The 288358-nt window shown below is 42.4% G+C and overlaps 2 protein-coding genes and 1 pseudogene across 16 annotated transcripts in view; 2 read left to right on the top strand and 1 right to left on the bottom strand.

The window, feature by feature from the left end:
• Positions 1 to 106775, top strand: part of TSPAN5 (tetraspanin 5) — a 173278-nt gene extending 66503 nt beyond the window's left edge. The window contains exons 2-8 of one of the 2 annotated variants that reach the window (XM_036340236.1): positions 74919 to 74969; positions 91212 to 91358; positions 95867 to 96037; positions 98347 to 98472; positions 100080 to 100127; positions 100223 to 100339; positions 104660 to 106775. In XM_036340236.1, the coding sequence (XP_036196129.1) occupies positions 74919 to 74969; positions 91212 to 91358; positions 95867 to 96037; positions 98347 to 98472; positions 100080 to 100127; positions 100223 to 100339; positions 104660 to 104725 (726 nt within the window). In that variant the 3' untranslated portion in view covers positions 104726 to 106775. The remainder of the gene's footprint in view (positions 1 to 74918; positions 74970 to 91211; positions 91359 to 95866; positions 96038 to 98346; positions 98473 to 100079; positions 100128 to 100222; positions 100340 to 104659) is intronic. The other variant, XM_036340247.1, reaches the window with a different exon arrangement.
• A 15182-nt stretch (positions 106776 to 121957) lies between these two features.
• Positions 121958 to 263561, bottom strand: RAP1GDS1 (Rap1 GTPase-GDP dissociation stimulator 1). 14 transcript variants are annotated; one of them, XR_004972788.1, is made up of 17 exons: positions 262354 to 263553; positions 235847 to 235957; positions 201940 to 202062; positions 197630 to 197755; positions 177931 to 178077; positions 162755 to 162883; positions 158309 to 158434; positions 146640 to 146783; positions 145713 to 145844; positions 143612 to 143746; positions 142321 to 142446; positions 141454 to 141593; positions 138143 to 138269; positions 135301 to 135429; positions 127222 to 127413; positions 123777 to 123873; positions 121958 to 122372 (listed from the first exon to the last, which is right to left on the bottom strand). XR_004972788.1 is itself a non-coding variant. In XM_036340145.1 (15 exons), the coding sequence occupies exons 1-15, from the start codon at positions 263192 to 263194 to the stop codon at positions 127286 to 127288; spliced, it is 2661 nt and encodes an 886-aa protein (XP_036196038.1). In that variant the 5' UTR covers positions 263195 to 263554; the 3' UTR covers positions 125582 to 127285. The 14 variants fall into 14 exon arrangements, 13 of the variants coding, with proteins under 13 accessions (XP_036196038.1, XP_036196028.1, XP_036196094.1 ...); XM_036340145.1 differs by lacking the exons at positions 121958 to 122372; positions 123777 to 123873 and having other exon boundaries at positions 125582 to 127413; positions 141454 to 141590; positions 262354 to 263554; XM_036340135.1 differs by lacking the exons at positions 121958 to 122372; positions 123777 to 123873 and having other exon boundaries at positions 125582 to 127413.
• A 19567-nt stretch (positions 263562 to 283128) lies between these two features.
• LOC118660264 overlaps positions 283129 to 288358 on the top strand; it is a 9227-nt pseudogene continuing 3997 nt past the window's right edge.

Raw genomic sequence — 288358 nt, 5'->3', positions numbered from 1 at the left:
AAGGCACTTATTTTGTTTTTCTTCCATGCGCTGTGCAAGCTGGCTAATAATGGTTGTAGGCTCGACATCTATTGACAACAGACTTATTTGATTGCTTTTATGCTTGAGTTTCTGAAACCTGATTCTTTTATGCGAGGCCCATGGCAGCTGTCCTTTGTCAACATCATGAAAATGAGTGATGTAAATGCATGGCTGGAGGATTCCTCAGCAGTGTCTGTGTGTATTTGTTCCAAGGATGGAGAATGCTGTATAGCAAGCATGTCAAACTCAAAGGCTAACACTGGCCAAATAAAGGAGGCATGCGGCCCACGGGCCGTGAGTTTGACATGCTTGCTGTATAGCAAAGTGCCTGGGAGGGTGAAGTCTACAGGAACTAGTAGGTACAGTGATTATTAAAGAGCTTATGCTAGTATAGATGGCAACATCCCACTCACAAGTGGCATCCCCTTGCCACCACCAGGTTGCCATTACTATGGATTCTAGTGTAAAAAGAACCTGAGACTTTTTGAGAATTTATGAATTCAGAGGTATAGAAGATGGAAAGAAACTGTGAAAAGCAGAAATAACTTTGGGGGACAGAAAATATGACTAGGCAGGCCTAGCCTATAAACACAGTGAACTTCCTACCCTGAAATGAAAAATAAATCTTCCTGGTCTTAACTCGTGCATCACCTTGTACCATTTCACTTTATTGCATTATTGTACGTCACACATGTTAGGGACTCATTTGGAATTACAGAAACCTGGAGACAGCCATCTCTTTAGCCTTTGTTTGAACATCTTTATTTAAAGGGGTTACCAGTCCTTCATGCAAAAGTCCACTTAATCAGATTGCCTTCCTGGTCCCTCAACATGACCAGTTCAACTGAGAGGCAGAAGTTTTGATCTGTAAAGACGGAGCAAGGGAAGGGGAAGTATGTAGCTTTGGAAAATGGAACACATTGAAAGAGAAGTGGGCTCGTTCTGTAGCATCATCAGGGAGTTCGAGGGGTTAGTATGAGGTCTGTGAGCACCGAGGCATCTGTGGAGACAGGAGTGAAAGAGAGGTACATAAATGGACCTTTGTCAAAAAGAAATTTTGACATAGGCAGTGTTTCTGGTTTTGCCAGTAGAAAAATGGAAAGGACATTCTTCTCAACAATGTGCTTGTACCACAGACCTCCTTTTTACCAGCCCAGAGAGGATCGTATCAGACACAGAGCAGACTGAAAAGACAGTTGTGGGTTGCTTTTAAACTTTATCATTAACTGCAGTGTGAAAGTTCCAATCGTGTTGGAAAGCCATTTAGCAGTTTTCTGAGATAATGAAAACATGTCCACAAAAAGACTTGTATGTGAATGTTCATAGCAGCATTAGTCACAACAGCCCCAAACTGGAAACAATCCAGTATCCATCACCCAGTGAGTGGTCAAACAAACTGGTGTGTCTATTCAGTGGAATACTACTCAGCAACAAAAAGGGATCGAACTGTGGATATATACAACAACATGCACGGATTGCAGAAATATGGTGCTGAGCCAAAGCGGTGAGACACAAGAGTACATGCTATGCGACCCCGTTTATCTGAAATTCTGGAACAGGCAGGCAGTCTATTACAGGAAGCAGATCGGCGGCCGTCTGGGGCGTGGCTTGGGGGGATTAGCAAGGGAATTTTTTGAGGCTGGTAGGAATGTTTTAAATCTTGATTGTGGGATCATTGCATGCTGTATATACTTGTCAAACTCACTTACCTGTGAATTCAAAATGAGTCTATTTTCAGTCATTGTACCTCACTTGATATTTTAAGTTTCTGTTAAAAGGTAAAGACATTTGTGGCATTCCTTGTAAATATTACTACTAATTATGACCATGTTTCTATAGAAAGATATTAATTTCCAAGGTTAAAAAATAATTTAAAAATGACTTTTCAGACAGTAATCTGTACAATATTGGGGATTATGTGCACTTTTGTGTTATTGGTACGTTTTGATTCTTTCTAAACAGCCTTCTGGGTGATGTGCTATTTTCAGAAAGATCTTGGAGACTTTTTGAAGTGTATGTTTTAACAGGATTTTCCTGTGATCTTTGGCAAACTTTGCACTTTTATTGTTTGAGGAGTATAAATAAGAACAGAGCAGGATTATTTTCTGGCACATTTTCCTCTTGTCCGGCTTCTTTTATGTTAAGTAACTCTTTAGTTCCTGTTGCTCCTGCCTTCGAACTTAGAAAAACAGACTCTCTGTCATGGACTTAAAGTGAAGGGAAAACACGTTGAGCGCAGGAGGAGCCTGGCAGGGCAAAGTTCCTGGTTTTTAGTGGGCCATCACGGAGGCAAAAAACTAGGGAAGCTGATTTCCTAATAGACGCACACACAGATCATTGAGGTTTACGGAGGTACCCAGAATGTGAGTTCCTTCTTGGCTTCTCAGGCTCCTGCATCGATGGGCGGTTATTTGGAGAGTCAGCTATTTGAAGAACTCATAGTTTAAGATGTCAAAATTTCGTAGCGATTATCTTGTCAGGGTAAACTAGAATTTGACGAAACCAACATGAAAGGGAATTAGATGTCTGAAGAAACTCAGAATCTTGTATGTTTGGAATGCAGAACATGAGTTAAAGTAGTCTAGGATGGATTGTTGCACTTATGGGGGGGGGGGGGGGTTGGTCTGTTTATCTAGATAGAATGTTGGAGTCCAAGCCCAAGTCCAATTGTTTCACCAGACTAGAGTTGTCCTATCTTGATAGAAAATTAGATCACAGACAATTCTAAGTTTTCTTCAAGATCAACTTGGATCTTTCGTAATGCTGGTACCTAGGCTAAAGGAACCACTTCACTCTTGAGGGGCCTGGTTTAGGTAACGAGTAGAAATTGCACTAGACTTGGCTTTTGTCCCATGTTCAAATCATGACCCTGGCCAGTACTGTGACCTTGGGCAAGTTAATTCATCTTTTGAGCCTCAGTTAATTCATCTGTAAAATGGGGATATCCACTTGAGTTTCCCCTTGGCCTGTGCCCGGCGCGTAATACACTTGGTAAAGCTGAGTTTGTTTCCTTCTTTGTTGGGCAGCTTCCTGGCTCCATTCTGGATTGCATATAGCTGTATGTCGAGTAGCACCATATTCATGTTACAAAATGCCCGATGGATGAGAATGAGAAGCGTTGGAGACCACGTACTAAATTTCTGTTAACCCGTGGCATGTGAAATGGAGGTGGCATGCTTTCATCTCCTGGTTTGTGCTGTCAACTCTGCCTTCACAGTATGTGGCGACATGACTGGAGTTGCATACAGCGGGCTGGGTGCTGAGAATAATGGTCGTGGGAGGCTTGTTACCTCCGATTGCAGTGCAGGAGGGAGGAGGTGTGGTTGTGTAAATGGAGCTTGATGTGCCACGGAAATAACTCAGCAGATTCTTAAAAGGAAAAGAAAAGGAGGGGGGAAACCCCAACCACCTTCCCCGGCAGTATTTCCTTCTGCCGACACTGCAGCACCAGGTAGAACATTCGGTGTCTATTGCTCCAACACTTTATACTTCCATCAGAGAAAACACTTCACACAAGGGAGGTAATGAACGTTTTTGTGCTACGGTAAAGTGTTTGTAAAAGGCTTAATGACGTTATGGGTGCTTCCGTTCTCAGCCTAATTCTGGTTGTCTGTATGTGGATGGCATGCCCGTTCCCAGTTGTGGGTCTAGGCAATTTGAGACGGAAGCAATTACCCAGCTAATGTAAAGAAATCCTGCTAAGGGGGAAAGGAAGGCACCCCCACCCTTTGTCAATTACTCTGAATTGGTGTTTATAGGGAATTAAATTCCCCGGTAATTGCCCACTCTCTCCTGCCTTGGTCTGGTAGAGCCATCATCAGAGGCCTGGGAGCATGCTGGCCGCTGAGTGAGGCCAGTGATCCTGCTGTCAGACACCCACACTGCAGGCACTGTAGTTGTCCTCCCAGGATTAGCCTTCGTTCTAGGGGAGTAGCTGACCCATAAGAAATACTATAGTGCAAAGCTATGCTCGCTGCAGTTTTCTGATCAGTGTTTGTGGTACAGGAATTCACATGTGATGGCCTACAGGCGTCTGGTGTTAGGTGAGTCTCCTTTCCAGCCTGGACCAGTTCAGGGTGAACTTTCTTCCCAGGAGGAGAGTGTAGAGGGGAAGGTGCTGCAGAATGAGCACAGGATGAGGGGTGCGGACATGGAGTCTAGTCACAGAACTGCCAGCTTACAGCTGTGCGTCACTTTGCAGGCCTCTCACCTCTTCTGGGCCTCACCTTTCTCGCCTGTGAAATAGTAGTAGTTAGCAGTTTTCTCATCTGCGATGGTGGTAGCTTACTTTCCAGCCAACTTTCTGAGGGTTTTATAAAAAAAAAAAAAAAAATGTGACATTTATAGTGGCACATTATAAATGAAGACACCTTCAAAAACAAAGCACTCTGCAAATGTAAGATGTTATTAAATGTAAACTCAATGAGATTATTTCAGTGCTCGCATTAGAGAAACAATGTTTGAAGTCTCCCGGGAGCACACAGGTAATTGTGGAGCTTACATTTCCCTTTGGTGAAGGTCTTTGAGGACAGACAAATACACCGCAGGGCAGGCTGAATATCGGAACTGGACTTTCTTTGGCTTCCTTTTTCCATTGTTTAATCTTATTATCTTTGCCCTTTATTGTCAAGCATTGGGAATAATGGGGAAATTGGAAGATTTTTACAAATAGGGAGTAAAAATAAGTTGAAAGACCTATGAGCAGAGAGAAGAGATTCTTTTAAAAATAGGCAATGGTGGCCCTGGCCATGTAGCTCAGTTGGTTAGAGTGGCCTCTTTATACACCACGGTTGTGGGTTCAATCCCTAGTGAGGGCACATACAAGGATTAACCTATGAGTGCACAAATCGGTGCTTCTCTCTCCCCGCTTTCTTCTCTCTCTCAAATCGACCAATCAATAAAAATAGGCAGTAGTAATTTTAAAATTCCTTTTTCAGAAGTGACAGACTCAGGAACGGAAAAATGTTGTTAACTTTAAAAAAAAAAAGTTATCAGCCCTTTCTTTCCTTAGGGAGGCACATGGCACAAATAGATTTCTGGGATCCTCCGTGGTCTCCGTTACCAGTCACCCCGTTCGTGCAACATTGGCACCGTTGGCTCATTGAAAAGACTCAGCGATATCTTGGAAGCCTCATGCCTCTTTATTTTTTCATCTTGCAGGCCATCACAAAGTTCATTTCTGAGATACAATCACTTTGACAAAGCGGGAAAATGGAAGGACTCTTAAAAGTGGGACGCGGAATATCCAGTTTGCAGTACAGACAGCGCAGGCCTGTGCTGGGCCGGGGGTGGGGTGCGGGGGTGGGGGGGAGAGGATGTGGCCATGGGCTTCACTTAGGGACTCAAAAGGACAGGGTGGGAAGGGCAGGGAACGCCCTCAGGGAAATGCCGGAGGGGCCAGGTATTGTTAGAAAACCTGGAAACGGCTGGGCCTCCTGGACCTGGGTCAGGCGCCCTGGTCCTCATGGAGATGCCGCGTGCCTTGCTTCCCTGGGGAGTTCTTGCTCCGGGACCCGCTTGTGTCTCCCCTGCCCCTGCCCACCTCCTTAGAGTAGGGAAATATGCGGAGACTCTTCCCAGGGCCGAGGACAAGGCAGACAGCCCAGGAAGACTAATAATTAGGCCTTCTTGGAAGGTGTGAGACAAATTGGCAGCATGGCTGCTGAGAAAACACAATGAGTCTTTGTTTGCAACTAAGAACACTAGACATGGCGGTGACCCAGCGCTGGGTGGTTCTGTAGCTAAGGAAGCCTCGCCCTGCCTGTGCCAAGCCGAGCTCTGCGTCTAATTAGACCACTGGTCCACTCACACATCTCTGCACCGCCTGCCCGTGCCCCTCAGAGCATCTCCTTGTTTTTGTTACTGCAGTGTTCTGAGTCAACCCAGCCCCCACGCCCTCCCCCCACTCTGCCCACTTTCTTTGGCTTCTTTCACTTTTCTTGGAGGAAGGCTGGAAGCAGCCTCCGTCACGGGTGGTGGCAGCGCTGCGGGCTGGCCATCGGAGGATAGCGGCCAAAAAAAGGCCCTCGCCCTGGCTTCTGGCCCCTCTGCCTCCCAACTGCCAGCGCATTTGGTCCCCTGCCTTTGTCCAGGGCAGGACAGAGCACCGCCTCCTTGGCTCCCCCTTCCCGTTTGGAAGCCAGAGTCACTCTTCCAATTGGGCAATTGGGAGGTTCCTGTGCAGGCTCCGGCGGTGGGAGGACCAGAAGGGGAGTCCAGCCGCTGGTGTGTGGAGAGTTGGCAGCCTGCTTGGGCTGTGCCTTTGTGATCCCTAAGGGAGCTGCAGGGACAAGTGTCTAGAGTTCGATTCCGTGTGCCAGGACCCCCTTTCCTTTCTCCACTTAGGCTTTCTCCACAGAAGCTGCTTTTCGCCTGATTAACCGTAACAAACGCGCTTTGGAGTTCTGTACTTTGGAAACCATGCTGCCAGAGAAGAAACATGTCTTTTGTAAAAGCCCCAAATCAATTCCTCCCGGTATAAATGGAGAAGAAAGAATAGAGGCTTTAATCTATCTTCTTGCCTATTAGTGAAATTCTACTGGGTAACCTAGTTCATCTACATATTAAATGTGCTAGACCTATCTGTGCTCCCCACCCCCCTTGTTACCTTGGAAACGATGCCCTTGGCTCAGAAATTGCATGAGGCCTGCTGCGAATCTGCAGCCGGTTTCTTCAAACCAAGAAGGCCGTTCCTGGGGAAAGGTTGGGTTTTTCCAGGATGTCTTCAGTAGTTAGTAGGAAGGGGGGAAAGTGACAGATTGATTCTTCTGGTAATATTTCCAGAATACTACTTTTAAAGGCAGTTTTACCTAGATTAAAAAAAAAAGTGATAAGCGTGGCCTATTTGCCTTCAGACTGCTGTTAAAGAAGAACTTTGCTGGTGTGCTGGGCCATGCTGACACAGGAAGGATCCTCTACCAATTGACACTGGATTCCACACCTGCCATTAGGGAGTCTCGACTCTCACTGCTCTGTTTAGTAGCACTGGTTCTTCCACATTGTTTGTGGTGTTTCATTTTCTCAGGCCAACTTTTCCAGGAGATGGAGAAGCAATAAATAAAAATAGGACTTAGTCAGCAGCCAGAGAGCATAAAATTGGCCCACCTTCCAAGCTGAATATGTAGCCTACATCTTGCGGTGCAGCTAGGAACCCTTACGACCTTCGACAATGTCTCGGCTCACGGCTGAGGAGATCGGCACCCAGAGAAACGAAACAGATTGCTCAAGGCACACGTCTGGTTTTGGGCAGAGTCTGGACTAAAATCAGGTTTTGTTGTTGTTTTTTAAAAAATATATTTTATTGATTTTTTACAGAGAGGAAGGGAGAGGGATAGAGAGTTAGTGTTATGCCCAGAATTCAAGATCCCCAAGAAACCACGCCAGGGAGCCAGTCTGATGCAAAAGCAGAAGGTCCTTTATTGAGTTAGCTAACCCGACCCGGGCCTCCAGTCGACGCAGCGACCGGAAACCGAGTGCCACCCATGAGAAAATCAGGGCTTTAATAGTGAGGGGAGGGGAGCTGACTGTGGGCCCTGCCGATTGGCCAGGCACAAGCCGGGTCTTGTTACACAGGATGTGGTCATCTCTATGGCGCGCACATCCCTTGCTTGTCATTGGTTAGTTCAAAGAAATCCCGGGCGTGGCCAGCAGGAGCCTGGGCTTCCGGGAAGAAGGCACTCTTCTGAGCACATGGCCTCTGCCCCAACATGGAGGATCCAGGGTAAGATGGAGGGCATAGCCCTCGCCCTTTCATTAGAAACATCGATCAGAGAGAAACATCGATCAGAGAGAAACATCGATCAGCTGCCCCCTGCAGACCCCCTACTGGGGATGTGCCCGCAACCACAGTGCATGCCCTTGACCAGAATCGAACCTGGGACCCTTCTGTCCACAGGCTGACGCTCTATCCACTGAGCTAAACCAGTTAGGGCCTAAAATCAGGTTTTTGACTCCAAGTCCAGTGGCCTTCCCATATCAGCCCTGCCCGAAATGAATCACTGCTCCGAGTTCTGTCAGAGGTGAAGTTGAGTGAAGCAAGTGTGCGAACAATGCTGTTCTCTGGAAGCTAACCAGTCAGCTGGCCTGGGAAACGGTGGGAGGAGGAGGCAGCGTGTCCTCACGTTTTACTCTATTGTTAATCCTCACTGGAGGATCTCTTTTCCACTGCTTTTCAGAGGGAGGAAGGGCGGGAGGTGGGGAGGGGGGGTAGAGAGAGGGAGAGAGAAACTGATGTGAGAGACAGACATGGACTGGTTGCCTCCTGCATTCACCCTGAGGGGGTCCAGGGAGAGGAGTTAACGGCAACCCAGGTAGGTAGGTAGGTAAGTAGGTAGGTAGGTGCCCCTGACCAGGAATAAAAAACGTGACCCTTCAGTGCCTGGACTGAGGCTCTAACCACTGAAGACACCAGCCAGGGCCGTCCTCACATTTTAAATCTCCTCTTACTGGTGCCTGTTGTTTGTGGAAGGACTTCAATCCCGTCTGGAGCCTCGGGTGCTCCGAGATAAATTGTCACGTGTGGGCCTCGTCGGTTCAGCACGTTCGGTTCTCTTGGTCACGCATCCTTCCCGACCTCCCACTGACCGCGCTGGGCAGTGGCGACAGGCCTGTCGTGTGAGGGAACAGGAGGCCCTTTAGGCTTTTCTTCTTGAGAACCTGGGACAGGGCAGATTTAGCCCGAGGCGGTCACAGAATCTTGAAAGAGAGAGACTTTTAGCGAGGAAGTCGGTTTTTTGAGGAAGTAGTATTTTAATACAGCACAGGATTCTGGTCATGGCTCTGAACTGGAAGGTCTGCAGGTAAAAGAAGGAACCGTGTATAGCGTTTGTGTATTTGCTCCTCATTTGTAAATATGTGTTCTTACTTGCTGGTTATTTGTTCGTTCGTTCAGCAGTTACCTAGGGGGTGCTTGGGAAGCCAAGTTGAGCATTAAACACAATCTCTGGCCTCAGTAATACTTGGACATAGATGTTTGTTCAGTAACTGGAACATTTTCAACAAAAGGAGATGAGCATTTGGACTGCATACATTTAAGGTGAAGGACTGAGTATCTTTTTCATAAGATGGCAGTAGTTTAAGTGTCCTTATTATCCTCAGAATAATTCATAAGGTCTCTGTAAGGTCTCCCCTCTCATTTTTCTCCAAACAAGCCCCAGTGCCCGAGGGTGTAGTGGGGCCCCACGGCCTTTGGCTGGGGGTTAGGGGGGGGGTGCGTTATTTGCGATTGGAAGGACGGGCCAGGGAGGGAGCCGGGACCAAGTGGGCAGAGTTCCAGAGTCTGTATGTGTGTGTCATTGCCACCTCGGTGACCTTTTGAGTGTGCATTGGCGATGGGATGAGAAGAGAGCGTGATAAAGCAAGGAATAACAGCAATAGCAGGTGCAATTTACTGTAGCACCTGCTTGGTCCAGGCTCCCTGTGAGGCGCTTTATATACAGGGTAGGGCAAAAGTAGGTTTACAGGTGTGAGTACGAGAAACATCGTGTTTATTCTTGTATCATTCTTTATTATTGTATTTTCCACACAAACAACTGTCCCACCCTGTGTTGTCTCACTTATTCCCCTTACCAGCCCCCTGAGGGTGGGCTAATTATGTATTCCCATGTCACTACTGGGGGCACCAGTGGCGAGAGGCTCAGCAGATGGGCAGGTTCCTGGGGCCACGTGGTGGGTGGAGCAGGCGTGTGAGCGGGGCTCCCTGCTGTCCAGCCCACCAGCTCTGGTCTTCACACAACACTCCTTCCTTTCTGAACAAGTTGAAAATTTGCCAAGACCATGGGGCTAATTTTCTTCCTACTTTGAATCGTTACAGTGGGATCTCTGTGGGCCCTAAAGGGGAAATGAAATGAAGACAATTATGGCGGAGGGTCAAGAGTAACAGGAAGAATCTCGGACCAAACTGGTAAAGCGAAGTAGAAGTGAACCACATACTTGGCTTTGACTTCCAACCCACTTTCCTTCGTTATTTCGGGAGACAAACCGAATGTGGGTTGCGGTGAGGGTGGTGGGAGTAGGAGGTGGTGATTTCTGGAGAAATATAACATTCCATGTTCCAGGTAAAACTACACCTGCCCCTCTTTTTGTGCAGTACAAGGAGTACGTTTTGCTTTCGTCTCATGTAGGGAATTCACAGCTCGTGGTAGTTATTTGTCATCTTTTGTGGGTGACCTGAGCACGCTCCCTTATTCTAGGGAGCCATCATAAGCCCTGTCTCCTGAGGGCTGGCTGTTGAATGAGGGGGCGAGTGGTACCATGCAGTGGGAGGCACGGGTAAAGAACACAGTGTGACTTCATATTTATTTATTTATTCATTTATTTATTTATTTTAAAGTATATTTTATTGATTTTTTACAGAGAGAAAGGGAGAGGGATAGTTAGAAACATCGATCAGCTGCCTCTTGTACACCCCCCACTGGGGATGTGCTTGCAACCAAGATATATGCCCTTGACCAGAATCGAACCTGGGACCCTTCAGTCTGCAGGTCGACGCTCTATCCACTGAGCCAAACCGGTTAGGACGTGACTTTGCATTTAAACCTTAGTGATGTGGAAAACGAGCGAGGAAAGATATTTTGGACCGCGTTTTACGAAGATCTTGAGGAGCTCCTCAAATAATTGTTCTGCAGAATTGTTTGCCACAAGACTTGCGATGTTAAGCGTGGTGTTGAGATCACGGTGAGATTCTTGGTGGTGAGGCTTCCGTTCGGATCTGTGTGGGAAGTGCCTTCCTGCATTTGCTATCAAAGCTGGAGGCAGATCTCTTCTGCACGCGTCTCCATCTCATCTTTTTTCCTAGAGCACGTGCAGCGTGTGCTTTTTCTTGCCTGTTTGCGTGGATTTGATCCTAGAGAGCATCGCAATGTGAACCCCATTACTGGTGGTAATCACTTTTGGCTGGACTTCCAGGTCAGCACCCGTGTTTTTCCTTACTGGGCCCCTCCCTACATGACCTCAATTTCTAGTCAGTCTTGTGAAAAATAATATAATTTGGTTTTGTACATTGTGGGTCCTTTAGACAAAAACCACATTTATAGGCAGATTACTGGCGCTACAGGTTACTTCAAAGTAATTTCTAGTGCTCTTTTTCGAAAAACATAAAAGTCAGTGGAGCTGAAGAGGAGGGGAAAGAATTACATTTTTCTTTTTAATGTGCAGCAAAAGATGCACTAACGATGCAAGTACAGTATATTAAGTAGTTAATACAATAACTGCAAAGTTAATCCACTTTGGACTTTGTGCTGTCCTTGTTTGTGGAGTAATGTAATTGTGACAGAGCAATTAGCACCCTGCAGAGGGATTAGCAGCAATGACTGGGAGAAAAGAAGGAGGGGAAAGAACGAGTTGCCTGAAAGTGCTGAGGCATGGGATTTCCTAAGGGTGATTTTTTGTTTTCCTGCCTCTTATTATTCATTTTCACATCTGCCAGTGATAATCAATTGGGTCATACAGGTAAAATGCATGAGAAATGACGGAGTTCCAGGATGGAAGAGTGATGTGCCATCCAAGCCACCAGCCCTCAATTGGGGCTTTGCTGTGTTGTCAGAAAGGCTTTCTTGTCGTTGTAATCTGGTTATTAAATTATCTTCTTGGTCATCATTTAGAAGTTGAAAGCCAAACAAATATTGGGTTTTATATGAGAGCATGGCCGGCCTCTCGGGGCCAACCAATTGTCCAGTTAATTTTTCTGACTCTTTTTACTGGCTCTGGGCTTTCTAAGGCTCAGCCCATGTTTCCAGATTGAAATCATTCACTTTGACCCAAATAGGAGGGAATTGAGAAGAGGAAGAGAAAGTGAAGACCCGGCCGGAATTCCCGTTTTCCACAGAAATTACAGTTGGAAGAAACTCCGGGAAACAGATGAGGGTGGCCCCGCCCTTCACCACAACCCAGCCCAGGGAGCAGAGAGGACCGTCTCTTTCTATCTCTGTACACCTGGCTGACACTGTCAGTATTCTGAAGTGGCAGGTTTCTCATTTTGGAATTGAAAAGTAGGCTTTTATATTAAACTAGATGCCCGATGCACGAAATTTGTGCATGGGGTGAGGGGGGGCCTGCGCCCTCTCGCAGTGCAGGACTCCTTGCTCCTTACCGTCTGCCTGCTTGCTGCTTCTCACCGCTTGCTCGCTGCTCTGTAGAGCTGCCACAGACGCAGGAGAGGCTCCTGCCACTGCTGCTGCACTCACCAGCTGTGAGCGGCTTCTGGCTGAGCAGCGCTCCCCCTGTGGGAGCGCACTGACCACCAGGGGGCAGCTCCTGCGTTGAGCGTCTGCCCCCTGGTCCTCAGTGCGCATCATAGCGACCAGTCATTCTGGTTGTTTCGCCGTAATGTTCGCTGAGGCTTTTATTATATAGATTTTTTTTGGATTTTTTTGTTTTAATTAATTAATTTATTTATTTTATTATATAGATTTTAAAATATTCTGTGGTTTGTCTTTAAAATCAAAGACCTCAATTTATTCATGAATGAATTAGATATCATTTCTGTTTAAAAAACATCATTTGTCGCCCGTCCAATGTGGCTCAGCATCCACCTATGAACCAGGAGGTCACTGTTTGATTCCTGGGTTGCAGGCTCAATTCCCAGTGTGGAGCATGCCGGAGGCAGCCAATCAATGATTCTCTCTCATCATTGATTATTTCTATCTCTCCCTCCCTCTTCCTTCTTCTCTGAAATCAACAGAAATATATTTAAAAAACAAAAAAAACATCATTTGTCCTTTAGTGTTACTCGTTGTGGCCTTATGGCCTAATGGTGTCCTGGTGTCTGCTCTGCTCTCCTCGGCTGCCTGCAGCCTTCCCCAGGCTGAACTGCCCTGCTGGCCTCCACTGCTCTGTGCAGGTGGAAGCAAGTGTAAGCGGGCTTCCAGCCTGCCTTGGCCGTCTGAGCTCTGGGTTATTTTATCCTCAGGATCTTTCCAGTTTGCATCAGAGTAAGAGAAGTCAGTGGGACAGCTCAGCCCGACTGGAACCAAGCAGTCTGGGTCAGGTAATGTTTCCATGGACTGTTTCGCTGGGTCCGATGGGCTTGTCTGTGCAGCCGGCATCCTCAGCCGCCATCCGCTCGGGCCTGATCATAGTCAGTGGTCGCGACCTACGATAGTTTCTTGAAGATATGTGCGTGTAGAATCCTACATGTAAATGTGTATGTTTACTATTTTGATGGGCAAAAGCTTATTTTTCTTAAAGAGGATGGTGGAAATTTTTGTAACTAGTATTTCTATTTTCTGTAGGCAAATAGGAATGCAAGTTTTTTCCTAGACAAAAACCTAGTGATTCCTAGAGAATCACTAATGGAAAAAAAAATGCTGTTGCATACTGTTAAAAAGTCGAAAAGCAGATATCCTAGCCAGTCACCATATATGCATATAAAGTCTTTTTTTTTTTTTTTTTTTTTTGTGTTCACGGGGAAAAATTATCTTTTTTTTTTTTTTAATTAAATCTTTATTGTTCAGATTATTACGTTTGTTCCTCTTTTTTTTCCCCCCATAACTCCCCTCCTCCCAGCTCCCGCCCCACCCTCCGCCCTCACTCCCCACCCACTGTCCTCTTCCATAGGTGCACGATTTTTGTCCAGTCTCTTCCCGCATCTCCCACACCCCTTTCCCCCACAAGAATAGTCAGTCCATTCCCTTTCTATGTCCCTGATTCTATTATGATCACCAGATTATTTATTCACTTGATTCTTAGATTCACTTGTTGATAGATGCATATTTGTTGTTCATAATTTGTATCTTTACCTTTTTTTTTTTCTTCTTCCTCTTCTTAAAGGATACCTTTCAGCATTTCATATAATACTGGTTTGGTGGTGATGAACTCCTTTAGCTTTTCCTTATCTGTGAAGCTCTTTATCTGACCTTCCGTTCTGAATGATAGCTTTGCTGGATAAAGTAATCTTGGTTGTAGGTTCTTGGTATTCATCACTTTGAATATTTCTTGCCATTCCCTTCTGGCCTGCAAAGTTTCTGTTGAGAAATCAGCTGACAGTCGTATGGGTATTCCCTTGTAGGTAACTGGGTTTCTTTCTCTTGCTGCTTTTAAGATTCTCTCTTTGTCTTTTGCTCTTGGCATTTTAATTATGATGTGTCTTGGTGTGGTCCTCTTTGGATTCCTTTTGTTTGGGGTTCTCTGCGCTTCCTGGACCTGTAGGTCTATTTCTTTCACCAGGTGGGGGAAGTTTTCTGTCATTATTTCTTTAAATAGGTTTTCAATATCTTGCTCTCTCTCATCCTCTGGCACCCCTATAATTCTGATGTTGGTGCGCTTGAAGCTGTCCCAGAGGCTCCTTACACTATCTTCATATTTTCGGATTCTTTTTTCATTTTGCTTTTCCAGTTGGGTGTTTTTTGCTTCTTCGCATTTCGAATCTTTGACTTGATTCTTGCGCTCCTCTGGTCTGCTGTTGGGTGTCTGTATAATATTGTTTATTTCAGTCAGTGTATGCTTAATTTCTAGTTGGTTCTTTATCACAACATCGAGGGTCTCATTAGATTTCTTGAGGATCTCACTACATTTATTGGCGGTCTCACCAGTCTTTTCGAGGGCCTTACTAAGTTTATCGGCAGCTTCTAGACAGTTCTTAAGAGACCTTAAAAGTGTGGTTCTGAACTCAATATCCTCCATTGACAGTTTTGTCCTGTTTCTTTGTCTCCGCATTTTTTATGCTTTCTTGGTGCACCCCCTAGTGGTCTTTGTCCGCAGTCTTTTTGCCTTTAAGCCTTGATTGATGTCGGCAATACCGGGGTGATTTGACCTCCAGGCTAACTGGCTATGAGAGTCTGCTGTGTCTGTAGTGGGAGGGCTTCTGTGCTGGATCTCTAGGGCGGTGCTGAGGCTATCCCGCAAATGGTTCTGTGCAGGGCTTGGGCGGGGCGGGTCCCCGGGGATCTACAGGGCGGGCGGAACAAGCAGTTATGGCGACTCTCAGTTCCTTCCCCAGGGGCTCTGCCTCTCAGAGCCCCAGCAATGGCTGCAAACCTCGGAGAGAAAGCTGCCTTCGAGTTCCGACCGAAGCCAGACAGTCCCGTTTCTCCCGTTTGAGTCTCGGTCCCCAGAGACTTGCCCGGATCTGGAGCTCAGAGTCTGAAACTCCCTCCCGATTGAAAACAACAACCGCGCCCTCCGCCGCCAGCCCGCTCCGCGCGCACTCCGCACCTGAGTATTTCACTTCAGCACTGCGCCTCCTCTGAGTCTGGGTATGATATTCTCTTTCCTCCTAGTTGTAGAATTTCCACTCAGCCAGCCTTCCCGTGGTTCTGGGTGATGTCCGTTCTGTCCTTTAGTTATATCTCTGAAGTGGTTGTTTGAGGCAGCGATCTCCGGCGTTAACCTATGCCGCCATCTTGGTTTCCCCATATAAAGTCTTTTAAAGGATGGTTTAAACATCCTTTTAGATCAGTAGTTTTAAAAAAAAAAAAAAAAAAATCTTTATTTGACATCTAAATACAAATGTGTGAAAAATGTCACATAAATTCTCACATAAAATTTCACGGAATAATTGCAACTAAATTACGTGCTTTTTTTCACGGACATTGCTTATGGAGATCTGACTTGAGTAAACATAACCTGGGAGCTTTTGCCTTCCGTAGCTAAGCCTAAATGCCATCCTGACGCCGCATACTAGCCAGGAGTAGAGAAAACTCTTGAACAGCAAGATTGGTAATGGGGTGAAAGCCTTAATGTTGAAGTAAGTTCTTGCAATGCCATTTTCTTGTCTTTCTTATTTTCTCACAATTTTAGTGGGAAAACTAATAACAATGTTATTTGAAAGAAGTGGTTTAAAATAATCACATTTAACAGAAAATGAATCTCTGGCCTTTGGTTAAACATTGATTTACTCAGCTCCTCTCTCCCCTCCCCTCCCCTCCCTCCCCTCCCCTCCCCTCCCCTCCCTCCCCTCCCCTCCTCTCCCCTCCCTTCCCTCCCCTCCCCTGCCCTCCCCTCCCTCTCTCTTTTCCTGTGTGAAATGCTGGCCTTGGGCACAGGGTTGTGGAGGGTGAACATTTTTTTTCTGCCTTTGAGTGAGGTTTTGACCCAGGAGGAGGAAACTGTGGGGATGTGGAAGAATGCCAGGATGAAGCCAGGAGCCAGGAGGGCCAGGGCTGGCCTGGGCTCCCTGGGCATGCAGCACCATTGTAGGTGGTCCTGGAGGTGGCCATTGACAGGGCCCTTTCTGGGGACCTGCGGGGGGCAGCTCTGCTGCCTCGGCAGCTTCAGGTAGAGGAAAGCTACCCTCACTCCCCCGACATCACCTGGCTTGTCTCCTTGTTTTCTTGATGTTCGTAACTACATTAAGGAAATGTATTTATATGTTAAAGAACACAGGATAGTGTGGTCAAAATTTTGGGGCATGCACAGGTGAAAAACAGACTATCCTTACCCTCTAGACCAGGGGTGGGCAAACTTTTTGACTCGAGGGCCACAATGGGTTCTTAAACTGGACTGGAGGGCGGGAACAAAAGCATGGATGGAGTGTTTGTGTGAACTAATATAAATTCAAAGTAAACATCATTACATAAAAGGGTACGGTCTTTTTTTAGTTTTATTCATTTCAAACGGGCCGTATCCGGCCCGTGGGCCGTAGTTTGCCCACTGCTGCTCTAGACACTTTCAGCTGGTGCCTGTGGAGTGGGGGCACAAAAATAACTTTTCCTTCCACCTTCTGAGTTCCTCTTGCTGGACTAGTAATCAAATGAACACGAGACAGATCCACAGGAGGAGATGTCCAGGTGTTTACGGATGTACGTTCGGGGGTGTCATAAGGTACGAGACCCAAAGACACATTGGGCAGGTGAGGTTCATATGTCATTTTGGACAAAGGAGCAGGGGAGCAGGGGCCTGGGGTTTCAAAGGGAAAGCACACAATTCGCAGGTAAGTTGCAGGTGGTGAACATATCCCTGCTGGCAGCCCAGCACAGCGGAGCACAGGGGATCTAGGGGACAGCTTTTCCTTGGTTCCTCCCTGTCTGCCGCACTTAACTCACACCTGCTGAGGGGCTGCACAGGAGTGGGTGTGCTGAGGTCCCCTTCCCGAAGCAGGTTTTCCTGCCCAAATCCTAAGGCAGGAAAGGAGGAGGGTCCGAGGTTCTTTGTGAGTCTTTTGTTTCTTAGTAACCAGCTTAAAATCAATACCCCAAAAGGCACCTCCTGGGGTGTCAGAATCCAGTTCCCCTCCGTGGGGAGAGGATTGGCATTAAGAAGGATCTTATTCAGGTTAGAGGAAAGGATTCCTGAGATGGTCGGAGGAGGGCTGGGGGCGGAGGTGTGAGCTTGCTTCAGATCTGGAAGGAGGAAGTGGCCCTGTCCCTCTGAGAAAATGGTGTTCGAAACAGTTTGCTATTATAGTGGAATGGTTGTGTAACAAGGGGACATTCCCTCACTCACTGGGGAGAATCGAGAAGAAGGTTGGAGTAGGGCTGGATGTATAGTTCTGTTGACACCTCTGGGTGCAGTATGCGGTGAGGACCCTTGTGTCAATGCGTGTTTCTTTCCAATGCTCAGCAGTCCCATCTAGTCCACTTAACTCACGGTATTCTGCAGTCAGTTTTTAAAGACTCAAATCCATGCCCTGGCGGGTGTGGCTCAGTTGGTTGAGCGTCATCCCAGGCACTGAAAGGTCACCGGTTCGATTCCCGGTCAGGGCACATACCTAGGTTATGGGTTCCATCCCCGGTTGGGGTGTGTATGGGAAGCAGCTGGTCAATGTATCTCTCTCACATTGATGTTTCTCGCTCTCTCCCTTCCTCTCTCTCTAAGGTCAATAAAAATATATAAAAGTTTTTTTAAAAAAAACAAAAAATTCTCAAATCCAGTGAGTGTGGATTTTCTAGATAAAGGGGGCTCATCTGAGCTTTCACAGGGAAGGGATTATGGCTTTTACTTGCGTCTGATCCCCAAAGCTTAGCACAGGTTTGGAGATTAATAAATGCTAATAAATACTGGTACAAGAAAAGAAAAAAAGAAAAAAAAACTCCTCGGGTTATTTTGGGGGTAAGAGCTAAGAGCGGAATTCATTTTTGAGTAGATAAACCGAATATAATTCCAGGATTATTTTCTCTTTAAGTATAAGCGCTTGGGGAGACTGAGTGAACTTCCTTCACAGGTGGGTTGGCTCTGCAGGAATAAAGATTATGGCGTTTCCAGCTCATGTTCCAAGTTCGTGTCTCAAGGGCAGGTTCAGGGAGACGTGGGACTGCACACACAGCTTTGCATAATTGATTAACTCTGCATAGCTGTTTGCCTTTCTTTCCTAAAATAAATTTCATTTTCTAATTAACTCTCCAGAATTCATAAGTGCCAAAACCCAGGATGTGTATTCAATCTTGTGATCTGAAGTGATGTGGCCAGCTCCTTGAAAAGGGATAATTAACGATCTTGCGTCTCTCAGGGCATTCTTAGTTCCGGAATCGGTAAACAGGTCTCTGAAATGAGCTAATATTTATTTATGGTTCACTGTGGGCCAGGCATTGTACTGAAGACTTCACCTTATTCCCTCCTTTGATTATTTTATCATCACAAGCACCCCAGGAACTGGCACTATGTCTTCATTTCTCTCGCTGAGAGCCGACTTTCTACGTAGTGAAGCCCCTCGAAGTTGACAGTGAATAGTAGAGCTGACTTTGAGTCGAAACAGGCCCTGGAAGGCCAGCCAGCATTGCTTCTTTTCTTCCCGGCGGTCCCGTGTTCCCTGGAGTGGCTCATTTCTGCTCTCTGTCATGCTAGCGCCCTTGTCAGATGTGATAAACAGCATCGAGTGGGACAGTACCCTTGAGTAGCCCGCGACGCCATGACACAGGTTGAGAGAGGTTTGGCAAATCCTATCACTTGCGTAATGGTCGGTTGTGACCATGTCATGCACTGGGGGCCCGATTTAGAGCAATACCACGAGGGGAAGGTTTGTATTTTACACCAGCAGAGACCCTGGGGCTGGGAGAAGTCGCATGATGAGTGGACTTGGAGTTTCAGCGGATGGGGGGCGGGGAATTAAGGATTCTGGCTGGTGAGGCTCTTGGAAAGTTTTAAGGGGAATAAAGATTTTAAATTCACTGCATCAGTAACTTTTGGGTGAGGCATCTGGGTGCCTCATAATACGTAAATATAATGTGTGAGCACGGGGCTCAGGAGTGGGAATGAGACGCAGCTCTCTTCTGTATTAACAGCAATATGAAAAAGACAGAGGATGAAGAATTTTTTTAAATTGAGTTCTAGATTTTGGTTTTTATTTTAAAGCAGAATATAAAACAGTTTTTTTCTCCCATCTCCATGACTACCAGGATAGGAGACTTAATAAAAAACAATAGCTATGTTTATGCTCGAAAAGAAATCATTATTAGTCATGACAGTTTTTGAGTCAGAGTGTCTAGATAATCAACGATGATCAATGTATTCAGATAATCTAATTTGGTTGATGTACAACTGTTAATATTCTCCTTTTTACAAAAAGGCAGAATTTGTGTTAATTACAGACCTGGCAGTACAACCTTAAGTAACTTTCGCAGCATTACAGATTGAGCTTTGAGTTGATGGTATCATTTGAAGTTTTAAACACATTGGAAAAGTGGCTGTGTGCACGCAAATGGAGGGAGAAAGAAAAACATTAATACTGTTAGGTTTTTTAAAAAAATGCTCTTGTACGTAATGTGACTATCTAGAAGGTGAAAGAATACACTAAGGCTTTAGAGACAGAGGAAGGAAATAAAATAACCTTTCTTTTTCTTTCAAGGCAGATAGGTGGGGATGGCATTGGATACAATATTCAGGATATTGTAATTTCTAATGAAAGAGAAAAAGTTCCCAGAATAGTCTGTGAATATTGTGTAAAGTGCTGATTATTTAGAAAAAAAAAAAAGCATTAGGAGACTTTTTCATTAAGAGAGATACATAAAGAGTTTTATTCCAGGCCCTCCTTTTCAGTCTGAAGAAACCCATATGGCTCTGGCCGGCACCATCTCCAGCGAGTCAGGACTGACACCCAGTCAGCAGGAAGAGCTGGGGAGCAAAGTCCCTGGGGGTCTGCGAACCCGCAGGCAACATGGGCATTGAAGAGCTTAGGTCTGAAAGAGGAACATTTCTGTCATCTCGCCGGGAAGGAGGCTGACGGAATGGGCTCTTCCTTTAAAAAACAAACTCACTCCACCCCCATTGTAGATACAGTGTGTTCACATCATTCTCCGCGTGTAGAAAACCTGAATATAAATGTGAGTGATGTGTCTCTGTGTACTGATGATCCCTGCTGACTTAAACATTTAGAAATCATTTCCCATATTTTTATCTTCCAAATACTGGTATCCATGTACCCACACCTTCTCACGGTCGGTTGGCACTTGGTGTTTTCCGTTGGCTGCTGCACAGCGAGCGTTTCCCTGGGGAACTCTGGCTAGGCGCTCAGCGCTCCGGGTCTCCTCTGCTCCCACTCTCAGCCCCTGCCTGCCCTGGGCTTTCCCTTTGTTCTAGAACAGTCTGGCTTCCATCCTGTTCACCCAGGGAACTCTTCATCTCTACAGCACGCTCATTTTTTTAGATGGATTTTAATGTATTGGAAAGTGGGCAGCGATCGCTTTAGCTGGATTACAGATGTCGGCTTTGTTGAGCAGAATGGTCTCCAACCTCTTCAGTGATGTGTCCCTCAGGGGTCAGGATTCTGGCTGAGCACCCTTCATGTTTTCACATCAGATTTATCGTCACCCTGGCGGGGAGGTGGCGTTCTCATTTTAGAAAAGATGACATTGGGGCTGACGGGAAGCCTCGAGGTGGAAGTGCTTCTGTCTCCTGTCCTTAGCTCACGCTACCGTTTCTTCCCACGGTGGCTCACTAGGGCTCTGCCACGGACGAGGGGAGAAATCTTGCCGGGGCGTTTGATGAAACACCACAGCTTGTGCTCACGATGAACAAGGCCCTGTTACATTGGAAATAGTCCTTGTAAGACCCAGTCCTGAAATACCTTAAGTTAAAGAGGTCCCTGGAGAATGCCCAAGCTCTCTGAGGGATAACTGTTCAAAATAGAGCAAGAGTTAGTCTTACATCGCATGCCTAGGAGTAAGGGAAGCGGTCTTGGTGCAGAAGGGAGCGTGCCTTTAACCAAATATCTGATCTGTGAGGAGGGTCCTGTCCACTGTTAACAGTTGGTAAATTTAGAAAAAAAATCAGTGCAACTCATGTTTAATAAGGAGGTGAAATATGATGTACTAAAACACCTAGAGGTTGGAGAGGTTGATTACTTTGGTGACAGGGGCTCACTTAAGGATGAATGAGTCAAGGGATCTACAAGGTTGAAATCGCTCTTCCTTGCACCATTGAATTCCCTTCAAGTACTCTCCCAGGCCACATGGAATCATTAGCCGGGCAGAAAACGCTTGGCCTTTTTTAAAATGATGATATCGTGGCCAGTTTTGTAAACATGATTTATGCTCGACTCTGTGTAGACCAAGTCTGCTGACGGAGGCCTGGTTTTTCTGGGCCTTACAGGTGTTAACGACCCACTCCTACCACGAGAGTCTAGCCTTCTTGAGCTATCTAAATGCGTTAGTGTAATTTTAAACTGTAGGCATGTTTTGGGGATACTTTTTCTTCCTATTTTGCTTAAAAAGTACACTACATCAAACTAAAATCCAGAACATTTTGTACTACTGCTTCATATAAAGATTGTTCAGTCATCGCTGGTGAGAGAACAGTGGCCAACAGTTTGAGAATCCTTGTCCTCATATATCAAGAGAGCATTCGGTGACAGCTGTACTGATTCAAATGGTGGTTTTCGTTCATCTGTAGCTGTCACCCACATTGGAGTGGAGTTACTCTGATTGAAAAGTCGGGATCTGATGTCGTGTGGTGCCAGTGCAGCGGACAGTAGGTGGGAGAGTTGTTTGTAAGATGCCTTTGCTTGTGTGTCCTATCACCAGGCGAAACCGCAGGGGTGAACCAGGGCCCCAACCTGTCTGTCTGTCCTCCCAGGGTTTCCTGGGAGAGCCTTTTCAAACATTGATAGAAATCGTTAGGGTTGTTTGGGTTGGAAGTCATGGGTAAAGCATAAGCAAAAACAAAATAAAAATGTGTGGTGGTAACGGAGAGGCCCGTGCACCCCCAGCAGCCCCTCCACCAGAGGGAAGATAGGTTTGTAGCATTTTCCTTGTGGGGAGGAGTGGATGTTACTCCGGCTCAGCCAGTGATGAAGCAGCATATGGTTAGTTTTCTGAGGACTTAGAGACAGATGGTGACCTCCAGGCCAATTATGCAGTGGGCAAAGTTCTCCAAACAGATCACATGATTGGGACATGGCTCTTTGTTAGGCGGTAGGCAGTCTGGGCTGTTGGTTGTCCAGGTGAACGAGGAGAAGGTGCTACCTGAGGGAAGCCTGTTTCCATCTCCATCTTCATGTGAGTGGCTAAGGGAAACGAAGAGCAAAAGACACTAAGAGGCAGGACAGTAAAATCTCGGTGTGCCATGCTGGCATTGTTTCGGACAGCCAGCTTTGTGGAGAGCTGAGGGTTTTCTCCGTTAAACATCAACATTCCTCTTTTAATCCCTTTGAACGGAACTCTTGGGGAGGTCACTGCTGCCCTCTGACAACAGCACGTGGGGCATGTGCATGAGCCTGTGAGATGGACAGGCCTGCGGGCTCCCACCTCCGAGCTCCCGGCCTGGCTTTCCCTCCCCCGGGGACGTGCTGCAGACACAGGGCACCTGGGTCCTCCTCACCCTCTCACCTGCGCAGGGGTGCAGCCCCTCCTGCGTTCCCTCTCCCCAACTTCAGTTTCCTTTGTCACACTTTTCAATCACCTGACATGTGTTTTTACTTCAGTATTCATTTTACCGCCCCTTTCCCAACTGCAGGCTTCATGCGGGCAGGGTCTTGGACTGTCCTCTGCTGTGACATGGGTCGCTGGAACAGTGCCAGCACACAGCAGCATTGAAAGGTTTGCGGATGTATTGCCGGCTGATGTGGCTCAGTGGTTGAGTGTAGACCTATGAACCAAGAGGTCACGGTTTGATTCCCAGTCAGGGCATATGCCCGGGTTGTGAGCTCGATCCCCAGTGTGGGGTGTGCAGGAGGCAGCCGATCAGTGATTCTCTCTCATCATTGATGTTTCTCTCCTCTCTCTCTCTCTCTCTCTCTCTCACCCTCTCCCTCTCCCTCTCCCTTCCTTTCTGAAATCAATAAAAATATTTTTTTAAAGAAATATTTGCAGATACAGCCGATTGATTAATTAAAACTCATTTAATCATCACAGCTGTGCTGCAGAGTAGGCGTCATCCTCCCTCGTTTGTTCGCGGGTCAGACGGCCCCCTTGGGCGCTGCTCCCCTGCTTACAGTCCTGGTGTTCAGCTCACTGTATTGTTAGTGCCTTTTCTTGTCTGTCTCCCTCACTGGACAGCGGCCATTTGGGAGGTTCACCATTGTGTCCACCATTCTCGGGCCTTGTTAGCGCACCTGCTGTCAGGGGTCTGCTGGGCAGTCATTGCACACTGGCTAATTTTGCTTGGTCCTGGGGGAGGTGGTTGTGGACCTAAGGGGGGTGGGGTGAGGTGGGGTAGAAAGAGCAGAGAGAAAGAAATGAGTGGTGAGTGAGTTGGCTTCATGCTGCTGCTTCTTCAAGCCCTTCTCCCTCTCTCTGTGTCTCTCCCTCTGCCCCAGCTACCCTGGCTCAGGGCTGGTTCAGACATTGTCTTTTCACGTTTTTTCCTCTGACCCATCAAAGGGCTGAAATGTGCAGTCAGGGTTTACATGCGCCCTGTGAACAAGGCAGAGCTAGGGTGCAAATAAACGCCCCTGGTTTTAGAGCTGAAAGCCCCACTCTGAGTTCCTGGAATTGAAAATCTGAGAGTCATCTTTGCATCTCTTTTGCCCCCTTACATTTCTTTTATGTTTTCCTCCCCAAACCCCTCCACTCCTATTGTCTTTATTCTAGTTTACCCTTTTGGTCACTTGTAATCTGGCCTTGCTGACACGAGTCCCCCTGGATCCTCCAGCCGCACTGAGCCCCGCTGCACCCAGCCTGGGCTGCCTCCAGCATCCCTCCACAAGGCCGCCCTTGTAGTGGTCAGAGTGGATTTTCCCTGGAAGTTGTGCAGAGCAGCATAATCCAGTGGCCATCCTTGGTCGTTTGATGACCCTCAGCTCCATAGGCTCAGACAGAGGTTGATGAGTGTTGTGTCAGCCGGTCCAGGAAGTAGGTATATTGCCAGCTTACTGACTTACTATGAGATTAGAACTGATTCTGTGTTCCATGTCGTGGGCCGGGATGATTCTAATGTGGGAACGACCCGGGCACATTCATTCTCTTCCTGTAACCAGGCCTGCGTGGGAAGCCAGACCACACAACCCAGAGGCTCCGTTGGCCAGCCTGGGATAAAAACAGAGAAGTTAAGTGTCAAACGACATCAGGTTAAGTCCGAGGCGTCCATGTAACGCTCAGGCTGGCCACTGTGGCCAAAGCCCACAGGCCGCTGGCTTCACTGCCTGCACCTGCCCCCACGGTGAGGCTGCCTGCGCCGGTGGGTCCCGGACCCTCCCAGGACTAAGGACGGTGCCTGCAGCTCTCTCGCGGTCCGTGGCTCTGAGTGGCAGGCTGTGGTGGGCTCTCTTCAAATCTCTACTTCTCTCCATTTTCAGGTCTGCCCAGGCCCGCGTGCGTGCCATGCTTGCCCCTGGATTTAATGCTTTCTGTTTTGTAGGCTTTGGAACTATTTATCTACGATGACTTTGCATACCTTGACTTTTAGAGTTTAGCCGTGAGAGCAGTATTATTTGCCTAATTTCAGAGCCTCACTACCTTGTTGGAAGTCTGTTTCCCGGCCTGGCCCATGGTGCTGTCAGCCGCCTTGAGCCTGATATCCAGCCTTGGGATCTGCTCTTCCCCCTGCTAATACCCGGCCCAGAGCAGGAGTCCTGGCTCCAGCCATCGGGTCTCTGCTGGGGTGTCCTGGGCTCTTACAGTTTGTCTTGTCTATCTCATAGGTGTACGGTCGGGGCCAAATAAAGTGATACCTCTTCATTTATGCATCTCACACGGGTGAAGTGGCTTCTTTTTTAAGCTATCGTATGTTGAGCATGGCACTTTGCATAATTATTCTACTTGGTCTTCTTTGAAGCAGGTACAACTCTTATCCCCATTTTACAGACGAGGAAATAAAGCTCAAAGGGGTTCGCTTTTGTGCCCAGAGTCTCAGGACGTAGGAGGGCTGCCCGGGTCTGTTCAACTCCTTGAATTTGCTCTGAACTTCCGGTGCCTCTGCTCCATCAGGCTGGATTCTCACTCACCCCAAACTCATTTCTGCATTGCCATTGCCGCCCCTCCATTCCGGCCAAGAGCCACCCACCTCTCCACGCCCCTTCCAGCTTGTACCCGCTTTCTCACTCCTGTCCTGCCCTCTCCAGCCCTCTTTGCCCAGCATCATCGCTGAGTCCCTGTGGTACTTGGGGATGTACCGGAGTCAGAGCCATCTGGGATTATATCCAGGCTCTGCTGTGCTGCTCTGGGCAAGTCAGCCAACCTCTCTGCGTCACTGAAAAAAATGGACCTCACAATGACAGTTGCCTCTTTCAGTTTCTGGATGACTTCATAAAACAGTGTGTGGAAGTTTTTGTCAATGGCTGTTCCTGTGTTCCCTCAACAGATCAGCTACTTTCAAATTTATTTTTACTTTGGCCCACCGTGAGGAATATACTTTAACATCATGACCTGGTGGTTGCAAACACACATGTTTGACTCAAGCGTTCCACAAGAACGTTCTCCTTCCTCTTCTCATGCGTGTGTGTGTGTGTGTGTGTGTGTGTGAAAAACAATGCTGATTTTGACCCATTTAGTTGGTTTTTAAGTGCCCACTATGGAAGACTACCCACAGTTTGGAGCAAGCCATCTGGCCTCGATGACAATAAGCCCTGTGAGGTCAGAGAGAGGATTTCACCCTTCTGGGTCCCCATGAGCCTCCCTAACCGGTTACAAGCGGCTCGGTCCGTTCCGGTTGATGGGTTTCCATGCCAATTACACAGTCATTTATTGAGTGCCCCTTCTCCGGGATTGGCCAGCGAGACCCCAGGGCAGCTTTGTTTCTGCTCCGTGCAGGAGCCCGCACCCTCCTGAAGACTCGGAGCTGGCGCCTGCACTTGGCGTGGAGGCGGCCGCACAGCTGCGTCTGTGACAATCGGCCACAGTGTTGGATTCCTCCTCTCCAGGCCAAGGCACGTCCGTGGGCCCAGGGGATGAGCGGTGTCGGGTCTTGAATCTCTTGTTCTGCGTGCTGTGCCTCTGCTCAGGGCCACGCACCCACCTGTCCAGAGGCCGGTGTCTCTGTTGGCATCCTGTGTTCCCAGCTGTGCCGGCCTCCACCGCCTCGGAGCGCAGCTCAGCCGTGTGTGCGCCGCCTGCCTGCCTCCCGGCATCCAGGCTTCCAGAGCGAGAGCCTCTCACCGCGTACATCCCGGGGCGGGTGCAGGAAACAAGCCTGGCGCTGTGGTGCCTGGGCACCGATTTGTCAGCCACTTCACTGGGCGCTGGCCTGGGCTTCCTCCGTGCGGCCTCTTTCCTCCCCGTGGCTGCGCCAGCTGGGCCTGGGCTGACGTCCGAATCCCATGGTCTTCTGGCTCTCACTCTTGGTGGTGTTCTCAGGTGCAGCATGCGTTCCTACCGCCATCGTTTCTGATGCGAAGGCCTTTTCACGCATAGATGTGTTTTTTCCCTAGGAGGTTTGTTTAGGCGGATGCTTTTTTCCTCCCCCAGGCGTTTACGTGCCAAGTCAAAGACCGTTCCCAGCCACTTTCAGGAAAATGCTGGGCCTTCTCTTTGTTTGTAGCACAGTCGGCACATATAGCTCTGGTTCTATTCCAGTCGTGGCAAATGTCACCTGCTTCTCCCGACCCCAAACGCGTTTAGAATGGTTAGCACAGACGATAAGCGCTCGTAATCTCAGGAGCCAGAGGAGGGGAAGCTGTTTCCCACCGTTTCCCTGAAGCAGCCCTGGCAGCCGCGGCTGCCTCACCTCTCCTCTCAGTTCCCATCCGCATGCATCCAAGAAGCACTCTGTCATTTCCTTCGCACTCAAGCCAAGCAACTCTCCCTTCCATTTCCTTTTGGCTTCTAACTGCTCGCTTGGCTTTTTATCCAGTTCGTGTTCAATTGCTTCACGATTTTCACGATTTCGTGCCCGGAGAGCCTTTGGCATACAGAGAAGCGTTGCTTTTGTGATTGCACCGCTTCACTGCCGCGGCATCTGTTTACGTCCGAGTGGGCACGCAGGTGAGGCGGGGGCCTGGCCAGGGGAAGGGAGCGAACACGGCCAGGCTGACCGTGGGAAGGTGTGATTCACTCAGCAGAGAAGTTGTGAGTATGACTTTTAAACAGCCCTGGGGGCCTCGGGTGCTTGTGATGAGGGCTACAGAAAAGGAGGCAGCTGCCACCCCCGGAAGTATAACTTTCCTACTTCAAAGCAGACTGGATTTAACACGGAGCAATGAAATTAGGTGGGGACGCACGAAGCCACATCGACAACAGCATCTTTAATCATTGTTCTTTTCAGCAATTTCATTTCAGGAGGGTTAAGTGAATTTAGGAAATCCATTATATGGGGAGAGTTTTCTCTACTGGTAAATGTGGGGTCTATTCTGTGTCTGTATCCCCAGTTCTTTTTTTTTTTTCTATTTCTTTTTTTTTTTTTATTGCTTAAAGTATTACAAAGGGTATTACATATGTGTCCATTTTATCCCCCCGCCCTAGGCAGTCCCCTAGCCTCCCCTATCCCCCAGTGTCTTATGTCCATTGGTTATGCTTATATGCATGCATACAAGTCCTTTGGTTGATCTCTTACCCCCCTACCTCCTGCCCCCCAACCCTCCCCGGCCTTCCTGCTGCAGTTTGACAATCTGTTTGAGGCAGCTCTGCCTCTGTATCTATTATTGTTCAAAAGTTTATAATGGTCTCTATTATCCATGAATGAGTGAGATCATGTGGTATTTTTCCTTCATTGACTGGCTTATTTCACTTAGCATAATGCTCTCCAGTTCCATCCATGACGTTGCAAATGGTAAGAGTTCCTTCCTTTTTAGAGCAGCATAGTATTCCATCGTGTAGATGTACCACAGTTTTCTAATCCATTCATCTACTGATGGGCACTTAGGCTGTTTCCAGATCTTAGCTATGGTGAATTGTGCTGCTATGAACATAGGGGTGCATATATCCTTTCTGATTGGTGTTTCTAGTTTCTTGGGAGTATCCCCAGTTCTTTAAGACCCCCCAAATGGAATGAAAAGTTGCTTAAATGTTCTCATGCAAACACATAAGAGCAGGAGTTCTGACCCACGTGGGAAATACATTAGGAAATAGATAAATATCTTTCTAAATCCTATTAAAATGCTCAACAGTTATATGAAACATGCAAGTGTGTACATATTTTATTTTTACTTTTTAAAGAAATTTTTATTGATTTTGAGAGAGAGAGAGGACAGGAGAGGGAGAGAGAGAGAGAGAGAGAGAGAGAGAGAGAAAACATTAATCAGCTGCCCCCTGCACACTCTCAACTGGGGATTGAGCCTACAACCCAGGCATGTTCCCTGACCGGGAATCAAACCAGTAACCTTTTGGTGCATGGGAGGACACCCAATCAACTGAGCCACACCAGCCAGAGCTAGTGTGTAAGTAATTTTAAAATGTAATTGGCATGCGGAAATTGGATGTTCCTGCAATTTTAATAAACCATGTTACTCCCCAAGAGGGGAAAAAAACACCCTAAGTGTCCAAGGGAAAATGCCCTTTATCTAGTCATGCAAACAGTCCCCTTGCTCCTAGCTGTCACAAGGGACATGGCACGTCATATTGTGCTGGGTCCAAGCTCACGAGAAGCAGGTTTGTAAGTGGCAGGTAGTGGGAAAGTGATTTATGTTCCATGAAAATCCATTCAGCAGGGGTAGCACTGCTGGGCATGTGACACTGAAGGGGGCCCTTGTCTTCACACTGGGGGACAAAAGGCTTCAGGGACTGAAGGTGCTGATTTGGGATAGCGATAGCCTGTCTCCCTTTCCAGTAAGAGCAGAAACACGATTGTCCAGGGTTCTTAAAAGAACAAGCTTTTGTTCTTTCTCACTTAGTGACAGTGGAAATTAAAGCAGGGCCTTAAAAACCAGGAGCACAGTCAATTTTACTGTCAGGACCTAAGCAAATGCCGAGTCAGGTGCCTCCTCCCAGAATGTGTGAGAGTTATTGACTCTCATTTAAATTTTGAGAAAAGAAATGAATGGCTATTGAGGTCAGGCGTGAGAAGCAGTAATTAGTAATAGGATAAAAGGACTCAGAGCGAGATTAACGTAGATCACCTGTATTTAGCTTACGTTTCATTTCATTCCGTGTGCTCTTCCAGTAATCTAAATTACCTGCCAGAACTGCATTGCTCAATATGCAGAGCAATGATGGAGAGCATTTGTAGTTTATAGTGGACCATTATTACTTTTATTATTTATGTGACTCTTGGGAAATACTAATGCAATTTTACATAGGAAGGGATAGTCTTTTCAAAGATTTTGTTTTGGACAGGAATTTGATATATTCTACAAAAATTTGATAGAAAGTATAGGATTTGCTTTATGAAAAAGCCCTTAAGCTGTATTTATCATTTAGGTTTCTAATATTATTCATTGTTGTTTTTTGCTTGTTTGTTTGTTTTGTAATTTGAATTGGGAGCCTAGAAGGAAGGAGGAGAAAAAAATAAGTGAATTTGTTGCTCATTTTCAATGTCGTGTGATAACTGTGTTCCGTTTAATTTTGTGTGTTTTGATGCTCAAAATACAAGAAATACTTTGCAGTCCCAGGCTTCCAGAAGCTTGTAGTTTAACGTATTTTTTTCAACCTTGACACCAGTGAGTGACCTTGGGCCAGCCAATTCTTGGTGGGGAGGGCTGTCCTCTGTGTTGTAGGATGTTTAGCAGCATCCTGGCCTCTACCTGCTAGATGGCTGTGGAATTCCACCCCCATCCCCTATCCCCCTGTTGTGACAACCAAAAATATCTTCAGATATCGATATTGTCAAACGCCGTTCGAGGGAGAAGCAAAAGTCACTCTTATTTCAGAACCCCCGTTTTGCATCTTGATATAAAAACTCAGCAGTTCTGTGCCATTACAGGTGTTCCATTTCTTCTGTTTATTTCTGGTTTTGGAAAAGCTATTTGAAAATGCCCTGAAGTGATTTTCAGTCTAGTCTCATAATTCTTGAAGGCCAGAGAACTGTTCTGTGTGTAGGTGAGCGTATTTGTTAGAGGTGTCTCCTGCCTTCCCTCCCCCAAATGCACCCTGTCTGTTCTTCCTCTCTTCGCTCATGGTCTTTCCTCTGCCAAGAATCTACCCCTACACTCCACCGTCCCTTATACGCCAACCACTCTGTTCTTGAGAAGTCCTCATGGTGAACGAACACTTGCTAATCCCTTTCCTCAATTACCTTTTAACAGGACTAATTGCCCTTTTCACTGTTCCAGCAGCATGTTTCCTTACTACTGCATACCTGCCATTTGCTGAGTTGTGCCAGGTTCTAGGGATATGAAGATGAAAAAGACCTGCTCCTTGTCCTCAAGGGCCTCAGTCTAGCGGCACAAGAGCGTTTTGTTCTGCCGTGTTGCATGCCTGGTCAGCGCTGCGAGGCTGCAGGAACCCAGGCCCCATCCACATGGCTCTGCCCGTCTCATGCCCTCTACTTTAAATATATTTTATTGATTTTTTACAGACAAGAAGGGAGAGCGATAGAGTCAGAAACATCGATGAGAGAGAAACATCGATCATCTGCCTCCTGCACACTCCCTACCGGGGATGTGCCCGCAACCAAGGTACATGCCCTTGACCGGAATCGAACCTGGGACCCTTGAGTCTGCAGGCCGACGCTCCATCCGCTGAGCCAAACTGGTTAGGGTGCCCTCTACTTTATGTGGGAGGGAGGAAGCGAGCACTTGGCGGGGCCTGCACACTGCTGGAAGGAAGGCTGCGCTCAGAAGTGACCCGTATCGCTTCTCTTACATTCCGTTGGCAAGGACCAGTCCCGAGGCCACTCCACGCTGCGAGGGTCGTGACACGGGGCCTCACTGGTGCCCAGGAAGAAGAAATGGAGTTCGGCAGGGAGACCGCTAGCAGACCCAGTCACGTATCCATTATACTGGTTGCAAGTTGTGTTATCATCAGTTGCCCACGTATTAGTTCTCTTTATTTAGAACACTGTCACCCAAAATGTTCGCAAGACCTGGTCCCTCCCTGCATTTAAATCTCAATTTTATTTGAAAGAACTTCCAAGTATAAGGCCACCGATCTAGGAAAGCTCCCTCCCCTTTACTTTCACCGTTGTTGTTTCCTTTAGAGCCCCTGTCGTCGCTCACATTAGATTATCTGCATAGAGTTTTAGTTACTACCTCCCTCCCCTCCCCATCCCACCGTCAGTAAAATAGAAGTGCCCCGCGGGCACAAGCTTTGTTTTGCTTGCTGCTGTAGCTGCAGAGCCTAGGCCAGTGCCTGGCACTTCAAGGATTGTGAACGCCTTGAAAGGAATGTTTTGTCATTCACGTTCAGTGAATATTTGCTCTGCGGGCCTTGTGCTACGGGCCTCGGAGACCCAGGCTGCACAAGGTAGGTAGGCCCCTGCCCTCCTGGAGTGTTAGGTTATTCAATATCTCTTTCAAGTTTCTTTTGTGCTTAGCATTAAAAGCGTTTAAATATGTTTGTGGAAGGAGAAAATTCATTAGCTGCATACTTAGGAAATCTCGGTAGCAAACATGTTATTCAGATTTAGGAAATGATCATCTAAGTGAAATACTTCGCAGGCCCTGGGAAAAACTTGGGTGGAAATCTCTCCCGCTCTGCCTTAGCTTTTGTGAAAGTCTGCCTCTCAGTCGCTCTCTTTGTTGCTAATGATACCGCCAGTGGGGGGACGTTGAATAAAGAGGCGCTTGCCACCAAATGGTAAGTCAGCAGCATGTCTTGTTATCTGGGTTGGAACACGTAGTCGTTAAGTGGCATTTGGACTAAATCTGATTAAATTTAGAGTCTACTTGGGGACAAAGAGAAATATGTTTCTGCTTAGGAAAACTGCTTTCTCCACCTTAAGCTGTTTTAGATTAGAAAAGGATTAAAATTCGTTTTAAGGGGGAAATGCTTGTCTTGGGATTTGGTTGTGTGTTGGTAGAAATTCTTCAAGAAGTGAGTTCTCAGGAGGGAGAAACACAGAAACAGCTCAGTACAGCCAACTCATTCTGCGTTGAGGGAAAATGGCTGAAACAGCTTGTTGGTTTTCTGAAGGCTGTAACAGTTGGTTGGCTCCAATTTTTGCTTTCTACGAACTGTGAAAATTTCACTTTAATTCCAAGAGCACCTGAGTGCCCCGGTTCTGTCTGCAGATACAGGGGCTGAACACTGTAGCTATGGCTTGTCAGTTGTTACAATTTTTGCAAATAAAGAAAAGCTTTTGGAGCCCACTTATGTTTTGAAGTATTTCCAACTAGTGGTTATTAAAGTAATTCAAGCAAAATCAGTATCTAACGATAATTTTTTTAAAAAGCCGAAAACTGTTCAAGAGAATCGTATGTATGTAACAATTTAGTGTATACCAAGGCTTAAACGCTCTTGTGAACTCCTACTCATCAGTTTCTTTATCCTGTTTTTACTCAGATTTGTAAATTCTGGAACAGGACAGGGATAAATAAGGATAGATATGAAACATTTTCCCTTCATTATACCACCACCCCATTAGGTTGGTCATGCCAACATTCGTTTTGAGTATCTGGTCATGTTTTGCCATCTGTGTTACATTTAAAGTTATTCTTTATATGATTTCCAAGTTTGAGAGGTTGGGAAGGGAGATCCTGGCCTCTTAGACCCTTTCCCAAACAGCGATGCCTTTTGCTGTAGAGAACATAGGAGGGCCATTGTCTTGCTGTCTTTACTGATGCCGCCGTAACTCTTAAAAGGCTTGTTTCCATCTGCACTGAATTCAGGGAAGGAAAAATGGAAGCCAGAAAGACTGCAGGTTTGGGGCAGTGAAAGAGGCATGGGTGAATTCTGCTCTGCCACTCCCAGAGGGAGTTCTGTCTCGTCAGTGATCATACTTACAGTGGGAACATTCGGAAGACCGGGGCCCCTAGGATGTGGGGAGATTAAATGAGGCAAGATCCTGAGGCCTGGCACAGGGTAGGCAAGGATTCTTGTTGCTGCTGCCAAGGAAAAGGAATGAAAGTTTCCCATGTGCTGTCTCAGTGCCAGTCTGAAGATCGAGCTCTCTCTCAGACGCTGGCCCATGCGCGTGACTTCCTGCCCTCTGCTCTGCGGCTGGTGGAGCGCGGACAGGTGACCGTCCACATGGAAGGCTCAAGTAGAAGGGAGAAAAAGCTGAAACTGAATATCAGAATTCAGAAACTGCCTTCTGGAGTGTTCAGATGATACAAACAAAAACACCTAAAAAGACACTTCGAAATGCTCCCTGTAATGTTAACCAAGCGCCTCCCAAGCCCAGCTGGCAGAGCAGATCTCTGAAGTTGCAACACTGAATCCCTGGTGCGGGCAAGAACCACCCACCCTCACCCCTCTGCAACTTGTAAAACTCTCCGCGTGACAGTCTAATTTCTGTGTTCCGTCTGGACTTGCCAGCCAGGAGACTGAGATAGAAGCAATGTAAAACCTGGGTTTCATTGCTAGTGTTGTGAAAAAGTACTTTTTCAGGCCTTTTCTTTGGAGCTTCCCAGTTTTTTGGTCTTACGTTCCAGTAAAATTGGAGATGATCTTAATTTTTCACTAGCATGGGATTTTAGGGAAATTTTTTCTTTTGATTCATTATGCTCAGTTCTTTGAGACAAACATACATTTTCCCCCCTCATCAGTTAAGAACCAGTTTAATATAAGCAATCAGTGTTCACTAGTTGTCACATATCATAACTAAGAAAATAAACATGCTTTCTGTGAGGAAACTGAGTTTTCTGTTACGATCAGCAAAACAGGCCCAACCTCAAAGACGATCCTGAGGTAGGTTCCCGTGTCCTCAGGGACAGAGCCAGCAAAATGTTTGGTAAATAAGATCCTTGCTTCTTCACCATGTCTGATGATTGATGCATTTTAGTCTAATTACTATGTTGTAACTATGGATATAGCTGCTATGAAGGAAGATGATTCCTTTTGACATAAAATAAACCTAATATTTTGAATACCATACAAACCTCACATTACATACACACTTGATTTTTTAATGGTTTTTTTTTCATTGATATCAGAGAGAGGAAAGGGGAGAGATAGAAATATCAATGAAGAGAGAGTATCATCGATCAGCTGCCTTCTGTACACCCCCTACTGGGGATCGAGCCTGCACCCCAAGCATGTGCCCTGACCGGGAATTGAACCGTGACCTCCTGATTCATAAGTGAATGCTCAACCACTAAGCCATACCGGCCGGGCTACATGTTTGATTTTTAAAAATAAAATCATTCTGAAGAAATTAAGAATAAATAAATTTAAGCAGAAAAACCTTAGTTTCCACCACGTATCACAGTTCATACCTCTTTAGCTGTTCTTATTAAGTCATCGGAGGATCAGCGTAGGGGGGAACTTGAGGTCCTGACTGCCTGCCGAGAAAGATCCTGTTCTTATCTGAAGTGACTAATCCACAATTTCTGAAGAAATATCCCCAAAGTACTCTAGCTCTTCAGTCCAAATTAAAGTCAGTAATCACATCTGCAGGGGGTGCATAGCAATGAGAAAGTACACTCTTTGTAAACTGCTCTTCCAGATAAAAGCACATGTTATAACCCCCCCACACACACACACACACACACACTCACTTTTAAATTATAAGCTTAGATAGAAAAGTGTAAAAGAGAGAAACCCATCTGCTTCAATAACAAGATAATACAGAGTGATGAACACTGTGGGGTTGATGAGAGTCACCGTGTCAGGGAAGCTGAGGGTCCTGGGTGTTGTGGGGAAGGGGTGCCTTACCAGAGAATGTCTTTGAGGCGCATTCACACCGCCCCCCCGCCCCTCCCCCAACCTCTGGATGCTTGATCACTGTTCAGCGCTGAGTTTCACAGAATTGTACCATGAAACCTAGTCCCTGGAGATTAACCCTCCTCTCCCCCAAAAGTGTCCTGGCCATAGAAGTTTGGGAAGTTATGCAAAATATCATCCCCTTCACTGTGCCATTTGAATGAAAGACCCTACGAAGTTCACTTCTAAAGGAACTTAGTTTAGCTTGACATTGCTAAGCTTGCTTTGAGGTTGTGCAACTGAACTTGCCTGACACACTCTCAGCTCTTCTCTGTAATGGCTCTGTGGAACTGGCCGTCCTAGAGGACGCTTTGGGGGTTTTCCGAGGGGCTCTGGATTTAAATCATACGGGGAGTAGGGAGATGCCGGTCAGATCTAATAGTGTCATTTCTCTTAAAGTCCCAGTTTCCAAGAACCTATTGATGACATTGAAGGAGAAGGTACTGTGGGGCTTTGGAAGGAAGTGTCTATGCACAGCCCACACTGAAAAAGTAAGAATTATAACCCTTTTCCCACTGAGGGCAGAGTATCTACATTATCTGGAATTCTCAAACATATTTTTAATTGTGTGACTTTAAAAACTACTTGGCTGGTAGAACGGTGACTGTTGCATTCATTGCAGTCACCTACAAACATGTTTTGGGGGATGTTTTGTTCTAACTCAGCGGGAGAAGTGAGCTTTCCAAATGGAAGCCGCCCGGCCTTGATCAGAGACTGTACAATTTGTATCACGGCCTGGGTTTGTCGTCGTACCTGCCAGAGGTTCCGGATGCTGCCCTCTCTTCTCGGTGTCAGGATCGAATCCCGTTAGTGTTTCCTTCTGCTCTGGCTGGGCGAGGGTCACGCCTGGAAGCCACGGACCCTTTTGTACTGTGTGTGTGAGTGTCCGGTGTGGGTCCTGAATGAAGGGTGCTCTTACGGTAAAACTATTTTAACATCTTTATGTATTTTCAGGGCATCACTGTTGAAGGCGTCGTTTTTTGCCTCTTAAGTGGCTTTGACTTTGTCAGTAGGGTATATAATTAAGGATTTCCTGTGTAGTCACCTTTCAGGTTGCTGCATACTTAACATTTGTGCACATTATAATACATTGTGATTGACTGTAGGGATCATATTATTCCTTGGTTCTTTCCAAATACTGTTGTTATTTTAAATGAATTTATTTTAAAATAGCCATTTCACTTATTTTTTGGTTAAGTATAAACTTGGTGAGAATTGGAAATTTCTTCTTTATATAGAAGTATATGTATGTTTTCATATATTTGCATATTTATATATTTCCTCATCTTTATATATATATATATATATATATATATATATATATATATATATATATATATATATGAAGATTTTAAAGATTAAACCTCAACCTGTGGGTCACGACCCCTTTGGCGGTCGAACGACCCTTTCACAGGGGTCGCCTAAGACCATCCTGCATATCAGATATTTACATTACGATTCATAACAGTAGCAACATTACAGTTATGAAGTAGCAACGAAAATAATTTTATGGTTGGGTCACAACATGAGGAACTGTATTTAAAGGGCCAGAAGGTTGAGAACCACTGGTTTAAAAGATTTTATACTTATTTATCATATACATGTAAGTATGTAAATAAATATATTCCATTGTTAAAAATGAATAATGTTCTATCCTCATTCATGGAGGGAAAAAATGGGTTAATGGGGATGCATTTTTCACTTTCAAGTTTCTCTTCTGTCACCTCTTCCTAAGCCTTTGCACTGGTTGTCACGTGCCCGTTGGTGAGTATTAGTAGCCATGAATAGAACAAAAAGTAGCAAAAGACTATTAACAGAACAACTCATACACACAATTAGTCCAGTGTCTTTCTCTATATTATTTTGTTGAGAACACATGAATTTAGGCTGTGGTTTTACGTGACATTCATTTACTGCCTTTTCTGCCAGAAAAACTGTTCCTGGTTCATAGGAAAAAACGAAGTATTTCAGTCTTACACGTATTTCCGCAGTGGCCGCAGGACTTCCAGGTGCTTCGTCATCTGAGCCCGTTTGAAACCCACTGCACTGACGAGTAGGAGACAATTAGGGAGCTCTGGGCGCTTCCTGAGACAGGAAGGCCGGGTCATCCTGAAGTTGTGTAATAATTGTCTGTATCTCCTCCTGCAGGAAGGATAAAACTAGCTTTCCCACCCACAAACTTGGCATAAAATTTCTCTGCATTTCAGGCCAAGGATTAAATGTAAAGATTATGAAGTCCCACTGGGCTGGGTTGTAGGTGGAGATACCAGTCTGGTTTCGGAGCGCTGTTCCTGCCAGAAGTGTATTGGGTGTGCGTGTGTGCGTGCGTGTGTGTGTGTGCGTGTGTGTGCGTGTGTGCGTGTGTGTGTGTGTGTGTGTGTGTGTGTGTGTGAGAGAGAGAGAGAGAGAGAGAGAGAGAGAGAGAGAGAGAGAGAGAGAGATGGCAAATGCCTGAAGTGATTTTCTACTTTTTTACAGGAAGAAAAAAAATCAGGATTGCTTGTTTCCTTTATAACATCCCAATAGTGAGCTAGATCCTTTTATTTAAAAGCTGGGTTAGATTACCCGAGGCTGTTCCTTTTTTGTCAATAGCATAGTGACGATGCTGATGACAGTGGTGAGTAAAGCAACACATGAAAGCAGTCTGGAAATCTAGTTTTTACTCCAGCTCATTTCAAGCTAATTCTTTAAAAAATATATATCTTTATTGTTGAAAGTATTACAGATGCCCCCCCATTGACCCCCTCCACTAGCTCCTGTCCCCTGTCCCCAAGGCCTTCACTGCTCCATTGTCTGTCTGAATTTAAAACTACTTGTTACTTTTTATGTCTACCTTTAACATAATACCTGGAAAATTCTTTTTGATGTGAGGCTTCATTTATTCAGCCAGTTTGTTTCCGAACACCTACTATGTGTAAGACACTGTGCTGGGACACATGAGTGGATACAATGAATGTGGTCTCCATTCCCATGAAGCATACCATTCTAGTAGGGGAGACAGCTGAAAACAACTACAAATATAACTTAAGAGAGATAATTTCAGGATGTGGTGAGGGGACGGAGAAATAAACAGGTGAATGTAGTGAACTTAGCAAGGGTGGGCAAACAAGAGGTGTCTTCTGAAACGACCCGCCGAGGGGCGATGGTCCATCCTTATGAAGGGGGAGGAGGAAATTCAATGGGAAACTGCTTGGTGTGGTCAAGGGGTAGGCCCATGTGACGGGAGAGGATGGTGTGACAAGACTTTGGAGAAGTGAGGAACGAGAACATGGAGACCCTCCTGAGTCATGAAGTGTGAAGTGCCTGCAGAAAAGTGCTCATATTGATGGGCTTTGATAAATTGGACATACCTGTGTCACCAGCATATAGATTTTAAAAATCTGAGCATCTCTACCACTGGGAAGCATTGCTTAGGGGCTGCTGGAAACTATAGTTCACTCCCATTGCTACTCCCTTGTGTGAAGGGTCCAGTTGGGTTTCAAGACTTGCTCTGGGGAAACTTCTGGTTTTCTCAGGCTGTTTGTTGTTATTGTTCTTTGTTTTTAACCATCCAAGGCCTAATGCTTCCAGGAGCACATGGGTATTTGCTATGGGGTTTCATAATAATGCCAGGTCTTTACCCAACCCTCACCATGAACACATCCATGGAATCATTTGTATTTGGTAAATAGGACACATGTTGTTTTCAAAAGTCTTTTCCTTTGAAAATAACAATTGTCTTTCCAGAGGATTCTTTCTTGCAATATTTGTGGATCTGTCCTTTCAGTCCAAGCTGAGACTTTTGTTTTTATTAAGAATGTATGCATGTTAACAGTTTATATTTTCTGTGATAATGGAATGTTTTAGAGTTTGTTGCCTTCTCATATTTAGATTTTTATGTAAAAAGCCTGCAGGGACATTTTAACCAAATTTCAGATAGAAATAAATCAAAGATAATATAGTAATTTTAAGTAGCTTTGGGTTCAAGATGAGATTTTAAAGTTATTATTCCACAGTGAATTTTAATGATTATTGTGTACAATGGCATTTATGGATGTGCAGTAATGGAATGAATATAATTAGTAATTCAGATTATGGATTTTTAATATAAAATGAGAATGTTTTATTAAGCTTTCTCCACAATGGCTCATGCTGTGAACACATAAAGTATGAGGCATGATCTTCACTCACTCGCAGCATGGCTTTTGGAATCAGTGGGCTCATGTTTCAAATCAAGATGAGTTTCAAGTTTTTAAAAACACAGCTAAAAAGTTAAAAGGCAGTTACATAACCAGATATTTTATATCCTTTTTGGGAGCTGGGACAAGATGTTTCTTTTTATAATGCAAGGATAATTTTACTTTTGCAGAGATCAAGTATAAAATGGAATTGAAGTTAGAAGCTTTGAGAAAAACTTATTGATTGCAAGACCTTGTTAGCATTTAACACTTCGCCCAAAATGTCTACAATGTTTTCTTTGGGAGACTTCAGGAAAACTCGCTGAAGTCTGAAATTTTGTTTGGTGTGGTGTTGCTCGTGGATCTGACCCCCTGAACTGGTGATCCCAAGAAACTCTCTGGGAACATACCTGAAAACACATAAATGTCTACTTCACCATTTAAAGGTTCTTCAGTAAAAGCATTTGAACAATTTTTTAATGAAGTCAATGTTGAAAGAGAAGCATATTATTTTCAATCTGTATCATTATCTCGTCTTTTATTTTTAAAAGCTCATTTTTCCCCCCATTATCAAGATATGATCTGGATGGACAATTTGGGAATAATGCGCGGTTGTTGTTTTTATTGTTTTAATTTTCTATAATACTGCCACCTAGGGATAACAGTTTTTAAACTGTGTAGTACTTAGTGTATTGTTTTCACTTCCTTTCAGATACATTTTAGCGTTTTAGCCTTGGACTTTAATTTTTTTCAGCTTGGAGATTTGGGTTGGTCCTAAAATGCTATACTGTTTCAGCTTTTACTTAATTTCCTCTAATACTTTATTTTTTGAAAATATACATTTTTATTGATTTCAGAGAGGAAGGGAGAGATAGAAACATAAATGATGAGAGAGGATTATGGATTGGCTGCTTCCTGCACACCCCCCATTGGGGATTGAGCCCGCAACCTGGGCACGTGCCCTGACCGGGAATCAAACCATGGCCTCCTGGTACATAGGTCAATGCTCACCCACTGAGCCATGCCGGCGGGCTCCTCTAATACTTTAGACAACAAATTAGATCTTCTTATACTAGTGGTGTTTGCTTGCAATGTGTTTTGCTTATTGTTGTATTTTAAGATGTTAGCTCACAAAAAAGTTTTTAACATACATAGATATTAAATAAAATTGAAAATATGTGCCTTTAATCAGATAAAGATCATCGTTTTTTGTTGACTAGCATTGTAATGGCATCAAGTAAAGTAGCAATAAATGGATCCTTCATTATTTTAAATATTTCATGTTACAGGGCAACTTAGTAAGTTCCAGATGCCCTTTGAGAGGGAACACCATATGGGGATGGAGACGTGCAGAGCCTGTGGCGACCGAGGCACTCTGCGAGGCTGGGGTTGGTAGCTCACACACTTGAAAAGAGCTGCAGCCACAGCTGTGTTCAGTGATCAAACCATGTCCGTTTCTTGGCTCTGCTTCCTCCTGGTTGACCTCGTTCTCTTTCAGGTACCCCCTGATGGTTTCAGCACGGCCGCCTGCAGCTGCTGGCTCTGTCCTCAGTTTATAACTAGCAAACGAGAGTTTCTCGCTGTAAACATGTGGGTAGACGTCCAAGTATCGAGTCTCATTGGGTGAGCTTTGGCACTTGCTATTCCCGAAGAAACCACTGTGGCAGGGCAGGTGGAACACGGTGATTGCCAGGGTGGGGTCATGTCCCTCTCGTCTCACCTAAAGCTCCAGCGCGTTGCCCCAGCACAAATCAAGGTGATATAACCAGAAGAGAAACCGACTCCAAGCAGGCAGCAAAGGCCCTGGACATCCACTGTGAAGATCAAAGAAGAATAAAGTCTAATTCCCATTATACCAGCGGTTCTCAACCTGTGGGTCGCGACTCCTTTGGCTGTCGAACGACCCTTTCACAGGGGTCGCCTAAGACCATCCTGCATATCAGATATTTACATTACGATTCATAACAGTAGCAACATTACATTATGAAGTAGCAACGAAAATAATTTTATGGTTGGGTCACAACATGAGGAACTGTATTTAAAGGGCCAGAAGGTTGAGAACCACTGCATTATACCTATAGTTGGTGCCATACGACTTAGCTTACAGCTGTGTATGGGATTTTTTTTCAACCATTGTATCTCCACAGTGGTTTTGTTAAGATGAAGGACTGAGCCTTTACATTTTTCATGTCCCTTTTAGCACGCAGCACAGTCCTGAATGACTGCCCAAAATGCTTAACTGATTGGCCATCTCTGAAATATAATAAAGTAGGAAATTTTTTTTTTGTTTTTGTGTGGGGTTTTTTTTTTTGGGGGGGGGTTGTTTTGTTTGGTTTGGTATGTGTTAAAGATAAAACACCTAACTCTAGAAGTGGACAGATTTTTTCTACAAATATGTTTAATACTATAAAAGGTGGTAGGGATTAGAACTGAGAATATTAACGTGGGATTCATACTCTTTTTAGGAGACCGTACAGAGCTTTCTGGGTGTCTCGAAACCCCCTAAAATCTAGCGGAAGTATGCGTGCGTGCGTGCATATGCACACACCCCTATACACCTGCGTGCATTTTCCTTGAGAGAGGGTCCAGAGCTTTCATTAGATGCTCATAGGGGCTTCCCTAAACCCCTGAAGGTTCAGGACCACGGATGAAAAATATCTTACACTGACAAGAAAGAGTTCCTGGCTTTAGGAACTTAAACAACTTGTGTTGGGGGAGAAGCTAAAAGAGTGAGAATCTTGGAGAAACTCAAAGGAATTTAAGCTTCAGGGATTAATTGTTAACTTATGTTAACAAGTTCAGTCTGAACAGAGTTCAAACAAAATCTGTTATGGACGAGGCAGTGATGAGACGGGCTTCTTCGGTGCTGCCCGTTAGCTGTGAGCGACTGGGGACGTGCTGCCTGCCGGCCTGGGCTCCGTGCTTTAACGCAGACGCAGGCCTACCTCTCGCCTTTGGGAAGTAAAAGGAAACGGATGAAATAATTTACTTTGCTCTCATAAGCAACTCATGACGACAGTTTAATAAAAGCTGAAGAAGAATCTTTTCCCCGGGCAAGGAGGGGAGCCAGGAAGCCCGGGTGTGTGTGTGTGTGTGTGTGTGTGTGTGTGTGTGCAGTGTCCTCAGCCCTGCGGGGTCTCTCGGTGCTGGTTTACCTGAGAGCTCCAGAGGGGGAACGGGAGCCTGATCTGTCAGGGCTGCTGCGGGGCTTGTCCATTTTTATTTCTCCCCCGAACGCCAGTGTTCCCGGCGAGTTTACATGCCAGCCTTGTGCGGCGGGGCTGCCTGGGGCCTTGGCCCTCGCTCTCCCTACGTGAGCCGCAGGAGTTCACACACGGTACGTTCTGGTTTCATGTCGCTGCGTCCCCCTTCAGTTTTGAGTGACTACATCACCATCCGATGTGGAGGGTTTTGTGACAAGATTCATCGTCTGTAATATTTAGTAAAGGAACAAGGGCTCCCGGGGAGCCAAAGGGATTGTCTGGAAGGATTTCCTCATGAAAATGCATTGCAGTGCGGGTCAGTTTTCATTTCCTTCTGCTCTCGAGGCCACTGGGTTCTACCGTCTACGTCCCTCCCACCCCTGACTGTGTGCGTCCTGGGTTAGGCGAGTGTACAGCCAACACACAGAGCCCTCGGCACTACATCAGTGGCCTTAAAACCTCTTTTGACAGTGATATACAGTGAGCTGTATTTTACATCATGACCCAGTACCTATGTGTACCAATGTGTACCCGGATATAACTAAAAAGGCTTCACAAAGCAATATTGACCCTAATAACAAACGCTGTAACCTGATAGCATATTTTCTGTTCCACGGGGGGAAATACTTCTGGTCTCCACTCATTAAGTCAGTTTCATGACCCCCTGAAGGTTTGCAACCTGCAGAAGGAAAGCCGGCTCTGTGGCGTGTTGTCACGTGTGTCACTGTGGTGAGGGGTGACCCAGGGCATCAGAGAGTGGCTGAGTCCATTCATGGGGCAGAGCAGAGCCAAGGTGTGTGCTGTGGGTCCCGCTGTGACCCTCCCCAGGCGTAGGGCCTGGCCATGGACAGTGACGTGCTAGTTAAAGTGCTTTGCTCATCCGTGACTATGGGATATCACGGTTTGTCTCTGGCGCCGAGTCAGTCTCTCCGTATTTAAAATAGAGACAATGAGAATACTTACCTTGAAATGTTACCAGGTTTGAGTTTATGAACCGCCTTTAGTACAAGCACTGAGTAACATTTAACAAATGTTTGCTACTAGTGTTATTAATATTGCATCTTATTATTTACATGTATCCCCCAAATGGATTACATTTCCCTTCTGCCCTTCGAAATAATTTATACGCAACCCATTAAGAGAATGTGGCTTATGTGTAGGAATAAACCCTACGTTCCAGAGCATGGATTGTGGTTAAACGGAAACAATCTATTGCAACCAGACATTCACACCTTGAATTAGAACATTTTCAGTTACAGGTGACAGAAACCCCAATCAAACTGTCTTAATCAAAACCAGGAAATTATTGACTCACCTAACGGAAAAGTCTAGTGTTATTGCTTTAGGCATTGGTCATATCCGGCTGCTCTCACGATATCCGAAATCTCTTTCTCGACATCTCCTGCTCTGCCTTTCCCTGTTGGCTTCATTTTCAGGCAGGATTGCCCCAAGCAGTGGCAGAAACAGCCACCGGCTGCTGTAGTTTTATATCCCACTTCAACTTAGTGCCACATCGAGGGGCATTGGTTCTGATAGACTCAGGTCACCCTCCTGACCCTCTGCCACCTCAGTGGCTGAGCCAGTAGTGCCTACCTGGGCCATGGACCTACCCCATGGGCTCAGCCTCACCCAAAGCATGAGAACAGCAGTGGGAAGTCGGGGGAGGGCGCATGCAGAAACACAGCTGATGTGCGCTGAGCATGCTCACTGCTTCTCCAACCATAGGACTTTCTACATGAGATGCTGTGTTTGAATTATCCACTGAGAGCAATGTTAGCACCAAGAGATTCTTATTCTAAATTGCCTTCTGTTTCCACTCTTAGAGTACAGCTGTGTTCAGAGGTCTGCCATGATAAATACTAAGTGATTTTCTGATCACTGCTAAAAAAAGGTGTTTTCTTTCTTCAGTCACTCCATCTTTTTGTTGCCTTAACAGTCATTTCCTTCTATCTTATTTTATGCCTCTCCCAGGCCTAATCTGCTTTCCCAAGGTTTTGGCACTTATGGGTCTCCTTACAAATAACAAAACAGACCACGAAATGAGACCCCACCTCCTCGGTGGCCGTTTCCTTTCTTTTAGTGGTCTGGCCAGTCTGACGTCAGAACCGTGTCATGCAGCACCTTTTCATCCTCTGGCCGTGAACGAAGCTCACTGATGTAGCAGATCCACGGGGCTGGGTCTCTTGAGTTGTTAGACAGCCCCTGGCTTCCCCTCTACATGCATGTGCGCGCGCATACACACACACACACACACACACACACACACACACACACACGCATACACAGGCATTCACCCACAGAGACACAGATGGGTGGTAGACAATGGGCACTTGGGTTTCAGCAGGGGCTCCAGATGGTGAATTGTGTCTGCCAGGTTATTTAAGGGAATTGTGGGTCTCGAGCCAGCCACGTTGAGGGCACATCACAGAGCCTTTCATCTGCCATGTGCAAGATATGGCCGGCCCACTAATTAAATTGGAAACAAATAAGTACTTCCTTTTTATTGTGATAATATACACACAAAATTTACTATCTTAATCATTTTGTGTGTTCAGTTCATGGTATATACTTACATTGTTGTGCGACCATCACTGCTCTCTATCCCTGTAACTCTTTTCATTTTGTGAATCTGAAACTCTGTACCTAGTAAACGATAACTCCGCATTCTCCCCTTCCCTTAGGCCCGTGGTCAGCAAACTGCGGCTCGTGAGCCACATGCGGCTCTTTGGCCCCTTGAGTGTGGCTCTTCCTAAGCCTTAGGAGTACCCTAATTAAGTTAGTAACAATGTACCTACCTATATAGTTTAAGTTTAAAAAATTTGGCTCTCAAAAGAAATTTCAATCATTGTACTGTTGATATTTGGCTCTGTTGACTAATGAGTTTGCCGACCACTGCCTTAGGCCCTGGAAACCACCATTCTGGCTTTATGATTTTGGCTACACTAAGTACCTCTTACAAGTGGAATCATACAGTCTTTGTCTTTTTGTGACTGGCTTATTTCACTTAGCATCATGTCCTCAAGGTTCATCCATGTTGTGGCAGGTTGCAGAATTTTCTTTGTTTTTAAGGTTGAATAATAGTCCATTGTATGTGTATAGCACACTTTGCTTATCTGTTCATTCATTGATGAGCACTTAGATTGCTTCCATCTGTTAGCTATTGTGAATAATGCCGCAATGAACATGTGTGTACAAATATCTCTTCAAGACCCTACTTTCAATTCTTTTGGGCATATACTCAGAAGTGGAATTGCTGGGTCAAATGAGAATTCTATTTGTAATTTTTAGAGGAACTGCCATATTGTTATTCACAGAAGCTGTAACATATTCTGTTGCCACCCACAGTGCACAGTTTCTCTACATCCTTGCTGATACTTGTTTTCTGTGTTTTTTTATAATAGCCATTCTAATGGGTAGGAAGTAGTATCTCATTGTACTTTTGATTTTCACTTTCTTAATGATTAGTGACGTTGAGCATCTTTTCATATGCTCATTGGGTATTCCTGTATCCTCTTTGGAGAAATGTTTACTCAAATTCTTTGCCCATTATTTACACTCCTTTATTTTTAAGCCCAATATTATTCTCTAATATTTGATAACTGTATAGGATTGATAAGCCAAATGTCATGAAGTCCATACATAGACAAAGGTATGAATTTAGTTATTCCCAAAGTATGTATTATTTTGAGGGCAAAATTAGGACATTCCCTAAAGACATTTAAAGTCTCAAACTTTTTACTTATAAGTCTATATACATATGTATGTATATGTGTGTTATGTAAGTTTATTAAATACTAGGCCAGGAACAGATGTGATTTATTATCTCCTGAGAGCTTTGTAACCCATCAAGCATAGCCACTTGTGTGAAAACACTTACACACATAGAGGTGAAGCCCTCTTGGCAACCTGAAGAGATAGTTAAGATGATGAGGCTGCATGAAAAAATGACAGATACTTTAAACATTTTTTTTTAAATGAAAACATAATTTTAAAGCAACATGTTGATCAGCATTTTGAATTTTGCCAAGCCAGTCCTGCACACGTGGAGAGCCCCCTGCGTTCCTCCCAGGGATCTGTCACTCGCTGTAAAACTCCAAGTACCAAAAACGTTCCAGTGCTGGCCCCAAACCTTTCGTTAAGGAAGATCATTGGACTAAAGTATCTTTTTAAAAATATATATATTTTATTGATTTTTCACAGAGAGCAAGGGAGAGGGATAGAGAAATCGATGAGAGAGAAACATTAATCAGCTGCCTCCTGCACACCCCCCACTGGGGATGTGCCCGCAACCAAGGTACATGCCCTTGACTGGAATCGAACCTGGGACCCTTCAGTCCGCAGGCTGACGCTCTATCCACTGAGCCAAACCGGTTAGGGCTAAAGTATATATTTTTTTATATTAACTTCAGATATAACTTATGGGCTACCATTTCCATTTCCATTTATTTAATTGGTCTAGAATTTAGCCATACTATGTGCAAAGTAATCTGTGTTCAGGATCCTTCCAGAATTTTCCAGTTGTTTACAGTTATCTCTCCCACACCTAATTCAACAGAGATGTTCTATGGTTTATCTTCACTGAGCCTTTACAAGGCAGTTTAACTTAATTTCTACAGAACTGACTTTTTGGCATTCATATTTAATTGCTTTTACATGGCGCTTGATAGTATAAATGCAAAGCAAATACTATGGCACAGAAAGGTCTGAAAAGGGAACACGGCTCACCTGGTGGGAACAGATGTGAGCAGGTGTGTTGGCACCATGACCACCAGTAGCCAACCCTTATATGGGACTTGCCATGTGTTATAAGCTCTGTACATACATTGACTCATCTAATCTTCACAGTACCCCAATCAGGTAAGATTTTCTTTTTCACAGATGAGGGAAAATGAAGCACAGTGAGGTTAGGAGATTTGCCTCAGCACTCTGCCTGCTAGCTGCCAGCACTCAAGCTGCCTTGGGCTTAGTCAGTATGTTTTGCAAAGGGAATGACAGCATTTTACCTGGAGTTAAATTAAGAGCAGGGAGGGAGAGAGGGCGGGAGAGGGAGAGAGAGAGAGAGAGAGAGAGAGAGAGAGAGAGAGAGAGAGAGAGAGAGAGAGAGAGAGAGACTGTATATGACATCTGTTCTTTAAACAAAAACCCCATCATAACATAAAGACTTCCGAAACATTTCTCCATAGTGCCCTAAAATTAGAATCTAGGCTTGGAGAGGTAGACATGACCTATATACCTCTCACAGCCAAACAGGATAAACGAGGCACAGCGGGGTGAGATCATTTGCTTTATAAGCACCCAACGAGTTAGCTTCATGTTCCTCATGAGATTTAGTGTCCTGGGTTACTCCACGTTTTCTCCCAGAAGAAAGGGATGCGTACCAGTATATAGTCTTCCTGAGAGAAATATTCACGATGTGAGAGTTTCAGAGTTTGCCAAGAGAGAAGGGAAGTTGGTAGATATGACGTCCGTAGTGTTGATGAATCTACATCTATCTCAAGCCAGTGTAAAGCTTGGACCAAAGAATCTTAGGGCTGGAAAGGGCCCAATGATGTGGTTTTGCCCATCCTGTCTGGAGAAGGAAGGAGGGAGACCAGCGGTGCACCTACAAGGTAGATGATGATATCACTATGTTACAGGTCTGGACCCTGAACTTCAGAGAGGTAACATAGTTTATCCCGAATCACACAGCCGGAAGGAAATGGAAGCCGGGTGTGAACTTAGTCTTGCTGAAGCTGAGGCCCATGGTCTTTGTGCCACCTCATGGTCACAGAGTGGATGGTAGGATCTGGATGCGCTGTGGTCCCGAGGTCGTTTGTGTTCTGGGGAACCTGAGGCCCCCCTGCCTCTGAGACAGGAGAAGGAGCTTAGGAGTCAGGCCAGGCTGAAACTTGGGAGAGGCTCATGGCTCAGAAGCAGAGATCTGTAAGAAATATTCCAATTTTTATAAATTATTATTGTAAGAAAATGATGTACTTCAATCTTAAATGTATTGAAAGTGACTTCAAGTGTGTTTTTAGGAGGGAAAGATTTTTGCTTATGCCAAAACAGTCTTGTAAGGTTTGGTAGGAAATTATAACACCTGAGTAAACATTAATGTTCGATAGCCCCTCCCAACCATTAAGTCATACAGATAACGAAAGGAAACTCATGGGTGCGAAGTAGGTAATACAATACTTTTATGGATAGGTGACATTTTTATATCACACATGCAGAGCTTTAAAAAAAAAAAAAGTCCATACCTGTATAGCATTTTGGTGAAGAATGGTAATGCAGAAGCAAACTGTAAGATCAAATAAATATGAATGGATTCTTTCATAGTACATACAGTCAAAGGAAACTTACCAGTAAAAATCAACACAGAGCCAACAGCAAAATGGAATAAATTTGAATAAATTCCTGCACAGGCAGTCACAGGACATATTGACAAATATTTCAACATAAACTGATACAAAGTATAACATAAAATCTTAATTTTGAAGAAATTCCTCTGTCGTGCATTCAATAAAATCTGATATTTCACAGAATAGTGGCATGTGTGTACCAAGTATAACAGGGAGGAATGGAGTCTATTTTCCCTAAGGGCTTGAACCTAATGTTTAATAACCGTGTGTCTGCTGGCTTCGAGTCTCGGTCATACAGATTGGAATCTTAGATGTCAGGGGACAAGCCCAGACCCCACCTCTGGTCAGCTGAGTGGTCTGTGGCCCCTCCCTGCCCACCTGGGGCCCCCCTGCTAGACTGAGCAGCTAATGCAGTGAACTGCATGGCCTCCCGCCCTGCTCCCTCAGCCAGAGGAGGCCTGTGGATTTCTCCCCCTCAGACCGTACCTGTCGCTGGTCCATGGGCAGCAGGCAGGACAGCCATGAAGTAACCCTGCCGGTCCTTGGCTGGGCCCTGAGAGGTCGTGCTCCCAGTCACTGTAACAATGGAGCAGCTCCATCAGCACCAGTTGACCCTGGAGCCCTTTCACATCTTCTGTTTCAGCCGGGAAGCCCTGTGGCCTGGGACAGTCTGTTTCCTCTGCTGGCTGCAGATGTGGAGCCTTCCTGGGAGTGTGTTTTTCCCTGTTGCTGCTCATGCCGTAAAAAATGCCGTGCCAGGCAGTGACATGATCCAGGGACCCCCCCAGGCCCCCATCTGGGGACATCAGCTGAGCCCTTCCCAGGAGGCCACACAGCCCCCTGTGTCCTGCCAGCAGCTGGAATCCAGCAGACCCAGCTCAGAGTGCGACATCTCTGCCTGGGGACCAGTGCCTCAGGTCACAGTGCCGCAGAAAGAACGAAGCGACAGTGCAGAGGGATGTGGCTCTGGACTTCCGTGTGGGGTTCCCGCCACCATCTCACAGGGAGAAACAGCACCGGAGACCTGGGCATCGCCAGTTCAGTAGCTCACTGTGAGGTGGAGAGTGGTTTGTGAGGAGCACAGGGTTTGGTAGCAAAAGATCTTTAATCAGTTCCCTTAAGGCCTTAGCTTCCTCGTCTGTAAAATGGGTTACCTGCCTCCTGGGGTTGTGGCGAGGAATAAATCAGATAATGTATTTATTTATTTATTTATTTTATTATTTTTTTTTAATATATTTTTTATTGATTAAGATATACATATGTGTCCTTGTCCCCACGTTACCCTCTACCCTCCCCCCCCCCCCCGCTCATGCCCTCACCCCCCCGATGTCCATGTCCATTGATTAGGCCTATATGCTTGCATATAAGTCCTTTGGTTGATCTTTCCCCCTTACCCCCACCCTCCCCTACCTTCCCTCCAAGTCCCGACAGTCATCAGCTTATGTTGTTCATTATATTCCACAAATGAGTGAGATCATGTGGTATTTATCCACTCTCCAGTTCCATCCATGCTGTGGCAAATGGTCAGAGTTCCTTTTTCTTCTTCCTCTTCTTAAAGAATACCTTTCAGCATTTCATATAATGCTGGTTTGGTGGTGATGAACTCCTTTAGCTTTTTCTTATCCGTGAAGCTCTTTATCTGACCTTCTATTCTGAATGATAGCTTTGCTGGATAAAGTAATCTTGGTTGCAGGTTCTTGCTATTCATCACTTTGAATATTTCTTGCCACTCTCTTCTGGCCTGCATGGTTTCTGTTGAGAAATCCGCTGACAGTCGTATGGGTACGCCCTTGTAGGTAACTGTCTTTCTCTTGCTGCTTTTAAGATTCTCTCTTTATCTTTTGCTCTTGGCATTTTAATTATGATGTGTCTTGGTGTGGTCCTCTTTGGATTCCTTTTGTTTGGGGTTCTCTGCGCTTCCTGGACTTGTAAGTTCATTTCTTTCACCAGGTATGGGAAGTTTTCTGTCATTATTTCTTCAAAAAGGTTTTCAATATCTTGCCCTCTCTCTCCTTCTGGTACCCCTATAATTCTGATGTTGGTACGCTTGAAGTTGTCCCAGAGGTTCCTTACACTATCTTCATATTTTTGGAATCTCTTTTCTTTTTTCTTTTTCGGTTGGGTATTTTTTGTTTCTTTGAATTTCAAATCTTTGACTTGATTCTTGGGATCCTCTTGTCTGCTGCTGGATCTCTGTAAATTATTCTTTATTTCAGTCAGTGTATGCTTAATTTCTAGTTGGTCCTTTTTCATGTCCTCCATGGTCTCACTATACTTATTGAGGGATTCATTAAATTTATCGGCGGTTTCCATAAAATTCTTGAAAAACCTTATAAACGTGGCCTTGAACTCTATATCCAATCGTTTGCTTTCCTCCATTTCTGCCATTTGTGACCTGTTTCTTTGTCTCCGCATTTTGGCAGCTTCCCTGTGTTGATAGAGTGGCCCTGCGCGCCAGGTGTCCTGTAGGGCCCAGTAGCTCAGCCTCCCCAGTTACCTGGGGTGGACACTCTTGGTGCACTCTTGGTGCCTTGGTTGTTGTAGAATCACTGGGAGGAATTGACCTCCAGGCCAATTGGCTGTGAGAATCAGCTGTGTCTAAAGTGGGAGAACTTCTGTGCTGAAGACACCCTTCTGGGGCAAGACTTGCTTCAGTGGGGCTTTGGTGCTCACTGAGTCTGCTCCCTGAGTGTGTCCCTTATGGACCTGAGGAGTTGCAATCTGGATGGTCCAGTGGCTCCTGGATCTAAGGAGGTGCTAATTCAGCCTCTGCCTGAGGCCACACAGCAGGAGCCACGAAGAGGCTCAGCTGTGAAGCAATGCAAGCTGCTGCGGGGCCTTGGGCCTTCTCTTGGAAGTTCCGGGTCTGCCTGGCTGGGCTGCAGTTAGGTACATTCACATGCAAAAGCCTCTGCCGCAGCCTGGGTGGGGCGGGGTCTCAGGGAATCAAAGGGCGGATCAGGGAGCTATGGCCGATTCTCCGCCCGGAGTCGCGGGTCTCAGTGTCCCGGTAACGGTTGCAAGCACCTCTGAGGGAAAGCCGCCTTCAAGTTCGCCCTCTGCCCGACAGTCCAGCTTCTCCCCGTATGAGACCTGGGTCCCCAGAGACTTCCCGGAACCGGAGTTCAGAGCAGTCGGGAGCTTGTGATTCAAAAAGGCAGCCGCGTCCTCAGGTGCCACCCCCTTTCCTCGCGTGCGCGAGCCGCCGTACCTCTGCACTTCACCTCAGCAGCGCCTCTGGCTCTCAGCGTGCTTCTCTTTCCTTCTAGTTGTAGAATTTACACTCAGCCAGCCTTCCTGTTGTTCTGGATGATGTTTGCTCAGTCCTTTGCAGTAATTTTCAATTGTTGTGTGAGGCGACAATTTCCCGGTGTTTACCTATGCCGCCATCTTAGTTTCTCCCAGATAATGTATTTAAAGGTACGAGGACTGTATCTGGTCCAGAGTAAGGGTTCAGTAACTCTAGTTAGAAAGATAAAAGCTCAGTAATCCCGGTGCTGGCTCATAATCTGTAAACAACAACAACAACAAAACGAGATCTCTCAAATCTTCCTCAGATCAGCACCCATTTCTTCCCAAGTCCAGTAGCCGTCCCAGCCCCTGGCTTCCTCTTCTGTAGCAGAGCACAGCTGGAGTGCAGACACATCCGGAAAGGGGAAACAGCTGTGGGTTTAGGGGGCTCTGGCCTCAAGCTGCTTCCTGCAGCTGGGTTGCCCCTGAGCCTCAGTTTCCTCATTTGTGTGAAGGGGATCGCATAGTCTACCTCAGGCGATGAGAATGATCCTGCCTAGAAGACACCCGTGGTTCCTGGCACAGGCTGCTGACGGCTGTCTCTCAGCATCCAGGGAATCCATCCTGGGCACCCCGGGCCGTTACACAGGACGTGCGCATGAGCCCTGCCTGCCTCGACTCAGTGGCCCTGGCAGGTCCTGGCAGCGTGCACGCATCACCTACACCTGCCTCATGAGGGAGGCGATGGCTGGGTGGACAACAGGGGAGCAGGCGTGCCTGAGGCTGGCCGTGGTGTTTCAGGAATCCTTTTCCTGCTGGCACCATGTGCAACAGACGATGCCCACGTTGAGGAATGGCTCGCAGTTTAGGGTGGAGCTGCAGGAAGGGTGGACTAGCTTCCCGAGCAAAGCTGGGTTTAGTGCTGCAGGGCAGTGTGGGTCTCCCTGCGTGCACATCGGCCTTTCACGAGCGGTTCTTCTTAGGATCACAGTCTCAAAGCCAGAAGGTTCTGCATTACTACAGGTCTGTGTTATTTGGGGGCAGCATATCTCTTGACCAACCAGGTGGAAAGGGTGAGTTACTGAACTGGTTGTAGAGTCCCAGGTGCTGAGGAGCAGCGAGGCAGCGGGCAGGCCTCCTCCCCGCTATGTGCAGAGTGGGTCTCGATGCCGGAGTCAGATGCCTGGGTGCCCGGCCTCAGCCAGGTCACTTATGTCTCTTAAGTTTAGTATCGACACTCGCAAAGTGAAGATGTTAATAGCGGGTTGACACCGTAGGCAGTGGTTCTCAACCTTCCTATTGCCACGACCCTTTAATACAGTTCCTCATGTTGTGGTGACCCCCAACCATAAAGTTATTTTCGTTGCTATTTCATAACTGTAATACTGTTATGGATCGTAATGTAAATATCTGACATGCAGAACGTATTTTCAGGGGTTGCGACCCACAGGTTGAGAACCACCGCCTTAGAGGGTTGTTGTGAAACTTCAGTGAGATAATACAAGCAAAGTGCTTACCTGCACCAGGTCCATTTTAAGAACTCAAATATATGTTAGCTCATTTTTATTTATAACCGGCGTATTTTAAACTCATTGCCTGCATCTGGCAGTTTTTTATTCTTTAGAAGCAGTTGTAATCATTTTCAGATTCTAAATAAGATCCTACCAGTTTGCAGGAAAAGTCTGTGATGTCTAAGAAGGCACCTGTCTTAGCTGAATGCAGCATAACCCAGTGGAGAGAAAAACAGCATCCTCCAGATCATGTGGTTGACTGCATTATCAGTGAATGCTTGGGAATAAGGGTAGTGCCTGCATCTGATCTATGTGTGTGCTCAGTGCCCGGATGTGGGCCACGTGGTGAGTACAGTGGTCAAGAGGCATTTGTGGGTTAGAGCTTGGGGTCTGCAGTCGGACCAGCTTCCTGGTTTGCATCCTGTCTCCGCCACTATCAATCTGTGTGACCTCGGGTGAGTCACTTAACCCAACTATTTCCTCATCTGTTAAATGTGGATACAGCACATCTCCCCCAGGGTAATTGCGAAGACGGAATGAGATCAATGAGAAGCCGCCTGCAGTGCGGTCATTCCCAGCGGGGTGTGGGCAGGTCCAGTGCTCATGCGTGCACCTTGCGTTCTAGTGCATTGGTATAAGCATAACTGACAAAGACATAATGGAAAAGAAACCGGTTTCTCACTTTAGCAGTGATTGGATTAGATGCCCATTTAGTGCGTGGTCTCAGTTACATGTGGAATCTAAAACGTTGAACTCATAAAAGCAAAGAGTGGTGGTTGCCAGGGGCTAAGAGGGTGGGGGAAATGGGGTGATGGTGGTCAAAAGGGTACAGAGTTTCAGTGAGGCGGGATGGCTATGTCCGGAGATCTAATGTATAGCATGGGGGCTTTAGTTAATAATACTCTATAGCCGTGGTCGGCAAACTGCGGCTCGAGAGCCACATGCAGCTCTTTGGCACCTTGAGTGTGGCTCTTCCTAAACCTTAGGAGTGCACTAATTAAGTTAATAACAATGTACCTACCTATATAGTTTAAGAAATTTGGCTCTCAAAAGAAATTTCAGTCGTTGTACTGTTGATATTTGGCTCTGTTGACTAATGAGTTTGCCGACCACTGCTCTATAGTATATTTGAAATTTGCTAAGAGATTAGATTTTTAGTATTCTGAACACACACAAAATAATCATATTCCTGTGAGGGGATGGGTACGTTAATTGGCTTGATTGTGGCAATCATTTCACCATGTACAGTAGATCAAAAAATCATGTTGTGCATTTTAAATACAATTTTTATTCATCAACTATACCTTAGTAAAGCTGGAAAATGCAAATTTCGGTGGAACTGCAGTGCTACCTCTGAAGTGAGTAAGAGATCCTTGGAACATTACCACGCGACACCTCATCATAATGGCTGACTTTGGGTTAAGTATGAGGTCTGGTCACTCCAATTTGGTCTCTACATTCTTTGCTCTTTTGTTCAGCCTACTTAAAATAGTGTTATCTATGTAAACATTTAGGAAAGTCAAAATACCAAAACAGATTAAATATAGAACCAGGATGGTTGCTACATCCGTGTTTTAGTGGCCGCACAATTCATCATCTGTTGCATTTAATAATTGTGGCTAGTTTGATTTCTGTTGGTTTAATAGTGTTTGTAGTTGACTTATGAATGTATTTGGGATTTTATACCAGTTTTCTGTTTCTGCACATTTGAGGGATATTTGATTTTATTATTTTTTTAAAGAATAGTTTATTGACTTTTAGAGAAAGAGAGAAAGGGATAGGGAGGGAGGGAGGGAGGGAGAGAGGGGGGGAGAGAGAGAGAGAGAGAGAGAGAGAGAGAGAGAGAGAGAGAGAGAGAAACATCAATGTGAGAGTGAAACATCCATCTGCTGCCTCCTGCACACCCCCTGCCAGGGATCGAGCCTGCAATCCAGGCATGTGCTTGACTGGGAATCGAACCAGCAACCTTTTGGTGCATGGGGACGATGCTTAACCAAATGAGCCACACCGGCCAGGGCTTGAGGGATATTTTAGTAAAAATAAGTTACATTAACATTGCGAGTCAATGCGTTTCTCTTTTAAAGAAGGTCCATGCATCAGTCAAGAAGCACCATGCAGAGTGTGAGGAGTAGAGTCCTGTGCCCAGCTGGGATTTCTGACTTGCTGGATACTCGGCATATTTTTCTGTCCAGCTCACACATGGGGCAGAGGAGCACTTTGGCTCCTGGATTCTGAGCCTTGGGCTGTGGGGTCATTCTGACCACGTGGCGGAGCTTCTTGGAAGGGGTGCTTTTAGTGGACAGGGGAAGAACATTTCTCTCTTTCCTTGTTCAGTACTCCTGTCTCCCACATTCTGCTCATCAGAGATAGCCACTTCCGAGCTCTTCCTTTTCCCCTTTAAAACACTCCATGATTCTACCCACTGTTACTTTCTTTTCACAATTTCATATTAGGAACATGTTGGCGTGTTCTCAGGTCCTCCGACCCAGCGATAGTGTCCGGGCTTGCTTCAGCCTTGGAGCCCTGTGCCCGTCAGGGGTCACACGGTGGTCCTCACAGCTGTTCCGGGGCGTAGGTAGGCCCGGAAGGCTGGGTGAGGGAGTGGGTCCGAGGAACGCGGCGGCTGCCTCTTTTATGTTAGCACTTCTGCTGTAGGCCGACTTCTGCATTTGCACCCATTCTCATTTTTTTCTTCAAAGCATTTTTCAAGTGGTAACAGTCATTAACTTCATTGCTGCAGAATGAAATAAAAGGGCTAACAGTGTAGCTATTGAGAAATAAGAACCTTCACTTAAATCTTTTTAGGGTCATTAAGAAAGAACAGTTTTAAGTGTTGGTTTTGGTGTGGTTTTTGCTTAGGATTTGGAGTGTATTTAAATTGACCTTAAATTCTGAAATTGAATGACCAAAAGAAACCCCTCTTATAATATAGTTGTCTAAAGTCTATTAAGTTTCACTATTTGAAGGTGCAAGATTAATATTCCTAGAGCCCAGTTCTGGTACTTGATAATTTTCTGTTGTTTTTTTTAAAAAAAGTATGAGCCTTGAAGTAAAATAAAACAAAACCTTGCTTTTTAGTATGTCTGATTCTCACTTTCCCCTCTATAAAGGAGTGATACCCACTTCAAAGGATGCATGTTACAATTAGTGAGGCAATAGGTGTGAGATACTAAGCACAGTAGGTGTCAATAAAGTTTAAAATTTTTTTTTTTAAAAAAGGTGAAAAGCTAAAAACCTGCAATGACCTCTCTGTCCCAGAGCATAAAACCCAGTTTCTTTGATGCTGTGTTCTACATGTCCACAATCTGGCCTGGGATGACCTCATAACTTAGTTGTTATTTTCCAGCCAGATAGACAATTTCACTCTTTATTTCCCATAAAACAAGGCAGTGGCTTTCAAACTCTTTGACCAAGACCCTCAGTATGAAATAACATTTTATGCATGAACCACAAGTTCCATGAAGCAGTACCCCATGTTGCCACGTGGAATACATTCTGTTCTGTTTCCCTGAGGAGGAAAATGCTGGCCCTGACCCATTGGACTGGGAGGAACACTGTCTTAGAAGGCCCTCCACCTTCATTTCTTGAAATTCTACCCATCCCGCAAGCCTCATGCCCTTTCATGAAACCTGCCCTCCTTTTGAGCCTCTGGTAGCCTTCTCTGAACTGACAATTTTTTCTCAATCTCATGTATGACATTTACTGCAAATGGGTTTATGCTAATTATTGATGTATTACTTATCTCTTGACTAGATAGTGAGTGCCTCCGGGCTTTGTCCCTGTGGCCATTTATCAACCTGGGCAGGTAGGGCCAGTGTCCAGCCCTCTGCGGGATTGTTGAGAAATCGCATGGTGTCTGGGATGCTTTGCTACCTTTGTGCTGACCTTTGAAAGTTCCAGCTTGTGTGTGGGCTCTCGGGAGCCGGGAGCTACTTGCCTAGATTGGATGTTCTCATCTGTTGGGCTGCCTTGGATTCCCTGTGTATGTAGGAGAGAATGAAGTTAGGTTGGGGTTGGGATTCCAGCTTCTAAATGGAGATTCTCCGTCTCCTATCTCTGGACCCAACTTCGCTGGATCTCAGAGGCTCCTTTCAGCTCCAGCGGTGTGTGAGCCAACGTCAGAACAGCCTGCTCCTGGTCCAGCCCAGCCTGAGGCCTTTAAACCTGGGGCCTTTGCATCGTGAGCAGACGATCTCACCGTATGGGACCGCCGCTGTGTAGCATAAGATGTTTGTGAGTGTGTGCACTGTTGTTTACACAGGATTTCATTCATGGAGAGCCTTTGTCTACAATGAGACGATATTATATAGACCAGCATAGAATATTTATATCTTTACCCACCATCTCACATGCAGAGCTTGTTTTTGAGATCCCCACTAACGGTGAGCTTTAGAGAAGGGCAGGACCCATTATATGTTTACACAAATTATTTACCCAGAGGTCAGCCTTAGTTAAAGGAACTGATTTAATTTAGAGAAGTTATTTCTTTCTCTTTTAAATCTAATTTAAGAAACTTGACTGAAATAGTAATAGATACCAGAGAACTGCCTGTGCAGTTAATAAACTAATGCATCCATATATAGTGGCATCTACCTTGGGACCATACTTGGATAAAATACGTGTCAGAAGTATCTAGGAAATTATTGCCCTAGCCAGTTTGGCTCAATGGATAGAGCGTCAGCCTGTGGACTGAAGGCACAGGTTCGATTCTAATCAAGGGCATGTACCTCAGTTGCATGCTTGATCCCTGGCCCTGATCAGGGCTCATGTTGGAGGCAACTGATTGATGTGTCTCTCTCACATTGGTGTTTCTCTCTCTCTCTCTCTCTCTCCCCTTCCCTTCCACTCTCTGAAAACCAATGGAAAAATATCCTCAGGTGAGGATTAACAAAAACAACAAAAAAGTATCTACGAGTTTGTAGATTAAAAGTTACTTAATGTCTAATGAAGCAGACAGTGAGAAGATTTTTAAAAAACCACACGGATAGCTGCATGGTAAAATCTAGTAAAAGTTACTGACGTACAGTTTTTGTAATGACTTCCGTTTTAAAGAGACTGATGGACCTTTGTGTGTCTGTAGTAAATCTGTTCACCCATAGAGGAGTTTTTCTCTTTTGAGTGTCGAATGCTTATAGGGACTTCGGAGATGAGTTCAATTTGATTCGGTGCTCAGAGCATTTGCAGACAAGCTTCTGGATTTAGAGCATTTCCCATGCAGTCTGCCATTTACCAGAGCTAAACTGTGTGTCAAAAGGAAGCAGGCTTGGTCTTAAACGTGATATGGAGGAAATTTTCCTTCAACATTTGAAGTGCTTGACAACGTCATGTTTGCAGGGACGTCGGTTTTGAGATGAGGAAGTTAAAATCAGGTGGCTTATTTTACATCCCTGGCGGAAAGCCCGCCTGATAGGATTGACAGGGAGCGCTAATTAATCACCCAGGGTCTCCTCATTTCACTAATCACATTGCATGAAACCCTGCTGGCAGAGGCTCAAGGGCAAACCGTGGGCTCTCGGCCAACTTATTTTTCATTTATATGCTCCCTCTATAAATTAGTGTGAGCCGAATGTATGCTGTCAGCGGCGTACTTTCCCATGGCGACCCTCTCTGGTTAAACAGCTTTAAATGAAATCTTATACTGAGAGCAAAAAGAAGTTTCTTGCAAAAGGGAAAAAAGAAGATTTAAAATCCTCTTTGTAATCTTGATTCCCGTGGTATGCGAGGAAACTATTTCTGTTCCGGTCAAAATCTGCTGGACAGATTGAATAATGCACAGATGACAAGATAATTGCCTTTTGTTATCGGGAAAGTGAGCCACGATGCTTTCTGCATGACATTTTTAATTGCAATAATACTAGTGTGTTTACTGAATGCATGCTATCCACCAAACACATCCTTACCTCATGAATGGCCACATTGGTTCTGTGTGGATGCTATTACCATCCCCCTTTACAGGTGAGCAAATTGGGTCTGTCAGCTCGTCCAGGGTCACAGCCAGGAAATGCTGGGGCCCAGATTTGAGCCATGGTTTATCCCCAAAGGCCATGCTCTTTCGACTGTGTTACTACTATTCATCATTCATCTATATATGGTTCCTTTATATCATCCCTTTTCACTGGGGGAAAATATCAGTGGTATTCATCACATATCTCAATGATAAATATCAGAGGAATAATTCCTGTTTCCACACAGACCCTCTTACATTCATCTGAGTTAATACATCATTTCAGAAGCACCCGGATCTCTAACACTTCATGCTTTCCAGTCATTTTAACATCATGCCGTGGGGAGAAAGTTGTGAGCATCTTTAAACCAGAGGACACAGGTGCAGCTTATTCGCACATCATTCACACCATTGTTCATCTCGAGAGGCTTCAGACAATTCTGGTAGAAAAGGAAAATTCCAGACTGCACACGCACGGGTAGTCTCCAAGGCAGCGCCTGTTCAGAACCCAGCCTTACATCCTGACGCTGTGAATCATTCGGCTGCAGCCTGTCCTACATATAAATTAATTTCCAAGAGTCCGTAATAAACTCTTATATAAAAGAGTGATTTGTCAGAACCCATTTCCCCTATTAAAAATACCTAACTAGAGAGAGCAGTTTGATCTTTAGTGGTTTGTACGGGTTCTGTGTTAAGCCAATACTTTTCTCCTTAGTATGCGGCGCTGATGTTTTGGGTTGAAAAGAATCCCTTCCACTTCTTTTTATAGTGTCATGAGAAGTTGGAAAGAGGAAAAACTGAGCTGAACGTACAGAATAAATAACTAAATGGTGCCGTCAGTCTGCCCTTTTGTTTTCAGACGCTCCTCTCCCCATCCTTTGTGAGTCATTGAGCCAGGGAGACCGATCAAAGACACCTCGGTGTATAGAGCCTTTTATGTGGAGGTTTATTTGTCACCCACACAGAGGACTAATTGCCTGCAGGCTCCTTTCACATGGCAGTCGATGGGTTTGGCGCTCCTGGGGGGCTCCCTGCCTTCTGCATGCATCTCTCAGGACGCTTTGGGTCTCGATTGCATATAAAGCATCAGAAAGTTGATGTTGATCCAGTAAGGATATTAAAGGGATTTTAAACATGAGCATGGAAATGTAAACAAGAGCTTGAAGTGAAGGTACCTGCCATCATTTCCTGGTGTTTGCTTGATTTGATCGGAATGATAATTGGTGTGATAGCTATGAAGGAGGCTGTGTGGCATTTCTAGGATGTAGCATGCTTCTCTCAGAACTTAGCATTCCAAAAGGCCCACTGGGAGGAAATCCAATTCTGGTTTTAACATGAACTTGAGGTTCTCAAAGATGATTTCTTGGATGCCTTTGTTACTGATATTGTCAAGATTTCATTTTAAAGAAACATTCTGAATTCTAACAAGTCAATGTAGCAGACTCCAATTATAGTTTTCTATAGTGGCTTCGCCTACATCAGTGGTTCTCAACCTGTGGGTCCAACCCCTTTGGGGGTCGAACGACCCTTTCCCAGGGGTCGCCTAAGACCATCGGAAAACACATATATAATTACATACTGTTTTTGTGATTAAGCACTAAGCTTTAATTATGTGCAGTTTGTAACAATGAAAATACATCCTGCATATCAGATATTTACATTATGATTCATAACAGTAGCAAAATTACAGTTATGAAGTAGCAACAAAAATAATTTTATGGTTGGGGGTCACCACAACATGAGGAACTGTATTAAAGGGTCATGGCATTAGGAAGGTTGAGAACCACTGGCCTAGATGGTGTGTGTGTGTACACACTATAGGTTAGATAACATTAATGCCTGAAGAATTGAAGTTACATTCTCCTGGCGTTTTTAAATAATTATTTATAACTAAGGCATGTGTTTATTAAACTTTTCCTGAAATAAATGTTATTTCTTAGTATTTTAATATTTACAGTTAAATGAGAACATTTTAAAATAACATAATTATACATTAACTATAGCAAAGACATTTATTAATAAGACTCCCCCACACCCAGAAAATGTGTGTCATTATGTTTCTTAGAAAAGAAAGTAGATGTTATTGGTGAAACAAACAAGTTTAAAGAAAAATTTTTTAAATGGAAAAACTTTAAAACACACATAGACACATAGGCACAGAGAGTGTTTGCATTCGACTGGGGGGAAAAGTACCAGAAATCGCTGATTGAAATCTCTTCTGCCTTCCCAGCTGTAACAGCTGACTTCCAGCAGGGCAGACCAGAGCAGCCGTGGGTTCTGGGGAACAACTTGTTGGGTGGGAGGGAAACACGAACCCCTCTTCCGTAAAACAGAAACAAGGATTGTGAAGGGTCTGAGATTTTGCCTTACCTGCCAGCTAGCCAGTTACCCTGCCACGGGGTCCTGGATGCCCCAGAGACTCCAGACTCCTGGGTCAGGGACATAGGACTTTGTAAATCACAGCAATACTGGTACCCACTGGATCAGTGTTTTTCACACTCTTTCTCTGAGCTCCAATTTCCGTACGGTGATGCAGAGAGGGTCCGTTGACACTTGTGTACATAGTGAGTTGTGTTATAGGAGGGGAACCCTGGGTTCAGGGAACCCAAAACTTTTATAGTGGGCAGTAAACCTGCCTGATCCTTTCAAGGGTGAATGTAGAGAAACACTACTTCTATCTTCCAAATTTCCTCGAAAAGATTGTCCACAACAAATGACACAATCAATCAGTTCCCCCCTCATAAGAAGTTCAGAAACTTGAGAAAATTATCTTCCAACACAAAATTCTCTGGAGACACCAAATAAGCACAGATTCTAACGAATGTGCACTGATTTTTAGGGGCTACATATGTGCCAGATGACAGAGCCAGTAGCTACAGCGTGATTGTCCTCTGTCATTTTAACAGATGGATAAAAAGTGATATTTTAGTTACATCAAGTACATATAGAGCACATCCTTTTCAAAAGGTCTCCCCTTCATTTGTGTTGGACCGCCGAGTCCTGTGTAGCTGCCCAGGTGGTGGTAATCTCCATTTACATTTGTCCTTCAGTGACTTGACTGAATTCACCCCACCAGTTAATAATGTTCCTATTGGCACTAAACCTGGGGTTCCCTGCACCCAATCTGTTGGTCTTTAGAGAACATTGCATAACTCTGTTTCCCTTCTGTCTCCTACACAAGGCAAAGGACACCACTGGCTACTACAGAGGTGACCCTGGTCCAGTCCCGAGTTCCTTGTGGGTGGTTGCCAGCCCTCTCAATTAATGTTGAGTCTTTCCCAGCCAACCCAGGGGGATTGTCTGGTGGCGGTGCTGACGGTGGTGTCCACAGCCAGGGACTAGTTTGAAATAAGGGAAGTTACTTTCTTTAATGTTTTCTTGTTGTTCTATGTTTTATTTTCAGTTTCACTGAACACAAGCAGCCTCACTGTTTCAGCCCCTTTCTCCCTGTGTTAATGTATCATGGCAGATTACGGTCTCCCCCTATGTGGACTTTGGTCAAACCTCTTTCCTGGTCTCCTGCTGCCCCTTTATCTACTTCTTTGTCGTCTCCCCTCCACGTTCTCTCTCTGCCCTTCGCCATAAGTCTGCGTGTTCTCTGGGACATTGCCATGGTCCTCTTCTCTACAGACTTTCCATATGGCCTTAACAGTAACCACAGTAACAGGTGTTTGTTGAGCACGTTCTATGTGCGAGGCACCTGAAGAAACACCTTCCATGCATTATCGCATCCAGTCTTCCCAGTGACCCTATGAGATGGATATTGCTGTTCTCTGTATTTTATGGAGGAGGAAATAGAGAACTGAGGGGTTACATTACTTGCTCAAGGTCACACAATGAGTAAGTGGTGGAGCCCGATTTCTAACCAAAGTCTGACTCTGGAGCCACCTTGCTGACAGCCTCTGGGCCCTCATGGGTATGTGCCAGGACACCTTCTCGTGTGTGCCTGACATTCATCTCAGTGGCAACATGTCTGAAACTGAGCTCTAAAATCAATCTCTCTCCTAAAATATTCTTCCCAGCTTCTTAAATGACACCACAGCCTACCAAGTTGCTTGAGCTAAAAGCCTGGGAATGTCCATAGATTCTTCTGTCTTCCTCATCTCCCACAAGTAATCCACTCATCCATTCAACAGATAGTTTGGAGGATTCAGAATTAATTAAACGAACAAAAATCCCTGCTCCCAGGGAGTGTGCTTCTGAAGAAATCAATATCCCCATTTTATAAATTGGGAAACTGAGAAATAGGGAGATTAAATGACTTGCCCAAGGAAGCATATTTAGGACTCAAACCCAGACATCCTGGTTCAGGAACCATGGTCTTAACCTTACACTGTCTGCTTCCTGTCACCAAGCCCCATAGAGTCTCCTCCTCAGTCCTCTCTCCTGTCTTCATCCTCATGCCGCTGCCTTTTGGGGCTGGTGGCACTGTCACCAGGATTGCTGGGGTAGCCTCCCAACCTGTCTCACTACCTGCTGTCCTGCCTCCCTTCAGTTCATTCTCTGAGCTGAACTGGAATGACTGTTCTAAAGTGCAGTATGGTCCTGTCATTGTTGTGCTGAAAACCTTTCCTTGGCTTCCTGTAGCTTGGCGGAGCCTTGGTCCCCAGGACACACCGAGCCTGCTGCGACCAGGCCCCTGCTTAGCAGCCCCTAGCCCAGAGGTTCTCAGCAGTGACCTGGAGGGCTTGTTAATACGGGGCCTGCTGGGCCCCACCCCAGGGGCGCAGGAGAATTGTGTTTCTAACCAATTCCTGGTGCTGCGGCTGGAGCAGGCCCCACACTGGGAGGAGCCCTGCTGCTGGAGGCCTGCTGTGCCTACTATCTCTGTTCCCTCCTGGAAGCCTTGCCGATTCCTGAGAGACATGCTCGTTCAGGCTCTAATCCTTTTGCACAAGGTGCTTCCTCTGCAGGGGTGATCTTCCTGTCTCCTTCCCTTTAAAGCGCAGTTCAAGTGTCACTTCCTAGGAAGCTTCCTCTGGCCCCATAGTGAGCCCACAGCCTCCGCTCTCTGTTTCTATGGCAACGAGCCTCCGGGAAGGCTCCATCCTCTGTGGGTAAGTTGTGGTTTTACTTATTTGTTTCCCACCCACTGGCCCTCCACGTGTAGCTCTTTAAGGAAAGAGGTCATCTGTTGTATTATTCACCCTTCTGTCCTGGGCACTTAGCACCGTGCCCAGGATACATTGAAGATACGTATTAAGTGACTTGAATTATGGAACCCTAATTGTGCTTTAAGAAATTGTAATCCTAGTTTACTTTTTATTTGCATTACCCTTTAAATCTTGCCCAAGATGTGTTTTTAAAGCGTTAAGCTATTCCAGCACAGAAACAGTATACACCTGAGAGTATTAGGCTTAGAGCTGCTGTGAGCCCGAGTTGACTACTTGGCTGGTTAGCACAGACAGCGGGAGCTTATTCCCACGGAGGCCTGTGTTTGTCCACAGATAACTCACTTCTGCCTGTGGTTCAAAATACTTGAGTTCTCCCTCAGTCCTCCTCCGCCTCCAGAACATTGCTCCGGTCTGTTCTGAGCCTCGGTTTTATCTAATCAGAGAGTTACTGATGGAATAGCCTGGGCAGGGTAAGCCTTGCTTTTTTGGACACAAAGATCAGTGGGCTGTAAACTTGCAGGCCCTGTGTTTCCATCTGGAGTTGTATTGCTTAAACCCTCATGTTCCCTTTGATGAGCCTGCATCATCTACGTAATTTCCAAGAAGAATCTAGGTTTTTATTGCCGGCATAGGCCACCCTGTTTTCTCTCTTCCCATCTCAGATTCTTGCCAGAGCGTTACACAGCTCCCAACTCTAACAAAGGCGTTTCCGTACAAGGTTGTCCCTGGACTGTAGACACATCTTCAGGGGTGCTCTGGCCTTCATCTGGTGTGGAGCAAGTTCAAAGGCAGAGAGCCCCTCTGCGTCTCGGGAAAAGCAGGAGGGCAGAACCCGGTGCACAGAGCTTGGGAACACGAGAGCTCCCCCGCCCCCTCGCCCTTTCCCAGGCCCCGCTGGGTGGTGTTGCTTTGGGAACCATCTCCAGCTGGATCATTCCTCTTCCAAAACTCCACAAGCAACGGAGGGCAGCTCCTTCCTTCAGGGAAGTGTGGCTGGCTTGTGTGTTCCTCTCACACCTGGAGCCAGCAGTGTCAGGTGTTGGGAAAGGGTGACAGCCGCTGCCAGATCCTTCTGAGTCTCCAGAGCAGCAGCATGCCCGTGCCCATTTGCACGCTTCATCAATAGCAGTGAGCTTGTCACAGGCCTGAGCACGAGGGAAATTCATCTGCTCTCTTAGTTATGTCTTAGGAGCCTCTTGGTTGCAAGTGACAAAAGCCCCCAGAGTACTTGAGCTAAGATAGGAGCAGGGAGAGACGTATAATAGAGACCCAGGGGTGCTGTGCGAGACCCAGGGTCAAGGACATGTGGCCAGGGGTCTTGCGGATAAGGAGCAGAGAGAGGTCAGGAGAAGTGACTTGTGGTCTCTCTTCTGCGTTCTACATCCGAATGGTGTCTCCTCAGCACCCCCAGCCCGTTCTAGCATTAGGGAGACTGAGGCTGACAAAAGCCACTGCATCCAGACCCCATTTCCTGGGGAGGAGAGACTCTGCCTCAGCCTAATGTTTGAGTCACATGTCCCACGTCGGCCTAGAGAGGGTAGAGTGCGGCTGGGCCCCCTTTGCAGACCTGGCTGCAGGGCTCCCATGAGGGTGAGGGGAAGTTTTTAAAAAAGGGGTGGTGTCGTTTCAGAAGTTAGCCCAATCAGTATTGGTTATAATTTATATCCCACATTCCTCCAAAGGATTTTTTATTATTAGGTATAATGACGCCCAGCTGATGTGGCTCGGAGGTTGAGCATGCACCTATGAACCAAGAGTTCATTGCTTCGATTCCCAGTCAGGGCACATACCCGCGTTGCTGGCTTGATCCCCAGTCGGGGGCCTGCAGGTGGCAGCCGGTCAATGTCTCTCTCTCATTGATGTTTCTGTCTCTCACTTCCTTCCTCTCTCTCTCAAATCAATAAAAACCAAAACTTCTTTACAAAGGATGTCATATGAAAGGAGTGATAATGTTAGAGAAAGAGAGGATGCATCAAGAAGCCCTGATGGGAAGAAATTTATTTGAATGTGGGGTTTCAACATTTGCAGGTTTTTATTTTTTTTTTATTTATTTTTTTTAATTAAATCTTTATTGTTCAGATTATTACATTTGTTCCTCTTTTTTTTCCCCCCATAACTCCCCTCCTCCCAATTCCCGCCCCACCCTCCGCCCTCACTCCCCACCCACTGTCCTCATCCATAGGTGCACGATTTTTGTCCAGTCTCTTCCCGCATCTCCCACACCCCTTTCCCCCCCAGGAATAGTCAGTCCATTCCCTTTCTAACATTTGCAGGTTTTTAGGTTCTGGGGCCAATATACTCAGAATTCCTGAACTAGACAGCCAAACTACGAAATAGGAAAGATGTGAAATGAAACACGATCTCGATATTCTGACTGGAATATCTTTTACTAGTACTCGTTCATTTTCAATGCATGGCGGTACTTGTGTCCACTGTCCCGGGAGGCGCCTGCAGCTGCTGTTGAGGAGGGAGAGGACTGACGAGGGCAGGTGCTGCTGTCCCTTAAGTGGGCACATGCTCCCTGATTCACAGTCCCCGTCACTCCTGTGGTGTGAACCCAGGTCATGTCCCTCCTTAAAATTGTGTGTGTGTGTGTGTGTGTGTGTGTGTGTGTGTGTGTGAGAAGGGCAAGTTAGGGTCCATGCGGACAGTGGTTCAGAAGTTCGTAGAGGACCACTGATCTCTGAGAGCGAGGCTGTGCCCTCGTTTGGAGAAACGGGTCCAAACTCTGGAGGAGGCCGGCGGAGAAGTGCCTGAGGAAGGGGAGGGAACCAGTATGCACGCAGCACTGGCTGTGCCAGGCACGTGTGGGCTCTGTGACCCTCAGCCAGGCCCATCATGATCACCTGGCCCCTTCCGCGGTTTTGTGCCTTCCCTGGGGTGCCCTTGTTATCTGCAGTTGACAGATGATGACCCGGGGGCTCTAAGAAGTCGGGGAAACCCTCCTGTGATTCTTGTTCTCTCCCAGTAGAAACCACAGTTGTCGCTCCAGCCTTCAAAGACCAACCCAGCCTGGCTCCTGTTAGCCCTGCCCCGCGCACACCAGCCCTCCCCCGGCGTGCCCGCACAGCCCCTCCTCCAGCCGGGCTGTTCCTGTGCCTGGAGCCCCATTCCCCGATTTCCGATTTCCGTCGGTCAACTCCTTCATCTCCGTCACATTTGCTCATCCAGCGCTTTCTTAATGGAGACTTGCCTTGCCCGTTCTGTTTTAATATTGCAGCACCCCCCTCACATTCCGGTCCCTCCTGCTGCTCTCCTTCCCCACAGCGCTTCTCGGCTTCTAAAAGTCTGTGTAATCCACTCCTTTATGTTTCCTTTCCTTGCCGTTGCCTCCCCACACACCGCAACTGGAGTGTCAGCCACAGCACAGGCACTTTCGTCTGTTCTGGCTCCTGATTTATCCAAGTGTCTCCTCTCGAGGGCTGCCTGGCTCCCAGTAGATGATCAGCAACTCTGTGCTGAATGACTGGAGAGCCTTCCCCGCGATCACAGCACCGGGCTGTGCTGGGGCCGGTGCACCGGCGGGCTGCCTGTGTTCAGACCAGAGGGAGGCTGACCCAGCTCAGATGCGGAGTGTCCTGTTTACAAGTCTGAGCTTTATCTGTTATTCCATCTTCCGTGGATCTGCACAGTTTGCATGTGCAAACTGGGACACTGGGACCCCGTGGCAAAATTGGGATCGACTTCCTGAGCATTGAATTTTCCACCAGCCCGAGCTTCCTCCTTAGACCTGGCAAGGATTCTGCCCCGAGGCCTCTTACTCCTGAAATCAGCCTCTGCTCTATAAGGACAAGGTGTGTTTTGTTAACATAAGTGTTTAGCACACGTGGGTGGACTGCCCCACCTCACCCACCCCTGCCAGGACGGGAGTGTTGTTCACACTAAAGCGTCAGAAAACATCTAATAAAAGGAACATGTGTTGCAGTTCCAGAAAAATACATCTTTCCTAATGGCCTCTCGTTCCTCTCTTCTGTGCCAAATGTTTTCAATGCATCTGTCCTGTTTATTCAGGCAGAGCTTAAAATTAAAAAAACAAACAAAAAACAAAACCCTTCATCAGAATGAGGAAGGGATAACAGTTCCACCCATTGTTATTTAAGATAATATTTTTGAGGCTCCAATGGAGGTGAGAAGATTAACCTGACTTTTGTTTCCCTCCATTGTGGTTACATTGCTGCATTATTATTTTGAGCCTGTTCATGGAATTCTGGGCAGATGCCATTGATGAAATTGTTATTTTTTTGAGTATTTAAGAGTTGCCTGTGAATTTTAACATACATCTATACATAACTGCTTCCTTTTTTTTTTTTACTTTAGAGAGAGAGGAAGGGAGAGCAAGAGAGAGAAAGATCTATTGGTCGCCTTTTATATGCACCTCGACTGGGGATCGAATCCAAACCCAGGCATGTGCCCTGACCAGGAATCAAACCCAAGACCCTTCAGTGCACAGAGCAACGCTCCAACCAATGGAGCCACACTGGCCAGTAGCTACTTCCTTTTATGAATAAAAGTAGTGGTGGGTTGCCCTAACTGGTTTGGCTCAGTGGATAGAGCATCGGCCTGCGGACTCAAGGGTCCCAGGTTCGATTCTGGTCAAGGGCATGTACCTTGGTTGCGGGCACATCCCCAGTAAGGGGTGTGCAGGAGGCAGCTGATCGATGTTTCTCTCTCATCGATGTTTCTAACTCTCTATCCCTCTCCCTCTCTGTAAAAAAAAAATCAATAAAATATATTAAAAAAAAGAAAAATAAAGTAGTGGGTGGGGGTGGACATGTATATCGATTTTAAGTAATTTATTTTTTAAAGTACACAAGCTGAAATTTGCTTCGAAGAAAATTCAGATAGCAGCCAAAATACCCGTGAAAGAAAACTGTCCTTCAGAAATGCCACTAGATCTCAAGCTAGTTACAAAATTAGCCCCGAGAGTCACTTCTGGCAGAGAGGACATAAGATGGAATTTGAAAAGCCATCCGTGTGGAAGATGCTGGAATCACAGGCATTATCCCCAACACCTCCCTCTCCGTCACCCTTGCCCCCCTTCACCATATCCAGTCGTCACTGAAAATGTCAGCTTCACTTTTAAATAGTTTTACTTCTATTTCCCCACTACATTTCAGTCCAGGGCATGATCGGTCTTGTTTCCTTCTAGTCCCAGTGAATCTCCTCTGTTTTGCAGCCCAGGTCATCATTTCTCCAACGCCCAAATCTGATACTGACCAGACTCCTCACCCCACCACAGCTCACTACACACAGTCGGCCCTTAAATGGCTTCCTGTCCCTCTTAGGGCAATGCCCAGACTCCTTAATGCGGCTTACAAGGCCCTGCATGGGCTGGTTCATGCTTGTGTCTCTAACTGCAAATCTGCCCTGCCCTCTTCTCTTTCCTCATCCTCTGTGCGCCAGCCACACCAGTCACCCTTTAGACTAGGAGTAGGGAACCTCTGGCCCGCGGGTCGTAGAAGGCCCGAGAAATCATTGGTCCGGCCCTGCCGCGGCAGGCATCAGGGGTGAGTTCATTAAATGTTTGACCAAATACAGCAGGCTAATTTTTTTAAGTTGATGATTTTGTGTGGCCCACAAATGATGTTATAAATACCCAAATGGCCCTTGGCAGAAAAAGGTTCCCCACCCCTGTTTTAGACCCTTCGATGCGCCCTGCTGCCGCCACCGCAGTATACATGTAGTGCGGACACGCTTTCCCTCTGCTTGAACTACCCTTCCCTTTTTTATTGCTTATTTTTGCCAGTTTATGTCTCCTCATCCGGCAGACCCCAGTTCCTACATCCCACGCAGAGAAGCCTTCCGGGAACGCTCTCTGGTCAGATCCCCTCTGACGGTCTCTGTTGGCCTTACTTTCTTTTCCTTTACGGCACCATCAAGGACAATTTTGTCCTTCAAGCTTTGATGATTTGGTTACAGTCCTGCTGGACTGCAGGCTGACGGGGCAGAGACTGTACCTTATCTCCTGTGTCACAAGAGAAAAGTCGTGTGCAGCGCCGAGTCGGAGCTCGGGAACATTCGCTGAGGATTGTAGATGGATGGATGGATGGCTTCTCAAAGGACCCATTTTTGTACCAGTTAGCACGGAGCACAGGCTTGTTTCCAAGATGCTGGAGGCTCAGCAAGGACCAAAACAACAGATGGAGGAGGAGATCTTCCACTCCTAGGAGAAAGGGGCAGACGTGTCCCTCCTGGCATGGACACGCCATCACCCATGTCTCCATCCTGGGTCCATTGTCCTCTCCAGCGTTTCCTGAGAGCCAGCTCTGCCCGCTCTGTCCCGCCACGCCTAGCAGCTGCGTCAGCGTGCCACTCTCAGAGCACCTGGTGCCATTCGCACTCCCTCAGGAAAACATACCCGTGCCCTGAACACCTAGAAATTAAAGGGGCAATTTTGGGTGTTAGGACAAGAGTTTCCGTATAATTGTCCATCCATTATTTGTCTGGACATTTTATGCACATCAGGAAAGTGCTGTAATAGTTTCGCGCGTGGGCTGAGGAGTCATTTCCTGAGCGTTTCCAGGGCAGGCACCTGTGTGACCTTGGGGGAGAACTATCCCAGGTGTCTAAGTCTCAGTTTCCTCATCTGTAAAGTGGTGATCAGCACCTACCACATGGGGCTGTTGAGGGACACTTCAGGCCAGCATTGTTCAATAGTCATACAGTGCAAGCCACATAGGGAACTTAAAGGTTGCCGTAACTGTACTTAAAAAAGGGAAATGAAACAAGTGAAATTAATTTTACTAATATATTTTGTTTCACCCAATACATCTAAAGCTTTATCATTTCAACAGGGTAGTCAATAATAAAGCAAGTATTAATGAGATATTTTACATTATTTTTATTCATCTTAAGACTCTAGCTCATCTCAGTTTGAACCAGCCACATGTCAGGGGCTCAGTAGCCAGTGGCTACTACATTAGGCAGAGGTGTTGTAGCAAATTCGTAAAAAAACACAGCACCGCCAAAACCGGTTTGGCTCAGTGGGTAGAGCGTCGGCCTGCGGACTGAAGGGTCCCAGGTTTGATTCCGGTCAAGGGCATGTACCTGGGTTGCGGGCACATCCCCCATGGGGGGCGTGCAGGAAGCAGCTGATCGATGTTTCTCTTTCATTGATGTTTCTAACTATCTCTCTCCCTTCCTCTCTGTAAAAAATCAATAAAATATATTTTAAAAACAAAACAAAACAAACAAACAAACAAAAAAACACAGCACCTAGTTCCTACTCACATTCAACAAGTGTTGGCAAGATTATTGTCATTCCTTTTAAAACATCAAAAACCGGGTGGACAAACATTTGTGCTGCGTGTTTGCATACATTGCCGTGCGGGAAGATGCGTCGGTCTGTTTTTCGGTTTCGCAGGAATGAGGAGCTGCCTGCAAGTGTTCTCAGCTGTTCCCTCCCTGTGAGCAGGCCTCCCGGTTTCCTAACGAGGTCAGCTGGGTGGTTTATGCCCCCTTTCCTGAGAGGTGGGAAGGGGAGTCCGTGTGCCTCGAGTGCTGCGTGCCTGTCTCTGCCTTTTGGCTCCTCTCCCTTTAATTACGTGGAGCTGGAACAACTTGGTTCTAAAACAAAACACATGGGCTGAGAGTGCTTGGAGGACACTTGCTAGTGACGTAGCTGCGAAGGTATGTGCGTGCGGAGGCCCCAGCCCGAACCGCTCTCTTGCTTAGGTATTGAGAGCGGTCCTTGTCTTTAAACCCAGCGTCTGCTCTCCAAGTTCTTAAGCCCTAGTTTGGAAAGTCACAGTTCAAGCAGAACATATTGGAGCAAGGTGATAAAGGAACGGTCTGCGGGTCTTCTTTTAAATCCTGATTTTTCTCTCTCCTTTTTTTTGTGTGGGCAACTATTGGTTTCCAACCCATTTATATGGTCTGTGAGAGCAAAGGGTTTGCCAAGTGGCAGGACGAGAAAGGAGGACTTTATACAAAGAGGAGCAAGTTGGCCCACCGTGGGATTCCTCTGTTTCCTACTTCCCTCCATTGCTGACCCCAGGGGGGGGCATTTCTGTTCTTCAGCCAGTTCTCAGGCAAAGGCGAGGTTTTCATCTCTTTCTTCCCCAACTTGCCTTTGGTCCCTGGAGAGGGAAGGTGCCATGTCCTGTTCTGATTCCGTCGGATTCTAACCTGAATGTCACAGCTGTCTGTGCCGTGGGGGATGGGGATGCACCAAGGCTGGTGAGGACGTGCACTTCCGTGTGAGACTTTCCTGGGTTTCCAGCTGTGTGGCTCTGAGCCTCATTAACCTGAGCCTGTATTTCACAATAAACGTGTTGTGATGCTAAAGAGAGACGCTGCCTACAGAGCACAGGGGCCGGTGAGTCATCAAGGGAAATAAATGTTAGCGATTTCGCAGGGCCCTCAGCGAAGTGACGTGTCTACCCTCTTGGCAGCGAGAAGCACAGCTGACTGCAGTGCCCTCTGCCACCACAGCCCACCCTCGTGGTGATGCTGTGATTAAATGCTGCGGCGGGCGATGGGAACATTTGTGCACGAAGGGCTTTAGCGTTAGAAAGTCAGGCATCTCGTGGATGCACTTGATGTCGTCCTACGTGTGGAGCCAAGCGCTCGGTGACTTCAGGTGTGATGGGATCCTGTGTGCACACCTGTCCCCCGTTACCCAGTTGTGCCGAGCACCTAGAAATAGAGACAGAGAGAGAGAGAGACAGAGAGAGAGAGAGAGAGAGAGAGAGAGATGCTGAATGACTTTATTTTTGTACTGCAGAGCCCCGAGTGCCTTGGGGGACGGCACCTTTGTGGTTTGGGGTCAGAAATGTGAAGTGAAATAGCACTCTGACCCGGCAGTGAGAGGCTGACCATAGTTCTCCTGTTGGGATGTTGAGAACAAGACATCTTCCTAACCGCTTCTCAGATGTCTGAGAGCGGAAGGAGGAGGAAGGGGCCCCGGTGTTTGCCACGGCCACGCTGGAGCGTTCCGTGCAGGAGCTCAGAACACATCGCATACCCTCGTGGCGAGGCCGGGTCACTGCTGGGAGGTTGGGGAAGACCGGCTTTTAAGAGCACCGGCCCGTTCTCCGGGCGCTCCATGGTGTGTGTGCTTTCCGTTCCCGTCCTCTGCTCCTGCGGCTCGCCCAGCCCCTGTCGGTCTGAAGCCGGCAAAGTGTCCCTGCCCAGCGAGTGGAGACGGCCTCCCAGGTGGGCAGCTCCGGTTTCCCTGGAGCTGGGAGGAGTGGCCACCCTCACTGTCGTTTTCCGCGCACCCCGCTCGCTTGGTGGACAGCTTTCCTGACGCTTAGCTTAACCCACATGTCAGTCAGATCTGCTCAGCCGCCCACTCTGTCCCCGTCAGTGCTTGGGCAGGGGATTCCGAGTTGCTAATGAAGGTGAGGAATGAGTCTTTCCTCATGGTCAGTTGCACCCTGTTCCGATCACTGAGCGCTTAGTGGGTGGACAGCACTGAATAGTGTGTCATCGCACCTGTTAACACCCTGATTATAAGTGACATTGTTATTTTTGGTATAGTCAAGGCAAAAATACTATCAGGTACCATCGATTAAGAAAAAAACTTTGTACATACATTTTTTATATATGTGGATGTATCTTTTTTTATATTTTGTTGTTTTATTGCTTTAGAGGGAGAGGAAGGGAGCGAGAGAGACAGATGGAAACATCGATGAGAGAGAAACATTGATTGGTTGCCTCCTGCATGCCCCCTATTGGGGATGGAGTCCACAACCCAGGCATGTGCCATGACTGGGAACTGAAGTAGTAACCTCTTGATGCATGGGAGGACACTCAATCCACTGAGCCACCCCAGCCTGGCAGAGGTACCGTCGATTTTAAGACACATCCCAATTTCACCTCACAGGGTTACCTTTTGTGTGTGTGTGAGAGAACATTTACGTTCTCCTCTTAACAAATTTCAATGATACAATACATTGGTATGAACGGTAGCCACCACGTCATACATTAGATTATCAGGTCATATTCATCTTTCAGCTGAAAGTTTGTACCCTTTTACCAGTCTCTCCCTGTCTCCCCCACCCCTGGAAACCACTTTTCTACCCCCCATGTCTATGGGCTTGACTTGCTCATTTTTAGATTCCGCGTGTAAGTGATACCACGTGGTCGTTGTCCTCCTGGCTTGTTTCATGTAGCACCATGTCCTTCAGGCTTCCCTCCGTTTTGAAGGCTGAATAATATATACACCCACCTTTTTTTTTTTTTTTTTTTTTTTACCCAACCCTTTTTAATGCTGTAATAACATTAATCAAGGGGGATTCTGGTTTTGTTTTTTTTCTTTTTTTTTCTGTTAAAGATTATTACTCAGATTTTAGAATGAATTGTTTTCCAGCCAGGTAAAGTGGCAGAAGAATTGATTGAAAACTTTCTAATTTATATTAGTAAAAACATGGTGTTGACTCTTATATTTACACTGCGTTCTCTCTTTCTTTTTCAGTTTCTGGGAATAGCATTTCTTGGAATTGGACTGTGGGCGTGGAATGAAAAAGTAAGTTGGATATCATGAAAATGCACACATCTGGGTGGTTAGAGGCTGCACGTTATACTCTATGTTCTCTTTTTTCTCTTTGAAACCGCAGAGTATAAACAAACATGGTTTGGGGGGCTGGGTGAAAAGGTGAAGGGATTAAGTAAAAAAACAAAGAAACAACCCATAGACACACACACCAGGGTGGTGATTACCAGAGGGAAAGAGGTGCAGGGGGAGGTAGCAGAGGGTACAGGGGGAGTAAATGGTGATGGAAGGAGACCTGACTTGGGGTGGTGAAGACACAGTGCAATATACCGATGCTATCCCATAGAACTGTACACCCGAAGCCTATGTAAGTTTATTAACTAGGGTCACCCCGATGCATTCAATTAGAAAAAACAACAACAAGACAAACAAATATGGTTCTTTACGGAAAGTGTTTTCGCAAGATAATGGCATATTTTAGGAATGGGGCCTAAACTGACCAGAATATCAAAATAATTACAGAACAGCACACGCGCACGACAGAGACTGCGCATGGGAATCGTGTCAGTGACCCAGAGACACGTGTTCCACGGAAGGCTTCCTCCTGCCCCAGGAATCTCAATCATGCGCGTTAACATCACTCACCTACCTGCAGCTTTCTTTCTCTTTGGTTTATTTTTTAACCTTTGGAAGCTTACTCAAGCCATAAAGATTATTTTTTTTTTTTTTTAGTGTGAGCGTTATGTGGTCAGCTGTTAGCATGTCCTGTGAAGGAAGCTGGATATCATCTGTGTTCGAATAGCAGATAAACTTATCATTAATGCTCAAGAATGGGAATACTGTCTGCTGATTGAAAGCATTTAGGGATATTCGAAATTTATGCTCGAATGCACTAGAGTCAAAGGAAGAATCTGGACAGAGAGGGCGGCATGTTCCAGGCTGCAGTGAGGACACAGCGCCGGCAGTGTGTGCTCTAAGCAGCACACTCGGCACCAGGTCCGAGTTCACCCTCCACTCGACTCCCTCCCCACCCGCACCTGTCATTTTCCTGCATGACCTTCCCTGCGGAGGCCAAGCACCGGAATTCGGAGATAAACGCAAGCTCTCTCCTTCTCCCTCGCTTGGTAGTGGGAACCTTGGCAGCATGTGTCCGCCCTGGTGCGTGGCTGGCTACACAGCACAGCTTTATCATCTCCCACCTTGTCAGAAGGAGGGAGTGCACGGGTTGGCTAAAAGTGGTAAACTAAGAGGTTAGCTTAAATTTTCCCAGAAGATTGTTCCCTTATCTCTTTGGTATTTCACCCTTTGAGCTTGACCAGGGCCCCGAGCCAAGAGTTTCTTTGAAGTGTTCTGTGTGTTAAGAAGGGAGAGGAGAACTAAGAAAGTCCAGTAAACAAAAGCCCCTCAGATGCCAGGAGGAATTTCCACAACTGAAACAACGTTCAGATAGACGGCATCAAGGAAAACACCAAGTAAATCCTGAGTTTTGAAATGAAAGACCTTCTGTTCATTTACAAAATACTCCTGCGAAATGTAAAGAGGCTTACGGAGAGTGAGCCACCTACCAGGGCGGGGATTACTGATGAAGGGAGACAAATTAAGTTCCCCAAACAGAGGTGATTGTATCTCTGGAAACTGTTATGTTGAACACTGGTCTTCTCTTGGCTCAGGACCAGCTTCTGCCTCAGTCCCCGGAGAAGCTGGGAGATCTGTGTTGGTGGAAGCTCAGAGAGTCTGCTCTTCGAAGCCCTCTGGCTGGCTCAGTGCTGGGTCACACAGCTTTTTATAACTCTGCGTTAATGAGAGCCCATTTCCATCTGCTTTGAAAAGATGCTGGGAGGCATTAAATGAACGAATTGTCTAGTCTGGCAATAAACAGACAATTGGTTGTTTCGAAGGCTTTTTTTCTCTCTTTGTGAAATATAATTATCTTTTTGTTTCACCCGTTGCACCAAATGTCTCTTCTCTGATAAAATCACAAAATTCTAAAACTAGAAAATATCAGAGCAAGGGGGTGATGCGGTCTTCAGGCAGGGGGATGCAGTATCAGTCCCTTCTTTGTCAGGCCCCTGGCAGCAAATGGAAAGTTTCTCTGGAGAGCTGACGCTCCTTGGCTAAGGTCAGCAGCTGCTGTGTAGCAGGCCTCTGTGTGCTGGGACCAGATGGAGGCGGCAGAGGAGAGAGGACAGACTGCTGCCCAATTTGGTGGGCCCTGCTGCACGCGGGCCCTGGACCTGGGATGTGGCAGTGAGTGACGCAGAGCCCCTGCCCCCCTGGAGCTTGCATTCCAGTGGGAGGGCTGTCAGGAAGTGCTCAACTAGCTGAGGATGGGTTCAGGCGCTGGTAGGTGCTGCTGAGAATGTGAGCTGCAGGGTAAGGGCTGCTTAGAGAGTGGTGATGGAAGAGGCCTCTTTTTGAGAGAGTCGTTGGGAATGGCCTCCTGAGGAGGTGGCATTGGAGCAGAGACCTGGAGGAAGAAGGAGGGATCTGCAGAAGTCCTGGGGAATAGTATTCTGGGCAGAGGGAATAGCAAATGGGGTGGCCCTGAGTCAGAGACTTGGTGATTCCTAGGAATAGGAGGAAGGCCAGGAGGCCTGGAAGGAGAGAACAAGGGCAAGAAGAATAGGGGGTGTGGCCAGAGAGGCTGGCAGGTGCCTGAGCGGGCAGGGTCCTGCTGAAGTTTGGTTTGAGAGGAAGTCACCAGGGCATATTGACAAGGGAGTGTCTTGATCTGGCTTTGTTTTAAGATGGCTCTGCTTGCTGTGTGGAAAAACAGCACAGCTTTGGGGCTGAACACGCCTGAGTTCAACACTGGCTTCTCCATTTACCATCTGTGTGACTCTGGGCAGCTGTGTGAACTTCTCTGAGATCCCCTCTCCTTGTTTGTGCAATGGGGACACTGACATCACCTTGTAGGATTGTTGTGCGGATTAGAGGTGATGGCCCCCAAGACAGGGCCTGCTGTAAAGTAAAGGCTTCGTGGAGACATGGCTCCCTCCCCTGGGCGCATGACTGAGGCATGTCCACTCCTACATGGGGACGGACGGGGCAGGATGGAGGCTTTGGAAGCTGCCTCCGATTTTAGGAGAGTTCCAGGCTCTGATTCATGGGCCCCAGAGAACTGGTTTGGTTTGGGGGCTCCTAAGGAGGATGCGATGTGCATCGATCACCTTGGTAACTGCAAAGGATGCTCTGTCAAAGCCCCCTGGGTTAACTTCTCAGCTGGACCAGGCCTCTGGCAGGATGAGGTTGGAGGTGAACCACAGCCAGCCACAGGCGGTGGGCGGCCTGCACCTGCGGGTGGTAGCTCCAGCCTGTGAGTCCGTAAGTAATACCCCCGTGGAGAGAGCAGGGACATTTACTTGAAAGGAGGCCTAGAGGGCAAATCTCTGAACTGGGTCACAGCTGGAAGGATCAGACGTAATACACATTTTTACTTGGGCTGCAGAAACATTGGAGGCACAAATTACCATGCCTCATACTTACTTAATTCCAGGCCAAGTTTTAAACCAAGGGCTAGTATCACTAGGGACTGTTACACGTAATAATTAAGTAATTCATTTCTAAATTCCAAATCGACTGTGACGATGCAGAGGATGGCTGCGTCTCCACAGAGAACTGGTTTATGTGCAGCTTTTCAGAAATAACAGGAGCTGCTGTTTCAGAGGGAACATTAGCAGTTATGTGGCATGAGCTGCTGTTGCACCGCAGGCCCCGTGGCATCCCGCCAGGATCCGTTCTGTCATCCAAATAATGTTTATTGAGCACGTAGCATGGGAAAGGGTCGCGCTGGACTCCGGGATGTGATTCCTCAGGGAATTTCCAGTCTAGGAAGGGTGCACAGCTATGTGTAAAATCCTGTATAATAAAGAGCTAATATGCAAATGGTCGTCACAGCCTCATGCCATCACGGCCCAGACACTCAACACTGGGGAGAGAGGAATGGGGACCAGCCAGGCACAAATGAGCTTGCAAGAGAGGAGTGGGGACCAGCCAGGCACAAATGGGCTCACAAGAGGAATGGGGACCAGCCAGGCTGCAGCCCAGAAGAGGGATAAGTCGCCCGCCCCGCAGTCCCGAGCACCTGCAGCTGCAGCCCAGGTGAAGCCACCTGCCCACGGTCCAGCCTGGGCGAAGCCAGCACAGGTCCTGGGTGCCTGCGGCCGGCCAGAGGGAAGGAAGCCTGGGTCCCAGGTGCCTGCAACCAGCTGGAGGAGGGACTCTTGGGTCCTGGGTCTGGGGTGAGGCAGAGGTGGTTAAGGGTGATCAGGCCAGCAGGGGAGCAGTTAGGGGTAATCAGGCCAGTAGGGGAGCAGTTAGGGCAGTGGTTCTCAATCTGTGGGTCGCGACCCTTTGGGGGTCAAATGACCCTTATACAGGGTTCGCCTAAGACCATCGGAAAACACATATATTATTACATATTGTTTCTGTGATTAATCACTATGCTTTAATTATGCTCAATTTGTAACAATGAAATTGGGGGTCACCACAACATGAGGAACTGTATTAAAGGGTCACAGCATTAGGAAGGTTGAGAACCACTGAGTTAGGGGCAATCAGGCAGGCATGCAGGTGAGTGGTTAGGAGCCAGCAGTCCTGGATTGTGAGAGGCAGTTGGACATCCCCCAATAGGTCCCAGATTGGAGAGGGTGCAGGCTGGGCTGAGGGACACCCACGCCCCCTTCCCTGTGCATGAATTCCGTGCACCAGGCCTCTAATGTATACATATACACATAAAATGTTGTCATAAGTGCTCACTTGAAGTATAAGTTTAACAGTTCCTACAGCAGAGTACTCACCACCTCTATCTCTTTGGGTTACTCTTCTGTCGCAAAGACCTTCCTTGCACCAAAGTAGACCCATGTTCTTGTAGTTTGCACTCATTGGCTGTCGGATCCCACAGAATCAGTCCTTCTCCAGGTTGGCCCTTGAGGTGTTCAGGGTGGAGTCCTGGTTTCTTCCGAGTTTCTCAGCTAAACACCTGGTCCCTTTTGGGTGGAGTCCCTTCAGCATCTTGGTCATGCTCCTCTGACCTCCGTCTCATGTGTCCTGTGAACCATTGAGAGAGAGCTTTAGGGGACATGGAGCATGTGGCTGGGTTATATCCCTTGGGGTCACACTGTTGATCCCAGAGAGTTCAAGTGGGTCTCAGATGCAGCTAGGTTTCTGCTCTCCGGAGTCAATGCAGGATTCCACATTCACCCAGCTGCCATCCAGCACATTCCCCATGCCACTCAGCATGGCGTTAGCTGTACGTTTTGATCAAGCTGCTCCCTCAATCCCTTCCTCTGTGCAGGCCTTCCTCTAGCACTTCGTCCCTTTAGCCACTGGGGAAGTCCTGCAGGTCTGCGTGCACATGGATGCTCTGTGTCCCACGCCTCCTAGATTATTCTGATTGCAGTCAAGCTTAGTTATCACTGATCAAAGCCACTGTTGTGTTGAGCAGGCCAAGGACAGAGCCCGATGACATGTCACTAGAAATTTCCTTTGGGGTTGACACTCATTCGCTTACATGTGCCCCTGGGTGTCATCAGTCATGCAGTTTCTAATCCATCCACTTGTCATTACATCAGATTGCATTTCTGCATCTTGTCTTTATAGATAGACCATAGCCTTCACTTGATCTCTGATTAACCAGTCTAGGGACTTAGTTGAACCTGTCACTTTCTTATTGTACCCATCTGGGCCATGGAGCACATCATTTTGTCATCCCAGTACTCAGCAACCCTTACCAGGAAAGCAAGGACCAAGGCCTGGTTTACCAGTCCTCCCTTCCTGAAACGCTCTCCTCACTTGGCCTCCAAGATCTCCCACACTCCTGGATGTCCTGCCTCACGGGCAGTGCCTGCTCACGCTCCTTTGCTAATTCCAGCTCACCTCTTTGACCTCTAAATGTTGCAGGCTCGGTCCTGGGACTTCTGCCCTAGGAGGTCGCATCCAGGCTTGGAGCTTTTAAATGCCATCTAACACTGATGACTTTCAAACTGAAATCTTTGGCCCCGACCTTCTACCTCCTCCAGACTTGGATAGTCGGTAGCCTGCCTATCATCTCCACTTAAGCGCCCAATGGGCTTCTGGAACTTAGCAACCCAAAACAACACTCCTGACGTCCTCCCCGCCACCCCCACCCCCGCTCTTCTCAATTGCAACAAACAGCAACTCTGTTCATCCACTCGCTCAGGTGTTTAGACACCTTTCTTTCTCTTATGTCACATCCAGTCTGTCAGCAAATACCGTCAGCTCTACTTGGGAAGTATATAGATAATCTGATTTCTTCTCACCACCTCTACTGTCACCCATTGGTCTAAGCTGCCACCACATCTTGCTTGCATTGCTCTTGTGCCCCCAGGCCCATCTCTATGCAACAGCCAGAGCGGTCCTTTTAAAATGTAAGGCAGATTCTGTCACTTCTCCCCTCCAAACCCTCCAGTGAACTTACCATCTCACTCACAGCAGTATGTGGTGCCCCATTACTTCTGGGATCTTATTTCCCACGCTGTGCCCTCCCCTGCTGCCTTCTAACCCCCACTCATCGTCTTGCTGTTCCTCCAAAATCTCAAGCATAACTCACCACCCCAGGGCCTTTGCACGTGCTCTTTACTATCTGGTATGCTCTCCCCCAGAGATCCCCTTTCCTTTACTTCCTGATCTCTGCCCAGATGTCACCTTTGTCCATAGGCCTTCCTGGCTTATTTAAAGTCACCACTCTCACCCCACCCTGGGCCTTTCCTCTCCCTTCCTTGTGTTTCTCCCCTTGTGTTCTCAGAGGACTTATCAATTATGTGATAACAGGTTTATTGCTGCCTTTTCCCACTACAAAGTCAGCTCTGTGAGGGTGGAGGCTTTTGTTTATTTCTGTATTCCTGTACCTAGAACATTAACTGGCACAAAAAATATTGCTTACAAAAGAAAGAATGAGCAAAGAAATGATGAAAGCATTCTTTTTAACCCTGGCTATTTTGTGGCCTGTCTGGTTCATGTACAGAAGTCAGTATTTACCTCAGATCTCTAGTCAGCACATTGTAGTAACAGCATGAACGGAAGTAAAATGACATGTGGTTTCTGATGTGGGATCTGATAGTGGTACAGTGGTAGGAACAACTAATCCACTAATTCTGGGTGTCAGGAAAGAAAAGAACCCTTCGTTTCTGGCATTAAAATGAGAATCTGTACATGATTGTCACAACTTGTGGAGAAATTAGAGGTACCTCTCCTTTCCCTTTTGCCCACCATTTTTGTGTATGACTTCATTTTTCAGTGGAGACGAGAGGCAGAGGGATACATCACTGACAGCCTCGCAGTGAGGTGCTGCGGGCCGGGGGACACTTCGCTCTTCAGAGCAGGAGGAGTGCCCTTCACTGGCCTTCAGTGTGAGTTCTGGGTTCTATTGCCCCTCCTGGCCATCCCCCCTTGCTCCCCCCCCCCCCCCCACACACACACACATACACAGCACAGGCCCACCAGGAGGGCAGAGGGTATAAATTGGCCTGAAAACTCCTTAAGGGCAGGAGCCTGTGTTCCTTGACCTTCTGTGCTCAGTTCTGGTGCCATGCCTCCCCCACCATGGATGCCCAGAGGATTCATGACTAAATGAGAGAATATGCAGAATTTATGACTAAATGAGAGAATATGTAGGAGACCACACAGGATAAATAGCTCTTCATACAGGGGTTTCATTTTCACTTCTGGAATCTCTGCACCTAGCATTAAACTTGTAGAGAGGAAATCAAGCCCAGAGAGATACCCTGGGAGTCTGACCCTCTGCCCCAGTCCCCTCTCCTGTCCCCATCATCCTCCCTGGCATTCACCCAGCTGGGCGCTGTAGGGAAGGGGTGGGCGTGGGGGCAGTGGCTGGAAGGAAAGGGCTGGCATTTTCCTAACTCCAGTGGGGGATGGAGTCGGAAGAACTGCAGCCCCATCTTGCTCTTCTCCATGGCTTTCCTGGGGCTGCGGGCAACCTTACCCTCCAGGCCCCCTCTCCCCCCATGGCCTGTAATTGTAGGTCTCACTTGGGAACCTTCTGGTTGCTTCCTGTCAGACTCATACAGCAGGCTCACTTCGGAAAAGCTCCCTGTTTTCCCAAGAAGGCACATGAGAGAAATGAGGTTCAGTGGCCCAGGCCGCTCCTCGCAGGAGGGGTCACGTTCCCACAGCCTGCGGGAGGGGTGGGTGGCAGTGCCGACTCCGGGAACTGGAACAGAGATACACGCCTCGGCTCTGAGCCTGCTTTACGGGGACGTTTCTGAGGTGCTGGGAATACTTCTTTGAAGCTTTTCTTTTAGTGACTGAAATGGTGTAAGTTGGTCTGCATCTCCTCCTCCGTTATCACACCCCACACCAAGTCATCCCCCCAAGGTCCCTGTTGTGGCCCCAAACCTGAAAACCAAACAGCCTTGCTCAGGACCTGGGAAGCTAGCGGACGAGGGGCGTGCTGTCCCGGGTTCAACAGTGAGAGTTTACATCTTCTCTTTTTCTACTTCCCTCCAAGCTTACGCAGGGTTTGTTTCAGGAAGGAAAGTCAGGGGGGGTCAAAAGCTCAGTGACTTTGTGGTTCGTTCTCAGATACCACAGTCCTCCTCTCATGTGAAGGCACAGGCCGGGCCCAGTGACTACACAGGCTGGATAAATACCCCGAACCTAACTTTGGGTTAAAACGTTCGCCCTTGGGCCCCCACGAGGGGAGCAGGGCGAAGCCTCTCTCCCTGCTTCCTCCTGCCGCCCCGCCCCCCACACCAGATGCTCCTCTGCCCACTTCCTTCCAGGGCAGGGGTGGGGGCGGGCTCTGCCATCTGGGCCTGGCAGGTGGTAAAGGGGGTGCTGTCTGGTCTTTGTGGAGCTCCTGCAGGTCCTCTGCCCAGTGGTTCCCTGGAGCTCGGTGGGCGTCACTGTCCTCGCTCAGATCTGGCCTCTCCCCCGCCCCCTACAGTGCTCTGCTGGGCTCCCTGAGCAGGACCAGCGACGGGACTAGCGGCCAGGCTGCCGGCTCTGTGGCAGGTTGCAACCACTTGTGGCAAGAAAGGATGACTTCTAGTCTCACGGGTGACCTTTTATGACGAGGAAACGGGAGACCACGTGTCTTTAGAGCGGCTGGTCTTCCTCTCCCCTCGTGTCTGGGCCAGCCCTGAGTGATGCTGCCCCCGCCCTTGCACCCCCTGGACGCCGGGTCTAGCGAGCGCCCTTCGGGTCATGCCCCAAGCCCTCTCTCCGGGCTCTGCGGCCACTCCTCAGCCAGGCGGGCGCTGGGTGTGCGGACTGGTTTGCCTGTCAGTCGGGAGGGAGGTCTTTGATGCGTGTGGAGGCAGGTTCCCTGCGGTCTGCCTCAGTGGGTCTTCTTGTGGGCACCGTCACAGGCCACCTCCAGCTGCAGGACCACTCCTCTCTGAGGAGCTCATTTTCTTTAAAATGTCCGATCTGCCATCCGTTGTCAGGTAGGGCGATGCCTCTCTCCCTCGAGGAAAGCTGTTGCCTTCAGCCAGGGGGGTCTGGGTGAGGAGGGTGGGAGAGCCAGGCCGCGGCCTCATCCATCTCAGGGGGTGCATCTGGCCCGCGTGGGGCGCGCATTCCGCAGGCCTGTCTCTGCTTCTCATCCAGCAGCTGGAAGGAATGTGCTAGTCGAGGCCAAAGCGGAGGAGCCCCAGACCTGGGGGCTCATTAAGGCTATTTTTGCGTTTCTTTTCCGCGTGTGTGGAGAGAAGGAACTGAAGCTTGCCAGGTGGCACACGGAGGCGGCGCTGTGCTGGGCGGGACAAACCGCAGACGCTGCCAAGGTTTATCGGTGTGGAGATCTGCAGCTTCGCCTGCCTTTTCGCTTCTGCGTGTGCACGGAAGCCTCTCCCAGGAAGCGTTGTGCGCAGCACATGGTCCTTTCTTGTGGAGCCTGGGGAAGAGGCTGCCTGCGTTCCCGCGGTCACTGACTGTCTGAGGGCTGTGGGGAGGTGCAGGCTGGCGGGAAGGGGGGATGATTTTTCATTCTTTCTGAAACACACAATGTTCATGAAACCAGTGGACGGGGAGGGCTCCCAGGGACCGGGACACGGCTCAGCGACTGGGAGGTCATTCGGCAGCAGTGACTCTTTGGCGACCGGTGTGCCCAGTCAGGTTCTCGGCAGCGGAGGCATCGGCCCCTGGGTCAGGGCGCCACCACCCAGCCACACAGCTGCTGACTGCTCAGTGTGCTCACCACTGCCGACTGACTTCTCACTGCTATTTCTCCCCCTCTGTGTGCTCCTCGCTTCCACCCCTCACAGCTGTCTTCTCTGAGCTTTGCTAACTTGTGGCTTCTCCCTTCTACCTTTGCTCTGAGCGTCTGAGTGACTGCCAAGTCAGTTCCTGCCATCTCTGTCAGGCGTGACCATTGGGTGTGGCCAGGGTTTTTCTTAGAAGCGGGTCAGGCAGGGCAAGTTGAGTGAGCACCTGCCATGTGCTTCTATAGCAGCCGATGTCTTCCTCTGGGTCTAGTAAAACAGTGATGCTGATGCAATGGGGATAAACTTGGATTGGATTCTGATTGTGTGCCAAGCACTTAGCATAGTGTTTGTATTTACTTGCATATTTCCTCCATCCTCATAATAACCTTATGACACAGGGTGCCATTTCACCCAAGTGGAAATTGAGGCGTAGGCAGGTCTGGTAACTTGCCCAAGATCACACAGGCTGTAAGCAGCGGAACTGGGATTTGGCACGAGGTGTCTGTATTGTAATGCCCTGTCTGCCTCTCTGCCCCACACCCAGCCCTGACCAGGCGACCCTCTGGTGTGTTTCAGGAGACAGAGAAGAGGTAGGAGCCATGGGGGCTTGAGTGGTGTTCAGGGTGGTTAGTGCAGGACGCAATGCTCTCGGCCACACCCAGAGCCAGCTTGTCGAAGGGGCTGCAGTATTAGTCCCCCTTCTGCTGTGATGGACACACACCCGCACGTTTGTTTGTTGGCTCCCTAAACTCTGTTATAGTGACATGGCCTTAGGCACGGTCCCTTACTGTGTTCCTCTTTAGACACAAGCTAAGTACCGAATGGATAATGGAAACCACCTATTTTCACCAGAGGATCACTCTTCAAGGCTTCAAATGGATATGCCAGGAGCTAGTTGTCCCAAAGCCCATTTGTGGAATGGCTAATGTGCTGAACATATGGGTTTCTATCAACTTTTAAAACAGGCTCGTATTCATTGCATCTTGACAGCAGCACTTTCTGTTCTTGTTGTTTGCTTTTGCCTCTGCTGCCTGGCGCAGCGACAGGTGTAGCCTTAGATGACCGAGGGGCAGGAGAATATGGATATGGGAACATAGAGTGTGGATACGGAGGATTCTTACACATGACTATACTCTTAACGTAGCGACGAAGAATCTATGTGCAGGAAGTCCTCCGATATTCTTGAGTCTGTAGTATTTGCATCGGTTTTTCTTGGGACCCGCAGCCTTGGCCTCTGGCGCGCTCTCTCTTAGCCTTCCCCTTTCTGTCTCCGCCAGTGCCGTGCACAGGTCTGCTTTCACGTCAGCCACAGGCAAGGGAGAAAGGAGTCAGTACACGCAGCTAATTGCTCTGCTTCTCCTCCATTTATCCTCCTTCCAATCCGATTCCACTCCATGGGGTATGTTCAGACTCCCACACAGTCCAGCGTCCTTGCCCGCCCCACCCCCACCGCCTCCCAGGGCTGAGCTGCAGGATGCACGCGGAGAAGGAGACGAACTTCCCGCTGCGATCCGGATGCCGGCTCCACGTGCGCCCCGCTCGCACACGCAGCAGACCAGGGAACAGCAGGGAGTAGCCAAGGGACATTTCGCATTTCTTTATCTCCCAGCAAATTTGAGTTCTAATAAGTTGGCATTTAAACCCAAGGACTGAGCATTCAAGTTTAGATGGAGAGTTGGAGCTTAAGTCATGCATTACTTGTCAGTGACATAGGCAGAGCACCTCAGAGTTCCACCCGGAACTCATGTCCTTATTGATGCTGAGTTGCTAGTGAGTCAACATGGAGGAAAGCTGTTTACACCGGCTTAATGGTTGTGTTGACCGGAAATATCAGCCGGCCTATAAAGGGAGCACCCCCATACTTTGTGTCCAGCGTGAAGTGTGAGCTCCAGTTTTGGTCACACGTAAGTTCGTGTGTGTGTGTGTGTGTGTGTGTGTGTACGCATACGCATACCTGTGTAGGTGCACCTGTGCACCACTCACTTGTAGTTTATCCAAAGTGGCAGTTGTACTGTGCAGGACCCCCCTGGTGCCAGTGCAGACCCAAAGGGAGCCAGCTCGTCCAATCAAGGGGTTTTAATTTGTGGTCAGGCCAGGGGTTATAATGCGGTTAGAATTTCCCCTTCCTCCCAATTCTTTGTTTCTTTGTAAGCCCCGGCTTTCTATATCTCACTACAGGCTGACTGTTTCCACGTGATGCAATACATACTGCAGGTGGCTCCAGAGTTGGCATTTCACAGTCTCAGCCACGGGAGAGGGATGTCTGTCCTAACCCTGGTTTCCAGGGAGGGGCATGCAGGCTGCCTGCTCTCACGGAGGCCCGGGGTCGTGTGAGAACTGGTGCTCGAGGGCTCGTGGAGTGGACATGGGGGAGAAGGAATTCTTACAAGAAGGGGGAATGTGGTTCCCCAAAGGAGAGGGTGGTGCCCACAGGTTCCCAGAAGACAAGGTGTCCGCTGGTGGTGTTCTGACACATTCCTGAGGACGTACCGCGAATGCATGTCTATTTTAAATCACTTGGCAGACTTAACTGTAATCTTAGATTTTTTTCCTTCCGGCTTCTTGTCAGCTACATGCTTTAATTGTAATTATTCCTCGGTAGGCATGTTCTGGCACTTCTGATTCATTTGTCAAACTGAGCTTAACACAATTACCGAGTCTAGGGAGAGAGCCCATCTTGAAGTCAACAGAAGGCTCCGCTGTCAGTTTTGTAATCCAGTCTCTGTGGCCAGGATTCTGTTCAGCTCCCCCTTCCTCTCCCTGTGTCGTCAGAAACAGTGAGACTGCCCGCCCTTCAGGAAATAGTTGGGAACACTGCACAGGTGAGAGAGTAAAGTTTTCTCACCTCCATCTAGGTAAGGGGTCCTAACCACAAGGGCATTTGGGCACTGGGCATTGACGTCCATACTTTGTGTTTTAAGATTTGAGTTCATTTTCAACTGATCCAGTAAAAATAAAGTTCTTGGTCGCTCTGTGCTTTGCGCAGTGTCATTGCCCACACCCTCGCCGTAACTCTCTCCAGCCCTGTCTTTTGCCAGAATTTAGAATTAAGTGAGGAGAATCTGCAGTTCAGCTAGGCCCCCCAATGATTGGCGTTTCCATGGAAACAGTGGAAGGCCTGGCAATTAAAACTGAACCTGCAGGCTGGGGAGAGTAGACGTATGAAAATGAGTTGTCTGAGAAGCCAAATTCTCATCCTACGAGCTGAAACTCGGAGAGGACAGGTGATCCCGGAGGCTGCTGCCAGCAGGGATTGGACCGTCTAGCCTTGGGGACGGGCGTGTCTTGGCATTTCGGGCTCAGGTGTGTTTGCCGGCTTGCTGGGTTTGCCAGAGTTGCCCGGATAATTGTCCTTGTGATTCACAGAGCTCTGTGTGTGCAGTCGTGGATCACGGAGGAGTGGGAACAATCTGATCTTTTTAATTTTAATTTTTTATTGATTTTAGAGAAGAAGGGAGGGGGGGAGAGAGAGAGAAACATCAACAATGAGGGAGAATCATTGGTCGCTGCCTCCTGTATGTCCCGCACTGGGGTTTGAGCCCGCAACCCAGGCATGTGCCCTGATCGGGAATTGAACCGTGACCTCCTGGTTCATAGATCAACACTCAACCACTGAGCCACGCTGTCCGGGTGAACAATCTGATCTTCGTGCACACTTGAGTGTGAATCCCAACTTAAGAGCCTATTAAAAATGGATGAAACCATAAAAGGAACCTAGAAGGCGATAAGTCCTAGTTTCTGCTCCAGGGTGGGAACTGGTCCTGGAGCCCCTCTGACAGAGGTTCACAGCTGGGGTCCGAGGGGAAGCCGTGGCTCTCAGGAGGCCTCTCTGGCCCTTGCTGGGATGCGCTGGCATGTCTAGCCTCTGGTGGTGGAACTTCTCCCTGTCTCTTCCACTTCTGCTGCCTCTTCGTTTTGTTGCCAAGGAAATTGAGCCTACGTTTCCCATAATGAAGTTGACTTTTTTAAATTGAAGACTGTTATCTTGTACCCCTAAAGACCTCTGTGCCCTGGCCAGGGAGGTCTAAGACCCAACGCCTGTGTTTAGAAAAAGGCATTCTGACAGGCGAGGTTGATTTATTTCCAGCACTGGGTCCTCACCACTGTCCTTAGATTTTGTGTGACTTTTCTTAGCATCATTGTGTGGTGAAGAATTGGTCACTGTGTTTTTGTACCTTACCACCCCCCCCACCCCCACCCCCAACCCCAGTATTCAGCATGCAGAGCTAGGAAATCCTGAGGACACAGGATTGTATTAAAACACTGGTCTCTGCATCCTGCCGAAGGGTGTGGCTGTCTTTGGTGACGTCGCCCAGAAGTTAGTGAATCCACCCTACATTCCTAAGTGCTTTCATAGTCTCTCAGCCCTCCATCTGTGATTTATTGAAAACATCGGCCTTTTTACGTTGTACATTTTAAGCTTCTTAATTCCTCATCCGTCCTAGATTAATAGCCTATTATTGTTCTTAAGGTGTTGCTCCCCTCATCCCTAAGAAATGAAAACCTAACAAACAACATACTCTTGTCCCAATGTTCCTACTACCTTAAAACGGACTAACACCTACATCTCCCAGAGTCGGGCATTGGTCAGTGCTGACTGGGATGTGCTTGGATGTAAGTACATGGCTCCCACTTGGTAGAAAAAGAGTAATGAAGTAGACAATCCTTTCTGGGTCCAAAACAATAGCTGTATGACCTTCAGCGAGTCACCAACCCTCTCTAGGTTCCATTTTTCTCAAGTATAAAATCAGATGAATACTTTGTATTCTTCCGGGTTATTGCAAATGCTGTGAAAACAAATTATTTAATATTAAGATTGTTAGCAAACTATACCATGACATACTGTGGCGATTTTTGAGAATAACCTAAAAGAAAAGAAAATATTGATGATATTGGGTATTTAAGACTCACATACATCCAGTTTCAAAATAGCAGTAGTTGGTGTCTATAGGAAGGAATAGTACATTTGGACCTTGTATTTCAGAGGAAAAATAATCTCATAATTTCTAACATAGTTTTGGGTGATCTTTGATGTGGTCCCATTAAGGGAGAAAGGCTTTCAGTAAAGAAATGGCATTGTCGGGGAGAAATGAAATCACTCTGGGTTCCTGTGATCGGAGGATAAAAGGGCTGAAACCCAGGGAGTGACTGTTGATTTGTAAATCATTTGAATCCCAATTCTTGGCTTTGAGGATCTGAGCCTGACAGGGTCTCCTGTAAAGCCCCAGGGTGGACCCTGAGGTGCAGCTTTTCCCTGGAAAACCTCTAGGGCAGTGGTTCTCAACCTTCCTAATGCCGCGACCCTTTAATTCAGTTCCTCATGTTGTGGTGTCCCCCAACCATAAAATTATTTTCGTTGCTACTGCATAACTATAATGTTGCTACTGTTATAAATTGTAATGTAAATATCTGATATGCAGGATGTATTTAGATGACCCCTGTGAAAGGGTCGTTCGATCCCCAAAGGGGTCGCGACCCACAGGTTGAGAACGCTGCTCTAGGGGCTTGCGTCTGGGCCTGGCCACCATGTGAGCATGAAGACTCCATATTCCTGAGGAATGTCAAGGGCCCAAAGCAGGCACTTGTCTGAGCCGCATGTCCTGGGCCTTAAGGACGACTCCTCTCCCTGGGTGTTAGGAGTTGTTTTTCTTTTCCTCCCCCTTTAAAAAAAATGTTATTTTTAAGTCATAGTTTACATTCAGTATTATTTTGTATTAGTTTCAGGTGTACAGGGGACGTGTTTTTCTCACACACCTGTTTTTTACTACAGGCCACTAACCTGTGGGGACGTTGCAAGCAGAGGTGATTTCCACGTCTCCACGCGCGAGGTCTAACCGTGGTTTCTCGGGGCTGTTTCTTCGCTTTATATAGTTTTACGTAAAATGTGAGCCCATTGAGACTTGGAAAGAAAGTCGCTTCCTGTGTTTTGTTGTTGTTTTTGCAATGACTCGAGTATTCATCACAGCAGATATCACGCGGCCTCGGCCGTGTTTCCTCGGAGGGGGAAAGAGACGGTCGCAGTAACCTTTTCCCGGTGGAGAACTAACCCCGCACCCGGTGCCTGTTGTGTGTTCTTCTCTGCCCCCAGGGAGTTCTGTCCAACATCTCTTCCATCACGGACCTCGGCGGCTTCGACCCCGTCTGGCTCTTCCTTGTGGTGGGAGGAGTGATGTTCATTTTGGGGTTCGCAGGGTGCATTGGAGCGCTGCGGGAAAACACTTTCCTCCTCAAGTTTGTAAGTATCCCACGCTGCCCTCAGGCGAAAACCAAGCATGCCCCCATCAGCAGGACGCTGCCTTTAGCGAGAGGGAGCTCTCCCGAAAGCACTGGCAGAACTACAGCCTGGGCCATGCTTTTCGGTACGAGGGCCCTCTAGTCTGCCCCTGCCAGGCCTCCTTAATAGTATATATACCACCCCACCCCATGGCATCCACGGGGGTTTTGCACACGTATGTCACGACTGCATTCCAATCCCTAAAATACCTTTAGGACTAAGTGGTTCTGTAGACATGGTTTTCTTCTCTTAAGTGAGTTATGCTTTCTCTTTTAAGCACAAAATCAGAAGAAAGTTGTTCAGCTGGTTGGTTTAGAGAAACCAGACATGAGCACCATGGCTGTGGCCTGTGCAGGAGGTTTTGGTGAAGATGGAGAAACAGTGAAAGGCAAAGTCTTCCCTTTGTTGACCAGCATGCTTTTCAGATCCCCCGCAGGGTGTTGTGACCGCTGTTAGCATGAATGTGTTTGGAGGAGGAGCTCCCCAGGGGTAGGTAGGTAGTAAAAGGAGAGCGGAAGCCTTTCCTTTGGAGATGCCTCCCAAAGGAGAACAGGATGGCTGCTGTGCACACGTGTGTGTGTGTGTGTGTGTGTGTGTGTGTGTGTGTGTGTGTGTGTGTGTGAGAAATAGGTTCGGTGAGCATAGCCAAAGCTCACTGAACGTGCCTGTTGTCTGGTGGCGGCTTTTGGTGGCGGCCATATCACAGCCCTCCACACGACGGTACCCACTCCCCTTCCCAAAAATAAAAAGTATGGGGGCGGGGGGAAACCCACCCTCCTGTGATGAGGGAAGATGGTTAGATTTCTAGAGAATCGTATCAGTTTAATATCACTAATCTCACCCTTATGACACAATGTCATGGAGGGCCATTTTCATTTAAAACAAGAGCTCCCGCCAGGACTAGTCCCAGCTGCCATGCAGAATGCGGTTCTCTCCCCAGCACACCTGCCACATCTTCCTCTGGCATTTCTTCTTGAACATCCCCAGGAAGAGCAGACTTACCGTCCATACAAGGTGGGCAGCTCTGGCCCAGGCAAGGTCTGGAGGCTGTTTCACCTGGAAGTTCATATGACTCACGCTGATAGGGAAAAACCAAGGGATACTTGGTCCTGGTGCAGTCTAATGAGCCACTGGATCTCTGTTCTGTACACATGGGTCTCTGGTGGGAGTAGCTAATTTCCCAAACTCTGTTTCTCTTACACCCACCCACCCACACACCATTCCTCACCTCGTCAAAGACCTACGGAGGCCCCAGGAAAGTTTTGTCCCTGATAGCAACCTGCCAGTCCTCTTGGCACGGGGTATTTCTAAAGCTTGAGCGCACCTCCCTCAGCTTTGCTGTAGGCTGTTTTGGGCCTCATCATACTTACTGATTGCCACTATTTTAGCCTCCATGCCCTCAAATGATTCACTTTAATCATATTAGTTTATAAGTAAGGGTCGTCCCTTTATCACTTTTATAGATGAAGATACTAGAGCTAACTTGAATAGGCAGAGATTTCTCTAAGTTCTCACCTTAATTTATAAAGTCCCATGTTGCAAATAAAGAGAATTGTGTTGTTTCCTGGCTTCCTTAAGTCTTGGGACTATTTTAAATGGTCCCTTTCTCCGTTTAGTACATGTAATAAAAATTGGCCTAGAATAGTCTTTGAAATAAGTAGGAAGTCAATGGCAGCATCATTCCAAACAGCCTCAACCATCTGATGGTGCAAGGCCAGGAGAACTGCTGGGGGAAATCCGAGAGCTGAGTTACCGTGAAATAGAAATGGAGCTTTCCTATTGACTGTGGCCCTGGAACGAAGCCTGTGAGTCCCTCTCTTCTCCTTTGGAAATGGGGAAATTTGCTCACAGGGCCCATGTGTGTTCCTGCCAAATATTTGATAAGAATTTAATTTAGACTCAATTTTTGATATGCATATTGTATATTATTATGTGAACATTTACCAGGGGAACTAGAAAATGAACTTGCCTAGCCTTTGTAAAGGTGAAGACAAAAACCTAATTATAACCTTTGCATGACTTATGTCTTGTTGTTTGTGTGTGCACACACATGAGGTAGCCATGATGTTCTCATTTCTGTAGTGTGATGACTGTCATGTAGAGTGGTACCTGGTAAAGGGAGGGGAGTTGTGTTATGCTATGCTATAGGGTGGCCCCCCCACCCCCCCATGTGTGAGCATTTAATGAACTTCCTCTCTGTGGCTTCTAGCCACCAGGACACAGACTCCCCTCTCCCCAGCACCCTTCATCTTCTCCTCAGCTCTTCTGCTGACGAACTTGGCCTTCATGATGATAGGCTGCTTGGGGAGCTCTGGTTCCCCTTTAAGTGGTAATCCTCATACCGACTTTCCCAAGGGCCCTGGGCCAGAGCTGTCGAAGCTGATCCTGTGATGATGCAAGCCACCATCCCTGCCTCGCAGCACCGCCCGCCCCTCACCCCGTGCTTCCTGTGCTTGCCGATGTGGCCGTGGCCCTGAAGCTTCCGGGTCTTCCTCAGTCATGATGGCCTGAGATGCAAGAGCAAAAGTGACCATTTTCTTGTCCTTTTTCTAGGTTTAGGAAAGCTCACACTGAAATTACTGGTACTAGTGATGATAATGAACTCTTTAGATTCTGTTGCTAGTGAGCTCAAGGGCAGATAACCAGGAGCTCTGACCCTGAGGGCTGAGCTGGAGGGCCTAGAAAGGGGGCCTAAACCTTGGGATCCTAGACTTTGCCAGGCGCTTATTTCTTCTTCCCACCCTTCCCTTGTGCCCACCCTCTCAGAGCACCACCTGGCACCCTGGGCAAACACTGTCAGATACACACTGCGATGTGGCCCACCTCACTGCCCCCCCTCCCCACCCCCCTCCCCGCCTCCCGGCCCCCCGGCCCTTACTGTAAGAGGCTCTTTGGAGGCAGGGTATGGGCCTACTCGTCCTTCCTTCTGCAAAGCCCACCCAGCTCAGGGCCTGACCTGTTCCAGGTCATTCAGTAGATGTTTGCTGAATGAATACACACTTTTAGTCTTTTTGTTTGTTTGGTTGGTTGGTTTTTGTTAATCTTCACCAGAGGATATTTTTCCCATTGATTTTTTTTTAGAGAGAGTAAAAAGGAGGAGGTGAGGGAGAGAGAGAGAGAGAGAGAGAGAGAGAGAGAGAGAGAGAGAGAGAGAAAGAAACATCTGTGTGAGACAGATACATCTATTGGTTGCCTCCCGATCACTGGGCCTAGGATCGAATCCGAAACCCAGGTACGTGCCCTTGACTGGGAATGGAACCCAAGACCCTTGAGGGCTCGGGCCAAGGCTCCAAGCACTGAGCCACACAGGCCAGGGCCGTTCCTGGTCTCGGTAAATGGTAAGTAGCTGTGTCGTTGCCTCTGTGCCGCCCCCACGCTGTGTGCTCCCGGTTGGCCGCCTGAGGGCTCCTGCGGGATGGAGAACAGCAGCAGCTTTGGCCCCTCTGCCTCCACGCCGCCCCCTGTCCCGCAGCCTCCGGAGCTCTGCTGACAGGGGTGGCCCAGGGTCGCCTTTCTATCCTCGTCACCAGAAATTTGCTTGCAGTTTATACGCTGCTCCTTCACAGCCTCATTTCTCAGAAACTCTTTGAACAAATTAAAATGGAAAAGGGTAAGAATGTGGAGGCCGGAGGAAGCGGAAAGAACCGGGGGTGTGACGGTAGGTGATATGACTCAGGTGAGGCTCTGCTGAGTGTGCTAGACGGAAGGGAATTTTCTCCATGGGCCGTTCCCGCGTTGCCCGTGGTCTCTCGCCTGCCTTCTTAAACTCCTCTCATCTGCGTGAGCCAGGAGCCTCCCTGCGGCGGCGTCTCGATGTTATTTAAAATATTCCGAGGCTGGTGCTTCACAAGGGGAAGTGGTTTCGTTTTATTTTCTCGATGGGAAATTATTTTCATGTCACAGTCGCCCCCCACTTCCCCTCTGTTCTCTTCATCTGAGATGCACGTGTGTGCTTTGTGCCCCGGGGAGCAGGTGCGAAGGGGGATTAGAGCAGTGTCTGAATCCATAAAAGGAAATCTCCATACAGGACCCAGGCCACAGTAACAAATGACAGGTGATCTTAAAACATGGGGGTAGTTTCTTTCTCAGTGTTGCAAACACTTACTAGAGTGGGGGCAGGCCGTTGTTCAGGGCCTGGCAGGCAGCATGTTAATCAGGAGAAATTCCTTAGGCCTTAATGTGACTCTAATGAGAAACTCCTATTTTCTGTATTTGCTTATGAGCTTTGTTGGTTAATTGCCAAATGGAGCCACCAGAGCCCCACAATGTGATTATGAAATGATTTTTTTTAAAGTCCTTTCTTGGAGTGTAATGTTTTATTAATGAATCTTAAGAAATGGAAGGTTATCTGCTTTGGACGTGTGTACCAACCCAGTGTAATCACAGACCTTCTTAGAAGGCACCATTGAACTGTATATGATCAAAATAGCCGGTGTAACTGTTCTCCATCTATGTGTCTTTTGCCTTAGTTTTCTGTGTTCCTGGGCATCATTTTCTTCCTGGAGCTCACTGCCGGGGTCCTGGCATTTGTTTTCAAAGACTGGATCAAAGACCAGCTGTATTTCTTTATAAACAACAACATCAGAGCGTACAGGGATGACATTGATTTGCAAAACCTCATAGACTTCACCCAGGAATATGTAAGTTTAAATTTGGTTTCTTTTCAAGTTGAAAGCCTTCTGGGAAGGATGGCCCCAGAGAGCATCCTCCTGGCTCCGCGTCCGCCAGCTGGGACGCCCCTCTGACTGGTCTGCGTGGCTTTTGGGTTGTTTGCTTGTCTGTTTATTCTTTGCTGACTTTTTCTGTGGCCTGCACGATTTGTGCTCTACATGGAAATGTCCTGTTTTTACTTAATCTCCATGTCTGCCAAGAGGAACAAAGAAGGAAACTCTTGAGCAAGAAGGCTCTAATCACAGTTGCCCTTTGCTGCCGACGTTTGAAGAAGATTGCTTTGCTATAGGTTTAACGTTTTATTTGGCGTTAAATATGGATGCTGTCTTGTTCCTTGCCCATTTCTAGTCATCCTCCACACTTCACAGCTCTGAATAATATCCTCCCTCATCAGTAGGGTGTTTGTTCAAAATTCCCTGACGTAACCCATTCAGTATTATTATAGCATGCGCGGGTGAAACCGAAAGTCAACCAAGTTTCACCCCCTGGTGGCCTCTACCAAGTGGAGAACCTGTGCAGAGAGCCCCTCCCACCTGGTTTCTGAACATATTTCTGTGGCGGCCCCTGCAAGGCAAACGAAGCAGCAAAATCTCTGTTCCACTCAGAATGCAAAATGGCCTATGAACAGGGCTCAGAAGATACAGATCTGGTGCCCAGATCTGATCAGCTAAGCGACTTAGGGGTAATAGGACCTTGGCCTGTGTCCCCATCAGGAACGTGGAAACAATAAAAGCTACAGTTTAACTCATGGAGACTCTGTGACACTCGCGTAAGATGTGCTTGGTGGTTTCATAATGGGCTTCGGGTGTTGTGGTCCTACAAACCGACAGGTGCTTATTTGCAGACACTTAAAAAATCGGAAAAAATCAGATAAGCTGCGCAGACCTGGACCGTGGTGTCCATGATGTTAATGCATATGGCAGGAGGAGCTGGGGTCCCTTTGGGAAAGGGAGGAGAGGGCTATATCAGCACTCGTCCTGGGGGCAACCCCCCACACCCCCACACCCCCATACCCACACACCCCCACATACATCAGGCACTCAGAGCAGAGCAGGTTGTGTTGATTTTGTTCCGTGGCAGCAAGAACTGCCCTGGAGTGAGCTGTACTCGGGTGTGAAATTAAGCCCCCTTTCATCTCCTCGGCAGACTCACTGTTTCGTTAGGTCATAGTGGATGCAGGCTCACGCCTTGCCAAGTGTTATTGCTGCCTCGTTTGCATGACAGGTCTGATGGGGCTGTGCGGCCAACGTTGGGAGGCGCAACTCAAGCCCTCGGAGAATCCGATGAGGCGGACGCACATGCGTACACACATTCTCTTGAAATGCTGTCTGCTTCACGGGGAAACACTGTTGTTTCATGTGATTTTTCTTTTTCTGTCGTGAAGTTGAATGTTCTGAAGTAGATGCTGGTCCTGAAAGCCGTCCAGTGGTCCCGGCTGGATGTTTATTTAACTGGGAGACGTGGAGCTAGTCCACAGGGCAGGGCGTGGGGGATGGGGGGGGGGGGGGCGGGGGGAGAGACAATGGGACCAGCCTCTGTGTCAGGCCCCTCCTAAGACCCACGGAATTTAACATGATTGCATTTTAATTAGACGATTGCATTCTTAAGTAATTTTTTGAAAATGTAAATACCTGCTCTTGTTTAAACAGATTCCGAGTACTAACAGATATGTAATGAGAAGTCAGCCTCTAAGACTTCGGGGGTGGCGGGGGAGTAATGGGTGTGTTCAGGATTTTGATTGTGGTGATGGTTTCATGATGTATACATACATCAAAAATGATCAAATTGTACACTTTATGTGCAGTTGATTGTATGTTAGTGATACAGCAATAAAACAGATTTTTAAAAAACCATTAAGGTGTAGATATCAAAATTGTAAAAAAGGAAATCTCTTGATATCCCACCCACAGCCCCAGTCGTCTCCTTTGGACACTGCTGTTTAGTGTCTTATCCTTCTAGAATGTTCCCACATGCACTCAAACTAAACCCACCCTGTTCTAAGGGAGCCCTGCTATCAACTCCTGTCCCCCCCCCCCACACCACCACCTAACACCATGGGTCTCATCAACCTTCCAAATCACATGCCCACGCATCCTTACAAACCTTCCGCCTGCGTTATTTTGGAGGCTTTGATGGAGGCTACGTAGGTTCAGTCTGTTCTGAGACGGAGGGAGGGAGGGAGCCGGCAGGAAGGGGTGTGGTCCGTTGGGGCGGGTGTGGGTGCAGCGCCTGGTGGCCTCCAGGTGGAGGTGTTCTAATTCTCTCCTGTTTGCTCTAGTGGCAGTGCTGTGGGGCTTTTGGAGCTGATGATTGGAACCTAAATATTTACTTCAATTGCACAGATTCCAATGCAAGTCGGGAGAGGTGCGGTGTGCCATTCTCCTGCTGTACTAAAGATCCCGCGGTAAGTGGGGGCAGCACATGGCCCACCTGCTCCCGCATCACCCAGGACGGTGTGTGGGATGGGCAGAGGGGTGGTGTTCTTCTGGAAACCTCTTACCTGCATCGTCCTGATTGTCGCTCTTGCAGGGCCTATAGGGCTCAGTTCTTCCCAGTAGGAGTGATCATCGCTCCTGTCCTGAGCCTTTGTGTGCCTTGGCTCATTGAAGTCTGGAACATTCCTGCCAGCAGATACCAACATTATCTTCCCTTTTTAGGTGAAATCGAGGCCCCTGGGTTTTAAGTCCCTACCCAAGCTCACATCGCCAGCAAATGTTGGCGTTGTTCCTTCTTTATAGGCTCAGTTGGGAGCTCTCTCATTGGGTTGCGGTTAGTAACCCTCTTCTTCCCGCTTAGTTGTGGGGGACACATTGGAATAGAAGAGTTTGAGACAAGAATGCTATGTGGGAAGAGCATAGCTGCCCAGATTCATTTGTAGCCTGTCCCCACGCGTGCACCCTCAGAGCTGCCCTTGCCCCCATCATGCAGATTCGAGTGGGCACTGATGAGTTCATGGCCATTTCCCCCTGGAAGGTAGAGGGTGTGCAGCTCTTCAAAAGGGGCGTGGCCTTGGGGTGGGGAAGCAGAAGTTCCCTGCAGCCTGCCCATCACCCATCGCCCCTGGTGGGGGTCAGCCTGGGCTGTTACTCTTGGTCTGAAGAGACTGAGAATCAGGAAGGCCTGTGCTCGCTGCTCTGGGATCTCGCCAGGACAGCTGACCTTCCCCACTGGCTGGTTTCTCCCTTTCCTCTGAGGAGGCCCAAAGGCAAGAGTGCCCGGCAGAGCCCAGGGTGCCCGCTCAGGCAGTCTCGCCCTGGCCGGCCGATGCCAGCTGCTCTGTCTCCCGTTCTGCCCTGTGTTAACATTCCATCAGACAAACTCCGAAGTTCACAGAAGGCATTATGTCTCCCCTTTCAGCAACAGATCCTCTGGGTAGAGGTATCTCATTCCATAAATGCCAAACTAACAATTTCCACCCACCCCCTGCAGAGGGGGGAAAAAAAACAACAAGCCTAAAAGAGGGGAATCTGCATTTCTGATCAGGGCTGTCGGATGTCAGAACATGTGTCCATGTGATACAAGACTAGGTTGTTGTTCTGTTTTTAATGAAGTCACGTATTCTCATTGAAAACTCATCTAAATAACATAGAAATATACATATTAAAAAGTAGAAGTCCTTCTCCCCCTCCCACCACCAAAGAGAGCAAAAATGAAGCCAGTCATGATGCCCATTCAGCATGGTTTTTATCTGTCTCCAGTTCCCTAAACACCATACACGTATTGAAGCTGTCAGCTCTGAATCCTGCACCTCCCACAGAATGGGCTTGCCCTCCTTCCTGGTATTTCCTGAGCTTCTGTTTTCCTCATTTGGAAAAGGGCATATTTTAATACCTATTTCTGGGGGTTGTTAAAATAACGACATGGGGTAGCATATCAGAGTGCTTACCGAGGCGCCCGGTCCGTCTGCGTGCCCGATGCACATCGTATTACCCTGAGTGGGCATCTTCTGCTGATCCTCCGTGGGCTTCTAACTGGCGTGACTGTCACTGTCCTGTTTTCTTTCCCCACCAGGAAGATGTCATCAACACTCAGTGTGGCTACGATGCCAGGCAGAAACCAGTAAGTGGGTACCATCTTGTCGCTTGGCGCACGGGGTGTTGGAGGAGCCTTGGGACTTGCGTGCTGACGCTGTGTTCTCCTCTTCCCTTGTGAAGGAGGTCGACCAGCAGATTGTAATCTACACGAAAGGCTGCGTGCCCCAGTTTGAGAAGTGGCTGCAGGACAATTTGACCATCGTGGCCGGCGTGTTCATAGGCATTGCGTTGCTGCAGGTAAGGCCGGCTCCTTCCTGGACGTCACGGGAAGCGATGCCCCGGGAGAATCCTCACCAGGCCGGGCACTTTGCCGGATCACCCTAACGGCCCAGTAATTAAGTATTTAAGACACAATTGGAGGGGCTGGGAAACAGACCCAAATTCTGTGGTATTTTATTAAAACTCTGATTTTAGATGCAACTCTATCCTAAAATACATTAGGAAACTGGTTGTTTTTTTTCCTTTTGAAGATGGAGACATTGATGGGGTCAGTGCATTTCCATGGGCTCAATAATTAATTCTGTGTGTGCCAGCTGGGCAGACAGGAATGGTCAAAAGCGGATCCAAGTGGTGAGGTTAAGGGTTTTTTGGATTTTTACAAACATGCTGTGTCCCATTCTGCCTCTGGCCCACCTTCACAGAGTGCTAGTGAGGGAAAGGAGTGCCCACCTTTCCTCCTGGGCAGTCCCAAGTGCTAGCTTTTTCATCCAGTGGAGACGTGATACTTTTCTTTGAGCCCAAATGCGGTGCGGTGGTTGAAAGAAACGAAAGAAGACCTAAATAATGGAAAGCCTTCCCATACTCATGGACTGACAGGCTTACTATCGCTAATGTGGCAGTATGGCTCAAATCCATCTACAGACTCAGTGCAATCTCTGAATTCAAACTGCCTTTTTTATTTTTTTTTGTTTTTTTTCAAAAATGGACAAGTTAAACTAAAGAGAAAATGAACAAATGGGACTACATCAAAATAAAAAGCTTCTGCACAGCAAAAGAAACCATCAACAAAACAACAAGAAAACCCACTGTGTGGGAAAACATATTTGCCAATGTCATATCTGATAAGGGCCTAATCTCCAAAATTTATAGGGAACTCATACAACTTAACAAAAGGAAGATAAACAATCCAATCAAAAAATGGGCAAAGGACCTAAATAGACACCTTTCAAAAGAGGACATTCAGAAAGCCAAGAGACATATGAAAACATGCTCAAAGTCACTAATCATCCGAGAGATGCAAATCAAAACAACAATGAGGTACCATCTCACACCTGTCAGACTGGCTATCATCAACAAACGACAAGTGCTGGAGAGGATGTGGAGAAAAAGGAACACTTGTGCACTGCTGGTGGGAATGCAGACTGGTGCAGCCACTATGGAAGACAGTATGGAGTTTCCTTAAAAAACTGAAAATGGAACTCCCATTTGACCCTGTGATCCCACTTCTAGGAATATATCCCAAGAAACCAGAAACACCAATCAGAAAGGATATATGCACCCCTATGTTCATAGCAGCACAATTCACCATAGCTAAGATCTGGAAACAGCCTAAGTGCCCATCAGTAGATGAATGGATTAGAAAACTGTGGTACATCTACACGATGGAATACTATGCTGCTCTAAAAAGGAAGGAACTCTTACCATTTGCAACGTCATGGATGGAACTGGAGAGCATTATGCTAAGTGAAATAAGCCAGTCAATGAAGGAAAAATACCACATGATCTCACTCATTCATGGATAATAGAGACCATTATAAACTTTTGAACAATAATAGATACAGAGGCAGAGCTGCCTCAAACAGATTGTCAAACTGCAGCGGGAAGGCCGGGGAGGGTTGGGGGGGCAGGAGGGAGGGGGGTAAGAGATCAACTGAAGGACTTGTATGCATACATATAAGCAAAACCAATGGACATAAGACACTGGGGGGTAGGGGAGGCCAGGGGATTGTCAAGGGTGGGGAAAAAAATAAGGACACATATGTAATACCCTTTGTAATACTTTAAGCAATAAAAAAAAATAATAAAAAAAATGGACAAGTTGATCCTAAAATTCATATGGAAATGTAAGGGACCCAGAAAAGCAAAACAAACTTGAAAAAGAACAAATTTGGAGAATTCACACTTCCCAATTCCAGACTTACTTCAGAGGTGCAGGCATCACGATAGTGCCTCCTGGCATAAGGTTGGCATATAGATCAGTGGAACAGAATAGAAAGTCCAGAAGTAAACCCACGCATCAATGGTCAGTAGATTTTTGACAAGGGAACCAAGACCGTTCACTGGGGCAAAAATAGTCTTTTCAATAAATGGTGCTGGACCAACTAACTATCTATATGCAAAAGAATAAATTTGAACTCCTACCTCACACCATACATGAAAATTAACTCAAAATAGACCAAAGACCAAAATATAAGAGCTAAAACTATAAAACTCTCAGGAGAAAGTACAGGTGTAGGAGAAAGTATAGGTGTAGCTCTTTGTGACCCAGGAGTAGGTGGTTTTCTTAGACATGACAACACAAGCACAAGCAACCAAAGAAATAGACCAATTGGACTTTGTCAAAATTAAAAACTGTGCTAAAAATACTAAGAACATGAAATGACAACCCACAAAATGGAAGAAAATATTTGCAAATCATTATATCTGGTAAGGATCAAGTATCTGGACTGTACAAAAAACAACTCAACAGTTAAAAAGTCAAACCCAATTTAAAGATGGGCAAAGAATTTGAATAGCCATGTCTCCAGAGAAGATACAAATGGCTAGTAAGCAAGTGAGGAGATAGAACGCCACCATTAATTGTTAGGGAAATTCAAATAAAAACCACAGTGAGATACCTACCACTTCACACAGCAGGATGGACATACAGTTGACCCTTGAACAACATGGGTTTCAGCTGTGTGGGTCCACTCATAAAGCACATTTTTTTAAAAAATATATTTTTATTGATTTTTTACAGAGAGGAAGGGAGAGGGATAGAGAGTCAGAAACATCGATGAGAGAGAAGCATCGATCAGCTGCCTCCCACACATCCCCCACTGGGGATGTGCCTGCAACCAAGGTACATGCCCCTGACCGGAATCAAACCTGGGACTCTTCAGTCCCCAGGCCGACACTCTATCCAGTGAGCCAAACCGGCTAGGGCAGCACATTTTTTTTTTTTAACTGACCACAGTTCAGTTGATCTATGTAGTTCAACTGACTGAGGTTGGGAATCTGAGTATGCAGAAAACTGACTAGTGATGTGCGGATTTTTCAACTGCATGGGATAACAGCACCTGTAACCCCCATGTTGCTCAGGGGTGAACTGTAATGATAAAGGAAGATAATAACGAGTTGTCGAGGATGTGAAGAAATTGGAACCCTCACACATCACTGAAGGGAATGAAAATGATGCGGCCTCTACAGAAAACAATTGGCAATTCCTCAGAAAATTACAGTCACTAATTCTATTCTGAGGTATGTAGCCCAGAGAATTAAAAACATGTGTTCACCCAAAAACGTATATACAGATGTTCATAGTGATATTATGCATAAGAGCCCAAAGAAGGAAACACTGCAGATGCCCATCACCTGCTGAATGGAAAAACAAAATATGTTTTATCCATATAATGGAATATTACTCAAACCATCAAAAGGATTGACTACTGGTACATGCTACAACATGGACCTTGAATACACTTTGCTGTGTGAAAGTGGACTGACACAAAAGGCCAGATGTTATATGATTCCATTTATATGAAATGTCCAGAATGAGCAAATTCAAAGGAAATAGATTAGTGGTTGGCAGGACTGTGGAGATGGGGGGCATGGGAATGACTGCTAACGGGTACAGTTTCTTTCTGGGGTGATGAAATGTATGGGAAACAGATAGTGGTCATAGTTGCATATCCCTGTGAGTACATGAAAAACCACTGAATTATGCACTTTAAAGGAGTGGATTTTACAGTATATGAATTACATCTCAATTTAAAAGATCAAAGATAAGGAAAATCAGATTCAGCCCGGCCAGCGTGGCTCAGTGGTTGAGTATTGACCCATGAACCAGAAGGTCGAGGTTTGATTCCCAGTCAGGGCACATGCCCAGGTTGTGGGCTCGATCTCCAGCAGGGGGCGTGCAAGAGGCAGCTGATCAATGATTCTCATCATTAGTGTTTCTATTTCCCTGTCCTTCTCCCTTCCTCTCTCTGAAATCCATAAAAATATATATATATTTTTAAATATATTTTATTGATTTTTTACAGAGAGGAAGAGAGAGAGAGATAGAGAGTCAGAAACATCGATGAGAGAGAAACATCGATGAGAGAGAAACATCGATCAGCCGCCTCCTGCACATCCCCCACTGGGGATGTGCCCGCAACCCAGGTACACGCCCCTGACCGGAATCAAACCCGGGACCCCTCAGTCCGCAGGCCGACGCTCTATCCACTGAGCCAAACCGGTTTTGGCCATAAAAGTATATTTAAAAAAGAAAAAGAAAAATAGGATTCATTGGCCAAGAAAAAGCCTAATGATGTTCAGAGTTTCACTGTTTGACTCTTTTTCTTCCTTTCTCAGATTTTTGGTATATGCCTGGCCCAGAACCTGGTGAGCGACATCGAAGCTGTCAGGGCCAGCTGGTAGAGCGGAGCGCCTGCCACCTCCGCCGAACACTGGACACCCAGCCTCCCGCACCCTCCAGCGGCCGGACCGCATTCACGCCGCACGGAGCCGGCACAGGGGCATCCTGCAATCCCACCTGACGGAGCTGCCAAGAACTTGTTCTGGGGGGTGAAGCTGAGAAATGCTGCTTACTGACAGAATTAAAGAAACAATAACCAGTATGCAAGTCGTTGCGCCGTGAATCTCTACTGTAGCCATGAATTTATGGATGGTTGGATCCTTAACCAAAAAAAGAGGAAAAGGGAGGGTGGGGAACTCGTATGTACTTGAATGTGTGGGGAAAGCCTTGTTCTCCACGGGAGTGATTGGAGGGCTGGGAGAGGCAGCGTTGCCCTTCCTCACGCCGTGGCCTGAAGATGTGATCTTTCCTGAAACCCAGCCCCTGCCCTGTGAGGGCTGGGCCACTGGCGTCCCTTCACTGGACATCGCAAGGAACTGCGACAACTCGCGTCCCAGGGAGAAAGCAACTTGTCCTTGGGGTCAGATTTCGAGATCGAGTTCAGCAAGTGACGAGCTGGCACATTGGGCCTCCTGATGAGAGAAGTTGTGTATTTTGCGTGCCCTGAGCAGACCCTGGGAGCACCCCGTGAGGCTGGAATTCAGCGGGACAGATCTTTTTTTAAGGGGCCTGCACTTTATTTACCTGTGACATCCAAGGAGAAAATGAGGCTCATGACGAGGTATTAGTTGGATACACCCTCACCCCAGCCACTCAAGTAGGTGTCGGATTCTTCAGAAACTGCGGCTTTGGCTTTTTTTTTTCTTGCCTTTTTTTGTTTTAGACTCCCCAAAAGCTGCCGTTTCTGTTAAATTTTTAAGTGTTTCCTTACAAGCTCGAATATTAATTTTGTGTGTGTAATCTCCCCGCATGACCTGTGAATCTGAATCCATTCTCTCCTCCCGCCATCTCTCCGACAGCATTGATAGGTGTGGTGTGGTGTGGTCAGCACTGGGTGGGTTCACGCCCTGAGAGGGGTGGCGGTCCCGCCTGGCTGGGAAGGGGCCAGCTGGGCCCGCGAGTTGCTTCCATGGACTCAGCAATCGCTCAGCCATACGGGTCGCCATGGTCTCTGCTGCGTCCTGCCCCCCTCTCTCCTGGAATGGAAGTGAACCCCTTTCCAAAACGCTGACACATCAGGAAGCTTCTAGTGGGGTTTTTCCCTCTTCTGGTTTTAGTTTTATTTTTTTTAAAGAGACGAGTGTGTGGGCAGAGCTCTCTCTGTTCTCGTAGTGCAGGCTAACCATCAGGACGGCGACAAAGCACACATACTCCGAGGGGGGACGCTGGCGGGCAGGTGTTCTGAGTCTGAGACGAAAACCACCTCCAGGTGCTGCCGCCCACCCTGGCCCGCCTCCAGGAGGAAGGGACCCGTTTTGCCCCCAGATTTTAATCCAACCTCATCTACTGGGATGTCACTCTCCCGGGGAGCAGGTATAGTCTGTGGAGCGCTGGGAAAACCACAAGCGTCTTTCACGGTAATGACACGTTCTCCAACGCATCGCTGGGCAGCTGCGAGGTACTTTGTGAACTTGAGCAAGGCTTTCTGCGCCCGCCCCCTGGTGCATCGCTGCGGCCGGTGCACGGGTGGGTCTGCTCTGAGCGAGGACTGCAGTTGACAGTACCTGGTCTCCCGGGTTGGGTGTGTCTGACTCTGCATGTGTGTGTGTGTGTGTGTGTGTCTGTATCGTTAGCGATGTCCATCCCATGCTCCAGCTGTAAGATGATTTTATCTCGTCTCGGCCCCACCATGGTTGTCCTGTGATGTCATTCCAACACGGAGTCAGCTCTCCGGTTGGCACGCTTGTCCTTCCTGTTCATTACCTCATCCTCCAGGGAACTCCCTCTGACCAGTTGATTCAGAACCGGGCAAGATTCCCCCCTTCGGCACATCCAGTGAAAGGCCAAACAGAAGTCCAAGTGAGTTTTAAATTTTAAGGAACCACCCTTTATTTTTTACACTTGAGAGTGGTTGTAATAAAGGCTGTCATTAATAAACTTGGTTCTACCTTGCGTGGGGTTATGTCTGCCTTCATTGCTTCTCTCTTGAAATTGCAAAAGTCTCGGATGCGGTGGTTCCCAAACCTCAGCAGCTGCGTCAGAATCCCCGATGGCTTGTGGAAACCCAGATGGCTGTGTCTGCCTCTTCCCAGACTGAATTCCCGATTTAGTCCTTTTGGGGAGGGGAGGTTGAGAAGGTACTGTTCTGACTGGTTCGCAGTGATGGTTTGCTGGCGACGCTGTTGCCATGTGTTTTGAGAGCACAATTTGAGAACCCCACTCTGGACTGGTTCTCTCGGGGGAAGGGACAGGGAACATCTTGTGATTGGTAGGGAAAGGTCTCTTGGTACTGCCGGCTAATGGGAGATGGGCAGAGCGGAGTGTGTAGGAATCTCTGTTCCTAAGGCCATTGCTGCTCACAGCCTCCCAGAGACCACGTGGCATGCAGATCATCAGGCCTTGCCCCTAGCAGTTCTGTGGTGGGGGAGCCAGAGCCTATATATTATTTATTTATTTATTTTTTCCAGAGAGCCTATATGTTTAAGAAAGTCCCATTGAAAATTTAATGCACAGTGAGGATTAGGACTCACATGGGCCTAGGTAAATGTTGATAATATTCACAACCTTTTTCTAAGAAAATAATTTCTAGTAGTCCCTTAGAGCAGGAATCTTAGTCCCTAGGAGAAATGCTGACTTAACTTTTATTTTGAGTTATCACCACAGAAGGAGACTTCTGTCTTCAGAACTGTCAGGGATTTTCTTCATAGATTAAATGAAAACAACATTTTAAGGTTCACACAGTATTTTCAGACCCCGACCCTGTGTCAGGACTGCTTTGGGAAATGTTTGCCTCATACCCCTGGATACTTGAGACCACAAATGTTACTTTGACTTTAGGGGAGTGTATCTGTGGTAATGGGAGGTCACCAGTCCCCATTTCTTAAGTTTACTTCGCTGTGCTGGAGATCATCTTATGTACAGGAGGCTGTTTGTCATTCTTGCTCTCGGCAAACTCGAGGCCCAGAAAGGAGAAATATTACAGCTCAGAAGTAAAGGGATTCAGCCTGGCTTGTGTGGCTCAGTGGTTGAGCATCAACCAATGGACCAGGAGGTCACTGGCTCGATTCCTGGTCAGGGCATATGCCCCGGTTGCAGGCTTGATCCCCAGTGTGGGGCCTGAAGGAGGCAGCCGATCAGTAATTCTCTCTCCTCATTGATGTTTCTGTCTGTCTCTTCCTCTCTGAAATCAATAAAAATATATTTTGAGAAAAAGAAAGGAATGCTTTGTCTTGAATTCAGAACTTATAGGACGTTTCCTCAGTGTAGGTAGGCTTGGAGGAGGATTATTCAATTTATATCTGTTATGTGACCGGTTACCACCAACATCACTGCCTCCATGATTTAAAAATATCTAATAGTGTTTTTCAGAATGAACACAGGGATTAAAAAGAATTTTGCACCATGAAACACTTGAAAAAAAGGAGATCTTTGTTTTCTTTCTACCCAGGAATGAACCTCTCACGTTTGTTCCAGCCTTCTCCCCGCCGCAGGCCCCCTCCTTCTGCTCTCGGGACTCTGAACAGGGTCTTGGCTTTTTCTGGTTTTGCACAGTGTTCCTTGCAGGCCCTGTGCGCGCTGGGCAGGGACGCTTGCTCTGCAGTTTCTGGAGCTCCTCTCAGGGCTGCTGCCCGCCGCTGGGACGGGAGCCCTGGGAAGCGGCTGGACAATGAGCAGCCAGGGGCCTGGCTGGCCCTCCCGGCTCCCTGGGTCCTTTATTCCACGAAGCCCCGCTGCCCTAGGGAAGCCTGTTCCGACTCCGAGAGGAGCCGGAAGCTCTCCGCCCGCACTCCCCAGCGAGCCCTCTCCGCAGTGGGAAGCCTGGCCTTGGAATGAGGAGGAGAATGCGGTGTTTGCCTGGGAATAGGGACCCATGGTGACATCCACAGAGATCTTTATGTGACAACAGACAGGGCGGAGGTACCTGGGTGGGGCAGGGCGGAGAAGAGAAGCCGGACTCTGAAGAGAAGCCAAAGCCATCTTTAGAATGGCCTGAGCCTTTCTTTTTGGAAGGGCTGGTGACGAAGTAAAGTTGATCGTTACAGTTTGGAGGACTTCTTTAAGTGGAGGAATAAAATACACTCCCTGTGGACTGTTCATGCTGAGCAGGTCTCTCGTCAGCGGGGCGGCCCCGAGACGATGCCTGGGTTAGGCCGCTCCTGGGGTCCGTGAACCCAAAGCAAAGCCCCGATTCCTCCACTGCCAGGAGCCCTCCTGCGGGGAGAGGGTGAGTTCCTGGGCTTTACCCTTCACCAGCGTAGTGCGGACACAGCGGTGTGCAAACAAGGCAGCGCTTCCCATGTTGTTGCCCCGTGTTTAAGGCGTAGTTGCATTCTATGTGGGAGAAAGACAACCTTTTAAATCGGGAGTTTATCGTGTCTTCGGTTTTGCTTTTGCAGAACCGGCTTGAACAGGAACCTTTTAATGGCCTGCCCTCTGGTGGTGATCCTGCGGAAGCCCGGGAGGCTGGAATCGCTGCTGCAGGGCTGAAAACTGCCCATGGAGAGGTGCTCGCACTTTTCAGGAGGAAGGCTCTACAGCTGTATGTTGGGTCCCTTCACACTCCTGAAAGTGGCATCGCCTGCCTTAGGGAGCTGGGGAGCTGGGTGTTGAACCCCCGCCACATCTACATCCTGATCCTGCTGCTAGGACTTCAAAGGGCACAGCCCTCCAGCCTAGACTCACGGTTCATGGAAGAGGTGGGGGTGATCTAAAATGACTCATCTGCCAGGCAGATAACTCTTTGGGAACAATGAATGGAACATTCCCATCTACTTCCTCTCAAAGCACCCCTGCGGATCACCTGGAGTTTGCTTCTATCTGAGAATTTGCAATCTTGGTTGTGACGGTGGCAGAGATGGGTAGGGTGTTGGGCCGGTCTGGATCACTGACTGTAACTTGTGTTTTAGGAGTTTGATACGGGTGGGATTGCATCTTCCCAAAGTCCATGTGTTGAAGTCCTAACCCAGATACCTGAGAATGTGACTGTATTGGGAAGTAGGGTTGTTGCACGTGTAACTAGGTAAGAGGAAGTGATATCCTGCCTAGCCAGTGTTCCTGTAAGAAGGCAAACTTGGGCTCAGAGGCACACATGGGGAGATGGCCAGGTGAACACGAAGGCAGAGATGGAGGGAATGTCCGTAAGCCATGGACCACTAAAGACCACTAAGAACCACCAGTGAGCCTTGGAGCCTGGAAGGCATGGAACCTGTTCTGCCTTGGCCTGCAGGACCCGACGCTGCTGACACCTGGACTTTGGCCTTCACCCTCCCGACTGTGAGACAATCCATGTCTGTGGTTTCAGCCTCCTTCCTGCTCTGTGGTCCTGCTGTGGAGTCGGAGGAAGCCGAGACGGGGTTTGGTGCCCTGTTGCAAATTTTCAGGCTGGAAATGGGAGGACTGCTCAGAGCTACTTTTTCACTAGAAGGATGCTGAGTGTGCTTGTGCCCCTTACTATTGGAGTGGGTGCAATGGAACATGGCATGGGGTGCCCTCTCCACATTTGCCCTGAGCTCCTGGAAATAGTCTTGTCACCTTTGGTGGGACATTTTAAAATAAGCAGTGCTTTGTCTCATTCTGACTTATGATGGCAGTGCTGCAGACTATGTTTATGGGATCCAGTGATCTTAAATGCAACATGCTGGAGTGATGAAGAATCCTATCTAATAAAAGAGAAACATGGTAATTAGCCATACCTCCGCTACCCTTCCCATTGGCTAATCAGCGAGATATGCAAATTAACTGCCAGCCAAGATGGCGGCCGGCAGCCAGGCAGCTTGAAGCGAACATGAGGCTTGCTTGCTCCAGTGATGGAGTAAGCCAATGTTCCCCGCCTGCCGCTGCCAGCCTCTGAGCTTGCAGTTTGAAACATTGTTACAAATATAGAAGCTAAACAAAACCCCAGAAACCTGCTTTCAGCGAGCTGGGATCTCAGAGCTGGAGTTGAAACAGTGTTTCGATTATAGAACCCAAACAAACCAGATACCTGCTTTCAGCAGCCGAGGCCTCAGAGCTGGAGTCAAGCCTCAGAACTGGCCCAGAATAAAAAAAAGAAAAGAAAAAAAGGAGTGGTTGGGAGCTTCAGTCACCCGCCAGCCTGAAAACAGCCCTCAACCCCTCACCCAGACTGGCCAGGCACCCCAGTGGGGACCCCCACCCTGAAGGGTGTGTGACCAGCTGCAAACAGCCATCATCCCCTCACCCAGGCTGGCCAGGCACCCAAGCAGGACCCCCACCCTGATCCAGGACACCCTTCAGGGCAAACCAGCCAGCCCCCACCTGTGCACCAGGCCTCTATCCTATAAAGTAAAAGGGTTATATGCCTCCCAGCACTGGGATCAGCGGAGCTGCGAGGCCTCCCGGCACCGGGATCAGCGTGACAGGGGGCAGCGCCCAAACCCCCTGATCGCCCTGCGGCTCTGTGTGTGACAGGAGGCAGGGCCACAACCTCCCTGTCCGCCCTGCTCTGTTTGTGACAGGGAAGGCGCCCCAACCCCCTGATCAGCCCTGCTCTGAGCCCGACCAGGGGCTGCACCTAGGGATTGGGCCTGCCCTCTGCCACCTGGGAGCAGGCCTAAGCCAGCAGGTCATTATCTCCCGAGGGGTCCCAGACTGCGAGAAGGCACAGGCCGGGCTGAGGGACACCCCCCCCCCTCCCCTGAGTGCACAAATTTTTGTGCATTGGGCCTCTAGTCTAATTGACCGTCCCTCTGCTATGCTCACCAGCCAATCAGGAGAGTATGCAAATTAACCAAAGATGGCGGTTAATCTGAATACGTAGGCGCAAAGCGGCAGAGCGAAGACGAAGGCTCCAGCCAGAGCAGCGAAGACTGAAGGCTCCAGCCCTTCCTCACCCCTTTTTAAAGTGCCCAGATCATTCCAGTGCCACCAGGGTTTCTCAGACTTTAAACGTTCATGAATCCTGGGTCATCTTCACTCACTCTAAATCACCAAGGTCTGGTTTAGCAGGTCTGGAGTGGGGCTGGCAGGCTCCCAGGTGACACTGTGCCAGCTGCAGACCACACTCTGAAAGGCAAGGACAGTCCACAGGGAGCTGCCCTCCCCTCCGTCACTGAGTGTGAGAGCAGGAATGAGAAACTGGCGCTCCAGGGTATGCCCTGCCCCTCTTAGGAAGGAGCGTCTCAGGACTGTGGCTTCAAGTCCTAACTTCTGATGCCATCATTACACGGCTTCCTGCCACAAGCGCTGTGTTGACTCTCTCAACACACGGTTTTTAAGTCTCGTGTGTTTCAAACCTTCTACTCAGGAACAGGGTGAGAGGGCAGTATGAAGGCATGCAAAGAGGAGGCCCGGCTTAGTCCACCAGGAGCAGAGGAGAGTCTTGAGGCCAACGACTGACTGTCATGGAAAGAAGTGGCCTCAAACTGGACAGTGGAGCCCGTGCCTCAATGGCTCGGTCTCTAGGGAGACACTAGGAGGCGGCTCACTTGCTAAGCCTGAAGGATGTTGTTGTTAAAAATACAAAATTCAGCTGAGTAACTTTTAATGATCTTATTGGTTTGTTTCAACAATTCATGAATCGAACAGCATCCCATTGGGCAGATAATAGGAGCTCTGAGCAGCTGTATGGGTGAGACTTACAGGCAGGAGGGAACAAACAAGGAAGTCATACTGGGCAAAAAGTGGATTTGTGGTGTCAGGATCGCTTTCCTTTAGCGGGTGGCAGGGGTCTATGGGCAGGTCAGCCCCCTGGTGCTGGGCAGATCAGCCCCCTGCCTGACTGGTTTGGTGACATGGGCCTTCGCATAAGTGACTCCATCGTGGGTCTGCTGTCTTGTTTTTAACACTGAGCAATCTATACACCGTGAAAAACCTCTTTGGGTTCCTTTTAGAAGGACACCCATGTGTGGTAAAGGAAGGAAGTCATGGATTGTGACTGTGCCCATTAGATCCAAGTGCCGCTTAGAGCGTGGCCACTGCTCACGGTGTGGCCTTGCACACATCACCTTCTCTCCCATCTCAGTGCCCCCTTATAAGATGGAGACAGTAATGTCCCCAAACCCTGCGCATGCCTCAGACCTCACCTAAGCTGGCTTTCCCAGGGAGGGCCCATTTGGATTCTCTTGGAGGAAGTTGTCGTACTTGAACTACATTGAGCAGCATCTTTGCTCCACGGAATTGGTCTCTATTGTCAACCTCTATGTCTCTAGTGCCCAGATGTTTGCCAGGCTGCTGCTCTGAGAGTGTCACAGAGGATGAGAGAAACATTCACCCAAAGGATGGACTTTTATTCTGAAAAATGGATCTATCTCTACTTTCTTGTGTGTGTGTGTGGTTTTTTTGTTTTTTGTTTTTTTTAAATGAACTGATCCTGGCAACTGTCTGCCAGCCCGGGGTTGGGCTCAGCCTGAGCCTTGACAGCAGGTACCTAACCCTCCAAAGGCATCTCCCTCTGGCCCCCAGTTCTGGTGAAGCATCCAACTGGGAGTGCAAATGGGAGTGTGGATTAAGCCTTGGAAGAAATTATTTTGCTAAGAAATCTTGAGTTTCTCCCAGGCTTGAAGGATTTCTGAGCCAACCATTTTTTGAAATGGCTATGTTGCCAGGAAGTAGGATCGAGGTAAGCTGAGAAAAACTTGTGGGATTGCAAGACTGAATTGAGATTCTCATGATATCATGAGTTTAGGTTCAAAGAGTATTAAGAGGACACTTTCTGGACTAGATGGTTACCCTTCAGCTGTCCTGCAGGGGAGAGAGAGACGAACCTTCCCCAAATAAGAGGAAGTGCTAAGTCACCCCAGGGCAAGGCTGTAAGGCACACATGGACACATGGAAAGCTGAAGAGGAAGGCTCTGTGCTTACGAGGGCACAGCCACTCCCTTTGCCGTCTCTGGAAGCTCAGAGCCCAGGGTGATGGGGACAGAATGCGCAGAGGCGCAGCTATGTCTGGGGCTGTGCCCAGTTGGACTAGGCAAGCATGGGGCTTTCCAGATGACTTCTGCGGAGGTTCTGACAAGCTGAGTCATTAGTCCAGGCTGTTTAGGGAGTCAGAAAGGGAGATGTCTACCTTAGACCGTGGTGGAGCTGAGCAGCTCAGGAGTCTGCCTGCTCCATCCAAGTGCAGTGCTCTACGTGGCAGGTATGATGGCCCCTGGGTCAGAAATCAGTGGCCTCAGAAAGGATGAGTAATCACCCTGGGTGACAGGTGCAGGAAATGGCCACCTGCTTGTGCAAATAGGGTGATGGCCTTTCTCTCGGCTACATCAGGCGCTCAGGACTTAAGGAAAGTGTGATTGCCTTGGTTCCAACAGGCCAACACTTCCCACTCTGGCTGCAGATCCGAATCACCGATGGAGTTTCAAGAAATTCAGATACCGAGGCTCCAGCGCCAGAGATTTGATGCCCTAAGTTTTGGGTAAAGCACACCCTTTACCTTTTTTTTTAAAGGGATCTGTTTTGGTGTCTCCTGAGGACTCTGAGGTGACACAATGATGCGTGGGTTTAGGAAGAGCTGAATTCGGGGAGCACTGCACGTGGCGGGGCTCCAGCTGTTTAGGGAGCACCTCCAGTAGTCAAGGCTCCACTGGAATGAGGATCTGCCCACGGGACATCTCTGCCTCCAGATCCCCTGGGCAGCGCAACTCCAACACACCCAAGCCAGCTACTGTTTTTCAGGAACCCTCTTTGCTCCTCCTCTCAGTTAACCCCACTGCTGTCTTCTGCCTTGTCACCCGACCCAGGCACTCCAGCTCGTTTTGGCTTCCAGTCTCCACCTTTCCTTGTCTTTCTAATCCTAGTTGAAGCATGAAGAACTGTGGGGTTCCGAGGCCTTCCCTCCCTGCAAGCTAACGAGTTCTCCTGCCTCCGTTTCACCAGTGCGGAGAGGTGGAGTGAGGCTCCTGGGTTAGAGACAGAGGACTTTATTACTCACACCCTGCAGGGCACTAGTTCCACGTTTGCAATGGTTCCTCGTGTCCGCTAGCCCCACACAGAACAGTAATTCAGGCAGATGCTGCACATACAACGAGGGACATTCAGCTTAGGAAACTCCAATCTTATAACGGGTGTGTATGTAATCCTGGCCCACCTTGGCATTATCCTCTGCCCACAAGGGCATTTGTTATATAAATGTCATTGAAGAGATAGTTTGAGACAAAAGTGGTCTCTTCACAGAAATGTAACAACACGATACCCATGGGGAATTTTCTCTCAATAGGAACTCATCGCACCGAGCTATTCATCTCTTTGCTGTCAGTCTCTCCCTGTTCTGTCTCTCTCCTGTTAGCAGTTCTGGCTCCGGAACAAAACATAGAACAAACATTCCAACCCTCAGCTTGCAAACTTTTTTTTTTTTTTAAATAAGCAAACTTTTGTTTTCCATTACATAATAAAAAGTTGAAATGTCTAAGGACCACCCCCATCTGGACTGCTTTACATTTCCCACCTTCTTGCTTCCACCCTATCTTGTACGTGCCCTCCGGCCCCTGGAGAGCTGAGTCCTCTCTCTACAGAACCCCTTTAACTCTGTTTATACCTCTGTTAACACTTGAACTCGTTTGCTTAATATAAGATGAATGTGTTTCTCATCTTCTCCCTCAAGGGACCATGTCTACCCTCTCATTCTATCCATGGTGTGTGATGTACATATTAAGTGCTCAGTTCATCTTTCTGTGGTGAGGAAGTCTGCTGGGTCAGCGAGTCAGGTTGTTTGGGGTTTTTCTGAAGTTTGAGAATGAAAGCTGGTAGCCCCAATTGTTTTAAACCTTTGGGCTTTGTTTTCATGAGTTCTGTTTCCCAGGCTTGTATGCAAAACAAGTTGTCCTAGGAGATGTTGGTGCTGTAATGATAAGCCTCGTGAATCAAGATTTTATTCTGCTCCCAATAACAGGAAACCTTGCTCTGGGGCTTTGAACAGCAGGTGTGTGCCTTATGCACCAAGTCTGAGGGTCCTCAATACAAGGCTGGTTCTCAAGTTCCTTGGTGCTACTGACGGACAGGCTCTCCTCACCTTTCTGCCCCCCTGCCCCTAATGTGTAGGCTCTTATCCTCAGGCTTGCACTTCATGGCTGTAAGAGGGCTGCTGTACTTCTGGGGCCCATGACAACAGTTGGGTGAGGGAAAAGGAAGGAAAGGAAGAGGTGAAGGGGCCAAGGCCTTCGTGTAGGTCTTTGCCCTTTTATTCCCTAAGGATGCTCTTTGCAGGCACTTCCACAGAACCGTCACGCCAGCCTAGAAAGCTGGGGAATTGGAGCATCTAAAGCTTTGTTAATTAGAACAGTTTTCTGTCAATAAAGAACAAGGGGGAGTAGGATATTGGACAACTACCTCGTATATCTGCCACAAATGCCTTTTTAAATGTTTTTATCTTTTTATTATTATTTATTGACCCACAGTTCCTATGTGCACTGGCTGTGTAGACATTTACGCCGAATGTCTGTGTCCCTGACTTCTCCTTCCTCTTCCATGCTCTGCCTCATTTTCTCAGAAACTGAAGGTGTGCTGTTTATTTGCTCTGGTTTCTTGCTGACACTATATTCCTCTTCAAATATGGCAAACGTGGGGAGCGCTGGCATTTTTGAGGTCCTGGTTAGGAACATTTAGAGAAAACAAGGTTTGACAACTGTTTCTGAGCTGTTGCTACACTTTATCTCGTGGTTGGTGCCATTCTTGTGGCCTGAGGCCTGGAGCATCAGCTGTCCCAGAGGCTTTCCACAAGGGCACCACACTCCCAATGAAACATTTAGGGGCAGGGTGTTTCTCTCCCCAGGGGTCTTGGCTGAGAGGGGGTGGAAACTTCTATGTGTATGAGCCTTTTTAAGTGAGGGGTTGGGTATCCTCAGACATTGGCAGGTGCTGGAATTCTCCAAAGGGACACCTTCTCAAAGAGCCAAGTGTAATCAGCTGGAGTTAGCAGGGCCCCTATTGCATAAGCACTCCTGACTCATGGGATGCAGGGGATGTGAGGACACTTTTGGCCTTAGGAGAAGGCCTGACTCAGCTAAGAAAGGGCTTTCTAAATTCCCGCAGTGATCACAGGGGCTGCCAGCCCTGTGAGGGCACAGGAAGGTCAGCACCAGCTCCCTCCTACTAGCAGGATGGGGTGGGTGCAGGCTTGGGCGTGGCTTGCAGCTGTCTGTGTTCCTGACACTTGCCAGCCTGCAGCTGTCACTGGCCCTCAGAACATGACGTCTTTTCTCGGGGGGTAAACCATGCAAGCTCGCACAAGCCATAACAATGCTCTGGGGTCAAATATTTGGACCGCTGCGAGCCATGGCCTTTCCCATAGTGCTGCTTCTCTCCCCTAAGGACCCGTGTCCCTGCCTGCTGCCTGCATGGGAGCTCTCTATGGGGTCACAGACACAGGCTTCCAGTGGCCATGGAGTTAAAGGGACTGGGGAGGGTGGGCCAGGGGGGATTCTAACAGGCTAAAGACATAGGTCCTGTCCAAAGGCGGCCACAGCCATGTCCACAGGCTGCTCTCCTAAAATATAGCACCCAGGTTGCTATGCCTTACCATTTTAAAAGTCAGAAAAATACAGTTTTATGCAGAATCATCCCAATTTTAATTCTTTTTATTTATATAAATTTCTAAAAATTTATTTGAGAGAGAGAGAGGAAGAGAGAAAGAAAGAGGAAGGAAGGAAGGAAGGAAGGAAGGAAGGAAGGAAGGAAGGAAGGAAAGAAGGAAGAAAGGAAGAAAGGGAAAGAAACATCAGTCGGTTGCTGCACGTGCCCTAACTGGGAATCAAACCCTCCATCTTTTGGTGCATGGGATGATGCTCTGACCCAACTGAGTTAGAGCCGCCAAGGCCATCCAAATTTTAAATGTTGAGAGCTGTTCATTTTCCTCCACTTCTTTTTTCAAAATACCAAACAAAGATGTATGGCCCCCCTGCCCGTTTGCTGTCTGTGGTCTGTAGGAAGAAATGGGTTAGCTGGGCCCTAGCGTCCTGGGAGTGCTACATGAGGATTGTCCTGGAAGAGGCGGCTCTCACCCCATGCCTCCCCTTTCCCTGCTCATGGTGCTGGGAGACAGTTACAGATCAGAGCGGTGGCCCACAGGCTTGTAAGAGGTGCGCGGGTGCGGGCTGTGGTTGAGGACAGTGTTGGCACGCAATTAGGCTCCAATGAGTGCTTGGAGGTGGGTTCTGTGCCCCCTCCTCCTAGGCGGCCACTCTGACCCACTGTAAGGGGGTGGTGAACGGTGAGTGGTGCAATGCCTAGGTGCCCAGCAGGGAGGTGCTGCCACTGCCCTTGCACCCCTCCTCCCTTGTGGTGGGTCCCTTAGGACAGCCATTCTCAGCCGGTGTGCCACGGGGATTTTTAAAACATGCAATACTTCACTATCTAGTCAGAGGCTTTGACCACTTTTCCCTCAGATTGGACTGTCAACATGTGAATGAATCAAAATTACACTTTTTTTTTGCCAGCTCAGCAAAAAATATATTTTTGGGTGTGGCGTAGAATTTTAGTGATTGGTTTATGTGTGCCAGATGTGACAAAGGTTGAAAATCGTTACCTTAAGAGACGAGGGAGGGCTTGGCAGGAGCACTGAGTGTCCAGGAGGTGACAAAGATACCAGTGGATCCAGCAGGTGCAGAGAGGCCACACTGAGAAATTTATGAGGGGTCCTGACAAAGAAAGGAATTTGTCTGCTGATTTAGGGTGAGGATCAGGAATAGAGGCACTGACAGTTTTTAGCCTAGGAACTACCCTCGCATCGGCAAATGCTCACAACTTAGTACTTGAGGTTTGTTTTTCAAAACTGGAAACATGTCTTAATGTCCATATATAGGAAAATGACCAATTATAGAACATCCATACACTTGAAGAATATGTGACTAATAAAAGGGAGGTTTGTGAAATAGAGTTCTTAGTAATGTGGAAAAAATGCTTGTGTGTGTGTGTGTGTGTGTAAAGGGTGTAGTTACACGTGGCATATTACTCAACCACTAAAACATGCACACACAGGGCAGTGGCCCTGGGGAGCCCGCCAGGACAGCCTTCTGAAACTCTGCATCACACGTCAGCCCCAGGTTTACCCACGCCTGCACTTCACAGAGGAAGCGACTGTCAGATCAGGTTATGAGCACCCATTTGTTCAGGTAACTGTCGCCCGTCAGCAGCTGCATTTCTGGTTGCTGCTGACTCCTGTGACTCAGGGAAGGCACTGCCTCGGTTATCCTGGTGGGGGGAGGCAAGGGCAGGTGTAGAAGAGGGGAAGCAGGGTTTATCAGGTACTAGACCAGTGATGGCGAACCTATGACACGCGGGTCAGAGGTGACACGTGAACTCATTTTTTTGGTTGATTTTTGTTAAATGGCATTTAAATATATAAAATAAATATCAAAAATATAAGTCTTTATTTTACTATGATTGCAAATATCAAAAAATTTCTATATGTGACACGGGACCAGAGTTAAGTCAGGGTTTTTCAAAATGCTGACACGCTGAGCTGAAAAGGTTCGCCATCACTGTACTAGACTGTGGTACTTTGAAGCTCAATGGTCACTCTGCTGTGTCACTTCCCCTAACTTCTGCTGGGCACTAGGAGGTGGAAACTGTGGATGAGAGGAGTGGAATGTGAGTCATTAATAACTTCTCCTCTACTTTTCTTACCTGCACGAAGAAGGAAATCATTGTAGGAGAGGCAAGGTGGGGAGTAGGTTGCATTCTAGAACCTTAAAAAAGGGAGTGCAAGGTGAAGGAATCATCTACTGATGGTTGGCTCCATTGAAATCAGGGACTATTTTGGATTCCTGCAGAGACAGGTCTGGAATCAGTTACTCAGGTTAATATTCCCTCCCCATTGTTTACCCTGATTAGGATGGCTCTTGGTATTCTTGGGTTGAGTTGCAATCTACATAGCTTTGTGTATCTCAAAGTACAATTCAACCTTCACTCCTTCACAATTTCTAATTATAGGTATTTGTCTGATGTGCCCCTGCTGGACATGGCAGGGCTGAGCGCTGTGAGGCTGAACCGAACAGCTATGGATGGAGGACAAGGTCAGAAGGTGGCCAACCTGCTCTGGTCCTAGCGGGGCAATGCTGACCTTGGGGGAGCCTTAGGAGAAGGGGTTTGCATCTGAGTGTATGGCCACCACGAGGGCAGGGACCTAGCAGCAGGTGTGGCTCTGTTCTGTACATGGCAGTGCTTAAAAACAAACCAGTTAACAAAAAAACCATGTGACTAGAAGGGAGGCCTATTTTTAAAGTAGGTATGGTTATAAAATTCAAAGTGAACACTCATAGAAGGATATATTTTTTACAGTAATCTGAGGGTACACCCAGAATTTCTTTCCCTCAGAATTCTTCAGGATTCCTGGGAGTCAGTAAGTGACAAAGTAACTATACAACAGTAAGTGTTGTCTCTCAATTTTATTTTATTTTTTTATTTTTATTTTTTAATATATTTTATTGATTTTTTACAGAGAGGAAGGGAGAGAGATAGAGAGAATTAGAAACATCGATGAGAGAGAAACATCGATCAGCCGCCTCCTGCACATCTCCTATTGGGGATGTGCCCGCAACCCAGGTACATGCCCTTGACCGGAATCGAACCTGGGACCTTTCAGTCCGCAGGCCGACGCTCTATCCACTGAGCCAAACCGGTTTCGGCGTCTCTCAATTTTACTTGAAAATAGATTATATATATATTTAAAAGATCTATTGTTACATTCAAAGTTTATATACTGGAAGTCTGGTTAAAGCTTTAAAAAATTTTATCTTAAGATAACAGAAGTACAATAAATATCTTTAAAATTATTTAATTAAAAAAAAATTCCCATATGTGGAATCCAATGAAAAAAATAAGTGTGGGAAGCTGCCTATTGTCTTCACTAGCAGAGAGGTGTGGACAAGGAACCCGGAAGGCTGGTGATCCTTGAAGCCCTGGCAAAGGTCAGAGCTGTGCACCCACTGTTAGTCCAGACAATGGTAGCTGAAGCAACTTCCCCATTTATTATTATGTAAATCCTTGCTGATGGGCTAGTCTGCCTATTACTGGAAATTGCCTGCCTAAGGGCTATGGGTGTATCCCAAACCAATAAAAGGTTGGCGAGGCCTGAGCACCAGTGGAAGTCCTTCCCCTTGAGTTGGACTTGCCCACCTGGCCCCCCAATATTTCCAAATTATTATTTCTTGTCTCTTTCATTTGCGTGCGGCCCTCTTCCAGATCCTGAACCCTGAACCACGTGGGACGTGGGGGGAAACAAACAAACACATAAACTTTACACAAATAAGCTGATGAACAAAATCGATCCAGAGACATAGAAGCATGGAACAGACTGTCAAACCTCAGAGGAAAGGCAGGGGAGAGTGGGTGGATGGGAAGAGATAAACCAAAGAACTTGAATGCATGTATGCCTAACCCATGGACACAGACAATAGTGTGGTGACAGCCTGGGGTGGGAGGGGAGAGCGGGCTAGAAGAGAACAATGTGGGGGAAAGGAGACATATGTAATACTTTCAACAGTAAAGATTAAAAAAAAAAAAATCCCAAACCCCAAAGAGACTTCGAAGTATGACCAAGGCTTATACTTTCTTGAGCATCAAAAAAATCTAATTTTCTTACAACCTAATGCTGAAATGAAAAATTCTCTGAATATGTGACCAAAACCAATTAGACACTATGAAGTGTTACACACCACTGAACATGGCTTTAACTCTATGGCTAAACAGATTAAAATTTGTGGACGAGAGGGGCCACATGCTGACCTGACAAGCTCAGGAGAGGCCTGCATGGCAGTTTTGCAGACCTAAAGTAACCACAAAGGATGGTCTGAAATTAAACCTTAACTAAAAGCAGTTATGGTGGGCAGTTACATCCTAAGCCGATATCTTCACTGATAAGGTCAACCTTTACCGTAACTGAGCCTATCTGTCTTTTTGCATCTATGATAACATGTCCTTGGGATGTCTGGGTAACTTGTGATTTCCCTGTATCTGGAGCCCCTGGGGCACAGCCTGGTGTGCTGGGCCCAGGACAGATACCACAGATTCCTTGTTAATTGTTCCTGCACCCACCTAAGTATGTGTCCATCATTTTACTTTTTATCCTATCACAGAGGTTCCCCCCCCCCTCCCCCGCTTCGCTTAATCCCACCTCCTTAAATCTGTCACCAATGAATTTCGTGTATAAATACGGATGTAACCCTGCCATTCTCTGGAGCACTATCTCAATTCATTGAGGTTCTGCTTCCCGGCATATGTCAACAGTTTGGCTCAAATAAACTCACAAAGATTCTTTACAGGTTTCAATGGTTTTTTTTACGTTAACAAATTGTACACATGCCTACCAGAAAAATCACGGACCTCTGAGCATGGACAAATTCCAAAAATGTTTTCTGAGGTCTGGGATAAATCACTTCTCACCTGAGCCCCCATTTCCGTGCCTTAACCCCCCGACTTACTCCATTTTGATTCCTTGAAAGCTGCATCGATGAGGCTGCGGACGAGAGAAACCAGGGAAGTCACTGTGTGAACAGTGCTGCTCACGCATCACTCGGATCCTCTGGTTGCCTTGGGAAGTGGGAGACTCTACACTTCTTACTGGACAAATGTGACACCAGGCAGCAGGAAAGCAAGAGACTGAAGGGACATCAGGGGAATTGTGAGTATCAATGCCTACATGGTCCAAGTTTGGCCTAATTATAATGGGTTCCATTTTATGAGTGAATTGTCATTATATTAAGTTCCTATCTAGTGTTATAAATAGGAGTATATGGTCCATTTTTGACATGCCATTAGATTAGAATCTCTGTAGCCATAGTTAAAAAGTTTTGGTAAAATGTTTGTTTTCTAGGCAAAAACAAAGTGTGGATAAGGAAATAATGAACTTTTAAAAGTCAACTAAGAAGGAAATAAAAAATTAGTTAAATTTAGAAAGGAGCATAAATTCTACTCATGACTCATTTTTGCCCCCTTCAAATACTGTAGCTGGCCATTCATGACATATAAGAGCAGTTACCCTTGGATCTTGCCTGTTTAGTCAAGAATCATAATGACAAGTAGGCCACCACAAGTGGATTTGCTACCATCTGCCTTCATGCAAAACACATCCTACATAATAAAGAGGTAATATGCAAATTAACCCTCATGCCCTCACAAGACGGCTGCCTACGACCAGGCCGATAGGGGGATTAGTGAGGGATGACCAAACGACTTAACAAGCAGGCTGCGTGGGGTGACCAGGCCAGCAGGGGGGTTAGTGAGGGACTGAATGACTGAACAAGCAGGCTACATGGGGCAACTGGGCTGGCAGGGGGGTTATGAGGGATGACCGAATGACTGAACAAGCAGGCTGTGTGGGGTGACCAGGCTGGCGGGGGGTGGGGGGGTGCTATGAGGGGTGAACAGGCCAGCAGGGGGGGCAGTTGAGGGTGACCAAGCTGGAAGAGGGGGGCAGTTGGGGGCAACCAGGCCAGGAGGGGGGGCAGTAAGAGGCGACCAGGCTGATGCGGGGAGCAGTTAGGGACAACCAGGCCGGCAAGGGGGGCAGAGTGCAGTTGGGGGCAACTAGGTCCACAGGGAGGGGGCAGTTGGGGCGACCTGGCTAGCAGCGGGGGGCAGTTAGGGGCGACCAGGCCGGCAATGGGGTCAGTTAGGTGCAACCAGGCAGGTGAGCGATTAGGAACCAGTGGTCCAGGACTGTGTGATGGGAACGGGCCTAAACCGGCAGTTGGACATCCCCCAAGGGGTCCCGGACTGGAGAGGGTTCAGGCTGGGCTGAGAGGGCCCCCCCACCCCTGCCCAGGTCACAAATTTTGTGCACCGGGCTTCTAGTACCATTTATATTTAAGAAAAAGACATATACCAGGTACACGAACAGGTATGTATCTAAAAAGGTATATTTTATATATACTGATAAGTAATTGGGCAGCAAGGAAAATGGGAAGGGGGATTTTTTTTCTATATTGAGAAAAAAACATAGTATTATAGCCTCATTTATATTGACTTAGTAACAATAAAATTTAAGATTACTGAGCTACTTACTGTTCTTCCCACTTGACATATGAAGAGACAGGAAAAGGAAGTACTAGTAGGGACCTACATTCAAGGCCTGCTTCTGTAGACCTGGCCGCCTTAGTCTCTGGGGGAAGGAAACAAGGGGTTACATTCTGCATTGACAACAGGGTGCTCCTCAAACTATTAACAGACTCTCTGTCTCCCATTTGGCTATTCTTTGAGTTCCTTTAGCTGGGAATCCTGCAGCGGGGACAGGGGAGTGTAGGTTAGGCCATAAGGTATCACAGTTCCATCCAACTTTACCTTCAACCTCTAGGTTTCAATAGTCACAAAAACCCTGGGAAGTAGGGATCATTATACTCATCATATAATGATGGGATCATTAAACTCATCAAGTAGGGAACATTAAACTCATCATATTAATTCCTTACAGGCCCAGAGAGTAAGGAATTTGGTGATGAACAGAACCAGAGTGTGATACACATCAGACAGGATCCAAAGACCTTACTCTTTGCACTTATCACACTTTAAAAATGTTTAGTACATCTTAGACACACCTATAAAACATGTATCTATGAAGCTTCACAATATATAATTATGCATGTATGTATGTAAAATAAGAGCTCTCATCTTTGGAAAAAAAAAAAAAATCCTCACGTTTCCTGGCTACAGCTATGAAGACTCATCCCTAAAATCACTAGGTGCTTTTTAATAGACACTTGTATAATTCAAATGTTATGTCTTCCTAGAGTTAAGAAGTGGCCTGTAAGCTTACTGGTTCTATTAACAGCTGGATATAAAGGGTAATGCTCACCAAGGTAATACACATCTTCACCCCTTATGTTCAGCAGAATTAGATAATAAACCTTCTAATGATACCAAAGAACATTTCTTTTTTAAATGTTCACATGCAGGGTTTCTCAGAACACTTCACACGAATGCTTACATCCGAGAGCTGCATTCTATTCCATCCAAGAGGAAATCGTTTTAGAACTGAAGAGTTTTGTTCCACATCGCCATTGCTATCAGTATGCTCAAAACGTGTTTTAGCAAGGGCAACACTGGATTGTGGGCCAGTATTTAGTCAATTTTGCTTTGAGTACAATGGGGTTGCTGTTTGGGTGAGGGTTAACAGGATTCCAAGGAGCTAATGTCGCGGGGAGAGAGGGTGGGAACACATTCTAGTGCATTTCACTCACCCATCTTCTTCCGGAACTCTCATTTCTGGTTTTGCTCTTCATCTGTGCTCTAGTCCTGGCACAAGGTGATAATTCAAGTTTTTGGTGCTGCACCTCCCATTCTCTCCCTTAGAATGCACTCATAGTGGGTAGCGAGCTAGAGGTGGCCTCCATTAAGATAGAGGTAAGGGTAGTACTGTCTGTGGGCTCCTACCCACTGTCATGGCATAGCAGCACATCACGTGTGGTGGACTTGTCACCGTAAGGGCACAGGCTTCTGGTCTCTTGTAGAATAGCTGCTGATTTGAACTGCATGTTGTTTTGCTGGAGAGAAGTTTCTAGCATATCAGCAAACTGATTGCTGGCACAGTTGACAGAGAATGGCGTCACTCAAATCTATGACTTGTGGATGCCTCTGTTCTGAGGTTTTCTGTATAATGGGGAAGGATCCTGCCTTCAAAAAAAAAAAATCTCTGAAGTCAGACAATGATCTAAATCTCAGTTTCTCTAGCAATCTATGTAGAATTTTTTTGGGCAGTATGGAAGTTTCATGGAAATCGGAATTCATTCAACAAATATTTATTGAGCACCAACAATTGAGTAAAGCACTGTTCTAGGAGATGGAAATAGAAGTAATTACACAAACAAACCAAATGATGCCGCCATTATGGTTTGATATACAATTTATTTATTTAGTTATTAATATGGACAGTCTTTACATTACAGATGTCTTTCAAAACTATCATAAAATATAGTTAACTATCCAGTCCAGAAGAAGATAGTAAACAAGATCCTTCTTGCAGTAAGTGTACATACAGCAGTCCCTTTCTTGGGTATCAAGAGAATAATTAGTCAAAGGGTTCTTTACCTCCACTGGGGTTTTAACTTTCTTGAATTATAGCTGTTTCAGAGTCCAAAGTCCAACTTTGATCGCCTAGAGATGTACACCATCTCATGTGGGGGAAGGAGCCTCTACCCTGGCTGCCCATCTGTCCCGCAGTCCTTCCACAATGCAGCCTATTCTACCTCTCAGCCACTGTTCGTCAAACTTGGGCACAGGGAGAAGGCAGGTATGTCACAGGGATGCTTTGATTAACTTACAAAGACTGTTTCAAAGCTCTAAAAATCCATTTGGTGGTGGTAGTGGCAGTGAAGAGTACATTATGGTTCTCCAAGGAGGTCTTCTCCTTTCCTGGGTCCTGGAGCTGTCACCTTTTCTGAGAGAGCCTTTAAAATCTGCAGTTCCCTGTAAGAAGTGGAGGTGGGGACTCTAACAGCTACTGGTATGAGGCCATCTGCAGGATGAACTGTACTGGTTATATGGCTTTATAACCTGTTTCCTTTCTTTAATCTAGACAAAGATTTCTTAATGTTTTCCTATGTCCTGCTAGTTCTAATATGATTTTAAAAGACTGAGAGGAAACCTCTTGCTTTTGAGCTAAATGGTGAAAAACAGGGAAAAATATCCAGTCTCCAATGAGCTATATTTGTTTCCTTAGTTGAAAACAAATGCCAAAGTGACTTTTATAGATAAGTGTTGGACAACCCTGATTAGTTGATGAAAAAGTTCTAAGGTGAAACTGTATATATATAAGAATCTAAAATACAGCCAAAAATCCAAGATGTACTAGTGTAAAAGGGAGTCTTCAACCCCGTAGTTTCATACTGAAAACTACAAATGTTTTCAACATCAGGTTATTGATGACAGCCAATTAAACATGAAATTAAAAACCCCAGGAAGTTCTGCCAAGTTTGTGGCTGTTTCAAGAGTCTACATAGTTAGGAAGAAGGAGAAACCATAGTGTAAAGAGTGAGAGCATTGGATTTTATTTAACTCTAGGTACCATGAGTTTGACATTAGTAGGTAAGACTAATGAATGAACAGCCATACAGTTTTTTGGTCACTGTGCTTACCAAGCACCAAAAAATGGAGCTATTTTTACTATTCAATATCATCTTTAATAAGCTAGACAGATTCTGCTGCATTCTTGTTTCTTGCTAATTTACCAGTACATTATTATGTAGTTTACCAAGTGTGAGGAGTAAGTCATTATGTAGTACCAAGTTAACATCATCATAGGACTACAACATGCACATTCTACTTAATGTAGCTCAAGCAACAGGAATACAAAAGAACAATTATGGGTGGAGACTTGTTTTTGACAATTTCATGTTCACACTAACTATGGGTTTAGAAATCTTATTAGGCAGGTACCTACAGAGTTCTTCAATTGGTATTGAAACATTACACGCATGCACAAGTGATATGGAAGAGAATGAAGCAGAAGAGGCACCTGGATGGAGGACAAAGGGGAAACCAGAGATGGGATGATGCCATGTATCAGGGAGGGGCAGTTCTCAGCTCTCCACAGTAAGTCTCTGCTCTGTGAGAGAGGCCTGTTGGGCAACACTTTTGTTCTCATGACTGCGAAGTTTGGATACAACATCTAGAAAGGCCAAATCCTGTACTTCCTTGTGTAGAGATTCTGGAAGACAAAAATCAATATAACAGACACATATATCCAAAATGTTTATTTGGATGATACCATAAAACTAGGAAAAAGACACAACAGTAGCCTAGAAAGGTCATCTTTAGAGATGTGTTATAATAATAAATAAATAAAATCAGAGAACCTTTACTTGCCACATTAATATAAAGATAAATCAGATGTCAAGTTTTTCGGTCTAAGGGTGATTAGGGTAATGAGTTATAATTAAACAGAGCTCATTGTGTGATCTCAAGGTTTTAGTTATATAGTTCAAATATGAAGGTTAGTGACCTAGATCTGTTTCAACTTAATTTTGTGGCAAATAAAAAAGGTTATACTTTACATCCATTCAACAAATTTCTGTGACACTAGGCTCCCTTTTAGATTTCTTTTTTCTGGCTTTTCTTGCTCTATTTAACCTCAATTACAGAAAAATACAGGACTTGTAAGACTCTGAGAACTACTATATGGAAAGACTGAGATCCAGTAAGTTTAAAGCAATCAGCATTCCTCAAACTGATGGTTTACTTTAATGAGATGGTGGTATAAAACTAGAACCAATGTTTTTAGTTAAAATAGAAAAATCCATTATAAAATTCACACAGATTCTCAAGGGACTGAATATCCAGAACAAGCTTGAAAAAAAAAAAAAAAAGAGTTGAAGGTCTCATACTTCCTAATTTCAAAACTTACTAAAAAGTTTATTAAACAGTATAGTACTGGTTTAAAGACAGATATATAGACCAACAGAATAGAACAGAGAGCCAAGAAATAAAACCTCATATAGGTAGTCAAATGATTTTTTTGACATGGGTGTCAATACCATTCAATGAGTAAATTGGACTTTATCAAAATTTAAAACTTCTGTGTATTCATTGAATATCTTTTTCCATGCCTTCACATGCAGTCTGTGTGTCTTTTATCTAAAGTGAGTCTCTTGTAAGCAGTATACTGAGTCATGTTTTTTAATTCATTCTGTCACTCTGTGTCTTTTGATTGGATCAGTTAATTCATTTACACTTAGAGTAATTATTAATAGGTATGTGCTTATTGCCATTTTGTTCATTACTTTTGTTGTTCTCCAGTGTTCTATCTTCTTGATTTTTTCGCTTTTGATTTGATTTTCTTTAGTGTTTTGATTGAATTCCTTTCTCTTCCTTTTTTGTGTGTTTTAGGTTTGTGGTTACCAGGAGTTCCATACATATCCACCCATATCCATAGCAGTCTACTTTCAGCTCATAGGCACTTAAGTTCAATTAAATTTTAAAAGTACTACCTTTTTATGCTTCCCTGAACTCTGTTTTTGACATGTTTTCTATCTTTGTGTTTTGTGTAACTCTTAATTATTGTACTTACATTTATGTTTACTATTATCTTTAAACCTTCCGATTAGTTTAAGTGGTTGATTAGGCCTGGCCAGTGATCAGGGCCAACTGGGGCCTTCTGGCTGATGGCCGGGGCCTGCTTTCCAGCTGCCTGGGGACTTCTTTTGTTCTGCGTCACCCCCTGGTGGTCAGCGCACGTTATAGCGAGCAATTGAACTCCTGGTCTCCTGGTCGAACTCCCAAGGGGATACTTTGCATATTAGCCTTTTATATATATAGATTTGCCTTTATCATTGATTTGTGTGTTTTTTTTCTTTCCTGTATTTTCTTATATCTGGTTATGGACTTTTCTGCATAAAGAAGACCCCTCAACATTTCCTGTAAAGCTAGGTTAGTGGTTGTGAACTCCTTTACTTTTTGCTTGTCTGGAAACTCTTTATGTCTCCTATTCTGAATGATAACCTTGCTGGATATAATATTTTAGGTTGTAGATTCTTTTCTTTTAGTACTTCTTTTAGTACTTTGAATATCTCCTGCCACTCCCTTCTAGCCTGTAAAGTTGTTTCTGAGAAATCAGCTGACAGCCTTATGTGGTTCCCCTTGTATGTGACTTGTTTAATTCTTGCTGTCTTTAAGATTATCTCTTTATCCTTAACTTTTGCCATTTTAATTACAATGTCTTGATCTGAGTCTCTCTAATTCATCTTGTTTGCAACTCTCTGTGGTTCCTGGATGTCTGTTTCCTTTCCCAGGTTAGGAAAGTTTTCAGAAATTATTTCTTCAAATACTCTTTCTGCTCCTTTCTCTCTCCTTTCTCCTTCTGGAATCTCTCCAATGTGAATGTTAGGATGCTTGATGTTATCCCAACAATCTCTTATACTATACTAGAGGCCTGGTGCATAAAATATGTTCATGGATAGGGTCCCTAGCCCTGGCCGGCAATTAGAGCCTTCTGGCTGCCGGTCAGAGACTTCCTTTATTCCACACCGCCCCTGGTGGTCAGCGCACGTCATAGTGAGTGATTGAACTCCTAGTCGAACTCCTGAGGGGACACTATGCATATTAGCCTTTTATATATACAGATTTTTTAAAGTTCTTTTTTTTTCATTTTGTTGTTCTGATGGGTGATTTCCACATCACTAATCTGTTCTTCTTTATTAACCAATCTGCTGTCAATTCCTTCTAATGTATTCTTCATTTCAGTTTTTGTATTCTTAATCTCTGATTGGTTCTTTATTACATTTTCTCTCTCTTCTGAAGTGCTCTCTGAGTGTTTTTTAAATTGTACTCTCAAGTTTGTTGAGCATCCTCATGACTGTTTCTTTGAATTGTTCATTAAGCAAATTACTTACCTCAATTTCACTAGGGTTTTTATAGTTTTTTCTTGTTCCTCCATTTGGGGCATGTTCTTCTGTCTCCTCATTTTGTTTTGACTTTCTGTTTCTTCCTATGAGTTTGATGTCTCTCTCAGCCCTGAAAGAGTGGTCTCTGTGTAGACTGTGTTGGATAGTTTTGGCAGACTGATTGTAGCTGGGAGGGGTGTGTGGGTTGCAGGTGGGAAGCCTGATGTAACCGGGGCAGGTTGGGTCACTCTTGATGTGCCCTATTCCTTTAACTATCTGATCAAAACGGTATATGTAGGCTTTTTTTGCATGCATTTTAACACCCCAATAGTCCATCCCCTCTCCAGGCAATAAAACTCCTCATGCACTCAACTCTGCCTGCATGCCCTGTTGCTTTAAGTGGGCAGAACAGAGTCTGGGCAGGATAACTCTGTATCTCAACACCTTACTAGCTCTGTCCTTCCTCCAGATGGGGCTTCTGGTCAAGATGACAGTGTAGGTAAGCCCAGTACAAGTAGCAATCATCTTCAGATTGCTTTGTACCTCGTGTTGAGTGGCCCCGGGAAGAACACAGGCAATGGCTGACCTTGGCCTGAACCCACTGGGAGGCCCCAGAGCCAACACACCCAGTGGACAGCTTCAGACAATGTCAAAGCATCACCAACCAACCACCTCCACAAGTGACACACTCAGAGGGCACCAGAGCCCTACTAATGCAAGTCTTGCTCTGTGGGGTGAGCTCCTGCACAGCTAATTCTCTATGGTGGTTACAGCCAGTCCTTGCAGGTGACAGTCTGGTGGTAAGTCCCTCCCATTGACATGACAACAGCATCATGGCTCAACTACAACAGGAGAGTGTACACAGCCCATGGAGGAGGGCGCATTTGGGGTGCCCAGAACCAGTGAACCGGGAGGCTGTGCCATTGGACCCTACAGGACACCTACTATAACAGGCCATGTACAAATCCCAGGAGACAAAGCAGCTCTATCTAATATATAGAAATAAATATAGGGAGACTGTCTAAATGAGGAGACAAAGAAACATGTCCCAAATGAAAGAAAAGAACAAAACTCCAGAAAAAGAACTAAACAAAATGGAGACAAGCAATCTACTAGATGCAGAGTTCAAAACACTGGTTATAAGGATGCTCAACAAACTTAGGGGAAGAGTGGATGAAGTTAAAACTTCAACACCATAAAAAAGAACCAGTCAGAAATAAAGGATACACTACTTGAAAGGAAGAATAATTTATAGGGAATCAACAGTAATGTAGATGAAGTTGAGAATCAAAACAGCAATTTGGAATATAAGGAAGAAAAAACACCCAATCAGAACAGCAAGAAAGAATACAAAAATAAGAGAAGAGTGTAAGGAGCCTCTGGGACAACATTCACATCATGGGGGTGCCAGAAGGAGAAGAGAGAAAGTAAGAAAGTGAAAACCTACTTTAACCAGTTAACTGCCATGCGTCCAAAATAGAAACCACCCCCACACACCACGATATTTTCAATTTAAATTTTAAAAATCAATTTGCAATGAATATTATAAAAATAATTACTCAGAATTCGGGTGTTCTTGAATATTTTCAGCTGAAAATTCTCATGAAAAACTATTTTAAAGTTGGTCAGGGCTGCCACTTAGGGAAAACTTTTTTTTTTTTTTTTTTTTTACAGACGCGTGTGGCATGTGGAGAAGGTCTGTGGCTTGCATCTACATTTAGAATCAACAGGTAACAAGCTCCCCAGACAAGAAAAAGCTAAAGGAGCTCAACACCAAACTGGTATCACATGAAATGTTAAAGGGTCTTTTTTAAGAAGAAAAAGAAAAAATTAAGATAAAAGATGAGTAAAATGGCAATGAATACATATCTATCAACAATTGAATCTAAAGTACTAAATCAATGAACCTGGATACAGAGAACATTTTGATGGTTGTCAGATGGGAGGGGAGTTGGATGAAAAAGTTGAAGGGATTAAGAACAAATTGGTAGTAAAAGAATAGTCATGGGGATGTAAAGTACAATATAGGGAATATAGTTGATAATATCCTAATAACTATATACGGTGTAAATGGGTATGAGATTTATCGGGATGACCACTTAGTATGTTATAGAATGTCTTATCACTGGGGTGTACACCTGAAACTAATAAACTACTGTATGTCAACTATAATTGAAAAATTAGAAATGATGTAAAAAATGCACCCCTATGTTCACTGCAGCATTATTTACAATACACAAAACATGGAAGCAATTTAGGTGTTTACTGATAAATGGATAAAGATGTATTTATATACAACGAAATATTATGTGACACTATGGATGGACCTAGATGTTACTATGCTAAATGAAAAAACAAATAAGTCAGACAGAGAAAGATAAATAATGTATGATTTTACTTATATGTTGAATCTGAAAACAAAACAAAAATAGACTTATAGAAACAGAGATCAAAAGGATGGTTAGCCAGGAGGGAGGGTGTGTAAAAAAGATGAAGGGGAATATAATCATGGATAATTTTACATGGTAACAGACAATCACATTGTAAGGTGTAAAAATGTCAAATCACTATATTATACACCTGAAACTAATGTAACTAATATAATACTATATACCAACAAAACAGAAAATATACAATCCAACAATATGCCATCTTAAACTTCAAATATAATGATATAGCAGACTGAAACTAAATGAATGTTTGTTATTCAAAAGAAGATAGGAGTAAAAAAAAAAAAATAGAAGAAGAAGATAGGAGTAGTTATTTTAATACTAGAGGCCTGATGCATGAAATTCATGCAAGAGCAGGCCTTCCTTCCCCCAGCTACTGGCAACAGCTTCCCTCTGGCACCCGGGACCCGGGCTTCCTTCGCAGCCCCGGCTTCATCAGGAAGGTCGTCTGGAAGGACATCGGTCTAATTAGCATATTATGCTTTTATTATTATAGATTAGATAAAGTAGACTTCAAGTAAAGAAAATCACCAGAGATAGAGAGAAACATTATATAATGAGGGAAAGATCAATCCATCAGGGAGGCATAGCAATCCTAAAAGTTGAATATACCTAGCAACAGAGCTACAAAACATGTGAAGTGAAAACTGATAGAACTGATAAGAGAAATGGATAAATTCATCATTATAGTTGAAGACTTCACCACTTCTCAACAATGATTAGTCAGAAAATTAGCAAGAATAGAGAAACTCAATACCACTACCAACCAAAAGATCTAATCGACATTTAAAGAACACTTCACCCAATAACAGCAGAAGACACATTCTTTTCAATTGTCCATGGAACATATATCACAAGACATGCCAATGATTTCTTAACAAATTTCTTAGTTAATATCATGGCATAAAAATCAGAACTTGTTCTTTATATAAAATAATATTTTAAGGTTGATAAAACTTACAGGTATTGATTTTTAATATTGATTTAGCCTATATTTGCTACATAGTGTTTTTTATTATAGTAAGAACCTTTTCGGAATATTTTCAATGTAAACGTAATGCTATAACCTCCATAAACTAATTTCTAATGTTTTTTTAAACCCAAAGCCACCATTTACTATTATCTACACTAATAAAAGAGAAACATGGTAATTGGCGTACGACCGCTACCCTTCCCATTGGCTAATCAGGGCAATATGCAAATTAACTGTCAGCCAATATGGCGGCCGGCAGCCAGGCAGCTTAAACTGAACATGAGGCTTGCTTGCTTCAGTGACGTAGGACTCCAACGTTCCCCGCCTGCCGCTGCAGGCCTCTGAGCTTGCAGTTTCAAACATTGTAACAAATATAGATGCCCAGAAACCAGCTTTCAGCCGGCTGGGATCTCAGAGCTGGAGTTATACATTGTTTCAAACCGAAACAAACCAGATACCTGCTTTCAGGAGCGGAGGCCTAAGAGCTGGAGCCTCAGAGCTAAAGCTGGCCCAGAATAAAAAAAGAAAAGAAAAAAAGGAGCAGTTGGGAGCTTCAGTCCCAGCCTGAAAATAGCCCTTAGCCCCTCACCCAGACTGGCCAGGCACCCCAGTGGGGACCCCCACCCTGAAGGTGTGTGACCAGCTGCAAACAGCCATCATCCCCTCATCCAGGCTGGCCAGGCACCCCAGTGGGGACCCCCACATTGATCCAGGACACCCTTCAGGGCAAACCAGCCGGCCCCCACCCGTGCACCAGGCCTCTATTCTATATAGTAAAAGGGTAATATACCTCCCAGCACTGGGATCAGTGGAGCTGAGAGGCCTCCCGGCACCAGGATCAGTGTGACAGGGGGCAGCGCCCAAACCCCCTGATTGCCCTGCGGCTCTGTGTGTGACAGGGTGCGGCGCCCCAACCCACCCCCCACGGGCCCTGCTCTGTGTGTGACGGGGGGGCAGGGCCACAACCTATCGGCCCTGCTCTGTTCGTGACAGGTGAAGGCGCCCCAACCCCCTGATTGGCCCTGCTCTGTGGGTGATAGATGGTGGCGCCCTAACCCCCCCTCCCCCCCACGGGCCCTGCTCTGTGTGTGATGGGGTAGAGCCATAACCTCCCCATCGGCCCTGCCCTGAGTGTGACAGTGGCGGCGCCCCAACCCCCTGATCTGCCCTGCTCTGTGACAGGGGGCGGTGTGCCAACTCCCCTATTGGCCCTACTCTGTGAGAGACAGGGGGGAGCTCCTCAACCCCAATGGGCCCTGCTCTGTGAGTGACAGGGGGGAGCTCCTCAACCTCCTGATGGGCCCTGCTCTGTGCGTGATGGGGGGGGGGAGCTCCCCAACCCCCTGATTGGCCCTGCTCTGTGCGTGACAGGGGGTGGTGCCACAACCTCCCCATCAACTCTGCCTTGAGTGTGTGTGTGGGGGGGTGCCCCAACCCCCCAATCGGCCCTACCCTGAGCGTGACTGAGGGTGGCATCGCAACCTCCCAATCCGCCCTGCTCTGTGCATGACAGGGGGTGGTGCCCCAACTCCCCAATCAGCCCTGCTCCGAGCCCAACCAGGGGCTGCACCTACTGATTGGGCCTGCCCTCTGCCACCCGGGAACAGGCCTAAGCCAGCAGGTCGTTATCTCCCAAGGGGTCCCAGACTGCGAGAGGGCACAGGCCGGGCTGAGGGGCCCCCCCCTTCCCCCCGAGTGCACAAATTTTTGTGCAGCGGGCCTCTAGTATTTAATAATCTCAAACATATGTTGATGCACAGAAATCAAGTATATGATAGAAGATGTATGCTTACCAGATCCCATGACAGCACAGATCAGAACCATGGAATTATATTTTATTTCAGGAGCACTTCTCTCATCTGCTAGCAGTTTGTGTAAAATCTGTACAAGTTTAGCACTTTCTAGATCTTTCTCAGCAGTGTCTAGAACAGGAAATTATTAAAGTAGCAGTTATACCCACTGTTTATGAACCCAGTACAATCTGGGTAAACATTGCTTCCTTTTCTAGAAACTGATCATGTGAAACTTTCCAAAAGGGACTGATAAATAATAATGACCTAGACATATGATACTAAATTCAGACCTTATAAAAAAAGTAGAGAGAGCTAAATTTCAGCAAATATTTTAAGTTTAAACTAATATTTAGAATTAAAACATTCCTTTTAAATGAAGCAATTAAAAACCTTTTGTTAAACATATACAAAAGCAGAAAAGATGGTATAATGATACCATATGCACTATCATCTTCATAAATTATCACGGTCAATCTTGTTTCATCTATCTCTAGTTTCATCTACCTACTCTCACACATCTCAAATTATTTTGAAGCAAATCTTATAAATTACATAATTTCCTCCATATGTACTTTAGGATGTCTCTATCTTTAAGAGATAAAGAATGTTCATTCCTATTAAAATCCCAGCAGGATTTTCTATAAAAACAGATGAGCTTATACTAAAATTTATATGAGGAGCCACAAGTCCTAGAAGAGGCAAACAATCTTGACTAAAAATAATGAAGTGGGAGAAATTCTTCTACCTGATATTAAGGCTCACTATGTAGTTATCAAGATAGTGCGGTATTTATTGATAGATACATAGATCATAGGAACTGAATATAGGACTCCAGAAATAGACCCACACAAATATGCTCAACTAATATTTGACAAATATTCAAATCATTTCAATGGAGTAAAGGGAACCTTTTCAACAAATGTTGCTGCAAATTAGACAGCTACAAAGAAAGGAACCCTAACCTAAACCATACTTTATATGTATATTAACTCAAAGGGGATCACAAATTTAAGTGTAAAATGTAAACTTTTAGAATATATGAAGAATTCTCAAAACAGAAAATAAGCAAAAGACAAATAGGCATTTTACCAAAGAATATATGACTGAAAATAAGGACATGGAAAGATGTACAGCATCACTACATTTAAAAAAAAAAAAGTAAATTAAAACCACAATGTGATATCTCTTAGAGCTATTAGAATGGCTAAAATAAAAAAGTAGTGACAACACCAAATGCTGATGAGAATGCAGAGAAAATTAATCACGTACACCAGCGGTTCTCAACCTGTGGGTCGCGACCCCTTTGAGGGTCGAAAGACCCTTTCACAGGGGTCGCCTAAGACCAATCGGAAAACACATATATAATTACATATTGTTTTTGTGATTAATCACGATGCTTTAATTATGTTTAATTTGTAACAATGAAATTGGGGGTCACCACAACATGAGGAACTCTATTAAAGGTTCACGGCAGCCCTAGCTGGTTTGGCTCAGTGGATAGAGCGTCAGCCTGCAGACTGAAGGGTCCCAGGTTTGATTCTGGCCAAGGGCACATGCCTGGGTTGCGGGCTCGATCCCCATTAGGGGGTGTGCAGGAGGAAGCCGATCAATGATTCTCTCTCATCATTGATATTTCTATTTCTCTCTCCCTCTCCCTTCCTCTCTGAAATCAATAAAGAAATATATTAAAAAATAATAATTAAAAAAAAAAAGGGTCGCCGCATTAGGAAGGTTGAGAACCACTGACTTATACAGTGGCAGTGTGAGTATAAAATGCTATAGCCACTCTGAAAGACAATTTGACAGTTTCTTTAAAAACTAAACATGTAGTTACCATAGAACCCAGCAATTGCAGTCCTAGGCATTTATTTAGAGAAATGAAAATTTATGTTCACATTAAAACCTATATGTGAATGTTCATAGTAACTTTATTTTTTGAAGCCTCAAATTGGAATCAGCCCACATGTCCTTTAATAGGTGAATGGCTAAACAAACTGTAGAATACTACTTTGCAATAAAAAACTGAGATACAAGACAAATCTGATGACTCTTTAAGAAATTATGCTGAGCAAAAGAAGCCAATTCCAAAAGGTCACATACTATATGATTCTACTTACATAACATTTTAAAAATGAAAACATTTAGAAATGAAGGGCAGATTAGTGGTTTCCAGGGGTTAGGAGCAGCATGGGAGGTAAGGGTAGGAGGCAGGTGAGTGTAGTTATAAATGAAGAGATCCTTTCGGTCTTAGAACTATTATCTTGACTGTGGTGGTAGATATACAGACCTACACATGCAAAAAAAAACAACAACAACAAAAAACACCTGTATAAAACTTAACACAGGAGTGGAATAGAAGTCAAGACAGAACCCTGAATGATGTTATAAATATGCAAATGGCCCTTGGCATAAAAACGGTTCCCCACCCCCACAAAGCATTGATAGAAGATTAGCAACAGAAAACTTAGCAGTAGAGATGGAAGAAAAGGTCTGGGTCGCTGTAAAAGTAGCAAACCCTAAACTTGTTGCATTATAAAAATGGTTTCATTTCTCTGAGGCCTGTTAAAAATGAGTTCTATGTTCCCCAATTGCTTATTACTTGAGATAACACTTAAGAATCAAACTAACCTTAAAGCAAAGTGTTGCCAAAAAGCACAACCAAAAGGGACAGCAGTGGTGACAATCTGTAGAATATGATTTTCAATATACTCAGATATACATATAGACACACATTGGCAAAATGCTTCTAGTTAAGGTTCTGTCTGACTTCTATTCCATTCCTGTGCTTCCTTTCATCCAAGATAAAAATAGGAGAAAATAAGTTTGTCATTAGGGTACTTACCCAATTCTAAAGCTGCTATTAGTGCCAAAGCAACAAGGGCTTCATTCTGCATTATTACATGTTCACTAGTTGCCATGGTAACTAGATGCTTGATGCCACCACTCTGTACAATGGTTTTAATTACATCCTATAATAAATAAATATCACAGAATTATAAACTTTAATTTTCAATATAAAGAAGCTGCATTATAATCAGTCAATTCATTGTAAGTTGAGTGTCCTGTATGAATCATTACATTTAGTAATATTTTCTTCTATGAAGAAAAAAGCTTTTAGCTTTAAATAAATTCATCAATAGATGACATCTTAAACTACCTAAGTGAAAAAGATCATTGCAGTTCATATCAAGAAATAGAGTCCAAGAAGCTACCAAAGTCAAATACAAGTGCCATTGACCCAAATGGTGACTTACCATAGGATCAACAAAAGAGAATAAACCTTGTAATAACAAAGATGTTTTTTTCCCTTCAAAATTTTATGATAGCAACTGGTATTGTTCGCCAGATGCTTCAGGTAAAGCATGTATTGGGAGTAGCTTTCATCCTTTGTTGGATCTGACAAAACTGAATTACATACAAAGGGATTCAATAAATCCTACCACCAACACTGACTTTGAGCAAATAACCGACCCTCTTGGCACCTCAGTGACTTTATCTATAGTGTTGAGATCATGTAAGTGTGTATCTCTCAGGTTTCTGTGATAATTATAGTTATTACATGAAAAAAACATATAGAATGTATAACAAAAATCAGATGAAAAATGGTCACATTTATTTCTAGTAGCCATTTCTGTTTCCATCTCAGAATTTTATTGCCTAAAAAATCTTGGGTTAAATATGATTTAGTGGGAAGTCTTAATTATATGACATTTTAAAGTAATTTTCTTTGCTATTTTTCACTTTTAGTAATTTGAAGTAAGCTTGATATTTTAAGCAGCCTGTCCGAGCTAGCATCAATGGCACAAAACTAACGGTAATTAGGAATATTTTTCAAATTAATTTGCTGAAATATTTTAAAAAGGGTTTCCATTATGCTTCCATCTATGTAAATTTTTTTAAAAACTGTATAGACGGGATGTTTGCTTCGAGATTAACTTGTTTGGAAATTAAACATTCTAAATCAATAGAGTGCAAGTACTGAGTTTTTATGGTTCTTGCAACTAATACAGGTCTTCTCCCATCAACTTCTTTTAGAAAGTGAGGAACTCATCTTTTAAAGCCTTTTCTAATTAAAAGAAAGCCTCCCAATATAATGCTTACTTGGTAGCAGTTTATTTGAAACTGATATAGAAATCTTTTTTTTTCTTCTTTCAGATTTTAAAACTGATTTTTAGAGAAAGAGAGGAAGGAGAGGGAGAGAGAGAGAGAGAGAGAGAGAGATAAACATTAATGTGAGAGGGAAACATCAATAGGCTGCTCCTGCACACTCCCTATCAGAGATTGAGTCCACAACCCGGGCATGTGCCCTAACCGGATCAAACAGCAACCTTTGGGTGCATGGGACGATGCCCAACCAAGTGAGCCACACTAGTCAGGACCAGAAATCTTAAAATCAGTAAAGATTTTTATAAAAATCACAAAGGAGTTTACTGAATAAAGAAGACTACAGAGATGTGTGCATACAAATGCAATCGCGTAGGAAAGATTCCTGGATTGTCATTTCATCCTCTATTTTGTGATTCATCCTGAAAAGTCCACTATAGTAGAAGGATAGAGAATGAATGAAGGAAATTTGTATATCAGAAACAAATAACCTCTTCTAGGTCTCAGCATGGCTTCTTTTCCACCTAACTTTTCTGGAACAGATATCTATTTTCTTTTAAAATACCTGCCCTCTCTGGGTTGCGGGCACATCCCCAGTGGGAGATGTGCAGGAGGCAGCTGATCGATGTTTCTCTCGCATCCATGTTTCTAACTATCTCTCTCCCTTCCTCACTGTAAAAAATCAATAAAATATATTTAAAAATAAAATAAAATACCTGCCCTCTCTCCTACTATAATAAATGCTATTGAATAGCTACTGGATAGAGTTGCTTTGTCTGACAGAATGGTAGATAAAAAATAAGTTAAGCACTGTACTTAAATGTAATATGACAAAAGAAAATTAATAATATTGATAGCTATCCTTCATAGAGCAACAACTATAAAATTGATATTATATCAGGTAGCTTATGGAAATTAGCTCATTTTTATCCTCACAGAAAATCTCATTAGGTAGATATTACTTTTAGTTTATAGATGAAAAACATGAAGCTCAGATTAAGCTATGAAATTTTCCCAAAAGTCCATGATTAAGTAGTTAACAAGCCAAGATTCAAATCCAGGTAGTATTCTTAATATTTGTGGTTTTATTCTTAATATTGTATTCTTAATATTATGTCTTAAATAATATTAATATTTATTCTTAATATTATGTCTAGTCTACATAAAAGTTTATATATTGAACTCATCACAGTCAATCTTCCCCTTCTCCTCCTGAGTGACTCCAAGTTAACCTCTAAACCATCACCCCTTCTGTGACAGAGTTGGTCTCTCTGAAGATGTACACAGGTGAAATAGTCAAAAGGCTTTCCTTAGAAAAGAGGTTATAAAAAAGAAAAGATATGTAATCTAGACACTAAATCAGCTGCTGAATGCTGGCCCAGGTTTTCACCGTTGTGTTCTTTAAAATATTTACTTGTTAATTTAATGATTCACTCAACAAATACTTACAGGTTATCAACCATGAGCCAAACACCTGATAAGCTGGACACTGCCATAAGAATGGATTTTATACAACTCCGTGGTTCTGGGCATCAAATACTATCCAGACATCATTTAATTTCTAAATATCAGTAGCTACCCCGGTCAGTGCCTAACACACAGATGTTTGACACTGATGCTGGTAATGGTGGTAGTGGTGGTGGTAAAAATAGTAACAGCAGCAACCTCCATTTACTGATTGCCTGCTGTGTCCCAGGTACCAACTGAGCATTCTATATGTGATCTCACTGAATCATCCTCACAACACTTTCAGGTAGGTAACAGCCCAGTTTTGACATAAGATACTTAGATGTGAAGACACTTGACCAAGTAAATATAGCAGATAAATTATGAACTCATTTCTGTTTAACTCCAAAGCCTTACTCTTAACTATTATGAATATAACCAAATAAAAAAGCTCAATCTTCAATTATTTTTTCAGAACTCTTGATTAATGTATTTATACATAAATACATAAAAAATGCAAGCCTATGATGTAGGATCTACAATACCAGTTTTACAAAAAGGCCACTCAAATGTTCTTAGTGAATGGTTTCTTCTGGAACTTACTTTTGATTTACTGTGTCGTATGAGGGCAGAGAGCAGTCTGTTTGACTCTCCCATCACACCAGCATGGTCTTTGGCTTCACACCATTCCACCAAACGCTCCACTAACTTAATATTCTTTCCTAGTTGCTCAGCAGCTTCTGCTATAGGAAAGAAGGCAAACCACAAAGGAATGAATCACTGGTAGGCAATCAACTGAAATAAAGAGTGTGCAAGAAAATTACATGCTTAAAAAACAACACAATTTTATTAAAGCAGGAACTGCAAATACAGTACTCCATATCTGAAGGACTATTTGGCCTTTCCTATAAAGTTGTGGACTTCAGTACAAAATATAAAAATAAGTAACTTCGTATGCTTCCAGGTCAGCCTGGTAGTCTGTTAGTACTCTGTCAAACAATAATAAAGCATTTTTAGAAGGACTCTAAGGAATCAATATAGAGAAGAAATTTGTAAGTAAATAAACATAATTCCAAGTTTTCACTGCTGTTTCTGTACACAGAAAAATTATCTCCCTGTTTGCAAAGCAAACTTTTAAAGAATTTGTTATTATACTGAAACATGATGATTTTGAAGACAAGGTAAAAATGGGTATGGAATGCTAAAAACAAAAACCCTTAGGAACTGCTAATAAATCAACCTAAAATTAGGATCACATGTACTAATAGAAGCCATATAGTTTCCACTTAAAGCCAATTATGACAAGCATGAGATAATGAATGGGTTCTAAAACCAATCTCTTTTTGTCTTCATTTGCTATTTATCTTTATGATTACATAATTCTGAAAGCTGAAAATAAGTCCTTTTTCAACTAGAGGCACATTGAGATTATGATAGCAAAAATACATCTTGGGAAAGCATTTCTTTTACCTTGTGCATCTATTAACATTCTTAATGTCCCCAGAAGTTTGAACTGAACCGGGGGCATTTCAGATTTAAGAAATTTCAAAACTGCCTCTGTGACCCCAGCTGATAACATCTTTGCTTTATTTACAACTGGAGAGAGAGAGGGGGAAAAAAAAAAGACCATGATTAAAGTGATGTTAGCATTCTTGATGATAATCATTCAATTCAATTCAATAAATATTTATGAGGGTCTTATTATCTCTAAGGCCCCATGTTTTATATTTTTTCTATTTAAAAAAAAAATCTTGTATCCTGTTAGTCTATAGGAGCATAATATACAAAATCAAACCTAACCTCAAAACAATTACCTAAATAGTTTATAATGGAAACCTGATAATGTTGCCTTCTATTTATAAAAAGCACAATTCCTCAACTTTGTTTCTTTTTACCTCTGTTCTTGACCAGCTGTGTTAATATAGATGTCATAGTCATTAATAAACATCATCTGCTATATGAAACAAACTAATTTCATATAGATTATATCTTCATAGTTATATTATTTTACCTAACTAGAAATTTATTTTTAGAAACTAAAAGAACATTTTAAATCATCTCCTGTATTATTTCCAATGATAATGTGATTCCATGGCTTAAGTCTTTAATCCAAAAGGACATATTAGGGCTATTTTTAAAAAATATATTTTATTGACTTTTTACAGAGAGGAAGGGAGAGGGATAGAGAGTTAGAAACATCGATGAGAGAGAAACATCGATCAGCTGCCTCCTGCACACCCCCCACTGGGATGTGCCCGCAACCAAGGTACATGCCCTTGACCAGAATCGAACCTGGGACCCTTCAGTCCGCAGGCTGACGCTCTATCCACTGAGCCTAATTGGTTAGGGCACATTAGGGCTATTTTTAAAAAATTGTATGCTTGTGGGAAAATACAAACTTTTAAAGTCATTTTTTAGGGGACTCTGTTAATTGATGCCATTATCTTACCTAAACTGAAGATGCTTTAAAAAGTGTAACTATACAATATAATGAAAATCTTAGGAGTTCACAGAAGGTAATAGAATGATTTGAATGATCTAAACAAAGGCAAAATTATTTGAATGATTTAAACAAAGGCAAAATTATGCTTGTACAGTCTCAGAAAACTAATTTATCTTCATGTATCAGTAAAAAAAATGTAAACAATTTGAAGATTTTTTTCCTTGGTCAGGGCAGATCTACAAATCACATAAAGTAAAAGTCTTACCAAAACAATAGATTTTATTTCTTACATTGTTGCCTTCCATCCTTCAGTCTTACCTGGAATGGCCAGGTTTCTGAGGGCACTTAGTGCTGCATGCTGTACTGTTACATTTCCATCTTCTACATGTCTGTCCAGTAAATCCATAAGTTTCTCTACAATTCCATTGTCTACCATATGGATACAATTTCCATCTGAAGAAAAATAAAGCATTTTTTTCTTCCTCTGCACAAAATCTATAAATATTTTGTAATGCCAATGCCTATTTATTATCTACATTAGTGAAAATGGAACCACAGGAAAATCTAACTCTCCCTCAGATTTATAATTTTTTTTAACTGAGAAGTCCAATTAAAAGATTCTTAAAATAGAATTTTTAAAATAAGAAAACTCTCTAGCTTAAACATATCAGAAGATAAGTAGAAACCACATGCTTAAAATGTCCACCAATAGTGAAGCATGTCTGAGTTTTGCCAATGTGACTGAGACAGTATTCTATATTGTTATCATTGCTGTTACTTAAATTATTTTTCATTGATAGAATTTTTGAAACATTTATAAAACAGAAAGAATATTAAAATAAACCTACTATTTATACCCCATATTTAGCTTCAACAATTATTAATCTTTTGCCAGTCTTATTTCCATCATTACGGAGTTAACCCGGTCGTTTGTCTACTCTCAGCCACCAAAGCTTTTTTACCGTTCTGGTCGTATGTCTGCTCTCAGCCACCACAGCAAGGAACTGTATGAATCTTAACTCTATTCATTCATGTATCAGTTCATAATTTCTCTGAAAGCTCTTAAGTGTCTAAGTGACCTTGTCACGAACCAAAACATTGCCCCGACAAATTGGAGATATCGAAACTCAATATAAACAAACGTGGTCGTTCCACACTCGCCATGCAAAACACCGTGGCGAGTCAGTTGCCTTTTGAGAGTGAAGAAATCGACAAGCTTCGGAGATACTTTGCAGAATTTCAAATAAAGCTTTACAAATTACGTTTAACTGTAATTAGGCATTCTCGCTTGTTAAGATATTTCAAAATAATACTCCAAAATGGCAAAAAGGAAGTTACCGAAAGAAGTGTACTGCGAATCTGAAAGTCACGATGAAGAGTTTTATTTTGGCACCATGAATACTGACTCTGACATGGAAAGTGATAACGTTTGTAGTGATTCTACTAGTAGTGACGTAGTTCCAAAAAAGAATTAATAAATCTTGATTATCCTTCATAATCTTGCATGTTATGTATCACTGCTCTTTCAATGGAAATTAATTCCGACCAGTATGACACCCATGTCCAAATTTAATACGACCGCAAAGGGTTACTGATGGTTCCCCAAAAGAAGGAAATGAAAATGGAATAACTCATCCAGTATAACAACAGTTCATTCTGCAATAAAATCAAACTAAACACAAAAGTAACTCATATTCCTAGACCAGACTTCAAAAATAAATATGCAAGTCTGGTTCTTCTGAAATATTAAGCTAAATTATTCTACCCTAAACCAGAGAATTAGCCACACAAGTTTTATAGATATAAAAGTATAAATTGAGGTACAATAACCCTACAATGAAAATTCAGATTATTAAATCCAAAATAAAGTCACCAGGCAAGAGAGATATCCTTCTAAATCAGATGTGAAATAGAATGGGACTCAAGTTTATCAATCTCTGAAGTATAGAGTATTCTAAAGGACTTCATGATCAATATTCATGATCTTTCTTTCTTAAAAAACACACAACAGAACTTTTAAAAATTGATTTTTAGAGAGAGGAAGGGAAAGGGGGAGAGAGGAACATGGAAGTGAGAGCGGAACATATATCATCTGCCTCCTGCAAACCCCCTACCAGGGATGAGGCCTGCAACCCTGGCATGTGCCCTGACGGGGAATTGAACCAGCAACATTTTTGTGCATAGGATGATGCCCAACCAACTGAACCACGCTGGCAGGGCTGTCCAAGATCTTTAAACTACTAGAACTTAGTTTAATTCCATAAAATATATAATTTGTTAGAAAGTCACTATAAATATTTCATATCTCTGAAAAATTAAGGTAGCGGTACACATACATACTACGTGTAATTCTAAACTGTTTGGTTTTAGTACATGAAATGTCAAAGAAAATTTTTAAAAAATGCAGCAATATGCTTACCATTTCTGGCAAAATTTGCAATCGCCAACGCTCCAGCAAGCTGCAGCTGGTGGTTATTTGATGGAATCCAGGACAACACCCTTTGAAACACATTACCTTTTCCTCCTTCAAATAATTTCTGCATGGATTCATCTGGAGGTAAATGAAACAAACAGATAAGAGGAAAATAAATATGAGTAACAAATCCATATTTCTAAGTAAATAGCCAATGGGGAAACTATATACTTCAAAAATGATAGAATTAATAAGGGGAAAAGTAATGATTCTTTTTACAATAAGAATCATTTTAGTAGAGACTGGACAAGAAACTTTAGAGTTCTTCTAGTCTAAGTCCCAAGTAACTATCTGGCTTTTAGCCCTTTGGTGCTACAGCTGTCTCTTCTATATGACAGCTCTTTAAATAGTGAAAGATAGTGAAGCCCAGCTGGCAAGGCTCAGTGGTTGAGCGTTGACCTATGAACCAGGAGGTCATGGTTCAATTCCTGGTCAGGACACATGCCTGGGTTGCAGGCTCGATCCCCAGTGTGGGATGTGCAGGAGGGAGCAGATCAATGATTCCCTCTCATCATTGATGTTTCTCTCTCCCTCTCTCTCTCTCTCTCTCTCTCTCTCTCTCTCTCTCTCTCTCTCTCTCTCTCCCTCCCTCCCTCCCTCCCTCCCTCCCTCTCCCTTTCTCTCTGAAATCAATGAAAATATATTAAAAATAAATCCATCCATCCATACATAAATAAACAGTGAAGCCTTCTCTTTTCCAGGCTTATTATCTCTAGTCCTCTCCGTTTGTTTAAGATTTCAAAATCATCACATCAACAGGATTTAATGAGATAGGAAAATGAAAAAATGCTTTATATAGTATTTACAAAAGAGACAAGAAATTTTTAAGAATCTGGCAACCATGTTCTTTGGTTGGTATATATTACAACTCACCTCCAAGAAGTAATAAAACCATGAGATCTGAAGCAGTTTTGAGCTCAGCAACATCATCCTCTTTGTCACTATCCACTTTCTGCTGAACAATCTCTAGTAGACATTCTACCAAGCCTGCTTCAACCAGCTGTAGTTTAATAGCATCTAAAGAATAATGTGAACAAAATAACCAAAACCTGAGATGAAAATAGGAATTCTGGGATAAGCAATCCATTATGAAGAATTACAAGAAACCAAGAAAATGCGTAATTTAGATAACACACCCTAACAGTGGTTCTCAACCTTCCTAATGCTGCGACCCTTTAATACAGTTCCTTACGTTGTGGTGACGCCCAACCATAAAATTATTTTCGTTGCTACTTCATAACTGTAATTTTGCTACTGTTATGAATCGTAATGTAAATATCTGGTATGCAGGATGTATTTTCACTGTTCGCGACCCACAGGTTGAGAACCGCTGCTAGAAGATTTGAGTTTCAAAAGGAAGTGTCTGACTGTGCAGCCTAAACACAGAGAAGCTTTATTTCATTTTTCTAATTGAAATTGTTACTTTTCACAATGTCTGGAAGCTCTTAAACAAATTCTCAGCTCTGAAGGTAAGTACTATCATGCCACTGTTATTCTAGATTATTATGCTCATGTTTAAAAGTCAATAAGTAAGATATCCCACACTGTTTAAATTAAAACACACATACCTGTTACCTAAAGTTAAAATGGATCCATTAATGAAGTTTAAATATAAATTATTTAAAAGTAAAGAGCTATTAGTAAATTTTAAGCTATATCACAAGTATATTTGGATTCATATTTGTATAAATGTTATCTTTCCAGGGCAGTTAGAAGATCTATACCTTTCTTAATTTTAAATGTTTTTTTTTTTTGTTTGTTTTTTACAAAAGCTTCAGGTTTTATTAATTTGAAACTTTCTAGGGTGATGGATATATATGGTAGTTCATTATACTATGTTCTCTGTATATCTGAATAGGTTTTAAAATTTCCATAATGACAGGTTAAAGAAAACAATAACTTTCAAGCTTTCTGATGGATAACCAACAAAATAAGGAATATTAGAGAATTTATATTCCAGTTGTATTTTTAAAAATTATCTTCATAGCAAATACTACTCCCACATCAAATCAATTTTGTTTGTACTTCCCTAATAACAAATATTTTTTCATTACAAAACTTACATCACTGAAGATTTTATATTCACATTCATATCTGCCTTTTCCAATAGAGTAGATATTATATACACCTCATTCATCTTTGTATTTTAACCTAAACTGGCCTACCTAAATGCTTTGGGCATATCTAATACTACTTAGAAATACATTTGCTACACAGAAATTTTAAACTTACACAAGTTTTATTTCTCAGTTGGATTTTATTTTAAGTTTAGGTTCTACAACAATGGTTGTTATTTGGGAGAAAAAATACTTATTTTTATACCTAAGACTTTTTCTTTCAGGCAATTTTAATGTGTAAAACTTGAGGATTTTGTTTTGTTGTTTTTTAAACTACCAGGACAACTGATCTTTATATTATTTCCAAATACACGGAATATTCAACCTGGAATATTTTTTTAAAAGGTACATTTGCACTGTGCCATGCTGAAAGTAGGGCGTTTCCTTGGTTACAGAATGCTAGGGCTAGAAATGTGCAGTGACTAGAATTGAAAGCCATGATGAAAAAGCCTTAAAAACACTTAAAAAACAACTCTTGAATCATACAAAATCCCAATTGAAATGTTGGAATCACTTTCCTTTGCATATAAGGAAAACCAAAAATGATATGCTAAGGATAGTTCAGAAATAAGTTTTCAAAGGTATCATTCAATCTACTGCACAGTTATAAAAGAGAAGTGAAGGTGATAGAGGAGAAACAAATAATAAAAACATTGTTATGTTGAAACATTGCAAGGCAGGTTACAGGTAATTCTCTGGCATAAAAACTGACTGAAGGTCATAATAAAATTTCATTTGGCCAAACTAACAAATGAGATGAAAAACAAATTTCTCCCTAGAGAATAAGAGCTAAGGCATTTAGAAAATTAAAAATTTGTCATGATTAAAGTTTACAGATCTCTCCTCTCAGGGTTTGACTGTAATCACTCTGTCACACACACACACACACACACCTGGGAGATTTAAATAGCCTTATTAAGGAGTATTAGCAAGACATTTGCTACAGCAGATAGCCCATCACACACCTATCAACATGATTCTGTCCAAGAACATCTACCTTTATCACTACCCTTTGCATGTATATGCATTTATGTACCCATGCATGTATGTATGCGTCACACACACACACGTATTTAAAAATCTTTTCTAAATGGTTAAAAAAAAATCCCACAAATGCAGAGAAGTGCAAAAAAAAAAAAAATGCATTTAAATAACCAATAACCATGTAACTACAACCTAAACCAAGAAATTCAGTCCGACTGGTTTGGCTCAGTGGTTGAGCAACCCAGGAACCAAGAGGTCATGGGTTCAATTCCTGGTCAGGGCACATGCCCAGGTTGTGGGCCTCATCCCCAATAGAGGGCATGCAAGAGATAGTCGACTGATAAAGTTTCCCTCTCATAAATGCTATCCCTCTCCCTTTGTCTCTAAAAATCAATAAAGGAAAAAAATTTTGGAAAAAAAAAATTAATTGCCAACAATCCAGAAAGTCACACTGGGCATTCCCGTCACTAATCTCTCCCCTCCATCCATCTCTCTCAAATTACTTCCCTGACTTCTATGGCAATCACAACCATACTTTTCTTTATTGTTTCACCAAATAATCACTTCTAAAAACTACACTAGCCCTGACTGGTTTGGCTTGGTGGATGGAGCGTTAGTCTGCAGACTGAAGGGTCCCAGGTTCGATTCCGGTCAAGGGCATGTACCTTGGTTGTGGGCACATCCCCAGTGGGGGGTGTGCAGGAGGCAGCTGATCGATGTTTCTCTCTCATCGATGTTTCTAACTCTCTATCCCTCTCCCTTCCTTTCTGTAAAAAATTAAAAAAATATATTAAAAAACAAAACAAAGCAAAAAAACTGCAATAATCTTACCTTGTTTTGAATTTTACATTCATAAAATCTTACAATATGTGTTTTCCAGTGTTAGCTTTTTCCTTTCCATCTGTTTATAAGATTTGTTTTATTTTTTAAAATATATTTTTATTGATTTCAGAGAGGAAGGGAGAGGGAGAGAAAGATAAAAACATCAATGATGAGAGAGAATCATTGATCTGCTGCCTCCTGCACACCACACACTGGGGATCAAGCCTAGAACCCGTGCATGTTCCCTGACTGGGAATCAAACTGTGACCTCCTGGTTAGATCGATACTCAACTGTTGAGCCACACCAGCCAGGTTACATTATTGGTTTTAAGTATCTTCATTTTGTTTCTTAACTATATATTTTTCTATTATATAAATACTAGAGGCCCGGTGCACAAAAATTTGTGCACTCGGGGGGGATGGAGGGGTCCCTCAGCCCGGCCTGTGCCCTCTCACAGTCTGGGACCCCTCGGGAGATAACGACCTGCTGGCTTAGGCCTGCTCCCGGGTGGCAGAGGGCAGGCCCAATCCCTAGGTGCAGGCCCTGGTCGGGCTCGGAGCAGGGCTGATTGGGGAGTTGGGGCGCCGCCCCCTGTCATGCACAGAGCAGGGCGGATTGGGAGGTTGCGATGCCACCTTCAGTCACGCTCAGGGTAGGGCCGATTGCGGGGTTGGGGCACCGCCCCGTCACACTCAAGGCAGGGTCAATGGGGAGGTTGCAGTGCCACCCCGTCACGCACAGAGCAGGGCCAATCAGGGGGTTGGGGTGCTGCCCCCTGTTATGCACACAGCAGGGCCAATCAGCGGGTTGGGGCGCTGCCCCCTGTCACGCACACAGCAGGGCCCATCAGGGGGTTTGGGGCTCCATACCCTGTCATGCACAGAGCAGGGCCCATCAGGGGGTTGGGGAGCTCCCCCGTCACACACAGAGCAGGGCCCATCAGGGGGTTGAGGAGCTCCCCCCTGTCACTCACAGAGTAGGGCCGATAGAGGAGTTGGGGCATCGTCCCCAGTCACACACAGAGCCGGGCGGATCAGCGGGTCGGGGCGCCACCCTGTATCGCCCACAGAGCAGGGCCAATCAGGGGGTTGGGGCGCCGCCACTGTCACACTCAGGGCAGGGCCGATGGGGAGGTTATGGCTCTACCCCGTCACACACAGAGCAGGGCCCGTGGGGGGTTGGGGTGCCGTACCCTGTCACACACAGAGCAGGGCCGATCAGGGGGTTTGGGTGTTGCCCCCTGTCACGCAGATCCCAGTGCCGGGAGGCCTCCCAGCTCTGCTGATCCCGGTGCTGGGAGGCATATTACTCTTTTACTATATAGGGTAGAGGCCTGGTGCATGGGTGGGGGCCGGCATGTTTGCCCTGAAGGGTGTCCTGGATCAGGGTGGGGGTCCCCACTGGGGTGCCTGGCCAGTCTGGGTGAGGGGCTGAGGGCTGTTTTCAGGCTGGGGGTGACTGAAGCTCCCAACCGCTCCTTTTTTCCTTTTTTGTTTTTATTCTGGGCCAGCTTTAGCTTGAGGCTTGGCTCCAGCTCTTAGGCCTCCACTGCTGAAAGTAGGTTTCTGGCCTTCGCTTACAATGTTGCGATCCTACTGGCTGAAGTCCGGCGGTATTTGTTACAATGTTTGAAACTGCAGGCTCAGAGGCCTGCAGCTGCAGGTGGGGAACGCTGGTTTCCTCCGTCACTGAGGCAAGCAAGCCTCATGTTAGTTTCAAGCTGCCTGGCTGCCGGCCGCCATCTTAGCTGACAGTTAAGTTGCATATCTCGCTGATTAGCCAATGAAAAGGGTAGGGGTAGTACGCCAATTACCACGTTTCTCTTTTATTAGTGTAGACTAGAGGCCCAGTGCACAAAAATTTGTGCAATCTGGGGGGGGCGGGGGGAGGGTCCCTCAGCCAGGCCTGTGCCCTCTCGGGAGATAACGCCCTGCTGGCTTAGGCCTGCTCCTGAGTGGCAGAGGGCAGGCCCAATCCCTAGGTGCAGCCCCTGGTTGGGCTCAGAGCAGGGCTGATTGGGGAGTTGCGTCGCTGCCCCCGTCATGCACAGAGCAGGGCGGATCGGGAGGTTGTGATGCCACCCTCAGTCACGCTCAGGGTAGGGCTGACTGGGGGGTTGGGGCACCGCCCCCTGTCACACTCAAGGCAGGGCCGATGAGGAGGTTATGGCTCTACCCTGTCACACACAGAGCAGGGGCCGTGGGGGGTGGGGGGGTGGGGCGCTGCACCCTGTCACTCACAGAGCAGGGCCGATTAAGGGGTTGGGGCGCCTCACCCTGTCACACACAGAGCCGCAGGGCGATCAGGTGGTTGGAGAGCTCCCCCCTATCAGGCACAGAGCAGGGCTGATCAGGGGGTTGGGCGCCTTCCGCTGTCACGAACAGAGCAGGGCGGATAGGGAGGTTGTGGCCCCGCCCCGTCACACACAGAGCCGCAGGGTGTTCAGGGGGTTTGGGCGCCGCCCCTGTCAAGCTGATCCCGGTGCTGGGAGGCATATTACCCTTTTACTATATAGGATAGAGGCCTGGTGTATGGGTGGGGGCCGCTTGCTTGCCCTGAAGGGTGCCCGGCCAGCCTGGATGAGGGGATGATGGCTGTTTGCAGCTGGTCACACACCCTTCAGGGTGGGGATCCCCACTGGGGTGCCTGGCCAGTCTGGGTGAGGGGCTGAGGGCTGTTTTCAGGCTGGCGGGTGACTGAAGCTCCCAACCGCTCCTTTTTTTCTTTTTTCTTTTTTACTCTGGGCCAGCTTTAGCTCTGAGGCTTGGCTCCAGCTCTAAAGCCTCCACTGCTGAAAGCAGGTATCTGGTTTGTTTGAGTTCTATAATCGAAACACTGTTTCAACTCCAGCTCTGAGATCCCGGCTGGCTGAAAGCAGGTTTCTGGAGTTTGTTTAGATTCTATATTTGTAACAATGTTTCAAACTGCAAGCTCAGAGGCCAGCAAGGCAGGCGGGGAAGGTTGGAGTCCTCCGTTACTGAAGCAAGCAAGCCTCATGTTTGCTTCAAGCTGCCTGGCTGCCGGCCGCCATCTTGGCTGGCAGTTAATTTGCATATCGCCCTGATTAGCCAATGGGAAGGGTAGCGGATGTACGGCTAATTACCATGTTTCTCTTTTATTAGATAGGATAGCATGATTTATGTATTCTACTGTTAATGGATATGAAATAACTAGAGGCCTGGTGCACGAGATTTATGCACTGGTGTGGGGGTGGGGGTGTGTGTCTGTCAGCCCAGCCTGTACCCTCTCACAGTCCGGGACTCCTCGGGGGATGTCCGCCTGCCCAGGGGGATCGGGCTTAATCCGATAGACATCCTTCTCGCAGTCAGGGCTCTGGCAGTCCAGAATCCCTTGCTCCTTACCACCAACCTGCAGGGGAGGTGGGAGAGGCTCCCCGCCACTGCTGCTGTGCTGAGCCCGGCTTCTGGCTGAGCTGCGCTCCCCCTGTGGGAGCACACTGACCATCAGGGGGCAGCTCTTGCATTGAGCGTCTGCCCCCTGGTGGTCAGTACGTGTCATAGCGACCGGTCATTCTGCCATTCTGTCGATCTGCATATTAGGCTTTTATTAAAGGATGCTGCTATGAACATTCCTGTAATGGTTCCTAGTGCATATATTTCTGGATTATAGGGAATGCACGATTCCAACTCAGTAGATACTGTTTTCTAAAGTGTACCAATTTACACCCCACCAGCACTTGATGACAATTCCTACTGCTACAAACCTTCATCAACACTTGGTATAATCAGACATCTTAGTGGGTATATAGTATTGTATTTTGCATTTCCTGATTATTAAGGAGTTGAGCATTAATCCTCACCCGAGGATATGCGTATTGATTTTAGAGAGAGGGAGAGGGAAAAGGAGAGAGAAATAGATAGAGCCGGCAATCTAGGTATGTGCCCTGACCAAGAATTGGTGTATGAGATGACCAGTTGAGCGTATCTGTATGTGTTTAATAGCCATTGGATTGTATCTTTTCTCAACTACTTACTCAAGTTTTCCCCACTAGGTTTTCTACATTTTTCTTAATGATCTGTGGAAGTTTTAATATATTGTACACATTTTCTAGGTTATATGTTGTAAATATTTTCTCTCCCCCACTGTCTTCCTTTTTATTCTTAACGGTGTCCAAATTAATAATTTTTTTCCTTTATGGTTAGAGTTTTTTGTGACCTAAGAAAATTATCTGGACTCCAAGATCTTGATGATATTCTCCTACCATATATATATATATATATATATATATATATATATTTTTTTTTTTTTTTTTAAATATATTTTATTGATTTTCCACAGAGAGGAAGGGAGAGGGATAGAGAGTTAGAAACATCGATGAGAGAGAAACATCGATCAGCTGCCTCCTGCACATCTCCTACTGGGGATGTGCCCGCAACCCAGGCACATGCCCTTGACCGGAATCAAACCCGGGACCTTTCAGTCCGCAGGCCGATGCTCTATCCACCGAGCCAAACCGGTTTCGGCTCCTACCTTATATTTTAAGATAAACTTTCTGGTTTAACTTTCACAAATAGGTCAATAATCTGAAATTAATTTTTAATATAGTATAATTTTTTTAGTATATTTTATTGATTTTTTACAGAGAGGAAGGGAGAGTGATAGAGAATCAGAAACACCGATAATAGAGAAACATCGATCAGCTGCCTCCTGCACACCCCCTACTGGGGATGTGCCCGCAACCAAGGTACATGCCCGTGACTGGAATCGAACCTGGGACCCTTGAGTCCAAAGGCCAACGCTCTATCCACTGAGCCAAACCGGTTACGGCTATAATTTTTTAATATAGTATAAAGTGGGGGTATGTGTCTCTCCAGTTGTATTTTTTTTTCATATTCAAAGCACTGCTGACTGAAATGACTGTACTTTCCATGCTGTTTTACAGTGAATTCTTTTTACTCCCTAATAAATAAACATCTATTAAGGTATCCATTTGTCGTTGCGCTACCCTGTTCTACTGGTCTTTTTGCCCATCCTTGCACCAGTACCACACTGTCCTTTAATTATTAGAATTTTATGCAGTGAAACAGTTCTGCTACCTTGTTCTCTTTCACAGTATCTTGGCTATTCCTGGTGTTTGGGGTTTTGGTTAGAACTTCATTGAGTCTACAGACCAAGATGGGTAGATATAACATCATTAGAGCACTGAGGTTTCCAATCTATGAAAATGATATAGCTTCCCATTTATTTAGATCTTCTCTAATTTCTCTTGATGATTTCCTATAGTTTTCTGCCAGAGATCTTAAACATTTACTAGTCTATTCTTAAAGCATTTAATATTTTATACTATGGTAAAAACATATTTTTAAAAATGCATTTCCTATTTCCTTTGCTGGTACACAATACCATGTTTTGATTTTTTCATTTGTTTTGGCTAGCAATCTAATTTTGATTAATTTTTAAAAATTGATCTATGAATTCTTTTGGATTTCTGACATAAACCATATAATCTATAAATATTGTTTTATTTATATCTCCTATATATTTTCTTTCTTATTCTACTGTACTGGACAGTTCCTACAATAATGACTAGAAATAGGAATGATCCTTTTTATTCCCAATTTGAAAGGAAATGCTTTTGTTTCATCATTATATTGTTTTCTGTAGGCTTGTGGTATATATCCTTTTCATTCTCTTCTAATGCTGATTTGCAAAGTTTTTAAAAATCATGAATGCATGAGAGCATGAGTGGGGCGGGGGGAGGATGGGGGTTAATTGGAGGGAATGAGGACACATTTGTAATTCCTTAATAAAGAATTTAAAGATTTAAAAGAAAAATCATGAATGCACAGTTAATTGTATCAAATGCTTTTCTTAATCTAAGATCATATAATTTCTCTCCTTTAATAATTTTTAATGTAATAAAATATATTGATTACATTTTCACTATTAAACTGTTTTGCATTTTCAGAATAAGTCCCATTTGCTTTGAGAATAAATTTTAAATATATTACTGGGCTTCATTTACTAAAATTTTAAGGGGAAATTTGGATCTATATTCATGGTGAAACTGGCTTTAATTTTCATTCTTGTATTATCTATTTGGTATAAAGATTATAGTAGTCTCATAAAATAAATTGGTGAGTATATCTGCTTTTCTTATTCTCTGGAAAAATTTAAGATTACTCAGTTTTTCTATTCTTGTGTCATCCACACTTTAAAACGTATTGGCATCAACTTGTTCATAACATCCTCTTAATAATTTCTCTAAGATTAGTAGTAAGATCTCTTTTTACATTTCTTGATTTTCATTATGTGTCTTCTCTCTCTTTTTTTTTCTGATTAACTTATGAGGGATTTACAAGTTTTATTAATTTACTTCAGACTCAACTTTGATGACTTATACGCTTGTATTCATTATGTATTTTCTATCTTACCAATTTCAGCTCTGTTTCCTTCTATGTTATTTGGCTTCATTGGTTTCCATCCCTCTAAATTTCTGAAATGAATACTAAGCTCATTGCTCTTACTTTTTCCTTTTCTAATATATTCATTTAAAGCAAAAAAATTCCCTCTAAGTATGGCTTTACCTACATCACATAAGATTTGAGATAGTCTTTTCAATTTCATTACAGAAAATTTCCTAATTTCCATCATGGTTCTTCTTTGACCTCCTAAATATTAGCAGTGTATTTTTAAATATCTAAACAGGAATTCCTAGTTATATTTTTATTATTAGACAACCCACTTAAGTCAGAGAACATACTCTGCAAGACTGCAATCCTTTGAATTTATTGAACCTTGTTTCATGACTATGTTTTAAAATGTTTCATGTGTAGTTGAAAAGAAAGGATTCTGTAGTTGGGTACAGTGTTCTGAAATATGTCTATTAAGCCAATTTCTTAATCATGTTGTTCACATATTCTATATCCTTATTGTTTTTTTCTTTCTAGACTTCCTTTCGATCTATCTTTCAGTTCGCTAAAAATCTTTCCATAAATTCTTCCATTAATTTGATAATTACAGATGGTTTTAAAAAATTATTTCAGCAGGCACATTAAAAGTTGAAAATCTTTGAATAATCAGAGTTTACTGGTACTTTCTACTGGTCTTTTTCTCCATTCTTGCACCAATACCACACCATCCTTTAATTAATACAAGGGTCTTTAACACCTTTCACTTCCTTCAATATTTATGTTTATTTTCTGATATATATTAAATTATTTTTATTATTTTATAAAATAATAAATTATTATTTTATAAAATCAATGTTCATGAAATTTATCTACTTACTAGTTTTTTGCTCTTTATTCTCCTGTGCATCTAGAAACTTCCTTCTGGAAGCATTTTCCTCTCAGAAACACCCATTACAATTTCCTTTAGTGATTATATAGTGGTGGTGAACTTTCTGTTTTTTCATCTGAAAATAACTTTATTTTGCCTTCAATTTTGAAGGGTATTTCACTGAGTTTAGAATTACAAGCTGACATTTTTTTTTCAGTGCATAGAAGTTGTTGTTTCACTGTCAGCTGGTTTTCATTGTTGCTATTAAGAAGTTAGCTGTCAGTTGAATAGTTGCCCTTTTAAAATAAGCTATTTTTTTCCTGGCTACTTTTAGATTTTGTCATTGTTTTTTTCTATAATTTCAATATGATGGTAAATTTATTTTTATCATGTTTTAGATTCATTTGGCTTCTTGAATTTTTTGAAATTCTCTACCAAAATTTCTTTAAATACATTCTCTGATCTCTACCCTCCTCCCACCTTTTTGGGAATTCCCAGAAATGTATATGAGAGCTGTTTATTTATCCTCTGTACCTCTTATTCTGTTTTATGCATATTGGTTCTTTTCTTTCTGGACTTCCTTTCAATCTATCTTCACTAGTTCCCCAAATCAACTACATTTAATCTGTCATTTCCAACCATTAATTTGGGTTGTATTTTTCAATACCGGAATTTCCAATTTTTTTTTTCCTTTCAAATTTGTCATGCCATGTTTTAGAGTTTTCAGTTTCCTTCTAAAATTTTCAAGCTTGCTTTGAATATCATAAGCATACCTGTTTTGAGTCAATGTCTAATAATTCCAATATCTGGAGATTTGTTGCTGCTGCCTGTTCTTAGTGTTGGTTCTTGCTTATAATGTCTTGTCTCCACATGTGTCTGGTCCTCTTTGATTATATGCTAGACACTGTATTTGAAAAATTATTCATATGGAATGGTTCATTTATTCTGGATCACTCTTATTCCTAAGGTGTATTCCTTAAGATTTTTTTTTTTTTTCCCCAAACACACGAGTAGTTTACCAGTGTCTACACTGTTGACAGGCCTAGAGGTCCAACTTTCATCCCCTTTGCTCTGCAAGGGTACAAAAGTGGGTTTCAGGCTCTCAGCTGCCTTTTTCAGATCAGCATAAGAATGTGTAAGCTACAGAACCATCTTTGCCAAGACCTCCAAGTTGAACAAACTTGGACAGTAGCTTTGGCCAATGTAGATACAATTATGAAGTAGATAATGTAGCTGAAGTTAGAGATATCCAAATTCAAACTTGCATCATTAATAAATCAATTAAATAGCTAGCAATTAAATAATGTTAGAAAAAGATGGAAAAGGCCTACATGATAAAAAAAAAAAAAAATCAAGAGATGCATTTATTTTCTCACCATTTTCTGCCAAAGGAGCAAGAACTTCAAAAATCATTTCCCTCTTATCATGTTCTATTTGTTTCTTGAACAGTTTTACCATCTCTTCAGCAATGTTTGTACTGGCAAACTGTTCTTTACTGGACTCTGTTAAAAAAAAAAAAAAAAAAAAAGGAAAATTTATGGTAAGCAAATAAAATTAAACCCAGAAATTGTTTGTTTCCTATTATTTCCAATACTTGATCATTATATACCATTACTGATAAACATTCTTCAAATACAGGAATAATCAAATCCACTTTCTAATGCCCCTGAAAAGAAAAAATGTCTAAGCCTTTAAAGAAAATGTTCTAACCCAATTATGGTCAAGACTATAAAAATGTTCACTAGCATGACATAGCAACAATAAAATTACTAAGTTTTAAATTCAGTTTCAAGGTTTTTGTCAAAGAAAAAGTACTCAGAACAGACTGAACTTTGTGTGGTTGAATTAAAGGTGACTTATCTTTATATCATTAAAGTGGTGTGAGTTTGCACTAATCCTGATATGCCTACTGCTAAAAGCCAATCAATTCTTCACATGTATTTGGGGTCCCATTCATTCTTGTCTCTTTCACATATCCAACCTCTCCTCCATTCTAGAGCCTCACATAAAAAAGCAATATAAAAAAAATAAACACCTTCCCTCTACTCCACTTTTCTTCAAATACCATCCGTGTTCACTTTCACAAACAAGTTAATAGCATTGTTTAAGATACACTCTCTCTACTTTCTTAACTCACATGCATTAATTCTTAAACTCACTTCAAGCCAGTTTTGGGTCCACACCTACTCTCTGCAGTGTCCTTTGCTTGTTCCCTCCAGACCTCTATAAATTCCAGTTCCTTGGGATATGATCCTTTGCTTTCTTAACTTTTTGGTCCATTCTTTTACCCTAGGCCAGGGGTCGGCAAACTCATTAGTCAACAGAGCCAAATATCAACAGTACAATGACTGAAATTTCTTTTGAGAGCCAAATTTTTTAAACTTAATATAGGTAGGTACATTGTTATTAACTTAATTAGGGTACTCTTCCTAAGGCTTAGGAAGAGCCACACTCAAGGGGCCAAAGAGCTGCATGTGGCTCGTGAGCCGCAGTTTGCCAACCACTGCCCTAGGCAATCTAACTTTTTTCCATTGTATTAACAGTCTTTGAATGTTGCTAATTACAGAATCATCTCTCTCTACCCCTCTTCTGGATTCCAGGCTACTTATTTAACTGACCATTTGACATCTCTACTTAAATATCTTTAGCATTCAAACTCAATATCTAAAGTGGACTTTTGATATTACCCTGATTTCTGTTCTTCCTCTAGACTTAACATGGTAAATGAATACGCTACCTACTCATCTATGTAGGTAAAAACTTGGGAGCCACTGATGACTTATTCTCATTCAATTCTACATCCAATGGATTACCAAGGTCTGCCAATCTGCCTCCAAAATACAACTGAAATCCATTCCATTTCTCTCCAATTCTCTTCTAATTTAGTTTGCTCTATCAGATATCCTATTAATTTATCTAGAAGTTTCTCTCAAAAAAATTCTGAACAAATTCAATCTACACTGGTTGCTCTCTGTTTGGGGAATACAGCGAACATCCTGGAATTTTTTTATTGAGTTTCTATTATGAAAGATAAAGCATCAGCTTTCTTTTTCGTCCCTGTCTAAACCACATACCTCCATATTCTTAATGTAATTATGTTGTAATTTTGGTTATATCAATTACTAGTGCTTTAATATACTACTTCATTTCCCCTGCAATTATTGTTTTCTAATTTGCTTACTTTTCTAAATTCTTATCATTAATTTAACTCTAAACTCTCCATCAGTGTCTAATCATCTCTTATTGAGCCCATTCACTTTAGGCATTCGGTCAATTTCATGTCCTATATGAATTTCCCCAACCCTGATGCCAGCAGCTTTCTGATTTGTTCCAATCTGGACTGGTTGCTCTTTGAACACAGACCATTTGGGGTTCTCATGTCACCATACTACCAAGAATTTCTGTTTTCTATTCGATCTCTTGTATCCAGATTCCTATGTTGTCTTCTTTCGTAACTTAAATACCTTGTAATGGTGGAACACATCTTACAGCAGTTTCCAGAGGAAAGTTATGAAGTATATAAATTTTCTGAGATGTTCATGTTTGACAATGTCTTTATTATAACTCCATTTTCTTCTGGCTGCCAGTGTTGTTTTGAGATAACTGATGGGTACAGATTCACCGTCTTTTGTATACAGTGCCTGTAAGATGTTCTCTTTTCTCCATTATCCTAAAACTTCTCATTGATATGCTATGGTCTGGGCCTATTTTCATCTATTAGGCAAGGCATCTGGCAGACTCTCCTAATCTAGAAAATTATGTACTTTAGTTTTATGAGAGTATAATAGTATCTCATACTCGTACTACCAGGAATGTGATATGAACTTGATACTTAGTTGTGTCAATAAAAATAATACTACATGATTTGTTAACTCATGGGCTCCAGTAAGACCACTGAAAAGAGAAAAAGTATTGTGAGGCATACAAACTCTACTTTGGTGGTGATGTATAACCTAGCTACATGGGCACAAGACTCATGATGTAAACTCTAAAATTCTTAGAAAATAAAGAAAAAAATGGGGTAAGAGCAGTAACAGCTGGGAACAGAGTATGAAACTGGGCTGAACTAAATTGGTGCATATCCATTTTTTACTATAGACCAGGGAAATTTAGGTGGTCTATATAACTTCCCAAACAACTTCTGGTACCTTAACACAGGCAATTCATTTTAAATGTTGTTTGTTCCATTACAGATTTTACGGTATCAGGAATTATAACACAATTTGTTTTATTTCTATAAACTATACTGAACACAAACTCTCACATTCCATTTTAATAATGGAAAATAATAACTTGTGAAAAGTAAATGAATGTTCTTTCATTCTTAGTCTTACTTAATAATGGGAATAATGAGACAGTATAAGAAAAAAAACAGAGGGGAGAAGAAAGATTCACAAATACCAGCAGATTACCCACTGAAAAAGAATGACTTTTAAAATTAACTGTGATAATCTCTATTCTCTTAACTTTTTAAAGCAAAAGTAAAGTACTAAAATCAAGGTTTTAGTAAGTAGTATGTTAGGACATAAACTTTCAGTTAGAAAATCCAAGTTTAGAGTTCTGGTGCTTCTGTTTATCTATAATAATAAAAGCATAATATGCTAATTAGACCAAACAGCCAAAAACCTTCCAGATGTCATGCTGGACGAAGCCGCAGCAGCAGGGGCCAAGGCAGAGGCAGTTAGACAGGCGAATAGGCAGGCAGGCGAACAGTTAGGAGTGATCAGGCAGGCATTCAGAGCAGTTAGGGGCAATCAGGAAGGCAGGCAAGCAGTTAGGGGCAATGAGACAGGCAGGCGAGCAGTTCGGGGCAATGAGGCAGGCAGGTGAGTGGACAGGGGCAATGAGGCAGGCATGCAGAGTGGTTAGGGGTGATCAGACAGGCAAGAAGGTGATCGGTTAGGAGCCAGCAGTCTTGGATTGTGAGAGGGATGTCCAAGGGGTCCTTGATTGCAAGAGGGTGCAGGCTGGGCTGAAGTTCCCCCTCTCCCCCCTGTGCACGAATTTCGTGTACCAGGCCTCTAGTTTAATTATAAAATGGGGATAAATACTAGATTTATTTTTTGTTCTAGCTATTATATTTATCTATGACAAAACATTTGGTTTCATTGTCTCCAGAATAAATAATTTATGAACATAGTTGGGCAGTAAATTCAGACGAGGAGTTATAACTTTCTATCATGGGAAGGAAGGAGAAAAGAGTACTATACATGATATAGAGAAAAATAAAACAAAGAAAAGAGATCGGAGTGCTGGGGTCATTAGTCCTCTTCTCTGCTATGACTGGACTATTTCCAGCATTGGTCTGTTTTTGCCTGTCTTCTGATTTTTCAAGGAGTTCTCATAATTTTTCTATTCCATTACAAATATATTCTTTTGAATAAGTGTCCTACCATTTTTAGGGACTTTGTAAAAAGAGGAGGAAGGACCACAATCTGATAGATTCCTTTTCATCTGAAAATGTAATAAATTATGAAGTCCTTTCTTTTTGCCCAAGAAATACAATTACTTGATTTTAAGATGATCACTCATGTAAAAATACTAAAGTCAAGGGAGATCATTTTAAATGTTCAACTCTATTAAATAATATAACACTTAAACCTCAATGTATGAAACAATTAGGAAAGCAAAATAGCTCTCAATTTTAAATAATACAATTATAAGATATAATTGGATCTACATTTCTTTAACATAGAAGCAAATATCTGTAATGCTTCAAGGAAATAAACTAATCTCAATGGATTTCCATGTTGTTAATAATTAAAGAAAAATTAAGTACATTAATAAGTTGATTACATTAGTGGTTCATGAACAAGACTTACCAAGTTCTGCTAAATTGCCAAATGCTATGAGACACATTTCTGTAAGAGCTGCATTTTGGTAGTGGATGCCCAGTAATGTCACTAAGGTAGGAATAACACCCATATTGATAAGCTGGGCCTGAAGGGAATCTGCAAAATCAAACAAAAAAAGTGTTTTTGTACCAAATGGACATTAGTAAGAAGAAAAATACCTCTTGTTCTCTTTATTGCAAACTCAATACTATTTCAATGACAGTAAAACAAGATTAAGTCCATTCATATAATTGTATTGAAAATTTAAAGACATTAGTTCAGAAGAATTGAGTCTTGAATCTTTTCAATAATTAAAAGAAATTTAGAAATAAAAATAATTGAAATAATATGTCAAACATTAGTTGTTGTTGTTTTTTGTTTTTGTTTTTTAAGAAAAAAACAGGCTCTTATACCTTTACAAAGTAGGCTTTAAAGATGTATAAGTGAATAAACATTACCATTGTTTTTTAAATAAAAAGGTTAGACTGAGTAACATTTGCATTACAGGAAATCAGAGTATATAAAAAGCATTTTAAAAAAGCAAGTTTTAATAAAGATGAAGAGAGAAGACAATTAGAATCACTTAATAAAGAATAAAAAGTATAAACATGTAATTCACAAAAATTTTTGTTTAATTGCAGCAGAGCATTCTTCAATGACTACTAGGATGAAAAGTAGTTTCAACAAGGAAAGAAAGGGTTACTTAAAATATTTTTCTTCTCAAATTGGTATTTAATAATAGTAACAATCAGCAAAGAAAGGAAAATTTAGCTTGAGAGGTGAAAAGAATAAGAATGAGGTCAGTATGGCTTTGCCATCACTGCTTATCTTCATATTCTAAGAAACTAACTGGATTTAAAGTACTTAATATGACTTGGACTTCCACAATGCTTCTTCATTAACAACAGAATACCTGTAACAAAGTTGAAAGTAAATAAACCAAAATGCCAACCCAGAGTACTGAATAAGATAAGAAGACATAAACACTCACATGTCTATGCAAAACATAAAGTTACTGTTAATAAGTGGTTCATCCAAAGATACAGGATATTATCAATATTTTTCTTTAAAAATTATGTGCCATTTTCAAGCTAATAATTTTCTCCAAATTCTAGTAAGTTACCTACTGGGAATCTAAAGATAAAAATCTGGTTTTTACAATACAAATTTTCCTCATAGCATGCTTCCCTTGACAGAGTTTGCCTACTAATCTCTATATAATTTTTAACCTATAGATAAGGAGGTAGTTGAGTGATTACCAGAAAAGAACATAAAGACAGGGTTGAGCTGTATCACATGCCAGTTGATTATTCACCTGGTGGTCTTTACAGTTAATTTTTCCTGCCGTTAAAAAGTATGAAGAGATAGCCAACAGAGGCTGATGGCCCTGAAAACTGATGAGTGGATAATTACGAATATTCTCTCATTCAGTTGTGGAAACCTATCTATACTAGAAAGGGGCCTATTACCAAAACAAGAATCGGAAACAGGCCTGAGGAAAAAAAAGGAAGTTTACATTTTGAGTTCAAATAGTCTAAAACAATTTCAAATTTTGCAATAGAATTATGAAGACTGTTCTAAAAAGACACAGAAATAATATATTCAACTAAATGATTCGTTTTTAGGCTTTTGATGTTCAATATTTTTCCTAACTATACAATTCAGCAATTAATAAATGATTCACAATATGCATCTTACAGGCAAATTACTTATGTTATAGGATACAGTATTACACCTATACTAGAGGCTCGGTGCACAGAGAAGCTTTCCAAGTTAGAAATTACGTGGATTACTTACCAGTAGATAGAGTTCCTTATTATTGAGTCACCTGCAGATTCTTGTTCTTTAGCAGTATTTTAAACTTTCAATTATTTATTTAGTCATTTTGACTACCTCTTCAAATACCGCAGAGCTGCTGAATCATTAAATTTCAAGTATGTAAGCGTGAGCACTAGCGCATGCATTGAGTGTGAGTCAAACTCCACTATGTATCTGCACATATGTAGGCATCACACACCCCCTCAGTACTGTTGGTACAAACTATAAAAATCCCACAGTCCAGGGACATCAGAAGAATAACAAATTTTACAAAGGAGATAACTCAACAGGAGAATGCCACTTAGAAGATGATGTTAATGGTCTCCTAACTTGGCATCTCTACAACTTTCTTGGACCACTTTTACAATATTACGAATTTTGGTTCCAGAAAAAAGAGTGGACAAAAAGTTAAGAAATGTTTCAGAGTTTCATACAATCTTTGGCATACAAATTGGAGCAATAATATTTGAAATTGTGATAGATCAGGAAAAAAAAACGTAGCTTATCACAATGGCACATGGTGTGAATCGCCGTAATTCAAGAAAATCATGTTGCTTCATGAAAACATATTTTACTACTACCCAGGAGCAAATTAATTGTATACTCACATACAATAAACCACACACAGGTAGGAAGAGAAAAATGTATAGTTATCCAATGGAGAGACTCATTTTAGAGCACTTGGCTGCTTTCTTTAATATCTAATTCTATGATGCTAACTAAAACAAAATTTATGCTCAAATAACTCTCAAGTCTGTTCATATCAACTGCAAGCAAGGAGACTTGGATAATAAAGGCCCAGAAGAAGAAGAAAAAAGCATTTAACAGGTTGATACAAATTTTCTCAAGATAAGCAGGCATCCTAGGACATGGTTCTCAAAATAGAAGCCCCAAAACCCTTCAAGGATCACAAAGTCAAAACTACTTTCATAAATTTACCAAAGTTTTATTTGCCTTTTTCACTGTATTGACATTTGCAATGATGGTGAAAACACATTGGTAGGTAAAACTGCTGGGGCTTTAGTATGAACGCAGTCAGTGACACCAAATTGTATTAGTAGTCATTATATTCTTCACCATCACACACAGTAAAATAAATATTATGTTTATTTAGCATTTTTAAATTCTGAAGCTATTTTTCATAAAAATGTTATTTATGTTAACATATAGTGGGGTTTTATTATTTTAAAAATACTAAATAATTTTTAAAATGTCTCTATTTTCATTTCTAATACAGTAAAATATTAATAGATATTACTCATGTAATGAGTACATGAGTATATATACATATGTATATATAAACAAAAGTTCTTTGAAGTCTTTAAGTAATTAAGTGTCTAAAAGAGTCCTGGCCAAAACCGGTTTGGCTCAGTGGATAGAGCGTCGGCCTGCGGACTGAAAGGTCCCAGGTTCGATTCCGGTCAAGGGCATGTACCTGGGTTGCGGGCACATCCCCAGTAGGAGATGTGCAGGAGGCAGCTGATCGATGTTTCTCTCTCATCGATGTTTCTAACTCTCTATCTCTCTCCCTTCCTCTCTGTAAAAAATCAATAAAATATATTTAAAAAAAAAAAAAAAAAAAAAAAAAAAAAGAGTCCTGATATCAAATGTTTAAGAACCACTGCTAAAGAATTTTCTAATTTTTATAGGAGATAGACCAAAACAAAAACAAACAAACAAACCCAGGAGATTCTGAAATTCAATGATGTGTTTGGCATAAGTGATAATAAAAAAATAAAAAACATACTAGAAATTCTAGATTTTGGTGTTCAGATATTTTGAGCAAAATTACATTAATTAAGCACCTGAACATCTCATTTTGCTTACTTGAGTAGAAACTCTACTTAAGCCTAGGAGAATATTCCATGACTGAGTCTGTTTGCCTATTTCAGTTACAACTTAGTATACAAGCAATAAATATTTGGGGGAGAAAGCTAAATAGGAGTCCTGTATGTATGGAATAAATTAGTATTAATTCTTTTCACTGGAAGCAAATGATTATGTTTAATCACTTTTTTAATTGCCCAGAGATGTTGTGAATGTACTTCAAAGGATAGTACTGACATTAATGCTATCATAATGGTATCAGGATAACTTTTAAGTCAAAGACTAAGTGGAAGAAATTCTTAGTACCAGAAACACTTCACATCTCTAAATACATTTGAGAGAGTAAGTGAAATAATGCATGACTAAGACTTTCTGCATCCCTCAACGAATATCGGCAACTCCAGTGGAATGTTTATTCAGAGCTCAATAAACACAATTCACAAAAACAAAACCCAGGCCCATACATAGCACACAGTTATGTGTGACAGTCTTTAGACAGCACAACATCATAAACATCTGAAGACATTTTAAAATTGCTCCTGACACACATCACAGACAAATACTGACCAAAATACAGAATCACACAATTACATAATATCAGGGTGACACAGGCCCTACATGATCTATGGGGAGGAAGAGGAAGAAAGGCACTGAGAGGGTGCAATACAGATGCATATACAAAGAGATATAAGGCAATCAATGCATGCGCTGGTGTGAACACTTACCTACCTACATTTGAATTTCAATGGTTCCAAGTTCTTCAGGTCACATTCATGGAAACTCCAAAGAATGGAGATCTGGAGAGAAGATCTCAAGTTGAAGAACCTTTTCCCCCTGAGTTTTAAGTTTAATGTTTAAAAACAAATGTATAGACAGACTATAGGTCCAGAAAAGTATGCCAAGTAACTCAGCTGATGTTGATCAGTTACTAAATAGAAAAAGTTCCTTAAGATTATAACATGTTTATCTCATTCCTAAGAAAAGGCTCTTACAATGTTATAAAACTATTAAGTTTATTGGTAAATATGACTTAATGAATAATGAAACTTAAAATGACACACCATTCAAAACACAATTTCCACATTAGTATGTACATATGGTATGTATATTATTCATAGTATAAGAGTATCCTATTTACAGGTTTACATAAAAACCCATCTACAGTTAAATGAATTATATACATTTAACAAGCAAAAACAAGCAAATATAAAACTTGATGTGATGTTCTAATACAAATTGGCTAAAAACCATTGCAGCATAATAAAGACTGAGTAAAAAGCCCTTAACTAATGGCATAGTTTTATTTCCAAGAAAAGATAAATTAGAAATTATATATCTGTGAAGTAAAACTTAGGAGTTTAAGTTAAGCAAGTTATAGCTCCACTATAACACTAAAAAATAAACTGACTTAACTACAGCTACTGAGAGGATGGTTCACATCTAAAAACACAAGTGCAGGCACAAGTAAAAACTTCCTTTTCAGTTACTTATTACTGAGTATCTTTTTGTTGATTGATAAGGAATGTAAAGAGCTGTTATTCTAGTGTTGAGCATATAAAACTAAAAATATTTATGTGATTAAAATTAACTTCAAAATCAATTCTTTTAAAAGCCCTCTTTATACAAAACATGCATTATGGGTTTTGCACCAAGATTATCCCAGTAATGTAAGCCCTAGGTTATACATTTTAATGACAGATATTTCAAAGGAAATAAAGAGAATCAAGATTCATTAGTATTAAGAATACAAGGGCCCTAATCGTTTTGGCTCAGTGGATAGAGCGTCGGCCTGCGGATTGAAAGGCCCCGGGTTCGATTCCAGCCGGGGGCATGTGCCTTGGTTGCGGGCCCATCCCCAGTGGGAGGTGTGCAGGAGGCAGCTGATCGATGTTTCTCTCTCATCGATGTTTCTGACTCTCTATCCTTCTTCTTTCCTCTCTGTGAAAAATCAATAAAATATATTTTAAAAAAATACAAGGGGCTTAAAATAATACTTTTACACATTTTTTTACTTTCTAAAAGTTAACAATAAAATGTGGAAAAGCTAATTGAGAAGTTTTTTTCTGGGTTCTGAAAATAAGAGTCTCTACAGAGCAAAATTTCCCTCTTGTAAGTGCTCTAGAGATAAAGGACCAAATTACATGAGTGAGTGTAATGTAAAACAACAGTAACAAGACCCCAAAGCAAAAATCACAAGTGGAAGAAAAAAATGGAATTATTATTTTTAAGAGACATATCCATTTAGTGTTCTGAATCCAATGACATCTAGAGTGATTATGTCTTAATCGAGATCTTTTTTTCTCCCCTAGACTCATTAGGTTATATTATTTACTACAGATCAACTCTTCTTATAATGTATACTGCTACAAAGGAAATTTCTACAAATATATCTTCTCTGATTAAAGAAAACTCTGCACTTCCATCTCACAAAGAAACTGGTCTTTTAAAGGTTACAACTGGATTTGTGTTTGTTTGTTTTAAAGAGGACTGCTGCCAGCTGTTGTTTAAGCATCTCTTACTGAGAGAAATAAATCCAGTCTCTGCTCTCAGATAGCAGTGCTGAGAGAAAAGTGCTATCTAAAGTATAAATTTACACCGAAATGAAGCTAAATGCCAGATTAATTAACATTACAATATATATATCTTACAAACATATGTGTTTAATAATATAAAAATTGTTTTACAAAAGGATTAACTGGCTTTTTTTTTTAAAGCAAATATTAATAGTTACCCTGAAACATTACTATCATTAAGTTTTATACTTTAAAATTACATACAAGTTATTTGGGAACACACAAACTATTAATAAGACACAGCTCATAACCAAAAATTTCTGATTTGTAGTTAATACCCATTTTCCAATAGTATTTAATTTTAAAATTTTTTATAAATAAAATATAGGCAGTTTGATGTTAACTGGATTTTAGTTGTAGTTAGAAAACAGAATTACTTAAATAAAAGAAAACAGAATCTTTTATACAAGTTAATTTACAAATGATATTTTTCTTTTCTTTCTTTTTTTTAAAAATATATTTTATTGATTTTTTACAGAGAGGAAGGGAGAGAGATAGAGAATTAGAAACATCGATCAGCCGCCTCCTGCACACCCCCCAATGGGGATGTGCCCACAGCCCAGGTACATGCCCTTGACTGGAATCGAACCCGGGACCCTTCAGTCCGCAGGCTGACGCTCTATCCACTGAGCCAAACCGGTTTCGGCACAAATGATATTTTTCTACCTTGAATTTCTCTGTGAATGGATATTTTCAGTGGTCTAAATTAAACATACATTGATATTTGGCCAAAATCCATTACTTATCTTTGGCTTTAAAACTTGCGCATGGTCCATATTCATATGCTTTGATGCCATCATAGTTCAGTGGTGTAGTAACATCAATAATAAAAAACAAGGCCTGACCTCTCAATTTTACTATTACTATCTAAATATTAATTTTCAAATATAAATAACCATTCCATATACAGATAAAATCTCTCTATGTGCCTCACAACATAAATGCATACTTATACAATATTAAAATGTGGCAATAACTAATGATAGTGAACATATACAATGTAAAAATTAAATGAAAGCAGAATAACAGAGATTACTTATTCTCTTTAGAATTCACAGCATGAAATAAATGTTAGAAGCTGTTTTTAATTTTTAGTTACTTAATTCCATTCGGGCCATGAGTCTTTCAAAAAAGAATTTGGGAATTTCAAGAATTTGGGAATTCTCTATAGCTTGTGAGGATGAGTTAAAATCAGAAAGCCAACTTTGTCACCTCAAATATTCACTCTGAAGAAAATCTTGAAAATAATATTCATTAACATCTATGATTAATCATCTCTAGCCCAGACATAAAGCAAATTAAAAAAAGAAAAACATGTTAGGGAATGACAAACCCCAAACATATTTTGTTATTCTGCTGCCCTCACTTAAAATTGGGTATCTATTTAGTATCACATTGCTGAGTGCACTATAATGATCAAGAACAATCCAAAAGCTGACAATCTGAGAAAGTATTATTTCTGTAATATAATGCCAAACTTTAAATCATTAATGAAACAACTATAACAATCATTTCATATTTTTACAATAAAGTTTAAGATTCTTTCATTCAGAAATTCATTCTATAATGGCCAAAGGTGAATATTAATATCAATACTTGACCATGTGGAATCAAACCAAAATGTGCATTTGGTATACCTCTACTACAAACCCAGTTCTTATCTTAGGGTGTTTGCCCATTAAGTAACAGCATTATTATAAGTACTAGAGGCCTGGTGCAGGAAATTTGTGCGGGGGGGTGCTGTCCCTCAGCCCGGCCTGCACCCTCTCCAACCTGGGACCCCTCGAGGGATGTCCGACTGCTGGTTTAGGCCCGATCCCAATCCGGGACTGCTGACTCCTAACCGCTTGTCTGCCTGCCTGATTGCCTAATGGCTTCTGCCTGCTAGCCTGATCGCCCCCTAACCACTTCCCTGCCGGCCTGAAGGCCCCCAACTGCCCTCCCCTGCTGGCCATCTTGTGTCGGCCATATTGTGGTGGCCATCTTGTGATGACATGGGGATGTCGTGCGAGGGTGCAAGAACCACCTAGGCTTTTATTATAGATTGCTTAGGAGGATTCTGATGAAAAACTAACTAGCAGAAGGTACAAGAACAATTAATTGCTCTGACTTTCCATAAAACAATTTGCTGAAAATAACATAACAGAATTTCATGAAAGCAACCTGCTACAGTAAATTGATTAGAAAGTTCTATTGAATAAACAGTAAAAATTCAGAGTTTTTTTTCAAAGAAAAGAACAGTTAGTAAAGAGTTGATATATTTTTTTAAAACTTTTCAGCTCCACAATAAAAGTCATTTACACACTCTGAGTACTTTGACAACTTGGGCTTCAAAAGATGTAAATATAAAAGTACATCTTCAATGCCTTTATAAACAGAAAAAAACACATAGTATATTAGAAAATTAATATAATTTTAAAAAGACTGACTTGCAAAGGTAAAATTTTATATTTTTGAATTTTGTTTTCCTTAATGTTAGGTAAAATATTTTTAGTACTTAGGAAATATATGGAAGTATTAATTAGCTTGTACCCACAGTAAGTACACTTTGGGAATAATTCCTCAAAGCAAATCATTTGCTAAACGTCTAACATCTGGGAAATAGTCTTTCTTACCTGTAAAAGTAATACCAAAATATAATATACTCAGGGTCAAACTGCTTTTTAATTTTAATTAAAACTATTCCTATATATAATTATTTCTATATAATTTATATTCTTCCTATTTTAAGTATGAAGCAAAAACAAGTAAGCCACGTTTTTGAACTGAGTTCATTAAGATAATGAATAAGTGTATGAGCAGAACTGTGAAACTGCTGCTATTGGTTAAAATGAAATTAATTATATATTAAGCGATCTTTAAATTAGAGGAGAGAAAATACTTTATAGGCCTATTTTCAACTACTGAATTTAAGTATCAGACTTATTTAAATTCAGTTATGCTCCAATAACATATCCCATGAGCTGTAGTTCATAAATTACACAGATGGTCTCCTTTCAACCATAGTTCAGTTATCATTAAGTCCACATAGCAAATAAATGTGAGAATTATCATGAGAATATCCTGGAGAGATCTCAAGAACCATACACACACACAGAAAAGAAATTCACCATAGGGACTTATTAAGATATTAGAGAAAAATCAGCTCTATATGTGAAAATCATATACACACACACACACAAATATATATATCATATATAGGGTGTCCACCCAAAATATATACACACTTTGAATTCCAATGGGTTAAATCTGAAAAGAAAGAAACATCAATTGAGCTATCAGCTATTAAGTGTGTATACATATTTTGGGGACATCTTGTATATGATTTAGGTCACATGAAGAAGACAGTCATAGACTGTGTATACTATATTACTCATTTTAGAAGGAAAATAATTTTTCCTTTTTTTTTAATGGAATGTTTAATTCCCTTAGTTTTCTCTTATGGCATAGTTTATGTAAAATAACTATAGTCATTGCTTTAATGTTTATTCATTATTATTTTGCTTTAGAATTATAACATACTTCTCCCTGTATTTTGTGTCTCTATCTAACATAGGTGTATTAGGAAATACATTAAACTCTTTTTTTTTATTATTTTACATTTATTGGCTCTCTGTCGGCGTGTGGTTTCTAAACCGCTTAGTTTGAATCATTGGCAGCCAGTGCGGCCAGTATCCCCTCCCCACGTCCCCCATCTGTCTGCTAGGAGAGTTTTGACACTGTCCCGATCAGCCTGCAGACAGTTGTTGCAAAGCGGTGTCAAACTTTTCATCACCCAGTGGTTTGCCAGCGTGTTCTGTGGAACTAAAGTGTGTATCTGTTCATTTCAAGTGGCCATGTTGGAGTCTACACTGTCTTGTGAAGCCTGTAAAAATGGCATGCCTACTGTCTCCCGGCTCTTACAGATGCTGTAAGTGAATCCCACGCCTTGGTTATGTGCATGACTGGGTGGACATCGACCACTAACCCAAGCGCCTGGTACCGTAGCAAAGGCTCAGTTGTGGTCCTCACTGACAGTCCCTTGCAGCATGATACCACGACCTTTCCTTGTGACCTCTGTGCTGCCTCAGGCTGACTGCTCTCCTTTGACACCCTCGTTTTCGTGGCTCTCCCTGTCGGTGTTAGCATTGTGTGTGTGTCCGTGTGGCAGACCCCCTCTTGGAGGGCCCCTCACACAGCTGTCCTTCAGGAGCCTGTTTCGGGCATCCTAAACTCTTAATTATAGAGGGTTTTTTTAAGATACTAATTGACTAATAATGGTTACTTCTAATATAATAAAAATGGTGAAATAATAGACTCTTTAATAAGGTGTTAAATTATGCCGGTGCTTTGCTGTAAGATCAGCAATTTTCCACCGATATGCCACAGCATACTAGTGTGCCACTAGAATTGAAGAGTGCTTCTTTACCATGTGAAAAACAGGTATGATTTTCCCCAAAAGCATAAATTGAAGTGATTTTTACTAAACAAAAGTTTTTTCTTATTCTATTTAAACCTGATTTTATTTATACTAAAATATTACTGATATGACTTTTCTGACAAAGTAATTATAACTTTTTCTATTCATGTATTCCACACTTACCTGAATATAAAAAGTTTTAATTGTTTCACCAACAAGGAAACAAAAGAATATATTTAGCTTATCGCTTATAAGTATATCATTTTGAGTGAGTTCAAAAGTTTTAAAACTCAGAAACCTTAAGTTGTATGCAAATTTATAAATGGGTAGAAAAATACCTTTACCGAGTAAACATTTTCACAATATATGCCTTGCATGTGTGTAGGAAACTTGTTTAAGTCCCTATTTAATGGATTTAAAAATTGGGTATGATCAGGGTTGTCCACTATATGGACAGAAATCAACATATCCTAAGTCTCAGTCTGGTGTCAATCCATTTTTAGGACTAATAAACAATTTGAAAATGTTCTTGTCAGAGAAACTATGTTGGTGGGTCTTTGTGACCATTTCTAATACTTATCTTTATATTTAAAATTTTTTATATATGGAACTAAAGAATAACTCCCTATAAATAAGGCTTAAGTTATTGGGTCCATGGGTACAGCTCATTTTTCTGCTAGAATAACAAGGAGTTCACCCAACTATTCTACTCGGAAAGTAGCAGAGGCTTGTATACTGAAATTCAATAGTAAATACAGATAACAAGAAACTTCCTTTATTTTACCAGTGCTAATAAAAAGTGGCTCCCAAGTTTCATAAAATTCTACTGTTGTTTTTTTTGTTTCGGTGACTCATCTAGGTGGACAGGATCAAATGATTTAAAGTTAGCCAATAAGACCTAGAATTTAAGTTGGAAATTCTTTAAATGCATATTTTAAAGAATACAGTAAATAAATAATTGACACACAAAGATGCTTAATAATTATGCAAATGAAAATTTAAAAAAGAATAAAATGTAAGTTAAATGTAAATTAAAAAAGAACCACTTCTTAAACTATGATCTTCATGAAAGACAAACATAAAGGGAAGCAGCGGAAAGGGGATAGTTATGTTTGGCATTTGTTCCTTTAAAACACTAAAAATAACTTTACTTCTATTTTATGTACCAGTTTTGAAAGCTGAATTCAAACTGCAGCTTAGAATAATGGAACAAAAACACCACTGCTCCAATAACGGTCTAAGAAAAGTTAATAGTTTTCCAAAGTATATAAGTTACTTCTTGGGAATACTTGCACACCAGGGGAAAAAAACTCCTACAGAAGAAATGTATTATGCATTTTGACTGTGCACTCATGTTTTTAATCACTATGTTCTCAGTGCACTTCTCTAAACATTGTGATAGCCTATAACAAGCATGTCAAACTCATGGCCCACAATGAATATTTTTGCGGCCCAGCCAATATAACGGTATGTAAGAAACATTTTAATAAAAATTTCATGACTTAATTTTTACAATATCCTGTTATAATTACTAATAACAAACTACAACATTCGCTAATGACTGATTACTATAATCATGTTGCATTCACTTCCCTTACATGGCTTATACACAGGCGTACCATTTTTCTCCACTAACACTAGCAGCGAATATTTTAGCAGCCTATTGCCACGTCATTAGTCTTGGACTGACTTTTTTGGTGTGCAAAACAGGAAATATTTCACTTTTGGAGAACAAGAAAAATAGGTTTATTTGCGTTACGTTTATTAATTTGTGCAGTTAATCAGTGTCTGGTAAGTTAATGTTCAAGAAAAAATATTAATTTTTATTAAAATGTTCTATTATTTTATGTTAACAATTACTCATTTATTTCAGCCCTTTGTATTCAGCATGTCTCTACTGAAATAAATCCACGTTTCTATGAAAATTGAAGCTTTTGTTTTTTTGTGGCCCACAGAAACTTAAACCTTGTTTATTTGGCCCGTGTTAGCCTTTGAGTTTGACATGCTTTTCCTATAACATGGATTCAATCACAGGCTCTTTTGGATTAGAATCAGTGATGTGTTTGATGACCATTTGGCCATGTGATATGCTTTGGTACAGACTTTTGAGCAACAGCTTCCTCAAAGGACAAACAAACAGGTTAGATCAGCCGTGGGCAAACTACGGCCCGCGGGCCGAATCCGGCCCGTTTGAAATGAATAAAACTAAAAAAAAAAAGACCGTACCCTTTTATGTAATGATGTTTACTTTGAATTTATATTAGTTCACACAAACACTCCATCCATGCTTTTGTTCCGACCCTCCGGTCCAGTTTAAGAACCCATTGTGGCCCTCGAGTCAAAAAGTTTGCCCACCCCTGGGTTAGATGCATAACAAGGCTAATTCTTTTATACCCAAAGCTGCTATCACTCCATGACTAGTTTCTTCCATTTATCTTCCTCAATCATTCTCCCACTTAGCACTTTTCCCACTTACTCAGGTGTCCAAGCCTGAATGAAGTTGAAGAAAAATGAAGCAAAATGAACAACTGGCCAATGATTTCTTAATGCAATTCAGATACCTGTGTTTTATGGTCAAATTTAAATTATTTAGGCACTAGCTATTCATTTTGCAGGTTACCCAGACTGTTCTTTCTGTTTGTCTTCTTCATAGTTTGGACATTTTCTTTTAAAAAATGATTCTATGACAGGGCAAGGAAAACAGAAGTAACTGACCTTATAACAAAGACTGCCATTTATTATTAGTTTGAGTTTAATAGACAAGCCATTTGATGAAAGAAAACTATTATTATTATGGATAATTTTAACTCAGGTTTAAAACTTGTGTCTTTTGGATATGATGTAACCCCAGGAAACATTCTGTTTAATTTGTAAGTGCTAAAAAAGCAAATGTAATTGAACATTTAAAAATCAGGTGTCATGGGAAAAGCTACATTTTTCAGCTTACCGCTTTCCCCCAAATGAAAAGATTTGGTAGCGTTTGACCCAATTGTCCTACAGAAACAACCGGCTAGAGAAGAGGGTAGTGGTTTTACCCTTTCAATGGGACAAGAGCCACAGTCTCTGCCATTTGCTATCATCTCCAACACTAAAGTCAAATGTCTGTAGTCATGTGCTATCGACATTTATCTTTTTTTTTTTTCTAATTATTGAGAATATTTCTTTAAACCCATGACTACTAAGTAAAAAAATAAAAAAAAAATGCCTAAAATGCCTTATTTTTCTAAAACACATGAAAGTAAAGAAAAATATTGCATGGTCAATATACAAATAAAATGTCTGTTACAGACTCCAATTTAAAATGGCATTATAAAAGAAACACAGAAAGACCTGATTTCTATTTTAGGAAGTTACTAGAATTTTGACAACTGACACATAAAGTAATTCATATAAAATAAATGAATTTTGTGACATTTAGAAGTATAGTGAAGCCTTCATGCCACTCTTTTTATGTGCACTTGATTAACAACCACATAGGCTATAAAGTACTTATTAAATTTCTCAAATTAGACATCTGCAACTGTTCTAAACTTTATTTTTATGCTAGATTTTATTAAAAATTTTTGTTATTCTTACAACTAAATCTAGTATCTAGATAAAATAACTTTACTTATTAAGACAGTGTTTGTGGTTTTTTTTTTTTATTTTGTTTTTGTTTTTTTTTTTTTTTAAAGTGTTTTTTTAAAGCTACTCCTGGTATTAATATGAAGGAATAAATATGAAGGTATTTTTTCAAAAAACCTCACCCAGCCCTGACCGCTTTGGCTCAGTGGATAGAGCATCGGCCTGCGGACTAAAGGGTCCTGGGTTTGATTCCAGTCAAGGGCATGTACCTTGGTTGTGGGCATATCCCCAGTAGGGGGTGTGCAGGAGGCAGCTGATCGATGTTTCTTTCTTATCGATGTTTCTAACTCTCTATCCTTCTCCCTTCCTCTCTGCAAAAAATCAATAAAATATATTTTTAAAAAATCTTCACCTGAGGATATGGCTTTATTAAGTTTGGAGATAGGGAGAGAAAGGGAGAGAGAAAAGGAGAGGGAGAGGGAGAGGGAGAGGGAGAGGGAGAGGGAGGGGGGAGAGAGAGAGAGAGAGAGAGAGAGAGAGAGAGAGACAGACAGACATCAGTTGCCTCCCATACACTCCCTGACCAGGGATCAAACCTGAAACCTAAACCTAGGTATGTGCCCTGACCAGGAATCAAACCTGCCACCTTTTGAGATATGGGACAATGTTCATACACCAAATGAGTCACCTGGACAGGGAAAAGCTATTTTAATAACTTATTTTTAAAATGCTCATAGCAAGAAATCTTGAACCATACCATTGTGTGTGTTTTTTGAGTTCCTTCAATTACTAGTGTCATTTAATAAATTAGACCATACTGTGCTTTTCAAATACTGTAATTTTCTTAACTAATTACTAATTTTATATGTCACTTATGAATTCTTTGTTCATAATGTTTCTAAATATTTTTGTTTTTTGCTATAGTACTGTTGATTTTTAATTTTTCCCCCCCCGAGATAAAGCAAGTTTTCAATTTTGTTTACCATTCTCATTGCTATAGTTCATCAGCATGCCACAAAAGACAGTCAAGAGCTTCTCATTGGCGGGATCTGTTATACTGCACAGTGACCTTAAATGGTCAATTACAATCTGTGCACCACCTGCTTGGTCAACTGCATTTCTGCCCTCATCTGTAAAACAAAGAGTTAAATTTAAAATAAAATAAAAAAGAAATGTACCTTACAGTTTCAAATATAAAACATAACAGTGCTATTCCTTATTTAATGAGTAAATAAAAAATAAACCTAAGAAGGGCATTAAGTGTCTTTTTGGAAATACAAAACAAAACAAATAAACATGGAAATGCGGGTGGGATGGGGAAAAGAGATAATCACTTTCTAAAGGAAGAAAAGGTTATTTGCATTGGCATAATATAGGAGCTTAAAGAACTTCTCTATGTTTTAGGAGTTTATAACTATAATATGAAATTCCCCCCCCCTTTCACAAATGACAATTCTGCATAAGGAGTAAAAAAATAGAACTAATAGTCTTTTGGAAATTTTTTCTCAACTTGAAAACCACTAAATATATCTTTCTATCAGTGGTTCTCAAAGTTAGATATTATCAAAGAAAACTGTCTATGGCATAGTATAATTTTAGATCACAATATATAACGTCTAAATATTAGGACTAGGGTCTTTTTAATGACATTTTCTATAGTGCATAAGCATGTTCCTTTTTTTAATTCTTGGTAGTTTGTGCGCCTCACTTTTCCTTTTTCTCTCCAATCTAGAACACACCAATATAGTTCAACATTACAACAAATGGTCAAATGATGGTCAAACATACATTATGTTATATACAACATGTCATTTAACTATTGGAACATATAGCTTTAGAATACTTTCTAACCTTGGAACATAAGAAAAGAGATGAAAAAAAAGTCTTTCTAAATCTGACTTCCTGATATAAAATATGGTAGACTCCAGGAAAAGTGTTGTCCAAGAGTTTTGACAGCCATAAATATAAGTCACGTACATAAATTTAATAGTAGCCACATTAAAAATGTAAAAAGAAACAGGTTAAAAATTCATTTTAGCTATATATTTCATTCAATTCAATATATATAGAGTATGATCATTCCAACATGCAATCAACCTACAAATTATTAATGAAATATTTTACATTCTCTTCTTTGTAATAAATCTTTGAAATACATGTGTATTTTGCACTTACATTTACATGTCAATTCAGACTAGCCTAGTGGCTTGTTACATTGGATAATGCAGCTATAGAAGCATCAAGAAAGGATCAGTAAAAGAAATGGCTCACAAAGGAAATATATCTACAAAGTTAGTACATAAAAAACTTTCATTTTTCTAATGAAAGAACTGAAACTGAGGTCCTATATATTCTTTCACTGTCCAATAATATTATCCATATATATCAGCCAAAACGACCGTTATGACCCAATGACCAGTCGCTATGATGCTCACTGACCACCAGGGGGCAGATGCTCAATGCAGGAGCTGCCCCCTGGTGGTGAGTGTGCTCCCACAGCCAACCTCCTGTGGCTGGCAAACCTCCTGCGGTCCCTGCCCCTGGCCGGATGGCTTTCTGAGTGTCCTCTTTCGAAAAGATTCTATTTAGTTCCTGTGACCATTTTTTGATTGGATTGCTTACTTTCCTTTTGATGAGTTGTATGAGTTCCCTGTAAATGCTAGAGATTAAACCCATATCGGAGATAACATTGGCAAATATGTTCTCCCATGCAGTGGGCTTTCTTGTTGTTTTGTTGATGGTTTCTTTTGCTGTGCAGAAGCTTTTTATTTTGATGTAATCCCATTTGTTTATTTTCTACTTAGTCTCTCTTGCCCTAGGATCTGTCTGTAAAAATATTGCTACGACATGTCTGCAATTTTGCTGCCTATGGAGTCCTGTAGGATTTTTATGGTTTCCTGTCTTACATTCAAGTACTTTAGCCATTTTGAGTTTGTGTATGGTGAAAGTTGGTGTTCTAGTTTCATTTTTTTTGCATGTATCTGACCAAATTTCCCAGCACCATTTATTGGAGGCTATTTTGATTCCATTGTATGCTCTTGCCTCCTTTGTCAAATATTAATTGAGTATAATGACTTGGGTCAATTTCTGGGTCCTCTATTCTATTCCATTGCTCTATATGTCCTTGTGCCAGTACCAGGCAATTTTGAGAACCGTGGCTTAGTAATATAGTTTGATGTCTAGTATTCTGATCCCTCCAACTGTTCTTCTTTCTCAGGATAGCTGTGGCTATTCTGGGTATGTTTTTTATTCCAGATGAATTTTTGGAGAGTTTTTTCTAGGTCTTTGAAATATACCATTGGTATTTTAATAGGTATTGCATTGAATCTATAGATTGCTTTAGGGAGTATGGACATTTTAATGAAGTTGATTCTACCAATCCATGAACATAGTATGTTCTTCCATTTTTTTTATGTCTTGCTCTATCTCTTTTTTCAATGTCCTGTATTTTTCTGAGTATAGGTCTTTTACGTCCTCGGTTAAATTTATTCCTAGGTATCTTAATTTTTTGTGCAATGGGAAATGGGATTATTTTTTTTTCATTTCTCTTTCTATGAGTTTATTATTGGTGTATAAAAAAGCCATAGATTTCTGGGTGTTAATTTTGTATCCTAATACATTGCCAAATTCATTTGTTAGGTCTAATAGTTTTTTATGGAGTCTTTGGGGTTTTCTATGTATAATATCATGTTGTCTGCAAAAAAGGACAGTTTCATTTCTTCTTTTCCAATTTGGATGCCTTTTATTTTTTCTTCTTGTCGGATCGCTATGGCTAGTACTTCTAGTACTATGTCGAACAGGAGTGGTGAAAGTGGGCATCCTTGTCTTGTTCCTGTTCTTAAGGGAAATGGATTTAGTTTTTGCCCACTGAGTATGTTGTTGGCTGTAGGTTTGTCATATATGGCTTTTATTATGTTGAGGTATGATCCCTCTATTCCCACTTTGCAGAGCGTTTTTATCAGAAAAGGGTGTTGGGCTGTAAACGGTCTGGCTCAGTGGATAGAGCAACGGCCTGAGGACTGAACGGTCCCAGGTTCAATTCTGGGTTGTTTTGGAAGCTTGTATTTTACTGGGAATGTGTCCATTTCATCGAGGTTGTCCAGTCTGTTGGAGTAGAGGTGTTCATAGTATTTTTTTACAGTCCTTTGTATATCAGTGGGATCAGTTGTTACTTCACCTCTTTCATTTCTGATTTTGTTTATTTGGGTCCTCTCTCTTTGTTTCTTGGTGAGCCTGGCTAGAGGTTCATCAATCTTGTTTATCTTTTCAAAGAACCAGCTCTTGGTTTCATTGATCTATGTCATTTTATTTCTGCTCTGATCTTTATTATCTCCTTCCTTCTGGATACTGTGAGCTTTTCTTGCTGTCTCTTTCTAATTCTTTAAGTTGCAGGGTTAGGTAATTTATTACCATTTTTTCTTGTTTTTTTTTAGGTAGTCTTGTAGAGCTATGAACTTCCCTCTCAGGACTCATTGTGTCCCATAGATTTTGGATTATTGTTTTTTCATTGTCCTTTGTTTCCAGGATGCTTTTTATTTCTTCTTTGATCTCTGTGGTAACCCAATCATTGTTTAATAGCATGCTATTTAGCCTCCAAGTGTTTGAGTTTTTTCCATTGTTTTTATTGTAGTTGATTACTAGTTTTATGCCAGTGTGATCTGAGATGCTTGATATGATTTCTATCCTCTTGAAGTTGAAGAGACTTTGCCTATATCCTAATATGTGGTCTATCTTTGAAAATGCCCCATTTGCACTGGAGAAGAATATATATTCTGTTGCTTTGGGGTGAAATATTCTGAAGATGTCAATTAAGTCCATCTGATCTAGTGAGTCATTTAGGATTGCTGTTTCCTTGCTGATTTTTTGTTTAGAGGATTTATCCAGTGATGTTAGTGGGGTATTAAACTCCCTTACTATGACTGTATTGCTATCGATCTCTCCCTTGATAACTTCCAGAAGTTGTTTTATGTATTTGGGTGCTCCTGTATTGGGTGCATATATGTTTACCAGAGTTTTATCTTCTTGTTGGATTGCTCCCTTTAGTATTATGTAGTGGCCTTCCTTTTGTTATGGCCTTTACTTTAAGGTCTATTTTGTCCGATACAAGTATTGTAACCCCAGCTTTTTTCTCATTTCCATTTGCCTGAAAAATTTTTTCCCATCCCTTCACTATCAGTCTGTGTGAATCCTTTGTTCTGAGGTGGATCTCTTGTAGACAGCAAATATATGGGTCGTGTTTTCTTATCCATTCAGCTACCCTATGTCCTTTGATTGGGGCATTTAATCCATTAACGTTTAATGTTATTATTGATAAGTACTGGTTTGTCGTCATTTTTATTCTTAATATTTGTTTCTCCTTGCCTTTCTCTTTCTTCTTTTTACAGCAGTACCTTTAGCATTTCTTGCATTGATGGTTTGGTTGTAATAAACTCTCTTAGTCCTTTTTTGTATGTGAAGCTCCTGATTCCACCTTCAATTTTGAATGATAGCTTTGCTGGATAGAGTATTCTGGGATTCAGTCCCTTGTTTTGCATTACTTTGTAAATTTCCTTGCATTCCTTTCTGTCCTGATGTGTTTCTGTTGAGAAATCATTTGATAATGGGAGATCCCTTGTATATAACTTTCTGGCTCTCTATTGCAGCCTTTAAGATTCTCTTTGTCCTAAACTTTTTAAATTGTAATTACAATGTGTCTTGGCATGGGTCTTTTCAGGTTCATCTTGTTTGGGACTCTCTGTGCTTGTGTAACTTTTTTTCCCCCACCTTGGGGTAGTTTTCTGACATTATTTCTTCAAATAGGTTTTCTAACTCTTGTTCCTTTTCCTGTTGTTCTAGCACCCCTATTATTCATATGTTGCTTCGTTTTATGTTGTCCCAAAGCTCCCTTAGGCTCTCCTCCTGTCTTTTAATTTTTTTCTCCAATTTCAGTTCAGTTTGGGCGTTAAATCGCATGATCTGAATGATTGTTGAGAAACAAACTCATCCACAACTTGTCACTGTTAGGTGCAGATTTTGGGCTGGAGGTATTATCGGACCATTCTTCGAAAATGTGGCTGCTCAGGCAATAACAGTTAATGGTGCTCGCTATCACGACATAATCCAGTTTTTTGTGCCTAAATTGCAAGATATGGATGTGGATGACATGTGGTTTCAACAAGACGGTGCCACATGTCATGCAGCCCGAGAAACAATTCAATTACTGCATGAGTCATTTCCTGGTCATGTAATTTCCCATCTTGGTGATCAGAATTGGCCGCCCAGTTCATGTGATTTAATGCCGTTGGACTTTTTTCTTTGGGGTTTTTTGAAGTCTAAGGTTTATGCCAACAAGCCCACAACCACCACGCCTTGAAAGAGGAAATTGAGCGCTGTATCAACGATATTCAGCCACATTTATGCAAAAGGTCATGGAAAATTTTAACAAAAGAGCGCGTGTGCACCAGCAAAGCCGTGGAGGCCATTTACCTGATATGCTATTCCATACATAACCCTATACTGTATACTTTATGAATCAATAAAAAAATTACAACTTTTAATTATAAACCTGTGTTTCCTATCAAAATTACTTCTTGTGTGAATTTTGGGATGCCCTTATAGTAAGGATGAAAAAAAATATTTAAAACCACCACTGAATACAACTATTGTGATGTAGTATAGTCTATCCCAGGGGTGGGCAAACTTTTTGACTTGAGGGCCACAATGGGTTCTTAAACTGGACTCAGAAGGAGCTGCGGCCGTGTTTCCCGACGTTGCCATGTTAACACTGCTGCTGGTGAAGGAGCGGAGCAAGAGAACTCTCCGCTCTTTCGGCTCCGCGGGCCGGATAGAACAGCCGAACTGGCCGGATCCGGCCCGCAGGCCATAGTTGCCCACAGCTGGTCTATCCTAATTTCAGATTTTACTATCATGTTTCCCCAAATAGGCAGCAAATATTTCTCCTTAAGGGCAGCAAATACCTAGTACATAATAGGCACTCAATATTTATTGAATAACTGGGATCATTGGCTAGATTTTGGTAAGTTAGCATTCACTTTTTCATGAATGTGTGTTTGTACACCTTAATGTTTTAATCACCACATATGGTTTAAGTTCCATTTTCTTGAACTTTATTTCAATGAAATCATGTTGTATTTATTGTTCTATGCCTACCTTCTTATACTCAACAATATGTTTGTAAAATTCATCCACTCTGTTTTATGCTTCCTTGCTGCACAATTATTCATTGTATGAATGTATCACAATTATTTGTTTGTTCTTTTGCTGATGAATACTTGGGTTGTTCCTAGGTTTGAACTATTATTTATAATGCATAGACAGTATTGTTGGTTCATATAATCTGCACATCTTCCACTTTCTTGATAATGACAAACAGGTTTCCCAAGCCAGTGTACATTTCCTCCAGTAGTGTGTGAGTTCCTGCTGCTCACCTCTTCACTACTACTTCGAAATTATTTGATTTGTAAAGTTTAGGAAACTTAATGGATGAGGTAGAAACTATTCCAGAATATAAAAGGAGGTCTTTGCTGACAGTCACTTTGATGTATGTTCAATAAGGCCGTTAATTTTGTATCAAGAGTATACAGCATATGAAAAAAGAAACCCTGAACAGTTTATGTTAAGGAGGGAGAGAGGGAAAGAGGTAAATGGATACATGCATAGATATTAGAATTTGAAAGAAAAAAAAAAGGAGAGGCGGGTAGCTAATAGAAACTGACTATAAAAGCTATATAGTAGTATGATTGAAGTAAATTCTGGAACATTTTTACATTCATGTTTACAAAAAAGCCTTATAATTTTTATCATCTCTATCATCATCAGCTTTCCTAAATGAGAAGTTAAAAGGCTCAAATCTTTAAAAAGACTGAGGAGGACAACTGGGAGGCAGCATGGTGGTGGGTGTGAAAGAACTCCAGAATGTGCAGCGCAATAGTAAATTCTACCTAAAATTAATTTTTCTAATATTGATCTATTTTTATAATTTAACTCTAAAATTTCATGCTACTTTCCACTTTTGTGGTTTAACATCACCTCATTCATTTCTTCTTAGAAATTCTCTGAATGAAATATAAATTTTGAAAGTTTATTTCTAAAATTATGCCTACATACATATTTGATATTAGTTTCCCTCCCACCCTCTAATTAAGTATATGATAACAGGCTCTTGGTTCCCTATGTATTCATTTGGTCAAACTACAAGAAGTAACAATCCTTTGTGACATCAGGAATAGTTACTGTGTTAATAATTACAATGCAGCACCTCAGAAAATTATGACTCCATGAGAGAAATAAACAGCAGGAGCTGGTCAGACTAATAAGCTTTCATCTAAAATTTTTTATAATTAATATTCAGAAACATGCAAAAAGTATGTGTATGTAGATATACTGCTGAATTCATTATCTTTTGTGTTTTCAAAGAAGTTTTAGCAAATGAAAAGAGTTCACCTTTAACATTTTAAAGTGTCGTGGATTGTGCTCTGCTTCCCTCTCTGTTCCTATAAAAGCAGCCTGCACGTAACACTCGGTAGGTGTTAATGATGTTGGCTGTGCATAGGCTGCACACACATGCACACACTTCAGTGAGGCTTAAGAGTGTTTGGCATAAAGATTGATTTTTAAGATTACTTGATAGCACCACCTGTCCATTCCCTACCAATCACTGGGGGGAGGGATCCAACAAAGGGGGATGTGGGGATGAAGTCAGGGTGATGTAAGGAAGGTGCTTGCCTGTCCGGCTAGCCAAGGGAACCATGGATTGGCTAGAGGGAGGAAGCCACTGCAAGCATGTGTAATCCTGTAAGGTTAAAAATCCCTAAAGAGTTCCCTCTCTATTGTGCCCCGTGTTCCCTCTCACTCTCTTGCTCCATGACCTGCACTTGTCCATGTGCTAGCTGCCATGTGGCCATAAGCAGCTGCATGGCTCATGGCCATGAGGACCCCATGGGCAATGGACTGCAACTGGGAGCACAAGTTAAGCTAGCCAGATGCTGGACTGGACTGTGCTTTGATATGGAGCAGAAATTCTGGGCAGTGGCCTTAACCCTGCTGAATATAAGGTTGAACTTTTCCCATGGCAGGACAAAGGGAAATGGGTCATTGGAAAACAAGGGGTTTTAATTCCATAAAAATAAAGATCACCTATTATTAAGAAAAGAAAAAAAAAAGATTACTTGATAGCCAGAGTGAAAGCTAAGGCACTTACTTAGCAGACAGATACAAATGACTTTTTTTTATTGTATATGTACTTTAGACACAATGCTCTAATAAGTGAATTAAGATAACTTATAAAAAAACATTATTTTTTCTTACATTTCAACTCAGACTTTGTTTAAAGAAATTATAATTAAATACCAGCGTTCTTAATTAAGACTTGGAAAATATGAATTCTAACTCAATCTTCCTTCATTAAATCCTAAAAATGGTATATTGAAATACATTTGCCATTCAGTTCAGCAAGACAATAATATAGCATAGTCTTAGTATTAATTGAGAATCAATTTTTGAAGATTCATCTCTGAAAAGTTCCTTGGTATCTTTTCTCAAAAAATCTTTTTACAGTCTCCATGAAATTAAATATTAAAACCAACCTATACAACAGTTGTCAAAATGCAACTAAATAGAGAGAAGTCGGTATACAAAATCTATTTCACATATAATTGGTAAGAACTTGAAGAGGCAAAGAGCAATAACACAATTCCTATATCATTATAAAAATTCATGGGGAATCACACATCCATTCATTGAGATCTATTTTGAAAGCAAGTAATTTCTAAAACTCCTAGAGATGTGCTTTAAAGAACAATATTTAGAAGCACAGTAAAGGATGAACAAATTATACAACCTTTTAATTTTGTAAAATTATAGGCCTTGTAAGTATGAACAAGCCCTTAAACTGTACTGCACAATCTTTTCACAGGTCCCTGTCAAATTGCCCATGATAACCCATTCAAATAGTCACAACTCTATAAAATTCCTCCCTTCCCCAACCTCTGCATTCTTCACAGGAACCCTGATTCCTACTTCAGAGAGAAATATAAGACATCTATGGAAGATAAAATCTCCCCTTTTTTACTCTCTCCACTATTAAATGTAGAATTATAGGTAATTGTTTCTAATCACTTTCAGTATCTCATAATTCAAGTTCAGTTATAGCTAATTAAGGGCAAAGGAAAGGAAGAAGATTTATTACAGCAGAAGGTAAGACTTTTTCAAGTAAAGAAAGCTGTAGATATGTCATAAGCTTAAGGTCTCTAAAGACGTGAATGGAAAGAACATGTAATGATGAAATCCTAGGACTAGTTTTGGTTGTTAGAAAGGGAATTATAATTTGTTACTTCAAATTTTAAATGTTAATTTAAGAATTCCGAAGAAAGGTAGAAGTTTTATTTTTTTTAAAAGTATATATATTTCAGAGAGGAAGAGAGTGAGGGGCAGAAACATCAATGACAAGAGAGAATCAGTGATCAGTTGCCTCCTGCATGCCCCACACTGGGCATCAAGCCTGCAACCCTGGCATGTGCCCTGAGAATCAAACCGTGACCTCTTGGTTCATAGGTCAATGCTCAACCACTGAGGCACAGCGGCCGGGCCAGAAGTTTTTAATATTGGAAAAATTATAATATCATTGAGATAATGACATATAAGAATTATATAAGCTTTAAGTTTTATTATGTTTGTCCATAAGAAAGCCCCTTAATTTCTGTTGTCAATTTCCTGATCTAGAAAAAGGATCAGACAATTGCAGAATGCCCTTTATATATGACATGCTTTTATTTTTTGTTCTACTGTGTCCTTTTTGTGGACAGAGGAAGCAATATGTTGTATGTGGAGTTTTCCTTTAATACATTAAAATAAAACCTTGAATTTTGCTGTTGAAGCTTTCTAATCATTAATCATTATAAACCAGACTCTCATTTTTATTTTCTCCAGGTAACTATTACTAGAGCCTATAAAGACTAATGGCAAATAAATTCTTTTTATAAAGTAAGCTGGAAAGCTGAGTTATGAATACTTTCCTGCTGAGTTCTGAAATGGATACTGTCTAGAAGCAGGAATCGTTGATATACTCTTTCTTAGTGAACAAAAGGTGATTCAGAATAAACGCTTAAAGTCAAAACAATTATAACTTGCCCTAGCTGGATTGGCTCAGTGGATAGAACGTCGGCCCGCAGATTGAGGGGTCCCAGGTTCGATTCCAGTCTGGGCACATACCTTGGTTGTAAGTTCCCTGAGCCCTGGTCGGGGTGCATGCAGAAGGCAACCAAAAAGCCCATAGTTCTCAGTGTATGCCAGCCACAGGTGTTAAGAATTTTAGATGCCTTAGAAAACTAAATGAAAAATATTACTGAAAATCCCCAAACTATCCCATTGATGAGTTAATGAAATGATTAAATTACTTAAATTTACCAGAATTCTCAGTAAATAATGCTCCAAATAAACAGCAAATGTCTTTATTAAAATGTGATTTTTAAAAGTTAATTGTGATCTTTAAATTTATATGAATTAAAAAAGAATAAAATATCAACATTCTTCCTAAAAAGTTAAAACACAAATTCATGATGCAGATTTATTCATTAGTATATTCTTAACCTGCCTTTCAGATTCAGTAGCTTAATATTTTTATCTGTTGAAATGTTATGCTTTTGTGATACAGACATGGAGGAAGAACACATGGAGGAAGAAAGGGAAAAGCAGTTTATTAAAAAACTTCACAGAAGTTAAATGTTCATTATGTTCATAAGTATATTCACTTAAGATCTATAATGAAGGATTCCATAATATGAGGTAGATTATCCAGCAAAACTAAAATATTTTAGGAATAATATTAACTTAGATTACTGATTAATGACATATGGTACATTGCATAATCAGTCAAGTTATTTAAGATCTATGACCAAATTAGCATTTATTCCCCTGCCTTTATCAATCTTTTGCAGGATACCTACAATGTTTTACATACTGAGTTAGGTTTGAGAAATACAAAGATAGTTATTCACAGTTAAGAGAAAAGCATGAAGGAAAATATTTAAGTAATAAACACAATTAAGTTTTCAGAGTAAAATGGAAGCACAAATAAAGAATTTAAGCTTTACCTAGAGGGGTTAGAAAAAAAGATTCATGGTCATATTTCCCAGCATGTCCTTCAAGTCCTTATTTGTATTTATTACATGAACAAAGAAAAAAACAGTATGTACTTTACTGTTTAGATTTCTGATGGATTCCCTTCCTTAGAAACTCTATTAAGAAAAAAAAACTTATGTAACATAAACTATATAAATTTGAAAATGTGTAATTGATGAGATTTAATAGTTGTGTACACCCCAGAAACCACCAACATAATAAAGTTAAAGTTACCAAACATTTCATCACAATGAAAAGATTACTCATATTCCCTTGCAGGTCATCTCTCCCTTGCCTCTAGCCCTAAACAACCCACTGTTTTCTGTCACTATAGATTAGTCTGCATTTTATATCTGTGGATTCATTCATGCAGTATGTATTCTCTTATATCTAGCTTAACTCAGTCTAATGATTTTGAGATCCATCAATAGTAGCAGGTATGTTAAGTGACTTATTCTTCTTTACTACTGAGTAATATTCCATTGTATGGCTACATTACTATTTTTACTTTAAATCCATTCATATTTAGAGACATTTGGTATATTTCTAGTTTGGGGCCACTGTGAATATAGCATGTATAGAAGTACACCAGCACTTTCCTGAAGCTGATTTTAATGTAAAACTTTTCTAATTAACCTTGCAATAAATAACCACCCAAGTCACAAAATGAGAAAAAAATCAGAACTAAAAGAAATATGTTATAAAAAAATTTGGAAAAGACTATGAAGAAATTATGTCATAGCAATAAAGAGGAAAAAGGGCACTAGACCAGCCGTGGGCAAACTACGGCCCGCGGGCCGGATGTGGCTCGTTTGAAATGAATAAAACTATTGAAATAAAAGACTGTACCCTTTTATGTAATGATGTTTACTTTGAATTTATATTAGTTCACACAAACACTCCATGCTTTTGTTCCGGCCCTCCGGTCCAGTTTAAGAACCCATTGTGGGCCTTGAGTCAAAAAGTTTGCCCACCCCTGCGAATAGACCTTCATGTAAGATTTATGCAATTGATCCTACTCTCAGAAATCATTAAGTATTTTCACCTGTAGGCTTAGCTATTAGTTGATCAATTTTAACATCAAATTACTTTTTAAAAAATTGCCTGTGATTTCCACACAGTTATGGTTCCCTGAAAAATTAGAATCCATCAACAACTTTACTAAAATTTAAAATGCAATTTACTTATGATCCAGGTGCAGGAAAAATGCACGAAAGCCTACATATAAAAGCAAAAGCTATAAATGTTACATCAGTAAAATTACAAAAATGAGTCATGAAAAAAACAACCACCATAACTGTTAAATATTCATATGTCAAAAAAGAAGCACAAAGCTTCTTGTGGCAGAGCATTACATTCAGTTTAAAGTCTGCCTTCATGCAAGAAAATCCCAAATATTTACATTTATAGTTCAGGATCAGGAAAGCACGAGTTCCACAGATTCAGTTTAAAATTAGGTCATGGAATGGCAGTTGATAAGACACAGCTCGTGCATCTACTGATAGTGGTATTAATTTCTGTAATCCAACAGATTTCTCACATCAGTCAAAACTTTTTGACAATTATACTTTTTAAAAAAAGCCTCTATATACTAATGGAACATCTATAAATCACCAGACATTTGCTAAATAACTCACTAAAGTTACACTATTTCCTATATTTTTATATACTTATATTATTTTATAAGCAGAAGATTGTGGTTACATATAAATTATAAAATCAGTGAATTATTTCCATAAAATTATCTTAAATGACTTCTAAACAGCATTCAGATAACAATAGAAATAATTTATTGCTCCAGTTTATTAGTCCAACTGCTCAAGATCAAAATAAAATTTATTCCAATTATTTTAGGAATAAAAGATGCTTTTGTATCAAACTATTCATACTTAAAGTATATCATGCTAGCCTATGTATATGTGTGTGTGTGTATATGTACACATGTCCATATAGCTCTGATTTAAAATTCAACTTGAAGTGATAACAGCACAGTTTCTTTCTTTTTAAAAAAAATTTTTTTTAATGTATTTTATTGATTTTTTTACAGAGAGGAAGGGAGAAGGATAGAGAGTTAGAAACATCGATGAGAGAGAAACATCAATCAGCTGCCTCCTGCACACTCCCCACTGGGGATGTGCCCGCAACCAAGGTACATGCCCTTGACCGGAATCGAACCCAGGACCCTTCAGTCCGCAGGCCAATGCTCTATCCACCGAGCAAACAGGTCAGGGCAACAGCACAGTTTCTTAAGAAGTACAATTATTCTACTCAGCAGGTAAAGATTATTCACCTTTAAATAGTATTTATCTTTTAATTTCCTCCCAGCCAAGGGAAATATCCCCAACTTGTACCAGGGACAATTTTGATTAGAAATAGAGAAAGTTCTGAGGACTTAAGCTTGGTTGCAAAGAAGAAAATTAGAAAAATAAAAACTAAAATTCAAAAAGATTAGACGACAATTTAGTAGATAGCAGAACTGGAAACACTATCAACCTTCAATATTTCCAGGATATATCATTATTTATATTAATTTTAAAATGAACTATATTTCTTCAATAAACAATTCACTTATTTGCTTAATTTCTAAAAAATGGCTCCAATTACTACTCCCATTATCCATTTATTTTTATTCTGATTTAGTTTGTACTCCATTATTTTTCACAAATTGTGTACCTTTGTGCATTCTATTTTCTCCACCATATTAAAAGCTCTTTACTGGCATGAATCTTTTTTAGAGTTCATGATAGTGCTACACAATAACATCTATTTTCAACAATGTATGTAGGACATCTTTACAATGGAATATTTTCATATAACAGCCATAATTATTGTCTCTAAAAACAGCAGTTTCATTTATTCTTATATACACATGTGCAACAGATTGAGAGTTAAAGAATCTTATTTTTACTTATTGGCTGATAATTTTAAAACTCAATATTGAAAAACGTAGGGTAAATACAAAGACCTGAAAAACCCTTTAATATAATTCATCAATGCTTAACCTAATTTATATCACTGAACTAAACACTTATTTTAAATGCCAGACATGAACAGTTCCCGAACAGTTCCCTCTTGACTATAACTGCTGTAAATACACTTTGATTACTTACACAATTTCACAGCATGTATGTATTAATACATACTTAACTAACCAACTTACATTTCAAAATATTATAGAATTATTGCTATTTTTTTCAGCATTTATAATCAGAACAATGAATTCTTCATCCATTACATAAAAATAGTGTGGCATAATTAGAATCACTAATATACAAACAAGTCCATGCATGTATTTGGACATCCTTTCCATTTACACTTGAAGTCAATGAAATAAACAATATCTATTTCACTTCATAAACACTGGCTTTGCCAAACCAGAATTCCATATCATTTTATATATTTATTTATTCATTAGTGAGCAAAAATCCAAGTTTTTTTATCCTATATAATAAAAGCCTAATATGCTAAGTGTCCAGTTGTCCGTTCAACCAAAGTGTAATATGCTAATGATATGCTAAGGCCACTCAACCACTCGCTATAACATGCACTGACCACTAGGGAGCAGATGCTCTGACCAGTAGGTTAGCTTGCTGCTGGGGTCCGGCCGATCGGGATTGAGCGAGATGGGCCGGACATACCCTGGAGCCCTCCCACGGTCCTTCCCCAGCTGGCCAACCTCCCACGTCCCTCCCTGGCCCCAATTATGCACCAGTGGAGTCCCTCAGCCTGGCCTGTGCCCTCTCACAATCCAGGACCCTTTGGGAGATGTCAGAGAGCTAGTTTCGGCCCAATCCCACAGGTCAGGCCAAGGGACCCCACTGGTGTACGAATTTTTGCACTGGGCCCCTAGTATCATATAAGATAGTATGTCAAATAAGATTCTTAAATATGCATCTTTCCAATAACAGAACTAATTATATAATAACAAGCATTAATTTTATTTCTGTAAAAGAACATAGTTGAACTCTTACCATTCACAGCAGCATGGATGGACATGGATAGCATTATGCTAAGCGAAATAAGCCAGTTGGAAAAAGATAAATATCACATGACCTTACTCATGTGTGGAATATAATGAACAACATAAACTGATGAACAAAAACAGATCCAGAGACAGAGAAGCATCAAACAGACCATCAACCTTCAGAGGAAAGGCGAGAGGGGGGGATGGGGGGGGGAGTTAAGAGATCAACCAAAAGACTTGTATGCATGCATATAAGTATAACCCATGGACACAGACACTAGGGGTGTAGGGGCATGTGCAGGGGTGGGGTGGTGGCTGGGAGACATCAATGGGAGAAAAAAGAGACATAAGTAATACTATATGTAATACTTTAAATAATAAAGATTTTTTTAAAAAAGAAACATGAAATATAGAGAGCAAGTAAGGTGTAAAAAGTTTCAACAGGTGGAGTGAGAGAACATTCCAGAAGGGAGCTTAGGCCAGGAACTACATCTGCCTTCTAGGAAAGGAACTGCTAAGAGTTAATTAAAAATTAGTGTTGTTTCCACATCTGTCATCACTAAAGCTCCTCTTCCAATGATCGACAGTGACCTGAAGCCCTCACACAGTACTAAGAGGACTTACGAACTCAAAATTTATGAAACTGTGAGCATTCAGAAAATAATCAAGTACATTATTAAGAAGTGGAAAATAAGTCATAAAAAATTAAAGATTCAATTTAAACAACAAAAAAGGCATAGTTATTTAATTTTAACATGTATTAATTTGAATTATATATTTTCTCTGGTGTATTAAAAGGCACAAATATTTAATTTCATGTAATCATTTTTTTCAAGCTTCTACTACCTAACTTTTAACCAGTATATCCCATATCAATTATTTCCTAACCTCAAGCAGTAACATCTACAAACAGAAAAAAAACTTCTGTTTATCCCTATAAATTATAAAGGGTGTAAATTTAATATGAAGTTCTTCAATACTATAAAGCCATTTAAATATATCAGCAATTTAAAATGTGCACAGCTATGTAGACAAAGCTAATTACTGAAAGAAAGGACTAAGATAGCCATATTAAGGAGAAAAAAAGAACTAATTTTTTAATTACTTTTGAGAGGAATGTGTAATTATACAGGCCAAAGATGTTCATTTCTGAAATGTTTAAATGTTTTGATTTTTATTTATTTTAGAAAGAAAGGAAAAAAGGGACAAATATCAATCCTGACAAGGGATCAAACTCGCAACCTGAGTACGTGCTCTGACTGGGAATCAAACTGGCAACCTTTTGGTGCATGGGACGATGCTCAACCAACTGAGCCACACCAATCAGGGTTAATACTTCTGTTTATTTAAAATCACATTCCCTAGCATATTCCAATCACAACTTTACTGATTTCTAAAAATGAAATACAATTTTCTTCTTTGATCTAAAAGATGTCAAACTTCCCATAAGTTATTTTGCCAAAGTTCCAGAGCAAAAGAGTTTTAAAATGTTGCTTATATCAAAAGTCTGTTTGGATAGTTCTAAAGAGAAATCCATAACTGAAGTGCTTTGAATGCTTTCTGGAAAAACAGAAAAAAGACCAGGTATTTTAATTTTCCCACAAAGCGATTCTTTCATTTCTATATGCAAGAGAGAGCCTGGGATTTAAAAAGTTCGTAACAGCAAAGCCTCACTACGTCCCATTTAGCAGTTTTATCATCTGTTACCAGATGTTAGCATTATGTAAGATCATTTCCTCCTATTAGGAAGAGTTCCTAAAATCCGGTAAAAGCTGGTAAAACTGAAATCTAACCTACTTTTTTCAAAAGATTTCCATGGATTTAAATTTAACTGAAATATGCTAGCAAACACTTTGCTTTTTAAGTGTTAAAATAAAAATCTGTAAAACAGGCATACATTTCTCAAATTTACTTCTCTAACAGTGAATTCCTTATAATAAACTCACACAAAAAATTATTCATTTAGAGTATATTTATAAAATGTAAGTAAACTGATTATTCTAATGTATAAGTTTAATAAAACACAAATGTGAATTTTAAAACATGTTATTTATAAGAAAAAGATTTCTTGTATTTATAAAACTGCCATGTGTAGTTTTCTATTATCCTTCATTCTTTGAAGGATAATAGAAAACTACATTCTCAAGATGGAAGTTTAATAAATTAATTAAAATAGAAGCCATTCAAAACTTTTTAAAAAGAGAAATCTAATTTCTGGGTTCTTTCAAACTGCCAATTGTCATAAAATACAATGAGAAATACATTTCAAATACATTCACAAGTCAAGTACATAACATCCCATTTACAGACTATTATGTTATTCCTGCAATTCAAATATAGGCACTATACTTTTCCTACAATTATTTGCAAAAATCAATAAAAAGTTCACAGAAAGCTAATTTCAAATAAAAGGGTAAGAAAACATACATTCTAATGAAAATTATATGCATAAGCAGGACACAATGAACACATTTCATCACATGATTTATAGTAATAAGTTACTTCTTATATTAATATTTAAGACTACTAACTTCATTCTCTTAAAAAAGGTTTAAAAGTATGTATAAAAATCAGGCTGTATTCACTATGCTCAATTTTCCATGGAACTATAATTTCGATTAAATTACATGAGAATAAAGTGGCTATAAATATTACAGATAAATGAAATTTAAAAAACGAACATCATAGCCTAAAGATTTTCTACTGTATACCTTGTAAGAACAGAGTGAATGGATATGATAAAAACACTATAATAATGGACTGTGGTTTCATCAAAATAACAATCATATTAACTAGACATTACCTTAACTTCAAGGTTCATTAGTACACAGGAAATAAAATTACTCTGCCCATAACAACAGAGCAACATGAAACAATAAATCACTATGGGTGTTTCTTCTATTTTACCATTAAGTGAAACTCAAAACAAAAGTACACAAAAGAGGTATCTCCTATGTTCAAACAATGGGTAATTCAAGAATACCTGAACTAAACAAGATTAAAAAATACTTTTGATAGCCTTAAATTCTAAAAATAAACACAGGATAGTAATGATCAATGCTCTCCAAGTACATGCCATCAATCATTCACAATTACTCTGTAGAAGTCTTTAGAATATATATTGTTAAAATTAATCATATAAAATATAAATAAGTGGTTCATTCTTGAAAACTAACATTGTAAGCTATGGTGTTTAATAAGAACATTAAATATGAAAATGCAAATTATAAACATACAGCACTAGAATTTTGTAAATAAAGTTAATATTCTAGCAAAGAAAGAACTAGCATCTATTCCCCCAGACATAATAGTTAATGTTCCAGAAAAAGGAAGGAAAGGAAGAATAAATAAGACTAACCTTACCACCACAGCTACAGACAATATGACTGAAAGCTGTAGTTTTAATCCTTTTTTCTATTTCTTTCTCTTATCATAAATGAATATGTTTATGACCTTATGTAATATCTGGTTTATGTGCACAAACCACTATTGGAAACATTGCCTATTATAAAAAGGCTTTGTCTTGTGTGTTTATACCAAAATAGAACTCATGTAAAAAGTGAATTATAAACTCAATGGAGAAAATAAGCAATAAAAGTTATCCTAGTTATATAATAGAATTAAATTCCTAGGAGACTTTAAGGGTGAAATTTAAAGTATTTGTTTTGGGCTCAGAAAATATAAATCTAGGGAAAATCAGAATAAATCTAATTAAATTAAATATACTCAAAATTTTTCTATATTTTGCTTTACATATATGTAGCAAAGGAGAAGCAGGAAGTGCAAAATTTTTGCAATATATCCATATCCACATTCTTGCTTTCTTTTTGCCTACAACAGTATATGACAGAAAAGGGTGAGGATGACAATGGCTTTGTGACAAATAGGAATGGACTCAACGCAGACGTAGTAGGCCAATCTAGCTTTTGAGAAGGTAATGGTTTTTATGAATGGTTTTACTGAATTGCAAAAACGTATTTGGACTGCCCTAGCTGGTTTGGCTCAGTGGATAGAGCATTGGTCTGTGGACTGAAGGGCCCCAGGTTTGATTCCAGTCAAGGGCACATGCCCAGGTTGTGGGCTTGATCTCCCATGTGGGGTGTGCAGGAGGCAGCTGATCAATGATTCTCTCTTACATTGATGTTTCTCTCTCTCTCTCCCTCACCCTTCTTCTCTGAAATAAAAAAATATATATTTTTTAAAAAAATGAAATAAAAATGTATTTGGACAGACTTCTAAACTTTAAAAAACTGTGTTCATAAACATTCTTATTCAGAGATAGTACTTTAATAAAACCTAATTAAAAAGATACAGATATATTTAATTAAATTCCCAATTTCTTAGAAACTAACTTACTTTCCTCTAAAAATATAATTTGTGATAGCAGAGGAAAAGAACTATCATTTCCTATAATTTCTTAGTTAAGACTAGTATGGCCCATATTTCCACCAGTTCTACTAAATGTGCAGAGCTGTCATACAGGCCCATGTTAGTGTCTTTAGCCTAGAACGGACAATGCTAACACTAAAAGGGAAATCAGTCTGAACATCATAATCTTTAACAAAAGTTTTTAAGTGTATCACTGATATTTCAACACTTACGGCTATCATAACATATGTTTCCTAGAGCCCTGCCCGTTTGAAGCAGCACTTCCTGGTCTTTGCTATTTAGTAGCTGCACCAGTGGTGAAATCAATCCAGCATCCACACACGGAATTCGCATAAACTCTGAAAATAAGAGACATATTTAATTAAAAATTTAAAAATTCACAAGTTACACAAATCATGTTCCTTAATAAAATACTTATTATTAAAATGTTTAAGGTGGCTTACTATTTGAAGAGTACATTTCTGTTCAAAATTACCATTGCTACTCTACTACATACTTCATGAAACAAGTACACAAAAAATTAGTGGAGTCATATTTTCCTTTGCTGACAGTCTGCCATAAACCAAAAGGATTTTTAATTAACTTACTTTATACCTAATTTATCACCATCTTCTTATAATAATTGGATGTGCTTATGAAGCAGCATATGATGGTAGAGAAACTGATAATGGTCTTTCCATGAGCCTGATAATTAAAGTACAGCAGGTCCTCAAACAACTTGTTCCGTTCAATGCTGTTTTGTTATAATGCTGATGAGATGCAGTAGAAATCTAACTCTTGTTTATATCAGATTAGCCTATGGTAAAATCGGTTTTGTCATCCATTGTTTCACCACAGTTCCATGAACCTATTAATGACACTAAGTGAGGGCTACTGTACTACAGTTTTAAACTAGGCCATCAAATTGCATAATTTTCACTGTATGTTCTCTAAAAATTTAAAATACAGCATTTTTAAAAAGGTTCAAGTGAATCATCCTATATAATAAAAGGCTAATGTGCAAATCAACTGAAGAGTGGTACAACCAGTCATTATGATGCACAATGACCAGCAGGGGACAGATGTTCAACGCAGGAGCTGCCCCTGGTGGTCAGTGTGCTCTTACAGGGGGAGCGCTGCTCAGCCAGAAGCCAGGCTCGCAGCTGGTGAGCGCGGTGGTGGGAGCCTCTCCCGCCTCCACAGCAGCACTAAGCCATCAGTCAGAAATCCTCCAAGGGCTCCCAGGCTGCCAGAGGGAGCAGGCCGGGCTGAGGGAACCCCCCTCCCAGTGCACGAATCTCAGGCACTAGGCCTCTAGTTATAAATAAATCCTTTTCCATTGATAAGACTCAAAAGAACCATCTATTCCTTATCTTCATTCCTACTCTTTATTAAAATTCATTTCATGGATCACTCATATCTACTGTTGTACCCATACATTTGGTCTAAAGCACAAAACGTATTCTTATACTTCAAACATTTTTCTTTCCTTGGCTTTATAATATACCATTCTAAATTTAACAACTCCCAATGATACCATCATAGTCATGATTAGACAAACTTTTATACAGTGTCTCATGAGGGACTAACAAAATTTAAGGATATGAAGATAACTAATTGATGAAAGTTCTCTAATAACCAATATTAGAATCATCCTTTTGAATATCACGACTTACTGAATGTTCTAATCAATAAAGATCTAGTTCTTCCACCAATAATTTATCCTACTTAATCCTTTCACACTCACTTTCAGAGAGGGTCAACTCCTTAAATGGTACCACAAGTACCCTCATAAACAATATCCCTCTTTCCTTTCATTTTCAAATTCTTAGAACATATCATATAGGGCTAATATGTGAACTGCTTGTTACCTTTGAAGCAGCTTCTTTTCCCCCTAACTATAGCTATAAGTCAAGAGGTATTCCTCTCTACCTAAATAAAGGATTGCATTTCTATCATATTTCTTACTTACCTCTAGATTACTGAAAATCCTCTATAATTTAAACTCAAAGATTAAGAGTACTTTCTTACTTCTAAAGCTAACCTTTAAGTATATTGTCAATGTTTTGTTTTGAACTCAGTAGTATGTATGAGATATTCTATTACCTACTGAAAATTATGCTATATACTTCCATGAATTCAATGACTATAGAAGATGACACATCAGTCTACTTGTCTACCTCTTAAATTAATAATTACTTTAGAATCTTTATAGATTTCAAACCTTAAAATAACTTGTCATCAACTCAAATTAATCAAATTAAAGGCAGAGATATTCATTATTCTTTTCATCTTTCTCAATGCCTAGATTCCAACAGGGGCATATTTAAATGACTACAAAAATTTAGGAACAGAATGATTTGCATTCTTTTCATAAATGGAATCTGTGGTTATATCTTATTGTTTTGCTTATTTGTTTTGTTAGTATTCTTCAGGCAATGGCAGCATTGATGAATTACTATTTTTCTTTGCTTTTATGTTCTAATTGTCTATATCAACCTATCTTTCAAATTTTTGATGCTATAATCAATATTCAGTGTTCTTGAAATGATAAAGGGTAAATAATTACAGGAAAATTGTGGATCAAGTAAAACTGTTCTGAACTGAATTTTTTATATTTTATTCCAAAGCATATAAAGAATACTTTAACCCAGCCAGAGTGGCTCAGTGGTTGAGCATTGACACGTGAACCAGGAGGTCATAGTTCAACTCTGGTCATGCCTAGGTTGTGGGCCCAATTCCCAGTGGGGTGTACAGGAGGCATTCAATCAATGATTCTCTTCTCGTCACTGATGTTTCCATCTCTCTCTCCCTCTCTCTGAAACCAATTAAAAAAAAACAAAAACAAAAAACCTTAAACATACACAATGTTATATTTCAATTAGCTCCATTCAAAAAAAGAATAAAGATAAAATTAGTATATTCCTCAGCTTCTTCAGTCAATGTAAAAGCAACATTGCCAGTCCCTGGAGAAAGTAAACTTCTTCCAAAACCTTTTGCTTTTCAGGCAATTTACTTTTTAAGTAAGCAGTTCAGCCCTCATTAGCTAGTATTAAAAACATGAAGTTACCTACTTCAGATGGATAAATGTGAAAACATACCAGTAATTTTTCAGGAATATGTTTAAAATAATATATATCATTGATCTACATACAGAAATATAGATACTATTACAGAATGACTGATGGTCATCCTCTCTCAAAGTGGTACCTACTATCTACCTCCCTAGTTTCTGGAAATCTATATTGTGATCCTAATGAGATTATAAATCAACTACTTGATCTTAAAAATAAAGCTGCTTTGCATCTAAGAGTCAGACAGTGGTGGTCTAGATTAACAAACCATTTCTGAGGGGGATCTATTTTCAAACTAAATCTGCTTCAGAAGTTCTTTGTTGTCCTGAGGTAATCACTATCTATTCACAGCAATTCAAATCTGCTTGAAGTACATGAAATATTTCAAGACCTGAACATTCATGACTAGCTGAAATCCAAAGCACAGTATAGTGATAATATAATTACAATAGCTAGTCGTGATTTACATATAAAAACCTTACAGAAGCCTGAAAGACATTTTGAGAACCTCTAAACAAATGAAAAGAATTTCATGGTAATTTTCTTTTTGGTAATACATTTATGAACAAGTTGTTTTACTGGGCCAAAAACAACATACATTAGTATCGTACAATGCCACCTGCCATAGTGATTACACAAATGAGGCCAGAATTTAAAAAAATTTTTTCTTTAAAGTATAACATATGCAACTTACTAAAATAAAATGCCTAAAAATAGTATCAAATCATAAACTGAGACAAACTAAAGGTATTACATTTAGTATGGTCCTCCCTTAATGTTAAAAACTGCTTTAAGTCAGGGTTTTCTCAAATTGACCAAATTAAAAAATCATATGCAAATATTTCTGCTACAATAAATTCTTGCAAAGAATCTCTTATTAGATGTAAACTATATGTAATGGGATGGATTAGCTATTACATGATCTAAGCTTTGTTGTCATTATTATTTTTCCAGAGTATTTTTAAATGGAAATTTAAAAAATAAATGTTTCCCTTGAAGGTAAATGCAGAAAACAGAACATATATTCTAATTGCTCTGTTGCTGTCAAGTGCCAATGTCAGGAGGATAGACCAGACTAAAAATAAATAGTTCAAACCTGGGTACAATACAAACAATATATACACTGAAAAGAATAAGCTAAGCTCTCTGTGACAATAAAGATAAATGACTCAGTGGCAATTTTAAGAATCCTATAACCAAAGTAATAAATGATATAGGTACAGCAAGGACTAGTAGTGTTTTCCTTTAATTCAACTCTAAAAGAAGGGAATAGCAGATGTGAAATGTATAAATAAAATGACTATAAATATAGTCATTTTTAACAATTACATGAAAAAGGCAAAGGAAATATAAAAAAATTGAAAATGTCTAATCTACAAAATTAAAACATAAATTAATAAAACATACTGACAATTAAGGTGTAAAACTGAAGATGTTCCCAGCAGAAAAGTTCTTGAGGAAAACCTCACCATTTTTGGCTACTTCAGCTATGATGTTAGCTACTTTGGCTGTACAGGAAGACTGTGGAATCAACAGGCTTGAAAACAACTGAAGTATCCCACTTCCTTGGATTTTTTCACTTGTTTCCATATCTGAAAGAGATATATACAAAGAGCTTCAATGAAAATCTTCAACAATAGCCTGACAATTTTATATACAATACATTCTTCAAGAATTCTCACCATCTAAATAAAAATCTGTTCAGTATGGATTCAAATGTATGCAACTTATATAAAATTACCTTCATTTCCACGACCTCCTTTTGAGTTTTTATTTGTACAAAACACTTTATAATGCAGTCTTTTCTCTATCTACAGTCAGATTATAAAGGAATTCTTTTTGAATATACCAATTGTATACTAAACTTACTTTTCAATGTCAGTTCCAAGCCTGTCTGTTCAGAGTAGGAATGTCTTTTTTTCGATCTCCCTTCTGAATTCTGTAACAGTGTACTATTTTTACATAGGTTTACACACTTGGGATGATTAAAAAATCAGTGTTTATTAACATATGAGAGGCCTGATGCATGATATTTGTGCAAAAGTAGGCCTTTGCTGCCTCAGCCCTCACAGCCCTGGCTGCCTCGGCTTCATCCAGAAGGTCATCCGATAGTCGTTCCGTCATTTGCATATTATGCTTTTATTATTAGAGATAGTTCATTTTCAAGATTTAAAAGAATCTACAGAAATGAATAATTTTTTTGTAAATGCCTGTTTTGAAACTGATGACCATTCTGGTCCAAGCACTGCTGATAATGCAAAGCAATGGAATCACAAACATCAAAAATCATTTCATTTGTCAACTTCATTTCATATGCATCCTCAATTTGTCGACTGCTGCCAGTTTTGTACCATAAACTTTATCTTTTATGTATTTCCATAAAAGAAAAAAAAAGTCTAGTGGCACTTTAGGATAAATTTTCTTTGTTCAAAGCTTAGCCTGACTTCACATTATTTCAAATCAGTTAAACCTGAAAAGGAGTGAAAATTAAGAGTTTTTTTGGACACTATATATAAGCTGGGGCAAAACTAGGTTTACAGTTGTCTACTTTTGCCCCACCCTGTATATATAAATTCTATGGTTTGCTATATACTATCATAAATTTTTAAAATAATAATTAAATGAGCAAAAAACCCACCTCATATCACTTTATATGGAGAGATAGAGGAAACTATAGTTCTATATGACTACTATGTTTTTCATTCAACTCTTCAAACCACCTCTAAGGATGAGAAGAAGTAGTGAACAGATTCAGTGATATAGAAAGTCAAGAGACCCCCTACTTCTTTCTTTGGTAAAAAATATATATAAAGAACCTTTCAATGAAACCAACTTACTTCATGTATCTATTATTAAAAGCATGACCTATTAAAAGATAACAAGAACATCTGGAATGATGATGCAAATAAAGAAAAACTCAAGGAAATAAAACTTAAAATTGCTATTTGATGCTGAACAATGAAGAAGCATAGCATCCCTGTCCGGTTTGGCTCAATGGGTAGAGTGTCAGCTTGTGAACTGAAGTGTCCTGAGTTCAATTCCAGTCAAGGGCACATGCCCAGACTGTGGGCTCGATCCCTAGTAGGGGGCGTGCACGAGGAAGCCAATCAATGATTCTCTCTCATCATTGATATTTCCATCTCTCTCTCTCTCCCTTCCACTCTCTGAAATCAATAAAAACATTAAAAAAAAAGAGAGAGACATAGCATATGTTTAAAGATAGAGTGGTAAGCTCATTAAAAAATTCAATTTAAAATTGTTTCTACTAGTATGTATAGATCCTCTATCTTTACATACTTTAGATATACAAACTAATAAGAGAGAACACTGAAGATTTAGTAGCTAATGTGATCAATAGAGTAGAAAAATAATTTTAATAAAATAATTTGAGAAATTCTACAAAAATAATGCATTTCTTTATAGTAAGTGCCGATTAGTGCAGTTTTTCAAACTGCACTATCCATTAGAAACTCTGAAATGAATTTGGTGAACAAGGTCCAGCAATTTCTTGAAGAGAGACCAGAATGAACACCACCAGCCAAAACAACAAAAGAATAGGAAAAATTTTGCCTGGGGTAAGGTAAAAACACTGTTAGTGAAACTTTGAATTACACATATGCACATGTATAATTAACTGTATGTGTATGCCTACTTTATGTAAAATGTATTTCTAACCACAGGTTCTGGTCAAAAAGTTAAGAACCACTATGCTGTGCACTTCTTGACTACCCAGGGTTACAGAACCATAACACTCTCTTAACATCAAGAGAAGCTCGAGTTGTCAAATGGCTGAAGCAATAGAAAAGTATATAGATAATTACACTTCCATGTATTTATTATCTTTGAAAAAGTAATTTGCAATTTATTTATATGTGTTTATCCATGACATTGATACTACAGATCAATCAAGTAACCAAGATTATACAATGTTGAAATTCCAACCATGCATTTTCTTTACCTAGCATAAGCATAGTGCATTTTCACACAGCCAGTACTATTTGAGTTTCTAACATTTTATGTACTACAAAAGACATTTGTAGTACTTAAAACAACCTTATTTATTAGTTGAAATAAACAGATACCCAGAAAAATGAAGTAGACTTGTCTAAAAGTCACCAATCATACTAATCACAGAGCATAAACAGCAACTTCAGATTCTATTGAACTAACAAACTGAAATGTGTGTCACCTGGCAACCACTGGTATTTTTTACAACAGAAAACTTAAGCAAAAATAGATGAAACCTGTCCTCTTGTATGCTGTCACTTACTAGATTTCTTACAATTCAAATTACTCAAAATGTCATGTGCACATGATGGGGACATAAACATAGCAGTTGTCTTTTTAACAAGCCCATTTATAAAATACTAGAAGCCCGGTGCACAAAATTTGTGCACTGGTGTGTGTGTGTGTGTGTGGGGGGGGGGGGGTGTCCCTCAGCCCAACCTGTGCCCTCTCACAGTCTGGGACCCCTCGGGAGATAACTACTTGCTGGCTTAGGCCCGCTCCCCTGGTGGCAGATGGCACGCCCAATCCCGTGGTGTCTGCCCCATCTCCCCCGGTTGCAGATGACAGGCCCAGATCCTAAGCTGGGTCGGGCGGCTGCTCAGATAGTGCTGCCGCCCACCCCGCCTGGCCCACCCTGCACATGACAGGCCCGGATTCTGGGCTGGGGTGGGATTGTGCTGCTGCCTGCCCCTCCCGCCCCGTCCAGCACAGGGCAGGTCCGGATCCTGCGGTGGGGCGGGCAGTGGCTGAGGATCTCACTGCCGCCAGCCCCACCCGCCCTGCCCGCCCCGCCCCACACACCACAGGCCCAGATCCCGCACTGGGGCGGCCAGCGACTGGGGATCACGCTGCCGCCAGCCCCAGGTGGGGCAGCGCAGCAGGATTTGCCTGCAGTATTTAAATTAGCCACCATCTTTGTTGGCGGTTAATTTGCATATCATGCTGATTAGCCAATGGGAGGTGTAGCAAAGGTACAGTCAATTACCATGTTTGTCTATTATTAGACAGGATAATTTGCCTTTTTGCTTTTGTTTTGTTTCATGGATTCAAATAAGTTTTTAAGGTACCACCTGAAAACCTCACACTAAATTTCCATTAATTTTTTTTAAGCAAGAAGCCAAAAAGAACTGAACCCAATTTTCCATAGTAAAATCCTTCCTTTTCTAACCAGAAGATGTACTGCTACAACCTTAGATTGCCCCAGGGGTCTTATACCACCATCTGTTGGTGCTAAGACAAAAGAGCAAGAGTATGGCATAAGGCATGATCATGATTAAATGTGAAGTCGAGGCACTTATATGCTTGGAGGCAAGTAGTTAACTGCAAATCACCCATGCATGTCTCCCCTTTGACTATAACTGAAAGAATGGCTTAACGTCAGAGCTGATGGGGAAAGAGAAAAAAGAAAACAATACAAAATTCTTGTACTCTGATGAGACAGACTTTCCACAGATTATAATCCAAGGAATTGGAAGAAAAGTTATACTAAGATGAATCAAGAATTTGGGAATGGTATTTTTTATGCTATTGTCAGAGAAATCAAAGAAATAAATATAATCGTCTCTCATGTAAATCTGATTTACAATTTTAAAAAAACCTAACAGGAATTCTATTTATTTGCTAGCATCTGGATTTCTATATAGGTTTAGAATTTAAATTCAACAGTTGGGAATTACCCTTCTTTCCTGTGGCAGAAATACACAAAGGACCAAATACTGCTTATCACTAAAATGTCACTGTTCAATAAACAATTATAAAATTTCAGCATCATTTCATATATACTTTCTCCACTGGCATTACACTGCATTTCAAATGCATAGTGATTTGTGAAACTAAAAGATGTTCTCAGATATCTGTGAATACCCTTGAAACGATTTTAAAAGCACATTAAGAAGTAGTCAGCAGTTAGTGTTTGCAGGTCTAAATAAAGGAAGGGCTACTTGTTAAAAAAAAATCATGAACTGAGCTCAAGAGGCCTATAAAAAAATTGGCTTTTCATTATTTTTGCCAGTCTACTATAGACATTTTAACTACACGTCTTTTAAATGTTTTTAGGAATCAATTCACTATCTTTCTCCCCCTGCACAGTTGGGTGCGGTCATAAAAAATGTTTGAGTATGACTATAAATTACAGGCGCTGGCAGTCCTTGAGTTTTAAAGGACCCATATATGATGGGCAATTGCTCCTCTAAAATAATATCTGTAGAACCTACTGCAGCAGTCATATCCATCACAGCAGCCCTTGCAGTGCAGCAAGCGTTCTTTCTGTCACTATAGTCCTGTGTCCACACTCCATCTGGCCTCCTGGTGGCAATAAGCAGCTTAGTTATGAAACTGCCACTGACCAAAGGGAAAAGAAAACTGAGCAATCAGGTCAGAGAAACTTTAAAGAAGAGTACATCAAGAACCTAGGTAACAATGGCATTATGGGGAGAAGTTAAAGCACCGCTTGTAGAACTTCTCAAGGCCAATAACCTGGTAGAACACAGGAAATAAGCAGAATGGGAATAACTCATAATTTAAGATATAGCTTGGGAAAGGCTGAAGTTCCCCAAAAAGCTGCCAAATAAATACAATAAAAAATTGGCTTTACAGTTAAATACCAAGATGGGGTTTTCAGGTATGCTACTACAATAAATTGAATTTTTGATGTTATGTTAGCGTATAGACTTCATGAGGATAAATTAATAAAAAGCATTTGATAACCAATTTATAGTAAACTCCAAGTTAGAAAAACAAAAATAATGACTGCAATTACTAGAACTCTCTTGGATTAAAAATGTATTTGTATAAATTGATAGTATTTTTTAAATTAATAAAAATACCTTTTTCAAAAGTAATAAAAATGCCTTTTAAATAAAATCTGTGCAAATAAAGAAATTAAAGGGGGAAAACCCCTCGCGGGGGTGATGCATGCATTTATCAAATTAAAACTCTTACCTTTTGCAATAGCATGGACAAGTCTAGAGGTTATTATGCTAAGGGAAATACTGTAATCCAGTCTGTGAAAGACAAATACCATATGATATCACTTAAAGGTGTAACCTAATGAACAAAATAAACTGACAAACAAAACAGAATCAGAGACATGGATATATGGAACAGACTGACAGCTGTCAGAGGGTGGGGGTGGGGAGGGGACTGCATGAAAGAAAGTGAAGGGATTAGCCAAAGAACAAATATGCATAATCCATAGACACAGACAACAGTGTGGTGAGGGGAGGGGATGTAAAATGGAGACATCTTTAACAGTGTAAACAATATTAAATAATACAAACTAAAAAAAAATTTAAGTTTTACTTAGAGTAAAGAATAGTATCTTTATATTACATATCCAGGGAATCCTTATAACAGATTTTGAAGAGGAGACGCAGATTTGGATTGACTGCAAGTCAATGGAATATGACTTACAAGGAGGTATGTGTATCCTTGTCTCTGAAGAACTATTCATTTCTCAAGGGGTAAATTTTTAGAATAGGATGCAACAAGTGACCTTGCCCTGTGCTCAGGCAATCTGATCCAAAGTCAAAGCTTCATTTACTACAGTGATGGCGAACCTTTTGAGCTCGGCGTGTCAGCATTTTGAAAAACCCTAACTTAACTCTGGTGCCGTGTCACATACAGAAATATAGAAATTTTTTTATATTTGCAACCATAGTAAAACAAAGATTTATATTTTTGATATTTATGTATTTAAATGCCATTTAACAAAGAAAAATCAACCAAAAAAATGAGTTAGCGTGTCACCTCTGACACGTGTGTCATAGGTTCGCCATCACTGATTTACTACAACACAGACAAGTCCCAAATCCTCTCTCCTTTTTCCAACTGAAAACAAAGTATTTGCAGTTGGATATACCATAAATAACTCAAATTTAATATCCTTCAAATCAAACTTATCCTCTTTTTCTTTAAAATCATTCTAGTCTCTATCTCGGTGAAAGACAGAGAATCCATCTAAGCCACAAGCCTGCCCCAGAATGATTGCAAATTTTTCTCTTTGAGTAAATGCCTTTTTACCACCCACATTCAATCAGAACATAAGTTCCAAATTCCATCTCACCAGCATCTTGTGCATCTATCCTTTCCTTTCTACATTCATGTTATATCAAGTTCTTAGTTCTGACCTTTATTAAATGCAACAGCCTCCTCACAAGTCTCCCTAACTCCAGCCACACACTCCTCCCACTGCTCCTATCTGTGATCCACAGATACCAGAATAAACTTCTGGAAATGCAAATTTTATGTCACTCCCTCTTTTAAATCTTTAAATGATTCTCCATAACTTTTTTGTTTGTTTTTGTTAATCCTCACCTGATGATATTTTTCCCATTGCTTTCCAGAGAGAGTAGAAAGGAAGATGGGAGGGAGGAAAACATAAATGTGAGAGAGAAGACACATCGACTGGTTACCTCTCGCACGAGCCCAGATCATGAAACCCAGGTATATGCTCTTGACCATGAATCAAAACTGAGACCCTTGGTTTCAAGGGCTGATACTCTAACCATTGAGCAACAACGGCCAGGGCTGCATAATTTTTAATTAAACATTCAAGCACATCCATAATATTTCCCAATCCTATCTCCTGATACTCTTCCATGACAATGTACACTCTAGCCACCCTAAATTACTTCTAGTAAACCAAATTAATCACCTTACTTATTACTTCCTTACTGCACATGTTCCCTCTCTGAAACACCACACACTCCCTATTACTTTAGCTAATTCCTGTTCAGACTCAGTGTGCTCATTTAAAGGTATTTGACTGATACATTATCTTAAATTTGATACATTATCAAAACATTTTTTAAAATTCTGAAAGCATTTTCAAACATATTCTCTCTTCATTTTTAAAACAGGTCATGTGAGATACGCATGCTAGATCATGTTCTCTTCATATCACAAATAAGGCTCTGTAATAAGATTATACTGGAAAAAGAAAAAGAATCCAGTTTTTATGATTTTTATTCCCTATTCCACTGCTTTTCCTACTGTTAACTGTTATTTTAGAAGACATATGGTGATGACAATACCTTGACCAGATTTGCCAAGTTATTATGTGAAAAAAAATTATTTAACCTATTTTGCAGGAATAAGAACTACAGTGAAGCAACTAAGTGATAAAGTGAAACGGGTTTAAAATATTTAAAACACATAAGAGGAATATGCTGAGTATAAGAAGATTAAAATTAGGGCATGACAAATGAGAGGCAATGTTTCTAGAGAAAATGGAAGTATATAAAGTGGGGCAGAGGGAAATAAATAAAATGATTTTCTTTCACTGATGAGACCCTTCCCCCCCCCCCCCCCCCATAAGGATTTTAAGCAAATAAAAGGAACATGAGATACAGGAAATAAAAGGATGTATGTAGTCATGAAAAGAAAGAGGGCAGAACAAAGACACATTTTACAGTGACTCACTCTCAGAAACAGGTCTTACTAAAACATTAAATTGTGAGAGTCATTTTAGAAAATTACCAGTGATTTTGGTAGTCTTGCAGTCGTTTCAATTCTAGGATAATGTAAGCTGTGGGAGTCAAAAGAAGTTCTGTGTGTGGAAATCATCACTAGAATAAGCAGGGAGATCTGTTAGTTTGACTATTTTCTTTAAAATTACCACTAACTAGGTCATAGAGTAGTTGCTAAAAAATTAAGATCTGTATTGTTAGAAAATAAATGAAAGATATTTACTGAGAAAATAAACACCAGGAGGAATTGTGTTAATGACTGTGGTAAAAGCAGAGTGTATAACTAGAATTGTTCACCTAGAAGTTCAAAGTAATTACTGAAAATACAGTTCCTATAGAAAATGTGGATTTCCTCACTTAATACTAAGAAAATGAGAATACAGTAAAACAGAGTAAAGAACATTTTCAGTAAAAGACCCACCTCCATCCTATTGTGAAATACCTTGGTAGGAAATATGAAGTAAACAAAGCTAGAGACCTGGCATATACATGATTGGATTTTTTGAAGACCTTAATTTATTAATGTTTACCAAAAGCCTACAGGAATATATACTGTTCCTGAAATAAACAAATTATTTCCTAAGGAGCAACCAATATGGCTCAGTGGATAGAGCGTCGGCCTGTCGTCCTGGGTTCGGTTCCGGTCAAGGGCATATACCTCGGTTGCAGGCTCCTACCCAGCCCAGGCTGGCTCTGGTGCAGGATGCAACCAATCAATGTGTTTCCCTCACAATGATATTTCTATCTTTCCCTCTCCCACTCTTTCTAAAAATCAATGGAAAAATATACTCGGGTGAGGATTTAAAAAAAGAGTGATCCACGGAACCCACTTAAGGAAATACTACTCTTTGTAAACAAGTCAATGTGATGCATGCAAAATTTACTCTACCTTTTTCAGGAAAACAAAAAGAAATAACAAAAAGTTACACATACAAGGAAAAAGAGTAAGGAGTCACTTAAAATGGGCATTACCGTAAGGCTGGCCAAAGGAAACAGTTAAATAGCTCATAGTATCATCTCAAATTGAGATATAATTTAAAAATGTCCAACAATAGAGGACTACTACTGTGGACTAGCCACCCAAAATAACATTATGTAATAATTAAAATGCCATTTTAAAAGTTTATCATGTGAAATGCTAAAAAATATGGTATAAAAAAGGAACCTACATTTACATGGCATAATTCAAATTTTATAAAATAATTATAATTTTTTCTATTTTCCAAATTGTATACAATATGCTCACACTTTTTATAAGAAGAAAATCTATTTCAAATCTGTATATATCAGGGCATACTACTATATACTATGATACTATACTCCAATTGGGCAATTTATTAGCTCTCAGTTCACATAAAATCTAGAAATAAAGTGAGCTTCCTGAGTGATTTTTTAGGGCTTCTGCTCCATTTTTCTGAAGTCTCCTCAACTCACCTTTGTGTTAGCATTATCGGACTAGTTCATATCATAGTAGAAAAATGGCTATAAGTTCCCGGTCGTAACAGGCAAGCAACATAGCATAGTTTCTTTCCCCACACCTCCCAACAAGACAAACAAACTCAAAGTCCCATGGTTCACAGCAATTAAACCGATCTGAGTTAATTAGTCTGGCCAGATAAATGCCACACCATGTATTGATTAGTTCAGGCCTAAACAAATTTCAGTGAAAGGACTCTGTGACTTAGGGAGTAAAGATGAGAGTCATCTCACTAAAATCTCGTAGCTTTCCCAAAGTGGAGAGAAAAAAACAGCAAGGGGGTGGGTGGGTGAGGGCAAAGCAGAGACTCTTTAAAAGAAAAAAAAAATATACACACACACACACACAGGGTATAAAAGAAGCAAAGAACTGATCAAGATCTGTAGTGACTTGCTTTATTAAAAAACTCAATGAAAGAGAAAGCAAATCCAAGTAAAATCATGTTGGTTTAAGTAAAGCTGAAAAGTTTTGAAAGTTTGTGGACATAAATTTCAATTCCCTCTCAAGTATAATCCTAGAGAGCTGAAACTCAAAGTTGGCAAGTGAGGCTCAAGAAAGGGCTGAGAATGGGGAAGCAAAAATAGATTATTATTAACCAAGAATTAAATTTGATGCTAATTTCTCAAAGGTTAAAAAACACTTTGAAACAAAGAACTTAATGCTGAAGTGATAAAGAATCAATAATTTATGTAAGTTTTTGGTAGAGGTTTTTAATTATTAGGAAAAATGTCTAGGTTATAGGTTGTGACATAGGAGTTGTTGACTATAAGACATTTTGAGGAAAATCAATATTTTAAAAAGTGTGGATTTAGAAGACTGAAAAAATAAATGAAAGAACAAACCAAAGCACTTCAAGAAAAGTAATATACAAGATTGTCAGATGAAATAGTAATTGTTACAAAATAAGTCATGAGACAAAAATGATTATTTTATATTTGTGTGAAGACATCAAGAGTATGACTAAAGAACCTGCTGGTAAAAAGTTGATAATTTATTTAAAAACTAGAGGCCCAGTGCATGAAATTTGTGCACAGAAGGGGGGGTGTCCTTCAGCTCCGCCTGCACCCTCTCCAATCTGGGACCCCTTGGGAATGTCCGACTGCTGGTTTAGGCCCGATCCCTTTGGGAATCGGCAGTCGGACATCCCTCTCACAATTCGGGACAGCTGGCTCCTAACTGCTCACCTGCCTGCCTGATTGCCCTTAACTGCTTCTACCTGCCAGCCTGATCACCCTTAAGTATTCCCCTGTTGGCCTGATTGATGCCTAACTACACCCTTGCAAGCTTGATCGCCCCCAACTGCCCTACCCTGGCAAGCCTGACCGCCCCCAACTGACCGCCCCTGCAAGCCTGATCGCCCCCAACTGCCCTCCCTGCCAGCCTGGTCACACCCAACTGCCCTCCCCTGCAGACCTGGCTGCTCCCAGCTGCCCTCCCCTGCAGGCCTGATCGCCCACAACTCCCCTCCCTTGCCGGCCATCTTGCAGTGGCCATCTTATGGTGGCCATCTTGTGATTATGTCACGTGAGGGCGTGATGCCACCTAGGCTTTTATTATATAGGATATCTTGTCTAGAACTACAACTACACTGAATCATTCTGAAAAGAGGAGGGAATCAAACTTTTCAAATAGCTCTTCTCAATATATTTTGGCCACAACAACAACAAAACCCATCAACACTAAACTGAAAAGAGAAACAGACTTCAGGCCACAATAATCTACCAAGAGTGGAGTAAGCATATGTGTTGAATTTAATTATCGCTGATAAAATAGTAACTAAACTAAATAATGGCTCTTAAAATACAGATGATATTGAAAAGCTATCAGTAAATCAACACACATTAAATCAGGTACTGGCTCAGCATTAAATACTTAATAAGTACTAGGAAAATGGTTAGTCAGATACATACTTTGCTCTCAAAGAGTTTATAGTTTAGTGAGAGAGACCAGTATAGTTTTAATATCTTGATAAAAATCCCACAACAGTTCAGCCAGTGTGGAGGTCATGGTCAGGGCACATGCCCACGGTTGTGGGCATGATTCCCAGTAGGGGCGTGCAGGAGGCAGCCGACTGATGGTTCTCTCTCATCATTGACTTTTTACCTCTCTCCTTTCCTTTCTCTGATATCAATAAAGAACATATTTTTTTAAAAAATCCCACACAGATATAATGTACAGAGGTGTTAGGTACGAAATTAAACATGAGCGGTTAGGGTGGGGCCTGTCCTGGGCTCCTGACAGGCCAGACCAACAACTGTCTTCAGCCACCTCTCTACGGGTGGCCTTGCAGTCAGTAGTTCCTGAAGCAGACCACTAGTGGGCAGTTTCGGAAAGAGCTGGTTCTCAGCTCAACTTCAGAGGAAGATGACATGACCTCAATGAGACCTTACTAGAGCCCCAGACTAATTTATAGAGGGTCAGTCAGAAGCACAGGTTAACATGTTGCCTGGGCTTGTGATGGCATCAGAAGTGGGGGCAGAAAGCAGTCTTGTAGGGCTGAACGCTTAGGCTGTGGAATCCGATACTATCTTCAGATAGACAGTGTGGGAATTGAGTTGAATTGTAGGATACCCAACTACTGTCCAGAGCATTGCTTGTTGTTGTTGTGAGGAAAACCTTCTCTTCCTACACATTAGAATTGGGTATAGAAACCTAAAACAACTGGCAAAGTGACCTAGACCCCATATTTGAAGATGTTTGTACCCTTTATGTAATAACTAGAGGCCGGGGGAATGAAATTTGTGCGGGGGGGGAGGGGAGGGGGGGGGGGAGAGTGGTGTCCCTCATCCCAGCCTGGACCCTCTCAAATTCAGAACCCCTCAGGGGATGTCCAACTGCTGGTTTAGGCTGAGGATCGGACCCAAATCGGCAGTTGGACATCCCTCTCACAATCTGGGACCACTGGCTCCTAACTGCTCACCTGCCTGCCTGTCTGATCACCCCTAACTGACTCTGCTTGCCGGCCTGGTGGCCCACAACTTCCCACCCCCGCCAACCTGGTCACCCCCAACTGTTCCCCCCACCAGCCTGGTTGCCCCTAACTGCCCCCCGTGACGTCCAGGTTGCCCCTTACTGTCCCCCTGCTAGCCTTGTCGCCCCTCACTGCCCCCTATGCCGGCCTGGACGTCCTTAACTGCCCCCCCCTGCCGACCTGGTTGCCTCCAACTGCCCCCTCCCACCAGCCTGGTTGCCCCCAACTGACCCCCCCCCCCCGCCGACTTGGTCACCCCTCACGGTCCCCCCCGCTGGTATGGTCGCCCCAAACTGCCACCCCTCTGCTGGCCTACTCGCCCCTCACTGCCCCTCCTTCCAGCCTGGATGCTGTCAACTGTGCCTCCTGCTGACCTGGTTGCCCCTCACTGCCCCCCTCTGCTGGCCTGTTTGTCCCTCACTGGCCCCCTGCCAGCCTGCTTGCCCCACACAGGCTGCTGTTCAGTCGTTTGGTCGTCCTTCACTGTCATCCCTGCCGGCCTGGTTGCCCCACACAGCCTGCTGTTCAGTCGTTTGGTCATCCCTCACTAAGCCCCCTGCCGGCCTTGTCGCCCCACTCAGCCTGTTCAGTTGTCTGTTCAGTTGTCCATTTGGTTGCGATGGCCCCTGGCTCTTTATTTATATAGATGCCCTTTGCAGACTGGGCAATAGTAATGTAGGGAATGGTAATGTATAGCACCCAAAATGAGTACTGAAAGGTTTTCAAATTGGTTCTGGATTTACTAGATATAATGGCATTACAGCAAGCGCTTAGGTCTCTGTGTAATGCCCAAGACAAATATCAAATTGAAAATCCTACAAAATCAATGGGGGAAAGGTCAAGGCAAAATGTCCTAAGATAGAAAAGAAAGCAGAGTTTCATAGGGTGGCTCTACTTAAATGATAAGGAGAAAAAGTGTGAAGGAGGTCTGTTAATAGTGCCTAATTCAGGAGAACAATGGAGGAAATAATACTAGTCAAAGAAGAATTCACTCTCTTAAAGATAGGATGAGAAAGGATCATAAATAAGAAAATAAATCACAATCTCCCAAGCCATATAACTAGAACAAGAATAATTGCAAGATGGTTAAAGAACTTTCCTATCTCAGAGAATTTCCTATCTAGATCAGAATTTTCCCTTCAGAACTAGTTTTGAACACTCCTACCTGTGCCCTTTGGATCTCTAAACTATGTTTTTTGGGGGGTGAGGTTTATTGTGTTATTTTTTTGTTTTGTTTTGAAGATCTCTAAACTTTCTAAACAAGTGCCAGACACTCCCAAAACACTACCTTCCTCCTTTCACTGCTCTTAAGCAGAACTCAGCTCTCTTTTCCTTACCTTCTACCCCAAGACTGAGAGCTTGAAGCTTGAGTTATTATTTTCTTAACTGAAAAGTATATTTTTTAAACCGTTTGTCCTCTGGCTTCATGCAAAAATAATTTCTCTACCATTTGGTGACATTCTATTTGCCCCATTCTCATCACTAGCATTCTAATAACCCTCAAATTCACTGGAGCTTACTCTCAGGTTTTCTCTCTCCTACAATTCTTGATATCATCCTGAACAACTATGAATCTTCATGAAGTGGTTAATGACTTGGCCTCACATTCTTTGACCAAATTCTCTACTGTACTTTTACAATCCACCACACAATCACACCAGGGCCCCATTATTATGTAGAACTGCTCCATGGTTGAAAGCTTAAATTTGGAAGTTACTTTCTGAGCACAGTCTTCTATTCTATCATGTATTTTATTTTTCTATTATTGAACAGTTTCCCTCTCCATGATTCATTTCATCCCTACCTACTCTGAAAAATGATCAATGATTTCAGCAATTTTCCTAAAACCCTATTGCATTTTGCCATTCAATCCCTGACAATATATGGCTGGATAAATCTAGCCATATATGTGTTCCTATTCTCTAATTTTAAAATGTTATGTTATTAAATATGTTAACTAGCACCACAAGATAAGTTCACATTTTACAATCTTAACTGGACATTCTCCATTATTCAGTAATGTTTTAGTTAACTCTAGTTATTCCCCTGTTACATTTCCTAAGCCAGAAATTCTAAACATTTACTACTCTCTGTATATACCAAAAAAAAGGTACATTTAGGGAAGAAAATATCTGGGAAAAGGAGTAAGAGATACTGAAAACAGATAACCTTTCCTGGTATCAGAGTGCAAATATTTTACTCCTTCATACTTAACCATGATGTAAACTACCCTTAACTCCTGCCTCTAAGAAAAAGATGTCCTCTTCTTTTCTTCTTATTGGCTATCCTCCAACCTTCTTAAAATCTGCCACCATAGAGATCTTTTAAAAATACAAATCTAATTTTTATTTGCTTTCAGTGGTTTCCCTTAGCGTGGTGCTAGAGTGAGTTTGTACCCTCCTCCCCCAATTCATTATGTTGAAATCTAACCCCCAATGTGATGGTATCAGGAGATGGGGCCTTTGGGAAGTGATCAGGTCATAAGGGCAGAGTCCTCCTGAGTGGGATTAGTGGCTTTACAACTAGAGATCCAGAGAGATGCCTCAATTCTTGTACCATGTGAGGTTCCAGCAAAAAGACAGCTATCTATGAGTCAAGAAACATACCTCACCAGATACCCTGATCTTGATCTTGGACTTCCCAGCCTCCAGAACTGTTAGAAGTGCTATCCAATCTAGGCTATTTTTTTTATAGCAGCCCATGTGGACTAAGACACATGGCATGTCTCTCATAATTTGACCTCTTACTCCCTTTTCCAGGTATTAGCTTCCCTGAATGCACCTTTTTTGCTAACCATACCAAACTTTTCAGTTTCTAACTGAAATAGGTTTCCCCCCACCACTATGACTTTGTATACATTGCTTCTATGCTTGAATGTTCTTCCCATAATTCCTGGGTCCTCACATTAACTGGGTGAAGTACACTATATTTTCAAAATCCAGTATTCCCTGATCCTACTCATCAAAATCACCCCCTCCCCAATACTCAACGCTGTAATTGTGTTCGAGCTGTTAGAATCTATTTATAGTGGCTAAAGACCTGAGAATGGATAAGATCACTCAAGGGAAATGCATTTTTACTGAGTCCCTACTGGGGATATAAGCTAAAAAAGACACAAATCATAACCTCACAGAGCTGTCTATTAAGAGAAGTCCTATCTATCTTATCTAATAATAGACAAACATGGTAATTTCTTCACCGATACAGCTCCTAGGGCATTGGAAACTAAAGAGACAATAAACAAATGGGACTACATCAAAATAAAAAGCTTCTGCACAGCAAAGAAACCATCAACAAAACAACAAGAAAGCCCACTGCGTGGGAAAACATATTTGCCAATGTCATATCTGAGAAGGGCCTAATCTCCAAAATTTATAGGGAACTCATACAACTTAACAAAAGGAAAATAAACAATCCAATCAAAAAATGGGCACAGGACTTAAATAGACACCTTTCAAAAGAGGACATTCAGAAAGCCAAGAGACATATGAAAACATGCTCAAAGTCACTAATCATCCGAGAGATGCAAATCAAAACAACAATGAGGTACCATCTCACACCTGTCAGAATGGTTATCATCAACAAATTCACAAACGACAAGTGCTGGAAAGGATGTGGAGAAAAAGGAACACTCGTGCACTGCTGGTGGGAATGCAGACTGGTGCAGCCACTATGGAAGACAGTAAGGAGTTTCCTCAAAAAACTAAAAATGGAACTGCCATTTGACCCTGTGATCCCACTTCTAGGAATATATCCCAAGAAACCAGAAACACCAATCAGAAAGGATATATGCATCCATATGTTCATAGCAGCACAATTCACCATAGCTAAGATCTGGAAACAGCCTAAGTGCCCATCAGTAGATGAATGGATTAGAAAACTGTGGTACATCTACACGATGGAATACTATGCTGCTGTAAAAAAGGAACTCTTACCATTTGCAACGTCATGGGTGGAACTGGAGAGCATTATGTTAAGTGAAATAAGCCAGTCAATGAAGGAAAAACACCACATGATCTCACTCACTCATTAATAATAAAGACCATTATAAATTTATGAATAAAAATAGATACAGAGGCAGAACTGCCTCAAACAGACTGTCAAACTACAGCGGGAAAGCCGGGGAGGGTTGAGGGGCGGGGGGGGGGGGGGCGCGGTAAGAGATCAACTGAAGGACTTGTATGCATGCATATAAGCATAACCAATGGACTTAAGACACTGGGGGGTAGGGGAGGCCGGGGGATTGTTAAGGGTGGGAAAAAAAGGAGACATATGTAATACTCTTTGTAATACTTTAAGCAATAAAACAATTAAAAAGAGAGAGAGAGAAATCCTATCTATCCTATCTAATAATAGACAAACATGGTAATTAACTGTACCTTCGCTACGCCTCCCATCGGCTAACCAGCATGATATGCAAACTAACTGCCAACAAAGATGGTGGTTAATTTGCATACGTAGGCTCCAAGTGGTGGAGGGAAGACTGAAGGTGAGCCAGAACAGCGAAGACGGAAGACTGAAGGTGACTACTGCCGGAGCCCCGAAGATGGAAGACTAAAGGTGGCTCCAGCCGGAGCAGCCAAGACGGAAGACTGAAGGCAGCTCCAGTCGGAGCGAAGGCCTGGGTCCCAGGTGCTGGAGGAAAACCTGTGCCGGCAGCCAGGAGAAGGGAAGGCCTATTGCATGAATCTCTTCGTGCAACAGGCCTCTAGTACTTTAATAAATGATGACTGATACTACTATGGAGGTTATGTACAACACCTCCATTAAGGTCATGGAAGTCTTCATAAATAAGGTAACATTTGAACTGAATTTTAAAAGATAATAAAGCATATTCTAAGCAGTAAGGAGAAAATATATATTCTACAAGAAAGAAAAAGCATTACTAGCTGGGGCGAGAGACTCTAAATTTGTAATAGCAACATTCTATACCACAGGGTGATTTTTTTTTTTTTTTACTGTTTTTTGGGGTTTTTTGTTTGTTTGTTTTTGTCAGCAGCTGAAGGCTATCAACACTGAGAAGTGAAAAGGTAGATGGTTGATATTATTCAAAGTTTGAAGAAAAGGCAGGTAAAAGAAGAGTAGTATGGCTACAAAACACCTATTTACCCTTCAGGACCCAGGTGAAATGTCAGTCCCTTTGTGACATTTTGAAAGACAACTATGAGTTGAATCCAGCTCTCTGTTTTCCCAACATTTTATAATCAGCTCTACCATATAATGTATTACACTCTATTAAAATTTAACTATTACTTGTCTTACCAAATGTTCCAGGGCACGGTACCCAATACATGGTGGTATCCAATTAATGTTAGTTCAACAGAATTGCCTTGCCCTTACAACTCAACCAATTAAAAAGGAATATATAAATAATATACACTGAAATAAGTTAAAATAGAGGAATGGATAAACAGTTATAGAATACTGAAGATGGAGCAACTGAGTTACATGTATTGATGTTGTAGAAGTTGTTATTACTTTTTTTTTGTTTAAATATATTTTATTGATTTTTCACAGAGAGGAAGGGAGAGAGATAGAGAGTTAGAAACATCGATGAGAGAGAAACATCGATCAGCTGCCTCCTGCACATCTCCCACTGGGGATGTGCCCGCAACCCAGGTACATGCCCTTGACCGGAATCGAACCTGGGACCTTTCAGTCCGCAGGCCGACGCTCTATCCACTGAGCCAAACCGGTTTTGGTGTTGTTATTACTTTTAACATAAAAAAAGAACTGAGCTTTTTAAAGACCATCTTATATTTTAAGAATTCTCTCAAGAATGAAAATTTTTTACAGAATTATTTACCAATCACTAGCTCATGCAGCGTCTAAACTTTTCACTTTGCATAAGCTAATCAAGTCCTAGATTATATTTTTCAAAAGCAAACATATGCAAAAATGTTCTTTAAACCTTCAGAAATCATTGTAGAAAATTACCTTGTCTTTATATTATCCCTCCCACATGCACACATCATAAAGAAAAAATGAATAATCCACACTGTTATAATGAACCAAATGAAAACATCCTGCTGCTAAAGCAAAGAGAAAAGATGTGTATGTAACAACCATAGAAAAGTGAAAATCACAAGCATCTAAAATAAATTAATCTTACAGAACATTGTATGCTACAACCTAGACTTTGAATCCATACATCTCTTTCAAAAAGAAAACAAAACAAAACAAGATAACCCACTACTCTGCCTTTTGGAGCCTTGTTTTGGGATTTATCACAATGAATGTTAAAAAGTAGATCATGAAAAACCTCAGTAAAATTATTTATAGATTCCTGTCTAGAACGTTCTAATACCAATGGCATCATTCCTCACTAGCAGTTTTCCCAACACATAATTATTATGCCACACAATCCATTTTGATACTTTAGTGGAATATAAATTCCATTTGTGATGGTTAGTTACTTTTATGTGTCAACTTGGCTGGGCAAGGATACCCTTATATCTGATCAAACACTATAGTATTCTGAGTATTTCTGTGAGGGTATTTTTAGATGAGGTTAACATTTAAATCTGTATACTCTGAGTGACGCAGTTTGCCCTCCATAATATAGGTGGACCTCATCTAGTCAGTTGAAGGCCTGAATAGAACAAAAGACTGACCTCATTAACAAACAATGCCCACCCATCCATCCCGCCCCCAGTACAAGAGCAAGAGATAATTCTGTTAGCATATCATCTTCAGAACTGACAGCACATCAGCTTTTCCCTGGGTTTCCAACCTGCCAGCCCATCCAGAAGATTTTGGAATTACCAGGCTCCATTACTGAGTGAGATTCCTTAAAATCGCTCGCACGTATTTCTTATTATCTATCGCAGAGAATTTCAACCAGTGTTCCAAGAATTTTTTAAAACATGCAATACCTGACTATTTAGTCAGGAGCACTGCCTTCTTTTCCTTTATATTGCCAAATTTAAAAAAATGACAACAGCCAATACAACACAGCCATCCGGTGTGAATGAATCAAAATACCACCTTTTTTTCTTTCTGTCATATTGGCAAAAGACAAAATATATTTTTGGGTGCCAAAAAAATTTTAGTAATTAGTTTATGTGTTCCATGAGATAAAAAACATTAAAAATTTCTGATCTAGAGATATCAATCTATCTTTACATATCCTATTGGTTCTTTTTCTATTGAGAACCCTAATATAACATTACTCCTAAAAAAGAGTATCCCTTATCCTTTTTAATAAATATTTCCAAGTAAGAATACATACATGCCACAGAAGAAAAGATACTGCCTACATTAGAACTTTGTTAATTAAAGTATGATCCATGGCTTAGCACATCAGTGTCCTCTGGAAGCTTATTAGAAATGCAAAGTCTTGGGCTCCGCCTAAAACTACTGAATAAAACCTCTGGGGATAGGACCCAGGCATCTGAGTATTAACCACTTCTCTAAATAATTTTTATTCACTCTAATATTTGAGAAGCATTGGTCTGGGATAGTGATGTTCAATGGAAATATGTGAGCCACATATATAGTTTAAAAATTTCTAGCAGCCATGTTAAACAAATGTAAAAATAAACAAATGAAACTAAGTTTAATAAATATTTTACTTAAAAATATCATTTCAGTATGTAATCAACATAAGAATCAAGTCATTTTACATTCTTTTTTTAGTACTAAGCCTTTGAGGTTATAACTCATCTCAATTTCAACTAGTTACTAGTATCTTTCAGGTGTTCAATAGCCACATGTGGTTAGTAGACACTTCACTGGATAGCACAGGTCTAGAACCATGCCAGAGTGGTTCGTGAATCAAAAGCATCAGCATGCTTTTGATTATTAGGTTACTCAGGGCACAGTATGAATTAGCTCAGTATGTTTCATGTAAATTAACTACTTTTAGTGTTTTCTAAAACAATTTTTTGTTATAAAAAAAGGGTGAAGTGGATTAAGAAGTACAAATTGCCAGTTATCAGTCAAGGTAATATATAGAATAGGGAATCCTATACAATAAAGAGCTAGTATGCAAATGGTCATCATGCCCTCGCGCCCTCACGCTGGGGCCAGGGGACCTGAGGCCGCACGCCCTCGCCCTGGCGCCAGGGGACCTGAGGCTGCACCGAGGGACCTGAGACCACGCCCCCGGCCCTGCGGAGCTTGACAGTGGACCTGAGGCTGCGACCCCGGCCCTGCGGGGCTTGACGGGGGACCTGAGGCTGCGCCCCTGGCCCTGTGGGGCTTGACGGGGGACCTGAGGCTGCACCCAACCCCCCACCAGGCGGGGCTTGACGGCGGACCTGAGGCTGCACTCCCCGCCAGGCGGGGCTTGACAGGGGACCTGAGGCTGCGCCCCCCGCCCTGCGGGGCTTGACGGGGAATGGGACCGGCCGGGTCTCGTGATCTCAAAGTGCACGCATGTCGGTGGGGACTTGACTCTGGGTCCCGTGGCGTGCCCCAGATTCTGACAGGAGGAACATTTTCAAATTAGTAAAAATTATTTTACTAATTTTCTTTCATCTCTGACATTTCTATTATAGAGAAAAGGCAAATAGCAATATTAAAATATTTCCTCTAATTAATTCCCTTTTAATGTGCACGAACTTCATGCACCGGGCCACTAGTATAGTCAATAATATCGTAATAAATATGAAGTGGTCACTAGACTTGTGATCATAAGATACATAAATGCAAAATCACCATGTTATACACATTGCCTAATATTGTATACTATAAATTTTTAAAAATCTAGTCAACAATTGAAGAGTTGATAGTTTTAAAAAGCTGAATTAAGTATTAAAGTCAGAGCATTTCCTATTGCCTTTTATTCCTTTTTGATGTGATAATAAATCAAATATACGCACACCTATCAGACATTGAACATATCTCTATTACAGTACTTACTATGATAAACTATAACTTTACATTTATTTATCAGTCTCCACCACAGAATAATGAGATCTGAGGGCAGGGACTAAATTTCTGCCATTATGAGGAGATAGCACACAAAATAAATAGGAGATAGCATACTAAATAAATAGTCAGTGTTGAATATATGAATCAATGAGACCTGAAGATGGAAGATGCACAGTCTAAATCTTCACACCTCATCCAAGTATGACAAGACTGCAGAAAATGTCCCAAATATAACTTTAAACTAGATATTGAAGATTTAACCAAAGCAGTATGTCATAGCATGGCAGTATGAACTCAAATGAATACATATATTCTAGTGAGTCCATCTACACTTAGTAAGTACACTTTCTTTTTTTACTCTAGAGATGAATAATTGATGTGCATGATCATGAAATGTCACACAGTATTCTCTACAACTGCTCCAAAAGCCCTGTATAACTAGAGTCAGAAAAGAAAAAAAAAACTTTCACTCTACCTAAATGTACTAGCTTTCTTAAATTTCAGAGAAATATACAAATACACTGTTTTTAAGTGGTGGTAAAAGAGTCCAAATTTTCCAAGAAAGTATCTGACAACAAAAGGCACTAAATACTATTAACTTTTTTAAAAAATAGAGAATTAAGATTCTCTGTATTATATAGCCAATTATACGAATACTAGAGGCCCGGTGCACAAAAATTTGTGCACTGGCGGGGGGGCGGGGGAGGGGGCGGTATCCCTCAGCCCCACTTGTGCCCTCTCACAGTCTGGGACCCCTCGGGAGATAATGACCTGCTGGCTTAGGCCCGCTCCCGGGTGGCAGAGGGCAGGCCCAATCCCTAGGTGCAGCCCCTGGTGGGGCTCACAGCAGGGCCGATTGGGGAGTTGGGGCGCCGCCCCTGTCATGGACAGAGCAGGGTGGATCAGGAGGTTGCGATGCCACCCTCAGACATGCTCAGGGTAGGGCCGATTAGGGGGTTGGGACGCCGCCCCGTCACACTTAAGGCAGGGTCGATGGGGAGGTTGTGGTGCCACCCCGTCATGCACAGAGCAGGGTGGATCAGGGGGTTGTGGCGCCACCCGTCACATACAGAGCCAGCTGATCAGGGGGTTGGGGCGCTGCCCCCTGTCACACACAGAGCAGGCCCATCAGGGGGGTTGGGGCTCCGTACCCTGTCACATACAGAGCAGGGCCGATCAGGTTGTTGGGGAGCTCCCCCCTGTCATGCACAGAGCAGGGCCGATGGGGAGGTTAGGGAGCTCCCCCCTATCAGGCACAGAGCAGGGCTGATCATGGGGTTGGGGCGCCTTCCTCTTTCACGAACAGAGCAGGGCAGATAGGGAGGTTGTGGCCCTGCCCCATCACACACAGAGCTGCAGGGCAATCAGGGGGTTTGGGCGCTGCCCCCCATCATGCTGCTCCAGGGGCCAGGAGGCCTTGTGGCTCCACTGATCCCAGTGCTAGGAGGCCTCGCTGCTCCGCTGATCCCGGTGCTGGGAGGCCTCGCGGCTCCACTTGACACAGGGGCCATGAGGCCTCGCTGCTCCACTGATCCTGGTGCTAAGAGGCCTTGCGGCTCCGCTGATCCCGGTGCCAGGAGGCCTCGCGGCTCCGCTGATCCTGGGTTCGGGAGGCCTTGTGCCTCCACTGATCCCAGGCAGGGAGGCCTCGCGGCTCCGCTGATCCCGGTGCTGGCATATTACCCTTTTATTATATAGGATAGAGGCCTGGTGCACGGGTGGGGGCTGGCTGGTTTGCCCTGAAGGGTGTCCTGGATCAGGGTGGGGGTCCCGCTTGGGTGCCTGGCCAGCCTGGGTGAGGGGATGATGGCTGTTTGCAGCTGGTCACACACCCTTCAGGGTGGGGGTCCCCACTGGGGTGCCTGGCCAGCCTGGGTGATGGCTGTTTGCAGCTGGTCATACCCCCTTCAGGGTGGGGGTCCCCACTGGGGTGCCTGGCCAGTCTGGGTGAGGGGCTGAGGGCTTTTTTCAGGCTGGCGGGTGACTGAAGCTCCTCCCAACCTCCCCTTTTTTCCTTTTTTTTATTCTGGGATTTATTTACCTTCTATGGCTGTCACTGGAGCTGAGAGCCAGCTTTAGCTCAGACCTCGGCTGCTGAAAGCAGGTTTCTGTGCTTTGTTTACCTTCTGTATTTGAAACTTTGTTGCAACTCCAGCTCTGAGATCCCGGCTGACTGAAAGCAGGTTTCTGGGATTTTGTTTAGGTTCTATATTTGTAACAATGTTTCTTAGAGAGAAGCTCAGAGCCCAGCAGCGCCAGGCGGGGAACATTGGCTTCCTCCGTGACTGTAGCAAGCAAGCCTCCTGTTCGTGTCAGTTGCCTGGCTGCCGGCCACCATCTTGGCTGGCAGTTAATTTGCATATCACCCTGATTAGCCAATGGGAAGGGTAGCGAAGTTACGGCTAATTACCATGTTTCTCTTTTATTAGATAGGATTACTCTAAAAGTTAAACTTATAAACTCTACCTTAATGAAAACATGAAATATTCACATTTCCTCAATTATTAGTGATTTTTTATGAAAGAGTAAAATGACAATGAACTGCATGTGGTTAAGAATATGACATATAATACTTTTGGCCTTAGTATTTTTCATCAAGATCTTATTGTACAGCAAACAGAAAATAATGTAGTAGCTTATATTAATAAGATATATTTCTGACCCAGCATACATTTCTTCAAATTCTTTTTAATGAGCTTCTAAAAAGTGGTTCTTAATTTGAGACCTTTTCCATTCCCTAGCTATTTTTGCCTTATTTTGACTGCTGCAAGCAAAGAATTAATCTTTTCCTTTGTATTTTGTCTTTAATATTATGACTCTTTTTCCTATTTCAACAATTTTGCAGATGGTCATCAATATTCACATACATTTACTAGTATAACTCAAAGTGAAAATTACAATAAATATGTAACAAAAAAAATGAAATAATTTTGCTTTCTTTATTAATTCAGTATAAAACATTCCCATGATATGATGGACATCCATTTAAGTTTTAAAATATTGGTGAACTATAGATTTGTGTGAATTAAGATTAATACAAAATCAAACCTCCAAAAGGAGAATTTACTTTAATCACTGACTTTTCTAGCTAATATTTCTCCTTTCCTCCGAGTCAAAAGTTACATACCTTTAAATATTCTTTAATGCAAAATACTTAAAACAATTTGATCTATAAAATAATTTATATTCATATTTCACTAAGTCTTGAAGTAACAAAATTCACATGGCATCACAAATGCACTAAGAGGAATCTATGTAAAGCTACTTTAAAATAAAGTAAGAAAAATCGTAAGCAATCAAGCTCACATTTTCAGGGTTGAATAATAGAAACAAACAAAAAATGAATATCTAAATTTATAGCTATAGACATAGTTTAAAGGTTAATGTGGTATGACCTTGCAATTGTAAACAATTTTCTGGTAGAATAAAATGCTTTACTAACTGTAGTTTTGAACCTATAGGGGCTATAATTATTAAATTAAGAAATTTTTATGGTGTTTATGAGACCATTTAATAATCATTCATTCTAAAATATCTAATTCATATAAATAATTTTATTTTTTATTATTATTTTATATATATTATTATTGATTTCAGGGAGGAAGAGGGAGAGACAGAAACATCAATGATGAGAATTATTGACTGGCTGCCTCCTGTACACCCCCTACTGGGGATTGAGCCCACAACCCAGGCATATGCCCTTGACCAGAATTGAACCTCTGACCCCTTAGTCTGCAGGCCAACGCTCTATCCACTGAACCAAACTGGCTAGTGCCATATTAATTTTAGTCATTTTTAGGTACTAATTCTCATTACATAAACATATGTCCCTGAATAACACAAAGGAAGATATAAATTATATTGAACCTCACTAATAATACTCAATGACCTTGACTCTGAGACCATGTAACTGTTATACTTCCCATTCTAAAAAAAGTTCCTCTAGTATTAATGTTCCCAACAAGTAATTTTATTATAAATAAACCATAAAATAATAAAAGGTGGATATTTACTTTTTGAAATACTAATTCATTAGGCTAAGGATTTGTGGTTTACAGTTACCTACTCTTGATTTTTTTAAAAAATCATTATTTAATTAAGACTATTTTCTTAACAGGAAAAAGGACTTTTACATTAAATCAAGAGGTCTTAGGCTGAATTGGTAAAGAATCAGAAGGGCTGCCATTAATATCAGAAACTAAAATAAGATACTATTCAGTTCAATGTTATTTACTATTGTGCCAGAAGTTCAAGCCAACCCATTAAGCAACACAGTAAGTCAACTATAGATGCAAGGGAAAGAGGAAACAAAAATATCACTTTTATATGTTCTGATTTCAAAACCCAAAAGAACTAGATAACAAGAAGTACTCAAGGGAAGCATTTCAAAATGCAGAGTGGGCAAAAGTAGGTATACAGTTGTGAGTAATGAAACACGGAGATTGCTCTTGTATTAGTCATTTATTAATTGTTGTATTACTTGTCTTATTATGATGATATTCTTTTGAGTTAATAAAGCTACTGTAATAGTCATAAAAAAAGAACTAGCCATCCTGACACGTGTGAGATGCCTCCTCTATCCTATACTAATAAAAGACAAACATGCAAATTGACCATACTTACGCTATGCCTTAAGCCACACCCACCAGCCAATCAGAGCGACTATATGCAAATAATCCCAACCAAGATGGTGGCCGGCAGCCACGGAGCTGGAGCGAGCAAGAGGCTTGGTTGCTCCAGTGATGGAGGAAGCCAAGGTTCTCCGACTGCCACGGCCAGCTCTGAGCTCCACTGAAAGCAACAAAGTTTCAATTATAGAAGGTAAATAAATCTCAGATTCCCGCTTTCAGCCAGCCGTGGCCACAGAGCTGGAGCAAGCAGGAGTGGGTTGCCCCTCGCAATGCAGGAAGCCAAGCTTTCCGCAGGCCTCTGCTAAAGGCAACAAAGTTGCAATTATAGAAGGTAAATAAATCCCAGAATAGAAAAAAAAAAAAAGAAAGGAGAGGCTGGGAGCTTACCTGGCCAGGGTGCTTGGCCAGCCTGAAAATGACCCTCAGCCCCTCACCCAGACTGGCCAGGCACCCCAGTGGGGACACCCCACCCTAACGGGGGTGTGGCCAGCCTGAAAACAGCCATCAGCCCCTCACCCAGGCTGGCCAAACCTCCATGGTGTGAGGGTCCCCATTGGGGTGGACATCCTCTGAGGGGTCCCACACTGCAAGAGGGCATAGGCCGGGCTGAGGGACCCCCCGAGTGCACAAATTTTTGTGCACCGGGCCTCTACTTCTTTAAATATTATTATTTTTTAAAAAATATATTTTATTGATTTTTCACAGAGAGGAAGAGAGAGGGATAGAGAGTTAGAAACACCAATGAGAGAGAAACATCAATCAGCTGCCTCTTGCACACCTCCAACTGGGGATGTGCCCGCAACCAAGGTACATGCCCCTGGCCGGAATAAAACCCGGGACCCCCCATTCCGCAGGCCGACACTCTATCCACTGAGCCAAACCGGTCAGGGCAGTTCTTTAAATATTAAACAAGAGTAGGCAAAAGTAGGTTTACAGTTTTAAACAGAGAAACAGAGTGTGAATAAAGCTATTGCAATAATCATAACCTGCATATCTTTCCCATATGAACTATAAACCTACTTTTGCCCACCCCTGTATTTATTTAGGAAAAACTGATACTTTGATCAATTACGTTTAGCACCAATATAAGCCCTCTTGGACAAAAAAAACACAGTAACTAAAAGAGCCACGTGATAAAAAATATGTGAAGGAAGTGAGCATAGTCAATTAGTTTACAAAGGGAACATTATCACTTCTGTAGTGTATTTGATAACATAGGGTAAAAAGGCATAATAAGGCATAATCTAGGTATTCCTATGAAAGAATTAAGTAAAATAACTTTTCATTTCTATGAAAACAGCAGCAATCTTTCATGTTCAGTGATGCAGACTGAATATGGCTATTGAAAAACAGTTGATTATTAAGTTTTAAAGTCTTCTACTTAAGAAATAATTTTGGTAAACCTGAGAGTAAATTTGTTTAGAAAGATTAAAGGCACAAAGCAGACTAAAAGCAAATGACAAAAGAAAGTTCTTACTGTTAGAGAAGATTCATACAGTAATCTGCATTAGCAACTGGTGTACATAATTTGGTATACTTAGAATTATAGCCTAGAAGGGAGTGAAAAATCAATATAAGAACTAAGAAAACCTAAGAGTTCAACAGTTAGATGAGTACTATGATATAAAGTTGGAATGCAGAACTAGATAGCAAATACTTTTCTTTTTAAGACAAATGTATTCTCTCACAGGGTTGTTCCATAGAAAATAAACAATTATGTGACTCTTGTATGAAATAGGAATTGTTGTCAGGCAACTAACTAAACAAAGTTAAAGTACAAAGTTAAATGAGGCAATGAGACAGGTAAACAGCCTAATCTGCAGGAAAAGAACTTAAAGCTGTGTTGGTTATCATGCTGGCATTGTTTTTTTGGTCCCCCAGCAATGCAACATGGTCCCCATGTTCTTAATATGAAATAGATTTTCGATAATGAATGCACTGTTAATATTTCTTGTCTTTGGGCCTTTGATTTATGATACTTTGTTTTGCAAAATTATCATGTATAGATGTCATACTTTCTATAAAGACAATTCCTATGTTAAGTTTAGAGGTGAAAATAGGTGGCATATTGTTTTAATTTTCAAATAAGTATGAAATACAGTAACTGTATTACAATTCAGCATGCATTTATTGAGACTCTCCTAACTAGTCTCTGAATCAAGAGACCAGAATAAACAAAAGCTGATTTCTTGGCTGGTAGCCTTCACATATTTACTAAGAACATTTAAAACTGAGTATTTGTATGAGAGAATGAATGCTCCTATATTAATTTAGATCAGAGATTTACACAAAAAGCTTGCTTACACAAAATATTTTCCATTAAGTCTAATCAGTATTCAAATTTTCTAACTCTTGTCTCTTATGATTCTGACACATATACTCTATTTAATGTCACCCAAATTAAAAAAACAGAAAACCACTCTGAAGTCACACATCATGATTCTGACACATATACTCTATTTAATGTCACTCAAACTAAAAAGCCAGAAAACCACTTTGAAATCACACATCAAAGTAAAAACTCTAATTTCATATTATAATCATTTGTAATGTACAATTCAAATATACTAAATTCCCACAGTGTAAATTTTAAAAGCATAATTTCTTTCCTTTCAGTATTGTCCTTTTTAATGGCAGGTTAGTAGATTATAAAATAGAACTGTAAGTTTAAGATTCTCATTACAAACATTGCCATCTTATCCTATCTAATAAAAGCGAAACATGGTAATTAGCCATACGTCCGCTACCCTTCCCATTGGCTAATCAGGGCGATATGCAAATTAACTGCCAGCCAAGATGGCGGCCAGGAGCCAGGCAGCTTGAAGCGAACATGAGGCTTGCTTGCTTCAGTGACGGAGGACTCCAACGTTCCCCGCCTGCCGCTGCCAGCCTCTGAGCTTGCAGTTTGAAACATTGCTACAAATATAGAACCTAAACAAAACACCAGAAACCTGCTTTCAGCCAGCCGGGATCTCAGAGCTGGAGTTGAAACAGTGTTTCGATTATAGAACCCAAACAAACCAGATACCTGCTTTCAGCAGCCAAGGCCTCAGAGCTGGAGCCAAGCCTCAGAGCTAAAGCTGGCCCAGAATTAAAAAAAAAAGAAAAAAAGGAGCGGTTGGGAGCTTCAGTCACCTGCCAGCCTGAAAACAGCCCTCAGCTCCTCACCCAGACTGGCCAATCACCCCAGTGGGGACCCCCACTCTGAAGGGTGTGTGACCAGCTGCAAACAGCCATCATCCCCTCATCCAGGCTGGCCAGGCACCCAAGCGGGACCCCCACCCTGATCCAGGACACCCTTCAGGACAAACCAGCCAACCCCACCCGTGCAACAGGCCTCCATCCTATAGAGTAAAAGGGTAATATGCCTCCCAGCACCGGGATCAGCGGAGCTAAGAGGCCTCCCTACACGGGGATCAGCGTGACAGGGGGCAGCACCCAAACCCCGATCGCCCTGCGGCTCTGTGTGTGACAGGGGGCGGGGCCACAACCTCCATATCCGTCCTGCTCTGTTCGTGACAGGGGAAGGCACCCCAAGCCCCTGATCAGCCCTGCTGTGTGTGTGACAGGGTGCAGTGCCCCAACCTCCCCCCACGGGCCCTGCTCTGTGTGTGACGGGGTAGAGCCATAACCTCCCCATCGGCCCTGCCCTGTGTGTGACAATGACGGCGCCCCAACCCCCTGATCAGCCCTGCTCTGTGGGTGATAGAGGGTGGCATCCCAACCCCCCGCCACGGGCCCTGCTCTGTGACGGGGTAGAGCCATAACCACCCCATCGGCCCTGCCCTGAGCGCCCCAACCCCCTGATCCGCCCTGCTCCGTGTGTGACAGGGGGCGGTGCCCCAACTCCCCTATCGGCCCTATTCTGTGACAGGGGGGAGCTCCTCAACCCCCTGATCGGCCCTGCTCTGTGCGTGACAGGGGGGAGCTCCCCCACCCCCTGATCGACCCTGCTCTGTGTGTGACAGGGTACGGAGCCCCAACCCCCCTGTGAGTGACAAGGGGCAGCGCCCCAACCCCCTGATTGGCCCTGCTCTGTGCGTAACAGGGGGTGGCACCGCAACCTCCCCATTGACCCTGACTTGAGTGTGACAGGGGTCGGTGCCCCAACCCAATCGGCCCTACCCTGAGCGTGACTGAGGGTGGCATCTCAACCTCCCGATCCGCCCTGCTCTGTGCATGACAGGGGGCGGCGCCCCAACTCCCCAATCGGCCCTGCTCTGAGCCCGACCAGGGGCTGCACCTAGGGATTGGGCCTGCCCTCTGCCACCTGGTAGCAGGCCTAAGCCAGCAGGTCGTTATCTCCCGAGGGGTCCCAGAATGCGAGAGGGCACAGGGTGGGCTGAGGGACCCCCTTCCCCCTGAGTGCACAAATTTTTGTGCACCGGGCCTCTAATACTTGAATAAAATGATAAAATCATTCTTTCTTGATCAGGTGCAATGCTGGTGCAAACCGTGATATTTTTAGTTAAAACACCTGACAGTAAGGAAGAATTATGAAACTAGAAGGTGTCTGTTTAAAAGAAAATAACAGTACAGATTCACATAAGTTAGATGTTTTATAATTTTACCCTTAAGAGGACAGTAGCAATCGAACAATCACTTTATTCAGAGAAGAACAACTGTAGAAAATAAACAGCTTACTGATACTTTTACCCTTTCTTGTTTAAAAGCCAGATGCTAATTTTATAAAATATATCAATAAATACCTATAAAATCAATATATTAGTCCATAGCTCAAGGGAAAAACAAGGTTTATATATCATCCTTCTCTTTAATAATAAAAATTTGAAAGTTTTTTTTTTTTTTTAAAGAAAATATTTAAGGCATAATATGTTTTAAAATCTAGCTTCCAGAAACAATTTCACATTTTATAAATTCAAAAAAAATCTGCACTTTGCTCAAAATGTAATTTTTGATTTTGTGAACTAAGACTTTTAATCCAAACTGATTCTGTCAGAGCAAAGCAAATATCACAGGGTCTGTTTCCTTATCTTTTAAATGGTGATGGTAGTACATCCTCAAGAGCTATAGGAAAGATTAAATAACAGATATAGTGCCAAGCCCAGTGCTGAGTACATAACATGTGCTCAATGAATGACAGCTATCACTCTTCAGTCAAGGATTGGACATCTGCATGCACTCTTTCTTCCTATGTCAAATTCTTTTCTGCCAATAGTCTTAGATGTGAGGACATAAATTTTGATATAGATTCTTAAAATGACATATTCCCTTTGTTCCCTCCCTGGGGAGTCAACAGTTATAATGGTAGAGTTTATTGTTTTTTAATTAATACCTAGTGGCTATTTGGTCTTAATATTTGATGATATACAAGTTTAAGACCATTTTCAAGAATGGGTTCCATGAATAAGTCTGTAATAGGTCTGAATTTTAATCCAACAATTACATAATTCTCAATATTTCTTGAACCCTTTCTTTAAAAAGTTATAAATTTTTGCCGAAGCCGGTTTGGCTCAGTGGATAGAGCGTCGGCCTGCGGACTGGGGGGTCCCGGGTTCGATTCCGGTCAGGGGCATGTACCTGGGTTGCGGGCATATCCCCAGTGGGAGATGTGCAGGAGGCGGCTGATCGATGTTTCTCTCTCATCGATGTTTCTAGCTCCCTCTATCTCTCTCCCTTCCTCTCTGTGAAAAATCAATAAAATATATTTAAAAAAAAAAAAAAAGTTATAAATTTTTGCTTCCTTTTATTCATTTCTCTTCATCTCTCTATCAGTATTTCCAGGAGAGGACTGAGCAATCCTCCCCACATAACTAATGATATCACCTCCATGCTCTTCAGTTCCTGAACCAATGATCCATTTAGGTAATTCTACTTTTTCTAACACAGAGAAAAAACTGGGCCATTAAAAACAGAACATTATAATAGAACTCTTTAAAAAATGAACTTGAAATATTCAATTTACCTAGTCTAATTGCATGATAAAATAAACCTGCTTATATAGATGCTGGAGGCCCAGGGCACAAATTTGTGCACCAGTGGGGTCCCTTGGCCTGGCCTGCAGGATCGGGCCGAAACCAGCTCTCCGACATCCCCCGAGGGGTCCCAGATTGTGAGAGGGCTCAAGCCAGGCTGAGAGGCCCCACCAGTGCACAATCAGAACCAGGGAGGGATGCGGGAGGTTGGCCAGACAGGGAGAGACCACAGGAGGGCTCCAGGGCATGTCCGGCCCATCTCGCTCAGTCCCGATTGGCTGGACCCCAGCAGCAAGCTAACCTACCAGTTCAAGTGTCTGCCCCTGGTTGTCAGTGCACATCACAGCGAGCAGTTGAGTGGCCTTAGCATATCATTAGCATATTACTTTGGTTGAACGGCTGATCGGACACTTAGCATATTAGGCTTTTATTATAAAGGTAGGATGTGTGAAAATCAGGTCATCACATGATATTTCTACCTCTAGACCAGTGTTACCCAAATGAACTTTCTGTGATCATGGAAAATGATTTGTATCTATGATGCCCAATGAGGTAGTCACTAGTTAAATATGGCTACTGAAAAGTAAGATTAAGGAGCCTAATTTTTAATTTAATTATTAGATTTAAATAGTCACATGTACTACAACAATGGATAACATAGCCTTAGACTTTCCTTTTCTGTTCTTGTTCTTTACCATTGTGAGTCTTATACAGATGCTCTTGATAAAGTCCCTGTATCAAATGCTTCTCTATTATCTCTAAGATCAAAAGAAAGAGAATTTCTGTAAAGAATTTTCAAAGCTAGCTTTAAAATGTGCTTTTTAATGAAGAGTACTAATCAGTTTACTAAAAAATAAAATTAAAAAGAAATAGCATATACATCTCTGAGTGCTTGAAATGTAAACTTTTAACAATATATACTTTCTCCTAAATTCTTTTGTCAGCTACATAATCAGTCCCAGGGTAAGATAATGGCATAACTACAAATAAGTACAGTGCAAATGATAGCACAACCAAGCAGAATTAAGGGAAAAAATGAAAATCATTCTGTATCTGTCTCTTCACTGTGAGAATACAGAAATTAACTAATAGAAATATGATAGCTCAAATGCAACAATACAATGTGTATGTCAATGAAGAGTTGTATAATTTTTATGGGTAGTACTATTTACCTCCAAAGATTAAATCTTACCCCAATTTTAAGGGACTTCTGGATGACTACTAATGGTTCTTTTCTTTTCTGTTAATCCTCAATTCTCTCTCTCTCTCTCTCTCTCTCTCTCTCTCTCTCTCTCTCTCTCCCTCCCTCCCTCCCTCCCTCCCTCCCTCCCTCTCCCTCTTCCTTCCACACTCTCTAAAAATCAATTCTGAGAGTGTGGAAGGGAGAGAGAGAAACATTGATGTGAAAGATACACATCAGTTGGTTGCCTTCGCACATATCCTGACCAGGGCCAGGATCAAGCCTGCAACTGAGGTGCATGCCCTTGACTGGAGTGAACCCGGGACCCTTCAGTCCCCAGGCTGACGCTCTTTCCACTGAGCCAAATCAGCTAGGGTCTAATGGTACTTTTCAATTAAATCTAAGATACGCATTATTTTAAAGTAAAATTATTTAAAAGGTGGCCATAAGATCTCAGATTAAAATATTAGGTCTTTTAAGCTTCCTCTGTTTCTCCTCCATAGTCTCCTCACATATAAACACAGTCATTTTTTAAAGAACAACTATCTGTTAAAAATGAAATAATGGCCTCTCTCTGGGAATAGTATTAATGTCATCACCATCACCAATCAATTCCTCCTTTCTTCTGACTATCAACTTGGCTTTCAATACTTTGGGGATGGCGATATGGGGTAGGAGTATGGAACATGTAAAACAACCTCAGTATACAGAGATAGGATTCAAAATATTCAAGTTATGTGAGTGCAAGTTATGGATAAACTACATACCAATTTCTGAATGACTGCTGATCTTTTTGTTTGGCACTTGAATAAATATAATGATACTTACTATTTTGAGTCAGGGCTTGAAGCAGACAATCCAAGCATCCTTCTAAACTATCCTCAGTTCTGTCAACAGCTGTTATCTTCAGCTTCTTCAAGGTATCACTGAGATTATCTGCTTATCAAAGAAAATAAATCAGAAACCTTACTAAATATATGGCCATCATATGCTACATAACAAACAGTTAAAATAATAGGCAAAGGGCTCTCATTATAGTGAATTAACATCCACATACATACCAAAATGGCAATGGACTGTACTACTACTAATTTATTGAATAAAATTTTATCCATTTAAGTCAAATATGAAGAATTCATTCTGTATATATAAAATATAAGGAATAGTCCACAAACGGTTGCAGAACATCTTTTTCAGCATTCTTAGATCTTATTTAGCTTGTTCAAGAAACTAGCCATGGTTAATAAAAAACAAAACAAAACAAAGTTCCACAAAATAAAATTTAGTTTTGCAAATATTTTATTTCATTTTATGCTCCTTCTGTTGTATTTTAAAGACATAAAATTAAAATGAAGGTTTAGAAATGTTTCGAAATAATATAACTTAAAGTAACACCGTCTGTAACCTACTTTAACACTGCCATTTCAAAAACACTTCAAATCAAAATACTGCTTTAAGCCAAAACATGTACATTTTAGATTATAAAACTATGCTCACCTCCTAATTATACATATTTGGATTCCTAGACCATAGATTATCAAATCTCTTTACACTACTAAAAATTATTCAGAATCGCAAATAAGATTTTGTTGTTTTTTTCCATCATCACCAAGGAAATATATATATATATTTTTAATATATTTTTATTGAAAATAAAATGAAAGGAGAGGGAGCAATAGAAACATCAATGATAAGAATCATTGATTGGCTGCCTCATGCATGATCCCCACTGGGGAAAGAGGCCACAATCCGGGCATGAACCTTTACCAGGAATCTGGTTCACAGGTCGATGCTCAACCACCTAGCCACACCAGCTGGATGTGGGTATATGTTTTAACTGATTTTTAGGGAGGGAGACAGAGAAACATTGATGCGAGAGAAACATTGATTAGTTGTCTCCCTTACTTATCCTGACCAGGGATCAAACCCCATAACCTTTTGGAATATGGGCTGATGCTCCAACCAAATGAGCCACCCGGCCAGAGCTCAAATGGGTGTGGTTTTTTGTTTTTTTTTCTCACATCAATTATTTCTATTGATATTAAGCATATTAAAACTGAGACTTTTTAAGATTCCAGTAATGCATTTCAATCTAACAACTACAAAACTACTATTTATTACATAATAAATATTTAATGAAAAATAACTATTTGAAAAACAAGTTATTGAAAAAGATGGTATTTTTAAATTTTTTTATTCCATTCATTGGACTGACATCCTATCTAATAAAAGAGAAACATGGTAATTAGCCGTACGTCCGCTACCCTTCCTATTGGCTAATCAGGGTGATATGCAAATTAACTGCCAGCCAAGATGGCGGCCGGCAGTCAGGAAGCTTGAAGCTAACATGAGGCTTGCTTGCTTCAGTGATGGAGGACTCCAACGTTCCCCACCTGCCTGCCAGCCTCTGAGCTTGCAGTTTGAAACATTGTTACAAACATAGAAGCTAAACAAAACCCCAGAAACCTGCTTTCAGCCAGCCGGGATTACAGAGCTGGAGTTGAAACAGTGTTTCGATTATAGAACCCAAACAACAGATACCTGCTTTCAGCAGCAGAGGCCTCAGAGCTGGAGCCAGAGCTAAAGCTGGCCCAGCATAAAAAGAAAAAAGAAAAAAAGGTGCAGTTGGGAGCTTCAGTCACCCGCCAGCCTGAAAACAGCCCTCAGCCCCTCACCCAGACTGGCCAGGGACCCCAGTGGGGACCCCCACCCTGAAGGGTGTGTGACCAGCTGCAAACAGCCATCATCCCCTCATCCAGGCTGGCCAGGCACCCCAGTGGGGACCCCCACCCTGATCCAGGACACCCTTCAGGGCAAACCAGCTGGCCCCCATCCATGCACCAGGCCTCTATCCTATATAGTAAAAGGGTAATATGCCTCCCGGCACCAGGATCAGCGTGACAGGGGGCAGCGCCCAAACCCCTTGATCGCCCTGCAGCTCTGTGTGTGACAGGGGGCGGGGCCACAACCTCCCTATCTGCCCTGCTCTGTTCGTGACAGGGGAAGGCGCCCCAACGCCCTGATCAGCCCTGCTCTGTGCCTGATAGGGGGGAGCTCCCCAACCCCCTGATCGCCCTGCGGCTCTGTGTGTGTCAAGGTGCGGTGCCCCAACCCCCTGATCGGCCCTGCTCTGTGTGTGACAGGGTGCGGTGCCCCCTCCCCTCCCCCCGGGCCCTGCTCTGTGTGTGACGGGGTAGAGCCATAACCTCCCCATCGGCCCTGCCCTGAGTGTGACAGTGGCGGCGCCCCAACCCCCTATCGGCCCTGCTCTGTGGGTGATAGAGGGCGACGCCCCAACCCGCTGATTGAACCTGCTCTGTGTGTGTGACAGGGGGTAGTGCCGCAACCTCTCCATTGACCCTGCCTTGAATGTGACGGGGCGGTGCCACAACCCCCAATCGGCCCTAACCTGAGCGTGACTGAGGGTGGCATCGCAACCTCCTGATCCGCCCTGCTCTGTGCATGACAGGGGGCGGCGCCCCAACTCCCCAATCGGCCCTGCTCTGAGCCCGACCAGGGGCTGCACCTAGGGATTGGGTCTGCCCTCTGCCACCTGGTAGCAGGCCTAAGCCAGCAGGTTGTTATCTCCTGAGGGGCCCCAGACTGCGAGAGGGCACAGGCTGGGCTGAGGGACGCCCCCTCCCCGCCAAGTGCACAAATTTTTGTGCACTGGGCCTCTAGTCTATATATATAAAAGCCTAAGTGATCAAATGACTGGTTGCTATGATGTGCATTGACCACCAGTGGGCAAGACGCTCAATGCAGAACCTGCCCCCTGGTGGTCAGTGCACTCTGCCACTCAGCTGACCAACCTGTCCCGGCGGCCGACCAGCCCGGTGGTAGCTACTCACTCCCTCAGTAGTCCTGCAGGTCAAATCTCTGTAAGAACGGTTCAGGCACCGATGGACCTGTGCTGCCGGCACAATCCTAACAGTGCCACTGGCCTCCTAGAAGTTGGCCTCAGGCACTGTGGCCGCTTCCCCTCCCTAGACACTTCACAAGGAAGAAACAATATAAAAGCGGCTGCCAGGTGGCTCCTGACAACTGGCGCAGACATCAGCAGAACAATCTGGATTCTGGGCCAACAAGGGCATCCCACTGCCTGCCTGGAGAGCTGATTGCGTCCTTGCCCCTCATCCCCCTTGGGATGGGTGCCAGATGCAGGGCTCATGGCTGGCAAGCAGTGGTACAAGCCTCTCCTGATCAGGACTGACGGGGCGAGAGCCCACGGTAGGCACAGCGGGACCGGGGTGAGCGGGAGTGGCAGGCAGGAGCAGCAGGCAGTGTTGGATTGCCGGTTTCAGCCCAATCCCGGCAGGTCATGTCGAGAGACCCCACCCGTATACAAATTCGTGCACTGGGCCTCTGTAATAACAAAAGCATAATATGCTAATTAGACCAGATAGCCAAACGACCTTCCAGGCTTCCTTCCAGACATCCTTCCGGATGAAGCTGGGGTTGCGAGGGCTGAGGCAAGCCGCTGCAGCTGTGAGTGCTGAGCCCCTTGCACTAGTTTTGTGCATCAGGCCTCTTTTTGGTTAATAAAATTATATAGGTTTCCTGTATACAATTCTATAACATATCATCTATATAGTGCATTGTGTTCACCACCTTCTTCCATCACCATATATTTGACCCCCTTTACCTGTTTCTACCTTCCCAACTCCCTTTTCCCTCTGGTAACCACCAGACTATTCTGTCCATGAGTTTCTATTTGTCTATCTTCTTTGTTCATTTGTTGCTTTCAGTTTTATATCCAACACTAGGGGCCTGGTGCATGAAATTTGTGCACTGGGGGCAGGGATGGGGAGATCCCTCAGTCCAGCCTGTGCCCTCTCACAGTCTGGGACCCCTCGGGGAATGTCCGCCTGCCGGCTTAGGCCCGTGGAAAGTGGGCCTAAGCCAGCAGTCAGACATCCCTGTTGTAGTTTGGGACCCCTTGCTCCTTACTGCCCGCCTGCTCACTGCTCCTTACTGCCTGACTTGTTGCTCCTTAGCGCTGCCAGAGGCGGGAGAGGCTCCCACTACCACTGCTGTGCTCGCCAGCCATGAGCCCAGCTTCTGGTTGAGCAGCGCTCCCCCTGTGGGAGTGCACTGACCACCAGTGGCCAGCTCCTGCATTGCACATCTGCCCCCTGGTGGTCAGTGTGCATCATAGTGACCAGTCGTTCTGGTTGTCCCACAGTAGCAGTCGCTTAGGCTTTTATTATACAGAAGATATGAGTGAAATCATTTTGTTATTGACTCTTCCTGTCTGACTTATTTCCCTTAGCATGATATTCTCAAGATCCATCCATGTTGTTGCAAATGGCAGTACTCATCTTTTCTTATGGCTGAGTAATATTCCATTGTATATATGTACCACACTGAAAGGGGTGGCATTTTTTCTACAAATCTACATACCTGTCATAATGGAAGATAGTGGATTCTCAGATCTGCTTCTGTATTCAATCTTTTGTAATTTGTTATTTTGGTTGAGTAGATGAAGAAAGTCTAGCCTCGTCACACATATACATAGTTGAAAAACAGGAGAATGCTAACAGTCTTTTCAGATAATCATGGATATTCTTTGATACCACACCAAACCATAGCAAGTGGTAATTTTTTAGAGGTTAGCTGCCATGTGAAATCTGAAACAATATTAATGAATGTTTCCAACTCTTACATTACAATCCATTGGTTTCTTACACTTTGAATCTTATATGCATACAAGATATTTACCATCAATGCATTTGGTCATTAAAAATTTTGGTGAGAGTTATGCATACCTTTCAAGTATTGACACATTTCACTGTACTATTTTAAAATACCACATTTGTTAAAATCACTGATCTTATTAAAAGACTTCTTTAAGTACTGGGAACCTGTCCAGTTCAAGGTAATACAAGTTTTCCAAAATTCTAATTTTTTAAAAAAAACTCCAACTTTATCACTGGCAAAATATACCGTCAGTTGGTCGGTTGTTTTCCTTAAATGGCAAATTAACCTCATTCATTTGCGAGAAAATGTCTGCCAAATAAGAAAAACCATTTTGTCGCTTCTTTCAAATAAAAGGTGTTATTCTATGAAAAAAATACTTTGGTCAGCTCACAGCTCAAACTGTTACTTTCGTGTTTTTCTTCAAAATTACCACCAGATTTTGTAATGTAATGAAAGTTTATATGTACTTCCCATTTCACCAAATAGAATATTTTTTAATTTTACACAAAGGCTGAGATTTTTAGAAACACTATTTTCCTGCTTACTTATGGACATTCATAAGTGAAACTGGTATTTTTCACTTCAAGAATATGATGGTGAAAAATATCATAACTAGCCCTAGCCAATTTGGCTCAGTGGATAAAATGACAGCCTGCAGATCAAAGGGTCCTGGGTTTGATTCCAGTCAAGACCATGTACCTCAGTTGCAAGCTTCTCCCCAGCCAGGGCCCTGGTCGGGGACGGGGCAGGAGGCAACCAATCAATGTGGTTCTCTCACATCGATGTTTCTCTCTGTCTTTCCCTCTCTCTTCCACTCTCCCTAAAAAGCCATGGAAAAATATCCTCAAGTGAGGATTAACAACAAAAAAAAGAATATCATAACTACTAATATAGTTTGGTGCTACTACTACCCTGATTTACACAGACTAAAGCATCAGCAGTTTTTTACCCACAACTGCTTTTGCACCATTATCAGTGGAAATGTCAACACAGTGAAAAAAAACAATGTCTTGATTGTATTATGCAAAGAGTTTTGATCTCGTGAACACCCTACTACAGTGATGGCGAACCTATGACACGCGAACTCATTTTTTTGGTTGATTTTTCTTTGTTAACTGGCATTTAAATATATAAAATAAATATAAAAAATATAAACCTTTGTTTTACTATGGTTGCAAATATCAAAAAATTTCTGTATGTGACACAGCACCAGTTAAGTTAGGGTTTTTCAAAATGCTGACACGCTGAGCTCAAAAGGTTTGCCATCACTGCCCTAATAGGATACTGAGGACCCCCTAGGATCAGCCGTGGGCAAACTACGGCCCGCGGGCCGGATCCGGCCCGTTTGAAATGAATAAAACTAAAAAAAAAAAAAGACCGCATCCTTTTATGTAATGATGTTTACTTTGAATCTATATTAGTTCACACAAACACTCCATCCATGCTTTTGTTCCGGCCCTCCGGTCCAGTTTAAGAACCCATTGTGGCCCTCGAGTCAAAAAGTTTGCCCACCCCTGCCCTAGGATGCTGCTCTCATATTAGAATTTCAGGCATTTTCTACTTCAAAGTAAGGTATACACTTTAATAGACTTTTGTGCACTGCCAGCTCATGACAATTTGAAAAACATGATGGAATCCTCTGTTATAAAATTAGAAATAATTTATTTTCCATTTCAACCCAGGAAAAAGTAGCCTTAAAAAGTACATCAAATAACACTAACATGCTCTATTGATGCCTAGTATAACAAGTAACTAATCTAGTAAACATAAACCAATACTTTATTAAAAATCCTAAGGCATCATTCACAACCAAGGTTAATATTTATTTCCTTAGAAAAAAATAGTTTTGAAAAACTGATTTTTTTCTAAAGATAAAGAAACTATATATAAAAGTATCTCTTCTATAAACTAAAAAGAAGTTGAAGGATATCATATCTCAGATATACTTCTTTAATCTTATTAACTGGATATGAAGTTGATTTTTCTAAAATAAAGTATAAATAATATACTATAATAACTAAGTTCATATTATTATTTTTTATTGATTGATTTTAGAGAGGACAGAGACAGAGAGAAACATTGACTTGTTGTTCCATTTATTTCTGCATTCACTGGTTGCTTCTTGTATGTGCCCTGACCAGGGATCGAACCCGTAACCTTGGCATATTGGGACAATGCTCTAACCAACTAAGCTACTTAGCCAGGGCCTAAGTTCATATTATTAAAATAAAAGGTAACTATCACAACACTGAGGAAATAAATAAGACTTATAATGTTAGTCAAATTATAGCAATTCATCAAAACTACCAGTCAGTAAATAATGAAAGCAGTTAGGACTTATTGAATACTACCCATGTTGGCACGTGGGTCTTTTTAAAATTCTTTCCTTTTCTTTATGTCATCCCCAACACTCCTTGCTTGCTATCCCTTCCTCATCAAGTCTCAACCTAGATGTCCCCACCCCAGAGATCATCTTTGCCCACTCTAAGTCTCCTCTTCATTAATCCTCCAGGGTCATTCTCTAACACTGCATCCAACCTTCACGGTTCTATGCACAAATTCTAATATTCTTTTGTTTAGTTTTTTTGTTTAGTTATATGCTCCCCCACTATATTATGCACCTTGTTAGTGCCAGTAGTCCCCCACTTATCTGTGGTTTCACTTTAGTTTCAGTTACCTGTGGTCAACCACAATCCAAAAATATTAAACAGCAATACCAAAAATACACCACTCATAAGTTTTAAAATGTGCCCCCTTCTGAGCAGCATGATGAAATCTTGTGCCTTCCTACTCAGTCCCACCCCAGATGTGAATTATCCTTTTGTCCAGCTATCCATGCTGTATGCTCTCCTCACACCCCGTCTATTAGTCACTTGGTACCCATCCTGGTTATCAGATCGACTGCCCTGGTACTGCAAAACTGTTTCGAGGAACCATTCTTTTACTTATTAAAGGCCCCAAAGTGCAAGAACAGTGGTGCTGGAAATTCAGATATGCCAAAGAGAAGCCTAAGTACTTTCTTTAAGTTAAGGGTGGGGAATCTTTTCCCTGCCAAGGGCCATTTGGATATTTATAATGTCATTTATCAACTTAAAAATTAGCCTGCTATATTTAGTCACATTTAATTTAACCCACCCTAATGCCTTGGCAGAGCCAGACCAAATGTTTTCTCAGGGCTTATACAGGCCACAGTCAGGACACATTCCTCACCCCTGCTTTAAGTGAAAAGGTGAATAAAATACAATAAGATATATTGATAGAGTATAACTTTTATTAGAGTACATTGTTATAAATGTCCTACTTTTTTATGTTATTATTCTATGTGCCTAATTTATAAATTAAATTTTATCATAGATGTTAGGTCTGATCAAAAAATCGAATCGATACCCTCTTCCCTGGGAAACTGACCTTTAGGTCATTTCGCTACTGACATTCCTTTTCATTTAGACCGCATTCCATTTGCTAAGACCACAATCTTTCCGCTCTGGACCTCCCCAGAGAATTCTTCACCCAGAAAAAGCCTACCTGGAGTCCTTTAAAATCTGTGTCTCCCAGTCCCCGGGTGCTGGCACTAATTTGGGGCTCAGTCCATCTGATTTTCCAGATGACCTAAGAAATTCATAATTCTTTACTACTTCTGACCTCATATGTACTTCCTTCAGCGACCCTAACAATAGATATTTATGTAGAGGGGGGAAAAACAGTATATATAGGGTTCACTACTATCCTCGGTTTCAGGTATCCACTGGGGGTTCTTAGAACATATCCTCCTGAGATGTATAATGCAGAGTCATTGCACTATCACTTGGCACATAGGAGGTATCCAGTAAACATTTGTTAAATTAACTGAATAGGGGAATGAATTTCTCATTTGAAATTAAAGAAAAACTCAGTAAACATTTATTTAGCAAGTAGTTCCCACTTTGGTGAGTACAGTCAAACCCCGGTTCTTAAACGTCTCCCATCTCGAACAATTCAGTTCTTGACCAAGTTGTTCACAGAAAAAATGTCTGGGTTGTGGAACTAAACTTTAGTTTTAGACCTGAAAACTCTTTCAGGCTGATACCTCAGCAGGACAAAGAGAGTCTCTCAGGATACAAAGGAGGGAATGCACAGCTTTAAAACATAAAGAGGCCATCACAAGTGCTGATGTTGCTAAGGGTGTGAAAGAAATCAGGGCACAGGCACTTGAAGAGGTAGAAAAACTGAGTTGATTTGGATAACTGAAAAACAGTTAGCCGGTGACAGCATTCAGAGGCAGCCATATATGAGCAAGCAAAGATGCTGCATAATGACAGAAAGACACCTCTAAAACTAGTGCTGAAAATGATTTGGTTAAGGCTAGTAGGGGTGGTTCAATGAACTTAAGAAGTGTTTATTTACAGATTAAACAGTATATTAGACATATACGGTATTTAAGAAAGGTTAAAACAGGGAATCATTTGTGGGTCTGGAATGGATTTATTCAATATACATTATTTCTAATGGGAAAAAATGATTTGGTTTCCAAACTGCTTCTTGAACAACCTTCTAGAAAAAATTAAGCAAGAGAATGGACGTTCCACTGTAATCTGTTTCTTACTGAGACAATGTGTCTTTAAAGTTTTATAACTATTCCAATTAGTAATGTTATATACAAACCACCCCAAATGTACTGACATAAAACAAAAGCCATTTTATTGAGTTCAGATTCTCTGAACCAGGAATTCACAAAGGGCACATTGAAGATGGCTTGTCTCTGCTCTACCAGGTCTGGAGCCTGGATGAAGAGTCTCCAAGTCTAGGAGTGTCCCTGGGAGTGATTCAATAGCTGAGGCTGACATCATCTGAATCATCTGATAGTTCATTCACTCACACGTCTGGGGACTGGCCTGGAAGGACTTGAAGGCTAGGACTGACCACCTGAGACCTTAGGTCCCTCCATGTGGCTTTCCTCACAGCATGGCAGCTTCAGGGTCTTAGACTTAGTGCTCCAAGAAGCCAGTGTTTCAACAAACAAGGTGGAAGCAGCATTGCTTTTTAAGACTGAGGCTAAGAAATCACACAGCATCACTTCTGCAGCATTCTACTGGTTACCAATAGGCATGTGCAAATCCAACAGGAAGTGAACTCCCCAATTCTCAATGGGTGTAGCCAGTTTTAGAAGAATATGTGGGGCAAGAGATATTGCTTGTGGTCATCTTTGGAAAATATAATCTGCTACAATAACTTCGTACTCACTACATAATTTGGTTAAAATAATACAAGTAGCAATATATCCTTTGTTTGGTTTTAACCCACAATACAAAATAATATTTCCCCAAAACAACTATATTTTCAGCCTTGGAAATAGAAATTAAAATTTATATGGATAGCCCTGACAGGGTAGCATAGTTGGTTAAAGCATCGCCATGACATGCCAAGGTTGCAGGTTCAATTTCTGATCAAGGCACACATAAGAATCAACCAATGAATGTATAAATAAGTGGAACAACAAATCAATGTCTCTCTCCCCCTTCTCTCTTTAAAATAAATCTAAAAAATTTATATATATATTATTTTCTGTAATATTTACAACTACTTTGTGAAATAGATATTATTACTACCTGTATTTTTAGTAAGATGAGAAAGTTGAATTCAGAAACTGAGTAACTTGCCCAGAAAGATAAGTGCCAACGTTGGGATAAATCCAGACATGTGTGTTTCAAAGTCCAGGATCTTTCCACTCAACAGGCAGTTTGCACAGTACCATCTTAAATAAAATTCACACAGATCTCATGTACATCAGAGCTGTGCAAAGCAAGGACTACCTGTATCTTGCTTTATATAGATGTAAGCTCTTCAAGAATGAATTTATAACCCAACCATGTTAGATAGTTGTACTAGCTAATAACTGTCTATAGATCTGAATATGTTAAATTTAAAAAATCACAATGAAATGTACCAGGCAGCACTCTCTGCTATAGTTTCTTAACGGTGGTACAGCGCTGAGTACATATTCTAGCTTTCAGTACGTGTGTAACTGATTAAGTGAATTCTAGGGAAAATTTCCAGATCATTATAAGTAATAAGCACTTTCATATTTCAGAGAAGCTGTACTAGATGCTAAAAAGCTAAATATGATCTATCCTCTCATTTAAATTCTTTGGCATTTGTGTCTCAGGAATTAGGGCCTTATCTGTATCTATTATTCATTGCTTATATTATTCTTCATCTACCAGTTAGAAGTGAAGCTTTTAAAAAGCAGAAGATGTGGCTACGGTGCACTACTTATTTTTTCACTTTCTGTAATGCCTGATATGGCTGTCTTGTGTTTCTGATTTGACTGACTGTGCTATGTACAAACCATATCAAAGCCAGAAATGTGGCACAGTGGACAGTTATTCTCTTGGAGCTTAACACTACCCTCCCCCAAAATGCCTTCTTGCAACCAAAAGGAAATTAATCAAATCATGTAAATTTTCTATCTTCGTTCTAAATAATTTTAAGGCCAAATACCTTATAACTCTAAAGGCAGACAAACATTTGTATTTCTATGGAGGATAAATATTTCAATGTAATGTTTGCTTTTTCTAATGAACATTCTCACCTTTTATGCTGGAGTTACTTAATAAAACATCAAAAGGGAATATTTTCAGAAGAATTAAAGAAAATAGTTTTTAATAAAACAAATTTCTTGTTAAAATAAAATTATTCCTGGTTTGTTTTCCGGCTATGAAAAACAAAACCTCTACCCATAAATTAGGGAACTTCCTAGATAAATAAAATTAGTTTATAAATGTTACATAATTTTTAATAGAAATTTTTAAATAAGTTTTTAAAATTTAAAATCAGGATTTTATATATTTATAGTTATATAAATAATTTTATATAATTCTTATGTTAAAAAATGTTTTCTTATATATAAGAAAATAATATTCTCTTCAAATAATCCAGCAGCCCTGTGCTTTGATGACTTTTTTAAATGCCATGTCACCATTTTCCCTTTAAAGTATAAAGAAAAGAAAAAATACAGACCTTGGTTTCAGGGCTGATAAGTCTTTATTAGGTAACTAATCTTCAAGGCTTCCATATTATAATTGATATTAATTCCCTAAGAAACAGATTTGAAATCTATTCCTTGGTTCTTATTCAATAATGATGATAATATTTTAAAGATATACATGAAATGGGGATTTAAAGAGCTTAAGTAATTTGCTAAAGGCTATACCAGTCAAGTAAATTATGGAAGAGAGATTCTAGCCTATTTTAAAAATATCTTTATTGATTTTTTTTTAAACGAAAGAAGGGAGAGGGGAAAAAAAGAAACATCAATGTGAGAGCGGAACATCAATTGGGTACTTCCTGCAGGCCCACCAGTGGGGATCCAGCCCACAACCCAGGCATGTGCCCCAACAGGGGAATAGAACCAGCAACCTATCGGTGCATGGGATGACGCCCGACCAACTGAGCCACACCAGCCAGAGCTATTTTCTATCTTTTGATTTCTTATATCATTCTGGTCAATTGAAAACTCAGTGTAAAGATGACTGATGACCACTTATTAATACTCTATCTGAGATTTCTCTAATAGGATTTGAATGACTAAGGATTTATTTATATTAGAAACTGTGGTAAAACTGAACTTATTTTTTGAAAACAAATTTTTCTAAACCTAAGAAATTATTGTGAAAATTAAATCATGCAATCATTTTTTCATGTATTGTCTATACCTGTGTCCACATTATGACAGCTGAATAAAGACAGAAACCATATTTCCAGTGCAAAGAAACTTCCATATATCTAATGTATTTAATTATGCAATTAAGGAACTTCTACTTAACTTTCTATTGGAAGTACTTAATCTGCAATGTAACAGCAAGCTAAAGGGCAAATATTAAGAGAAATATCTAAAAGAATTCTGTACATGCCTTCAGACAATGAATATGCTCACTAAAATCATATGCCTATGGACTGTTAGCAATATTACAAAGTCCATAAAGTCACATTACAGATCTGCATTAACAAATAAAATATGCAATCAATTTTAATAATAGGGTAACTCTGAATCCCAATGAAGTAAAATTCTATTTCAAGAAAAGAATTACAGCCTTAGTGTTCAATTAATGTTATATTTTGAATTTCAGCAATAAAAAATTTGTGGGTAATTGTTTTCTCTCATCATATATATATATTTTTATCTATGTAATATCTTTGATTTTGCCCCTTGGCCTTCAGAAGGTCTAAAATGTTTATCATCTGGTCCTTATATGAATGGTTTGGATACTTATGCTCTACAGTGGGTGGTGCTATTCCAAATGCAGCAGCATCTAGGAATATCTTGACAATACAAATTATTGATCCACCCCACACCTACTGAATCAGAATATCTGAGGGTGGGCCCAGTAATTCTTTTTCCCAAAAAGCACTCCAGGTGATTCTTACGCAACCTGAAGTTTGAGAACCACTGCTCTTAAACAGGATTTTAGAGACTGAGTTGTGTCCCTTGGATAAATTATTTAATCCTCTGAGCCAACAAAATGATAGTGCCATCCACTTCATAGAATTGTTGACAGGATTAAAATAAAATTTTAAAAATATTAAAAACAGTAAAGCTGAATATAACTGATATCAGTAATTCGTAATAAGTGGTAATATAGTCCTTATTAATCCAATGGTGTACTGGCAAGCCCCCTTTTACCAGCCCATGAGATATGATTATTATTAAATTTTCAGAAACTTTGTGAGGCAATTATTAAAATAGCTATTATTAAAAATTAAATTATATAAACTTAAAATTAAATGTTATATTCAAACTTATTATAAGATGCAATACTCAAAACTCATCACTAATAACTTTATTACGTTACTATTATCTATGCTCATGAGGTTATTATCCTCTATAATAAAAGCCTAGGTGGCGTCACGCCCTCACACATCATCATCACAAGATGGCCGCCACAAGATCACACACAGCGGAGGAGGGGCCCAATGGCTGCTCTGTGTGGTGAGGCCTGGGGGTCCCACACTCTGCGTGGCACAGAAGAGGCCGGTCCCAGCAGAGGAGGCGGGTCATGGCAGGGGAAGGCAGTAGTGGGTGATCAGGCCAGCAGGAGAGGGCAGTTGAGGGCAATCAGGTTGGCAGGGATGGGCAGTTGGGGGCAATCAAGCCAGCAGGGGAGGCCAGTTGGGGGCGATCAGGCCAGCAGGGGAGGCCGGTTGGGGGCGATAAGGCCAGAAGGGGAGCGGTTAGGCGTCAATCAGGCCAGCAGGGGAGCGGTTAGGGGGCGATCAGGCAGGCAGACAAAAGCGGTTAGGGGAAATCAGGCAGGCAGGCGAGCTGTTAGGGGCCAGCGGTCCTGGATTGTGGGAAGGATGTTCCCCAAGGGGTACCAGATTGGAGAAGGTGCAGGCCGGGTTGGGGGATACCCCTCCCCGATGCACGAATTTCCTGCACTGGGCCTCTAGTGTCTATATGATATTCTATGTAAAGATATCTACACTAATAAAAGAGAAACATGGTAATTGGCGTACGACCGCTACCCTTCCCATTGGTTAATCAGGGCAATATGCAAATTAACTATCAGCCAAGATGGCGGCTGGCAGCCAGGCAGCTTGAAACTAACATGAGGCTTGCTTGCTTCAGTGACGGAGGACTACAATGTTCCCCGGAGGCCCCTTCAGGCCTCTGAGCCTGCAGTTTCAAACATTGTAACAAATACAGACGCTAAACAAAACCCCAGAAACCAGCTTTCAGCCGGCTGGGATCTCAGAGCTGGAGTTGATACAGAATTTCGAGAACCAAAACAAACCAAATACCTGCTTTTAGGAGCGGAGGCCTAAGAGCTGGAGCCTCAGAGCTAAAGCTGGCCCAGAATAAAAAAAGAAGAAAGAAAAAAAGGAGCAGTTGGGAGCTTCAGTCCCAGCCTGAAAACAGCCCTCAGCCCCTCACCCAGACTGGCCAGACACCCCAGTGGGGACCCCCACCCTGAAGGGTGTGTGACCAGCTGCAAACAGCCATCATCCCCTCATCCAGGCTGGCCAGGCACCCCAGTGAGGACCCCCACCCTGATCCAGGACACCCTTCAGGAGAAACCAGCCAGCCCCCACCCGTGCACCAGGCCTCTACCCTATATGTAAAAGGGTAATATGCCTCCCAGCACCGGGATCAGCGTGACAGGGGGCAGTGCCCAAACCCCCTGATCACCCTGCGGCTCTGTGTGTGACAGGGGGCGGGGCCACAACCTCCCTATCGGCCCTGCTCTGTTCGTGACAGGGGAAGGCGCCCCAACCCCCTGATCGGTCCTGCTCTGTGGGTGATAGAGGACGGTGCCCCAACCACCCCCCCGCCCCACGGGCCCTGCTCTGTGTGTGATGGGGTAGAGCCATAACCTCCCCATCGGCCTTGCCCTGAGTGTGACAGTGGCGGCACCCAACCCCCTGATTGGCCCTGCTCTGTGTGTGACAGGGGGCGGTGTGCCAACTCCCCTATCGGCCCTACTCTGTGAGTGACAGGGGGGAGCTCCCCAATCCCCTGATGGGCCCTGCTCTGTGTGTGACGGGGGGAGCTCCCCAACCCACTGATCGGCCCTGCTCTGTGCGTGACAGGGGTTGGCACCACAACCTCCCCATTGACTCTGCCTTGAGTGTGACAGGGGGCGGTGCCCCAACCCCCCAATCGGCCCTACCCTGAGCGTGACTGAGGGTGGCATTGCAACCTCCCAATCCGCCCTGCTCTGTGCATGACAGGGGGCGGCGCCCCAACTCCCCAATTGGCCCTGCTCTGAGCCCAACCAGGGGCTGCACCTAGGGATTGGACCTGCCCTCTGCCACCCGGGAGCAGGCCTAAGCCAGCAGGTCGTTATCTCCCAAGGGGTCCCAGACTATGAGAGGGCACAGGCCGGGCTGAGGGACCCCCCTCCCTCCCCCCCAAGTGCATATAATGGCATGCTGCATCTCATCTTTTCCCAACTATGCATTCACAGGAAATCAACCGCCACCACAAATGTGAGATTATTGGAGAAACATTTTGGGTTAAATATTAACCAGCATACCTCCGGTTAAAATTCCTAAAAATTACACAGTGAATTCAGTTTTTAGCTCAATGAGTTTGAATTAACTACGCATGTAGAGATGTCAAATAATCTACTAGATACAAAGAAATAGCCCAGATATATATAACAGGCTGTTCCAAAAACATGTATACACATTTTGAATAATTATTAATTCCAATGGGTTAAATCTGTAAAGAAACATCAATTGAGCTATCAACTGTTAAAGTGTGAATACATTTTTGGGGGACACCCTATATTTTCGCACCAATAGTACATACATAGTAGCTGAAATACAAAACATGGACAAAATTAAGCAAAAAAGTCTTTAGAGAAGAGGACAGAGAGTGAGCACATATGAAAAAAATTTATTTTGTGAAAAAATTTTATTTTGTGAAAAAAGTCAACTTTGGAGCTTGTAAGTAAAGTCAACCATGGCTTCCAGCTCAATTTAACTACTTCCATTTATCACTATCCTAATTCTCAGTTTTAACTCCTAGAATGTTTCTAGCCACAAAAGTTGTATAAATAGATGTAGTGAGAGGATTACATTATTCTGCAATTTGAATCCAACATCCACATCTTGGATAGCACGGGTAATGGTATTTCAGGCTATCTATTTAGACAAAGCTAACAAGTTGGTTCAAACCCTGAAGTAGCTACCTCAAGCACATGTTACCCTTTGAATACTAAAGAAAAATGAATTATTTAGGATGATTATATCATATTTAAGACATCAATGATACAGAGTATATTTTAAGGTTTAGTTTCAATGAATCATAGAAACAAAATAGACTTTAAAATCTATTCTGATTGCTTCATTATTATTGCTTTTCTCTCCACAAGAAAGAGCTATTTGCCAAATTAAATGTCCAGGAAAGTGTTTTAAATTAATTTTTTTCCTTATAGATATCCAAACATTTGGTTATCTAAAATTAACATGGAATTCCCAAAGGAGTGGATTTTCCTTCTCCCATCCTCCTGACATTCATGAGTATTAAAAATTTAGGTGATTCTTTTTTTTTTTTTTTTTAATTTAACACTTTACTGTTCAGATTATTACATTTGTTTCTCTTTTTTCCCCCCATAACTCCCCACTTCCCAGTTCCCACCCAACCCTCCGCCCTCACTCCCCACCCACCATCCTCATCCATAGGTGTACGATTTTTGTCCAGTCTCTTCCCGCATCTCCCACACCCCTTCCCCCCCCAAGAATAGTCAGTCCATTCCCTTTCTATGTCCCTGATTCTATTATAATCACCAGTTCATTCTGTTCATCAGATTATTTATTCACTTGATTCTTAGATTCACTTGTTGATAGATGCATATTTGTTGTTCATAATTTGTATTTTGACCTTTTTCTTCTTCCTCCTCTTTTTTTTTTTAATGTATTTTATTGATTTTTTACAGAGAGGAAGGGAGAGAGACAGAGAGCCAGAAACATCAATGAGAGAGAAACATCGATCAGCTGCCTCCTGCACATCTCCCACTTGGGATATGCCCGCAACCCAGGCACATGCCCTGGACCGGAAACGAACCCGGCACCTTTCAGTCCGCAGGCTGACGCTCCATCCACTGAGCCAAACCGGTTTCGGCCCTCCTCTTCTTAAAGGATACCTTTCAGCATTTCATATAATACTGGTTTGGTGGTGATGAACTCCTTTAGCTTTTCCTTATCTGTGAAGCTCTTTATCTGACCTTCAACTCTGAATGATAGCTTTGCTGGATAAAGTAATCTTGGTTGTAGGTTCTTGGTATTCATCACTTTGAATATTTCTTGCCACTCCCTTCTGGCTTGCAAAGTTTCTGTTGAGAAATCAGCTGGCAGTCGTACGGGTATTCCCTTGTAGGTAACTGAGTTTCTTTCTCTTGCTGCTTTTAAGATTCTCTCTCTGTCTTTTGCTCTTGGCATTTTAATGATGTGTCTTGGTGTGGTCCTCTTTGGATTCCTCTTGTTTGGGGTTCTCTGCGCTTCCTGGACTTGTAAGTCTATTTCTTTCACCAGCTAAGGGAAGTTTTCTGTCATTATTTCTTCAAATAGGTTTTCAATATCTTGCTCTCTCTCCATCTTCTGACACCCCTATAATTCGGATGTTGGCACGCTTGAAGCTGTCCCAGAGGCTCCTTACTCTATCTTCGTATTTTCGGATTCTTTTTTCATTTTGCTTTTCCGGTTGGGTGTTTTTTGCTTCTTCGCATTTCAAATATTTGACTTGATTCTTGCGCTCCTCTGGTCTGCTGTTGGGAGTCTGTATAATATTCTTTATTTCAGTCAGTGTATGCTTAATTTCTAGTTGGTCCTTTATCACAACATCAAGGGTCTCATTAGATTTCTTGAGGATCTCACTATATTTATTGGTGGTCTCAGCAGTCTTTTCGAGGGCCTTACTAAATTTATCGGCAGCTTCTAGGCAGTTCTTGAGAGACCTTAAAAGTGTGGTTTTGAACTCTATATCCAGCATTTTGCTTTCCTCCATTTCTGTCATTTGTGTCCTGTTTCTTTGTCTCCGCATTTTTTATGCTTTCTTGGTACACCCCCTAGTGGTCTTCGTGCGCAGTCTTGTAGTTAAGCCTTGACTGTTGTAGGTAACACTGGGGGGGTGGGGGGGGATTTGACCCCCAGGCCAACTGGCTGTGAGAATCAGCTGTGTCTGCAGTGGGAGAACTACTGTCCTCTAGGGAGGTGCTAATCTAACCTTTGCCTGAGGCTATCCAGCAAATGCCTCTGTGCAGGGCTTGGGCGGGGCGGGTCCCAGGGGATCAACAGGGTGGGCGGAGCGAGCAGTTATGGCTGCTCTCAGTCCCGTCCCCAGAGGCTCTGCCTCTCAGTGTCCCAGCAACCGCTGCAAGTACCTCGGAGAGAAAGCTGCCCTCAAGTTCTGACCGATGCCAGACAGTCCCGCTTCTCCCGTATGAGTCTGGGTCCCTAGAGACTCGCCCGGAACTGGAGTTCAGAGCCTGAGACTCCCTCCCGATTGAAAACGACAACTGCGCCCTCAGCCGCCAGCCCGCTCCACACGCACCTCCGCACCTTTGTATGTTACTTCCACACTGCGCCTCCTCTGAGTCTCGGTATGCTTTTCTCTTTCCTTCTAGTTGTAGAATTTCCCCTCAGCCAGCCTTCCTGTGGTTCTGGGTGATGTCCGTTCTGTCTTTTAGTTGTATTTTTGAAGTGGTTGTGCGAGGCAGCAATCTCCGGTGTTTACCTATGCCACCATCTTGGTTCTCGTCCTAGGTGATTCTTGCCAGACCGGTGTGGCTCAGTGGTTGAGCATGGACCTATGAACCCAGTGGTCACCCTTCAATTCCTGGTCAGGGCACATGCCCAGGCTGCAAGCTCCATCGCCAGTAGGGGTTGTGCAGGAGGCAGTCAATCAATGATTCTCTCTCATCATTGATGTTTTCTCTCACTCTCCCTCCCTCTCTAAATTTAAAAGTGTAATTTTTAAAAAATTAGGTAATTTTTATGGCTATTGTGGTGCCACCAATAACTCCAGAATTATCAAATTCAAATTCAGGTGATCTGGAATCTCTGGAGAGAGTAATCACAATATTTCTCCAGTGATAGAAGTCCCATCAGTCCACTGTGAAAGTTAAAACTCTATGGATCTAAAAATGAATTAAGGCTATTATCACTTTCCAAATAGTAGACTAGTGATTTCAGAACAGGACTCTCCCAAGGATAGTGAATTTAGCCCTTCTCCCATATGAAAACAAAAAAGAGGCCATATACAAAATAGATATAATACCAACATAAGAAAAATTATTGAACCAGTCAATCTATCATCTATGCTCTTTTTAAAAAATTAATTTTAGTGACCACCAGATTACAAAAACATTTTATCACTCTACTCTGACATGCAAAGTGCAAGTAAAGTACTATTTTTTACTATTTATCCATGAAACCATTCTTGGACTTAAAACACAAGGATTAAAAAAATCTATATTGCCAAATACAGACAGTTCTCGGGTTACTTCAGACTTGACGTATGTTGTTTCGTGGTTACGTCACCATCTCTCACTTATTTATAAAAAAAAAAAAAAAAGTTCCGTCATTTTGATGTATGTACATATGTGCTTTATGTTTTTTATTATTTATTTACCACAAGTAAAGGTCAGGAATTGTTATCTTTCTTTTAATTTTTTTTACTGTTTCACTTCATTACTGCTGTGTATGTGTTCCATGTGAGTGATGTAGGTGTTTATATAGGTGGTTCCGACTTGGTAAAAATCGCATTATGTCTCACCATAGAAACAGATCTCCAACGTAACTCAAGGACCTACTGTACACATTTAAAGAGAAAAACAAAACTCGAGGAAATAAAGAGTAAAATTAGAGGCATAAATATAACTGGAGAAATTCCAAATTCACAAATACTAAATAAAGAGGGATAAAATACATTAATTGGTAAGAATAACCTTTATGGCCCTAGCCCATATAGCTCAATGATTATAGCGTTGGCAGGCTGGATTCCAGTCAAGGGCGGTCAAGGACACATACCTCAGTTGCAGGATTGATCCCCAGCCTCTGGTCAGGGTGTGTGCGGGAGGCAACTAGTCAATGTGTCTCTCTCATCTAGATGTTTCTCTCTATCTCTCCCCCTCCCTTCTTTCCTCTAGAAATCAATGGAAAAAAATATCCTTGGGTGAGGATTAGCAAAAAGAAAAAGAAAAAATTTTATGCAATATGCCATGTAAAATTATAAAACCATTCCTAAACTCATTCTGCATGACAGATATTGCAAAAATAAAAGTTTCTAAACTAAGTCAAAGGCATGTCAAAGAGATGTGAGGCACTATGGTGAGATTACAAATTATTCTCGGGCAAGAAAACAGCATGTGTCATTCCATGTAAAGTGCAATATTTTTAAAATGTTAAAAAATATATGCTAATTTACACATCTTTAAAATGGTCAAGGAATACAGCATGACTATACACAGTAAACTCTTAATTCCACTTACTCATTATCACTTAGCTTTTACAACTCACCTCCACATTTACCACACCTCTTAAAGATGCCTTTTAAATATGTATATATACTTATATATACATATATAAATATATATATTTATACACACACACACACACACATATATATATACACGCGTGCGAGCGCACACACACACACACACACACACACACACACACACACATTAGAGGCCCAGGGTCCCTCGGCCTGGCCTGCGGGGATCTGGCCAAAACTGGCTCTCTGACATCACCCTAGGGGTCCCAGATTGCAAGAGGTCGCAGGCCAGGCTGAGGGACCCCGCCAGGGCATGATCGGGGCTGGGGATGGACCATCGGAGGGTTCCAGGGTGTGCTTGGCCCTTCTCACCCAGTCCTGATCGTCAGGACCCCAGCAGCAAGCTAAACTACAGGTTGGAGCATCTGCCCCCTGGTAGTCAATGCACATCATAGCGGCTGGTTGGACACTAAGCATATTAGGCTTTTCTACACTAATAAAAGAGAAAAATGGTAATTGGCGTACGACACTACCCTTTTCATTGGCTAATCAGGGCTATATGCAAATTAACTGCCAACTAAGATTGGCAGTTAACTGCCAACAAGATGGCGGTTAATTTGCATATGTAGGCACAATGCAGGGAGGCGAAAGGGAAAGCAGGAAGAAGCCCCCTGCCACTGACAGTGATCGGAAACCCAGGGGGGAGCTAAGAGCTGGGGGGCAGGGCAAAGGCGGCCCTGGGGCCACCTTTGCCCTGCCCCCCAGCCATGATCGGAGAATCAGGCGCCTTTGCCGCCCTGGCCAGTGATAGCAGGAAGTAGGGGTGAAGCCAGCAATGGGAGCTGGGCACGGTCGAAGCTGGCAGTCCCGGGAGCTAGGGGTCCCTTGCCTGGGCCTAAAGCGGAGCCCACGATCGCGGGGCCGCTGCAGCTGCGGGTCCCCGCTGCCCGGGCCGGATGCCTAGGCCAGAGGCGTTAGGCCTGGGCAGGGGCGGAGCCTGCAACTGCGGGGAGCTGGGGGTCCCCTGCCCAGGCCTGACACCTCTGCCGGAGGCCTCAGGCCTGGTCAAGGGGCTGATCCGGTGATTGGTGATGGGAGGGTGATGAGGGTCAACTCCTCTGGCCGAGGCATCAGGCCTGGGTGGGGGGCGGAGCCGGGGATTGGGGGGATATGATGGTCCCCTTGCCCAGGCCTGAAGCCTGGGTCAGAGGCGTCAGGCTTGGGCGGGGGGTGGAGCAAGCGACCAGAGGGAGATGGGGGTCCCCTGTCCAGGCATGATTCCTGGGCCAGAGGCCTCAGGCCTGGGCAGGGGCCAGAGCCAGTGATCGGGGGGAGATGGGGGTCCCCTGTCCAAGCCTCACACCTCTGGCGGAGGCGTCAGGCCTGGGCAAGGGGCCGATCAGGCGATCGGAGGGTGACGGGGTCTACGCCTCTGGCCGAGGCATCAGGCCTGGGCAAGGGGCAGAGCCAGCAATCGGAGGAGTCTGGGGGTCCCCTGCCCAGGCCTGATGCCTGGGCCAGAGCCATCAGGCCTGGGCTGGGGGCAGAACCAGTGATGGGGGGAAATGAGGGTCCCCTGCCCAGGCCTGACGCCTCTGACAGGCCTGGGCAAGGGGCCGATCCTGCGATTGGAGGATGATGGGGGTCAACGCCTGAGGGCTCCCAGTATGTGAGAGGGGGCAGGCTGGGCTGAGGGGCACTCCCTCCCCCCCCCACACACACACACACCCAGTGCACGAATTTCGTGCACCGGGCCCCTAGTATTATATAAAAGGGTACACACACACACACACACACACACACACACACTGGGTAGTATACTAACTAAACCACATTAATTTAGAGCCTTTTCTCCGTCCTTATTACTCTAATTGTTTTGAAGCAATAAACAACTTTTTGACCATTTACTCTTTCTTGAAACCAACTATAGGCCAATTCAAGTCTTTCTAGTTCTGTCTTTTTCAGTGTCAAATCATTTCACTCCTTTCCTCTATCTACAGGGTACTCTTCAAGATTCTTACCTTGGACAAATTTTCTTCCTTTTTCTTTGTTGATTTTTATCCTCCCACCAAACTTAAAATATCATAGCAGTATATCTGTGGATAACTTCCAGATCTCTAGTTGGAATTTTCTCTTGAGAGTTAAAATAACTGTTAAATACTCTGTACCTAGTTTCAGTCAGTCAATAAATTTTTACTGCATAGCTTCTATGTGCCAGACACTAGTGCTAGAAATGTATTCAGAACCTAATATGAAAGCCACTGTCATCAAGGAACAGATCATGTAAATGACAGGCCAAAAGTCGAACTCTAAAGGTCCAAAATTGACTATTGCTATTTCCTCCTCTAATGGATTCAACATATTAATAGACTGCACATTCTCATTATTGCCAAGGCGATAATGTATAACTCCTTTCTCAATTCCATATTCGATCTGTTACCAACTAAATCCTGTTCTTTATTTGCAATATTCTATTCCCACTGCCTGAGCCTAGTTCAAGCCATTAAATACTTTCACCCAAACTGCAGCAACCATTGCTTCCAAAGCATTCTCTAATTTCTCATCTAATTCATCCTGAACTCAATTAACAGGTTAATTTTCCCAAACCACAAACAGATGTGATCCATCACTTCACTAAATAAAAATGTTTAATAGTTCCTCAATAGACAATTCAAATCCAAAAACTTCTTCAGCTTGGCATTTATAGTCCTCCATTACCTGGTCTTTATCTATTAATACTTTTTCATCTCTGCCATCCACTATTTCCTTACCTTTAGATCCAGCCAACATGGCTATTTAATATTATTTGGAAACTCCTTGAATAGTCCCTATCTATCTTCATTTATGTCATTTCTCTCCTCCCAACCTTATTAACAGTCTTCATTCATTTGTATCTTTCAGAAACTTACCCAACCTTTGTTTCAAATAACATCATTTTTCAAAAATCATCCCTCCATCCTGAATCTATAATATATATGTAAAGGCTATTTTTAATATAACTTTTACTTTACTTCTACTATATTCACCTATGTATGTTACATCCTTCCTATTAAGATTATAAGCAACTTGAAATATGAATATCTTATTCATCTTTGTCCTCCCACAGTATATTGCACATGGCTGACATTCAATAAATACTAAATACGTTAAATTTAAAATAAAATATATACATAAAATAATAGCATGGTTCATAAAATTATATAAGAAGTTTCCTTCACTTTCTTATGGAGAAAAATCACTGCCATGAGAATATCTTTTGCAAAAGTCACCTTATTTAATTTTTTATAATGACAGATTAAAACGTGATTCCCGCCCTTCCCTCAACATTAATCAGTACAGCTTCCACCTCTTATGTGTACATGAATAATTATAAAAACTTCCTTGGCTCAGAATATAAAATTGCTTTCCAAGATTTCAATTTTACACTACTGTATATACCTAATGATCATACACTCAATCGCCTTACCATTGAAAAAACCCTATCACTAACACAACCAAACTTTTTTTTAGAGCGGGCCAGTCACAGTATAATTATACTTCTTGGTTTCCCTCCCTCCACACCTTCATAACATCTATCAGCCCAAATGTTTGTGTAGAGCCATACTTTCAGGTTCACCAGTTTAAAATGATAGGTTTTAAGTTAAACAGTTAATTCAACAAGGATTTACTGAATACCTACTATGTGGAAAGCGCTGTTGAGGAAACAAAAATTAATGACAATTCTCATCTTCTGGAACTCATGACTAAATGCACAACACACACATAAACAGCTCCATTATAAGGCAGATTATGTAAGTGCTAAAAAGCTCCCAATAAGGTACAAACAGAGCTCTATGAAAGAGAGATGAATTTAATCAAGAGTTACCTGAGAACCTTCTAATGAGAGATGGGTTCCTATTAGGCCTTTTTAAAATCAAGCAATAACATTCACAATTTTCAAGATTATTATTTAAGTAGATAATTTCATTTGTTTTAAGTATTTTTATTCACTAATATTACAACAGAATTGGGTTTTTTCCCAGTGAAAAGGTACTGATTCAACATGCAAGTTAAAATTTAAGTTAAATGGATATTTTTTTAGCTCACCTTGAAACATGGGGAAATGTATTTTACAGACAAAACTTGTGAGTTATAATTGAGAAGTAAAATTTTGTATGTTCAAGAGAAAGACATAATGTGTCCAATAACCGATATTAATAATTACTTAACACTACACTGTCAGAGGAAGGCTAGGTACATATAAATGGGCCACCCAATTTTTACAGATATTTGTTCAGCATACTTAATAGTACATTAAAAGGGAAAACAGTGAACAAATGAAAATAAAATTCAGGGTCCTAGATTCATTTTTATACCACTTCCTGCAACATTGGCTTCTTCCAGATCTATGGCCAAAGGTCTGAATCAGACCTTGAAGCATATGCTTTTCAAGGAAGCTCCATGGACACCAACCATTTCTACATTTTTTAGATACTTCCTTGAGGATTCTGGGCTGCCATGACCTAACGCTGGATCTGCTGCACACTGCACAACAGAGGAAAGGACCACACTCCTTTCAGCTTAAAATAACTTGCACAGCGGGGTGGGGAAAGTCTGGGTTGGCAGATGCCTATGGAGCACATTTAAAAAGAAGAAATTATGGTAAGACAGGAGTGAAAGCCAACCAGGGAACATGTAAAAATTAATATGGTATTCCCAAATGGCTACTATATTCTTTAAAAACTTTCGGCCTTTAATTACATTATGGGATTCATCAGGCGCTTTGCAATCACTGAATTTAACAGTTAAGCCACAAATTCAGGGAAAATTGTAGGATGAATTACATGGTTTTAGAAAACATATCTGCATTTAAATATTTCCTTAAAACCAATCTCTTCAGATTTACTATACAAAGGAGTCAGATTCTGTAGACGAGTCCGGGGAGGCTGGGAAGGAATAAGTGATGTAAGTTTGGTATCAGGCTTGGCGGTGCGGCTTCCTGCCACGGCAGACAGGCTAAGGAGCCCAGAAGATGGGGTGAGCACGGCAGTATTTGCACATAGTAGTCACCCAACAACAGCCAGCGGCTGTCCATCCTCCCCACGGCCCCCGTGGCCTCTGACAAGTCATCCCTTCCAACCTCCGTGTCTGTCCGCTCTCCCCGTCCGTGCAGGTGGCAACATCGCCCGCACACAGCACGACTGGCTCGCACTTCCCCGCGTCGGCAGGAGCGGTCCCCAAGGCGGGGGAGGCCGCCCGGCCAGGGAAGTTGGGTGAAGTGTTCTGGCTCGCGGTCCGACCCGAGCCCGCAGCCCCGCAGACACCGGGGGGGAAGGAAGCGGACGGCCCCCGGAGGACGGCGGATGGGGCCGAGGCCGGCGCCCCCGAGGCCGGCTCCGCGGGGCCCGGCACGGACTCGGGCAGGAAGGGTGGAGGAGGGGAGCGAGGCGGCGAGGTGCCGGGGTGGGCGGCGGTCCCAAGCCGCCCCGCGCTCGGGACCCTCCCGGCCCCGCGGCCCCGGCGTGCGCTCCGCGTGCGCCCCCTCTCCCCGGAGCAAGAGCCGCCGCCTCACACCCGGAGGTTTGAGAAATCGGCAACTTTGCGCGAGAAATGCTCCCCACCCTGCCACACGCCGAGAGAGAGAAAAATGTCAGGCGATGACGGGGGAGGAAGGGTGACTTACCCATGTTGCTCCCGAGGGTGGAGAGCCGGGAGGGCGAGGCGGAGAGCCGGGAGGGCGAGGCGAAGCGCCGGGAGGTCGCGTTGGAGCGCCGGGAGGGCGAGGCGGAGGTCTCCCGGGAGGGCGGCACGGCGCTGTATCCTTCCTCTACCTCGGTTTCTCCCGCAGCCGGGTAGGGACCCGCGGGGTTCGGCCGCCGGGGAGGAGCAGCTGGTGCTGCCGCTGCTGCTGCTGCTGCTGCAAGCGGCGCGGCCGCGGCGGGGACGAGCGACGGGGGGCGGGGCGGGGCGGGGCAGGGCGGCGGCGGGCGCGGCCTGCAGCGGACGCGGCTCCGGGCGGGCGGGCAGCGGAGGCGCTGAGGCGGCCGGAACGGCGCCCGCCCCGACGCGCAGCCCGTGCGCCCCGCCCTCCCCGCCGGGCATGCGCAGCACCTCCCTCCCCCAACCCCCGGGTGGCCCGCACGTCTGAGCGGGCGGGTGGGCGTGTGTCTGCAGGTGGAGGGGCTCCGGCGTGCCCGCCTGAGGGGCGGAGGGCGAGCCCTGAAAAGGCGGCGCATGGCCTTTCTGAAGCCCGGACCCGGATCGAGGGCTAGCCTCAGGGTTACTACCCCGACTCCGCCAGCCCACCACCGGAGGACGGGCCGGCGTCCAACACGGGACGGCTGGCAGTAGTGGAGGGAGTTTTCCGGAGGAGGAGGCGCCGGGCCCGGCGGGGGGCAGCCAGGCGGAGGTTCCGAACTGTCTGGACGGCGAGGCCAGCGCCTCTGGGAGACGGATGCTGAGGGACGCCCGTTTTCAGGGCCGTCCGGGGGCCCGCTGGGAGGGCGCTGGTTATTAGTGGGCATCTCGGTGACAGTTCAGGCCGTCCTGGCTGCGGCTGGCGTAAGAACAGAGCGGTCCGGGCCGCCAGGGAGAGGGGCCGCCCAGGATTTCCTCGGGGAGGGTGTGGTTCCCCCTCCTAGAGGGGCGCGGGCTTCCATTCCCCGGAGGACACGGGAGAAGCCATGGAGTGAAGTGCCTCCGGCGCCGGGCTCCACCCTACCGGGATGTCCCCAGCTCCGCCCCGCTCCCTTTGGACGCGGCCGGGAAATGAAAGCCGGGCAGAGTTGGCTGCGGCCCCTCCGGTGGCCTGGCCGCAGTTTCCGGGGTCCGCTGGGCCGCCGATGGCTCCGGCCCCTCCCAGCTGCGGAGAAAACCTGAGCCGCGCGCTCCCTACCCAGGGCGCCCTCCGGCTGCGCATGCGCGGAGGGGGCGGGCGCCGGTGCTCGGTGCGGAGGGCGGGGATTGCGGGGAACCTGCCCAGTCGCCGCCGCCGCCGGGTCCGGCCCTGGCTCCTCCGTCCGTAGTCGGGGAGAGGAGCAGTGAGCCGCACAACCTGTGGGAGGGAGGCGCTGAGTAGTTAAATCGAGGCTTCTTCACCTTTTCAACTTTTACTTTCCCATCCAACGCTGAGAAAAGGCGCGTTTTACCCTCTTCGTCCGTGGCTCCCTCTTACAGTCAGGTCGGTTTCCGTTTGTACGACATCCTGCAAGCGCCCAGGTCCCAACGGGCCTTGTAATTTGTTCAGCAGGGAGCAGGTTTTATGTGATTTTTGTTTCCCCCTAAAACAAAACAATCGTTAAAAAGAGGCTTGGTAAGACAGGAAAATAAAATTGAGCTGCAGATGTCAAAGCTGTAAAACTTTTCTGCTGCGCAAGACGAGACAATCGAGCACCTCTTGAGCTACCAGCCTTTGCTTTCTGTGATATTAGGATGTTCTTTTCTTTTGCCTCAACATAATTTTGCAGAGTTGAGTTAGCTTCCTAGGGCCGCTGCTATAATTAAGCACCGCAAGCTGGGTGGCTTAGAACAAGGCGGGCGGATGCCTCCCAGTGCGCGAGGCCAGATGGCTGGAACCGGGGTTGGCAGGGCCGGGCTCCCTCTGACGTCACAAGGAGGGATCCCTTCCAGGCCGCCTCGCTCCTGGTGGGTCGGTGGCCTGCGGTACCGTAGCTCCACCCTTCCTGTGGCATGTCTGTTCAAATGTCCCTTTTTTCACAAGGACACCAGCCAGCTTAGGGGCCCGGCTACTCTAGAATGACCTCATCTTGAACTCACTATAATGACTCCAATGACCCCGTTTCTGAAAGGGTCATATTCTGAGATACAGGTGCTGAGGACCTCAGCCTATGAATTTGCTGGGCACATGATTCCATCCCTAACACACACTCATGCAGGCTTCACTCCCCGGCCAGCATACACACACCCTGCCTGTTCCACATTCATTTTGGACTTTCCCAGAAGGCCACTGGGGGCCTTTGTATTGCTGTTCATTTTTCATCCTGCTTTCTCTTTCCTCAACCTTCATCAATCTCTTCCAGATTTTCTAGTTCACTTGTTTCACTTTTCCTGCTCCTTCCTTTTCTAATTATATATTACAATACTTTCTCAGAGCATCTTCTATCTTCCTTTGGATGTATGAATTGAAACTAGCAAAAGCAGCTGACTCGGCTGTGTGACCTCCCACCTGAGGTTAATTTAAGTGCCCTTTTTTTTTTACAGTGGGGCCTTGACTTAGGAGTTTAATTCCTTCCGAGACCGAGCTCGTTAAGGAGCTCGTTAACTCAAATTACTCTATCAACTCAATGCAAAAAATCAGCCGAGAGACAACTGGTATCTCAAAAAACTAGTTAGTCGGGACACTCGTAAGTCAAGGCCCCAGTGTATTCTGCTTGAATCCACAAGCCATCCCTTCAGCCCTCCGACCAATTAAAACCACTGAGTTGACCTCCCCCCAGCCTCCCCTGGGGGAAAGAGAGAGAGAGAGAGAGAGAGAGAGAGAGAGAGAGAGAGAGAGAGAGAGAGATACTACTATTTGTAATACCTTAAACAATAAAATTTAAAAAACAAAAACAAAAAAAAACACTGGGTTGTCCAGGCTTGCTGCATGCAGTGAGTCCCAACATACTGGTGTGTAGCAATAATGAGATCTAATACTGTAGTCCCCTCTGTAGTCCCCACAGGGAATACATCCCAAGACCCCTTGCGGGTGCCTGAAACCACTGATAGTACCAAACCCTGTATATGTTGTTTTTTTCCTTTACATACACACCTATGATAAAGTTTACAGATTAGGCACAGTAAGAGATTAACAACTAATAATAAAATAGCACAATTATAACAATATACTATAATAAAAGGTATGTGGGTATCAGGTGGTCTCTCTCTCTCTCTCTCTCTCTCTCTGATAACCAATCTGATAATTGAGAAGATCACTTAGTGACTAATGGCGGGGAGGATACACAGTGTGGATATGCTGGACACAGAGATGATTCACATCCTGGGTGGGAAGGCATGAGATTTCATCACGATATTCAGAACACAATTTCAAATTTGTGAAGTATAATTCTGTAGTATCCCATTTAGTATTTTTGTACCCAGGTTGACTGTGGTTGATTGAAGCTTGGGAAAGTGAAACCTCAGATAAGGGAGGATTACTGCACTGACTACATGCAGAAGTGGACTGGTGGAATGCTTATCCTTGTCACATACGTTAGTTCCCCTCCCTTTCTTCTCCTGTTATAAAAATGTAACATTGTTTTCTCATATCTTTACTTCATTTTTTATTCATAAATTGCCTGCATGAGGCTTTAACCATTTTATCTAAAATTTCAACACTGTCTTCCACTTCATATCCCCACTTCCATACTTTATTTTTTACTTAGCACTTATCACTAAGATATATTTTATTTATTGGATGTCATCCCCATTAAATTTAAGCACTCCAAGGACAGAAATTTTTGTCTGCTTTTATATCCCCAGTGCCAGAACAATGCTAGGACATAGCAAGTGGTCAATAAAAACTTATTGTATGAATGAAAGTCTTTTTATTCTTTGTTAATAAAAATGTTAATATGTTTTTTAATCCTCACTGGAAAATATGTTTATTGATTTTAGAGAGAGAGGAAGGAGGGGGGAAGAAAGAGAGAGAAAGAAACATCAATTGGTTGCCTCCCATAAACGCCCCGATCCTGAAACCTAGGTATGTGCCCTGACCAGGAATCAGAACCTAAACCTTTTTAGTGTATGGGACAATGCTCCAACTAACTGAGCCACTGGCTGTGGCAGAACTCTAGTAAAATTAATTATTCAATAATGTTTGTAGTGATGATGATGATGATGATGATGATGATGATGATAGCTGCTGTGTTGTTTCTATCTTAGACTATGAGTCCTCCATTGGATAGAGTCTAGTCTTCTTATGCACCTGTTCACTCAATAGAGATGTATTGAGTGCCTACTATGTATCAGGCATGATAATAGGATCTAGAGATAAAAAATAAACTATGGCCCCTGCCCTCAAAAATCTTATATATTAGAAAAATTGCTTTGATGATAATTCTAGCCATTGATCACATAAATAGTCAGAAAATATTCACCTGATATTAAAAGAGTTTTCCAGAAATAATTCTGGTGCCCATGCTCCAGTAGATGATCAGGATGTGATTCGGCCTCTACATAATAAAGGAGGAAATTCTGGCCCAATGCAGACATTTTCAAATTCTATCTAAAAATATATAATCATCAAGTATCACAGATTTAGTTGAATAACAAGTTATTATTGAAAATTCATTTTTGATTACCCAGTAGCTTTTGGTGGTGCAGAGAGTATCAAGGAAAATGTTTATTAGAGAGGATCAGAAGCATTATATTTTGATAAGGTTTATAACATAACTTACCTCATTGATGCATGTAACCTTATAGAGATTAGAAGGTGATTTAAGTTCTTTAAGGAAATGTATTGAGAGGGGCAGAGAGAAAGGAAGGAGAAGGAGAAGAGAGAGACTCTTCTTTAAAAGAATAGCAGGGAACTGATTGCCTCTGAATATCATTTAAGGGAATCTCACTGGAGTAGTTAACTGAACTTTGCTGTGATAAAAATTATTTCACAGTGAACAGTTTTCTGCTTAAACTCTTTATTTTTATTTTTTTTAAAAAATATATTTTATTGATTTTTCACAGAGAGGAAGGGAGAGGGATAGAGAGTTAGAAACATCGATCAGCTGCCTCCTGCACACCTCCGACTGGGGATGTGCCCACAACCAAGGTACATGCCCTTGGCCGGAATCGAACCTGGGACCTTTCAGTCCACAGGCTGACGCTCTATCCACTGAGCCAGACCGGTTAGGGCTAAACTCTTCATTTTTAAAAGGTCTCAGTAAGGTTAGGCTGGTCCAGGCTGAACAACTGAAATGTATTAACCCCTGGCTCATTGTAACCCTACCTCCCCTACCTCTCATTTACTTACTGTATTAACCATTTTCTAAATCTTATGAAATCTAAATTTTTTCCCCATAGTCTATCACCTCAAGCTTATTAATGTCTACATAGTTCAAAGAAATATATACCTAGATTGTATATATTTTAGATGGGCTCAAACACTTTACAGGAACCTGCAAGCAGCTTATTCATGGGTAGAGTGAAATATACATTCCATTCTTCCTGGGGAAAGGAAAAAGGTCCTGGAACAAAAGTAGACAAGTAACAGGTCAAATCCTATAGGGCCTCAATGACTGAGGTGAGGTATTGGACATTAACCTGAAGGCAGCAGCAAGTTATTGGAGGGTTTTAAGTTTGAAAATTATGTAGTTTATATTTTAGTAGTTGGAAAGTGGCTAAGAATGAGGTCTAGACGAGACTGGGAGGCTGTTAGAATACTGTTGTAATATTCCAGACGTGAGTTGAACTAAAATGGAAACAGTGGGCATAGAGAACAATGGACAGTCTTAAGACATATTAACGAAGTAGTATTGACTTGGTGATTGATTAGATGTTGTGTAGTATTGTTTATGTGGGTGGTACAATGATCTCAGCTATACAAATGATGAGAGAGGTTAAATAACTTAGGATCTATAATTAATAAAGGAAACAAAATCTAAGACTTTCTAACTCAACCCCTCATTACAGTAATATTTAGATAAATGTGTTGAGGGAAAATATCTTATATTTTGTGTGACCTCAACAGACTAAAAAATAATACTGGTTTGTAAAATATATTTGTTTGAAGCAAGAGTTTCTTATGTAAGTATTTTTTTCTACTGCCTCTCTGAACTTTACCAGTGTAAAAGACGGGATCTCTATACTACTATATTATTGTATTTATGAATACTTAACAAAGTTACTTTTAATTAGAATTTAGGCTCAGTAATTCTTTAAATAATATTCAGCCTATTTTAATCTCAGTTGGCTTTGCCATTCTATTGCATTAAACGGGGGTTTAAAAGCTTGCTATGCTTCCAAGATTCTAAATCATAACATGTAGGAATCTGTAATATTTGTATGTTTTCAGACCATTTGATAAGTAAGAGTAAACTTTGTTTCCTTTCCCCTAAACTTCAAATTTAACTTAGTCCTTAAAGAGTTCGTTAGTGAGATATCAGCTGAGAACAATGAAATCTCAGTTTACAGGCACCTTACTGAGTTTCCTCACTTCACTGTATCTTCCACATTTCATTATAATGAGGAAATAGTGCCAGAGTAAAATAATAGGTGGCTTGAGAACACCAAGAGACTTAATGGTTAGGCTATTATCTTAGAAGGAAAGAGAGTTCAAGACATAAGAATGCGGAGTCTATTCCACCTCTAACTACTACTTTGGCAGTTCATTTGTCTTTGGGAGCAATTCACTTTGTTTCTATCTCTCAGATTTCTTCTTTGTAAAAATTGTGACTGATAGTATCTCTCTCAAGGGGAGAAACTATGAACTGTTTTTCAAAATTAAGGAATATTTTTTCTTATTGTGCTTGGTTCTAATAGAGGCATTTAGTTTTACTACCTGAAATTACCTCTCCTCTCCACCCCATCTACCCACATAGGCACATCCTCGCAGACTTGCTAGAGCAATACTCTGTCTTAAAACATTCCATTCCTCCGAAGCTGGGCTGGCCTAAGGCAAAACTGAGAAGTAATTGCAATGAGCCTGGTGCTCTTAGGATTATTTATGTGTCAGAAACTCTCATGTAATACTAACATCTAATACTAACCACAAGAGTTAGATATTTTACAGATAAGAAATGGAGAGTCAAACTATTTTAATTAATTTGCCTAATGTCACATGACCAATTGAAGGTAAAGCTGGAATGTGAACCAAGTCTGTTTGATTTCAAAGTCCCTGCTCCTTTCGTTTCATCACCCTGCCTTATATAAACGTGTTTCCTCATCCCTCAGCTCACCTTTGCTATGATTATGCATGAGGAAAAGACACCTACATTTTATCTTACCTACTTCACATTAGCCAGTTTACCTATCTGGTTTCCATCTAAGAATACCTTTCTTTTCAGATAATAGGATGTTAATGTAGTAATCTATATCAATAGGCTTATAACCATACTTTCTCTTGTGAAACATATTATCAGCCTTCTAAGAATTCCTGTTAGATAAAAATAAAATAATTCAAAAGAGGCATTCTGGTTAGATTATCTTGCTTCCTTTATATACATACTAGAGGGCCGGTGCACAAAAATTTGTGCACTTGAGGGGGAGGGAGGTCCCTCAGCCCGGCCTGTGCCCTCTCGCAGTCTGGGACCCCTCGGGAGATAACGCCCTGCTGGCTTAGGCCTGCTCCCGGGTGGCAGAGGGCAGGCCCAATCCCTAGGTGCAGCCCCTGGTCGGGCTCAGAGCAGGGCCGATTGGGAAGTTGGGGAGCCGCCCCGTCATGCACAGAGCAGGGCGATCGGGAGGTTGTGATGCCACCCTCAGTCATGCTCACGGTAGGGCCGATTGGAGAGTTGGGGCACCGTCCCCTGTCACACTCAAGGCAGGGTGGATGGGGAGGTTGCGGCGCCACCCCCTGTCACGCACAGAGCAGGGCCAATCAGGGGGTTGGGGCACTGCCCCCTGTCACACACAGAGCAGGGCCGATCAGGGGGTTGAGGCTCCGCCACTCTCACACTCAGGGCAGGGCCGATGGGGAGGTTATGGCTCTACCCTGTCACACACAGAGCAGGGCCCATGGGGGGAGGGGGGGGGCGCCGCACCCTGTCACACACAGAGCCGCAGGGCGATCATGGGGTTGGGGAACTCCCCCCTATCAGGCACAGAGAAGGGCTGATCAAGGGGTTGGGGCACCTTCTCCTGTCACGAACAGAGCAGGGTGGATAGGGAGGTTGTGGCCCCGCCCCCTGTCACACACAGAGCCGCAGGGCTGATCAGGGGGTTTGGGCGCTGCCCCCTGTCATGCTGATCCCGGTACCGGGAGGCATATTACCCTTTTACTATATAGGGTAGAGGCCTGGTGCCCGGGTGGGTGCCGGCTGGTTTGCCCTGAGGGTGTCCTGGATCAGGGTGGGGGTCCCCACTGGGGTGCCTGGCCAGCCTGGGTGAGGGGATGATGGCTGTTTGCAGCTGGTCACACATCCTTCAGGGTGGGGGTCCCCACTGGGGTGCCTGGCCAGTCTGGGTGAGGGGCTGAGGGATGTTTTCAGGCTGGGGGTGACTGAAGCTCCCAACCACTCCTTTTTTTCTTATTATTTTTTTTTTTATTCTGTGCCAACTTTAGTTTTGAGGCTTGGCTCCAGCTCTTAGGTCTCCGCTGCTGAAAGTAGGTTTCTGGCCTTTGCTTACAGTGTTGCGACCCTGCTGGCTGAAGCCTGGCAGGTTTCTGGGGTTTTGTTTAGCTTCTATGTTTGTTACATAGTTGCTTGCAGCTCAGAGGCCTGCAGCGGCAGGTGGGGAACGTTGGAGTCCTCTGTCACTGAAGCAAGCAAGCCTCATGTTAGTTTCAAGCTGCCTGGCTGCCGGCCGCCATCTTGGCTGACAGTTAATTTGCATATTGCCCTGATTAGCCAATGGGAAGGGTAGCGGTCGTACGCCAATTACCATGTTTCTCTTTTATTAGATAGGATGCATAGTATATGTAGCTCAAATCACCAGTATTGTCCTTTTTCCTACTCTTAGCGCTTTTCTAGATCCTCATGAAGGATCTACTGTCTCCTTTTCTACTTAAAATTTACCTAAAAACTTCTTCAAGAAGATGTATTCTAATTCAATCTCCTCCAACCCTGATTAGTGCTTATATAGGTTTTGTAATAAAAATGCTCATTCATACTTCTGAACAGAAAAGCGTGACTATTTACTTACAGTTCACCAGTAATTAATTCTTATAATGATGATCCTGAGGTGCTGTAACATTCTGAAGTATTAAGGACTGAATAAAGTTTGCTTAATGTATTAGTTTCCTATGGCTGCTGTAACAAATTACCACACAATTACTGGCTTAAAGTAACAGATTTCTATCTTGAAGTTTTGGAGATCAGAAGTCCAAAATGGAGCTCACTGGGCTAAACTCAAGGTTTAGCGACCCTTTCTGGAGGCTCTAGAAGGGAATCGGTTTCCTTGCCTTTCCTAATATCCTTGGCTTGTGTGCCCCTTCTAGCCAGCAATCACATCTCTTCTTACTCCCCTGTCTCTTTCTTTCCCCCATAAGGACCCTCATGATTATATGGGGCCCACTAGGACCATCCAGGATAACCTTCCCGTCTCATGATGCTAATTTAATCACAACTGCAAAGTCCCTTTTGCCACGTAAGGTAACATATTCACAGGTTCCAGGGACTTGGACATGGACATTTTGGGAGTCAGGGAGAAGCATTATTCTACCTAGCTCAGTACTCAATTTTAAATTTATTTTGTTCTTTGAAATGTATGAAAATTAGTAAAAACCTATATGTATCGATGATATATATAATATGTATATATGAGAGTACTTGATAAATTTATGTACTAATTCTCTAATTATGCTGAAAAATAGACTTTTCTTTAAAATATATATATATGTATATATATTCTTATTGATTTCAGAAAGGAAGGGAGAGGGAATGAGAGCTAGAAACATCAATGATTAGAGAGAATCATTGATCAGCTGCCTCCTGCACACCTCCTACTGGTGATGGAGCCAGAAACCCAGGCATGTGCCCTGACCAAGAATCAAACCATGACCTCCTGGTCTACGTTCAACCACTGACTCACACAGGCTGGGCAGGAAAACAGACTTTTCATTTTGTAGGCGTACTTTAATCATTTCATGGATATACATTTTCATATTTTCAGAACCACCATCCAGACTCACCTTTTATTGATTTCAGAGAGAGAGGCAAGGAGGAAGGGAAGGAGGGAGGGGGAGAGAGAAAGAGAGAGAGAGAGAGAGAGAGAGAGAGAGAGAGAGAGAGAGAGAGAGAGAGAAACATCAAATAATGAGAGAGACTCATTGATTGGCTGCCTCCTGCACGTCCCATAAGCCCCCAACATGGGCATGTGCCCTGACCTGGAATTGAACCTTGACCTCCTGGTTCATAGGTCGATGCTCAAGCACTGAGCTATGTTAGGTTGGGCTTATGTCCTTTTTTCCTTCCTAGAACCTAGTAATAGTTCTATGTGTGTAAGTTAAGGCACTTATTAACTTGACTCTGTATCCTTAAAATAATCATCTCTCTAAGGCATTTGGACTTTTGAACTTTTGGAACCTGGTTTGTATGGTAAAGAAACCAATTCCTGGTTTTCTGGATAGGAAACAATTACACGAATATGAAAAATTCACCTGGAAATTAATTGGAATAAACACTTTGTAATTATCATGTCAACAAACCAGGTCTTAATTCTAAGTTGCTATTTTCATGTAATCATTCGTTTATTCAACCAATACTTATTACTAGCCTGTTAGGATCTAATCCTTGGGGATATAATGGTAAACAATAAAGACTTACTCATTCATTGAGCACATTTGAGAAAGGTGGACAAACAAACAAACATAAAGATGTGGATGTGACAAGCACTGTGAAGAAAGCTGGGGCAGACAGAAATGGCAGTGGGGAAGTGACTTTATGTAACACTGAGTGGGAAGGCCACCCTTGGGACATGGTAACGAATGTGAGACTTAAAGCTAAGAAGCAAATCATGCAAAACCCAGAGGAGGAACTTTTCAGGCAGAGGGAGCTAGAAGTGCAAAGAGCCTGAGGCAGAACTGGCCATGTTTTAGGAAATGAAAGAAAGCCAGAGTAATTGAAGCCTAGGAAGCAGGGAGAGAGATAAAAAATGAAGCTGCAGAAGTAGCTAAAAGTCCAACGAAGGGAAACTGGGGGCTTTAAGTCCTCCGTGTTATTCCAGAATTTAGAACCAAGTGGGATAGAGGACTCAGGAGTTGGATTTCATGGAGATGAAAATAGCAGCTGTTGTCGCTGATTCTGGTTATTGGAGAATACAGTAAAATGGGCTTCCTAGTACTCTTCCCATGTACTTCCCCTGTCACCCCAAGCAGACTGAACTGCAGACTTCCCCTGAGGGGAAGCAGTTCACTAAAGAGCAACAGGGAATGACGCCAATCTAAAAGAAAGAAGCCAAGGAGTCCCGGAGCCACACATTCAGTTCCTGTTGTTACCTGTCTCATCAGTGAGACAGTTCCCTCTTTCTTGTAGGAGAAGAAAGGGGTATTAAGGGATGACAGTGGAGGGGGCAGTTGGTGAGTAAAAACAGGAGTATTTCCACTATTTTCTTCCTGCACAGAGCAAGTTCTCTCCTTTCTGTGGAATGTGTGTAGGAAGGGATAAATATTACCCTTATACCCCCATCAGATGGATTTCATAGGCTATGAATCTGAATTTCATTTTAAAGTGCAAATAAAAATCAGTGAAAGGTTTTCAGCAGTGCAGTTACATAGACTGAGTTATAATTTGGAAAGATCACCTTGGCTGCCAGGGAGACCTGTGGAAATAAGGAGAGCTGATGATGACAGAACTGTAAGATCTGTGAGATGATCTGTGAGAGATGATGCGGCTTTCACCAGGATAGTTATAACCGAGAAGGAGAAAATAAGAGGATTAGAGGCCTAGAGCTGGAAAGGCTGGACTTGCTGATGGATTAGATGTAGGGGAGAGAGTCAAGGAGGAATTAAGGTTAAGTGATTAAAGCTAATTAAGGCTAAGATTTCTGGTTTAAGTGACTGGATGATTGGTGGTATCGTGTATTCAAATGAGAAAAACTAGGAGAGAAATAAGACGGCAACACAGTTATATTCCTTGGATTTGGCAAGCAGAACATTGATGATTCTGCAAGAATAATTTTTGTGAATACTGGGAAGCAAAGCCAAGATTTAGAGTTTGAAGAAGAACCAGTAGGTGATTGCTTATATACATTCTTTTTTAAAAAATAATTCTTTATTGTTTAAAGTATTACATATGTCTCTTTTTTCTCCTATTGACCTCTCCCCGGCCAACCCCACCCCCATGCACATGCTCTCACCTCCCTACTGTCTGTGTCCATTGGTTATATTCATATGCATGCATACAAGTCCTTTGGTTGATCTCTTACCCACCCTCCCCCACCCTCCCTTGCCTTCCCTATGAAGTTTGATGATCTGTTACACATTTCTCGGTCTCTGGATCTATTTTTGTTCATCACTTTATGGTGTTCATTATATTACACAAATGAGTGAGATCATGTGATATTTATCTTTCTCCGACTGGCTTATTTTGCTTAGAATAATGCTCTCCAGGTCCATCTACGCTGAATGATAAGAGTTCCTTCTTTTTTTATAGAAGCATAGTATTATATTGTGTAGATGTACCACTGTTTTTTTTGTTTGTTTTTTTTTGCATATTAGGCTTTTATTATATAGGATGCTGCAATGAACATAGGGATGCATATTATCTTTTTTTCTTTTATTTTTATTTATTTATTTTTTTAATAAATCTTTATTGTTCAGATTATTACAGTTGTTCCTCTTTTTCCCCCCATAGCTTCCCTCTACCCAGTTCTCACCCCCACCCTCTGCCCTTACCGCCCCCCCCCCCACTGTCCTTATCCATAGGTGTACGATTTTTGTCCAGTCTCTTCCCGCACCCCCCACAACCCATCCCCCCCAGAATAGCCAGTCCACTCCCTTTCTATGCCCCTGATTCTATTATATTCACCAGTTTATTCTGTTCATCAGATTATTTATTCACTTGATTTTTAGATTCACTTGTTGATAGATATGTATTTGTTGTTCATAATTTGTATCTTTACCTTTTTCTTCTTCCTCTTGTTAAAGGATACCTTTCAGCATTTCATATAATACTGGTTTGGTGGTGATGAACTCCTTTAGCTTTTCCTTATCTGTGAAGCTCTTTATCTGACCTTCAATTCTGAATGATAGCTTTGCTGGATAAAGTAATCTTGGTTGTAGGTTCTTGCTATTCATCACTTTGAATATTTTTTGCCACTCCCTTCTGGCCTGCATAGTTTCTGTTGAGAAATCAGCTGGTAGTCATATGGATACTCCCTTGTAGGTAACTGACTGTCTTTCTCTTGCTGCTTTTAAGATTCTCTCTTTGTCTTTTACCCTTGACATTTTAATTATGATGTGTCTTGGTGTGGTCCTGTTTGGATTCCCCTTGTTTGGGGTTCTCTGCACTTCCTGAACTTGTAAGTCTATTTCTTTCACCAGGTAGGGGAAGTTTTCTGTCATTATTTCTTCAAGTGGGTTTTCAATATCTTGCTCTCTCTCTTCTTCTGGCACCCCTATAATTCGGATGTTGGTACACTTGAAGTGGTCCCAGAGGCTCCTTACACTATCTTCATATTTTTGGATTCTTTTTTCTTAGGCGACCCCTGTGAAAGGGTCGTTCGACCACCAAAGGGGTCTCGACCCACAGGTTGAGAACCGCTGCTCTAGGGTAACATGTCCTCAAATGGAAAGTAAGTTTTCAGTCCAAAAATTGAAAGGAAGTTTTCCAGAAGCTTGAGAATGTGACAGAGGGTTTTGTTATCAATTGCTGCTTAATAAACCACACCAAACTAGTGGCTTAAAATAACATTTTTATTCTTTCTAAGGGTACTGTAGGTTGACTGGGCCCAGCTGGGTGGTTCTTCTGATTCACATGATGTTGGATGGGACTGAAGTCACCCGGGGCTTTTATTACGTTGGAAAACCCAAGTTGGCATTCACATATCTGGTGTCTTAGTGGAGATGACTGAAAAACTGGGCTCAGCAGGATTCCTAGGCCTGCATCTGTCTCCCTATCTCTCTCTCTCATCTCAGGGTCTCTCCCTCTCCACCTGAACTTTCCAGCAGTATAACTGGACTTCTAACATAACAGTTAAAGGCTCCCAAAAGCACAGAAGTGGAAGCTGCCAGAACTTCTTGAGGCTTAGACTGAGAACTGGCTTTGCCTCACTTCTGCCACATCCTATTGATTAAAGGGCCAGTTCAGATTCAAGGGAGGGGACTCACAATGATGTCACATCAGGAGATGAGATCCACTGGGAGTCATCAGTGAGATTAGCTACCACGAGAAGTGTATTGATCTGGACCCAGGCTCTTTAGAGGGCAAAATGAAAAGGTTGGCATGGGAGAAGGATTCAGTCAGAATATAAGATTACAGAGCAGTATGGGAATGGAAGATCAGGTTGTAACAGATGACGGGAAGATTTGTACTTTTAAAGATGAATGAGGTACAGAAAATTGAGACATGATGACATCAGTTCTACTAAAGCAGTGATCTCCAGATGTTTAAAAATTATGCACCTAAAACTAAAAAAAAAAAAAAAATTATTGAATTTATTGGGGTGACAAAACCATATAGGTTTCAAGTTTACAGCTCAACAAAACATCATCTGCATACTTGATCATGAGCTCATCGCCCAAAGCAAAACTGCTTTCAGTCCCCATTTCCCCCTACTTTGCTCAACTCTACCTAGCCATACCCCCCTTTCCCTCTGGCTATCACCACCCTGTTGTCTATGTCTATGTCATATATATTTTTTAATCCTTTCACCTTCTTTCATCCAGCCACCTCAACCCTACCCCTCTGGCAGTTGTCAGTCTGTTCCATGTATCCATGCCTGTTTCTATTTGGTGCATCATCAAACTAAAAATTATTAAACATTCCTCATCCATTATAATTGTATAATTATCAATTATATATAATAATATTCTGCTGTAATATGTATTTTGCAGAACAAACATAAAATAAATATTAAGGATGATGAGATTAGAAAGAAAAGCTAAATAGTAGTTTTCATATTATTTTACTTATCAATGGTTCAATAGCCTCTTTGCCTTTCTAGTGAGAGCAATTTGGTTGGCGATGCCTCATCAATTTAAAAAATCTTGGTTTAATACCTTGTGATATAGTAGCTCAGAGGAATGGTTCTAAGTTCAGTTTATTCCCATGTTGGCTTTAATGGCTGTTTTAGCTGAAAGAGCTATCTCACAAAAATAAGAACAGCCAGATGGAAGAAGTGCACCATTAGCTGTGCTTGCTAAATCATGGTACTCATTTTTCAATCCCATCCCCAGTTATGCTAAAGGTTTTGTTGAAATTCAGCTAGCAAACATATATAATCCCCCATATCAGTCAGTTCTTCTTGAAAACTAATCGGAAGTTATTGCATCTTTGGATTTTTTAAGAAATGGGTTCAAAACCCATTGAAACTACTCACTGAAAAGATTTTTTAAACAGTTTTTAAAACTCTATTTCCAAGTTTTTAAGAGTGCAAATATTAAGAGTTTTACATTGAAATTGTTTTCAGCCACAAGATTATATAACAATGGAACATTTCCAAGTGTTTATTTAAAAAATGGAAATGCTCTCTCCATAGCACAAATGTCTTTTGTGCTGCAATTCCTTTCTCCTTCATTATTAAAAATGTCACCTTTACCTTGAAGAAACCGATTAAGAGTTTTATTTTTTCAAAAAACAAAAAAAACAAAAAACGGAACAATTGGGACACAGGCCAAGTCTCTTCAAATTCAAGAAGATAGAAATCATATCAAGCATCTTCTCAGATAACAATGGCATAAAATTAGAAATCAACTACAAAGAAAACAATGAAACAAAAAACACTTGGAGGCTAAATAGCATGCTATTAAACAATGATTCAGTTACCAAAGAGATCAAAGAAGAAATAAAAAGCATCCTGGTAACAAAAGACAATGAAAACACAAAAGCCAAAATCTATGGGACACAGTGAAAGCAGTCTTGAGAGGGAAGTTCATAACTCTACAGGCCTACCTCAAAAACAAGAAAAAATGGTAATAAATTATCTAACCCTACAAACTCAAAGAATCAGAGAGCAACAAGAAAAGCCCAGAGTAAGCAGAAGGAAGGAAATAATAAAGATCAGAGAGGAAATAAACGACAGAAACAAAAAAAAAATACAAAAGATCAATGAAACCAAGAGCTGGTTCTTTGAAAGGATAAACAAAATTGATGAACCTCTAGCCAGGCTCACCAAGAAGCAAAAAGAAAGGACCCAAATAAATAAAATCAGAAATGAAAGAGGTGAAGTAACAACTGATCCACAGAAATACAAAGGATTATGAAAAAATACTTTGAACAACTCTATTCCAACAAACTGGATGACCTAGACGAGATGGACATATTTTTTAGAAAAATACAAGCTCCCAATACTCAAGCAGGAAGAATAAAAAAACCTGAATAGGCCAAAAATTACTGAAGAAATTAAAGCAGTAATCAAAAAATCTTCCAGCACACAAAAGCCCTGGGCCAGATGGCTTTATAGGGGAGTTCTACCAAGCATTCAAAGAAGAACTAAATACTGTCCTACTCAGACTATTCCAAGAAATTCAAGAGGAAGAAACACTTTCAAGCTCTTTCTATGAAGCCAGCATTATTCTAATCCCAAAACTGGATAAAGACAATACAAAGATAGGGAATTACGGGCCATTATCCCTCATGAACATAGATGCCAAAATTCTCAGAAAATTTCTAGCAAATCGGATCCAGCATTACATTAGGAAGATCATACACCATGGCCAAGTGGGATTTACTCCAGGGATGCAAGGATGGTACAATATCAATAAATCAATAAACATGATATATCACATAAACAAATTGAGAGATAAAAATCACAAAATTGTATCAATCAATGCTGAAAATGCATTTGACAAAATCCAACACCCTTTTCTGATAAAAACTCTCAGCAAAGTGGGAATAGAGGGATCATACCTCAACATAATAAAAGCCTTATATGACAAACCTAAAGCCAACATCATACTCAATGGGCAAAAACTAAAACCATTTTTCCTAAGAACAGTAACAAGACAGGGATTCTCACTTTCATCACTCCTGTTTGATATAGTACTGGAAGTGCTAGCCATAGCAATCAGATAAAAAGAAATAAAAGGCATCTAAAATGGAAAAGAAGTAAAACTGTCCTTATTCGCAGATGACGTGATACTGTCCATAGGAAACCCCAAAGTCTCCATCAAAAAAAAACTAGACTCTGCCGAAACCGGTTTGGCTCAATGGATAGAGTGTCGGCCTGCGGACTGAAAGGTCCTAGGTTCGATTCCGGTCAAGGGCATGTACCTGGGTTGCGGGCACATCCCCAGTAGGAGATGGGCAGGAGGCAGCTGATCAATGTTTCTCTCTCATCGATGTTTCTAACTCTCTATCTCTCTCCCTTCCTCTCTGTAAAAAATCAATAAAATATATTTAAAAAACAAAAACAAAAAACTACTAGACTTGGACTTATATGCATGCATATAAGCATAACCAATGGACATAAGACACTGGGGGGTAAGGGAGGCCAGGGGATTGTCAAGGGTGGGGGGAAAAAGGAGACATATGTAATACCCTTTGTAATACTTTAAGCAATAACAAAAAACAAAACAAAACAAAAAAACTACTAGACTTAATAAATGAATTTGGCAACGTAGCAGGATATAAAATTAACACCCAGAAATCTACGGCCTTTTTATACACCAACTAACGGCCAGGTGCACAAATTTGTACACAAGGGGGGTCTGGCTGGCCCACCCCAATTGGGGCCAATTGGGCTGGGCCATTTGGGCGGAGGAGCCGCAGGATGTTGGCTGGATGGTCCTGCCCCTGATGGGGGGGTGGGGGATCGGGGTCCATCCAGGGGGAGGGACTGTGTGCAGTTGGCCGGCTGGCCCCCACCCCTGATCTGGGTGGGTCATGGGCGGTTGGCTGGCCAGTCCTGCCCTCTGGTCAAACTCCTGATTGATCTCCCAGTTGAACTCCTGGTCCAGTGGACAATTTGCATATTAGCCTTTTATTACTAGTACTAGAGACCTGTTGCACAAAAAGATTCGTGCAATAGGCCTTCCCTTCCTCTGGCTGCCGGCACCGGTTTTCCTCTGGCACCGAGGACCCAGGCCTTCGCTCTGGCCGGAGCCGCCTTCAAGCCTTCGCTGCTCTGGCTAGAGCCGCCTTCAGTCTTCGCTCTGCCGCTTCATGCCATCTTTGTTGGCAATTAACTTGCATATCTCACTGATTAGCCAATGGGAGGTGTAACGAAGTATGGTCAACTACCATGTTTGTCTATTATTAGATAAGATATAGGACTAGAGGCCCAGTGAACAAGATTCATGCACTCAGGAGAAGGGGGAGTGTCCCTCAGTTCAGCCTGTGCCCTCTCGTAGTCTGGGAGCCCTTGGAGGATGCCCAACTGGCGGGTTAGGCCCACTCCTTAGCGGCTTCTGGCTGAGTGGCACTTCCTCTGTGGGAGCGGACTGACCACCAGGGGGCAGCTCCTGCATTGAGCGTCTGCCCCCTGGTGGTCAGTGCACATCATAGCAACTAGTCGTTCTGCCTTTCAGTTAATTTGCATATTAGCCTTTTATTATATAAGATAATAAACTCACAGAAAGAGAAATTAAAATATAATCCCATTTACTATTGAATCAAAAAAATTAAGATACCTAGGAATAAACTTAACTAAGGAGATAAAACATCTGTACTCGGAAAACTACAAGACGTTGAAAAAAGAGATAGAGGAAGACATAAACAAATGGAAGAACATACCATGTTCATGGATTTGTACAATCAACATCATTAAAATGTCCATACTACCCAAAGCAATCTATAGATTCAATGCAATCCCCATTAAAATACCAATGGCATATTGCAAAGATCTAGAACAAACTCTCCAAAAATTCATCTGGAATAAAAAAAGACCCCAAATAGCCACAGCACTCCTGAGAAAGAAGAACAAAGTTGGAGGGATCACAATACCAGCTAGCAAGCTATATTACAAAGCCACTGTTCTCAAAACTGCCTGGTACTGGCACAAGATCAGACATATAGACCAATGGAACAGAACAGAGAACCCAGAAATCAAACCAAGCCATTATGCTCAATTAATATTTAACAAAAGAGGCAAGAGCATACAATGGAGTCAAGACAGTCTCTTCAATAAATGGTGCTGGGAAATTTGGTCAGATACTTGAAAAAAAAGGGAACTAGATTACTAACTTACACCGTATGCAAAAACAAATTCAAAGTGGCTAAAGGACTTAAACATTAGACAGGAAACTATAAAAATCTTAGAAGAATCCATAGGCAGCAAAATATCAGAAATATGTCATAGCAATATCTTTACTTATACAGTTCCTAGGACAATGGAAACCAGGGAGAAAATAAACAAATGGGACGACATCAAAATAAAAGCTTCTGCACAGCAAAAGAAACCATCAAGAAAACAATAGAAAGCCCACTGCATGGGAGAACATATTTGCCAATGCTATTTCAGATAAGGGTTTAATCTCCAAAATATACAGAGAACTTATACAACATAACAAAAGGAAGATAAACAATCCAATCAAAAAATGGGCAAAGGACCTAAGTAGACACTTTTCAAAAGAGGACATACAGAAGGCGAAGAGACATATGAAAACATGTTCAAAGTCACTAATCATCTGAGAGATACAAATCAAAACAACAATGAGATACCATCTCACTCTTGTCAGAATGGCTATCATCAACAAATCAACAAACGACCAGTGTTGTCAAGGATGTGGAGAAGAAGGAACCCTCGTGCATTGGTGGTGGGAATGCAGACTGGTGTGGCCACTGTGGAAAACAGTATGGGACTTCCATTTGACCCAGTGATCCCACTTCTAGGAATATATCCCAAGAAACTAAAAACACCAATCAGAAAGGATATATGCACCCCTATGTTCATAGCAGCTCAATTTACAATAGTTAAGATTTGGAAACAACCTAAGTGCCTGTCAGCAGATGAGTGGATTAAAAAACAGTGGTACAGCCATAACTGATTTGACTCAGTGGATAGAGTGTCAGCCTGCGGACTAAAGGGTCCCAGGTTTGATTCCGGTTAGGGGCATGTACCTTGGTTGTGGGTACATCCCCAGAAGGGGGTGTGCAGGAGGCAGCTGATTGATGTTTTTCTCATTGATATTTCTAACTCTCTATCCCTCTCCTTTCCTCTCTGTAAAAATTTAATAAAATATATTTTAAAACACACACAAAAAGCAGTGGTACATCTACACAATGGAATACTACGCTGCTATAAAAAAGAAGGAACTTTAACCAATTGCAACAGCATGGAGAGCATTATGCTAAGCGAAATAAGCCAGTTGGAGAAAGATAATGATCTCATTCATACGTGGATATAATGATCAACATAAACTAATGAACAAAAATAGATCCAGAGACAAATGGCAGGGGAGGGGGTTTAGAGAGCAACCAAAGGACTTGTATGCATGCATATGAACATAACCAATGGACACAGACACTGAGGCAGTGAGGGCTTGCCCTTGGCGGTGGGAGGGGTGAGGTGGGAGGGTCAATTGGGGGGAAAAAGGCGACATATGTAATACTTTAAACAATAAAATATAAAAGTAAAAAGAAAACAATCTCACAGTCATTTGTATTCATAGAAAAGGTCAGAAAATTGTGAACACTTGTCAGGTCATTTTTATAGAGAAGTGTCATTCAGCTTTCAGTTGAACAATGCTTCTTACAGAAAACCAATAATGGGTTACCATGTGGTAAAAATGATTTTCATGGTCAACCCTTGTCTTATTATAAAGTATTATTATAAAGATGTAATAATTATCATTATTTTAAAGATCTTATTTTATAAAAATTAACCATATTGATGACATTCTGGGTAGCACATAAACTGTGGTACAGTATAATTCATAGAAAGGAAACCAACTGATGAGTGCCTCAATGCCCACTCCAAACCGCTATGTATTGACTTCTGGAACAAGTGAGGACAGCAGTGTCAGCCAGCACAATAAGTATAAGAAACACATACATCCCTTCATATTTTATAGACATATATTTAATATGCATCAAGTCTAATATTTTATTCTTACTCCCCATTGTTTTGCATACCCCACTTGGGAAACCATATTCTTTCAGTAGAATGAAGAAGATGACACTTGGTCCTATTTAAACAGTAAAACAGTGACTTTGGGGTGACTGCTCCTCTTGGCAACACTTGGTGTAGTAGAGGCTTCACTGAGAAGTCTCACTGTAGTACAACTATTAAGTACCAACTGTAAGCAGACAATAGTTACAACATTGACTTTTATGCTGAAAGGCAGGAATTGGGCAGGAGAGAGAAGGATTGACACTAGTTTTACCCACAAAATTTTTAACCACCGAAACAGAGATAATAAAAACTGTCGTGTTTGACAGGATCTTTTGATGGTAGATCTGGTCTATCACTGAAGCTATTCCCTCAGCCAAGAATGCTTTTTCCTCAGATATTTCCATAACTGTTTTTTTTTTTCTTGTCATGCAGGTCACGCTCAAATATCTCAGAGGAACTCGTTTGCCTATCTTCTACAATGTACACAAGCAAGATCTAAAGTAATTGAATTCTATCACATCATTATCTGATATTTTCTTGTTTTATTTATTTGTTTTCTCTGTACTAGAATGTAACAAGAATGAATGCAAGGATTTTGTCTTTTTTGTTCACTAGCACTGTCAGAACAGTGTCTGGCATACTTTTCTTTTACACATCAATTTAGTACACTGGAAGAGAGAGCTTTAAAGATAGAATATCACAAGCCTCATTAAAAGTGTCCCATATGTAATGTCATTTAATGGGAGAAGGGGGTATATCCAACAGCAGTTGTTTGATAATGGGTAAGATGTCTCATGGAAGAGCTGTTTTCTAAAGAATCTTATCTTTAAATTTCTGGTTCAACTAATGAATAAATAGGCGCAAGGAGTTTTTGAGTGTGTGCTGTGCTGGTGACAGTGATAGGATATAGGACAGGGATAAGATATAGGAGGTAAGATTGTGGAAGAGCACCAAACTCATTTGTCTAGCTGGTTATAATATGAAGGATTGGGAGAATAGGACACAGAGATAGTATTAAAAAAAGAAATTACAGGAGAAATACAGGTGAGAGATGGATAGAATCCAAATCAATAGCATAAACAGAGATCAGTTACTATAAAACATGATTCATGCTTTCAAAGAAATTTATAAAATAAAAGTGGAAGCAAATATGTACACAGTTCAATTAAATCCAAAGTCTTCTTAGACTCACCTCACACATATCTCCAGGCCAGGGCACTCAGTTTTAGCCCTTAAATAAATTCAACTTGTGAGGGTATCGCTTAGAAATATAGACTTACTAAAGATTTAATGAGAAAACATTAAAGAAGTCCTATAGGAAAGCAGCCTAAAACACTGCTCTTTCTGCAGCTTCTGTTTTCTTATAATCATCTTATTCCTCCCTGAGAATCCCCTCAGCGGCCTTTTTAATTGCCTTGCTCAGTCCTCTTTTTCCTCTCCCCTGCTTCTCTAGCCAGGGTGCATAGGATTCAAACCAAAATCTAACTGAGCCAAACTATGACCACCTATTGTTCGTCCCCTGCATTTAGAATGGTGGGCACAGGAGTGTGAGTGGGGAGAATGACTCAACTCCTATGCCGCAGATAGCAGGAAGAATTTTAAATTATGTGAGCGGTAGATTGTTGAGAGGTTTCCTTTGTGTCTAGCTTTGGAAACCATTTGGAAAGTGATGCAATTAACTGAGTTAGGGAATGTAAACAATGAATAATCGCTATTTTTTGAATGCATTTTATGATTTCTTTGTGTGGGCAGAGATAATGATTTAGATGTCAAAGGAAATTCAGTTTGTCAAACCAGACAAATGTGAACAGGAAAGGAACACACCCAAATGAAGATGTATAGCATTTGGAAATGCAGGTATGATGTTTAAAGGAAAGGTCAAAGCGAGGGGGAAGTAGCTGTACTGAATGATGATAAAAGCTGTGGAAGCAGATAAATGATGCATGAGCAAGTGTGGAGCTGGAAGAAAATAATGCTAAGAACATGTACATAAGAAAGTATTATTTTAAAGATATGTGTGGGAAATAGGAGCAGAGAAACAGATTAATCTAAAGTTGTAAGAAACAGAAGGACTGTAGATAAAAATCAGACTGTTCTTTTTGAAAACGTGGGAACAATGTGAGAACTTAGGAAAAAGAATTAGGATAATTTACAAGTGGATGTGGAATTCTGATATAACATAGTTTTTTAATCATAAAGTTTAATTATGATAAACTGTTCACAGATATAAGCCCTGATTAGCTAGGGGATGGTACTAAGGAGGTGGATTAAGGGAGAAACTTCAGCTGTGAGGTTTGGATAGAAAGACTTTTCTTTTCAGGCCTTTTTTGTACAAGTCTAAAAATGTAAATTAGACCCCTTAACTTTCTCCATATAATCTTGATCTGGGGTCAGCAAACTTTTTCTGTAAAGGACCAGATAGTAAATATTTTAGACTTTTTGTGGGCCATACCATCTCTGTCCCAACTACTTACATTTGCCATTGTAGAGCTGAAGTAGCCATAGATAAAAATCACTTTTATCTTCAGATTTTAATCCAAGTGTGGTGAAATCAATCTGGTGATCATTCAAGTTCCAAAAAATAAAACAGTATTGTTAACTCATCAAGAACACTTTCGTGGGGGGGGGGTTTTGTGTGTGTGTGTTTTTTTAGATAAAGACATGTATGATGAACTGAATATCCATGGGACTTTTGATGTTCCTTAGCATCTTTATAACTTTATGCAGTTCTTGTAGTTCCTTTATTATTTTTTTACTCTCCAATTTAATTGATAAATCAACATATGTTGGCAAATAGACCAATCCCATTGATATGTTTTAGTTACAAGATAATTATCCATCTTATTTATTGCATTAATCTACAATTTGCTTACATGCAAATTAATCACTATAATTAAAGTGGGCTCAAAACACTCAAAATGAGTTACTGTTACTTTTTCACCATCCAACCAAAATTTTCTGCGTGCTTTATCCAATTATGCTCTTTCCTTTAGTCCTAGTTAAAAATTCAATATTCATTCATTCATTCATTGGAATCTTATTAAGTGCTTGAGTGCTGTGTGTCAAGCAGAATGCAATATGCTGGGAATACAAAAATAATCCTGCTCAATCTCTGCCCTTGAATGTTCTCTGTCAAGGGATAATAGAGCTCCCAGAGGGAAGGAGTAGTCAGCAGTGTCAAATATGGCATAGTGGTCAACCTTGAAAAGAGAACAGAGGCCATTGAATTCAGCAGTAAAAGAATCGGAGAGCAATTTCAGTGGGTTCTTCAAACTCTTATCGTGCTCAGAGGCCCAACAATATAGCCCAAGGGCAGAATCTTTTTTTCTCAGCAGAGGTTATATGATGAACTTTCTTAACTTTCCATGTGGATTGGACCTCACAGCTATATCAGTAGGAGTTCTTAGCTTAAACAATAAAAGCAGCTCTGCTGGGCATCAGCAAAAAAAAACAAAAAAAAAGGATTTTAGTAAAGGATATTGGATACCACTCAAAGTCTCTGGAAAGAAAGGAGAATCAGTGTTGGCAGCTATACAAATAGAAACTAAGTCTGAAGCCAAGCTAATTCTATAACAATACCACTGCGCAGACACTGCATCTTTTTTCTAAGACTTTGTTTTACAGAAGTTTTAGGTTTATAACAAAATTGAGAGGAAGGTACAGAAACTTCTCATATACCCCTTCCCCACACATGCATAGCCCATTACCAAAATCACTCACTAGAATAGTACATTTTTAGAAATATATTTTTATTGATTTCAGAGAGGAAGGGAGAAGGAGATAGAAACATCAATGATGAGAGAGAATCACTGATCGGCTGCATCCTGCACACCCTATACGGGGATTGAGCCCACAACCCGGGCATATGCCTATGCCCTTGGCCAGAATCGAACCCAGAACCGTTCAGTCTGCAGGCCAACACTCTATCCACTGAGCCAACTCAGCTAGGGCAAGAATAGTACATTTTTTAAACAAGGATGAACCTACATTGTAACATCATAATCACTCAAAATCCATATTTAATTTAGCGCTTACTCTTAGTGTTATAAATTCTGTGGGTTTGGACAAATGAGTAATATACATTCTTGAATGATTGTTTGACTGGAAATAAAATTTCAGATTACTAATCACTTTTTCTCAACACTTTAAAGCTATTACTTTATTGCCTTCTTTTGCTTGCTATTATTTAGGAGTATAGTGTATAATGGCATGTATCCATTATAATAAAATCATACAGATTCAGCTCTGCTCCTCTGACTTCTATCAGTCACTGAACTTTTTATTGTCTTTATAGTTTTGCCTTTCCAGGAAAGTCATATAATCACAAGCATAATCTTTTCAGATTGTTTTCTTCCACTTAGTAATATGCATCTAAGGTTCCTCTGTGTCTTTTCATGACTTGACAGCTCATATATTTTTAGTGCTGAATGATATTCCATTGTCTGGATGTACCACAATTTATCCATTCACCAATGAAGGACATCTTTGTTGCTTCCAAGATTTGGCAATTATGAATAAAGATGCTATAAACATCCATGTATAGGTTTTTGTGTGGACATAAGTTTTTAACTCTTTGGGGTAAATGCTGAGGAGCACGATAGCTGGGTCATATGGAAGAATATGTAAAGCTTTGTAAGAAATCACCAAACTTCCAAAAGTCTCCCAAACTGGCTATACCAACAATGGCATTCACACCAACAATGTATGAGAGTTCCTGTTGCTCCACATCCTCTCCCGCATTTGGTGTTGCCAGTGTTTTGGATTTTGGTCATTCTAATATTTGCTGTAATAGTAACTTATTATCGTTTTACTTTGCCATTCCCTAATGACATATGACGTGGAGCATCTTTTCATATGCATGTTTGCCATATGTATATTTTCTT

The sequence above is a fragment of the Myotis myotis genome, unplaced genomic scaffold (genome assembly GCF_014108235.1).
Source record: "Myotis myotis isolate mMyoMyo1 unplaced genomic scaffold, mMyoMyo1.p scaffold_m19_p_1, whole genome shotgun sequence".
NCBI lineage: Eukaryota > Metazoa > Chordata > Mammalia > Chiroptera > Vespertilionidae > Myotis > Myotis myotis.
This window is presented reverse-complemented; position numbering and strand designations above follow the sequence as displayed.

What these genes read in the sequence shown, in the direction of transcription:
- RAP1GDS1 (XM_036340105.1), bottom strand. Translation starts at nt 263,194, where the DNA reads ATGCCCACTAATAACCAGCGCCCTCCCAGCGGGCCCCCGGACGGCCCT. An exon ending in GGTTTTATTACTTCTTGGAG is followed by an intron (nt 145,845 to 146,639) that starts GTGAGTTGTAAT and finishes ATTTACCTCCAG; the next exon opens with ATGAATCCATGCAGAAATTA. An exon ending in TACGACACAGTAAATCAAAA is followed by an intron (nt 138,270 to 141,453) that starts GTAAGTTCCAGA and finishes TATTTATTATAG; the next exon opens with GATGTAATTAAAACCATTGT.